Below are 286,501 nucleotides of genomic sequence, written 5' to 3' on the forward strand. Positions count from 1 at the left end.
TTTTAGGTTGACCTGTCATTTCCTGTTTCAGTCCCCTGTCACTGCACACCTGTTTCAAGTTTTTGATGACTCAGCCATTTCTTTTAAGGTTGATTACTGTCAGTCTAACTAAGTTTCTAGTTTTTTAAAATTCTCCTAATATAAATTGTGCTTTATTTTGTTTCTTCCTGTTATTCACTTTTCCTGCACAAGTTCAAGTACTTTGTGAAGTTTGGCTATTCATAAAAAGTTTTAAATTCTTTCCAGGAATCCCAGTTTCTTGCACTCTAGGTTTAACACCACCAATTCTGGACACTTGGAATGGTAATATTTGTCGCAATGTCACATTAATATCTCACACACAAATGAAAGCATTTATTTCTTGTGGAAACATTCATTTTTTTCAACCTGGCAACTAAAAACTCCTCGATCTTAGATAAAGACGGTCTGCGTGACCTAAACCAGGCATGTCTGGCCCGTGAGCCATTCGTGGCCTGAGTTGAAATTTCCTCCGGCCCACAGGCTCTTTTAAAAAAATAAATAATATGAAGCCGCCAGCACTTTATTGAAACTCTGTGTATATTTCTTGATTGTGGTTGGCTAAATTTTAATATTCACCATGAAGAGACACTACCAGACGGGACATGCCGTCTACGACAAGCTAACTGGGAATGAACGGTGTGAAAACTTGACAAATTGACAATCATTTTGGTAAAAACATATTAAGATGTATTGGAAGAAATGAAAAGTATGCTGTTGCAATAAAATGCTCATTAAACAGTTTAGGTCAGGCTAAATGATTGGCCTTCACATTTTCACCACACCAAATCCGGCCCTCTTTTCATGAAATTTGAATACCCCTGCCTTAAAGCAGAACACGCCTAGATGTACATGTCTATAACTTGTGGAATTTTAGTCTTTACAATTGTGGGAGATTTAAAAAAAAACAAGCAGGTGGATTGATTGCTGCAGGTGTGGCAGCAATTAAGCTGCTTCTTCTCATCCCTAAAAGGTTCTGATTAAAACGCTTTTCTTTTGATTCTTTAACTCCCACTCCTCCTGCCCAGAGAAAGCGTGGTATTATAGCCTTTCAGAGCGGGAAAATCGTAACAATTGGTATTCTGGTCAGGATATAATGAGGAAAAGGGAAGGTTAAGTGTGTACTGTGTGGTGTGAGAGAGAATGCTCAGAATCGTTAGCCTCTGATCTCTGTTTGTTCTTGACAGAGTCGAAATATATTCACAGTCATGGTGGACGTCTTGGGTGTGGGAAGAAACTTTTTTGCCAAGCATACATGCTGTGCTACATGTGGATAACGCCGCGTTGATCAGAAGCCTTTACCACGACGGAAGATTAATGGGTTAGCAGCTATCACCATGGCTACCGACTCTGCAAGAAACTTCCTATTAAGTATTTGCAGCACAAGGCAGTACAAAGGACGTTTGAAGAAGAGCCCCTCCTTTTTTTAATTCCAAATAAAAATAGGACTTTTCTAGGATGAAAACTCATCTATAATATTATTCTGCATCAACAGTCACTCATTAGATGCATTTACAGACACAACTGTCCTTTCGATTATGCTTTGATTTGATTCCTGGTCCTTTCAACTGATGTTTTTTGGAAAACCTGAAACACGTTTTTGAATGACTTCAGCAAAAAAAAAAAAAAAAAAAAAAACATCTGCTAGATGTAACCTAATGACATAAACAACCATCATTTAGCTGCAAAATAAGCACAGTTTGTGTATCTTTGTCTAATTTATCCTTTTTGTACAAAATAAGTAACATAATTAATTAAAGAAATAGGATACACTTTTTACTGAATTTCCAGCACACACTAACCCAAGTCATGCAAAACCAAAATATTGACTCTTTTCAAAATCATTTATGCCTTAAAATTGTCCAATGTGGTTAGAAATCTACATTCCTCATTAAATTTTCTTTAGTTGATGCATTTTCATCCCATCAGTGTAGAGGCTCCATGTTGATGTGACCGGTTCTGTTGTTTAACACCATCATGATCTTTTGGCTTTGTGCACGACTGTAGCTCACATTCAGAAGCTTTCTTCAGTTGCCTCCTTCATTCACCCCCCACACCCTAAACATGGTGACTAAAAAAAAAACAGAGAGAAAAAAATACAGTAGATCATGTAATGCTCCCAAGTGAACCAATTAAAATTGCTGTGCAGTCCACAATGACCCATTCAAGCTCTGGAAAGTGCTTTTCAAAGGCTTTCATGTGGACTCCCCAGTTATGACGCGTGACACAGGAGCGCCAACTACCAATTTACAAACAATATTTAAGCCATAAAAAATACCTGGGTTACTCTGAGAAAGTAGCATGGCTTGCATCAAAACAAACATAGCTTTTTTGTTGGCAGTAATCCAGCTAAATATATAACAACAGTTGTTGCAATTTCTGCTCAAAAATGTTACCAAATGTTACAGCAAAGCACAAGTCAGCACAATTCTGCAGTTTTCCGTCCATTTTATTCTGCATGGACTGCAATGAGAGGTGTGGAGTGTGGAAAGCTGTCCCAGGAGTCACGAAGAATAACAGAGAAAAGAGCTGATAACAAATTTAGCTACAAAAGTTTGTTTTCACAAAGTTTCGCATATTTAATATTTCCCATTTAAATGGTAAAAGCCCACTCCAATAATTTCTAAAACTGAGATGACGTGTTTGTTTATTTACCATGCACATTTGAAACCACATGAAAGGATAAAAAAGGCATGTTTGTTATTTTGGATCACCTCTTCATTTAAATGCACTGTAAATTTTTGGGAATTGATGAAAAAAACCTGCTTTATTTTTGAAGCAAAAGGCTTTTTCTGCTCGATTCAGGCTATCAGCTGCTCAACAGGTCAGTTTTTTCAATCATGCTTTTCATTTTTAAAAATGCTCGTGTTTTTTTTTTGTTTTTTTTTAGCTAATAGCAGCTTTGAACTACAAGTTGGCCAATTTTTTTCCCCATTTCTACAAATTGCAACTTTCATGATTGCTGTCTTGTGAGGTGTAATTTTAGTTGACTTTAGTTCAGGTTAAAAATTCAGGACAAAAATTATTCAAAAATTCTGTGCTTTGCTTGAAGAGATTTTTTTAGAGCTTCACTTTGGCTTGCAAATAGGAATCTCAGGCTGCAGTTTGGCTCCCGCTCTTGAGGGTTTTTTTTTTCTGTGAGAAAAAACTAAATCTTCTGTGAAACTGCATTACTGCTTTTCATTTTTTACTTTAAAATGTTCAATTTTGTTTACAAATCAGTGCTGGATTATGCAGTTGTCAGCTTTAGTTTGGTATTGGCCCATATTGTGACTCTATTAGTAGTCCTTCTGAATGCTGTTTGCACTCAGAACTGAAGTCAAAACCAGCAGTAAGATGATATTAAAGTGTGAATAAAGTTTAACCTAATTGAAACATTGCTTTTTTTTCTTATATTTCCTATAAGCAGGGTTCCAAAAAGCAACACATTTCTACTGAGAAAAATACCAACTAACAAATTTCAAACAGCATTCATGACAGTCTTAAAGGTATTTTAAAAATATTTAGGTGGATTGTCAGTTTTCTTTCATACGTTCTTTGCCTTTCTTATGATGCTCCTCTTTAAACCCTTTGACGCCTGGATTTAATTCCTGCTATGAAAAAAAGCACGTATTGTTTTTTAGTCAATGCTAAGTTAAGGTAAGTTTGGAGCAGAAGTGGTTGAATGCATATTTTCATCAATAGGCATCAAGGGGTTAAATAAACTAAAAGAACTTTGCATGAAAACCATGTTTTGAAAATTTACTAAAAATATGTCACTCTTGACACAGCTTTTTTATGCCAGTCTTAGTTCTGTTTCATTGAATAAGAAAGAGTTCAAAATGAGTGAGACTCACTAAAGAAACAATATGAAACTCTGAAAGTGTCCCCTATCGTTTTGAAATATGTGATTTCAAAATCGTTGCCTTTATGAGGTATTTTCCGTCAAATCCACCAGCAAACTGGCAAGACCCACTGACATGTCAGGCTTTAATGCAAGTGCAAACTTCTTTTTTTGATGAACTATGAAGAAAGTTATTAGGCTGATGACCCTCTGGTAACAGTAGTGCAGTGGTTAGCACTCTCACCCTCAAAGCAAGAATACCCTGGCTCAAATCCCTGCTGGGTCTCTTCTTTGTGGCATTTGCTTGTTTTCCCTTGAATTGCATGGGTTTTCTCCCGGCAGTCTGGCTTTTTCCCACAGTCCAAAAATATGTATCGTGGGCTAATTGATGATTCTAAATTGTACTGAAGTTGGTATTTATGTGTGTGCAGTGTCATGTCTCTGTGTGGCTCTGTAATAGACTGACAGACTGACCATCCAGGGTGTACCCCACCTTTACCTAACAGTGGCTCCAACAACTCTGTAGCCCCAAAAGGGATTCAGAGGGTTTGAAAAAAGAATGATGGAGTCATCATGGTGTAATCTGAGAACATTTTATGTGTTTCTATCAGAGTTCTAGAAAATAAAAGTTCATTTAAAAAGTGCCGAAATGCCAAAAATGTTCTCAGGTAACTCAAATAGGGATTTTTTTTAATAAAGAGATTACATATTTTGGTTGAACATTTGACCACAGAAGAACCAAACGGTGTATTAGCAGCAATAATTGTGAATTTCAAACAGTATCTGAGTACCTACAGTTACACTATGAACCCTGAAAAGGTACCTGAGGACCCTTCGTTTACCTACTTGAATGTTCTGGAAAGTTTCTTTGACTCTCCAGTTTACAGTTTAAGTGTCACTCAACCACTAATGTGCAGATGAGTGCGCATTACAAAGAGCACATTATGAAAGGGGGTCAGAGCTTTTCATAGAAAAAGAAAATCAGAAGGACCAGATTTTTTATTTTTCAATTTCTTTTTTTTTTTTTTTTTTTTTACCTCCGGTGTTGTTAGATATAAATTAGACTGACATACTTTTGTTGTTCCAAATGTATTTACTTTGGACAAGCACTAATATCTAAAAAAAAAAAAGGGATGGAAGACTAAATAAAGTTCAGGGAAAGTGACTCAAAGTCGAAAAGGAATTTAAAGACAGGTGAAACCTCCCATCTATATGTTCATGAAAAAAAAAAGAAGCTAGAAGTGGCAAGTTAACAGACAAGACATCTGAATGCGACAGCAGGGGTGCGTTAGGAGCGCCGTGCAGAGGAAGACGACAAGACGAAGGCTGACACTGGAAAACAAAGTGACACCAAAAATAAATAAACAAATGAAATAGCCTGTGTGTGTGGATGCTACAGAAACCCTGTCCTCCAAATGTGACACCAGCCTGACAGAGGTCACTGCAGCAGGGAATGAGTGACAGCTTACAGGGGGTGCTGGTGGAGATGGCCGACTAAAAGTGAATGTGGTCCGAGAGGAGCGTGTCACACAGCAGCAATGCAGATTCCGTTTTTTCCAGATTCAAATTCTGTCTAGTTAGAATCTATATCTTTTTATGACTCAAGACATTATTTACATACTAATGAGAGATTTGCATTATCATACTTTGAAATTTTATGGTGCATCATCTTTTCTTGTTTTGTTAGCTTTATGATGAAATAATGACCTGATTTGACCTGTCCTTCACTAAAGAAAAGAAAGGATAGTTTGAAAAGCAAATAAGTAACTTATCTACTACTTGAGTTTTATTCATTTAAGAAGCATTGTATCACTTTTTATAAAATAAAACCTTTCAGGAGTAATCCACTAAAGGCCAAGACTCCTGCTGGTTGTAGTGAGTTCTTATAAAAAGGACATAGTGTGGGGCAGAATGAGGGGAGTATAAAGCTAAGGAAAGGGGTTTTACTTGGCTTACTGCATTTACTGGGTTGAAAAAATGAAGGATTTTTGGCTGTTTACTTAATAAAATGCTTTTTAAGCTGACACGTCTAACATAGACGTTTCAATATAAGTACATTTGCTTACTATGACAGACTGGTGGCCCATGGAGGGTATGGTCTTCCTTTGCACAAGGACATATAAATAGAGGACTGTACTATGAAGTAGTAGTTAGAACTCTCACGTTATAGCAGGAAGGTCCTGGTTCAGAAAAAAGGATTCAGAAAATGAATAAATAAACAAATATAACTTTTTTTTACATGTAATTTGCAACCGAACATACTGAACCTTTCACTAAAACTTAGAAACCAGTGCAGTCTGCATTAAAAAAACAACTTTTTTTTAATAATTGTAAGTTTGCATTATGAGTGAGAAAATGCACACTCATGAACAACCTCTGACATTGGTGGAAGAAAATGTGTGGATTTGCAATGTTTACTTTCAAATTTCACTTCTGTCAGCTGCTGAGTGTCTATTGTCCATAGAAACCCATTATCTCTCAATGAGCTGCACGGCACCTGTTTATTTTTTTCTGCAGGAGAATATGAGTAGAGCACAATATGCTTCAACTCATTTACTGCTGTGCTCTCAGTGTCTCTCTGTGAGTCTGTTCCTTCTCATCTTTACACCACCACATCACAGTCAGGTGGTGTCTGGGACCAGCCTTAATCATCCGGAAGACACAGATCTCATCTTCTCACATCTATCTCAAATGGTGGATGACAATTTTTAAGTACTACCACCTTCAAGACTGATGGCAAGGAAAATATTTGGGGATTTTCATCACCCTCTTAACTTAGACAGGAAAATCTACCTATTTAGAAATATCCAAAGATTATTTAAAAGATTTTTAAACACTGAATTAGATTAATTATGTTATTTATAGAAAATTTACAAAATGCTAAAGAGATGTAAATTAAAAACATGGGAGAATCAACTATCTGAACCTCATCGATGTGTGACACAATTGTATTGTTCACTTAGTGCAGCTTTGTTAGCACTTCAAGTGCCCTGCAGTTGCATGCTGTTGCACTGTCACGCACAAACCATCAATCTTCTGAAGAGGATTGTGGGAAATTGACTGAGTCCGTCTTTTAGAATATCGGTTCCAACATCCTTCATTGTAGTTCATCTATTTAGAGAAAATGGCAGGAAGAAGCAAAGCATATTAAAAGTATGAACAGCATAAACAAGGGATGCCACAAAATGCAAATTATGCAGTTATGTCAAATCTGTTGCTCTGAGGAAAATGCTTAGAAACCATGTTACCATGTGCTGAGTGAAATTTTTAAGCACAGAAGAGGTAGGAAAAAAACAGTTGTGATCCAAATTTTCCTTTTTTTGCAGTTTTTTTCATACTTAATTTTATTGTGTAGAAATGGGGCTGTGGCAAGAAAAGAAAAAAAAATCCAATTTGTGTTTTTTCAACCTCTTAGGTTTCCTTTATTATAGCAACTTCTGTCCCTGTAGCTCATTTGTACTTCAGCTTTTTTAAAGACAAACGTATCATAGTTGGATGACACAACAATAAATATTGCTGGTCATATTAAAAAAAAGGAAAGAACTGTCATATTCTTCTATGAATAGACCCCAAAACTGATATTTGATGGTTTGGGGAAATGTTAACTTTTTGTATACACTTTTTGTATTATAAAAAAAGAAAAAAAACATTTTTGTGTACAGAATTTTTTTCCCTGCAGTGGATTTTAAACAAACAAGAGTCAATTTCTTTTTTTTATTATCATTTCCTCAAAGATAGTCGGTCTTGGCTTTGGCTACAGAGGAATGTGTGTAATATGTGATATAATGGATCAGAGAAAAGTGCGATGGTTCACGGGCAGAACAGTTCTGGGCATGCTGAAGCTCATTGACAGGCTTCACAAGAACCAGCTGAAAAAGTACTGCAGACCACTTCCTGAAATTACAAAAGAAAACCCCTTTTTTGGGGGAAATCTAAACACGTTTTTTGTGCTCTGAAAAATAAGTAGAAAAAAAACAATATCAACATAAGAAGAAAAAAACGTTATCTACCGGTACATAACTTTGGCAATAAAATGGTAAAATTAGGGCAGGCTATCACTGCCAACATAGATTCATTGATTCATTTTTCACAGTTTAATTCGATTTACAACTTAAACACGGTCAAATATGGTCAAACTTCCAATTAAATTATTTGGTTCTGAAAAATAATTTTAACACAACTGATGACAGAAACTGAGTATATATCGATCTTCCAATGATAAAATGCTTAATTCTTGCTTTAAGAACTAACTTAAGTTTTTTTTTTGCCAGGAAGAAACAAAACATTACTTAAAGAAATATTTGAGTTAAAGGTTATTAAATCGATATAGCATTTTCAGAAATCATTTTTATTGACTAATACATTTAAACCAAACCCTAATATGTCATTTTTAGGAATAAAGAAAAACTGATAAAACTAACAGTTGCTCTTATTTCTGCTTAGGGGGGTTAAAACAAACAAAAAAGCCATTTGGAGCTTTATAACATTTTTTATCAGTGGAGACTAAAACATGGCTAAAAAAGATAACCTGGGAAATCTGATTAAGAAAAAAGGTTTACTGAATTTGTACTATTTGAAATGGAAAGAGACCTACAGATAGTGTGGAACAAAAGTATTTTTCCTTGTTTTTATATTTAGTTTTTCCTTGTAAACATAGGCTGCAATGATGACTAACCCAGAAAAGGATGACAAATAAGGTGTTTAGTAGGATTCTTTTTTAGCAAGACATCGATTTATTCTTTTCTTGCTACCTTTCTCCTTATTGCACACATTCACACTACTTTCATCTGTTTTTGTGGCTTTTTTTGGCTCCTTCTCATACGCTGGTCTTCAGGGGTCTGTGTGTGCCGCAGAGACTCTGAAAGAGTCTGTGCGCCGCATAATGACAGAGTAATAGAATCCTCAACCTGGTGTCTGACCCGCGGTCATTTTTTTCATCCCTCTGCATAAATAAGTATCAAAAAAGTTTGACAGATTTAACAAATTCATCTGAATTGAGGACTTATCCAAGGCCCAGATAAGGACTTATCCTGGGTGAGCTGAAGGATGACAGAAAGAGAATGGTTCTGTCCTTCAGTGCTACTGGACCTTAAAGGTTGAGCTATTACAATGTTCACCACTCATCTGAATTCTTCTGTTCTTTAATTAGTCGAATGTCTCAGGTTTGCCTTTTAAAGTCCAGCTGCCCTGAAGAACAGAATCCTGTGATAACACGACCTGGATGACTGAGAATCTTTATAAAGATTTTGATCCTCAGAACTGCCAGAGAATCAATCCAAGGTTTTGTTTATTCCCAAAGTTCACTATTCTGACTTTGCGTCATTGATGACTATAGGTTTGAGCTTCAACAGAAACGAATTAGTGGTATCCGCTTGTTTTAAAGGGCCACCCAGTTAGTCCTAAATGTGGGGGAAAGCAGCAGCAGGTGATTGTTGTCTCTATTGATCTGTTCCCAGGAGACAGGAAAAGGTGTTGTCCTCTCTTCTCTCTCTGTTGTGTTGTAGCCTGAAAACATAACTTTCAAATCTTCCTTTTCCTGTCAATGTTAAGAGAGATGCACCTGATTCAGCACTAATAACATTCTTTCATTAGCTCAGAGTAGAAAAAAATAAAATTAGAGTTAACCTAAGGTTGCAACTTTTGTTCTCTAGCTTCATCTTTTCTAAAGAGGTTAAGTTAGACTAAGTGCCGCTTAGAACAGCTTTGTCATTTTATCTGAATTTGGGCCGAATTGTGTCCCGTCTCCAGAGATAGCAACACAGCCATTGTTTACTGTAAAGAGCAGGTCTGACAGCCTTGTCTGCCCCACCAGCTTGATCCTCTGCAAGTATAGAGCGGATGAAGATGCACTGTCTACTTATGTGGTTTGAAGAGTTTGTAAAGGTCAGACTGCAAAAGTTGATTTAGAAGCAGATATTGTTTTGCCATGATTGAACTCCTGTCAGAGTCCTATGAAGATGCTGATGGAAACGTTTAGCCTTTAGAGGTAAGACTCAGATGTACACAACTATTTTTCAAAAACTTGAATTTCTTTTATTATTTTTATCTTTTTACCACCAAAATAGAGCGGCATGCTCCAAATTTAAAGAAAAATCTTTACATTGAAGCTACTGAACAACGGATTGGAGTTTTTCTGTTTTTCGCAAGTTGGCAATTAGCTTTGTTTTTGTTTTTAATTTAAACAGATAAGAGCGTTTTTATTCGGATTGCTCTGAGCTACACCAAAAATGTCTGGTTCTATCTATGAAAAATGTTAAATCATAGTGAAACTAAACACTCTGGCTTAAAAATGGTTTGCTCGCTGTTTTTAGAAGTTTGAATTTTAAAGAATAGGCTACAAAATGTCTTAAAAATCTGTCAAAAGCAATTTAATTAAAACTAGCATTTTATTCTGACAAGGGGATAACACTAATTAGTTTCCGTTGAAGCGCAAACCTATAGTCATCAGTTCATCAGCTTTTTCACTCCATCTCTGCTCACAATTCGGAGGCAAGTTTCCACTGAACTCCTGTCACTCTGCAGAAACTATGTCCGGAAAGCGCACAGGCTAGGGTTTTTTTGTGTGGCTAAAAGTGCCATTATCATAATTAAAAGACCCCTAGGAACACTTTTAAAATAGATCAAAAGAAAAATATATTAGAAAAATGTTGCTCTTTTCACAGCTATCATGACTGAGAGCAAAAACTGCAGACACATTTGTTTATAATGATTAATCACTTTTGCAGTCAGCAGTCTGAGGAAAGAGTGAGAGCGTGTACATGCAACCCTGTTTTGTCCTCACCTTTTTAATCAAATAACCCTCAATTATTTGAGTTACGTCTTTGATTGATTGATTTAACATTATAGGCACTAATCTTCTATAAATAAAATCTTCTTTTGGCCTTTCCAGTCTGCAACCATTAGATGGTGCCTAGCGGGAAAATGTTCACCTTTTGCTCAGAAGAAGAAGCCGCACGAAGCCTTCATTAAGTTCAGACTCCATGAACTTAACTTCTACTTACAGTGAAAAGGCTCTGGTTCAAATCCTTCTTGGGACCTTTCTGCGTAAGGTCTGAATACTCATTCCACCTGTGTTTCCTCCCACACTCTAAAAACATGCTTCATAAGCTGATTGATTAATATAAATTGCCTCTAGATTTGTGTGTGTGATTCTGTGGCCCTGCAACAAACTTGCAACCTGTCCGGGGTTGCACCCTGCCTTCACCCATGGCCAAGTTAGGCTCAGGCAGCCTTGACAGGGATGCAGCAAGTTAAGAAAATGGATAAATGGGTGGAGGAATCTTGGTGTTCAAGTATTGTAGTAATAATTTTTTATTCTTTTATGGTCTTCTTTAGGTCTAGTTAAAAATTTGTGAGTAGCAACTTAATTTGATTGAAACACCTTGCTTAAGTTTTTTAATGAGTTTAAAAAAATATTTAAGAAGTTTACATGACTTTCAATTCTGCATCAGAATAAAAAACCAGTGCTTTGGTTTAAACAATACATTTTAATTTAATACAACAAAAGGTTATGTTAACACAACAAATTAAGTTTGTGATCTTGACTTAAAATTTTAAGGGAGCCCTTTAACTCGTGTTTTTATGTTGAAACTTTATGTTGTGTTTTTCAGTGTTGAATTTAACCAAGAAGAATTGGACAAAGGTGGGGTTCACCCGGGACAGTTCATCAGTGCACAGAGAAAACAGCACACACCATTGATAGTAAAGCAAGAACTAGAGGGAACAACCCGCCCCCCCTTGTGTTCCTTATAAGTACCCGTTGGTCTCAAAAAGCTTCTGCAGAGAAATAAACAGCTATTACTCAGTCTTCATGTTTCTCAGATTAACCATTCTTGCACTTCTACCTTATATTAACATGTTCTTGATAATCCTAATTTTCTTTCATGGTATTTTTGCTATGGCGCAAGTTATTCAAGTTATAAACTGACCATTCAGATGCCCCCAAAAATGTAGGTGGCCTCACATTGAATGTTCAAAGTGTTTGATTGACATATTCTCCTGAGCCTGCTTTCAGTGGTAGGGGTGTGGCCTTCTAGCATGCTCTGATTGGATGGAGTGGTTGTCATGGTAATGTAGATGGGCCAATCATGCTTACTGAGGATGTCTGGTTCCAACATGGCGAAGGACATAGTGTAGAAAAATGGCGACTAAATTGACTTCATTTGGGTGGAACTCCAAGTAAAGCATTTTCTATGAGTGATGTCACACGCGATTCCTCCAGTTATTGTCAGTACCAAGTGATGGAAACATCAGGAAGAAGGAACATGGGAAACTGGAGAAATACCAGGGACTCAGAGATGAACTGGATAAAGCATGGAAGGTGAAGGTAGAGGAGCTTGGGGGATCAAACACCCGCAAAGGGTGAGAGGGGCCTTTTTTTAAACAAATATGAATGTAATTATTTCCAAATACCAGACATACATTCCCATAATTTCAGACTTTTTTATGTTGGTGGAAAGGGCAGGGCAAGTGATGGGAGATTCTTTTTTTTTCTTTTTTTAAAGAAAATACGTAACCATGTCCCTAAGAAATATATTACTGTCTTTTGTGCTCTTTGAAGTTTTACAGCAGATGAATGAGTCAATCTTCACAGCATTCATGATTTTCAATAGACTCACAGATGACTGCTTATAATATAAACATTCTCAATGAAAACTTTTTTTTAAATTAGATGAGGATGTTTTTTGTTTGGGACAGGAAACCAAAAAAGAAAAAAACCCTGACAAAGATGGGACAGATGGTGTTTCATTTATGTGAGTTAAATTAATTATGAGATCACTTTAGTTAGGCTTTTTTGTTTCTCCTGACTTTCCATTGAGCTGGACAGAAAGTAAACTGATTTCACTGAAAAAGGCAATGAAAGGGAGGAAAACACAATGGAACAGTGATTGTGGTGCCTCCTTATTGTCCAGTGTGTGTTTTTGCTATCTGTACTGTATCTGTATGTCACTTACTAACATGCACACACACACACACACACATACACACACACGCACTCACAGACACACAGGTTTGTGAGATTGTAGTTTGAAGGATGTGTGTCTTTAGTGTCTTATTTACCTGCTGCTGACTTATTCCTCTGTCTGCATGTGATGCAGTTATTCCCAAAGAGGAAAATGGATTTAAAAAAATGGATCCTGATCCTTTGACTCAGACGCCTTCTTTGTCATCATTCTCTCTTTCCTATTTTGTGTTTGTGAAAAAAACTTTTTTTTTTCTTAGTTCTGCTGCAGTCTGGTGATGAAGCTTTTGGGTGTGTACACACATGTAATCTCAGTTGGCTTAAATGACTATGTGGCTTTATGTTTTTAAAGAAAAAAGCTTTGTGATCAGGTCGACTGCTTAAATACAAAGTTGTCCAGTCTTCAGCCACACTCATACTGAAATTTTTTTTTGTTCTAATATCAAAACTTTAAAGGGCTCTGATTAAGAGCGTTTGGACTGCAGAGAGAACAGAATTGTTCTTAAAAAAAAACTGCCCGGTTGTTTTTTGTGTAACTGGGTTCAAAGTCAAAAAAAAAAACACTGGAAATGAAATTGTATATATTTTATTCGTGACCAAAAGCAGCTATTTTGACTTACTTTGCATTGTCTGACTTTATTGTAAGGATATTTTGAGAAAAGTGTGGTGGATACTTACCCGGTAACATTTGTGAGCATAGTAGAATGATAGTGTTTGTTGTTCTAACCCAGTGGAAAGGTCTAGATTCTGTGGTGGTGTTTGACCAGTCTCTTGCACCATCCTCTGCATCCCCGACCTCCTGTCTCTGCTCTCCATCAGACACCCCATAACTGTCCTGCTGCTTTGCCATCCTGCCAACAGACGCCTGCCTCCTGCCTCAACGAGGAAGCCAAGAAGCAAAGAGGGTGACAGTCTGGATGACTCACCACCCCCAAAGGAGTCCTCTGCAGCAACCCTTAACCTCGGAAACTACAGTACCTATAGTGGCATTGAGAATGGAAGTATGTGAAAAAGCTGATTTCAAGAAATTTTTAGATATAGGAATATGTTTTCTTTCTGCAGTCATAATGACTTCCTGAAAGTGCAAGTCACCCACATTGTGTGTGCTAATGCACCCTCATAGTATCACTTGTGCTGGTTTTTAATGAATTCTTTGTGAACAAGCATTGTGGCTCCTCTTAGCCTTCAGCACAGAGTGTCCGTAAATCTCAAGTGTCTCTGAGCCCACATGCACTGATTCCTACAGCTCTGTCTCTTCTTGCAATCCTTGGTATTTTCTTTGGCACTTTGAAATTCTTATATTGGCCTTGTTTATAGCATGTTAAGTTCACTTTGTGTTATTTTAATCTTGTAATTATATTGTAATTGTTTACATTATTATCTGCAGTATTACGGCGCACTAGATAATAACATTCCAACGATATCACACAATCTGTCATTAGCACCTGACTTGACTGATCTTTTTTATATAAAAAAAAAGCTGTAAAAATGTGCTTTCTGTTTGTTTAGAAATAATTCAATAAAAAAGTAACTCTTTGTTTAATAATTTTAGGGTTAGGGTTAGGAAATTGTTTTATTCTTGTAAAAAAATAAATAGTAAGCCGGTTTGCAATCAGATCACTCAATTTTTGAACACAGTGTCAATGTTATTATAAAAAGGAATCAAATATATCTGAGCATGATTATTTATGTCATCCTTTTGGATGTGATGCTGCTGTTCAGTGAGATTAATCTAGTGATCTTGGGCTTAATCTCTTCAATAGTGCTTTAAGGCGGCTTCCCTCGACAAAACAGTGAGCAGTAATTGAGGGTTTGGTAACCAATTATTAAAAGGGTTTCTTGACAGCAACTGCCACCTAGATATTACCTATTGTAAAAAGAAACACTGAGCAGGAGCTCATAGCATTTGGAGACGAAAAATTATATCTGCAAGAGATGGCAAGATAGCAAAAGGTTGTTATTGAGTCAACGTGCGTGTGCGGTTGTGTGTGGTCATATGTGACAACGATGGCGCTGTGTGCTGTAATGGAGAGGAAAGAGCATTAGGCACACTCAACACTGAGGCAGCAGGAACTTGCAGCAGAACTCCACAGAGCCCTCTCCAGCTGTAATCAGCCGAGTGAGAGGGGAGTCACACCTTCTTCTACCTCCATACAAACCATCTTTGTTTCTTTGCCACCTGTCTCCCTCTCTATCACTTGCTTTATATTAAAATCAACCATATTAATCTAGGCTTCCATCTTGATAGTACTCCTGTCGTTTAACCAAGAGCTGTATCATTCTAAAAACGGTCTTCCGATGGTTCTCTTTAATTATAAGAAAGCTCATCTTTTTCATCTTCCTTTGCTCTCCACCATCTATTAGTCTCTGTTGAGTTTTCTGTTTTAAAAAAGATCCTCTCTACATCAGCGGTGACTCCCTGGCCCCCTTAAGGGGGGAATTCATGAATAAATGAACAGAACAGGCATATTATAATAAGATTGCTCATTTTGTTGCATAACATCCTATGTGTGTGTGTCTATGTGTCAAGGTGAGACTCCAATTATCTGAACCCCTTCTTATAGATTTTACAGTTCTGAGTCAAACTCAAAATCTCATACCAGAACTTTAATCAGCTTATCTGAATGTCTTTGTGCATAACACTTAAATAACACTTAAACTTAAATTTTTTGGTTGCCTCGTCTTTTTGTAAAGTCCAAGTAAATTTGTTGTTTTCCTTATAAATTTTTAGAAATGTCAGTTAAACGTTCAGAAAACACTGGTTAATTTTTTTCCTCAGATAATGCGACTGTTTAATTTTTTTTATTTAGAAATACATTTGTGTACACACTTTGTGATGACAGGAAGAATGCAAGCACAAGAAAAACATGTAGTTTCTCTACAAATGGCTTCCTGTTGTTTGAGCAGGCCTAACCTTGCACTGCAGCTTTGGTCAGTCTTTTGGTATTGACTTCATATTTCAGTTTGTGCTTTTATGCATAGAATGTTTACTGTAATGTGAATACAGCAGGATTTGAAAATGTGTTGACTCAAGGAAGTCATGAGTAGAGTAAACAAGATTTTAATTCAGCGAACATCTTTTTTCAGGCGAAAGCCAATTTAGAGGTGCTGCTCTGGGAGCAAATGTGCCGCCTCTGCTCGGTGATAGATGGATTCATGCAGATGTCGCACTGCAGGTGTTCTTTCACTCATACAGTAAGGTTTCTAAAATGAATGCATGGTGATATTTTTCTTGGTTTTAGCTTGTAAACATTTTAAGTTTAACCAAATATTTCCCTGCTGCCATATTCTTCTGTGTTTTATCTCTTCTGCTCTGAGATGCCAACTGTTAAGTTGTGCAGGTAATTTGGTATAAAGAAATTAAAAGAAGTTCCCCATCGTGGGATAAATAAAGTCTAATCTTATCTATCTATAATCTTTTAATTTAATCTTTGACATTAACTGTTATACTAGAAATTATTGACAGTAATATATCTTTGACAATGTTGTAAATAAAAAAATCCCAAAAATAAAACCAAGAAACAAAACAGATGAAGCTCATGCAAACGTCACATATATTAAGGCTAAGATGTTTAACACATTTTCTCATCAGCGCAAACATCTTTTGAAAAATTAGAATTTTTCACTGTTCTGGAGCATTTACCCCTTTCTTTTTCTTTTTTCAAGCAAGCGTGTTGTCGACCCTTTGACATTGAGGGCCCCTGGACATTTGTCCAGATTGCCATCATGTTAGATCTGAACCAGAGTCCAACTCTGCAGAACTGCAAAAACATTTCTATCATGTTGTTATTTGTTGAGTTAGCGGAGCCATTAAGTTACAGAAATTGAATCATTTAACAAAAGTAGAATCATTGCATGTAAAACAGCTAAATATAGTACAAACATTTTTTTAAATGTCGGAGGAAAAAATATAGATTTTCTGTAAGAGTTGCTTAAGCTAAGTTGAAATACACTGGATTTTTCCTAAATCAACAAGAGGAGTCTTTTGTTACTTTTTCTTTCAGCAAGAAAATGCTCACCTGTTTTTTTTTTTTTTTTTAATACAAGATAGGTTTTGAAAAAAGTATGTATAAAAATATCACAGTAGACAATCTGTTTTTCTTGAAGAAAAGCTTTTATTAGTAACTAATGTTTACTATGTCATCTTGATCTTTTTGTTTGCATCTTGGCAAGGAAACAGACAAACTATTAATTTACTCTGCTGAATGTGAAAACACAGGGCTTTAACAAAAAAATAAGAATAAGCCCAAAGGTGAGCTTTTCACAATATCCCACTCTGATTAAAATCAAGATGCTAAAAAAGACAATAAAAAAGTCATAAATTGCAAAGAAACAAGTGTTCCTTTTCTTCAAAATGCCAATTTTGATCCTTGATAATGCTGAAAAGGAGCTTAATCCCTGCAAAATCTGCTAGAAAACATCCACAGTTCAGTGAGCGTTGCCCCAAAACACAGTTAAGCACATAATCCCAATCAAATCTGGATTCGTCATGTTATAATGAGGAGCTACCAACTGTCCCAAAAAAGAACCTTTATGTATAACCCATAGAAATGTTATTTGAGTTCCATCTGTTTTTGTCTTCAAATGCCTGAATCTTGAACTGTGTGCAGTGCAGCTGAGAAAACAAAAAACCCTGTTGTGTGATGTATAATGTCTTGTTGCGTTAACTAAAAAGGTTTAATGAAAATATATCTGCAAAAATGTAAACTTCACTCTCCTTTAAACTGCCCTCTTGTCCCATCTCTCCCTCAGTTTTAATTCATTATCTCAGATCAATTAGACACACAGTTGCTCTTTGTGTTATACAAAGGTGATTATTGTGGTTTAGAAAGGTTTTTATGAGGCTACGGACACACCAAGCAAGTGACACGCCTAAAAGCGGGTTCTTGAACGCTAATTTAGCCCATGGTGTTCACACTGGACAAGCAGAAATACTAGCGCATGGACATACAGTTGGAAGAGGCTCGCTGCAAAATGTTGAAGGGGTGCAAATTTTGAATGAATGAAAGACTTTTAGTGTCAAATAAATCCGTCCAGGCACAAACTGCAATTATTAATCTCTCCTCATGATCGATTTTCAAATCTTTGGCACTTCCATGCTCGTTCAATGGTGAAGCATTTTGTACGTTTAAGCTTGAAGCATGTGTTTATGTGCGTTTACATGGACTTTTCAATAGAAGTGGCTGCTTGAAAGTGCCGCTGATGGCAGTGTGAACTTTGACTGAGATGACCTAAAGCATTTAAAGAAAAATAACAGTTCCCACCACCATGCATCTATTCCTGCTTAGTCCTGTGTAGGGTCATGGAGGTCACTGAAGTCTATCCCAGGGGATCAGATATGGACACCCCGGGTCCACTGAAGGGTTATTCGAACATTTTTACAGTAATTATTAACAGGACATCACTTAACCTTTGTCTACCGGAATGTACCGGTACACTTGTTGTAGTTTACTTTCTCAATTGTCAACAGTTTTGTCTCAAATCCTGAATTAAAATGAGGCATTAAGGTTTACTTTGGCTGTCTGAAGTGGATCTCTAACTCCTCAAAGAACATAATTTTTAAGCTTCTGTGTTTTTTCCCCTCTGAATTTGTCTTCTGTAACACAATGGAGATGTTTTTATTCTGCTGTTTGTGTTGTAAATGTATTTAGAATTTTTTCTTCTGTTTTTTTTTTTTTTAAATCTTGTTTATTTTGCCTCTTAAGATTAGACACTTGATGTTTCCAACTTCTACTGAATATTTGGAATTCACTCCAAGCATTACATTACAAACGCCTGAAAACTCAATTTCCATTGTTTCTTGCTCAATGAATCCTCTTGTTGTTTTAATATTTTCCCTCCTTCGGCATGCTGTGAAAATTTCAATTTAGATATATTTTTAAATATAGAAGTAAATACCAACCATTATCTGGTTGCAGTTTTAAGCTATACTGTGAAACTTTATTCTCAAAATTATGTCTATCGCAAGTTAAATCTCCCTTCAAACATTGCTATTCTTTGGCCAAATCCAAATTGCTTCCCTACCTCTACGGCTTCTCCCTATTCCTACATTTATACCTCCAGGTGGAGAGATATGGAAAAATTAGTGTCTTCAAATTCGGATGTTACTACGATGATGTCATCAATAGTCGGAAAATACATAACAATGTCGGTTTTATAACTTTAAAAAGTCGTGCAAAAACAAAAGCTCAGTACTCACATTTAAGTGTAATGTCTGTGCTTCAGAACCACGTCAAGAAATATTTTTTCCTCTGCGCCACAAGTGTGATGCGGATCCACTAAAGCTTCAAATGCCCCCACATCTGGAGCAGTAGGGAGGAGCAAAGGGGTAGTAATTTGGATTTGGCCTTAGCCTATCTACCGTGAACTTTAGTGTGAAACTGTTTGCCTCCATGACAGGAGTTAAATAGGTTTAATTTATGACTCCACAAAAATTACTCAACAATCACACTCCAATAGTTAAAAAAAACAAAAGGTTCTCCAAAACTAGGGTTTAGGGGATGAGATGCATCTATGTTGCAATCACTGCATTCTGCAGATGCATACACTCTGGTCCATGTGCACACATAGCTATTTTAGGGGTTTGTTCTTTTGCAAGATAATGACGTTAGGAAAACAGAGCTTGTAGGTTAACTTGAAATAATGCTAAAGTCTCCATACTGAAACTTCATTGAACTGGTTTATGATGAAGTGGAGAGAAGAGTAAAAGAAAATCAAGTCACAAGAACCCCTGCAAGAGGGGTTAAGAAAACTTTCTAAAAAATATTAGAATGTTTTTTCTTTTGTATCATGACTACTACACATGGGATAAGATGTTCCATCTCAGGTGTATCTTGTTGAGATGAATACTTAAACCATATTTTGGTTTATGAATAAATTTCTTTTATTTCTTCTATGCCTTTTTTTGAAAGGAGTATAACACAATGAGCCGTGTAATTTTCCATGAAAATGAGTGTGTCAGAGTCACTGTTGTATTCTCAAACAGAGTAGCAGACATTCAGTAAATAGTTGCTTAGCAAACTCTAACGGATCAGAGAGGATTCGATAGCATGAAGTGAAGTAGCATCACTTAGAATATTTTAAACTTATACAGAAATGTTAACAAGTATTGGAAATAAACGCAAAAACTGAATTTATCAAGCTTTTATACTGACTGAACAAAATTCTCACATATCTGTAAACTACAATTAGTTTATTTCTGTTTTTGCCTTTTGAATTGATAAGCTTCTCCTTTGGCACAGCCGTGTGTCTGCAAGATGCAAAAACCATGAATGAAACATAAAAATTAGCAATTAAAAAAAGGAAAATGACACCAAACATGGGGGATTTTTATTTCCCAAAACAAATCAGTAAAAGCCATGGAAAAGCAGAAACTAAATCTTCCTACCCAACTTCCCACAGAAAAGCAAAAAAACAAAAACAAAAGGGAAACTTTAACAGAATCACAAAAACGCAAGAATACTGAAACAAAATAACCAGACACCTGAATACTAATCTCCAGCAACAAATGGCAATTAGCTGTATTTGCATTCTGTGTGAAGATGCAGAAACACTAAGGAAGGATGCAGAGGGGTCCTGACCTTATCAAAGACCGAGCAGCTGTGGGCATGGTCAGAATGCCGAGTAAACCTTTATTTATTAATTTATATTAGCAAAAGCTGAACTCTGTATTCAGAAGTTCCTTTCTCTGTTTTACCAAAAGGTGAAGACGATCGACCCTCTATTAAATGGTTTCTTGCAGAGTTTTAGTAGCTGTTAATGGCCTTTTTTATATCAATACCTTGTCTGTTCATAGTTCTTTCTGAGTGTCACAAGCTTTGAATTGTGAGGAACATCAGCATCCACATCAGCTTTTGCAGCGGTGACGCACGTCATTAACAGACGTTTGTTGGTGAAGAAGAAGAAGAATTCATAAGCTGAGGAAAGGTGTGTGTTATGATGCTGAAGGAGGTCAGATGAAGGAGGGATCACATTTTCCAGTTGATGATATGTGTCCCAGATGAGGAAGACAGAGCTTTTCAGTCCCCAGGCTTTGCCATGTATGCCCCCTCCCACTGTGCCCTGACTAGACTGGGGATCAATCTTTGCCTGCCCATCTCCACTCCTTTTATTCCGGCCTCTTCATTAGGCCCAGCCTGTGAGATTGCCTGCTCTAATTGACGAGGGCCACTGAGAGCCAGCATCCTCGTCTGCCACTCTCTCCGTGAAAGGGTCGCCAGGTAGCAGCCGCTCACACTAATCTTTCCCATTATCCTTTGCTCTACTGTGGGATCAGGAAAAAAAAAACAGCCTGCCTTGCTGGTGCGTATGAAACATTTATGCATGCCTCTGTTTGTGAGTGACTGTAAGCTCTGCTTGAGTAGGAACAAGAAATGTGGGCAAAAACAGCTTCCAGAGACACTTATTCACCTTACATAAACCGGCTCCACCAAACTTTCTGTTCTGCAAAAGAAGGAAAAAAAAATAGAAGAAAACCTCTGACATAATCACAGAAGTTTGCTCGGGTAAATATTCAGCCCATCTGTCACATCCGTCTCACCACCGAACTCTCATGTGAGAGTGCAGCCTTCGTCTCATTCAGTCACTGTGATGATTCACACCACTCATATGTCCAATTTCACTTTCTAATCACTATGATTGAACTTTTAATCTATAAGTTAAAATCAATTTGCAGCATGACAGTGTTCATTTGCAGGGCCAGTTAAAGTCTTCAACTTCCTATGAAATAAATCCCATCCCGTCGCCGAGACAACAAATGTTCTGAGGGGAGTTGGAGGTTTGAGAGGATCATAAAAACCTAAGAAGAAATAATGAGAAAATAAAAAAACGTATGTAACAAAATGTTTGTTTGTTTTAGTGTGTTTGTTTAACCTTTACATTTAACTTAAATTCTAAAATTTTTGTGTCAGAGGTATGTCATAAGCCAAACATGTCTCTCAAAACACTTGTGAACCACAAAAACGTCCATTTTCTTTAAGAAACATATTAAACCAAACAGTTAGTACCACTGAAGGATAATACTTCATAATTACAAAACATTTTTCTTTAAAGGAGAATTTTTGGATGTGTATAAATGAAAATCGTGCCGTTGCCAGTGTCTTTGATGTGGAGCCAAGTTTGTAATGTAAAACAAGCACTTTCATGAAGGCAGTAAGTTGAGTCTTACTGATGGTTTTCTACGTAATGGGATTTGTGACAGTTTTCATTCACAGCAATTTGAGAGTGAAAATCAAAAATTCAACAAAATCTTCATAGAGTTCACAGTAACTCAGAGTTTCAAAATTGGAAAGACGGGCATTTGTACAAGTATGTGGGCAAAGTCGTAAAGGAAAAATGTAATACCTACGACAGAAGAAGGTTATATATATATATACTTAAAAAAACACATTTTCCTAGTGATTATTAAAGACAAAGTGTGTTTTTGTCTGCTGTTTTTTATGTACTGGAGAAAATAATGTATTTTGGAAACAAAGTTTAATAGCAATTGTAAATTACATTTTAAGAAAATCTAAACAAATTCCCCTTAAACAACTGAATTCAGTCTGTATTTTTTCAACTTTAACATAAAAATGAAATATTGTTCAACAAAACCCTGATCATGGCTTGCGTGTCAGAAAAATGTATTACATACAAGAACATGTAGAAAATTATCTAAAAGAGCTAAACAACACTATTTAATTAAATAGATTAAATGGTTATTGTTAAAACATATCCTTCGGTCACTTTTTGGGGGTTCCTGTCTAAAACTTGTCAAATACAGCAATAGTGCCTAAAATTTAAAGTCCTGATGTGTCTGTCTCCAGGTACAAACATGGATTTTCTTCCTCTCTTATTTAGGAAACCCACATTTTAATATCAATAGATGCCTATAAATGTTTGATAAGTTCGTTGTTTTTAAACTAAATAAGAAGGGCATAAAAGAGGCATAACTATTTAAGTGCCCTGTGACTAAAAATGTTATTGCTCCTAGTCTTTCCAATGCAACAGTGCCACCTGCTGGTTCAGCTTTGCAGCACAAAATAGTGACTCTTCTTTTTAAAGTATCATTGGGTTGCTTTGAGAGGGTTGCGTCAGGAAGGGCATCCGGCGTAAAACATTGAAAAGTTTACCATGCGACTCCTTCCCTGATGGGAAAAGCCGAAAGGGAAACAACATTGGAATCAAAGGTTGTGTATTTCTTTTTATTATTATTGTTATTGTTGTGATATAAATAATAATAATAATAATAATAATAATAATAATAATAATAATAATAATAATAATAATAATAATAATAATAGAAAATCTTTGTGAATAAAAGATGACAAACAGTTGAAAGGACGGATTTTGATTTCATATATGAAAAAATATCATGTTGATGTTCATAATGTAGAAACAGAACAATCCTTTAGAATTATTTTATTATACATCATAATCTAAAATACCTGTTTGTTTATTTATGCAACATTTTTTAAAAATTTATAATCTAAACTATTTCATTTTGAGTTTTCTTGACTGACATTTGGACTTTACAAAAAAAATGTCATACTTTATTATCAAAGTTTATCCTTACTACTCACTCATACATCATTAGAAACGACTGGAAATGTGTTAACCTATAGCTTACAGAAAGTGTAAGAGTGAGTCATCTTATACGAACACAATCTTTGACTCCCCTTTCATTTTTACGCAATGACGTCAGAAGGGTGCTGTGAAGCGTGAACAGAGAGGGCGGCCCGTGGTGTTGACTGCACCCGGAGGCTCAGAGGAGGTTTGTCGCTCGCTGGACGGCTGTGTCGGCTCCAACAGTTTGCTATCACCCGTGTAAGTGTTAATGTGTTTGTGAGCGCCATATATAGGGAGTTATTTTGTGGTTTTTAAACATGCGTGCTGAGTTTCTTTTTCATGGGTTGACTGTAAAATGTTAACCGTTAGCGGCATATTTTAAATGACACACTACTAACACATTGACTGTCTGTCAACTTGAGTCCGCTTACACATTGCTGCCAATGAAAAACAAAAGTCTGGCAATAAACATTTTTAATTATTTGTTTTTAACATTTCTAGGAAGTCTTTAGACATATGCGAAAGTCCTTTTACTCATTTTTCTGTGCAGCGTAAAGTACGTTTTGTGTTACCCAGCAGGCAATTGTCAGGCTCATCTTTCGTAACGGTCCTTATACTTCTCCCCTGCACTGAGTGTCAAGCGCAGTTTGTATCTATTGGCATTTGATGCTTGATGCTGGATAATTTTGTGCTAGCATTATTGAAATGCTGGACATTAGCTGCAGCTTTAGTTTCAATAACAATCCAATTAATGTCATTGGCAGCCGGCGCTTTCCAGACCCATGTGTCAGCAGGAGCTATGTTTAGTCGTGAGTCTTAAAGTTTCACAGTTTGGTTACAAAGTCTTTTGTCCTTCTGTCAAGTTACCCGTCGGGGAGGAATGAGGCTGTATTTTTTGCTGTTTTGCCATATTTTAAGCCAAATTATTTTATAAAGTAGACACCCCCACCCCCCACCCCCCTTATTACCAGTGTTTTTGGGGTAAGCCAGTCATGCTACTTCTGTTCTGGGATGTTTACAGAATTATTTACAGTGTCTTTTTTTCATTTATTATTTTGTTGGTTTGTGGCATGTTGTTACTTTCCTTTGCTGTGAATCGCTGTGACTAAACTGACAGGTTTGCTATCATCCACTTGCATCCGCCTCTGATAACTGCTGCCATCTGTGCAGGGATGTGCAGGGTTGGAACGGTCTGGTATGTCACAATGTATCCCAGTATCTGTTCAGCTTACCCTGCTAAGTGGCTGAGAGCTTGGCTGCCCCTTCAGGGTGCTGCGCACACAGCCATTCACATCTCACTCTGATGGTCAGACCACCATGATGACGCTGCTGCCCTCCTCCTCCTCCTCCTTCTTCTCATGCTGCACTTGCATTTTTCCTTCCTTTTTTGATATTAAAGGTGGGCTTAGATTTGATCATCTTTGTAAAGATGTAGTATTTGTTTGTGTGTGTTTGTAGTTGCATGCATGATGCAGACATGGTCACACGTGTGGTTTTGAATGACGACAATGCCCATCTGCTGAAATTTACTTCTGCACTTATGTAACTCCTCTGTACTGGAAGGGGTGACGATGTGCTTATAGATAGCAGATATCTTGATACACTGTCAAAAAGGTTTAAATCACCCTTTATTATACTCAGATTCTCAATCAGATGACATGAAGAATGATGCTAAGTTTTATTACCTTGTTTTGTTTATGGCAGCTGTTTTTTTTTTGGAGGGATGATTAGACATCTATAAAAAAAAGTTGTCGTGTTATAGAAATTTTCATAAAGAGGCAGAGCATCCATTTTGTCGACTGTGAACAATATCACATCTCCACTTGACTGACTGGCTGCAATTGTTTGATCGTTCGTATTTGATCAACTATAACTTATATTGAATTCATTTTAAGAATTCATGGGAAAAAGAAATGGAAACAAAATGAATGCAGAAATTTCAGAAAATGGAAACATCTCTTACTCACAGATAGCATGTGTTACAATACGCATTATAGGAGCCCACGCCATAAAGAAGGATGAGTTGCAACATTTAAGCCTCTGAAAGGTACATAAAAAAAAAACCATTGTTGCAACATCATGGTCTTCCTGAATGCTATTTTTACATTTTCCTTCTGTATCTGGCTACAGTTTCTAAATCTCCTTATGAATGTTTAAAGGCGATGACAAAGAGAATGAGGTGACCACCTGACCTCCAGCTCCATCTGATAAAATATGGTGAAAAAGAATCTCACAAAACCTCCATCCTACAATCGGCAGAACACGGAGGACTTTATCGTACAAGACCGGTCAGATGTTTATAGTCTATACTCTGTTTTTTTTTTTTTTTTATCGGACCATGGTCAGAATGTTTTAGCTGACTGATATATACTTCCTGCAACATAGATGAGTAATTTTAGGGAAGCATTTGTCTTTTCCACCAGTTTGACACCAAATTACAATCTGTATGAACCATAGATTTAATTACTCGATGAATAACTTGTGATATGACCTTTCTGCATGGTGAAAATGAAACCTGACCAGAGTTTTCACTGCCCACACCAACAATGTTTTAAAAAAATATATTTGGACTGAACAAAGCAAAGTAAGTTAGTTTTATCTAAGGCTCCACCCAGCTGTCAATCCAAAAACATGAAACAAAATCTATCCAAATCTAAACTTTAATTCAAATCAAAGTCATAAATTCAAAATTGCAATGGGGTGATTTCAATAGAGCCTGAGTTGAGGTGGTCGGTTGACATGGCTTTACAGATCAGACAATAAGATAATTTATTTGAGTAAGATTAAAGAAATTCAATCAAAAACCACCAACATGTACTCTTAAGTTTTATTATTTCATTTGACAGTTTTAAACTGTTTCTAATGACAGGGTTTAGAAAAACTATTGCATGTTAAAAGTCACATCTGAGCAGAGCAATATTTCTAAGATTCAAATTGGTTCTTACAAAATAAGAAATAGTGTATACTAATAGAAAGAACTTAATGTCCTGCACAAATATTCAAACTTTTTATTTGGCAATAAAAAAACTGGAATAACAAGATAAACAAGAAGCATTTATTCTGAAACTATTTGACACTTTTAATTGTTTGTGATCCTACATAATAATTGTTGTTGGTACGGTGTGAAATGCTCTCATGTGTTGTGACCCAGCCCAATATTTTCCCACCCTGATGAACCTCAGCATTGTCATTCTGAAATGTGCTTATGTCATCAGGGGAGATGGAATTGTACCCCCGGTCAGTCAGTAGGTTCAGGTAATTGGATGACTTATTGTTAGCTGAAATGAATCATAGTTTGTTTCAGTCAGAGAACCTTGACTACTTGCTCACTTCAGTTCAAGTGATTTCTGTTTTTTTGTTTATTATGCTGTACATTTTTTACTTTTAACAAACGGTAGTTGCAAAACTCTTTTAGCTTCCTCTTTTCTGTTTTTGCTCTATATTTTGCATGAATTTGAGAAAAAGTCAAAAGAAATCTATTTAATGCAGACTTATAATACTTTTAATGAAAAACTGTTGGCTTCAATAATTAGAAATGCATATTTTGAAATAACTTTTGTTAAAGATCTCTAATATGCCTGCATTCTCTGAGCTACAAGTCTAGAAAAGATTAAAATGAACATACAGTACTTTTACAGTAAACACTTTTCTATAATGTTATTGCACTTCAACACTGATCTTAAACTACATGAAACACAAATATTTGAGTAAACAAAAAATGTTTTAATGTACAGGTATTCAGTGGTACCAGACATTTCTACAAATGCAACAACTTTGAACTCGGTGGCTTTAGTTTTGTATTTTTTTGCCAGTTCTAACTCCCACACTACCAGAGTGAAGGTGAGATTCCTTTATAAAGGCTTCGGTATCTCATGGCAACAAGCTGCCTGCTTCTCTCTGATCCCTTCCTGCAGAAAAGAGCTTCAAGCTGCACAAGTTTACACTTTCAAACATGTCTGTTTTGCTGTGAAAGTTCTCAGAGACTAGTATGGGAATTTTCATATAATTATTTTCAGCAAATTGGTCATTTTTTTTAAAGTTTTGGTGGAATTTCCTTATAGGCTTCGATAAAATGTTTTGTGATGACAGTTTAGCTTTTCCCTTTCCAAAAATGAATACATCTCTGCTCTTGCTTCCTGAATAACAACTTTCCATTCTTGTGCAAGCACAGCATTCACATTCAATGGTTTTTAAAATACGCTATATCATATATTCTACTGCAGGCACAGAGCAAACTAATAGAAAATAACATTTATTCTCAAACACATTTTATCCACTTTTGGCCTGCATTGGTCAGTGACTATGACAGCCATACATTGAACATAAAGGAAGAAAACTGGTTAAGAGCAACAGCAAATATGAATGTTGTCCCTGTTGGTGGATCTCCCTCACTTATGCTTCTTCTTCTCCATCTATTAATCTAGATAATAGTCAGGGGGCGGAACAGATGAAGCCGTTCAAAAGAGTACGGAGAAACTTTGCCAACAGTTTTAAGATGTTGGTGGTCAATAAGAGAAAGCTGGATTTGTACATTTTACAAAGGCTAACATTATGTAATATACTAATCTCATTACTTTTATTCATTCAATTGCTTCTTTCCCCATTGGTTGTGTTGTGTGTCTTCTGGTTGGACATCTCTGCATTTTCTCAACATTGCTGTCAGCCTGTATTGGCTGGTCTCTCATAGTTAATGAGCACAATGTCACATAACTTTTTCCAAAGTCATTTATAGTCCAGTTAAACATTTTAGACTGTAACATGTAGTTGTGTTTCTGAACAGTGGAATGAGGTTTGAAGACATTTTAGGTGGTTGTTTTCTCCAGCTTTACTGTTGAAAGCCATAATGTTCTACATAAGGATTGTTCGGCAAATGTGCAGTGCTGATGTGGTTGATATTGTTGCATGGAACTGAGATGGAAAAAGATCAGTCAAACTTGAAACTGTAGTCTGTCTGTAACTCTCTTAAAAAAACTAAAACCAAAACTTCTAACTGATAGGAACTGACGGTGTCTCTTACAAACAAGTTTAAATGGAGCTGTTTTGTTGAAGGTTTTAACCTCACATCTTTAGATCAAGGAAAATATTATCAGACAAATAAAAAATAGTGTCTCAGATTGTGGACCTAATGTTGATCCAGCTTGTGTTTTGAGCCAAGTGTCACAGGTGGAGTTGGTGTCAAGAGTAAAGCTTGGTCCTCCAGGTCTCCATGCATTAACCTCTGAGGGGAAATAGAGGAGTGTTGGGTTACCTGAGCCTGGAAATTTAGTTGAAAACTTATTTATATAGGTGTTGCTGCTTACTAAACAATCCCACTAGGTGTAGCCTAAAGCACTGAATATCTCTTGTTCTTAGAATCGAGTGGATTTTTGCCATGTGTTGTGCAAAGTCAGCCCGAACCCCAAATGCGATGCCTTGCTCTTTTTGTCTTGGCTGTGTGACCCTAATACAATCTCTGGTATGGGGTTTCGCTTGGTATGTAGGTGGTTTCCCGCCTGATGACATTTGATGATGCTTCTCCATAGCTGTTGAAATATGAACGGTATGAACACTGTTAAACACTCATCAACTTTCTAAGTAGGAGCTCTTTGAAGAGTTTGAATTAGATCACATACTCTGATAAATTAATTTACTGTCTATAACTAGCCTCTAATGAAAGAGTCATACAAAAAGCGACAGGAGAATAAAACCTTTAGTACTTTTACTGATTAGAAACACTTCTGAATGCTGTGTTGTTGGGGTGAATTGGGACCACTATCTCAGTTGTTCATGTTCTAAAACAAATCATTGTTGCACTGAGCACAAACAAACTGAGCACAAACAAAGCCCGTGCAGTAAACAAAAAGCCTTCCAGAATGTCCCACATTAGGGCTGCACGATATGAGGAAAACTTGCGATATGCGATATTAGTGATCAATATTGCGATAACGATAAATTTGCGGTAAATAAACAAATAGAAAAATAAACAAAAACATCATTTCATTGCAACAGTTTAAAAATTATACTCCAAATGACCCTCATTGACATGGGGGACAAACATCTAACATAATAGGCCTCCATCTGATTGGTCAACAATGGGAAGGCGTCCATCTGATTGGTCAAAGCATAAAGGGATTTATTTGATTCGTTAAATGCTTCAAGCTGCCATAAGATTGTTTTAACACATTTTGGGTTTGCGATTTATTGCGATAATCTCCGTCTTTTGCGATATGCATATTGCAGAGCTGGATATTGCGATAACGATAAATTTGCGGTATATTGTGCAGGCCTATCCCACATGCATGAGATGAGTATCACTGCCAGATCTTCTGTTTCATGTCACTGTCAGGCTTTTAGCTGTATTTAATTATAGAGCCTATAATATGCAATTCTGATGCTTTTTACAGTGAACAATATCCATGTATTTGATAATATATTGCCTTTGGCACACAAAGAATGATTTTTTAAATGAAATGTATATGAGTTATTTTCACAATTCATTTTCCTACCTGGAAGTAATACAACACGATCTCTGAGGTTGAGCCTTTCGCTTTGTGTGGGTGCCACCCATTTCATGAGGTCAGCCTAGAGCTGACCTCGGCGGCATGTCTGCGTTTGCCGCTGATTAAAAAAATAAAGACAACTAGTACGTTAGAAGTTTGGGTATGTTCTATGATCAGCAAAGCAGGAATGCTGGTTATAGGAAACATAATGACAAAAGATCAATTCATCTTTGTTGAACACTTTTTTTATGTTACCAAGATTTTCTGTTGGTGTAAATGCAGGTTAGTATCAACACCGGAAATTGGTAAAACTATTATTAAGAAAGTTCTGTTTTTTAATTCTCATTTTATTGTCCTTCAATCTCTTTCAAACTAAAGGATCTGAATAATCATTTAAATGCTAATTTATTGGGTTACCTTATTATCATATCCAGACTAAGAGTGTTAAGTTTAAAAAATATCAATCCACCACCAAGTATTTTAATCTAAGGTTTTTTTTTATGTCTACTCACATTAGTACGGTCACTTTCCATTGACCTTTGGCATCAGTAAAGCACTTTCCGACTAACATGCTTAGTGGTGAATTGATGTTTTTTTGTTTTTTTTTAACAAACTAGATAATTAGAGAACTAGATCATTGCAAAGGCCTAACATTTTCTGTTCCAACAAGAAGCACATAAATTACAAATAGTTTGATGCTTTAGTAGGTAATTTGCATCTAATCTGAATGTTAAAATGCACTGAGGTTCAGCCCCTTTTTGTTTATTGTTTTCTTATGTGTGCACGTGGAGACTAAATGATCGTATGTGTCTTTCCTAGAAAGTTCAGCAGAACTTTGCCATCAGGGCCTCCCTCTGGGCTTCATTTAGCACAACAGCGCACTGTCCCTGCCTTTTATAGGTAGCTACTTGCTGTAGACCTCCTCATGCAGACACACTATGAGCTAAACCTGAACAGGCTAAAACAGGCAGTGGACACTAGGATTGTTTTTTTGTTTTGTTTTTCAGAGTGTTTTCTTTTTCGTCTTGTAGAACATTCTTATCCTTTTTTTTCTCATTTTTGTATCAGATGGGAAAAATTGCTTCTTATAACACTTTGTGTGGTCCACTGAAGTCATTATTGTGCCAATTTGAACAACTCTGCTATTATCTGCCTCCAGCCACGCACACACAAATTCACGCACAGAACTACAATAACGATTGTTCCTGTTTCCTGGCTTTGCCGTCATGATGCAGCTGCTGAATGAGATATAGTCCTGTTTCCATGGGTTAATGGCAGCACAAACATACATAAGTAAGTGTTGCCACACCATATCATTTTTTGTATGACCCACTTTTATTCTTGTGTTTTTAGTCAGTCTTATAGAAAGAGACACATATTTTGTTCATGCACTCAAATACAGACCTAACGACTGAACTCTCTGGCCTAATTCCGCTCTTATTGATGTGTGCCTGTCAGTGAAAGAGGCAGAGCACAAAGAACAGTGATGGGTCTGCATGTGGCTCACAGGAAACAAAGAGCGATCTATTCCATGCCAGCTTGCAGACTCTTCTGGAAACACAGCATTGGCTTGTTGAAGCTGTGACTGTGTTTTGAACTACCCAACTGTTTGTTCAAAAAGAAAAAAAACTAAAGATGGTGGGTTCAGGGCCATGTTTTATCTACATCCCACGTTAAATGTACATTTAGATTGAGCTAACATGAAGATAAAATTAAGCTAGAGAGCAGGAAACCTTGTCTGCTGAAAAAATGCTTAAATGCTAAATATTTAAGGCAACAAAATAATGACAAATATAGTGTTTCACATTACATATTTGTAAAGAAAAATCTCCTTTGCCTGGCACTTTAGCACTTGATTCATCCTCTTTTTAGTAAAAATCACCTAAATTTGTTTGTTTTTAAGCATTGTATGAATATTTTTGCAATAATTTTGATTATTTTTTGTGTGTAATTTACTGTCATTTATTGTAGTTCTAGTGCCAAAACTCTATGTATATTTATTCATTTTTGCTGTTTTTAGTCATTGCACAGTATTATATCTTAGGATGGATATTTTTTCTAAAATTCCGAATTGATTCCTTTTTTTTTAAGGCTACAGTTGGATTTTTAACTTTTACAATTTTTTAATCGCAAACCAATTTGAATTGGTTATGAAAACTTCAAATAACTGACCATATAAACTGGAAAAAAGTGGAGCTGTCATTGATATGTTATTCGTACATTTTAAAACTAACTGAGGGCAGTTTTGGTGTAAAAGAAAAAGAATTGTGTTAAGGGAAATTTGAGGATTGGATCTTATGAATTTATGTTAATTTTATTGTTCAAATAAAAATAGATTATATTTTTACCAGCTCACTAAATTATAGTAGATGGAGAAAAATCTTGGCAAATAGATGCATTATAATAGTAATGACAATGACACCAAAAATAACAATAATACTTTTATCATATTGCTATCACAGGATGCTATTCTATTTTTTAATTTGCAGCATTAAAGCAGTGGTGCCACCGCTCCAGTAAGGTCATTGTCCAGCTGGCCGTTTGTCCTGTACCTTTGACAGTATTGCGAAATTTCTGATAAACATGCCGACTTACAGAATTTTTGAATCCTGTTTGTCTTTAACATTTAACAACAGTCCGTCTTTTTCTCTGTGATTTTTTTGTCTTGTTTTGTTTATTAAGAAAACTGCCTTTTCTAACATGACTTTAAAATTGGGTTTCAAACAGAAACATGTCCCCTTGCCAGCTGTGCCGTGTTTCACGTTCGTAGATTCCTGGAAGTCTAACAACATGTCATGAAAATTAAAGAGCAGGACATTTGTCATTATATGATCCATCTGCCCTGGTTGCATCATCACTTCATCTAGGTGGATCATCAAGACTTGTCTAAACTAAGCACAGATACAGGCATGCACACTAAGTGCGACAATGAAGCATTGTCCTCTAAAGGCTTCAAAAAGAGGATTTGGTCTCACTATAAAACCACAGGCAATCAAGAAAGCATCCAATGCAGGGTTAGGATCAGCTCAGGGATGAGGGAGGGGATTTATGGACACGGAGGATTGGGCACATGAGCCAGGACAAGACCTAAGGTTCAGAGCCAGCTTCTTAACAAGATTAACTTAAGTTGTATCTCCTTCACCAACCAGCTCCTAGGTAGCAGCATATAGTGGTTAATCATACCAGACCTTGTAGCTTAGTCAGGTGTTGTGTGATGGATGCCTGATCAAAGGGTCATTTACATTAAAATTCAATTAAGTTATTTGCTTGCCCAGAGGACTTGTATAACATTATCACAATCACATTTTACTAACTGCAGTGCTGAAAAAGTCTAAAGTCTAAAAATCTCTCCATGTATTTATGGTTATAAATAAGCATTTTGCTCCTGCCCCGGTGAATGCTATAGATCTTATGGTTAAGTGGATGTATGTAACTGTGTATGCTGGTGGTACACTTGGTGAAACAACAAACTGACAAATATATCCAGGAACGATTTGTTGCAGATTCAAAACTTTTGTATTTGGTATGAAGTAAGGATGGGCGATACATCTGTGCCAGTATCGGTATCGGCCGATATTTGCAGAATTTAAGTTTATCTGTATTGGTCCGATGTTAAAAAAGCTACCGATATTCTTCTGACTGTTTTCAGAAACACTTATTTTTTGAAATATATCTTCTTTCACTTTCGGCTTCTCCCATCAGGGGTTGCCATAGTGAAACAACCTTCCCTTGAGGATGAGTCGCTGGGTTAACTTGGCAATGTTTTACGCAGGATGCCCTTCCTGACGCAACCCTCTCAATCCAACCAGGCTTGGGACCGGCACAGCAGCAGAGAAGGGAACAGGGAGCAGCTCGGATTCGAATCCTGGTTTCACGGACGGAAGGCGCCGCAAACCAGCACGAGCTAAACTGGCCCCCTATTTTTTAAATATATACTTGTTCATAATAGAGAAGCTAATTTTGACAGTCATAGTTGGTAATTGAGTGTTTTAAGGTAAATTTTAATTTTTTATTGGAATACATTTTGTTCATAATAGATCCCTGGCAATGGGGAGCTTATGGTTTACAGTTATGTCCAATATTCAATAAATATATCTAAATGCTTTCAGATATATTTATATGAAATTTTTAAAGTGGAACTTGTTCCTATGAGATCCTTTGCTGGATGTTAAAAAGGTGATCACAATGTGATTGTCCAGTAAAAGAGAAGTTATGCATTTCTACTTAAGAAAAAAAAATGAAATCTAAACTTTGCTCTTCTGTAGACACTTAAGTATCTGCAAATATCGGCTATCGGCCACAGTTGCAGGGGAGATATGGGTTATCATATCGAACAGGAAAAAAATTATATCTGCCCATCCCTAGAGTGAAGCACGTCAAGGCTTTTGCACTGCTCTACCAACAGACGGGTTTCCTCCATACATCATATTTGGAAATTATGATAAACATTCTACATTTGCACACTAGCCTTGTTAAAATTTCAAAGGGCACGAATACTCAGGAGCATGAGAGATCTGTGTCGCTTTTATTTTAAAATGTGCAGATGGCGCAACAGTTTCCTAAAACAGGAGCGAGCTGATGGAAGAGAAGCTGTTAAAACTTACCGTAGTCTTTATTTGGCAGCAGTCACATTTACTGCTTTGTAAACACACAGGCTGAATTAAACAAGCCACTATCTCCCAGCCAGAGGATTTGAGTTAAGTGGAAAAGGTTAGTAAGGATTACCTTCCGCAAATAATAAATACTACTGTTTTATGTGCACAAATGCAGCTTTTTCCTGGAATGGATTATGAGGTTTTTGTTGCTCTGCCTGTTGTGACAGTTGTAAACCTTAAAGAGAGACCGGGTTGAACTGATGCTTCTCAAGGCTCTGAATGGTGCAGTTTCTCTCATTGCTATCATGAATTGTTGAAGCTACTGGTGCCACTGGACAGCTTTGGCTGCATGCCCGACTGTCTGTCTAAAGTAACTGTGCTGGCTCTGGTCACAAACTCATCATCAGCCATGCAGTTTGCCAGACTGCAGGAGGTGATTACCGGTATGAACTTTTTGTTAGTGACACTACCATGTTGGATTTCTTTTGCAAAAAAGAGACTCTTTAAATTCCTTCACAAAGGAAATATTTGGGGGTAGTAAAATGGCTCCTTTGGAAGGGAGTGTGACTGAAATTCATATCCTCTCTTTTACTGTAACCATTCTGACACACAAGTGTTTGGTCAAGGATTGACTTAGTGGTGTCTTTTAAGGCATGCAAACAAGTATGCTGAATGAAGACTTGGACTTATTTCATTTTTCCTGCCTTTAAAGACCCACTCCGAAATATATTGTGTTTTTGGTAATTTTAACATGTTCTTGTAGCATTTTCTTATGATAGAATACATTTATAAAGGAAATTAAGCCTAAAATTGTATTTCTTAGTATATCTTTATTTTAATCGTAAATCATGAGCAGACGCTAAAATGTTGTTTCAACTAAGAGGTTATTTGTGATGTTGAAACTACCATCAGAGGGCCACATGCTCCCTGCCCCACTCCAGTCTGATGCATCCACTTGCAGAAAGATAGATATAAATAAATGTAAGTCTTCATTTTTCTCGTCTGAGCTGACATCTGGCTCAAAACCTCCTATAACTCGCCACTTTTGTTGGACCTGTAATGTTATGTCAAGGTGTGAGGGGCTGTTTCCTTCCTTTATTTTTAAATCAATTTTCAATTATTATTTTTTTTTTCTTTTCTTTTAAAGTAAATATTACGTTGATTATTTCTATGATGTATTGTGATTTTAATGCATTTTTCTGTTTTGTGAAGCACCTTGAATTACTTTGTGTATGAATTGTGCTATACAAATAAACTTGCCTTGCCTTGCCTTGCCATAAGGTGTAAGTATATGGATGATGGGAAGTGTGGGGAGGATTTCTCTGTGCCAAAAGTCCCATCCACAACACAGAGGTGAATTTTTCAATGAACTCCTGCTGCTCTGCAGAAACTATGTCCTAGGAAACCCACACAGTTTTTAAAATAATTGACTACAAACAGCCCAATCATAAAAGACCACTGAGAACACTTTTACTATAGATCAAAAGATGATAGGAGTTTGACTTTAAATGTTTACACCTTGAATGTTTCTCGTGTGATGAAACATTGAAGTTGTTGTTTACCTTTCAGCTTATCCATAAGCAAGAGTTTTACACCGGATGCCCTCCCACAACTCTGTACTTATCCGAGCTTGGGACCGGCGCTGGGGGACCCAGACTTGGGCCCCCTTGGGGCTACACAGTTGGGCAGTAGCGAGAAGGGGTCTTGCCTAAGAACCCACTGGATAAAGCTCATCGCACCCCCTGATAAATGAAACATGGTTTTCCATGCACAGTCCTACACACAGCCATGATATCCATTCTAGTGAAATCTATAAACTAGTGTATCTAAAACAAGTCAATTGATTGATAATTATCTATTCAGTCATTCATTCATCTTCTAATCCGTTTTTCCCTTTCCGGGTCACGGTGCTGCCGGAGCTTATCCCGGCCACTTGTGGGCGAAGGCAGGGGACTGGACAGGTCACCAGTCTGTCGCAGGGTAGAATGTCTGCAATCACACACCCATGCACTCTCACACTCAAACCTAGGGAGAATTTTAGGTTGACCAATTGACCTATGAAGCATGTTTTTGGATGGTGGGAGGAAGCTGGAGTCCCCGGAGAAAACCCACACATGCACGGGGAGAACTTACAAACTCCACGCAGAAAGGTCCCCTATTGATGTTCTGGTCCAGGTCCCCCAGCCAGGACTTGAACCGGGGGCCTTCTTGCTGTGAGGCCAGAGCGCTAACTACTGCTCCACCGTGCAGCCGATCATTGTCTAATAACAAGAAAAGCGATTCTATTTAACTCAGCTATCGGTGTTTACAAGGTGTGCTTTTGTGCAAGTGTCTAACAGATGTGTTTGTACCAGACACATGTTGAAGTAGTTTTGGGGAAATGTCTTGTAGAGGACACCAGCATAAATGTCCTGTGCTGAATTTGTCAGGAATTGTTCATTTAAATGTATAGTTGATGGATGTAAAAACAGAACCTGGAACTGCTGAAGATGCTGACAATGTGATCTAAAACAGACATCAGTATTTTCGGGGACTCATCCTGGTGTTTAGTTGACCAGAAAACTTAAATAAGAATACAAATTCATTTGAAGCCTTTGGACTCTTAATGGATGGTTAAGATATTAACATTAATATTTTGCATCACTTTCATTGTGTTCACTTACATTTTTAAGGGACATTGTTGAATTAAAGTGGCAATTACTTTCTTTTTCAGCACTAGACAAAAAATTTAAATTTTATAAAAGAAATTCCGTTCACTGTTCATTCTGATGAACAAAAATTGACCATCACAAGGTTACATAATGCAATTGTCATCCATGATTTTAATTGAAAAATGATCCAAGTTTCTTACTTTTTTCTTTCTTTAGGTATTCTACAAGAATAAGATGCATTAGGATTACTAATGGGCCAATGGTGAGTGAGATTCTTGCTCCCTGATGGGGATTGTTACCATAAATTGTAGTTTTTTGTCGTTTATTTTGTCTTTCTTTGTGATTTCATTCCTCTTCAGCTTTCCCTACACAAAGCTGCCTACTTTAGAAATAATGCACATCATGTTTTTTTCCATACACTATTAGACTAGCATCTCCATTGCTCTGTTTTAGTCATTTTATATGAAACCTGGTCACAATTTGTAGCAAAATTAATCAGGATTAGTGAATCTAGACAGATCTCTGTCATATAATAGATTTTCTTTTTTTGTGTCAGATCAGCAAGGCTACTTGTTCCTGAGTGAAAAAGATGCATGCTCCCAGTTTGGATCCTCCCCCCCCTGACTGCAAATGACCCGATTCCAACCTCCATCAGAAAGTCTCATCTCCACTTCCACTGTTGTCTTCTGTACCCTGTTATTCTCTGTTCTTCTTTGTTGTCATCATCTTTTTTCCCTGACCATTTACATTCCTGACATATACAGAGGGAGGCTTAAGCAGACTGTTTAATTGGACAACTCATCCCTGCTGTTTCTGTGGTGTCAGCAAGGCCATATGCATCAGAAGGACAATTGTCAAAGGGTGCCAAAGGGATTTGGCCCTGGTTCAGATTCTGAAGCTAAAGTAATGGCGGGGGGTTCACAACAAATGGGGTTAGAGAGTGCTTCAACTCACTCAGAACATGATTCTTTCATTAAGTCGAGCCAAAACACCAAAGAAAGTATGGGGTTTCTTGGCCAGGGCTTGAAACAGCTGTTCCAGCTACAGCGTAAACGCCTCTCCTTCTCTCGTTCCACCATCCACTCATCATCTTCCTCATCGTCATCCTCTGTGGTGTCCACAGGTGGCACTTCCCCCTCTGCCCCAAGGGTCAACTTTGAGTCTAGCTGCTGTGATTCTGACCACCTCTCTGCTCCTGTGGTTCATTCCACAGCTGGCCGGGGCTCAGCCGCTGCAGGCATGATAAGGCGTGGGACAAGCCTGCAAAGCCGGCGCAGTAAAGGATCCGGGTCTGCGAGTGGGGACCGGGATCCTCTTCTGAGAGGCAGCCCCCAAGCGCCACAGCGCCGCTACACTCACGATCCGCAGCAGCATACCAGCCGCCGACGGTCCTCCTCCACCACAGAGACCACTCCCTGCAGCCCTGTCCCTGGATACAGCTCTGGAGATGTGGGGCTGTCATCAGGGTACCAGTCTACAGAGGAGACAGACAGGGTAAGTGCCAGAAGTCATTAATCATTATCCCTACACCAGAGGTGTCAAACTTATTTTCACCGAGGGCCACATCAGTATAATGGCTGTCCTCAAAGGGCCAGATATAACTTATACATGTAACTAAATGTAATGAAAACTAAATGTAACTACTCCTTGATGTTAAAAAACTCATTATTTATTTATTATAACTTTTTAAAGTGACAATTACAGTTGCATAGAAAACATAGATTTGCTTGTTACTCTTGCATAAATCCTTTTGAATTTTGTCCACCTATTAAAACCCACATAACTCCATTAATGAAAGTTCAAACCGTCCAAGAAAAATAACATAAAACTGAGTTAGAAAGAACATGTATTACAGGTGAAACATTTTACAAAAAAAGGCTGCACACAGCCTTGCATTCCACTGATGGTTTGATGACAAGAATTTGTCTGCATACACACAAAAGACCTCCAAACATTGAATAATTAGAACAGCAGCTACACATCAATAATATGTAATCGATTTAAAAAAAAATAAAAAAATAAAGAAATGAAAAACTTTTAAGCTCTCGTGGGCCACATAAATATACATGGCGGGCCACATTTGGCCCCCGGCTTCGAGTTTGACACACGTGCGCTACACGGTCACTGAGAAGTCAGTCAAAAGGGGTAGATGAACGGGCTGGTCATATGCACTAACATTGAAAACTAATTTAGCTATGAAATGATTGACACTACTGCTCCCTGGTTTTCCCAAACAGATTGATAAAAATCTGCCAAAACAAAACTAATCCCAATTTAAAGAGGATACAATATTTTTTTATTGCTTACTGCAGAGATTGCAACAACTGTAATATTACATGACTTTAAAGTTTGATATTGTGCTGTCCAACAAAAACCCAAACGGGTTTTTGAATTGGTTTAGTTGCATTTAGTTATTTGATTATAAGCTGACCAAAATGTAAATTCTCAGTTACAAAATCCTGCCATTAATCTCTGGATACATACATGGAAAGGAAAACCAAGCTTTACTATTATAAGTTTTAATATATTAACAAATATCATCCAAGGACAAGTGAATGTTTAGTACCAAACTTTTTCTGTTTAGTCTCTACCACTTGGTATGGAGAATTTCTCCCTTTTATTTGGTTATCTCTGAAAATTAGTTTAATTTAAATTCCTATCAATGGTAGGCTCAACTATGACCTCTTTTGTTCATAAAAGGACTTCTTCACCTAAGAAAATAGTTTGTTGTTACTACCTCGGAACAAAAATAGCACCAGTTGGTACTGCAGAGTTTTTCATACACATTTTTCTCCACACATTTGTGGATTTTACTATGCCACTAGAGGTCGCTGTCATCTCAGCTTCCATTCAAAACTAGATCAAGGGGATGTGATGTTTACATTTTATTAGGTTTTATTCGTGGGTGACTTATTAAATAATCAGTATCAAGGAGTTTCAGTGTTTCAGAAAAAGATAAAGGTCTGACAGTCTAGTGTTAAGCAGCTGCATGGATCAGCAATGTAATTGTAAGAACTATATTTGCTCAAATGTGGAAATGCATACCCATACTTAGTCCTTCTGCATGCTTACACATTGTTTACCTGTTATGAAAACACAGGCAGACATTTGTGCTCCATTAGTCTGGCTTCTGTCTAAGATGAGCATCAACCTTTTGTTGGTTGGCTGATAGAATCCAGTTCACTCATCACTTACTAACTTCCCCACCCTGTTTTATATTATAACTGAACAAAGTCATTAAGGTGATCCAAATGGTCGCCGTGGATACCCTGAAACTTACGTCAAGCTATGTAGATAAATGCCCGGCTTTTGTTGCCATAGTAACAGCATGGCTGACCTTGGAGGCACGACATCCTGTTGTTGAGGGGATGTAAAGCTTGTTTGAAGCTGAAATGATCCAGGATGCTTTTTGTAATGTTTAGTGAATTCTCCTCCTTCTTTCCTGTCCTCCCCTGCTCTCCCATAGTTCTGTGGTTTTTCCTCCCTTATTTCCCTCCCCGTCTCTCGTCCTCTGTCCCTGGAGGGAGTTAATATGGGCAGTCAGCTGGTCTCTCCTCTTGCTCAGTCTCTAACAGCACCTCATTCTCCTCACCCCACCCACTGACAGGAAGCAGGAGGCAGTCTTGCCTTGCCCTAGATGGGTGAGAGCTGAGCTGTATCTGTTCTGGGCTCTATCTATGTGTCAATGTGTTGAGAGTTCTGCCTTCAGAGGAGGATGTGGTGAGGTGTGTACATGTGTGAATGGAAGCTTTTATTCTTATCTGCAGTCTTAACACTCTTGGGTTTAGTCTGGCTTTCATAGAAAATTCTTAACAACCATTGTGACTTTTGATTATACCTGTATAAATATTAGACCCCCCCCTCTCTCATTTTGAATATGAGTGGGGGGGCAGCCCATCTAAGCTGTCTTTATCTCCCCACCCCCCGCTCTCTTCTCCACCCTCCCTTGTGTTTGCATAGTAGAAAGCGGTGTGGACCTGAAATGTGTGTGCATATGGAGAGGTTAGCGTGCCTTTAGCCAGCGTGTGTGTGTGTGTGTGAATGTAGAGTGCACTATATGAGGCATGAGGCAGTGTGTGTTTTGGAGGGGTATCGGGAGAGAGGAGTAAATCAGGGACTCCAGCTGTGGATCAGTCAGTGAGGATGGTGCAGCGCTTTAGCCTTCGTAGACAATACTCCAAGGTAAGCTTTAGCACACGTGCATCTTTGCCTATTGAGATAATCTGTGTTTTAACATGCTTGCGTTTTTAAACCAGTTGTAGCAAAAATTTGAGCTTTCTGAAAATTTTAGCTGCAAGCAAAACCACTTCAAATTTTCTATTATCTGGGCAAGGCATTGAGCTGGTATGTCTTTTCAAGTTTATTTTTGTTTCTATCTTTATAAGTCACCAGTTTAATATAATGCTTGGCAACATTGATGTTGATAGCTTAATCTGTGTTTTGGTTCTTTTGTTTAAACTGTCCCTTGGTGGTAATGTGGGTGAAGGGCTGTGTTAAAACCACTCAGAGCCTGCTGTTGTGCAGCTGGTGCTCAGCCTGTGGCATTAATCACGATTAGCTACTGATTAATTGATAGACCAACTCCACCTTCACCTTTTATATTTTGGGTATTTGCTCTGGCAGATGCAGATATACACTCCCACTTCTTAAAGTAAGGCAAAAGTCCAAATCTGGATGCAGAGATGCAGTGGGATTAAAAGCAAACGCTGTTTGGTATGCGCCAAAGTCAAATACTTTATTGTTTTGGTGTAAAAACTAGATATAGTGATGTTCTTGGGAGCAGGCTGCTCAAGTAAAATGTTAGCCAAGCCTTCTGGCTGATCTTCTCATGTCTTGAGATTGCAGTTCCTGAAGGAGACTGTAGTGTATCTTCAGTAATAGTCTCCTTTAGGGTCTGGCTACAACTTCTATCCATCCCCAGTGGCTGATGGGATTTATTGGAAAAGAAGGGGGTTGGGTTGATGACCTCTCCATAGGTTCACCTCTCTTGTCATTGATTTTTGGTCAGCTTTTGTTCCAGATTATTGATACTATTTTAAGTCTTCAGATGAATCTTACAAGACCATAAGAATAAAATCCGGTATTTTTTAAAAATAGGACGACAAAAGAAATGTATGTGTATTGAATGAAATAAAAATGGAAAAAAGGCCAATCGAAATTAGCTTTTTTTTTTTGCAAAAGCTCAGATTTTAAATTGTAACCATGTATGTTTTATTTGTTTTATTGTGACCAAAATGTTATCTGTGCTGAACCAAACACTGTGTGCAAAATCCTAAAGTGTGAGTCGGATACCTTGAAGCTACATTCACTCGCTGTAGGTTTAAACCAGGGGTGTCAACCTCGTTTTCACTGAGGGCCACATCAGCATAGTGGTTGTCCTCAAAGGGCCAGAAATAACTTATAGATGTAACTAAATGTAATGAAAAATAAACGTAACTACTCCTTAATATTAAATAACTCATAATTTATTTATTAAAACTTTTTAAAGTGACAATTACAGTTGCATAGAAAACATATGTTTGCTTGTTACTCTAGCATAAATCCTTTTAAATTTGATTCTCTCAGGTTAGGTTATATGGACAGTGTTTAAGTCCTAATGTATAGTTGCCCAATCCGATATTTCAAGTCTGTTTCCCCTAGATATGAATAAATACAAACCAATTTTCATTTTTATTTTAAGAAATTAAAAACTTTTATGCTCTCGCGGGCCACATAAAATGCCATGGAGGGCCACATTTGGCCCCCGGGCCTTGAGCTTGACACTTGTGGTTTAAACAACCACTTTCAATGAAATGTCCATGGAAACGTGCGTTTTGGGCTTCCCTGCTTGTCTTGTGCGAACACCATGGGCTAAATGCGCATTCTAGAATCCGAGTTTAACGCGTTCCCAAATGGCCGGAGTGTTCGTAGCTTTAGAAAAAAGTTTACTACAAAGTTCACATTCCCTTAAAGATTAGTTTGATTTTTAATTTCATTTTTTGTACTTGTGTCACTGAGTAAAGTGAAATGTAATCTAGATTATCCCCTTTTAAAGTCCAGTTACTCTGAAAAATATAACAAAATCCTCAGAGAATATCTACGTAGCTGAGAATCTATAGAGACGGATATTGAAGGGAAATCGATTCATTAGATCATGTGACAGAGCAGTAGGGAAAGGTATCAGTGGCATGGAGGATCTGAGCAGCACCTGATCCCTGAGGCTTGTTCTGTCCTTGTCAGTTTGACATCCTCATCCTGCTCTCATCATCATTGAGTTTGAGGAGGAGAGAGTTTATGACCTTTGGAAAAAAAATAGCCTGGTTTGTCCTGAATTCAGTTTGGCGATTTAATGTTTCCTGAAAAGCTCCAAAAGAGGAAGACCAGGTGCTGTTTTGTCGCTCTTATATGTCGTGAGGCAGACAGATTTATACCTGCTAACTTTGAATTCTTATGAAACTGAAGCTACAGCAGATTTTTCTTTAGATCTAGGAAGGGCAGATACAGACGCTTGCTGTTAATTTTTGTTTACATCTGTGTTTATATGGGCTTAGAACAGAGAAATGTCCTGTGGTTAACACCGGAGATGATGTCAGGGTTTTGCAAAGTGCAGTTCTTGCAAAGTTAGCTGTGTTTCAGGCGTTTGTTCTGTTCTCAGTGCTGTTCAGAGTTCAACAGGATAAGTTTTTTTTTTCCCAGACATTAAAAGACAGAAAACCTTTTTTATAAAGTCTAATTGCACATTATCTATTTAAGTCTTGTGCCACCCTTACATCCCAATATATCTTTTAGATTAGGGGTCTCCAACCTGCAGTTACCTCTCCATAGAGGCTCTCTGGTTAAAGAAAAATGAAAAGTTTTTAATTTTAAAACGTAACTGTAAAGTAATAAGTAGCCTAAGTGGTAAAGTAAAAAAGACAAAGTTATTTTACTCAAACTTTATTCAATTCATTCACAAACTGTTGGACAGTACATACAAAAGCCAAAAGTGCCTAAAGCTTAAAACATTTTAACACATTTTTGTGTGACGTGTTTCTGCAAAAAATCTGTTGGAGGTCAGAAAAAACAAATAGAGTTAAGGCATACCAGATTATAAACCAGATTTTGTATTTTTTCAACATATGCAAGGATTTTAAGTGTGCTATATGGTTTGAAAAATATGGTAAGGTTTACCGGATTAGCTGTTTTTACTTCTTCCTTTTTTTTTTAAATGGGAACCTTTCATATCAATGTCTCTTTCATATGCATGTACTTTATTTGTGGTCAACAAGACTGGCCTAAAATTAAATTAAAGCTTTGAAAGCTAATTTAACTTAAAGAAGCATCTCTAAAATGCCTATATGTATTCTTTTTTTCTTAGCAGTCAAGGTCAGAGTTGTGGCCTGTAGGGGTGGAGATGAGTCAGAGTACTGCAGGAACTATAAGAGGTACCTGACTTTTGCACAGTACTGTGCACAAATATTATTGTTTTGTTGCTGCCAAACCTTTTTAATTTTTATATGACCAGATTGACGCACATTTACACACACGTGTGTGTGTGTATTTATATATCTTTACACTTACCGTAGGTACACTTCAGCTGAGAAAACAGACTATAAAAAAATGAATTCAGGAAATTGTGTTGAATGATTCATAAAGAAACCATGCAGTTCCTTTTTTTCCTATATGTATCTATAGTTTGTTTTAAAAACAAGAGGTTTAAAGTCTCTTCAATGTTATTTTGAATTTTAATGTGTACTTTTTTTCAAAATAATTGTTTCCAGGTAAGTTTTTTTTAAATACATTTCATACCTCAAAGTAAATGTAGAAAAAGCAAAAATAATGTTTTTTTTTGTTTTTTACATCTGTAATGCCAGCATCTGTTTGGAATTTAGAAAATCATTCAAAACCAGAGCAAACTCTGGTATTGATTGCCACTTGTATACAATGCATGTTCTGGTCCTGTGTTTTCTTTTTGGTCTCCGGAATTACTCAAAACTGCATTTTTGTGTGTGTGTGTGTGTGTGTGTGTGTGTGTGTGTTTTTTTTAATGCATTTATGCGAGATAAATAATGCAAGATACACAGGGATCTTTATTAAAATAACCTATTTAGACACATGAAGAAACCCTAACAGCATTAGTCCTTTTTCAGTGTTTGAGCGTTTTTGTTGTGGATCTTAGTGTTCACATTTGCTCTGTTGTGCTCTTCGTACAGCTTGTTTATAATATATGTATAAATGGTTTGTTTTTTTCTTCCACATCAAGAACATTGTCTACTAGTTAGCCCTTTCTCTGCAGCAGCTTTCTTTCAGCATTCACAGTCTTTACCTTTTATTTAACGTCTTGAGGACAGTCTTTTTTTAGCTTTCACCTCCTCGTCACCACACTCCCTCTCATCTGTATCCAGGCCTCAGACAGTGGAGCTCATCTCCATGGAAACGAGTAATGTTCAAAGGGGGCCAAAGTGGCTTTACCCAGCTGAATGCTTGCAGGTTGCCCAACTCATCTCATGGCCAACTCCTCAGCCTGTTTGTTGCATTAATGAACAGTTTGAGCGGAGAAAGGAGTCTTGCCTAAAATGAGACTCTTAAGCAATTTGCCAATGCTTGATGTGTTTCAAGTAGGTTTTGTTCTAAATGTTTATATAAGGATTTGCCGTTTGTCAAGTATTTAAAACGTGTGAGGTTCTTTTTTATTAGACTTTGATTCTCAGTTTACATAGAAGCATCCATTGCTTTTCAGATCAGATAGTGTCACAAAGTTCACAAATGTTTTAAAGAAAAGAAACCTATCTTGGTGCTGTCCCATCACCATGGAAAGAGAAAGAAGGTAGTCACTCCAGACAGAGAAACTGCCACTTTCTATGCTTCCTTCTTTCTTCATAATATGCTTTTCCAAATCCCTTTTGTTTCTCTTGTGTCAACGTCATGCTGGGAAATGTGCATTTAAAATACTAGAAAGAATAAAAATCTTGACAATTGTCAGGGACGTTAAGAAGATTCTGTTTTTGTTTAGATAAAGTCAGACATTTTGAATGGACAGTCATCTGATCTGTTTTGTAAAATCTTTAAATAAGCTTGGTTAAAAAACTCACCCTTACATGTCATGGGTGTGTGTTTGCTGGAAGTATTCACCATACTGTGTTTATTTTTATGTCTTCCCTTCACCCTGTTTAATTAGGGTGTTAAATATTCATTCATAAATGCTCAAACCCTTATCTGCTGCTTAGCATTCATAAAAACACAAAACACTCAGGTTTTATGTTTTTAATGGACGACAAAGAAACACATTTGTGTGAGATTTCAGTGAACGTGTGCTGTTAGTGTGCATGAACAGGAGTAGAGGTGATATATTTTACACATGCATAATATGTGCATGACTCTACGTGTTGGTCAGAGAATCCGATGGAGTAATGTGAAAAAAGGTTCTATTGAGGTTTACAATACTTATCGGCAGCTTAGTGGTTAACTGTTGTGGTTCTAAATAAGAAAGGCAGTTCTTTTTTCGATACTGTTATTAATAGATCTGATAAAAGGCTGCTTAAGTTCTCAGGGGAGTACAGAAGTATTCATATTAAGTCTATTCAAAGAATATAAATTCTGTGTTTTTTTTTTTATTTATATATAGATGTTTTCAATCCACATTAGTTATTCATGTATTAACAGACAACAGTGTTTTGGATCTCTTAATATTTCTCTACTTTGACAATCAACTTAACTCTACTTCCTTTTCTCCCTGTTTTTTTGCCTGTGCATGCAGTTTTGTTCAGAAATGTGAACATGTCGGTAATGAGTCAGTGTGGATCATTCTTTGTGTGTTTATTTTTGGCCTGCAGCTGGTCCTTCCTTTTCAGGCTTGTGTGTGTATTTGTGGCCTTAGTATATGCAAGCATATTTCTCTCTGTTGTTTTCTCGATCTTTTCGAAAGCCGTCCCCATTTCTAAAATAGTTGTTCTCGTCTAAAACAATAAGGAGATTGCAAAAAAATTAGATCAATAAATTACAGTGATTAATGCACAGCATTAATGTCATTGCAGGTTATATAAACATAAAGAACATCAGGATTTTGTTATGGGCTGAAAAGGCAGTGAGCACTTACTGGATTTGTTATCAGCAGGTTTGGGCCTGGGTTTATCACAGTTCGATGACACTAGAAAGAGCATCCGGCTTTAAAAAGGCTGACAATTTTATCCATTCTATAAAAATCCACTATGAGGAGCAGAAGAAGATACTTCATGCATTTCAGTCATAACAATATCCCCCCTAAAGGGTTTGAATAAATATATTTCCATCTTATGCACAGTTTTGGTTCATTTTATTTTGCAAGCACTAAGAACCTTTTTGTTCAATTTGACCTACTTGTCTGTTTTTTCCAGACACTCATCTCATGCATCTCTGTGATTGTGCTTCTAATTTGGTTTTACTTTGTTTTTCAATGAAATTCCTGAGTGGGGAAGCAAAAGGACAGCCAGCCTCTGCAGCATCCCCGCCTGTCTCGGCTCAGTCTATCATTTGTGTTATACTGATCAAATATGGATGAGGCCATAGATCGCTGAGCTCAGCTCTGCTCCTCTGCACTGACCCATTTATAACACCCATGGACATGCACTTTAAATCTGATCACGCCCTGTTTGGAAATGTCACATTTCCCCTTTAATAACCATTTCTATTCCTTCTGTAGATTCTTACCTTTTTTGGGGGGGGTTAGTCACACTTTACCATTTCTGCCTCGATAAAAATCATACAGAATGAATTACAGATTAATCTTGTCAACCTGTCTTATTATTGTCTTTTGTTCTTAACAATCCTACATTTTTATTGTGGATGTCACCTCTATGAGGATGATGTATAGTCCAGGTATGTTAGATCTATGCTTCCCTTACTCTTATCTCCTATTGTCTTGTTAGCATACATGTTCTTCTTTTCAGCACATTCATGGTATTAGCCCTTGATCCCCATGATGTCACTCTGTGACATGAGGCATTAAGGCCAATTCCTGTAAAAGGAAAAACATGTAATTATACAATGCAGTGAAAAAGAAATACTGAAAGGAATCCTGCTGGAAATGGGAGACCAGACAGAACTTTAATTACCGTTTGCAAAGACGGCAAGTGACTAAAATTGTGTTGAGGCTTAATCTTTGGCTCCCCCTGGTGGACTTTTGTTGCAGATGGTTTTCCTCCTGTTGGGATATCAGATTATGTTGAAACTTATTTCTACTGCATAGTCATTTTACTTGTGAATTTTCTTATGATAACCTTGTTTTTTCATTCTGACAAGTGGAATAATAAACAAGAGACTAAAACTTAACATAAAAATAAAAAAAAATAGTGCAATTTGGATATTTTTCATTTATCCACCATTGTTTGGAAGGTCATGGTAATTATAGTAAAAGGTAAAACCATAGGTGTTCTTGGTCTCAATATAAGTAGAACAAGTGTACAAGGATTATATAAACATTAGGATACAATTGTTCCTATTATCCTCCATATTAAGTTATATATTTTAAAAAGCAAACAAAAAGACAAAAATCCTTGCAAGAGGCTAAATTGAATTTCAAAAAAATTTGCTTAGAATTTGGATTTGCTTTCTTTGTGCTCGTGACTGAACCTGTAGATTTTCTCAATCTGCTAATTAGGAGAACATCCCAAAAATGTTGTTTGGATTAAAGCAGAAACATAATGATAAGAACTTCCTTTAAACTAAACACCACTCCTAATTACACGCATTCCTATTATGAAATCTACTGCTTCCCATTTCCTTCACTCATACATTGTGGTAGTTCTCAGATGCCAAACCAGCTATTAAATATCTTTTCAAAGTGGGCACTAAAGTCAGCACTGGGTCACGATGTGTGGCTAGACCAAATAATCTCCCAAGGCCAAAGAGCTGGGACTGTTTGTTCTAGATGTTTCATTCTCTTGTTTATGAATAGGGTGGCATGGTTTTTTGCCTCGCATAGTGGCGCATGAATGTTGTCCAGGATAAAGCAGGGTCAGCTCTGAATTTTAGCCATTGCCCTCTCTGTTTTAATGTTGCATAATCAGGTCAGGGTAAATTCAGACAGAAACCGTTCAAATCAAACGCCAGCCAAAAGCATACTCCAAATTTTATTTCTATGCAGATTTTACTTCCCTGAAAGTGCATATTTCTTTTTCTGCTAATTTCTAGCAATGATTGCACATGAACTTTTTTAATATCTTGAAATGATCAGAAGACAAAAACATTTATAAAAACAATTTATAACTTTCAAACTCTTGGAGGCTTCCATTTTTTTAACTTTGCTTTCTAAGATCTTTTAAAGAGTGTCAGCTCTGACTTTGCACTGTCACTTTAACAAATAGTTACACCTTATGCAGTTAACTGCATGTCTATATTTGTGGTCAGTGGATTTGGATGAAAATCATTTTAAACTAATTAAATTTACTATAGATTTTATGACAAAGAACTGTTTTAACAAAAGACATGAAAGGTTTTAATTGGTGTTTTATACACCTATATAGCCAAATCAGCCTGTGTATAACATGCCTAGTGGTTTATGGTATCTCAGCTTAGACTGCTGCCCCCGTGACCAGGCCCAGATGAGCGAAAGAAGATTGGTGGATGTATACAAGTTGGGAAGAGCAGTTCTTTTTATCAAAAAGTTGATGTGCAAACACCTCAAAGACGATTTTCCCATCAGTCCATGCAGACAGTACTCAGTCTCCCACCTTTATATAGCTTCTCACACTCGTGGACCGCAGCACAGTAAAATCAGTCACCATTTATAATCATGGTGGGAGGTAGTAATGTTGTTGCATCATAATATATAATTTTGTATAAGTTTGTGGTCCAAAAATGTAGCCCAATTATAAAGTTCCCAAAATCCCAGGCCTCTTATTCTTTTTAGTGAATCTCTCATGGTTACACTTAATTTCACCCTTTGTCTCGACTCTACAATTGTTACATCATAACCAGCCTCTTGTTTGCCTCTAATGGATTTTTCCAGACCTGTTTGGCTGTCTAACACAAAGCTGGGATGAAAACAAGAGTAGGTCTTTCCGCTGAATGACAAGATTCCTTTTCTGGAATGCTCCTTACGGCTAGTTGCAATAGAGTGGAAAACTGAGACAGTGAGCGCAACAGGTGGAATATTTACCCAAGGTGCAATATTGATGTAATCTTTGGTAAAGATGTTCTCTTTTAAAGACGAAGCTGAGCTCACATGTTTTTGTATCATCAGGGCTTAAACACGATTTTAACATCTTACTGGTTTTATTAATGACCTTTTTAAATGTAATCACAATTGTGTTTTACGTTTTTTCCTATCAGTGTGGCTGAAAGCCTTATACTGGTCCTCAGCAAAAGCTCTATTATGACTACAACACTAAAAAAATGCAGATTAAGAACAAAAAAAGTTTGTTTTGGTTTGACACGTCTTATATTTAATCATTGTTTTGCCGAAAGTATGAATTTGTCTTGAACCGTGGGATTTATTACCTTAAAAAATGTACCCTGTGATTTACTGAAGAGGTAATAATTACCACTCTTTCCTTCTCTGGATCCCGTTGTACATGATTATTTAATGGAAACGTTAAATGCCTTTGTGTGTGTGTGTGTGGGGGGGTCTTTTGGTCCATTACTGAATGAAAATTGTCATCCTTTCATAGCACCTTCTCTATTCTTTACCAAAGCCCGGGGACAATTTGGCTCCATTTCCTTCCAATGAAAGTAAAATCCGACTAGAAACAGTTGTCTGACAGTCAAGGTCTTATTCTCTAACTGAGTTTACTCTATTACTTTTGGAGCTAGTTCTATTCAAACACTCTAATCTTACCATTTTTGCTAAACTTAAATCAAAAGGTCTTTGAACTTCCTTTATCTTTGCTTCTTTTGAACTTGCTTTAACCTGCTGTTTCATTTGGGAATTTTCCAAAAAGTTTACCACAGTAGTGCTTGGCAGAGTAAACAGTTAGGTTTATAGCATTTATGTCATTACCCCTTAACTGTCTTTAGTTGGACCTCAAACCGATCTTTCCCAATTCTTTTTTTACCTTAAACTCAACTTCTATTTTGTTTATCTTTGTCTTCTGTCAGTAATTTGTGAACTTGAGTTCCCCTCCCTCCACTATTATGTCACTCCATTTTGTGCTATTTAGGAATGCAAATGATGCTGCCAAGTAAGGTGTTGTGTTGAGTCATCCTGAAGGCTTACATATTTTAGTTTTCAGGAGGTGTTGCTGGAGGATATAGAGTATGTGGAATTAAAAAAAAAATTCCCCTAAAATGTTTTTTTTTTCTGTTTTGTTTATTTCAGATTTCCACTTAAGTGTCACAAAATTCAAAACAAATATGTTCAGTCAAAATCTAACTCAGACTAGTTGACTTATTTAATTTATGACATCTTTAAATAATTTTGGCAGATTCATTCATTTTATAAAGCATACCAAGATGGTGAAAAAAAAACCCTACTGTATCAAGCAATGACACACAAAATATAGAAATCCCTAGCAATAATTCCAGGATGTTGCCATGCTGGAGTGGCAGTACACACAGGTTCCAGTCCTTCTTAAACATCATAACTTCAAGCTATCATGCCAAGCATGATCCCATTTAAAAGTGTTACAGCTGTGGGCACAACAAAAAGACAACATTCCACAGATTCCAAATGTGCCTGTATACCATGACCTGTATAATTTGTGTGATGTTTATTTACGTAAAAGAAACGGCTGATAAAGTCTAATGGGGTCCCTCGTGAACATTTTGTGTCATCAAACTGCAGCTAACATGCTTTCTGATTAAAAAAGCTCACTGCAGCCGGCGGTCCACGGCCTGGAGCTTGGGGACCAGCGACTTAGATGATTTCACATTAGTGCAGCTGATGAAAATTATCTGTCCAAATTACTTCTTTTGTTAATCTTTTTACTAAGATCTATACCGAGTAACAATGTGTCCAAATATGTTACTGTTTACTACAGAAACTTCATTCTAATGTTTTCAGGAGCACCATAAAAGTACAGTGCTCCTGTTTGTGATGTGTCTGGGGTAGAACATTACAATGCACATCTACAGAGCATCACTCTGTACAAAGCTTTTACTACAAAGTGAGTTTTAATTTTATTTTGAAGTCATAGTAGGTATTCATGACAATATATGATGATATTCTGACTTCTTTTATGAAATAAATTAACAAAACAGTACTTTGTTGAAACTATGCTGTAGTGTTTCATCTGTTCCCAAATAACAAAAAAATATTTTTTTCTTTTAAAGAAACCCGACTACCCTGTGCAGTGTATATTTGAGGTTAGCAAAAGCTTAAAATAATTTCTGAAACGTCCAATCTTTTAAACTAACTGGCTCAATCATTGAGCCAGGCTGAGCGAACCAAAATCTTTAGGGTTGAGTTGGTTTAGAACCAAAGCTCCCCCTCCTTCAAGAGCCTTTCTCACAACCCCTTACTCCTTGCTTCTTCTCTTGGCTTTTCTTATTCAATGACAGCTCCTGGTGGGCCCTTTTTTCCCCCGTCTGATCTCTTCCTCCGCTCACATCCGTTCTTTGCTTCACTTCTTCCTCTGGGGATTTAAAGTTCGATGGACTTTTTGAAGCCTCAAGTTCACAGTAAACTCTTTATTCCTTTGCTTCTGCCTACATATGACCTGGTGAGACTCCAAGTGATTAACTGCTTCTGTTCTGACATCCCAAACCCACATCGGGGTGCTTTGTTCCAGCTGAGTCCCTCCTCTTTCTCTAATGCATGCTGGCATTGACAGTACTGCCTGTCAAAACCCATATTTTATCTCCACAGTCCTGTTACTCTGTTGAGCACGTGTTTGCTCTGAAGCACATCAATGGCCTTTGAACAACGGCTGCTCTGTTAACTGGCAGCATGATTCTGTCTGCAACTATCCATGGGACTGATTTATTGAAGGCTATCTTCAGCACTTTGTGGATTCTGGATGTTCAGTCAAGTCATACAGTTTTGACTTTTAGTTGTCAGGACAGATGTCGGTCAAGTGGACTTCTAAGTGGACCTTTTCTAAAGATTGCCATGACAGATAACATCCCTTCAAGGACTTCACTTTTTTTTGCTTCCACAGGTTTCTACTTAGAAACACTTTTGCAGAAAAAAAGATAAAATTGACATCCTGTCCAAGCTGTGCTTCTTTCCTATGGAGGTCATCCATAGCCTGGTAATGTCTTGTCCATTAGCTTCTTCCACCATGTGGGATTTAACTTGGATGTGCTCTGTTTTGGATGCCTTATTTCTTATTTCTTTGTGATGATGATGATGATCATTGATCATTTTATTTCAAAACTTTGATTTTTTTCTTCTTTAGATTAAGGAAAGTGATTTTGTCTTAGTAAGGTTAACTTCTTGTTGCCAACTGGATCTCTTGGTTCATCTCAGAGAGTCCTCTTTTTTTTCCAGACATTCACACACTACTTCAGGTAAAATGCATGTGTCATTGTGAAGAGTCAACTGGGCTTTAGCCAGCATGATACAGATTAATTCGATGTTGATTTCTATTATTATTGTTACCTCAGTCAGTAGAAGGAAATGGAAACTGGATATTTGGTTTTGTTAATTTATTGCTGAAAGCATCATAATTTATATATTAAAAAGTAGATTAAGGTCAAATATGGTATTGTAAAAAACAAACCAACTAATTGATAAAGTGTAGCCAAGCAAGGTAAACTGCAGTGTGCTGCTAAACACACTGTCACTTCAAATATTATCACATATAAACATGGGTAAGCTCTCCTAACTACATTTTTTTGTCTTTATTTCTGTCGTATTAGTAGATAAATACTACTCTGTTATCTAAGTGACAAAAAAATGGAATGATGCTGCTCTAGTATACACAAATGCCTATCGTATATCCATATTAATCCTTATTTATGTTTAACTCTGCTGATAAGCAAAGTTGAGAGCAGCTTGTCCAGCCTAAAACCACTAGTGGACATGCCCAGACAGCTCTCCTACTACATCCTCAGATGTAACAGGAGAGCTGTGGATCATTGTAGAGTTCTGAGAAAGAACCTGATTTGGTATCGTTTTCATCTTTACACATGAAAGTAGTTTTTAACTGAAACACAAACTGACAGCAGAGGGTTTTTAAAAACTACTCAGTAGTGATGGGAGGTGGAACAACTAACAAGCTGGAGCTTTTCTGTCCTCCCTGACAAATAACCTTGACCCTGAATGAAATGACACAAAAAGAGGCCTAAGATAACGGAGGTATTGTTGTTGCTTAAACAAAGTTTTGTATTGAAGCCAGTTGTATTGAAGCCAGTTGTGTCATTAATTATTTGAAAACGATACGCTAGGTTTTCCTGAATAAACTTTTTTGTCTGTGAGACACTCTACCAAGAGGCTACTTTGTGAAAATGACTTTAGATTGGCTCTGTTTGTGCTCCAACCTTCAGAACATTTTGAAGAGCTGTAATACTGAGACATTTGTTAAAACATGTTATATGAGGGAGCTTGAAGATGGAATTTGGTTGAAATCAGAAGATAGTATTTTGTACTTTAGCTCACATTTTTGACAATCACTGTTAAAACTAAAATGCTTCCTAACTTAGAAATCATGGCTCTCTCCAAAGTTGATTTGATGTTCATATTTGTTGTCCTATTCAGGTGAATGATAATGACGAAGCCAAAAAATAGTATTGTCTGCTTTTTTTGTTAATTTGACCCTAAACATTGTTTTTTAAATGCCTGATCACTTGTTGAATAATTTATAATTGTGTTAGATCCAAGTAAAACAGATTGCCTTTCCATGGGTCTAACCAGCTTTGCTTGGATCAAAGGCATTTACACAACCTGAGTCTAGCAGCAGGCTGACCCAGTTTAGACGCATAGACAGAGTCTGAGCACAAGTGTGTGAGTGTTTGTGTGTAAGAGGGAGAGGACCGCAGAGAAACAGGGCAGGTCCAAGCAGACCTTTTGTTTTCTACTGATAAATTCTAATTAGGGTGGGATCAAGTGCCCTATTCAATTGCAAACATACACAAGCATGAAGCTACACAGAGCCCAGAGGTTCAGTACTCTTTGTTTTGGCTAAGCTGGACATTAACATGTTTGGTTTCATTAATTCTTTAGCTACAATGAAAAACATCTTTCATTTACCACATTAAAACTCAATATTTGCCATCTACACTGATCAAAGAGATGCTTTCAATTCGTGTAACTCTTTGTACGTCTTAGCTATGACTGCTAACAGTGACAGTAATGTTTTTATAATAAAATAGTGTATTTTTAAGCACTTTTTAAGTCCACTAAGGAGACTGTGCAGTTAAAAGAAAGATTAAAGTACATGAAAAAAATAAATAATTAAACAAAAGTGATAGTGAAACTGTGGCAGGTACAGGGAAAAGTCAGGTGAAGGGAAGATGCAGGCGGTGCAGCAGCATAGAGGAACCTGGACAGATTTGGAGAGGAGGGATTGTGGATGGCTGTGAAGGTGTACAGCAGGAGCTTGTGGTCAGTTCTGAGTTTGACAAGGAGTCAGTGGAGCTGCTGTAAGACATGTAGGATATGATGTGGTGTAATGGGGTCCAGTTTGAGAGAATGTGGGTGATGCTGATTGCAGATAATCTTTTCACTAAGGATTTAGTGAGAGATTGTGTCAAAGACTGCACACAAACTAAGGTGGATAAGGATGAGGAGTGACTCACTATGCAAGATAATCGGGGGTTTTGATAAGAACAGTAATAAGACATAAACCAGACCAAAATAGTTCTGGGTTGGATAGCAATGAAACTTGAGGCATAGATAACATTTTTTTGTGATCAGAACCATCTTTTTGTATTATTATGGGGATAGTTGCAATTTTAAAGGTCGAAGGAACATTTTCAATAGAAAGAGAAGAATGTATAATGCCACAGATGAGGGTAGCAGAGATGGGAGGCATGATTTAACCAGTGCTGTAGGGAGGCGATGGGCCAGTCGTCTTCAAGTGAATGCATCAGAATAGACTGGAGCAGAGAGCTTGAGGCCAGCTAGCGGAGCTGGTTAGGTTGGTATTTCAGGCAAATCTTACAGACTGTGGAACAAGCGCTAAATTTGGCAAGAATGTACCTTAGAATACAAAAAAAGGCACGTAAGCCAAGAGAAAAATCTAAAATAGTGACCCTTTGTAAAGATGGTGGCCATACAGTCAATTATTATGAAAATTTTCTATGTTTATATGCTCCAGTCTAAAAAATGTGGGCTGTTCATGCACATATTGCAGTCTTTAAATTTGAGGGGTACTAGGGCTGCACGATATGAGGAAAACTCGCGATATGCGATATTGGTAATTAATATTGCGATAACAATATAAATTGCGGTATATAAACAAATAGCAAAAAAAACAAAAACATCATTTCCATTTCACTGCAACAGTTTAAAAATTATACTCCAAATGATTGGTTAAATGCATAAAGGGATTTATTTCATTTGTTCAATATTTCAAGCTGCCATGAGTTTGTTTTAGCACATTTAAGGTAATCATTTATTGCGATTTTTGCCGTCTTTTGCGGTATGCATATTGCACAGCTTGATTTCGCGATAACGATAAATTTGCAGTATATTGTGCAGGCCTAAGGGGTACCTACAGAATTCTAAATAAATGTGGAATATATATTTATATACTATATATTTTAACATTTTTGATTTTTCTCATGGCTAATATGCTTTTTTGAAAAATGGGGGTTCTAAAATACAGTACATCAATGCCAAATTTGGTACTTGTACTTATTTACCGGCTCCACTATGCCGACTATAACTTCTACATCACAGCTACAAGCTTTTCAAACTGAATTTTTTTTGTCTTCTCTTTATACACAACAATTTGAATAAAGAAAAAGGCATAAAATACAATTTTGAGCTTAATTTCCTTTTATATAGGTCTTCCATCATGAGAACAAATGCCACAAGAACATATTAAAAACACTCAGAACACTTTTTTCATTGGAGTCTGTCTTTAGAGATCTCTGCACTGGAGCAACAAAAGTTAGAGTTGGAAACCAAATGACCAACTGCTTCTTATACTTTTGCTTTATAACTTGCACCTCTGATGACAAGGAAGTTTCGTGGCCAACGAAGGGCGTTGTTTCAACGCTAGTGTGTGAAGGTGTACAGACCTTCTTATCACAGTATCTTAACCATGCACTGTTACTGTGAACTCCAGTTCAGAGAGACTATCTGGCTTGTCCTTTGTCCTCTTTATCTTTTAGTAAGGAGAAATGTAGTTGTTAATGAAGACATGTTGATAGTTCTGTTCATTTAATGCAACAGGAATGTCTATTGCTCTTTGTAATGTTTACCGGTGCTTCTATCACCCTTTTGCTGTGCTCTAATTTATTTATTTATTGATATGATCACTCTGTTGACAATAATCTTGAATAAATAAAATAATTTTTCAGTTGCCAATTATATGGATTTGTTTGGTGTTTTCACACACAAAATTGATTTTAACCAAAGAAAATACTGTCAAGCAATTGCATTCAGACAGAGTACTCTTCTACTTCTTAGAGGAACTTTTCTTTGGAAACATTCCCATTTGTGTTTTTATGCCGCAAAATAAGATGTCCAACAGGTTTTTCCTGCCCTGTCCTTTTTGTGGCAGTAAAGTGGAAACGGGCTGAGAGTTGATACGCTGGAATGGCAGCTCAGACTCGCCTTGAGCCCTGAAGTTAGACAGCTTTGTGAGAAAGCAGGAAGTGAGGCCCTTGACAGACTTGTTGATTTTTTTCTCTTTTTTGCTGTAACTACTTAATATGCTGATATCTGACAGTGATTTTTTTAAAATAACTCAGCATTTTTGTGCGGCTTTAGTACAGATAATAGAACTGTGTTAATTAATTGTGTATAAATTAATGGGAAACACAGGTAAAAATAGAATAAACTTAAGAAAATGTGATCAAAATGGAAACAGTTTTATTATGAACACTGTCTGTACCGTATGGATATTTTAGACGTTTATTTTTGGACAGGTAATCCTCCTTTCGAGAAATAGAGTGACTGCTTGATCTTTGTTTGAGGATGAGGCGCTGCCGCGCCACGCGGGCTTGCAGCTGACGCGATGATGTCATGCCTCTTCTCTGAAGGGCGGGGCGGTGATAGCAGTGGGCGGAGCTTTGTGCATCGAAGTTTAGGTGGTTTTCAACTTTTCACAACACGCCGGGTCAGTGGGAGCGCGTAGGGATTTAAAGACAGTCGACACTGCCAGGTTATTATTGATATTTACGAACCAACACTTGAGCCGAAGTGAGAAGACAGATGAGAGTACAGGACCCGCCGCCACCGCGGGGAAAATGCACTGGGAACAGTTTCTGCGATTTACCAATGGGAAGGTTAAGGTGAGCGCTGGCTTTCATCCTGATTGAAGGTGAAACTTTTATTGGACTGATTCTGTTAGCGTTTAAAAGCAAAACATATAGACAAACATGGATGTATTCGGTGTTTGTAGTTGGCTTTGAGTGAATTCAATTTCTATTAACGGGGGGATTCGTCATCTCTTAGTCACGCCGCAGGTGTTGTTCTTGAACAAATAAGGTGCATATTGCATATTATTCACCTCTTCCCTGACTGCTGAGCCCCTACGGTGTCCGGGCAGGCTCAGCTCTGTTCTCTGCCCTCAGGTGAGGTAATGAATGACCCCCCTCCACTTTTCTTTTGAAATAATTGTGTAAGTGCGCCAGTCGTGGTTCCTAGAATTTGTATTAATTGAAGTTTCTAGGAAAATTTTAAGGGCAAATTAACAGTCAAGCTGGTGTTCACAACAGTAAAAACAAATAAACATGTAAAACTCAAAATCTAATACAAATAATAAGATTAAAATGTTGAAAAAATTATTACTATAGTAATAACAACAAAATAAATTCTTATGTTTTTCTGTTTAAGTCAGCTCTATTTTTATATTAAGTTTTAAGAAGTGCCTACATGTGCTGAAAAAGAGTCTTAACTTTCTTTTCTTTGTTAAGGCTGAAAGGGAAGTTAAGACTTTAGTGAAACTGACCAGTAATGGCCTTTCAAAGCTGACTCCCTTTACCCTCCCGCCAGACAACTGGCAAAAGGAAAGCAGAAGTTTGAAATTTAACACAGATGTCAGCAAAATGACAGAAAAGGGACCATGTGCAACTCATGGTTTCTTACCTCACTGTCCTATTTTTTTGGTTTGCTTAATTCCTTTTATTGTGAAATGACGACCTCCCTCTGTTTACCCATGTCTGTGCCTCAGATCGACCGGCTGGAGGTGACTGGACTTGGCCAAACACCTCTGAATGTCTCTTGTGGGACAGACGGCTCGTTTTCCACAGCTGAGGATGGCACCCCAGACCCTCAGCGCACCAAGCAGGTCATTGCCCAGCTGCAGCAGAAGATCCTCAAGCTCACGGAGCAGATCAAAATCGAGCAGACAGCTCGGGATGACAACGTTGCTGAGTATCTCAAACTGGCCAACAATGCTGATAAGCTGCAAAGCACACGGATTAAACAGGTGCAGTGCTTGCCCTGCGTTGTGGTTTTAATCAACATAGTCATCATAGCTAAATCTTTTCAATCAAGAAATTCAAATGCAATGTTTATTTTTTGCTGGGTTTGCAGGTATTTGAGAAAAAGAACCAGAAGTCGGCACAGACCATCCAGCAACTGCAAAGGAAACTGGAGCACTACCATCGGAAGCTGCGTGAAGTGGAGCACAACGGCATCCCGCGACATTCCAAGGATGTTCTGCGGGACATGCAGCAGGGCCTGAAAGACGTCGGGGCAAAGGTTACTGGCTTCAGTGAAGGGGTGGTGGACAGCGTCAAAGGAGGCCTCTCCAGCTTCTCACAGGCTACCCACACAGCTGCCGGAGCTGTCGTCTCTAAGCCTTGGGTGATCGCTTCTCGTATTCGCAACAAATTTGGCAGCGCCGACAACATCCCTTCCCTCAAGGACTCGTTGGATGACCCATCAATAGAGGAAGGTGTGACAGGGGCTGGAGGACGATCTCTGGGCAGCACTGCCCACCACCTCCTGTCCAGCCCAAAGTATGGGAGCGAAGACGACTGCTCCAGTGCTACATCTGGTTCAGCCGGGGCCAACAGCACCACAGGGGCCCCCGGAGGTCCACCAAGTTCCAAGGGCAACACTTTGGAAAGGAGCCAGAGCTCCAGTTTGGACATGCTGCTGCAAGAGCTGCAGGAGTTAAGGGAGGGCCAGGCGAGGCTAGAGGAAAGCTTGGACGGTTTGAAGACCCACTATCAGAGAGATTACACAGTTGCTATGCAAGCATTGCAGGAAGAGCGCTTCAGGTAAAAAGAAAATATGTAACACAACACATATTATGCATTCACATACTCTTAGAGCGCCTTACATGAATATTTTTCTTATGACAAGAGAGATGTCTTTTTGATCTTTTAACCCTTTGTCATCAGGAAGCACAGATTTGAATGAAGTATACTTTCAGAAAAATGACGGATCTAGATTTACAAGTAACATATCCATGGAATGTCATTTTCTCTGCATTTGTGGTCTGTACATTCATAAATGCAGCATACAAAGTTAAAAATGTATTTATTCTTACACCCTTATACCATTTTCAGATAAATGTAGTTCATTTGATTTAGCAGGGTTTGTTCCCAACAGCTACATCAAAAAGAATCACAGTGTTGTTCTGTGAAAGTAAGGTTAATGTTTTAACTGGCACATCCATGAAGGTGGAGGTATCAGCGTCCCAGCCTGAGGTTCAAGGTCAGCCCGTCAAAAACATTTAGAACAGGAGCGTAAAATAAAGAGCCAAACTTGGAATAGAACATTTTTCTCCCTTAAATGTCCACATCCAGTGCAGTCTATTTTTGTCTTTAAAAACCAAAATGATCTCCATGAGGGAGGAATTACCAACAAGCTTTTTTCCATCTTTTCATGGAAGAATGATTGTCCATAAACCTCGCATATCTCCTTGTGTGGCTGCTTAACCAAATTTGTCCCTGTTGGTCAAATGTCCACAGATTGTTTTAAAGAAAACCAGATGCAGTAATTGAAGTGAGGGAGTTGCATGAGAATGTTATTTAAATAATAAAGTAAGTTCTGTTGGAACTCTTTAAATATGAAATTCATTTGTTGTGTTTTGACTTTAGCGACTGGAAGTGTTTGGGTTTTATATCTCCACCGGAATTGTTTTTTAATGCGAAAGGAATGTTGTTGATGGAATTTCTTTCAGAGTAATCACCTAACTCGCATCAAACGGTAACAAGTCAGGCGCCTTGCCATTAAGCCGTCCATCCAGTTATGTGTGCCTGCCAAAATAAACCAGTTTAGATCCTTCCCCAGGGCCCTACAGGGCTCGCCCCACTGGTCAGACATGCTGTCAATTCTCTGATTGGCTAGTTCAGTCAGCAGATGAAGAAGCACATCCTAATCTTGTCTGGGCCAATCACCAGTCTGCTCAGGTGCCCATGTGATTATTCCTCCAGGGACTGTTTCTTCTAATTAAAACACATGCTCCTTTACTCAGGACAATTATGGCAGAGGCTTTCACGTGTTTTTACGTTGATACTCAGGTGTGAACGTTTGGAGGAGCAGCTCAACGACCTGACAGAACTTCACCAGAACGAGATCCTCAACCTCAAACAGGAGCTGGCCAGCATGGAGGAGAAGATTGCCTACCAGTCCTATGAGAGAGCCAGAGACATCCAGGTTCGTCTATCGGTCCTGCATCCACAAGCAAACCATGCACAACATATTCAAAAAATGAAAAAGAAGTGTTGGTACAACAACATTCTCTCATGTTAACACAAAGTTGTTGTTTACACATTTGTTATATTTGCCTCCAAGCAGCTTTCTTTACATGGAAGTAAATAATCCTTGACCTTCTACTTGGCCCGTTCTTAAGGAATGTATTGCTTTTAACTGTTTCCTTTATCAGTTATGTGATACAGATATATACCAGTCAACCACTATGTTTAAACTGAAGACATGAAGTGTTATTGAAAATGGCAAAGACACAAAAAACTAGTCAACCAGGTTTCAATTCTCAGAAGATTTCAGTATTTTATGCACCATGTGGTGCACCAGATTATAAGGCGCACCATCAATGAACTATAACATAATTGTCCAGTGACTACCCTAACTCCCAACCTTGTTAGTAACATGTAAAAAAAAAAGAAAAGAAAACACACACAGACAGTCCAGCGCTGCTATACATTATCCGTGTTAGCATATTTACGATAACGCCAACCCACCCAGGTCAGTAAACACAACCAGAATGAATCCACATACAAGGTACTCTGGATTGTAACAAAAAAAAGAAGGCTTTTAAGTGTGCCTTAGAGTGGGGAAAACACATGTTACACAAAGTCCCAGAAAAATAATTTTCATCGTTCCCTATTGTCCTTTTCACTTAGTGACTCAATCTCTTAGCCTGCTGGCTTTCAATTTCAATTTCAATTATCTGTTAGGTTTTTGTTACTGTAGTAAAACCAATATTTGGTCACAATTTAGAATAAACAACTTTTCAAATGGCGTCATCTGCTTTATTTAAGCCTTTCTTGACCTCCATACGAGGCCTGCAGAACTTCAGCAGCCCAATGTTACAGTAATAGAAACTTAGAAAGCCTCTGTAAGTAAGTTAACGCCGCCTGTAATGGTAGATGCGATTGTGGCAGCCTCAAGTTAACTCCCAGAGTCAGGCATTATCTCATTGCGCATGTTGTTTTGTGTAAACAGGAAGATTAGTCTAAGAAATCCAGGCTGTCCATCAGCTTCTGTTTGTCCAAAACAAAAGCATTTCCTTGTGAACGTCTCATCTGATTCCTGGCTCTTCCTGTCGTCTGTGAGGGATTGGCATTTTCTGTTTTGACTGCATTTCCTTCCTGTGACAGCAGGGGGAGATAGAGGTCTTTAAATTGTACAAATACACAGGAGGCTGCTTTGTCCAACAGTTACAGTAATTTACATTCCTAAAAATGAAAAAAAGTTATATTTAAAAAATGTTTGCTTAGTCCGTCCTCTGCATCCTAGTGTGGCTTCTAGCTGTGAAGGTGCTACAAACTATGGAGAAATTTGCTTTTAAGGGTGTGAGAAATGGTGACTTTATCATTTTTCCTTTCCGTGTGTCCTTCTGTGCAGGAAGCATTGGAAGCATGTCAGACCAGGATTTCTAAGATGGAGCTTCAACAGCAGCAGCAGCAGGTCGTCCAGTTGGAGGGGCTGGAAAATGCCACAGCACGAACTCTCCTGGGAAAACTTATCAATGTGCTGCTGGCCCTAATGGCTGTCCTTCTGGTGTTTGTCTCAACGGTGGCCAACTGTGTGGTCCCCCTCATGAAGACGCGCTCACGCTCCCTGTCCACCCTTCTTCTCGTTCTCCTGCTGGCTTTCCTGTGGAGAAACTGGGACGCTCTATCTGGGTACACGCACCGTGCTCTGCAGCCCCCAGGGTGACCAGATTGAAACCAGCGTGTTGTTGACTGTTGTCCCACAGGAGGCTTGAAGAATGTGACTGCTCTGAGATGACGCTGTGCACGCTGAGCACATTTTGACAAAAGCCGAGGATCAAGAGAAAAAAAAAGCCGAAGAAATGGAGTCAACTGTCACATTTAGAAAAGAAAAAGAAACTGTTTACATTTTGAAATGAACTGATGTGTTGTTTTTCTCTCACAGGATGCAGCACTGTACTGTTTTTATCTTTTAGAGTTTTATCAATTATAAGTTTATTTCTAATAATGTTATTTTTAAAGTAATTTTATTCAGTACCATGTAGCATTATGCTCTTCTCATTCTATGAAGGGGACTTTCAGTCAGGTAAACGGCTGATGGATCATCCTGAAGCTCCAGCTTGATTGCTGAGGCTTGGGTTGATTGCCTTTAGGAAGAGAATTTCTCTGATTGGTGGATATGAGCCAGTGTTGAAAACCTTTCAAAGGTTGCTCCTTTCTTGCTGTGATGAATTTACAGAACCTGTTGAAGGACTGACCATGACTTTAGTGTGTCGAAATGATTGTAGAGACACTGGGCTTCCTTAGCATTTCTATTAGCAAAGATCTCCCGTTTTAATTATTTTGTTTTTATAAAACATAAAGAAAAGTTGATTGGGACAATTATGAATGTTACATGAAGACTAAACGGGGCAAAGCTATGACATTCTGCTTTTAAAAAAAAGAAAAAAAGTCATAAACTTGCACAGAAAACATCTGCTTATTGTCTAGCATCTGCCATACTTGAACATGTGTACAGAGCTTTGTGTCATCATTAAGAAAATGGCATACAATCTTTGTTTTATTGTTTCAAAATCTCATCCATTTCCTCCCAGTCATAATGTTTGATGCGATCAGGTTGTAGATGAGAAAGCACTGGTGTTTATCCGGCTCTTCCTGTTGGGTCAGGAAGGATGCCGTCATCTCCACTGCCATTCAAGTTCTCACTGCCTCTACATGATACTGTACTAACATATGTTCCCCTGCATAACAGTCCTGAAAGCACTGAAAATGTTTTAATCACCCAGTGCCAAATTTTAGTTTCAAACACTGATGTCTAATCAAAACCAGGAGGGCAAAATGAAGATGCCCCCCAGAGGATCTAGTTTCTTTCCACATTCAAAATGAATGTGTGTTACAGGGACAGATGTGTCTTAGTAGTAAATGAAGCTTTTCCAGTCGCTTTCTTTCCTTGTAAATCTTAACCCGTCCTTGACTTTAGTTCTTCGGTTGCGTTTCTGCACCCCAACTCACTGAGTCAAGTTTTTTTGGTTGCCTTTTCTTATGCGCACAACTAGTCCCACTCAAGTCAAGGAGAGTATTAGAAAACTTGGTACACTGAATCGCCCTGCGTTAATTTAATGCTGAAAGGCTGAACCGTGGAGCCGCACTTTAGCACAGCACCTGATGGTCTATAGGTTCAGCTGAAAACCGCTTCTATACAGACTTCAGAAGTTGTCACTCTTGAGGCAGAAGCCCTCCTCGGAACAGAAGGAGTTTGAAGGTAAAGGCAACACAAAGGGATTTTAGCATGTTTTCTTGTTAAACTGAGAGTAAACTTGACTTCCCTCGGGATTGACCTGTAGTTAAAGTGCTCTTGGAATTATTGATTTATTGATATCTCTGAAGGAAAAGACAGGCGGAGCTGAGGGTAAGCCGACGTCTGACCTTGCATGTCACCTCAGTGAAGCCTGTGATGGTCGGTTGTGTGCTAAACCACTTCAGTGCCTTCTGATGTTCTTTTCTACGTGTGGAATAAATAACTTGCATTAATGACCTCGCTGTGTCAGCAGTTTTTCTGTAAAGCAGCCTTTTATTTTAATTTGAACAGAGTCCTGGACAACTTATGAAATGTTTGTGAGCACAAATTAGCATTTTTACCTCGTGAAATTAGTATCTTAGTATGTTCAATTCCTACTACTTTGTGTCCACAAAAAACAATTTGTGGCCACAAAAAAAATTATCTACTGATTTAAGTGCAGAAAATGCTAAGTTGTTCCACAAAATACTAACATATGCACACAAAATGATGATTTTTTTTTTGCATATAAAATACTGTTTTGCCATCACAAATTATCATTTTGTTTGCACAAAATACACATTTTTGCGAACAAAATTCTAAATTATGCCAACAAAATACTCATTTGTGTCCAGAAAATGCTAATTTTTTGCACAGAATAAAAATGCTAAATTGTGTGAAGTCAGTACTAATCTGTTGTCACACGTTAACATTTTGTGTGTATTAAATACTAATTTGTGGCCACGCGATGTTTTTGTGATGTTTTTTCACAAAAATGCTCATCTGTGCCTATAAGGATCATTTTATATTCAGAAAATAAATCAAGAAAAGGCTAAATTGTCGCCACAACATTCTAAGCTGTGCGCACAAAATACTGAATAGTTGTTACACATTATTTTTTAGGGATTTATTTATTTGGTTGGTTGGTTATCTGGTTATCTCGTTTCCAGGGCTCTGCACTTTTGACCCTGAAAGAAAAGGAAGAAAAAAGCAGATTTGTTGTGTGACCGCTAGATGGGGCTGTTTAGCCTGTTAACAGGAGGAAGGCGCGGCTGCTCCTCATGTTTGTAGGAGGGCTGCCCAGATCCCAGCGCACGTTAAGTGGCACTCCTTATCAGCACGGATGCAGGTTGGCCGCAAAGCTCCTCAATGCTAAAAGTTATAGAAAGGAGCAGCAGGAGCAGCATTTTCTCCACTGTTCTCGCTGCCTCCTTCCTTCCTTCTATTACATGAGGCTGACGGACCTGACCCTCTCGGAGCCTCATGAAGACCTAATGGGGAAGGCGGGTGATTGTGTTGCACTTTATCAGAGCGCCTGATTTGATGCGCATGGCTGTGCGCCCTATCAAAATAACGCCTAACGCAATTAGCTGCCCGTCTGAAAGCTGCAAGTGGTGGCCGCAGGGAGGCTGCGAGAGCGCAGGCTGCAAAGCTGTCCCCAGAGGAGTCCACGGCATACATAGGCGCTTCCATGCGCTTTAGCATCAACTTTAATTATTTGCATCCAAGATAACACTTCTCTGGCTCGCCTGTGAGCCGATTTTATGCAGTGTCTGACAAACTGCACGTCATCCCTCACTAATCATTACTTTCTATTCAGGGATGTGGGAGCATATGCACTCCATCCATCCAGAGTCCAAAAAAAAATGTCAGCGGCGTTCGTGCATTCATGAGTGGGGGCGCATGTGTTGAGTGTGAATATTTATGACCTGCGAGAAAGCTGTGTTGGATGCGAATGTCAAGGCCCGGAAAGGTGCGCTTCTGCGTCCATCTGGTAGCACTTTCACGCTTCCTACCAAGCCGCATGTGCTTAGAAAGAGGAACCTCCAAGATCTGCAGAACTAATCAAAGGGCCAAAAGACAGGACAGCTCAAAGAGTGGCACCGTGACCCACCATTAACCTTTAGATAGGCGTAACCACAGCGCCTGGATAGAGACTCGCCAAAGGCTTAGGGGCAAAAAAGGAAGAAAGAAAGTCATAGTCGAACATATTAAGTCATTCTTGCATTTTGTTATAACCTGAGCCGAAATGTTTGACTAAAATGTTTAAAGAAAAAAAGAATAAGGATGTGATCATTTATCACAGCAGACTGAGCGCCCTCGTGGGACATGCAATATGTCACAACAGAGAGGCAGCTCCATTCGTCAGCGCTAATGAGATGACACCCCTACTACCATTAAAGTCCAGTTTTTCTTACATTTGTCATTTATTAGTAGGGCTGTTCAAATAATCGATTTCTGACTGAACCATGAGTGCGAACAAGTTTCCAGCCTGCCTGTTCCCTTCTGGTGCGCAGATTTTACGCACGAAGGAAAACACGCTCCGTGTCTCTATTTTAAGAATTACTTTATTTTGAGTGGGAGGAAAAATCTCAAGCCATTATTGTGGCTCAGCATGTCTCATGAGACAGGCTGCTGAGCTGCGCGGCAGGCAGGGGGACAGAGGCAGAGGAGGCATGCAGTCTGAAGAGGAAGCACGACTCGCTTAGTTATCGCGTCATTCTGGGTTCAGGCGTGAAGCAGGAAACAGCCTTTCCTCTCCCATTGTCGCTGTAGGAACAAACAGGCGATTTTTGTCTTTGCTCAATGCACCTCTCGGCACAGAACACGCGGAACCCGGTCAGAAGGAAGAATGCCTCCTTCGATGGAGATAGCCGTTCTGCTTCTGGGCGTCCTGGCTTTGGAGACGCGCAGGAGCGCCAGCGCTCTGCACATCCAACAGGCGTTCGCGTCTCCAAATCTGACCAATAATTTCGTGGTAGACCCGATTTCCAGAAAGGTCTACCTGGCCGCCGTTAACACAGTTTACCAACTGAACAGGACCTTGATATTGGAGGCACAGAAGAGAACGGGACCGGTGGAGGACAACCTGTTGTGCCATGCGCCACAGCTGCCCCAGGCTCCGTGTGAGCACCCCAAATCCCTCACAGACAACTACAACAAGCTCCTAAAGCTGGACCGGGAGCAAGGGGTCGTGGTGGTGTGTGGATCTGTGTATCAGGGCTTCTGTGAGCTGAGAAAAATGGAAAATATCTCAGAGATAGCGGTGGAGTTTCCACCCCAGGGGGAGAAGACTGTCTTCCCCAGCATGCTCAACATCGCTGCCAATCACCCGAACGCATCGACTGTGGGGCTCATCTTCAGGAGCCACGGGGGTAATTCAAGGTTACTAGTTGGGGCGACATATACGGGGGCTGGAACCCAGTTTTTCCCCAAGAACCATAGCAAGGAGGACCTGCGTTTTGAAAACACCCCGGAGATCGCCATCCGCTCCTTAAACATCAAGGACTTATCCAGACTTTTCACCTATGATATCAGCCCCTCAGATGAAAACGTGTTCAAGATCAAACAAGAAGTTAAGACCAAAAACAAACTCAACTTTGTCCACGCCTTCATCCAAAAGACTTATTCATACATTGCCTTCAACAATGACGCGAAAATTGGGCACAAGGAGAGCCAGCCCAACAGCGTCCTCGCCAGGATATGTCTCGATACCGACAACCCCCGACAACTTGCGGGGCTGGAGAGCAGGAAACTCACAGAGTCCTACATCCAGATGCCGCTTCAGTGTGGATCTAACAGAAACATCTACAACCGCCTGCTGTCTGTGTACTCCGCGGAGATCAACGCAGAGGATGCGAGCGGCCCGCAGCCCTACCTGTTCGGAGTGTTTTCCAAAGCGGACAGAAAGTCTGCCCTGTGCGCCTTCAGGTTTGGAGACGTCGAGGAGGAGATCAGACAGAGCCGCATGAACTGCTCCAGCTCCCCCAGCAGTGATGTTCATGTGCTGGACAGTGTCAACCAGGGTTCAGGGTCAGCCTGCATTCAGAAGAAAAACTTGCAGGTAAGGAAAGTGAATAAAAAAATACATGGATCAGTCTTTCAAAATGACTTTATTTTAGGATAAAAAGTTCCAAAAAAGTTAATCAAACTTTTCCTTATTTGCTTAAAATTCCAAACAAAACAGATCAGTGATTCTTTGTAACAGTTTTTGTAAACATTTCTGCTTTTAAAATGCTGTGATAAGTGAAATTCCTTTAAACATGTTTGGATGGTCTTCTTGTTTTTGAAACAAAAGGGCCGACAACAATAATGGCTGCTGTTTTTCACTTGTTTCCAAGAGTCTTCCCTCTTTAACCCCGAGGCTCATGACTCAGAGACAAGATCTCTCATGTAAGGAGGGAAAGGTCATCAGAGATACTCGACTCTAAAGGCTGTGGGAATGGGGAGACTCCTCTTCACATCCGATAATGATGAAAAGGAGTTCAATAAAAAGTGTTTCATTAATTACCTCCTAGCTCATTTCATCGACTTTAATAATTCAACAAATCTGGAGCAATGTTAGGGGGCAAGCAGTTGCTTTGTTTCTGAACACGTGGTCCGATACTATCAAGTATTTTCTACTCACATACCAGCCTGGGTATTCACCCGCGGGAAAACTTTACTATTGCATATTATTTTTGTCTTCTGAATGTCTGAGTTGGTGAAAGTTCTCCCTTTTACATTCTGAGTGACAGGCTGAAAGTCATATGATGCTGTTTCGACAGCACTGTGCCATTAGGTCAGGCACTTGCCCTCTTTACTATTACATCCTTGTTGTCTGTGGCCCCAGGGCCACTCTTCTCATGAAAAGTTTTGTGAACACCATCCCAAATGGCCCTACAGGCCCTTAAGAAGATTACAGATGTCTTCTCTTTTCAAAGAGATTCTATGCTGATATTTTTTCTCTTGATGTCCTACAACCCACTTACTGTATCACTCGTAAAAAGAAAAAAGAAAGAAAAAAAGAAGTTGCCTCTTTGGTTTTGCACTTATCTGCAGTGGCTGCCTGATGTTTTTTGTTGTTGACAGTCTGAAGGCCAGCACTGACGGAAAGTCACACACAATTTATGATAAGACAGACGAGGTGCTAGCAGAAAAGCCCGTGGGAAAAAACTCTACAAACATCCAGTCTGCCTAATTCTTTCAGTGTTTTGCCTTCTCGTTCTTTGTTTGGCCCGTGCAAACTCAGAAAAATTCAAAGTATTCCCAGCAGACTGGAGAACAACCAATCGCGGTACGGATGTTTTATCATTGCTCGCTGAAGACCTGACAAAAGCAAAGCCTTATGACTGTTGAATGGCCATGTGAGCCCACGTCCAATACTTAGACAGGTCTGAAAAGTCATTTGGAACAATGAGCAGCTTTATGGTGATCGCTAGTTTCACAGCATTTCTCTTATTGCATTGTGCCTTTTTTGGTTTTTTTTGTATTTCAGTTGACACCCAATCAGCTGGACTGTGGCGCAGCCCACCTGCAGCACCCTCTGGCTCTACGGAGACCCCTGAGGGCCCTTCCTCTGTTTGAATACTCAGGCCTCAGTTCAGTCTCAGTGGACAATGTGCATAACCACACTGTGGTTTTTTTGGGAACAAGTAAAGGACGACTTCGCAAGGTGAGTCTGACAGTGGCCGACAAGTCGACAGCACCTCTGAGGCTGAAACCTTCCAAACTTGCGTAATCCCACGACGTCACAAAGTTGCAGTGCAAAGTGAGCACGCTGAAACTGAGTTAATGTGCTTAATGTGATCAAGCCCCCGAGCACAGAACACCAGGAACAGTCAGAATTGCATGCAGCTGCTCTGATGTGGCTGCCGACTGTCAAGAAAGCAAACATACTGTAGGTGTGTGATGAAGCATTTAGAGCCACTTTAGGACAAGCTGGAATTTTTGCTTTTATCTTGTAGCTTCTCAGTTCTGTCAGCACTCAACCAACATGCCCCCCCCCATGCCCATTTTGAACCTTAAGTACTCCTAATCATCTACTTAATGACCCTCAGAGATGGTTATTGTCTGGGAGATCAACAGAAAGCCGTAACAACATGTGACTCAGCCCTGCCATGTGTTGAGCCCCAACCTCGGCTTTAAAACATCTGCAGACGGCGCAGCTTGTGAAAACCGTTCCTGTGCAATTACCAGCATACCTTAATTCTTGTGTCAGCCACATTCCTTGTTGCCCCTCACTGAGCTCCCTGCTGGCGAAACAGGCTGCCCCTCAGACACTCCAGGAAATAAAACGAGCCCACTCTGACTGCTTTCTTGACTCCATTGTTTTGAATTAACTTTTGACGACATTAAAATCCTGCTGCAGCAGAGTTTTTAAGGCCCTTGTTTTTTTTGGCTTTGAGCATGGGTGCTGTAACTGTCCTTTTGGATCACTTACTGTTTACCGGATGCACCACACTGGTTGGGATGCTGTAAGCAGTGGTGTGCACGAGTGTGTTTGCATGTGTCTCTTAGCTAATTGCAGGTCTGACTGTGTCTTTAGGTGTTGGACTTTGTTTGCAGGCCTTCATGAGTGGTTTAGTGATTCCATGTGTTTACTCAGATGGACACGTACCCTGCAATTAGGTGCTGCGTGTGTACTTGTCAGCCCAGTCATACACAAAATGTGGTATACATGTGACCCTAAACAGTTTTTTGGGTGTTTTTTAGTAGCATGGTTGTCTCTGTGTTTGTCTGTGGATCTGGTGTGTGGTAGTAGTTGTGTGTGCCCTGAGGATAGAGCCGTTACAGGGGTTAATGGTGCTGTGAGTGTGTGTAATGTGATTCCAACTGTGAGTTTGGCTGAGACTAAACATGAACACGCAGTGGCCGAGATTAAGTTAGATCTCTTTTACTGTCTTTGAGAGAGACCTGACTGAAGTAATTTATAATTACATGCATTTTTTAATGAACTCTCCACCTCCCTCCATTATGTCTAACTTCAGTTTTCTGCGTCCTTATCTCACTCACTTTTTTTCCATTACGACTCTGTTCATCCGTCAGCTCCTCTTTTCATCATCTCTACTATTAAAGAGCTTTGATTCGTTGTGAAAACAGAGTCCATCTCTTTCTTGCCGCCAAACTTTCCCCCTTAGTTCAATCTTTCCCTTTTTATTTTAGACCCAAACAAACACAAAACACACACAAGATTGAAGCACAGCTGAGCACTCCCTGGTTGAATGGGGGCCTTTCATCTGCATGAAAACAGGCGCAGAATGGAGACAGAGCGACCTGCAGTACAGCAGGTGTTTTGTTGACTGACCGGGTGGCGTTTGGTGCCACAGCTCACCTCAGTACTCCTCCTCTCTGCTTCCATTCTTTTCCCTCTCCAGGTGTGTGGGCTGCTGTTTACTTGCATCTCGTAGTGTCATTTTTTTTTATGCGTGTGCATTTTTAGTCGCAGGGGTGCAGGGTGAAGGCAAAAGCCCAGCTGCTTACCAGCACCGATGTGTGTGCAGATTGGTGGGTGGTGTTAAAACAGGCACTGATGTTTGGAGATTAAGACAATGCTTTTCATCACAGGTTTACTAAGCCTCTGTCTGCTCCGGTTTAACATTAATCAGTATGTCTCGGTGGGTGGTGACGTTTTTGCCTTCTGTGCATGTGTGACTGCATGTTTGTGTGCCCAGCGGATGGAGAAGCGACAGAGCCAGCACTTGTCTCCAGATGCTGGCCAGTTCCTTAGGATGCTGGGACGTCTTCACGACGTCTCAACCAAAATTGCAGTAACAAGAGCGTTTACTGTATGCATGACAGGAAATGTGCGTGCTTATGTGCATGCACTTGTGTGCACATATATGTTTTTGATCTGTCACCATTTTATTATCTTTGGGTGCAGGAAAGCCACTGTGTCAATAAATCACTCCTTGGCAGAGTAAGATTAGGCACAGTGGCTGAACAAAGAGCGTCCCAAACCGAAGCTGCAGATAAAAATATTAAGCAATAGGAAAAAAGGAGAGCAAACTGAATTTCCTAAACCTTTCAGCTATTGTTTTTTTTCTTTTAAACACACACAAGACTTACTGTATGATCAGCCCATAAATGAGTTGGAAAGCTAAAAAAAAAGATAGAGTTCTCCTTTTTATATTGTTTTCCTAAAAACATCGCTGAGTAATGAGCTTTGGCATATATGTCAGCAGGGAATATCAAACTTTATTTTTCAAGTCCTCTTTAGAAATCAACAAACAGTAATGTGTCTTTGTAGCTGCATCCTGTTTTGTTGGTCTAGAGTTTCAAAGCACACTGCTGATGGGAAAATATACACAAGTTTGCAAAATTCTTTGAATAAAACTGTTTTTTTTTTAAATCCTCTTCACAGTTGACCCTCTTGTCGAACATGACCATGGCCAGCCAGTCCACGCTGAGGCTGCCATCCAGCGAGGCAGTCCATCCCATCATGACCTTTGACCCCAATGACAGGAACTTTCTCTATGTCATGACCTCTCACCATGTAAGAGCACCACAAAGGAGCAACTCTCATTTGTTCATGTTATCAGAGAACTGCAAAAAAAAGTGCAGATTTGCTTTCATTCATCAAATTTGTCCAACTTCCTTTTAGCAAAGGCTGCTACATTTGTGGTAAATCTCAAACCTTCTGAATAGCTTTCAGGGCAGCATTTCAAAACCAATTGGTTTCATAACGGTGGTGCTGAAGATAACATGTGGCTGCACCTCCAGCTATTATGTTACACTGCACAAATGCACCTTATTGTCAGTCGACTCTACTGAGATTAAATCATTGTGCTTCCTGCTGCAGAGGCAAGGTTTGATATGCACGCTGATAAGCTTCAGTTGCTTTTAGATATTGCATTAGATCCGTTGTGTAGCATTTTGATGAGCAACATAAAGTATGATACAACAAAACCTTTACTATCAATCTTTAAATTTCTGCTGAAAAAACAAGTGACTGTTTTTTGTTAAAACTACTTAACGTTGAGCAACAACTTTTCAGCCTGTTTAAATGGATGGGCTGTTTTGTGCTGTAACGGTAAAAGAAAGCATGCATTTTGCAATTATTACAGTCAGTTGTTGTCAGGACTTTTGCACAGATAATAGACTTACAGCCTTCGCTGCATCCTGCACATTGAAATATGTAGGTCGCCTGAGTGATATCAGTAGTATGCATAGTGGACATCAGTGATTACGATGGTACATAAGAAGTAAAAGTAAACAAAATAATTCTACAGTAATTTCAAATCTTATGTCTTCCAGCTCTTTGTCATGTCAAAATAACAGTGAGCAGAAGTGACGTCAATAAGTTCCATGTTTTGTTTACACATCAGTGCAAATCCCATAGATGACCCAATTACGTAAATCTGAGGAAAGCAGCATAATTTAACATCTGAGAAGGTGCAAATGCAGATTTTTTAAGTGTCTTGCCAAAACCCATTTTGCTTAAAAATCCATTTTGTCTCTCGAGCAAACCTTTGTGCTTTGTAGTAACACTGGTTCTGTTAGCCCAACCCTCCTGTGTCTTGGCAAAATTGCTTGCTTTCATCTTTCAAAGAAAATGCAGTGTGTTTTCTGTTTTCTGAAAGATGCTGAGAATCAGGGTGGCAGAATGTGACCAGTGGAAGAGCTGCAGGAGCTGTTTGGGGGCAGGTGACGCCTACTGTGGCTGGTGCACTTTAGAAAACAGGTAAGAAACACCCCCTTTGAATGAAGTCTCTTTTTTTCTTTGACTTACTATCTGCACTCCTACCCTCGCCTTCCCTTTAAAGTCCCACTCTCTAGTCATCTTTTATTCTATTGTAAAACCTTTCCCAGTGATCTTTTAATTATATTTGTGCCATTTTCTAGGACATGGTTTCTGCAGAGTGGCAGTAGTTCATTTAAAATTTTCCTCTGAGTTGTGGGTGGGACTATTAATGCGGCGTAAGCCTGACCCTGCTTACCGACATCCATCTGTTTACACTTTCTCCTGCTAGCTAATAGCGTCTCACAATCCCAATTTAACATTACAGTTGCAAATTTGCAATCTTGGAGCTATCCAGCCATACAGTTTTTAGCAAGATGCCAGCTTGGAGGAGAAAAAAGGAAGACATACACGGATCTAGTCGTTAACAAGTGGATGCGTCAGAATGGAGCCGGGCAGGGAGCTTGTGGCTTGCAGAAGTAGCTTCTACGTCATACCTGCAAGCTTTTTCTAATAGCATTTTTCCATCTACTCCTAATTCACTATGATTTGAATAAAAAATACTCAGAAGAGGTGATGAGTTTAATTTTCTCTATATGTGTCTTCCATAGCCAGAAAAATGCCACAAGAAAATGTTATAAACACCGTAAACACAATTTGAATCAAAGTGGGTGTTTAAATGTAACTTCCATCATAACTCAATCAAATATTCTTGAGGTCTGGGCCCACTCCCGCCACATGCTTTTTAAATATCATCAAAAAGCACGGAAACGGCAGATCTCTGCTGCCGTGTCCAGCTGCACCAAAGCCATTGACTTAATGTGAAGTTATTGTGAAACAAAACATGACTGATATCATAAACTAACTCAAGCTGACTGTTTAAACATTGCCTCAGTAAAACCACTGACTGTTTTCCAGATTTCACCATCATTTTCCAAACTTATCATTAAATCTTGGAAGCCCCAGAGTGTGTTTGCTTACTCAGACTTTTGTTGAACCACAATTAATTTGTCTTTTCTTCAAACATCGACATGGGAGTAACATCATTGTTTGGAGCTGTCCCCCGATTCCCTGGCAGTTTTCTGTTGGGAGCGCCTCTGCAAGAAGTGACTTGGCTAAAGTTGAGCTATGAGCAAATGAGGGAACGCTGTGATTAATGTGGCTCTGTCAGGACGGGTTGTCTGGCCCTGTCATGGCTGGCTTTTAGGGAGAATATGCACGCTATCGAGCTGTGTTTGTTCGTCAGCGTGTGTGAGCCGGTTGGTTGCTTGGTGATTAAAGCAGATTAGATGAGATAGTGAGTTTTGTGATGAGCTGCTCTGCAGCTCTGGAGGCTCTGTCGCTGCCTGAGGCCATTGGAAGCTGGAGGAGTGTAACTGACGAGTGAATGTGTGCATGCGGTCAAACCGCCTCACTCTCATCTGCCTGTTTCTCTTTCCTTTTTTATCGAACTGTCGTCTCTTTATCCCAGGCCCCTTTCCCGCTTCAGTGCATTGTTTTACCCTTGTGATTCGCCTTGTCTCCAGCTTCCCTTGCCCTTGCATTCTCCTGCAGCTCTGAGAATCCAGTCGTCCGTCTCTCGGCCCGGGCTCTTTGTCTCCCTAGTCCTCATCTCCTCTTCCTCCATTGCCCTTGTCCTCTTCTCTTCCTCTACAAAGGAGTGTTGATTGTGGTGATGGCGGTGGGGGAGAGCACACTGGTTCTTTTTACAAGGAAATGTCAAAGTGTGGAAGGCTGCGTGCAAGTGTCAGCACGAGTGTGCGTCGCTCTCAGGGCTCCCAGACATCTCAGAGCTGCTGTCATGAGTGTGTTTGGTGTTTGTTCAGTCCTGCTGGTTGGGCAGGCGCTGTGGCCACAGAGCCTGGGGGATCAGGAGGTTGAAGTGTGGGGGTGGATGGTCTCCTCCATCACCTCACTGTCTTACACCACTACAGTCACTGTGGACAGAGAAGAAAAGGACAGTTAGATTTTAATCTGTTAAGCCCAGTCTCTGGGTGCCTGCTTTGATTAAATGCATGATTCTGACGTCTCTCAGACTGTTTGCGTGTACAGAGTGAGCATGAAAACATGTCTCTTTGCTTGTTGGAGGCTTCATTGTTGTCAGAAAGATAGCTAGTTTTTTGGCACAGATAATTCTCAGTCCTTGATCACTCTTTTCATGCTGATGCTGGTTTAATCTGCCACATGTCACAAGAAAGCACTTAAATATCTTTATTTGAATCAAATTATGCATGACGCGCCGTCTTTGCTATTCACAAATTATCGTGCTTATCTCAGTGTGTGTGTGTGTTTGTGTGTTTGTGCACTTCAGGAGCTCATATGTTCTGCTGCCGGATAACAGTCTCACTGATTTCCCACCTTATCAGACACTTAGGAGGTGATGAGTTTTCACAGGTCATACTTCAGCTGCAAATTTTGACTGTTTATTTTTAGGAGCAATTTAAAAAGCTTTTGCGGTTGGCACTGTGCAGAAAGGAATGGCAAGAGTAATCATGTGGATGTGTGCACAGGTTTTTTTTAAAGTTTTGATTAACGGTCTTGTGTGACATACATCAATTATTTTGGAGAATTTTCCTCTTGGAGAAGGATTTGGCCAAATTTTTGAATTAGCAGGCAGAATGTAAACACATCTTAGGAAAGAATTCGAGACACTCAGAAAAAGGAAAGATGAAATGATCCGTGTGACTTATCATTAAAGCTGCTTGTTGATGTTGAAGTGAGTTCTTCACATCTTCCGCTTGTGAGATGTAAGACGAAGCTTCCTGTTTGCTTACTTTACAGTTCTCACCAACTGTGAGTAATCTGCTCAGAAAAGCATCAAACGTTCAAATCTTGAGTTTGCTGAATCAAAAAAAAAAAAAATTCTTCCAAACTGACTAAAAGATAATATGTCAGAAGGATGTTTTTTTGGAGAAGGTTCTAGGTTTAGATTTTCTCTAAAACTGTTTTTTCTATTGAAAAAGTGTTTGTTCTTGTTTGACTTGCTTAGGTTTTCCGTTCCACTCTTAACTGCCAAAACAACACTTCATAAGCCTAACTGTCTCGTAAATCATATGTACTTAATAAGGTGAATGAACCTGTTAGTCTACTTTTAAAATCCTCTGTTATTTATTTCAGACGATCTTTGCCTGTGCATGTTTTCTCTGTAACTTTTCCTTTAGTCTTTCACTTATGGTAACACACTGTCCTTGCAGAGTTTCACACTACAAAGGGCATTTATTAAAAAAAAAGTGACATTTTAGTTGGGACTTTTTAAGAGGTTCTGCAACAAACTAGTGTTTTTTTAAGTAAGTGATTACAAAAGTACTATTATGTGTTTAATGCATTGTCTTTTTCTATATGTTGATCATCATAAACAACGTTAAAAAAGTGAAAGTTTGAATCTGTTGTAGTAAAGACATTCTTATTAGTTTATTGATTCCTAAGTATATCTAATATTTATGAAGATACTATAGTCAGAGTTGTTAATTTTAAAGTTTTTTTTAAAATTATGTTTTTGTAACCACTCTCTGAAAATCAAGTTATAGTAAATCCCCAGTGATGCTTCCAGTCCGACTTTCATTATGAAAAAGAAAACAAAAGCTAAGCAGGCACTTTCTATCAGGCTGTCTATCTCTGATTCCATTTTGGCGTGACAGTTAAGCGTGTGTCCAGACTTTATGAGTTTGTTTGTGTCTGGGCTTGGTTTCCATTGCTTGTGGAGCCATTATTCCTATTTTTAGCTCATAAAGTGACCTCCTGGCCCTTTTGCATCCCTGAGAGCCCGTGGGACTGAGAATGCAGAATTTGACTTTCCCCAAACACCAGCACTCACACTCGCAGGCATGCAGGCACACGTGCGCACACTTTATTTTAAAACAGCAGCTAAAGTGTGAGAGGAGAGTGGGATGTGCCAAATTCATTATGTGGTGTGTGAGAGCTTGGCTAAATGGGGCCCTATTTGGTTCTCTTTACTCTGGGGTCACTTTGTCCTTGGAGTCTGGTTGCAGATAAACTGTCCTCCGAGCCAACAGTGAAGTTCATAAACGAATCGGAAGTCGGAGTGTGAGGCCACCACGCTTGTTGAATGCCCTTTTATAATCCCTCTGTCCTAGACATTCATTATACTCACAGATTGCCACGAATGCATGCTTTATACTCTGTGAGTGTCCGAGCAAACAAACACACATTCATGGATGCTCTGTTGGTCCATGTGAATTAAAAATCAGACCTGTAGTTTTGTTATTCTGATTTTTTGGACCCAGCCCCTGTTCTTGACTCTTGCGGGATGGGTTGCCATAGCAATGTGTGTGACCTGGAGTCAAGTAGTATGTTGTGTCCAGCTAGGCAACCTGTCAGCTAAAGTCTGAAATGTGACATTAAGAGACCAGAGCACCTCATAAATCTGCAGCAAGCAGACCGTAAAACCCAACAGTGAGAATTTGTCAAGTCTTGGAGTGAAACAGACAGAAAAAAAGTTTGTGTTTTCTCCACAAAGAATGTTGACCTTTCAGCTCTGCTTTTTGGACCACCAGTCCTAATTATCAACTGTATCCCAAACAAAACTATTATGATCTGAATGTTCTATGGGACTAAATATGGGTTCTGTACAGACAAAAAAAGCGTACAAATCCAAACCTCTTTGTGGCGTAATTTGATCTGAAAGGAAAACAGGACAAACGTAATCTGATTAAAATGTGGCCCCATGTGCTTTATCTTTGTCACTATCTGTGCAGATGTAGCATCCAGAAGGAGTGCGCTCAGGGGCTGTTGGCACGTTCCTGGATCAGCATGGGTGAAGGCCCCCAGCAGTGTCCATCCATTACTCTGACTCCTCCAGAAATCAGCATCTCGGCAGACATAAAGGTATTGTAACCCTCCTCGTGCTGGTATCGCTCCCACATCATAAAGGTTGATATTCATAAAGGCACAGCTGCAATGAGGCTGGTGTATTTACAGCTGATGAGTCCCCCAGATTTATAACTGCATCTCTCTGTATCTCCCACACCTGTTATTTTTGCTCTGCTGATAAATTCATGACCATGCCGTTTGATGCTGTGGCCAACACTGCCTCTTCTGTGCCGAATGGCTCTGCTTCTCATGAAGCTGACATTCAGCTGACATTCAGCTGCTTGTTTTGTTGCCTCATTGTCGCCATTCTCATAGCCCCGCAGTTTAAACGCCAACTTTCAGCTAGGAGCCACATGTGTGCTCCTTTGTGCAAAACATTGCTGCAGTAGAAACAATGAGCAGCCAGATGTCCGACGGCTTTTCAACCTTTGAAATTTGATCACTGTATGTCATAAAGGGCTATTCCGCCCACATGGTTATTTCAATAGTTTCTGTAATTAAAGTTGACCTGCCTCCGGTTCTCTGAAATAGTGTGAGCTGCAGGAAACATGTTAGTGGTCAGCTTCTTCTGGGAAACTTGGAGATATTTTGTTAGTTTTCTTTTTATCAAGCATTTTTTTAGCTTCATTTTCAATTAATTCCCTCAGTTTTTCTTAGTTTCTAAGATCAGCTGTGATGACTGTGCTCATTTTACTTTTAATTAAAGATTGTTGATTTTATGTTATTTGTTGCGGCAGCTGATCCATCATGATACATTTTAAATTCCAAAGTTGACAGGAACGTTTTCCAAACTTACAGGTATAGAAACCCTTTTTAAAAATATGGCGACATTTTTCAAAAGCATTGTTTCCTGAAGCAAAGCTATGATGTCAGATATAGTTTAACTGTTTGACTATTGAAATGGGTCATTGCACCACTAAAAGAAAATGATGAATTCATCAATTGTCCATAACCGCTTCTTTTTTTACTTATTTCACTTCCACAAAGCAAGAAAAACAAAAAATCTTGCACGAGCTCTAATATAGGAGGAAATGAACAAGACAGAAAGAAAAAAAAACCTGTTTATCTCCCCTTTTTACATTGTTTGGAAATTGATTTGTGATTTTGTTGCTTTAATTGGTCGTTGCTTTAACTGATTGTTTTAGATCGGCAGTGTGCCAATTGTTCCATGTCTTAACTCCTTGAATTCAAACACATTTTTCTTTTGTTTTTGTTCTAAATTTCGGCAAAAAGGAAATCTTACATCCTTTTAAACTATAAGCACTAAGACTTTTTTTAAACTTCCTTTGCGTATTGTGTAGCAGCCAATTCTGCTGTGCTTTAAACATTCATTTTAAAATACTTTGATGAACTAAATCTTTGAATTTCAGTGTTTTCCGGTTGACTAGAAAAACAAAAGGCCTCAGCAGTCTGATTGTTGTGTGTGGTTTATTTATTGTTGTATACTTTGCAAACATTTCATTCAAAGCATGACATGTAGCTGAAACCCAGGAAATTCCATCAGTTTCCCCTCAGTTTTTATTCCAAACATGAAAAATGCATTTTAATGCACAGAGTGGCTTTTCTGTTACACCTTAACGTTTTGCTGGGAAAGCTGCCTTGTGGCATTCATGTTGGTGTTACTTTGACACTTTTTAACCACTTTTGCAGACCCTGCTTCCTTTGTAATAACAGTATTCCTTCACTGTAGTAACCTCCATCAGCAGGACTCACTCAACCCCACATAAACTACCTAAGAAAGACTTGACGATAGTGATCTTTCCCTGTGTGGGATGCTCTCTGTGGCAATCAATGCAATCAGCACCTTCAGATGTTATTTACTCTCACCTGGACTGGTCAGAGCTGTTTTGTCACTATGAAGTGGATCAAATCGATACTCGCCTTGTTGCTATAATTTTATGGCTGACTTGTGTTGAAAAAGTGCCAGCTTTGTAAATCCTTGTCCTAACATGCAAACTGCTGTTTCAGACACCTCTCTGCAGTCAGTGAATCATGTAACAGAGTGAAAACAAAGCCATAATTAGATCCCTGATCTCTGACGCTTGGAATATGTTTGACCTTTAATTACAGATGATAATTTGATGGAAGCCAGAGACGACAGGCCATTAATTGGTTCATTAATTGTGGATATTTGCTGATTGTGAAGGTCATTCCACAGAGGACTCTGATTACTGACTGATCTGCAAACAGGAAGCTCGTCTCAGGGTAGTCTCCCCCAAACAGGAAGCAGCGGGCAGGAAGTGTGGTTCTGTAGCCAGGAAATGATCAATCCGTCAAAACAATCGGGACGATGTTGAAGACATGTCAGCACATGCTGCTGGCCATTTCAGCTCCTACCTGCTGAGAGACAGAATATGCTGTCTCTCTGCTCCACCCTCCATCCCAGCCTCACCACCTCCTTTCCTTCTCACATTGAAATCATTTAGCTGAAACTCAGACATGTCAGAGAGGTGTTATGTTTCACATTATACATCTGTCAAACTTCTGCTCAAACCAGATTTAGATGTGAATGTAGCACTGCACCATCTGTTTCTTCATTACACACTAGATTCTCTGTTTCTGCGACCGAATATCTGAAACAAAGCCAACAAACTTCACCCTTGATCACAATCTAACTACTCACCATTAGTTTAATCAAAGCTTTAGGTTCATATTGTGTTTGTTTGTTTTTTTTCTCACAGGATGTTGGCATATTGATTAACGGCACGGTTCCCGATCTGATCGGCTCCCGCGTGGAGTGTGAGTATTGGCCAGGGGTTTCCACTGTAGCTACGCTCCACCTGGACCACGGTCCCGCTCAGATCCAGACCTGCCCCCTGCCTCCTCGTGAAAACTACCACCCAATCCTCCCTGGCACAGGTGAGACATTCGGGCAGGCTTCAGTTTGTAAGCCTTTAAAGTCATTTTATTGAGATTTATCCCAGTCCAGTTCATCCTACTTTATCTCCAAATTCTCATATGATTGGCATGTAGAGGAAGTCCTGTTTAAATCTTTGTTTACACAGATCACCGGAGCATTTCTGTAGTGATAAAAGTGAATGGCACATCCGTGGTGTCTGGGAGCTTCATCGTCTACGACTGTGAGAGAACTGGAGCAATACACTCCACAAAATCGTAAGTGTAACGTTTGATATAACTGGACGTGTGATGCCTTTTGACCAAGCCACACAACCATTATTTGTCACGTACCTCATACTGCTTTGAAATACAAATTTGCCTTCATTCTCCAAATGCAGAATACATTTATACTAGTTAAAATGTCTTTCCACATAAAGACATTGTATGATTTGAGGTGGCTTTCCAAATTACTTCAGATGGTTGTCCTTCTTCTTTGACGCAAAACCAAGATTTTGGTAAATTTGTTGATATTCTGTCAATCTCTTCTCTGATAGAATATTAAATCAGCATGGATTTTCAAAGTCATGTCTTGTTCAAATAAGGGGAGGTGAAGTCAAAATGTTGATACTGTATATCAGAATTTTTACACTGCTGCATTGTTTGCACTTCTGTTTGGTGGCCCTGAAGTGCAAATCACATCAACAAATCAGTGCAAAAACATTTTAAAGTTCACAATGACAATTTAAAAAAGCAAAAGAAATGATGAAAAACAACATTGCAGTTTAGAAATCAAAACAAAATGCTTGAAAACAAAACAGTTACAAAAAAAATGAAACAAAATAAAATGTCTTCCAAAATTTCTTTTCGTTTTTCTCTTTTACAGACACCGTAAATGGTAGATACAATGGGACATCACTGACTCAATGATGACATTTGTCCATCATTTCAACCAAAAGTAATTTGGCATAAAGCGATACTGGATATGCTCTGTACTAATCACAAACTTTTATAAGTATGTGGACATTTGAAAAAACTCAACATCAAAAATCAAACGTCATTATCCAATCAGCAAAATCCCATTAGTACCTACCATTTCCGTTTTTTTATTGTGTTTAATTTTTAACATTTTATTTTAATCTGTGGAAATTACAACTCTTTTCGAAATGTTTCATTTATTTCATTTCGTTTGTTTAAATAGTTTTTGGAATTTTGTTTTGATTTCTAAAATGTAATGTTGTTTTTTTATTATTTGTTTTGCTTTTTTAGTTGTCATTGTGATCTTTAATATGTTATTATTGGTGTTATTTCAACTTCAGGGCCACCGTACTTCTACACACATAAGGTGCTTTTGTTGTTTTTTTTTAGAGTCTGTGGTCTTTGGTATCTTAGCTACAGACCTCTGGCTATTCCTAAAAAACGTTCTCAAAACAAACATTCGTAAATGAGACTAAATACAAACAGACTGCACTTGCTGTATTCCTAAAACAATGAGACCTAGCCAAAATATCACCCAGCACACATTACAGAATTTCAAACACCCAGCTCCACGAGTGTCCTCTCTGCTTAGTCTCCTAAACAAATGCTTTCTATTTAGGCTTGGTTGGGTAAACACAGCCAGCGTGTCCTATTGGAGAGCTTATTGTGTGTTTGGCTTGCTCAAGGCTTCTCAGCGCAGGATCAAATGTGGTATTAATATGCTGTAAACGTTAAGCCAAAGGAAATTAGAAATGTAGAGCATATGTGACTGATCATGCCTATGTTTGTCACTGACTTGTATTTCCTGGTCAAAATGGTGGTTTTTCTCCAGTCTGGAGGCAATCCAGCTGCATGCCGAACTGCATCACAGAATCTATTTCATCCTGTGGGTTGATCCCTCGGTTTAACTGATTCAATGAGATGAAAGAGGTTTCTCCCTTTTGTTCACTTTTGAAAGCATTTTCGAGGTGTGAACATAGCAGTTGCAGGTACACGTGCGCATGGCTCTTCCTGCTGGGCGAGGTCCAAGCGTGTGAAATTAGATGGAGGTTTGTCGAAGGTGATAATGAGCAAAGTGCCATCCTCCAAGAAGAGCACCGGGCTGTGAAGTGCAGAACAGCTATACTCTATCTGATCTTAATTACTCCATGCTGGGTTTTTTTTAACACGGTCCTATGATCCACTTTTCCTCAATGACAACTGTGAGTGGAGTGTTTGTTTTGTTCTTGGAGTAAAAAAGCCATCACTCAGCTATATGCCGCTCTCAGAAAAAGGATGTCTGAACACCTGTGGGATTTATCAAAGTTATCTGATTTTTTTTCCTTTATTAACAAGTATTTCCTAACAAATGTTCAATGCAGACACAGATGTGCAACAGAATATTAGGGCCACCATAAAAATAAAAATAAATAAATTTACAAGAATAAATCAATAGATCCATGAGAAAAAGTCATAACTTTACGAGAATAAAGTCATAAAATTATACGAAAAAAAGTCATAATTTTACAAGAACAAACTTGTAAAGTTATGAGTAAAATATTCAACTATTTATTAAAATAAAGCAATAATTTAATAAGTTATAAATTGAGAATTAATTAGATTAAAGCAATATATTTATAAGGCAAATGTCTGCTTAAGGAAAATATAAACAACAAAAAAAAGAACCAGTCTTGTGTTTCAGTATGAGAGATTTAGAGATCATTGTAAGTGACTACCTCACCATTGGTTTCACAAATGTAGGTGATATTTGCACATATAGGACAGGGTTAGGGCTAGGGTCCAAATACATGCAGGCACCGCAGGAATGTGTCTTTTGGCCGCACAGATTACGTGTGGCCAACATGAATTTCCAACAGTTTTTAAACTTGGTCACGTGTAAGTAGGTGCCAATAATCTCCAACTAAGGCAATACTAAGTCTTTTAGTGAGTCAACATATTTTATTATAAGTATAAGGACATTATTAAAAACATTTTGAAGGACACATCACATCACTTCAGATGAAGATTCTTAACCTACAAGGAGTGGATTTCCGCTGAGCAAGCTGTTTATGTTGGCTGTATGGTTGCAAAGGTCTAAATGCATTATGGCACATAGATTCCTATGAATTAAAGCCTTATGGCATCACCATAAATGGGTGCATTGATGGATTTAGTCGTCATGTAATGTAGATTGAGGCTCACATAACCAACTATTTCGGAAAAGTGTGTTTTTTTTTCCTTTGTAGAATTACGACTTTCTTGTTATAATTTTCAGACTGTATTCTTGTAAAATTATTCATTTATTTATCATGTAGATGAGCAAGGACAGTAGAAAAAAGTCAAAAACAGCTATCTGACTGCTCCCAGCAGAAATGGCTTCCACAATCAGGCACACTCCAAATAAAATGTCCAGTTAAAGCAGCTGCCACATTTTTTTTCTTTGTTTAGCTACAGTTAATTATCTTAAAGGAAAGTAAGTAAGCCGGGAGGATTACACTAATCATACACACAAAATTTACTCACACAGGAAGCCACGTCTCCCCTGCTTTGGTGCAGCACTGTCAATCGTGCCCACTTGGAGGAGATGCTCTACATATTAGCAGTAAACCACCTTCAAGTGGAGGTTGCTCCTGTATTCACACCACAACACAGCCATAGTCATAACACAAACCTTGTTTCCCTTTCTGCCCAGAAAACTCATCCAATCAGACCCAGGAAGCAGAGGCAGCAAAGCTTGTAAATCATACTTTAGCCCATGTATGAGGAGTGCACGGTTCTTTACCGTCGCTCTTTACACTGCTCTCAATGCATAAACAGTTGTAAATCAACTGATGCTGACAACATCCACTCTGCACCAGATGAAAAGACTGACAAGATGAATTTCCTCTGCAGATTTTCTGTGAAATTTAGGTTACAGATTAGATTTTTATATTTCACGTAGAAAGATCCTTAATTCAGTTTACAGTAACAATTCTTTTCATTAACTTTGGCTATTGGAACATAAACTCAATTTGGGCTCAAAATGTAAGAATTTTCATCGTTTGCTGCAACTGATTATAAAACATGTAAACATTTTTATTAGTTATGCTGAGTGGAACTGGTGGGAGACTGAGGAAAATGTTTATTTTTTTTCCGAAGTAATTTGTTTTTATGACCAATAATTTTCTAGGAAACACTAAGCTGGAAAAAAAAACCACAGGATTTAGGAAGTTAGCCAAAACAAAGTTAAACATGTCCCACATTTCACCACAAATGGTGAGTACAGGACGTGAATGTTATGTTGAACCCGCTGCCCAAATGACTGGTTTAAAATATCAATTAAGTCATCAATGGGATGTCCAGATTAGATTACATATTATTATTTCCATGGTAAACTTTTAATCTTTGTGTTGTGAAAGCTAATTTCGGGCTGTATGGTGGCGCGGTAGTTAGTGCTTTCATCTTACAGTGAGAAGGCTCTGATTCAAATCCCTTTCTCTGTGGAGATTGCCTGTTCTCTCCGTGCATGTGTGTGTTTTCTCCGGGCACTCTGTCTTCCTCCCGCAGTCCAAAGACATGCTTCAAAGGTAGATTAATTAGTCTAAATTGGCTGTAGGTGTGACTTTGAGTGTGTGTGATTGTATGGCCCTGCAACAGACTGGTGACCTGTCTGGGATGTACCCCTCCTTGGCCCAACAGTGGCCATGTTAGGTTCTGGCAGCCCTATGACCCTGAAAGGGATACAGCATGGACTTGTAAAAATAACTTTAATATGAAAGAAAACATGGCTCCCTGCTCTCCATGGTATATATTTTAATGACGTGTTTTTTGGAGTGAAATCAGTTTGTTAGAAGTTGATGCATGTTATTGTACTCGCTACCTTGCTAGGACATTTTTTTTGTACTTGTCGGGACCCATTGGCTTTTTTTAAATAAGAAAATCCCCGTGTTGATGCATCATGGGTTGGTCACTGAACTAAGTGTTAATGACAGCTAGAGAATTGTACTGCAGCCTCAGCCGTCAACAGAGCCGCCCTCTAATTATTGGTTCTCCCACTGTCTCCAATATGCTCTCCTATTGTTGGGGCTTTTCTGGTTTTAGCTCAAGTGTTTCATCTTTTTTCACTCTCCCTTTTCTCATCTCTCGCCGTCTTTTTGCTCTACTCCCCCCCTCCTTCCAACTCTTTCTGAAAATGATCCCTCCTCCTGAACGCATTTCTCCCTGACAGAGATGTGATTGAGGATGTGTATTTAACCGCTCTGTCCACTGAGAGGCCCTGAGAGTGCAAATCTGCCTGTGTATTTAATGTTAGTGGTCATTTGACTCGGGGTAGGCACTTTCACAGGGTATTTGCTGTCAGTGTTTGGTCAAGCAGAGAGCGTATGCTAACAGTGTGTGTGTGTGTGGAGGGGGCTTAGGTGTTTTACTTTGACAGAAAAGGAGTCAGAAAAAACAGTAAAGTTGCAGCTGATAAGAGGCTTAAGGGGTCTGCTTTTAATCAGAACACACGTTTTAATTACAAGCCTGCATCCTCTCACACCCACCTCACTCCTTCTAATCCAGAGACCCCCTCGGAGTGCTGCAATCATGGGAGGCACTATCATTTCCAGTGTGGGACATCAGTCTCCTCCCGGAGGCAATTCTGTGATGCCCACTCTGCTCACACGCTCACAGCGCTTTCTATTTTGGTACGTTATCTAGAAGACAGACGCATTTTGGTATAAATATCTCTAAATGCTGGCCTGTATCGTCTCCCATCTTCTCCCATTGCTTGAATCGGAAACAAGGACACTCAACAAACAGCAGTTCAACACCACCAGATAGTTTTCTGCATAAATATGGGTGTATGGGTGTAGAACTGAAGGTTGATCTAGCTGAGACAGAAGAGGCAGCATGCATACTCATGCATCATCATTTAGCAGTCAGAGTTTGATCTCAGCAGATTTGGCCCCGTTTGACCTCTGCTGGCTGTGCTGTTACTGTGGAATTAATGTGTCTGCTGCTGTGACTAATCATTACTTTCCTTTATTAAAGCCTGTCAGTGATGTCTGCGATCAGTTCTTTCTCTCTGTTTGTGTGCCACTGAAAATGAGTTGGCGGGCCACACAAGAAATGTTTGCGCGAGACCATGGGACTTTGGGGAAGTCAACTAAGATGGGGCAATATTTGATTATTGGTTCTGGTAGCAAGTAGTCCATGAGTGTGTCCATCTCTTTTAGATGTGGGAGCTGCCTCACCACCCAGTGGAAGTGTTACTGGGACCTGGAGAATCACCTCTGCGTCTCCAGTAAGGATGAGTCAAAACACAACCTCTTGGAGGTGAGTAATTTGCTTTCCAATCTATCAACCAGACAGATTCCAGGAGGACCTCATTATATTGATGTTGTTTTAGACAAAGCCTGAGAGATAATCCAGACTGCTGTCCAAAAACGGTCTGTAATGATCTGAGCTCAGACTTTTGGGCAATTGTAATCGTGGGGCAATCTGCTGTGAGGTTCCGCTGCGAGTGTCTCAACAACAGTACATAAAAATGTTGAAACAGCTATAAAATCTCAGGAGGTTCTACTTAACAGACTCATAATGGGGCAGTGTGCCATTTTAAAGCTCCTCTGACCTTCTCTAAAGTCGTACTCCAACTGGTAAAAGGGTAACAAAGTAAAAAAATAAACAGAATCAGTTTGTGCCCTATTTACACATAAGTTAAGACTGGATTTACGTTTTTTAATGGAGTATGTGCCTGGAATAATAGATTATGTGGATATATTTTCCGCAATTAAAACCCAGCAAGATTAAAAGTTCTCTATAAAACAATCAAATCAAGGGTTTTACACGCAAAGCATGTGAAAAATGACACTGCATTTAGGAGTCCCGCTGCATCAATAAAAACCATACTTTTGACACTTTCATGACGAAATCACGGTCAGCCACTGAATCATTTGTGTTCCTTTTGGACTTTTACTGCAGAGCTAGATCTCATGGCCCCTGTGGCCCTACAGACGCTTCACCCTCAGGGTCTGATTCCCATTAGATGCTTGTTCACAGTCCTGTTCTTGTACTGTTTTTTCAGCTTTTCATTGCCATGCCTGTTTGTTGATTGACTTTAGATCCCATTAGAATTGATTTAACAGCTGCTGCTATAAAACTGTAACTGCATCTTTACAGCAAAAGCAGTAAATTACAGCAACTCTTGTCATTTTAATGTTTAAGACCAAGAAAAGCAAACAAGTGAGGGCATGAAAAGTTTTTAAATTGTTCTAGGTAGTTCGATTAGCTCTTTTTTTTTTAAAGAGGATTTTTACAACACAAGGACATCATGAAGTAAGTACTTCCTGCTCTGCTGAGCCCATCACAGTGCTCAGCTGCTCTGTTTTTCTAATCTCTTAACGTCATTCTATTTGAAGCCATTGTTTTCCCCCCTCAAAGCGGGACTTCACCCTCTCATATCCTCTTTCTTCAGATAAACAGGACAGGTATTCTGGGTTGCGGATGTGTGGAGGGGAGCCATTGTTTTCTTAAACTCCTGCATGTCATTTCCTGCCCCTAAACGCCTCTTCTCATCGCAGAGTGCAGCTTCCTGTCCCAGACTGGATCCTTCAAAGGTTCCTCCATCACCGTCAGGAATGGCCCAAGACTTCACCCTGTCCCTCATCAACATCCAGGAGGTACGACAGATAGCCTGCGGCTACACGGCTGAGGCTGGACTGTTTCCAAAACGCATGTTGTGAAAATGATTTGAATAAAACAGAAGCATATGGTGTGTTTGCTTCTAGCTGAGCTCAAAACAGATGGATTTAGCGTGTGCTGTGATTTGGGTCAGTGAAGAAGTAAAACTTGACTCATGGTGTGCTCTGACATGAGATTTAAAAAAAAGTAGAAAATACCTTAATGCCTATTTTGCTCTCTGCTCATCTAACTGTGCATGTTTTTCCTGTGACCGCCTGGTTGTATCTTTGTCAGCACAGTGTATAAATCACAGTCGGTCTGAAGCAGCAGACATGGCATCCCTCCCTTTTTTTGTGTGCTCATTTTCATTCCTAATTCAGCAAGTCTCACATCAGTTATTGCAACTCCCATTCTCAAACTTAATCCACAGTGTGAGCCAGAGCCTCATCCTGTGCCACTGATAAGGAGGCAACAGTGGTCTCCTGAAAATTCCAGTGCTGAGTAGTTGCCAGGCGTGGTCAGTCACACGCCTAACCCTGGCCGGCTTCTCAAGCCCTTTTCTGGTGTGTTACTATGGTGACAGACAATGAGTCACACACACGCACGCTTCCTCCGGTTAGCCTGGATGTGATCGTCCATTCAACCTAGCCCTTAATGTGAAAGTTTATTCAAGCTGACATCGTTTAAGTGATGTCTTCTTCATGTCCACCTGTCAGTTAGGCAGGAACTGGGATGTCAGTCATGTTTGGCACCTTCGAAACACATCACTGTCATCGAGATTCTTCTGATCTTTATGAAAGTTCAAGAAAATATGAAAGAAAATTGGTGAAAAAGTATAACAAAAGCCTTCAAAAATAAACAAATACTTTTGCCAAATTAATGCACACCCAAAGTGCTTCAAATGAAAAGCCTCTTGGAAAAGCGTGGTCCTGTTTAAGGTGGACTGATTTCATCCACTTTACATTTATATCCTTTACTGCTCTTACTTTTGTTCCTATAGTTTTCACCTCGCACATGTTGGCAGAGAAAAGCACTCATTTTGGGAGGAATAAATTCACACTCATTATTTTGACTCCCAGTTGAATTCCTGAGGTGTGGGAGTCCAGATGTTTATGAATATAAATTTTGAACGTCTTTTCCTGGCAGGCAGAATTATTATGGGTTATATCCCTTTCATGGTGCCATTTCAGAGTTGACAATTGTTACCAGACCTGTTTTGAACGAGCATCTCTTTGCGCATGTTAATTCCGTGAGCTCAAGTTCTCAGTACTGTTGCAGTTATTTTTCTAATTCAGAGAACAGCGTAGTATCACATTTTCCTGGCTGTCATAGTGTAAAAGGCATAAATTGCTTAAAAATAAGTGTTTTGCATAACAGAAGGAGAAGTTGGAGTGTGACTTTGGAACAGAGCGGCGATACGAAGCCACATGGCTGGACAACTCAACCGTCAAGTGCAGCGGGGTGACAGTAAGTGTAGACAATGACTAAGCAGAAGTAACAAGAGTGTCAATTTAGTCTGGGATTCAGTCCTTACTGTTAATATTTACAGCATGCAATATTGTGTGTTGATCCTTATTTGTAAGCCGTCTGAAATTGTATTTTCACGCTATTTATGATTTAAAGACCCACTCCGATCATCTTTTGATCTTTCGTAAAAGTGTTCTGTGTTTTTTTTTCATCCCGTTTTTAGCCAAAATAAAAAAAAACCTGTGTCGTTTTTGGCAGTAGTTCATTAGAAATGTGCCTCTGAGTTGTGGCCGGGACTGTTGGCACGTAGTATGCCCGCCCCCACTTCCCGTCACCCATCTGTTTACGTGCTCTCCTGCTATCTTACAGGCCCACACCTCCCCATTCTAACATTACTGGTGCAACACGGATCTATTTTTCTACAAGTGGATGCATCAGAAGGAGCCGGGAGCTTATGCTCAGTCGATTGTAGCTTCTATGTCACAACTACAAGCTTTCTCAAACTGCATTTTTTTTGTCTCCTCCTGATTAATGACGATTTGAAAAAGGAATACTCATAAATGAACAACCTTGGGAGTATTTCAGGCAGGCAACTCGAGCAGTGCGTTCACCTGGTTACTCCTTCCTGCGGGCGGTTCAGCCTAATTAACTGACCTGTTCAGCGTCCTACTTAGGTTCCAGGTGCGGTCCAATCACTCTTCATCCATTTCCGCCAGCTCTGCGTTCGTCGCCCCGCCCTCCTCCCCGGCTTCCACCTGTGAGCCCCATTAGGGGTAGTTTAATACCCAAAGTTTTCCATGGAGATCTTTGTTTAATGTCTGAACAGAGCGTTATGCCAAACTAAAAGAAATATGGAACTAAATCTTTCTTTACTGCATGAGTTGTCTGACTGAAAAGACTTTTTGAGCTTAAATTTTTCCGCCATCATCAGAAAAATGCCACAAGAACATGTTAAAGACACAAAAACACGATTTTTATCAGAGTGGGTCTTTAACATAGGATTATTATCATTATTATTATTTTTGTTATTATTATTATTATTATTATTAAAGTATTGATGAATTAGCACAGGCTGTTTTACTCATCCCTTGTACTTTTTTTTCTATACCTAGCTGTTCACTAATCAGAGGAGTCAAGTTTTCTTCCTTAATCTGAGGAGAAAAGGTGACTTCAGTGCTCAGACAGGGAACAAATTCATTGACAGCCCTCATCTAATCAAAGGTAAGACATAAAACCCATCATTAAGGCGGTGCACCAAACAGGAAAAGAAAAATATAGCTCTCAGGCATGCTGCAATCTCTTTCTCAGCTCCCCTCGATTTGCATTGTAATTAGCCCACCACCACAACAAGAAAAATAATCTGACACCGTTTGCCCTGAGGATGCGTTTCACCTGAGAACAGATGTTTTTTGATGAGATGGGTGGATGTGGAAAATAAAGCATCACTTGAAGGGATAGACAGTGGTATAGCCACTTTCACATGTGATGAGAGCAGTTTGTGTAATACAATACATAATTTGCCACCAACCAGTAATTTAGCATAATGTTATGGTCTGCTGACGCCTAATTACACACAATAATTACAGAAATAGGCGCTTCGGTGTAAGGTGGTATCGCTGCCTCTTAGAGACGATGCCCAAATCTACTGCGAGGACAGTCTGAGCTCCATGACAACAGGGATGATGAGATGTGGCGTGTGCAGTTGAACTTGGCGTGTGGTTTCGTGGCGCGGCTACAAGCCAAGCCTTTGCTTGTCCCGGTCCCAGATGTGCTGTTCCCAGTCCATGTGTCTTGCAGGTGTACAACAGCCCTGGGCCACTTGCCACACTCTGTTTAACAGCACAACTGGCGTTTCGCAACGTGCGGCGTCATCAAATTTTAAAGTGACACGCACTTTATTATAGACATGCAGACCCACGCATGCTGCAATGTGGACACAATTGCTTACACAGATGCATGTGCAACAACACAAATGGGACATCTCACTGGGAGGTATTTTGGAACATGAGCACAATCATCTGTTTTCTCTGGCTTTGTTCTCATCTTCCTGTCACCTCTTTTGTTTTTTTCCCTACTTTATTTTAGTAGCCATGAATTTGTCATCCTTCAAATGGTTATGCTGGCTATTCAAACCAAGTAGACCACATGGTTCATGCATGAAAAGGAGAATGACTGAAGGACAGAAGAAGCATGCTTGAGTGGTGTTTTGTCATTGCGGAAAGTAAAAGTGCATGCGGACAAATTATATGTAAAATACATCACACGCATAGGTGATGTGCGAGAATAAACTAAATGAGCGTAAGAAGCAGAGTTTGTTCAAAAGTAAAAGTAGATAAGTAGATTTTTCCTTAAAAACGACATTATCAGGTCATATGTCGCTCTTTGGGAAACTTTAAAATCCAGTAAACTTTAGCAACAAGAGCATAAAACTGTAAATGATCTAAAAAGAAGCAAATTGATGCATGCATGATGCATACTGGACGTGATTTTTCTCTATTTATTTCCTTCTCTGTTTATGTTAAGAAGGAAGTTTTCGTTTGGAGGTATTTTTTTGGGATGCATCGATCTCTCTTCAATTTTTTTTCCTGTGATAAATAGAAGCATTATTTTCATATTTTTCTGTTTTATACTTGTTCTTGTGTGGATTTAGTTTTTGATAATTAATCCAAACATTGATTAAGTCATCACCATCAGTAAGCATGTTCATCACTGACCCATTTCCCAGCAGTCAGGGGGTGTGGTCAGAACAAACCATAGACGGGTCAGTGCTCCATACACATCCTTACAGAGACAGACAACCAAAAACACTTTCACTCATTCAGAGAGTACAATATGGAGCCACCAATGAAACAAAAACAAAAAAACATGTTTTTGGACTGCATGAGACTCAAGTGGGTTTTCCCAACCAGGATGACTCTGCTTTCATTTTAACTAAAAATATAATATTTCATTTGAAAACAAAGTGTTCTATTTTCCTCCTCAACTCTGATGCAGTTGGGAACTGCAATTGATATTTTTATTAGTGAGGTGTCGGTTTAAGATCAGTCTGGTTGCATCAGGAAGGGCTTTAAACTTCACAATGAAATAGACTTCACTTTGACAAACCCTGTTAAGGGGAGCAGCCAAGACAAACGTCTTCTAAGGAAGGAATTCCTTTTCTCTGGGGACATTTTGGGGTTTTTATCCTTGCACCACTCATTACATTCACAATAGTTTTCATGCTAATACATTTATTTGATATGCAGTCTTTTTTATAGAAACACGCTTTATTTTAAAATATGTGTATGACATGCATCATTTGTTTTCTATCAGTTCCATACTAGACTAAAAGTATTTAGTTAATCTCAATCTTTAGTTTTTTCAACACCTGCCCACTTCTCTTCTGTCTCCCATCTCCCTCTAGTGGAGGTGTACAACTGTGGAGTGGGAAGCTCGGACTGCTCCCAGTGTTGGGGCCGCGAGGCGCAGGGGCACCTCTGCGGCTGGTGTGAAAACAGCTGCAGGCCGAGGGATGACTGCCAACCAAACGAGGACCAGTGTCCTGCTCCTGAGATTCACAGGGTAAGAGGACTTTGGGCCACAAACACTTACACCTCTCCTCCCACATCCCCACCCCCTTTCCGCACTAATTTTTAAATGTTGAGTCATGGGTGCAGTCTCATGGTGAGACTCCCTCAAGGCCTGTCTGTCCAACGCCATCTGAGATGGTTTGAAGAGTCAGCAGTAACATTAACACTGGCTTCACCGCAGTCCTCGGGGGACACGGCTCAGAGGATCTGCCTTTTCTTGGCCTCTCGCTCTGTGCAAAAACAATATCTGTGCGAACTGTGCGGATTGGGGTTTGAGAGCTATATTTGTAGACTCTTTCATGAAGAAAACCACAAATCTCTAAAAAGAAGCCATGAGAGATTTTCAATTTTGAACCACAACAAGAACAAAGCCACTCTGGTAAAAGGAATTAATGAGTGTTTATCTGACATGGGATCTGTTTGTGGTCATGTCATCTTCATCCCAGTTGAAAGCTTCCGTTCAATAGTTTGTGGATCTCATTTGAATGATCATATTTGCTTTTTCTTGTCACTCTAATAAGACTGTTTTTAGACACAACCTCCAGACCTTTTTTTGCAGCTTATAGCACAGTCAAAGTAGGCGGTCATGGGAAGCACGGCTCACATGAGACCCAGTGGGCCTGAACTTCCTGTAGATAAAACCTGCTCGGCTTGGGAGACTAAGCAAGCAGAACAAAGCAAGTAGACACTCACACAATCTGTGTCGCTCACACACACACACACACACGTAAGCCCACAATCTGTCACACAAACTGGCCATATTGAAGCATTCTCGACTATCCTTCATTCTTTGTAGCTGTCAGCAGACTGTGACTAACGGGATGCTCTGTGAGAGTCTAACTGTGGCGGACTTCTGACGTGACTTAAGTTAGGTGGGCAGAGATGCTGTGTGCGAATGTATTGTTGCATTGCTCTCACACACACCCCTCTGCCGCTTGCAGGAGAGCTGGTTGGCGTCAGAGAAGACTGGGGCTGTGGTTCAGTGGGGTGCATGATGCAATACTTTGGCAGCATGTTTTCCCAGTGAATCCACAGGGGTTAGAGCCAGAGCACTCCAGCTTACTGGAAAAAAAAGAGATCTTCTCTCCCTAAAAATTCACACACACTTCCACTGTAGCAGCTCTTTGTTGCACAGCCCCGGTTAAGGAGTGCTGCTAAAATAATGAGACATGTTTATCTTCAGACTGTCGTGTCACATACAATATATTCCACATGTTAACAGCGCCAAAATATCAATAGTAAAATGGAAGATTTGATTATTCACTGAAATGTTCCACATGTGACCTAATTGTGAAAAATGTTCTCTGTTGACTGCATTGACAAAGACAAAGGAGACATTTATTATCTGAGCAAGTTCTTTGTTCTCATGCGATGTGGAGGTTAGTCCGCCGCTGCACAAGCTAACTCACATCCACATCCAAAACAGGAACTCCTAAAGATGGTTCATCCTGGAAATAAAGACAAAAACAGCAGAGCGACTCGGCTCAGACCTGAACAATTCGGAAGTGAGAATGGGGGGTTTGTTTGACAGAGAATGGGTGGAGAAGGGTGCAGCACAGTGAGGAGTGTTTTCCTGTTTTTGTCCACTCATCCTCCTTGATTAGGAGTTAGGATGCGGAAGAGCTGGACTGACAAAGAGATGAAAGGATCAGAAGAACATCTAAATTGTGGCAATAAATTAGGACAAAGCATATTTATTTCAGCCGTTTAATTGGGCAGATTGAAAAAAAGTACCTCGGTGCACTCTGCATTTGCCACATCTTTGATGTGCACTTCCTGTGTGATTAATCACTTCAACATTTTGTCTGGAGTTTTTTTTGCAGAGACACTCACACCTTGCAATCTCCCTGGAGGGTTGGCAGAGTTTGTGCTGTAAATCAAGACTGGCAGACTTGTAAGAGGTGTAAATGAACAGCATGCAAGCTGCTGTTAATGTCAGTGCCCAATGGCACTACAGAGACACACCAGGTGCCATAAAACACATTGGTATAATAAATAACCGCATTTTTCTGATATTCTTTCATGAATGTGAAAACATGCTTGTTCTTGTTGTTATGTGTTGCTGTAAAGTATACAGTAAGTCCACTGAATGAGGTCTTTTTGTATGTGCACCTAGAGGACAAAAACTTTATTGTAAGCAGTGCAGAAACAGAGTGGTTTCTGTATTTGACTCAATGCTTTTAAACATTATGGAGCCATTATATATTATTTCTTTTTTTAACCACCTTCTCTTTTAAAAGGGAAATGTTGGGCTTATTTATCTGGGCTGCCATTCTCGTGGGTTTCATACCATTTGAATTCCTAGCCAAACCTTGTCCCCTCCACTAGACCAAACAGAAGTAATGTTTTCATTTTCAGCTTGGTTTCTGATAGAGTTGGAGCCAGATTAAAAACGCAGAGGGGTCACTGTGACCTCGACACAGCCTGGAGGTTATTTGAGAAGCACACGTGCTGCTGGTGCTGTTGGGGTACAGTGGCAAGAAGATGGCAGATCTCCTCTGTCTTGACTTCAGAGATGCTATCTTTAAAGTTGTTTTCATAGTAACCGAAAGGGGTGATGGTCTTCCCCCCCTGCGAATGTGAAATTAAAAGACCAAAAGGGAGGGCTGAAATGGCACGTGAGAGTATGCCTCTGAACAACGGCAGAAATAGGACTGAGGAATTTGACGGAGCAGACGCAGGAAAACAGATGAAAGGGAAAAGCGCTGTGCATTAATTCCCCTGTTGAGGCTTTGCTCTCTCCCCACCATCATCAGCATTCACTCTCCTCTCGACACTCGGTTCTCTAAATTGCCTCCCCTCTCATCCACCTTTCTGTTGTGCTCTCCACCTCGCCTCTCCAGGCCTCCCTTTCTCACTCTGTCTGTCTCTTGTGGGACGTGAAGGGGGCTCTTAGCCTGCTCTTTATTTGCATCTGCTATGGAGGATTAAGGGCTGAAGAGTCTCAGACTGGCACAGTTAAAAGTCTTCTTTATGTGTGTCTAAACCCAAACCGGGTGTCTATTAATTAGATCCTTGCGTCTTTGTGCGACACACTTCGTGTCAAAGCCAGAGGTGGCATATCCTAAATCTCATGTTATATTAATTAACATATAATATTTGTAATAATGTAGTTATAAGAAATCTTTTAATGTGCATGGAACAGCATTACTCTTCTTTCTCTTTGTTCATTATTTCACTCTGTCTTTGTCAGATCTCGCCCCTGAGGGGTCCTGTTGATGGAGGCACACTGCTGACGGTACAGGGCAGAAACCTTGGTCGTAAGGCAGAAGGAGTGAAGGTCTCTATAGGGGATGTGCCTTGTTATCTGCTGCCTGAGCGCTACACCGTCTCTGTTGAGTAAGTAAAACAACATTGGAGTATTTACACTGAATTTTGCAACGTTTGCCGTTCCCCCATTTTTTACTCCGCCACAGCAGTGTTTTGGAACGCATTCCAAAACACTGCTCTTTTTTAAAAAAAATAAAATGATGTAAACAATTGAAGAAATAAGCTTTTACTTTGTACTTCAGCACGATTTTTATTTAAAGCTCCGTTAAAATATGCAGTCATGTCGGAGCTTGGACTTGTGATGATAGGTGACAATTACTCGTGGTCATGGCAACCAGACATACTCTCAAGCAGGTGAGTGTTCAGGTGGAAGGTGAGGAGAAATACATGCACAAACTTATACACAAGAACACACTTACTGGAAAAATACTTCAGACATTTGAATCTTACCACTTTGAGACTTTATTGTCTGAAACACATTAGTGGAATGATGATGAACCACAGGGCAGAAAACATGGACCAAGCTATAAACAATGGATTTTTAAGGAAGGTTTTGATCATGCTAATGAGATAGGGGTATCCGAAATGTGTGTATAAAATAATGATACAAGCAGTTATACTGGGTTAATGAAACCACAAAATTCTGAAAAATGTTGTGTTGTTTGGGAACATCTTATTCTAAAATGGTGTATTATGTAAGAAGATCAAGTTTCCAGAGTATTGTTAGTCACAAGTACAAATCATATGTTTATTGGAATAAAAAAATAAGTTTAATGCTGATACAGAAATTCAACAACTGTTATTATGAGACAGATTTTAGACTTAAGCTTGATTTAAACATTCCAGCTATTTTCCGACATCCACTGTTGTGCAGCTACAACACCTTTTTAAAATATGAATACAATTACAGCAAATCAATGCTCTGATAACACATAAAGAGACACCAAGATATTGCTGCATTGATTTCTTTTTACATCTATATCACATCAGACCAAAAACCCATAAATGAACCAAGACTTCTGATCCTAATCTCCTCCCAGCTTTACATTCACATCTTATTTGAGAGTAGAAGTTACCACAAAGCAAACAGAAATTTGTATAACCTGTTTCTTATAAATCAGACATTAAAGTCAAAGTTGTAACCTTTATTAAAAAATAGGACCCAAACTCAAACTGAAATGTATTTTTTAATCTTTTTTTGTGCGATGCAAGACCAGCCAATCAGGCATCAAATGTATTGGATTTCTGCATTAACTTGACAGAGTAGCCCTTGTAGTTTGAGAAAAGCAGTGTAGACGTTTCAAATGTGGCACTAAAAATATTTCAAAACTCAGCTTTGGGAGGTTTTTTATCTGCGCGATCCCTAGAGAGCAAAGGAATTAATTGACTGAAGCAATGAGTAGAAAGTAAAATCTATTTGAAGAAGACAGTGGGAGCAAGGGTTAGGTAGGATTTTAAGTTTTTCATAACTCAGAGATTATGTTGTTTCTAACTTTATTTCTTGAAGATAAAATTCAGTGATTTCATGTCACAGAAGTTGCTTTTATCCTCCTTGGATAGGCTCGCTCTTTTAAGCATTGTGCCTTTCAGTTTCCTGATCCTTCACCGGAGCACTCGCAGTGAAAAAACTTTTTCTAGTGGAAAACAAAAGCTACAGTCCATGGGACTCTGTGAGATTTTGTTTGAGATAAATGATTCAGTTATTAATCTTCCTTTCACATATGTCAGCCTTGTTCAAGTCTTACAATGACAGCGATCCCAAGTGTGTTGACTTTTGACATATTCATGTGGCTAATTTTCTCAACTATTATTATGCAGCAGATGTCTAATTTTGGATGATTCTGTCGCTATCACCCCATAGCTCAGCGACCATCACACTGTTACCACGGAGACAGCGGGCCCCGCTCTTTGACAATGACATTATAGAACTCAGTGGAAATCAGTAACTCTACAATTACATTCATACTTCCAGTTGGTATCTGCAGCGGTCCTCGAATGAAGCTGTTTATCTGGTTTTGCTCCACTGAAGCCAATCATTGTTTTAGAACAAGTTCCAGGATGACCCATGGGTCTGACCTGTCACTCCAGCACCCTGACATGTTCCCCCAAGTGCAGCGTGTCAAAAAACTGCGAATTGCATTTTAGTCTGGGCTTGATTGAAGCTCATGTCGTCATCACTCATTGGCTGCTATGACAGCAGAACACTTCCTCTTTGCTGGAAGTACCAAGGCTGTGACCAGTCATAACACCTCACTGCATCTGACCCTGTCAGCACATTTGACTTGCTCACACATGCACGAGTGCGCCTACATGCTTCTGTCTTGTGACATTCTGGTACAAGTTGAGTTTTTTTATTTAAACTGGACTCATTTTTAACCTCGTCTGGAAACTTTTAAAGACTTCTTAAATTTCTGATATTATCTTACTTTCAATGTTTTTTGATCCACAGCTAGATTACTTGCTGAAATTTAGGGCACAAACTCGGGAGCAGGTGTGTTTGACCCCATTTAGCACAGCTGTTGAGACAGGTTCCTGCTCTTCTTTTAAAAGGTGAAAGTTCACATCTGTGTGCCAAAAGTAAATTACGCCGCTCTTCAGAAGTTGTGCTTCTCTCAGCCGACGTTGACATGTTAATTAATGGCTTTGTCAGTCTGGGCAAACCTCATTTATTGGAGTGCTGCTCCTGGATATTTGGCTACAATCTTCTCCACTGCCCTCGCTATCATTTTTGTCCTTTGAACAACATTCATAGTATTTGTAACCAGTTGGGTGCAAACCTGATTGGTGAGGATCCTCGTCAGCCAACAGACATGAGGGCACTTCAGAACATGCCCAAATATTATCTTTTGATACTCATAATACCTGCAGCACAATAGCGTCAGAATATGGAGCAAGGGTCATTGTAGTCTCTGTTTGCTCGTGCTGTCAATCATCGTATCCTTTCCTTGGGATCATGCTATATCAACAGCTCTGAGACAACTGCCAGAATTACACTATTTTGGGTAATTGCACAGTGTTGGATGTAGTCATGCATGCCTAAATGTGGGTGCTTTGCATCATGGGAAATGCCATAGACGTATTCAAGTGAACCTCAGGTTCAACAGAAATGACTCGGCATCTGTTTTGATAATTACTTTAAAGAAAGTAATCCTTTTCCAGATGTTTTCCCTGTGAAAATGCTTCTGATTTGCATTCTGTAATCATTTTTTTGTATCTTCTAATTGTCAGAAAACCTTAAGGACCACAATGGTTTTCAAAATATTTCAACCAACCTATAATTATTTGTCATCGTGTGCCAACAGTTCTTCAGGTGTGATCATGAAACTCATTCATCCATCAGATTATATTTGTAAAAATGTTCTCATAAAGGCTGAATTTTGCATCAGACAACTTTAAATCCCTGTTCAAACGCTGCTGGTGGACTCCAGCACAGCTCCTGTCTGCTGATAGCCTTTTCTCTGTTTCTATTCTTCCAAAAATAATGACTTCATATTTGTCATATATGCTCTGAATATTCCAAGACATTATGATTCAGCAGCAGACATCATATAATGTGATGTGTTTTGATAAGAATTTGAGGTTGAGGAAGTCTCACGTGTTCAGACTTCATTCATGCTTCACTGCCTCTTATTTCCCTCAGGCTTGAACCTGTGAATAGTCATGTTTCATTTAAATTGCCCCCTTTTATCATTTTTTCTCTTAATTAAAGCATGTTAAATTATGCGTTTTCCTCCTGAAGAGTGCCCTTATGCCAGGTAATAGGAAAGAGTTTAATATGAGGGTAATGACTTTTTCTTTTAACCTGATGTTCTTGTTATTAAGAAGCAATACAATGGAGCTCGCTATCAACAGATCGTAAGCATTTTCCACAGCTGCTTAGGTGTGTGAACAAAGTTCATGGATTAATTGAGCTCATTAAAGGTTGCATCGGGCAGGCTTAGATACAGTTAACAGCACAATTCGGTTTCAGATGGATAATGCCTAATATTTAAAACTCACTTAAACACAGCCCTGACACCGTGACCCCCAACCCCACCCGATCCCCCACCCCAACCAAACACGGATTTGTCCGGTCTTTTATTACCACACTGCATGAGTTGCTCCCCTTGTGAAAATTCCTCACGAGTCTGCTGTCAATCATCCAATCACTGGCGGAGAATTTCTAACCACTGTAGCAGCAGGCACCTAACTAAATAAACTGACAAGCTGTCGAGCTGGAGGGGGATCATGTGAGGGGATAAAGGTTGCATCCCACCTTCAGAATGTATATCCCACTGAGATCGCAGTGCATTAGGTCCCGGGGCCTCGCTACCCCACCGTGTCATTAATATGAGACGTCTCCGTAGAGCACACGCCGGTGGCACACAGTTTAATCACAGCCAGGAGGCGAGGGAACAAGCCTCAGCTTCTCCCTCTGTGGTTAGACACATCTGGTCAATGGAGCTTTGAACTTTACATCTGTTAATATCTGATATCTCTGGGCTTTATTTGATTCCATATGTAAATGATGAATTTTGTTCATAACTAGCCTTCTCTGAGATTAATTATGTGCCTTTGTTTAGCAGCCGTGATCAGGTTTCCTTCACTTGCAATTTGAGAAGGGAAAATTTTTTTTTAAATATTAAATCAGTATTGTGCACCATATTTATTGGAGCCAGTTTAGCTCGTGCTGGTTTGCGGCGCCTTCCATCCGTGAATCCAGGGTTCAAATCCGGGCTGCTGCCTATTCACTTCTCTGCTTCTGTGCCAGTCCCAAGCCCGGATAAAGTGAGAGGGTTGCGTCAGGAAGGACATCCGGCATAAAACATTGCCAAGTTAACCATGCGACTCATCCTCGAATGAGAGGTTGTTTCGCTGTGGCAACCCCTGTTGGGAAAAGCCAAAAGAGAAAGAAGACTGTGCACCATATTTCTTTTTATGTGTGTTTATCCATATTGTGTGGTTTATTAAAAGGTCTCTCATTGTGGTGTGATGTCCCCAGGCTTGTGTGTCGCACTGGGAAGTCTGTGCATGACAGGACGGATGTTGTCCAAGTGGAAGTTGATCAGAGTGGGAATGGCGTGTCAAAGGAGAGCTTCTCATATTTAGTGAGTAAAATCCAGCCTTCAACCTTCCTGCAGATTATTTGCTCTCTGTCTCTTCCTCCACACTCTTCTTCTATGCTCTTTTCTCCCATTTTCCATTGGGAAAGCCTTCCCGGGAGTGTCGGTTGAGTGTTAACAGATGCGTTTTTATGAGTCAAAGGAATGCTGATGTGTAGGAATCTTCAAACATCCGTCTGACTCCCAGCCAAGCCCTATTGTCATTTCGTTTTCTGTTCCAACCTAAACAAATATGATGATTATTAGAAAGGCCTTTTGCAGTGAATTTATCACTGGTCAGAGAGAACTAGCCAGCAGAGTGTTAATTTATCTCGACCCATGTGGAAAAAGGGCACTCAGCTCATGGAAATACCCTTTAAGTCCCTTTGTTTCTCTTTGTTCATAGACAAAGGGTGTTTCACAATTCAGTGCTGGAACAGTCCATCATTTCAACAGCTTCTGTCTGTGAGGCATCCCACAGGGAACAAAAACCCAATCTACAGAGTCTATTTTGATGTTTGAAGATGAAGAAAGTCTAAAACAACAAACAATAAAATGGACTTTTGTGGGAACTCCGCCCGAGCTTCCTTGTGTAAGAGTCTCAGTGTGAAAGGGGGCAGAGGAGGACCTGCGGGAGAAAAGAAAATTTGTTTTAGAGACAGGACATGTGTCTCTACCACATCTCCTTCCTCAAACTTTCTGACGGAAACATCTGCCTCCTTACGCCGGCTGCAACACACTGACTCACAAAGGTCTGCCACATCCCCGTGCACAGAGGAAGTGAATCCTGTCAGCCTGGATAAGAGGCTTTCCTGGAGGGGGGGTTCATGGTGGGGATAGAAAGTTTGAAAAGATCAGGAGTGCTGACGCTGGTAGCTGCAGAGCTGGACGGGGATATTCATCTCTGCCCTAGGAGCTTTCTTTGTTTTGCATGTTTCACTGTGCAAGTTTTCATGTCGTAAGCATGAACACCATTGTTTTTTTTTACCTGCAGTAAAAGCTCTTCTCTTGCGAGTTTAAGCCCCAAGGCCTGCAGTACTTTAACATCATGCAGAGTGGGCTGTCTTCAATTTCCTTCACTCATTTACTGTTATAGTCAGCAGCTGTCTGAGGCAATCTGTACTGACCGGGCGGATGAACCTCACTGAAAGAGAGGAAGATTTTATTTTGAGTCAAGCACACTATTATAATGCAGGTGGAGTAAGCCTGTGTTTTCTGATGACAGGAACTGTCAGAGACATTTCTGATTCATAACATTCCCCCCAATCCAGATCCCAAAGGTGGTGTCCCTCGATCCTCAGAGAGGCTCCCGTTCCGGGGGAACCCGGGTGACCATCAGAGGAGAACATCTGGATATTGGCTCTCAAGTTAGAGTCACTGTCAACAACACACTGGAGTGCTCCATCACAGAGTCAGTGCAAATTTTTCTCATCAATTTATCAGTTTTTTAAAGATTTTCTCTGTTTTGTATTTAAAATATACTGATTTTTTGTTTTTGAATTTTAAGAAACCAAATAAGTCTGCATCACACACTCAGAGCACCAAAATAGCTCTATGATTTATGAGTGAATCTGCCAACTGCAGTAAACACGAGTTAATCTGTAATTAGAAACACTTTTGGGATTAAACATTCTTAGACATCATGACTTGGTGAGTTAAACAGTTTACCCCTCCATTTATTTGTTTATCACACTCTGTTTTCAGGAAAACTGATCAAACGATCGAGTGCATTATGCCCAAAGCTGAGCACGCACATGCTGAGTTGCTGGAAGTGTGCGTGGAGTTTGAAGAGCAACCCTGTCAGGAGGAATACCTCAGTCAGACTTACAGCTATGAGAAGAACCCCTACATAACCTCCATCCACCCAGAAAGAAGCTTCCTTAGGTGGGTAGGCTGCACCACTAGCAGTAAAGTCACCTAAGAAGTTAAGCACCTTGAGTACCGAATTTTTGTCGTTCCTGTCTTGAAATAGCAGCCAATGTGACCAACCAGTGTTTTTAATCTAACTCTTTATGTCTGAGCCAAGAGCTAATATTCTTTTTTGTGTTGCAGTGGTGGCAGGACCATCACTGTTGCAGGCCAAGGCTTTGATCTGGTACAGACTGTCTTCATGCAAGTGCTGGAAATTGGAAGGGTGGTGAGGGATCTGTCTTTTAATCATGTGGAAAAATTAACAAGTGATTTAAGTTAACTTTTTTGATCTCTTTTGGTTCCCCTCTTAGGAATGCTCAGTGCTGTCCAGCTTCACAATCCTCTGCAAGTCCCCTCCATCCAGCCAGCCCCAGGAGACATCAGTGCAATTCTTCCTGAATGGAATACTCTATGTTAGGAACAACCCTTCTTCCTCTGAAGATAAACTAGAGGAAGAGGAAGGAGACCCCCTCACCAGCCACTTCATGTTGGAATATGTGGAAGACCCTCAGTTCTTTACCGCAAACAGAGAAAAGCTGATAAAACACCATTCAGGAGAGCCCCTGACGCTCATCATCAATGTAAGTCACAGTCATCACTGCTGGCTAATTTGCTCCGCCTTGAACCTTTTAGTAACAGACATTTTTTAACGTTATTTTGTTTCAATTTTACACCTTTTCTGCCTGGAAAACTTCTTTACACAGAACTTTCATTTCGTTGAACACTAATGTTCAGAGATGGTTTGTAAAGCTGAGATCAAATACTGCAAAAACTGAAATTCGCCATTGGTCTCATTAATTTTTGAACAGGAGCCAGGAACAACATTTTAAGCACTGCATTGCCAAAACAGGGCCCTTAGAAATAAATCAAGCCCTAACCCTAAATAAGCTCAAAAAAATCTACCAATGGGGTAAGAAAAATCCTCTTACCAAAAATTCTTATTTTAATAAAAAAAATTCAAGTCTTGAAACAAGATTATTTTGCTATTGAAAAACTTTCTTGATTAGATTTCTTGCAAGACAATTTTTATTGAAAAAAAGGTCTTTTTACTCTCTTAAGATTCAGTTTTTGCAGTGTGACAAAACACAGTCAAAGAAAATCCAGACTCAAATATGCAACACTTTGATGATTGAGGCTCTTTGTGAGGCAAATGAAACAAAACTGTTGTGTTTTTGTAGATATGTGTGGGGATATTATTTTAGTGTGTAAATCTAATAGTATTTAGTAATAATTGGATTAATTTTTCCCCCTTTTTAACATATATTAAATCTTCCTGGTTTGTGGTTGTGAACCATAATTTGTGACAGACTATTTGATTTGATGAAGGGACAGTTTGAGGTGTATCAGAAATCAGAAAAAAAAATCAATTTTTTGCAAATGAGCAATATACTGTTTTATTGTGACCACTTTTCTGTTGTAGTTGTGTTCTCCTACAAAGTAAAGAATATTAACCTCACGTACTGCAAAAAAAAAAAAAAACCTGTGTAAGCTTTAAATCCTGCACAAAGAGACAATCTTACTGTAATTTCTGGAGTATAAGTCACACTGAAGTATAAGTTGCACCGAACTATATGTTGCACCAGGGTATCAGTTGCAGGAGCAACGGAAAGCAGCGGGAAAAAAAGCATATTAAGGAAGAAAATACTTTTGATAAGTCGCTCCAGAGTATAAGTTTGGGAGAGAATGCAACGCTTCTGAACAAATCTGCCAAGCTCGGAATACTGCTGCATTCACACCAAACAGGATTCAAACGTCAAATTCTCATCCACTGCCTCTTTTGTCGCACATCATATTTGATGCTCAATGTTAGTCCAAAAACGTGTTCATAAACCAGACGCTTCTTCTTCTGTGTTGCTGTCAGTAGCAAATAGTGACACACATATCTACAGTGCCCTCTAGTGATTGTTTCCCACTAACAAGCAGATGTTAGTGGGAAAATAATGAATATGCGAGCCAATATGTATTTTTCCCATATAGTCCCATATAAGCTGCTGCTGAGTATAGGTCACACTAAGCTAAAGAGCAACTTTAGATACAAAATATATGGTACTATAGTTCAAAGAGATTGTAATGTTGGTACAGTTATCCATACAATTATACCCAGTGATCAGACTCTAATTATAAATGCTATAAAGCGACACTCAACTGTTGATATTTTCAGCCTACAACTATCTGAATCACTCCAGGCTTTGAACAGCTGATTCTATTTGGAGCTGTTCTTTCCTTTAGCCTGACAACCCAGACGGTGAACGGCAGACAAAGCAGACTGTCTTTAGACAAGTTCACACAAACCAGCAACGCATAAAACAAATCAAAAGCCTTGTCCTCGTGATCTAACTGATTCCTTCTGGGGTGTTAGGAAATGGATGCAGTCATGGCTCGGTGGGAGGTCTCACTTTGCTGGCCGATCTGAGCACCTGTCTGCTTGAATCCATCACCCCAAAGGGTTGCCAGCTGTGACACAGAGCAACGCACATATACAAACAGCACACAGGGACACACAAGTCTGAACATGATGCCACTTCCTCTTTGGGTTTTTGTGAGCTGGGAGGCAGCCCCTGCGAGAACTGCTGCCTCAGCCTCCACACAGGCAACTGTTATTTCCTTGTGGTGAAGCTGGAAAGAGGAAAGAGGACAGAGAGCACATTTGTTTGTCTAACAGGGGTCTTGACAGCTAGTCGCAACCTTTATTAAGGACCTGGACTGGAATGGGTTATTTTCCTGTTATCCTTATTTAATCTGTTTTTCAAATCTGGGTCAGATTTGTGTGTGGAAAAAATGTACATTTTGATTTGGATAAATGTGTAGATTTTTCACTCAAATGTTTGTTGAACAGTTTGTTATGTTCTGCGTGTGTTAAGGAAGCACTTGTTGACAAAAAACCCAGGAGGCTGCATTCTGCAGCAGAGGCCCTAAGGGTGCAATCAGAGCAAGGACACACACTGGGAATAAAGACACACACTCCTTATTTGACCTTTTTATACTGGAGGGAAGTCACTGTTTCATAGAAAAAGCTGTGCATGTGTTTGTCTTTCCATCATTCCAATTAGAAATAATGACAGATTTACTGCAGAAACCAAAGAAGGTCTAATGTGTATAAGTATGGGAATAAAGAATGTGGGGTGATTAAAAAAAAGGATCCCTAAAAAGAATATGAGGCACAAAATATACAAACAGCCAACAAAACAAAATAGTCTGACAAGAAATATGTCAAGTCTAGAAGATGAGATAGTAATTAAAAATAGGAGTGCATGAAGCAATTAATTAAAATATAAACAGGAAGTGAAACAAAATAGAACAAAGCAGCGCATTCGATGGGAATAAAAAACAAAGATAAGGGTTTGGGTTTGCACGCCCAAAACAAAAATGATCAGACAAAATCAGGAAAATCTCAATTAAACAGCATGAGAAATCACCGAACCAAATTCAATTTTTTTAAATGATGTGTATTGTAAAAAAAGATAACAAATATGGGGTCAGACAGCATTCTGTGACTTTTATTTTGAAGTTCTCTCATCCAGATTGACTAAAGAGTGACATCATTTTCTGAACCCTAATTCTCACCCGTCCGTCAGTTGATCCTTAATGTACAGATGTGGTTTGTTTAGAGTTTCTGCCCTGAAAAAACCCCTTTAAGAATTTAGGAAATGCAATATTATATCATCTGTATCTAGAACATACAGAAGACTAAACGCTTTTTTTTCTTTTATTAAAAGGTCAAGAGGATTTCCCAGCAGTTTAATCTCAGGTCTTCTTCCCTGAAACTATGCCATGAAATTAAAAGGACATTGTTCCTTCTTTAACCCCGCAGGCTCAAAAGCAGGTTTTCTAGTGCAGATAAGTGGAATGACTTCACCAGCTTTGGGGATATTTTTCAGACTATAAAAAGCTCCTTGTGGAGCCTCAGAAGAGCCAGTGCAACTATTTCAACAGCCCGAACACAGCAACTTCACATGACTCAAAGTCACACATGAAATGTAAAATCGAAGGAATGTCCTCTTAATTAATAGAGCTCTCAGCAGTGAGAGGCGGGGCTTGAATGGAAGTAGGACAGAGTTGGAGTTATTGCAGCAGACTACTGTAAGGACCCTGGGAATGTTATTTTGAGATCATGCAGAGACGGCCGTTTGTCAAAGCCGTTTTCTCCCTGTGTGAGACCAGGGAAGTTTGCTGCTTCCAACTAAATTCCAGCTGTATCACAGGCCGGCCACTTTGGATGTGTGTGCATAAGCACATGTCCATGGGTTGACGCTCTTTGTGATTGTTTTCTGTGCTCATATAAAAATGTCCAAATTGGTGTCTTCCTGCTAACCAGCTCGTGTCTGTTTTCATTCACTTCTGCTGCAGAAAGTACCCAGCAATCTGGAGTTGCAGCCAGAGGAATACTCTGTGATGATTGGCTCGTATCCCTGTAACATCAGCTTCCATAATGACCAGCTGTTCCACTGCACCATCAACGGACTACCGAGCTCCAGCGAAAGGGAGCTGCCTGTCACTGTAAGTAAGAAAACATGTAAAACACCACAATATTACTAAAAGACACATCCAGGCTCCTCTTGAAAATATTGCTTGATAGACCCTGATAATTTAAGCTTATCCTCCATCTGTCATCATTCAAGCCAAATATTTAGTCAGAATCAGGACCATCTGTGTTGTTTGCAGAAACAGATTTGATGCACTCCAGCTTGTGCACTGTAAGTGAGATGTCTGTGCCACTTTCAATGCATTATGAGAGCTTCTCATTTCAAGCACAAAACCATGAATCAGGACTTTGTCTGGGTTGTGAACCACGAAACTGTAACAAAGCTGTATTTATCAGTTGCTCTTTGTGTCTTTTCACTGTTTTACTGAAAACAATATTTATTACCACTGATATGCTGCAATGACTTCCCTCCCAAATAGTTTTTCTTTAACCCAGACTTAGTGCAGACTAAACTCCATACTTCTGATAAATCCAAATACTCTTCATTCTCCGCTTGACTTTATTTTCCGTTGTTGTTGCCCCTTTTAGTCTGTTTTGATAGCATTTTATTCAGGATAAAAAAAGAAAACTCATCTATATTTCAGTATGGCCCAAGCAGAGAGCACTTTTTGAAATAGTGGGAAAACATAGGGTTTGTTATCAGTGGAGGTTTAATGTAAAAGTAGTTCCCACTTGCACATACAGACCCGTCTTGTTTTTTTCACATTTTCCATTTTTTTTTTTATGTTTTCATTCCTTTAATCCCAGGTGTCTTTCATGATTTTTCAAACGCAATTATAAAAGGCACAAGAGCAGGGCAAGGGTCAGATGAGATGTCGTTACAAAAATGTGTGGGCTGCCTCTGTACAAATGGCGTGATTTCATTGAGTGCACACGCAAGGTGTGTATTTCTTCTGTGAGTTTTATATTTGCATACATACTGGACTGAGGCAAAGCTTGTGGCCATATCTGCGTCTTCACATGCGTTGTGTGGCGGATCTATTTTTACATGGCTATGTTGTGCTTGGCTCTGAAGTGCTACAGAAGTGGATGTGAGGAAGTTGTGTTTTTATACACCAAGCGAATCAGGAAACTGGAACAATGGCATTTTCCCCCTCAATTAAACCAATGCAGGCTGCAGCAGTGTCTGGAACAAGGCCTTCTGTCGCTGGTCCGTAGAAATGATTGCATGGACTGAGGAGGAAAAGCTGGAATGTAAATATCAGGGAGGCAAATGAGTTAGTTTTCCCTTCACAGTAACACGAGTGGAAGAGGGATTAGGTTTGAGGATTGGGGGATTTTTATCAGAGAGTCTCTTTAAGCAGTATGTTGGGTGTGGGTAAGGAGAGGGAATGATGTGAGCAGAGACCACAGAGACCCTGCTGACTAATCAGAAGGCAAAAGTGAGGGCTCCTTTTTTGTCACATCTGGGTTAGCTTGAACCAGGAGACCCCAACCGCTCATTCCTGTGAGCTTCAAAATATACTCTGTTTTTTTCCCCTGCATGTGTGAATCTGTGTCCTTGGAAAAATGGATGGGCTTCTGTGTCTGTGTGTGCATGCACCTGTGCCCCTATTTAGAAATGCTGAACTGCATGAAATTTAAAAGTATGCTATGCAGGACAATATTCAAAAGGGATGCATTAAACTTTTCCTTTTTTTCTGTCAAGATTAAGCATATTCAGAAGGTTGCATTGTGACTTAAACAGAGCGAAATGTTATTTAAAGGGTAAACATATGTTACAGTAATCCCAATGAGCCAAAAGCTCCAACATAAGCTTCTTAACTATTTATTTTCTAAATGTGTTGTGTGCTGTGTTCCTGCTGAGCACAAATTCGTCCTATTCTTTTTAGATTTAATTAACCTGGTGTAATGAAATAAACAATAGACCTTTGTTTGACTTTACAGCATTTATCATCGTTTTATGATGAATAATGTTTATATTCTTGGTGAAATTTACCTCGATTTTGTGCAGATAAACTCAGGAGGGTTTTCTTCCCTCAACAGAAAGGAAATATATTTCAGTAATTCAGTTTTCTAGCAGTAATTTCTTGCTAGCAGGAGTAAAACGAGGGTTTTCTACTTGAGCCACGAGTGGAGTGTTTTAAGGAGATAAAAGCTAGAATGGTTTCATATAGATCTTTAGATTAAGAAAAGAAAGAAAACCTTAGGAAACGTTTCATTATTGTATCCTTGAGATCAATTGGGCAGCTGTGCTAAAATCATGAGCTGCTATAATACATGACTGGAATAAAAACGGAGCTGAAAATAGAAATAATAGGTCCCCTTAAATGTTGCTTTTGCTCATTACTGCTCTGACTTCTTGAACCTTCTGTTTTTGTCCTTTCTTCTCTCTCAAATTCTCTGCATCCACTGTAATTTATGATGCAGAGAGACAACAGAAGGTCATCATTGAAAAACAATCTGAAGGAAATAGATACTAAAATAAAACTCATTCAAATTTGGGACTAAGAAACCTTCAATTTTTACTTTATTTAGTCAATTGGGACTTTTATTAATCAAATTAGTTAATCATTTGGAGCTAATCCAAAAATTTGCTGCTCATCTTTTGTCATCTCTGTGTAGCTTAAAGTCGGCTTCTGATGATTCTAATCGTCAGAGAGCTCTGGATTAAAGAGATAAGCGTGTTTGTTATTTGATTTACACCAAATTTTCAGGGTCACCTTTATTATGTAAATTTACAGGCTTTAAATGAATGTGTTTCATCGTGAAGTGTGGTGTAATTTTTTTTTTTTTTTAAAGAAATCTATTTAATTTAAACTCAATTTGACAACTTATTTCTGCATATATTTTAAAAAAAAACTGAAGATGAAAAGTCATCCACAGGATGTAAATGTTTTTTCAGGATAGAAGAAATGTTTTTGGGTGACAGAATTTTATTCAGCCTGTTCATTTTTTTAAACAAGAGCACACAGACCAGGCAGTATACGGTAAATTTGAGTTACTTTGTTTTTGTTTTTCTAAAAACAGACAGTGTGATTTTAACCAGGGAATGCATGCACATTTACGGAATAGACTACATTTTACGGATTAGGTTATGGTTCCATTTTAATCACTTTGTATGTCCTTTTCTACAGTTTAAGAGTTTTTTTCTTTTGGAAAAAGAAGTTAAACTAAATGTTAAAAAAGCAAAAATGAAAAAGGTCCACTTGAGAGTAAAAGACAAGAACAAAACATGATTTTGAAGGATCATCACCCAGTTTTTGTTCTTCTCTCTTTTTTTTCCAGGTAAAAGTGGGGAACTTTGATCACATTATTGCTAAAGTGCAGCTCGGCGGCAGCGAGCTGGCCATTGTGGTATCAATTGTGGTGTGCTGCGTGCTGCTGCTGCTGTGCACTGTGGGTAGGTTGTGTTCACATACTCTCTCTGTAGCAAATGATGGATGTGTGTCTGCTATAGCAATGCAAGCTCCAGATGTGGAACAGATAAAAGGAATTTGGGGTTCATCGTTTCCTGCACTTGCTTCATTCCTCTTCAGTATCCAGTGAACAAAGACCCCAGTGTTCTTCTCCCTTTCTGCTTTATGTTTGTGTGTGTGTGTCTGTGCTGCACTCTGTAATCTTTGTGGAAGTGTGTTCTTGAGGCAGGTGTACGGGTGAAAATTGGTGCTAGTGTGTCTTTTCACACCATTTCCCGTTTTGGATCTGTTCTCAGATGCTCACAAATTTCCTGATTTTTCTTGCCAGACTTTTTAGGTGTGACTTTCCTGATGAAGGAATTTATGCATGATCTGTATTTACACATTCACAAATGTGAATGATTTGTCATTTTCCTGTCTTCACATTTGCAAAGATTCTGGAACGTGCAACATGAAAGAAGGGCTGACATGAAAGCTTTCCTGAAAATCCTCTGTTCAATTCAGACTCTGTCAGACACATGTTGGCCCCTTCTACAGTCTTGAAGCTGTCAGAGTGTGACAAGAGTGGCTGGTTTGATGGGAACTTTGTCTCTGTCTCTTCTCTGTTCTTTGCAGCTCTTGTGGTGTACTGCACAAAGAGCCGGAGGGCAGAGCGTTACTGGCAAAAAACGCTCCTCCAAATGGAAGAGATGGAGTCACAGATCAGAGAGGAGATCCGCAAAGGTGTGTTTAGAAGATGAATGCTCACAAATTCTTGTTTTGTTGTGGAAATGCAGAAGAAATAGATTTTACAATTGTCTGTTTTGTGTATATCTGTGTTTTTGTGCTTGCGTGCAAAATCTGCATTTGTTTCGGAGGTTGTCTTGTCTGAAATGGAAGTGAGATACAACAGTTGACAGATTTGTAGAGTGGTAAGTGTGACTCATAAAACACAGTGTCTGACAAATGATCAGTCACACTGAGACATAGTGAGTGACCACCTAGTCTGTCTTGCATATTGAGGAAGTGTGTGTGTTTGTGTGTCCAAGGCACTGAGGTGGAGCCAAGTGAAGGCCACTGTGCATCTGAGTACCTAGATTTATGGTTTGGAGATGAGAGAAGGGATAGAAAAAGAGAAATGGAGGAAGCAACCAAAAAAAATAAAAACAGTGGGAATGGGGGCCATGAGCCTGAGGAGAAGCAGAAGCGTGGGAGACAGAGAAGAAGAGGCGAGGTTATTTAGTCAGAGGACACGGATAGATTTGTGGCCAAGTTTGAGGTTAGTGTGCACAAAATTACATGGGATTCTTCAGCTGAGTTGAAGGAAGGGCTAAACGAAGAAGGAGGAGAAGCCAAAGACGATGGAAAATTGGCGTTTTCCAGATTAGACGAACAAAAGACATGCCTGTGATGACTAAAGCAGGACGGAAGTTCGGCTTTGGTGCATCTAATCTGGAGCTGATGGTGCCAACTGGTTCAAAGGACACTATAGTGAGCAGACGGACGAGTAACCTTTAGCAGTAGCTAAAGTAAATCCCTTGGGCCTGGTATTCTCATCTGTCTGCACAAGGAAGTGCTACTGCGCCTGAAATTCATCTCTCCTGCTGTGACAGGAAGCTTTTGTCCATAAAGAGCTCTCCAACCTCTCATTAGCAGAGAACATTATCCTCTGTTGCGACAAAAAGTGGCATCATGTAGTTGCTGTTTGGACATGCTGATAGTGTGTCTGCTGCATGTAACCCTCTGCCTGCACACATGTTTTGGATAAAAGCCTCAAACCGGATTTGGCTGTTCTGATTGGCATTTGGTAAATATTTGCCTGCATACTGTGATAGGCTGCACTGCCGGGCAGACAACCAGAGGAAAAGATCAGAGTAGGATAGTCATTATTCTTTTTTGTGTAAAATACAAGATATGTGTAATAAAATGTTCCTAAACAATGGATTAATTTTGTGTACTTTTTTTTCATTATGCTTTCAGGCTTTGCAGAGCTGCAGACTGACATGACAGATCTTACGAAGGAGCTGAATCGCAGCCAGGGCATCCCCTTTCTGGAGTACAAACAGTTTGTCACACGGACGTTCTTCCCCAAGGTGAGAAACTTTACTTTGCCCTGTTATCTGATTTTGCATGGCGATCTGACAACACCATTTTTCTCTCTGGGGATTTTAATATTTCTATTACGCTGGGTACCTTTTGCACTCCTCCTAACACTTTTTTTGCAGGACAAAAATTTCACCTTGGAACTAGTAAACACAGAGTAATTGCCTCGTGAAGCGCAGCTTCCTTTGTTACCCTGCGGAAGAGTTCGTGTTTCTCTGTGGATAAGCATTTTGTTGGTGCTTGATCCACCCAGAGGGCAGATTGTGGGCATGTCTGCCACTGGGTGTTTCTACACTCCTGCAGACAGACACAACTCAGGGGGCTTTGTCTTGCAATCACAGGCATGAACACTTAAGGAGGCCGAACAATGACGGGCACAGGAACAAGATCTTGAAAACTCCCTGCTTGCTGCACTTATACACCCACGCTGTTTTGCAAGTATAGACCGTGTTGCGCAATGACAACCCCATGCTGATCACAGTGGACAGTGCAGGCAGGGTCTTATTTTTTTCTTTTTTTAATTAATCCTTGAAAAGGAAAGAAACATAAGTCCTACCATTACACTGCTCACTAAGACATCAAACGCTCTCCTTGTGATGCTTCATACTCTTGGTTTTTCCACTAGAGTTTCAGAATGTCTGAGATTACACACCTAACAGTGTTAGACACACTCAGAAATCAGGCCAAATGTAACTGTCCTGAAATAGCAGACTATGCTGAAAGGCTGCCTTTTAGCTCCGGTTCACTTTGTCTCAAAGCCATTATCGCAACATCAAGTGTCATGTTTCTTTTTCTCCGGATCACTCAGACCTTCTTAAGGAACATCCTTCAGTTCTGGACTGAACACTAAGAACTGGACTTTGTTTTCCCAGTCCGTCCCCCTTCCTGAGTTTGTGAAAACATCTGACTTTGTTTTACTCTTTTCTCTGTGTGTTTATATGTGTTTCAGATGTGTTCAGATTACGAAAAGAGTCTTGTCCAGCGCACCTTCGAGAATGATTCCCTGGGTCCCCGAGCACTGCCAGAGACCCACCCACTGCTTCAGGATTGGCAGGTGAAGCATTAGGTTTTTTTATGTGTGTTTTGATGGAGGTTTTTGTCCATTTCAACCACATCTTGGACATGCTGAAGCATATCGTTTGGTTATGACAGCAAGTTTATTTACCCTCATAATAAGTCCAGCATGTACAGTAGATGCTTTTAAGAGCTCAGATCACAAATGTGAATCCTAACGAGTGTCTCTCGTCCCCTTCTGCTATTGCCCCCTGAGTATTGAACCGTATCTCGTCCAAATCCATCAGCTTTTGTGTTTATGCATGTGTTAGCACATGTGTGCTGAAAGGAAAGGCAGATCCATGTGTGCATGCGTGTGCAATCTATAACGAGTAAAAACTGCAGTCGTAGTTTTGGGTTGGCAGCCAGGGGAGCCTGTCTAACAGTGATGAAGTGCCTTGAACCACATTGTCTTCGCAGGAAGTGTTTTCCAGGTCACAGTGAATAAATCTCACAGGCGGGCATTTATCTTAATGGACACCCCTGTTCTCCTTCTGTCAAGCTGCAAACTACAGTGTGTGGCTGCAGTCCAGAGGGAAGACTTCATCACACTGCTGCTTAGTCGCACCCGTAGATAGGCCGCACTCATTAAGCCAACTCCAAGCATTAGTAAAATTCACGCACAAGTAGGAGCTGGAGTGGGACAGGCTGGGACTATGGAGCAGATCTGCGAGCAAGGCCCCAGAAGCATTAGAGGGAGGGGGTTTGACAAAAAGATGAGATGTTCATGCGATGGGTCACTCTAGACGAGTGGTGGTGAAACAGATTAGGGAGGTCTTAGCAGGTGTGCAATCCAGTTAGAGCGAAATCATGCCAAGAAGTAAGTGTTACATCCTTTTGTCTGTCCTTCTCGATCATCAGGCCACCAACACTACAAGACCTAATGTGGAAGAGGGCATCACTCTGTTCTCTACTCTACTCAATAACAAGCACTTCCTCATCACGTTTGTCCATGCCTTGGAGCAGCAGAAGGACTTTGCTGTGAGAGACAGGTAACCATGATGTTTACTGCTAATTACCATAATTACAGCGTACATAAGGAAGCGGCTCTAAATGCGTTTGAGTCATGACCCCTCAGAACGTTGAGCACCTCGCCTGTTCCTGTACAAATGCATGCATGCAACACAATGACAAAAATGTTCAGATATAATGAAAATCAAATGTACCTGACCCTCACTGTGAGAACATCCCCAGGAAAGAACCATTAACAGATACATGGTAATGGAATATTTCCAAGCCTTTATAGGCCGTAGTCACTGGTAATAATGGATGCTCAAATTTAAAATTTTAGATCCTCTCAAGAGCAGTGGCTCAGTATGAAAGATGACTAACCAAAAAGGTGACTGGGTAAAATGTGACAAATTATTACCTTCTGGTGTTTTTTGTGTTTTAAACATGTTTTATTGACATTTTTCTCATGATGGAGGATATAAAGAAAAGTACGCATAAAATTGAAATTCTGGGTATCTTTTTTTTTTTTTTTAAATAAAATCATTGTGAATAAGAAGCAGACGAAAAAAATCCTTTGAAAAAGCTTCTACCAGTGACGTAGGTGCTACAAGCTCCCTGGTCCTCTCTGCTCAGAGGCATCCACTTGCAAGATTCATGTTCTTCTTCATTTTCCTAGTCTGAGTTGGCATCTGGCTCAAAACTGTACAGCTGGATAGCTCCAATTGTGCTCGCTATTTTTGTTGCACCGGTAATCTTGTGCTGGGGTTGTGAGGGGCTGTAAGCTAGTAGGAGAGAGTTTTATCAGAAGGATGATGGGAAGCCCGGGAAGGTTTACTCAGCGCCAACAGTACCATCCACAACTCAGAGGTGAATTTCTGATAAACTCCTGTTGCTCTGCAGAAACTAATCATAATAAAAAAAAAAAAACACTGGGAATCTTTTACAATAGATCAAAAGCTGATTGGAGTAGGATTTTAAAATCCTAAAAACGTTTTGTTTTACTGTGTGCCAAAAGTATTTTCTTTTGTTTGCTTTGCTTTCAACTGAACTTTGCAAAGTGGCCACTTGCTGAGGTCATCCATCAGTGTTTTTTTCAGATCAACAATTGTACTAAAAGTTGCGTGTGGGAAAGAAAAAAATCAGAAAATTGTACAACATTGCTTAAAACTGTTTCGTGTTTATTAAAACATGAGGGGAATGAAGCTTGTTAAATGTTGCAGCATTAAGTAATCATGACTTCTGATGTCAGGATTTCACCTCATGTCATTATGCAAGTAAATCTACATCATTTTGGAGCCACAGTTGAGGATTTATGACTAGAGAGCATTTTATTGAAATGTAATTGAACAAAAGGGAATGACTTTTAATATGTCATTTTCCCAGAGAAAGGCAAGACTAAACATTGTAGCTGTTAGTGGTAGATGGTTCTGAGGTGCTTTTAAATCAGATTCACATTTGACAGAAACTAGATATATCTATTTCCATATTTAATTGCTGAAGTTGAAGGGTCACAACATAAATTGAATAGATCAAGCAAATGATTATAACCCCTGCAGTTTCTCATATTTCCGGAAAGCATTTTATGACCTCTCAGAGTGTTTTATGTTTTTCTGACCCGTGTTACGGCCTGCGTTGACTCTCAGTCTGATTCTTAAAAACGGTTTCTCTGACAGAGATAAAATACACCAAGTTACCAAGAAGCAGATGATCAAAGGAGAGGAAGATATGTGTCTGAAAAAGAAGTAAAATAGGGTGAAATAGGGGATATGATCAATAAATAAAAAGATTTACATTAATGAAATATCTAGAAGCTTAATTTCCAATAAACCTCTATATTTTTTCTAATAATAAGTCACTAAAATGTGTTAAATGTAGGTGTTCACACTCTTTATCACACCTAAAGTGAAGCACTAATGATGAACTACAATGAATTACTTTACTATTAATTGTTGTATGTGATAACAATATAGCAGTCTTCCTGAAAGTCCATTTAAATATGGTCAGTATTAAAATGCAAATTATTTTTAATTGAAAATGTTACATTTTTAAGCTTAAAGTCTAAAATTTATTGGATGAAACAAAATGTCTTACTTTCAAAATATGAATCAAATTTCTGTTGTTTTTTTTTAATCTACCAATTTTTCAAGTCCTTATCTCGAAAAGCCTCTTTACTTGTCTGTTGTGAAAAATGGTTCAGCCTTGTAGACACTTTGTCATATTACATCAGTGTAACTGTCTTGGTGCCCTTAAAGAAGCCAGTCATTGTGAATAACAGAGAAATTCCAGAGGCCAGACCACATCTCTGTCCCTGCACAGTGTCAGCACTTACTGACTGATGTAGCCTCTTCCTGCTGGATTAAAAGGCCTTTGTTAGGGAAATCCCCTGAACCTCTGGACTCAGACACTCCCTGCATTAGATCAGGGCTTTATTTAGCTTGCAGTTGCAGGTGCTGTGGGGAGGCCTATATCGTGTTTGGGTTTCTGTAATTTATTATGTTTGAATCTCTGCTGACCACACACTGACGAGAGTGTTTTTAAAAGAATGTTTTTGCTCAACTGCCTCCTCTGCTGATCTGCTTTCAACCCCCTCTCAGATGCAGCCTTGCATCCTTGCTCACCATCGCCCTCCATGGTAAACTTGAGTACTACACCAGCATCATGAAAGACTTGCTGGTGGATCTGATTGATGCTTCAGCTTCCAAGAACCCGAAACTGATGCTACGCCGCACTGAGTCTGTGGTGGAAAAAATGCTTACAAACTGGATGTCCATTTGTATGTACAGCTACCTCAAGGTGAGGGAGGACAGGAAGACTAAGGACAGATAATAAACAAATCAAGTCCTGACTCGACTTCTGTATTTGCCCAGGAAACAGTGGGAGAGCCTTTTTTCCTGCTGCTTTGTGCGATCAAGCAGCAGATCAACAAAGGCTCCATAGACGCCATCACTGGAAAGGCCCGCTACACTCTGAATGAGGAGTGGCTACTCCGTGAGAACATTGAGGCTAAACCACAGGTTGGATGCTTCACACTTTCTTCTCACCATTTCGATGTGAAAAGTGCTCGTTCGGATGAAGCGGCTGATGGAAAGTTTGCCAAATTCAAAAAAACGCTCACAGTTTCTCACACTTTGCTCTCTATTTGCCTCTGCAGAACATCAACGTGTCATTCCAGGGCTGCGGCATGGACTCCCTGTCAGTCAGGGTCATGCATACTGACACAATCTGTCAGGTTAAGGAAAAAATCATTGAAGCCTTTTATAAAAATCTGCCTTTCTCCCAGTGGCCTCGAGCGGAGGATGTGGACCTGGGTGAGAGCACATTTTCCCTGATTATTTTCATCCTCTCCCCTCCCCAACCCTCCAAGATATAGTAATCTCCTTTGCAAAAGGTCAATTTTTCTCATGAAGCCCAACTAACCTGAGGCTGCAATATAACAAATGACAGAATGCATTGAAGAGAGTGTACAGTCATAATCACAAAGAGTTATTGCTTTCAGAGGCTGTGGAGCCTGCAGAGCTGATTTGATTAATGACTCTGAGAATATTTCCACAGGTCATGACACAGCGTTAGAGCACGGAGCCGTCTGTCTCACTCATTCTTTTTTTAGGCACAAAATTGTCCAACACCTCTTTCATTTTTTATCTGTTTTTCTATTCCCAGAGTGGTTTGACTCTGGCAGCAACAGTAAGATACTGCAGGACCTGGACAACACCTCCGTGATGGAGGATGGTCGAAAGAAACTCAACACAGTCTTCCATTATCAGGTGTGTGTTTATGTGTGACCACCTGGGTGGCTGGTATTACATGAGCAACAGCAGGGGTTTTCAAGATGACAACTGTGTAAATGGTGTCACTGGTTGTCTGTGGATCGCTGCTCTTGCATAAGTCATTTGTAGCTGCAACTTTCAGTGTATATTTGGGACTTATGGCAACTTTTATGGTTTGTTGTTTGCTTTTTGAATAATACTAAATAATTGGGTGCTGCTAAAAAGACATTTTAGTTGCAAGGAAAGTTCAAATTTGAGTAGTTAGTTAAATTAGAATTATTTAGTTCACCCACAAAACGTGATGTTTCCTTATTGTTTGCCAAAATTAACAATTTAGGGGATCATTTCAATTCTCTTTCACAAAAGTTAAAGTCCTTTTAGAGTATGTGCGTATGTGTGGATCAGAGGTCATGCGTTCACTAAGTTTCCTCCTAATCTGGGATTGGCTTCCATTGGTCTGTTATGTGTAACAAAAACCATTCAGCCTGTTGCATCCAGTCCCAAGAGATAATTTGCCATTCAGCAGATAAAGGTGAATTCAAGCTCAGCAATATTTTATCATTCACAAACCACTCTCTAAAATGAAAGTCAAAATTTCAATTATAAAACCACAAAAGAAATATTATTGTCAGGTAAAGGTGATTTATTTACAAGAGAATTCAATGCACACGTTTGATGGGTATGAAAATAAACACAAATACTCCAAAACTATAGCTGAATATTCTAGCAAATTGTTGACAATCACGATTTACAATTTGCATATGCAAACAATTGGAGTTAATTTAAATATTTTAAAAAAAGGTATGAAACTGTAGGTAAATAAATTTTAGTATAAATAGAATAATCTAATTTTTTGCCCCAATAAAAACCTTTTCTTTTAAAATTGCTCATTAACAGCATCATTTATTACTTTGACTTGACCCAAATGAAATGTTTTAATTTTGAATGAGTTTACTAATTGATTAAATAAACGAGTGTATAATTCGTTTATAATATTTTAGGATATGTTTTTAAAAAGCAACTTTGCTTGAAACACTAAATTTTTACAGAAATGTTTTTGATTTGTCTTAATCTATTAGAACCCATGGTGACACCAGTGTAACAGGAAAAAATCAGAAATGGGTTCTGTGATCCACTTGGTTTGTGGTATGATCCACCTTTCAGTAATATTTTATCTAATGAGTTAAAAGTTTCAGCAACTGGTGGCTTATAAGATAGATCAGTCTTATGTTAAGAATGTCTTTGTGTGTTTGCTTATGTCAGTACTGATTTATGAATCAGTAAACAAACATGCAGTGACTTTTGACCTCTGTTACCTTTACTCGTTAAGTGGTCTGTTAAGTTTTAGCTGAGCCAAAGGGATCTAGCTGTAAAGGCAATGAGCTGGAGCATGTACTAACAGTCTTGGTTCACTGGTGAGGCTGTTCAATCCATTTCACTGAGTCTTGACTTTAATGAGTCCAGCCAGGCCTCTTCAAGCCTACCGCAGCTCGAGGTACACTCCAAACTAACACACACGCACAGACGCAAACACTTGCACCTCTGAGCACCAAATTCCCCCGAGGACATGCTTAATGATGCTGCTCTGTTGCACCCCAGCTAACCCTTGACCCCATGCCCTCTGGCTTCCCTACATCTTTCTATCCTCCCTCCTTCATCCTCCTTCTTTTCCTTCACAGGTCCCAGAGGGAGCATCGCTGGCCATGAGCATGAAAGACAAGAAAGACTACACCCTGGAGAGGGGTATGCCACCTTCAAATATGCCACACACCCTCATGCTTCGTCACAAACACTCACCCACACTTGTGTGCTCACTGGACCCACTCAGTTGCAAGAGCTGACACACGCTTAGCCGATCACGAGAACATGATCCGTTAGTGTAAACACACATGAGACCATGCACCTTCCTGTCTGCAAATGTCACATTGAAAATGTAAACAAAATCACAACTAATAAATCACAACCCTTATGCTAATGGGTCTTTCAAAGTGATGTTTGCCTTGCATGTCTGCTGCTTTTAAGCGTCAAGCTTTTGTTTCGCATCAGCCCCAAATTAAAAGCCATTCTTGCCTGTTGACAGTTGCGTTTGCATGCATCCTCTAATGGGATGGTGCATTTGTTGACAAGGGTCAACCTCACACAATCAGCCAGAACCAGAACTTAGCTCTTCTCCGGCTCTGTCCATCAAAGCTTCCTCTTCCATTCATACCAGGCCAGCAAAAGGCTTGTGTGTGCCAAACTTGGCTCCTGCTTCAAAGCATCAAGGGGGTGTCCTGAGCATGTAGCGCTCCCTGGCTAATATGAAACAGCGTCCTGCCTGCCTGTGATCAGTGTGGAGGGTCTGGACTGCGGCCCGTTGGGCAGGAGCATCTCAAGCGGAGCATGCAGTAATGAGAACACACTCCATTCGGAGGGCGTTTGAGTGCTTTCCTGCACGTATTCCTGCCTTTGTTTTTAGCTATATTTTAGATACTTGTCTTCGAGCCAGTGCATGTGCTCTTGTTTGAATCTGCATTTGTCCTTGTACTCATATCTGTTCATGCATTTGTATGAGTGAGTTTAGATCTATATATAAACTGGCTAGCTTTGAAGGGTTTGTTTTCCAGCTTTAGCCAGGTATTACCATCTCATTACAGCAGCTCCACATGCAGTTACAGAGTCCGTGTCTGTCTCTCCTAATCTCTCGCTTTTCTCCCTCCTTTCACTCGTAATCTGGCTCTTTCATTCACTCAGACAGCTCCCCTCCCTTCAGGCCCACAGTCCGCCCTAATCACGTTCTCCTCTTGCACTCTATCTCCCCTTCTCTCCTGTCAATCTTTTTTTTCTCACTGGTGTATGTCTCACTCCTCTGTGCTCCTTCCTCCTGTCTCCTCTCATTCTCTCATGCTTCTTGATTGGACATAGTTTCATCTTTATGTTTCTCTTTTTTCTATTTTTAGTCAAAGATCTGGATACAGAAAAGTATGTGCATTTGGTGAGTATCTCTTTAAAGCTAATTCAAACTGTTGTCACCCTTAAAGTTTACCAGCACAGCTTTTCTTGTTTGCCAGCCATTCCCTGTCGCCAGCCCAGAGCAGGGTTGGCGACAGGGAATGGGGAGGGTGAGCTGAGGTGAAAAAGAAAGCTGCTGAGAGGACATGAAGGCACTAATGCTGCTTAAGCTCTTTCGTAAACGTCAGCTAAGATATGGGCCCTTTGACTTTGGAATAATGAGTTCCTCAGAATACAATTTGCCGGGTGAATAGTTAGTTTTACAGGACAGTTCTGGAGCAGAGTCGATGGAATTTGCTTCCTTCTTTTCATCATCTTTATTAGTCAGAGACGTGATCCTTTTCTTGAAAGCCAAAAAAGTTCCCCACTCACATCCCCTAATTCTGTTTGTTATTATGTGCCTTAAAATACCCCCAAAGTTAATCCAAAAAATTCTGACATTTTGGTTAGCTCAAGTTCAATGCTTCTGCGGCGTGTGATTAACTTTGACCTCTTATTTTACAGGTCCTACCTCATGATGAGCTCTTTGAAAGCAGTAAGGGGCACAGGCACAGCCATCGCAAAAAAGTACTGCCAGAGATCTACCTGACACGCCTGCTGTCCACAAAGGTAACCAGTTAGGGGGCGCTGTTCACACCTGCACCAAGACATTAAAGACCCATTTCAGTGAAAATCATATTTTTGGTGTTTTTAACATATTCTTGTAGCGATTTTCTCTTGATGGAGGACATATTTTAAGAAAAGTAAGCTTAAAATTGTATTTCTGAGTGTTTCTTTTATTGAAATCGTTGTGAATCAGAAGCAGATGGAAAAGTAGTTCAAAAGTAGTAAAAGTACTATTAGTAGTAGTTGTTACTTAGAAGCGACAATCAATGTGCCACAAGCTCCCTCCATTCTGATGGGTCCACTTGCAGACAAACGTGTTAGTTTTTCTTGTTCGCGGTGGCATCTGGCTCAAAACTGTGCGGCTGGATAGCTCCAATATTACTCGCCATTTTTGCTGCACTGGTGATGTTAGGTTGGGGAAATGAGGGGCTGTAAGCTAGCGGGAAAGAGTGAAAACTAAGGCATGATGGGAAATTAAGGCAGGCTCACTCTGTGCCAACAGTGCAACCCAGAGGCAAATATCTAATGTACTCCTGCCGTTCTGCAGAAAGTATGTCCTAGAAAACAACAGGTTTGTTTTTTTTTGCTTAAATGGCATAATCATAATTAAAAGACCTCTGGGGATGCTTTTAGAATAGATCAAAAGATGATCAAAGTAGCTTTAACCTCAAACTTGAAGATACCTTTCTGCTTATGTCTTCATAGCATCTGAAGACCTTAAGAGCTACATATAAAGCTTCCAAGCCATGTGGAACGGTGTTTCTTTATACCCGATCTACTCTTTTTCCTCCACAGGGAACTCTGCAGAAGTTCTTAGATGACCTCTTCAAGGCCATCCTCAGCATTCCTCCGGACTGCCCCCCTCTGGCTGTCAAATACTTTTTTGACTTCCTTGAGGAGCAAGCCGACAAACGGGGCATCACAGACCCAGACACCCTGCACATCTGGAAAACCAATAGGTATAGTCAGCTAAATGCAATGATTGACGCCCCTCTTTGTTCTGCCTCACTGTGATGGTGCAAGTATTTGAAAAGCTTATCTGTTCCTGTTGATGCAGCTTACCTCTGCGTTTCTGGGTGAACATCCTGAAGAACCCCCAGTTTGTGTTTGACATTGATAAGACAGATCACATGGATGCCTGCCTATCTGTCATCGCTCAGGCTTTCATCGACGCTTGCTCCATTTCTGACCTGCAACTAGGCAAGGTGAGGCTTTCGCTTTGTCCTGCAGTTGTTCTCATTTTACACCTCAGCAACTTAAAAAAGCATCCTGTACAGACACATTTAGTGACCTCTTCGCAGTCAAAGATCTGCTGCCGTTGAACTTCATTTTGTTTTACTTAATAACATGCTTACCTTTTTTAATCTGGAGCTAAGCAGCAAACATGAGGTTCTTTATGAATAGTTTACCGTTTCAGCTAGAATAATTTGTTGATGATTTAGTGGAATCCTGGACTTCTGGCTGGTTTTCATGGGAACATATCCGTAAGGTCAAACCCTCATGAGAGCAGGATTATTCAATGAAAAGGAGATTAGATGAAATGGCACAGTTTCTTGTAGCATGCCAAACCATGACTGCATCTCATGCTGCGATTGGTGCATCAACGATAAGAAGGAGTAATGGCCAATAGCTTGAAACAAAGTCCTGTTTCACGCCCTCATCAAATATTTTGACAGAAAGCCAAGTTCTCAGGTTGTTGTTCAGATTTTTCCCCTTGCAGTCTTATGTTTATCTTTCCTAAAGAGCATTTGTGTTAACCTTTTGTTTATTCTTTAGATCATACAGGGTCTGAATTGGGTTTTTGGTCTTCTAATTCAAGAAATCAAGCATTAACTCAACAGATATGAAATCATTAGATCTGATTTTTTCCCCCATTAGTTACACTTTTTGCAAACAAACATTTGTTCTTTTTAAATCTAAAGACTAGGAAAGGTACAAAACACTGTTAAACACTGTGTGTGCGTGTTTTTGTGTGTGTGTGTAGGTGTGTGTGCGTGTGTGAGTTAATGTTGAATGCAAAGGAGACTACTTGTGTGTGCATGTTAATGTGCTAATCTAAAGCATGGAAACATCATAGTCACATCAAAGCAGACAGACTCATTCTATTCCCTAAATGTTAAATCTATCCCTCTGTGCGTACACACCTCTCAAATCCTTTTGTGAATCCTCATCACCTCCATCTACCTCTCCTTGTGTTATTTCAGCATTGTCAGCCTATCCAAGGTCATAAGTGTCACAGTTGTCCCTCTGTGCTTCTTTTGTGTGTGGATGTGTGGTGGGTGTATATTTGTCCACCTCCCTGCCTGTTTTTGTGTGCTCGCTTGCAGTCAGTGTTCTCACTCCTCACAAATCTGTCTCATCCTTCAGACACAGTGACCCTGAGCACGCTCTGTTTCCTGTCTCGCTGTAACTGGTTTCCTCCCTGAAGGGAGCTGCGGACTCATCAAATAATGTTCCTCTTCTATGGGAGATGCTCTGATTTATATACCTCATTTCTGCGGTAGAACGCCACTCAGCTCACATAGCAGCTATTTGCACATTTACATGCAAGAACACTTTCATGCCCATGGATGCAAAAAAATGCATGAAATTTTCAGCGACAAGAGAGGTGAGCCTGCAACTCCTTAATTGTCAAGTCACATCTGGCTGTGCATGTCCCATGTGTCACCAGGTTCAAGGATTTGGCAGCACTTCTTCCTGTAGTTCAAGGAGAGTGGCCTGTGTGTGTGTGTGTGTATTTGCAATAGCTACAGGTTACAGCACTGAAGGGTACAAGTTTGGGATTAGCAGCAGCTCAGCAGGGGTCAACGGGGTTGGAAGTTAAGCATTGCTGGTGATTTTTACAGAAACCATCTTTTCTGGCAAGATGGAGAGCATTGAGGGCTGGGGGGGGGGCAGGGGGGGTTGCAGGCAGATGGGCAAACTGCAGGAACTGACCTTGTGGACAGGAAGAGAGAAGATTCCTCACTAGAAGGAGGAACCGTGGCTTCGGACTTTCAGGTCCTCAGCAAAATTAACACGCACAATGGGTGACACAAATAACTGGTGACACATAGAAATGTGAAGGTGCGTAGTAAGCACCTTCAACTACACTGAAAGCTGTAGTTGCCAGCCACTTTTACGCCCTTTGTATCCCTGCCCTACTTTCTTCCTTTTCCCTTTTTACTCTCACAGCCATCACACCCCCCCCTTTGACATACACATACACGCAAAGCTCACTAGCCACCACTGAAGCCCGAATATGCCCACAGCCTTTTAGCCCCACTGCTTTTCTTCCTGCTTGAATGAGCACCAGTGTGAGAAGCTGAACTGACTGAGGGGAGAGATGTTTAGACTGGAATGTTCTCTGGCTGATTCCTGCTGATGTTATGTAGGAAGGAAACGGTTCCCTCCCACCATTGTTTTACTTTATGCCCATTTAAATCACAAGCAAGCAACATCATGTCTAAATGAACGTCAGGAAAAGGCCACTAGATCAGAGATAAACTCAGTTTTTAATTACTTAAATTATTACTTAAATTATTGTTGCATTATTGTTGCATATTGTAAAGGACAACCCAGGCATATATATATATATATATATATATATATATATATATATATATATATATATATATATATATATATATATATATATATATGAGCAATGTGGGGTTTAGTGTTTTGCCCAAAGACACTTGGAGACATGGGCAGACACCACAGTACCTCCTCACCACAGCTGCCCCCTTTTCTTGATTGACTCCTGAAAAACAAATCTTTTCACAAAGTATAATAACAAAAACTTCTGATGATTATTTTTCTGATTCCTATTCATGACAACAGTAGGGGAAGGGTTCTTATTTAACTGATGGTTGGATTTTATTAGAGCAGAAATTTCTGGATTATCTGGGGCGTGCTTTTTGATTTTCAGGTGGGTGGACTCGACAAAACTCTAATTTACTGTATCCCACCCATTTTTGTTACCTTGTTTAGTAGAGCAGAGTAAATTCCAATCAATATGCCCCCCCCCCCCCCCCCCCCCCCGCATGTTTGGAATATTGGAAGACATCTGAGATTAAAGCTCTCCAACACATTCTTAGAAAAATATTAGTCTCTTCTTACAGTGTTCCCATGTCATTTCATTTGGTAGTGTTTCATGGGTGAACTGTGTGACAGCAGCTCTGTTAAATTCAACCGACATTAAGTTCTTTGACTCATCTTTTTCCAGGACTCTCCTACCAACAAGCTCCTGTATGCCAAGGAAATCCCTGAGTACAAGAAGAGAGTTCAGTGCTACTATCGACAGATCCAGGAAATGCCTCCTCTAAGCGAGCAGGAGATGAACGCTCACCTGGCAGAAGAATCAAGAGTGAGTTATCTGGACCCATAAACATTGTAGTTAGAAGCCACTCTTCAATTGAAATCCCAGCTAACACTTTAACGTCTTCTTACAGAAGTACAGAAATGAGTTTAACACCAACCTGGCTTTGACAGAAATCTACAATTATGCCAAGAGATACAGAAACCAGGTGAGATTTTTACATGACCGCTACGTTGTTGTTATCTTAGATGTGAATCAGATAAGTTTGAATGTTCAGGCGGGTCCTTCTTGGCAGCCACAACACCTTCGTTGAGCCTACCTGCTGTATTGCGTTTCACAGATGGTCACGAGAGCGTGACGCATCAGTGTAGCAGATCAAAGCTGCACCGAGAAATGTAATATACTGTAGACAGCCTGGCAACCTGTCACTTCATGACCTGATTAAATATATATGCATGAAAAACCTGCTTTTCTTTGGTTAAAAGCTCTGTGAAGGAAAACAATCTGATGGTGACTACTATCCAGAAAGCAGCCACCATTGAGCGTGTTCAGTCATCTCTGTCCGGCCCACAGTTACCTTTCACTTTAGGCAAACAGCATGCTGTTTACCGTCTCCTCATTCAACACTCATATCTGATTTATGATATTATTCAGTTGCTGTGTTGTATCTCCCTTGTTTTGCTTTGGACTAGCTCTCTTGGAGCTCCCGCTGTCCTCCCCCATGCTTCTTCACTGCTATGAGTATTCTCTGGAGAGGCTTAGTCATTGATGACTGTTCCTTAATGGAGCTCCCTCATGATATTACAGTTTAGCTGCTTTCCCCTGTCATGCTACTGTACCGACGTGGGCCAGGGACTTAGACTCTGATTCACAGAGCTATGTGAATAGCCTCTGATTGCCTATTCTCTCACCCCTGCTCAGTTTGCTCTGCCTGGTAGCACACTGCTGCTAAGAGCCCATAAATCCCACTGACACGGTGACAACTCTCGGGCATGAAAAACAGAGCAGATGTGGGCTTTGTAAATATGTGAAGAGCTAAAGCTTTTGTGGCGTGGAGGCAAGCGTGAAGACGAGGAAAGAGGCTGAAGTATTTCACGTGCTTCTTCTGTGGCTCTCCCTTTCTCTTTTTAAACTGTCTATGTCCAGGCAGGTGGCTGATTTACTCTCTCTTTCTCTTTAGACAGATAGACGGATGCATGAACGCTTGACAGCTGTTCAAAGTCATCTCTGTCATGTTTTTCTCTTCTATCTCCCCCGGTCAGGTGGCGAATGCTCTGGAGGCCAACCCCACTGCACGTCGCACTCAGCTGCATCACAAGTTCGAGCAGGTCATCGCTCTCATGGAGGACAACATCTATGAGTGCTGCAGCGAAGCTTGACCCCTGTCAAAGTCTTCTTCCTTTTTCCTCTTTCTGCCAGCTGCCTTCCTCCCAAATGCGTAGTTTCTTGGGAATGAAAGGAGATATTGTTCACGACCGCCTTTCCCACAGACTGTTAATAAGGTGACCAGTGGAGGAGTGACGGACTACAACCTGCCTCTCTTGTGTCGTGTGACACAGATAGAATTCAACTCTGGCTGAGCTATTCTATAGAAGGACTGTGGAGGAGCTCAGAGCTTTTCTTGGATGTCTTCACAGTAAACGGGACCTATACAGTAAGCCCTGGTGGCAATCTTAACGCACTGAGCCCTTTGCTTGAGGGAATGAGCCAATGATGCACTGTACTGTAATATAATGTCAATAGCAATATTTATAGATGTGTTATAATGCTCTCAAGTGGCCTGTTGTTCAGGATGAGTAGGACCTGGCAGACACCTTTCATCTCCTAAAACCTGCATTGTTCTCAGGTGTGGTCGATGAAGATGAGCGACTGACTCCCTCTGGTGCTTTGAACATTACGTCCCAATGTGCTTTGCAGGTTGATGAAGAGTTGAGGAGGAGCAGGGAGAATAAAAAAAAAGGACTTGAAATTCTGAAATGAGATGTTTTTTGATGTAGTTCAGTGGGAAGAGCTGCATCAGTGTAGAAGTGTTAATCAGTGTGCTTGTGAACAAATGAATTTAAATGTTGGAATCGATTTAAAGAGGGAAATTTTACAGTCAAGAAAAAAGTGAGCTCAATATAACCTGAGGAGAAACTATAATTGTGATGCCAAAAACATTTGTTTGTGAAATAAAATGACAGTATTTAGGGTTTTAAAGTGTCTAAGTGGTGACGGCTTTTAAAAAAAACGTTATCATGACCTCCTCTCCCATTCCACAAGCCCACAAACCAACATTTTTAGGACATCTTTCTCTATAAAAAGGGAAAGGTCACACAGATTTGCACTATTTTTTAATGCAAGATACAAAACTGTCTTTATTCTACAAAGTACCCTTCTCACATCTTTTTTTTTAAACAAATATTAACGCTTTTGCATCTACTTCATTTCTATCACATACAGACTCATCCAAGAGCTTCTTCCAACAGGGTTTGCTTTCGTAACTTTTCCGACAAAAAGAGGACGGAATATCTCTGCTGTGTGACTACAAGGCCCCCCAAGGAAAGAATTACCCGTTGCAATAAAACACACCTTCAAAATCTAAACAAATAAAAGTTTAGTGAAACCTAGATGCTCATAAAACTATGAAAAGCGCTTGTGTGTAGGTTGTGTAGCTGCAACAGCTGCTTAAACAGTGGCTGATGGGGGCAAAACTAGATAATGGGCTTTGAGGAAATAGATTTTCACCTATTATGTGACTTCATGGAAAGTGGGGAGCTTGGAAGGTGTTCAGTTGGACGATCATCAGGACCGTAACCCTTAAAATAAACTCGATGAGACTAGCTGAACACTTTCCATGATTAAATGGACTGGAAATGCAAATGCTGGCTCCTCACTGAGTTGGTCCCGCCGTGGTTGCAGTTGTGCCAACTGCAGCGAGGACAATTTGAGAGGTAAGTCAAGAGGATTGGCCCGTTGAAGGCATTGGCTGCCTGGCGGCGGTGGGTCCCTGGGCGGGAGCGGGACAGATGGAGCTGATGGAGGAGAAGCGAGGGGTCAAGCAGGAGCCACCTGGCTGGAAGAGACAGATGAAGTCTGGGTTTTGGAGACAGCGCCGGCATCATCCTCTCCAAACGGATTTTTTCCACAGCACACTGTGGTGATCATGCAGTTTCTGAACTGGAGGTTAGCAGGGGAGGAGGGGGGAGAAAAAGTCAGAGTAAGGACATTTTTACGGTTTGTCATGTGATTACCATTTTTATTCATCTCACATGAGTGATGCTAATACAACCCTCCAATAAATCTGCTTTGACACTGTTAGACATGTTTGTACTCTCCAAAGCAATAAAAAGATCACATGAGGAGGAAATGTGCTGGAGCGGGCAGACAAACCTCAAATATTTGACATGTGACACAGGCCCATTCCCTCAAAGTAGTCTGATATGTGAGCATGTAGTTCTTTTTGTAATAAACTTATAAATCATTTTTAATGTGACTTTGAGTATGGCAATAACAGAGCTGGAATATTTATGTTAAAAATACCAGTTTTATCCCAACAAATCCAACTAAAGTAGGTGGACTTCAGCTCAGCTTGAAGCTCTGACTTACATGGTGAGGTGAGCAAACCAGGATATTTTAAGCACATACCTGTCTGTTGAGAAGAATGTAGATGACCGGGTTGTACAAAGCTGCGCTTTTTGCAAAAAAGGCAGGAACTGTCATGAACACAGGTCCAAACTCTGTACCCTGATTGGCAAAGATGTACCACGCCACAGTCGCATAGGGCACCCAGCACACCAGGAAGGAGATCACCATGACTATGACCATGCGGGTCACCTCCCTCTCTGCCCTCTGGGTGGTTTCAGACTCCTGCTGCAGCGCTGCGGCCTGAACACAGTTATTACCTTTAGGAAGCATGTTGTTAACAAAATAGTTAAGAATACAAACCTTTCTATTGCAATTAAAAAATATTTTTTCAGCTTTTATTAATGTAATTGATTCTAAACACGACGTTTTGTTGTGATATCAGCTTTTAAATTATTCACGCATCCTTATGTATTTAGATCAGGGGGGTTCAATATTTTTGCAAAGAAGTCTAGATTTGGTGAGGTGCAAATGTGTGAGGGCCAACCAATCAGCCTTTTAATGACGTTAAATGCAAATAAAGTATTTTACAAAAGTTTTTTGCAATCTGATATTTTTCATGTCATCGCAAAATCAAAAATACATATTAATAAATTTTTTGGTCAAATTACTGTAAATTTTGTAATTGAAGACCAGAAATGAAGTGAAGAAAAAGTTGGGGGGGTTCATCAACATTAAATTTGGGTTCATATTATATATTACCGGTACATACTATTTAATGATAGATAAGAACAGATAAGAACACCCTTATGTGACCCTTATTTGAAAATGATTTTCTAAACTTTATCTTTCTTTTCTAATGTCACTAAAAAAAACATACCATGATACTGACTTCAACAAAACTTGATGAACATTTTTGCATTTTCCACCATCAAAGCTTTAGATAATGCAAATTTAGCACTAGTGCTTGGTACAGTCAATCTTTTTTGTGGATTATTCTGATGGAAAGTCTGCTTATAACCCCTTTATATGGTGAAACAATTGTATTAAACAGGCATTTGTGGGATAAGCAGCATCTGCTTACTAAGAATGAGGGTTTCACCCATGAGGAATTTGCCAATATTTTTTCTGCCAGTGCCAGAGAGCTTGGCAGATTATATTCCTGTTGCTTTTGACTCCTTTAGAGCTTCTAGCATCAAACTATTTTCCTGTAATGGGTAAGTCTGTAAAGTGTGGGGTTCCAGGCTAACGCCTCAAAAAAGCTGGACTGTTAGTAGTCTTTAACAGATTTGCAGTGAAAGTTTGCAGAATGATACGACCGACAGCTCTTTTGCCCAGACAATCTAGAGCAGACTGCACACACCAATCGCTGTTCACAGAGGACTGCAGGAGGCCTGCCCTTCATCCTCAGTGTTGTTTGTGCTGGTATCAGCAACACATGCACTGGAGTCTGAACATGTGGAGGACCGTTATGTTCCTGCATGTTCATTAGCTCTTAATCATATTGCAGATATGTATGTTTCTTCAAGCCCATCCAGTCCTACAAATGAGAGTTAATGCCAGAATATGATGTTTGGTGGGATCCGGGATTTAGCCAATTTTTGCACAAACTGAAAAATGTGTGTATGATTCCAGAAATGCATGTCCCTTGCAAATGTAGCAACCCTTAAAAGGGTTGTTATAAACATTATTATTGCCAATAAATATTGTTACAGCAAAAAAAATCTGCTTTGCAGCTTATATTTATATTTGTGGTATTAGTTTCCATGTCTTAAGATAGATTGAAGTTCTGATTTATTGTTGCTCATTTAACTGTAACTAAACTGACGATAAAAGCAGTTTCTGACCAAACTAGGGAGCGATATGTGAGTCCATTTCTATTTGTGTTGTGCACCTCTCACTGTGTACTCAGACAGTTTGGTTCAAAGGAGGTGGAGTACATTAAACCCTCTTTTTTTCATGGTCTAAAAATATACGGCAGCACAGGCAAGAAAAAGCCTAAAGTAAGGCAGGGGAGCAAAACAGGACAAATTCATTAGAATTGTTATAAAAGCTTTGAAAGGTGTTACAAAGTCAAAGTATTTTGCTCATCTTTTTATAGTTTGAGCTCCAAAATCCTGACTTCAGCCATGTTTTCAATAACAAGAACAGCTCATACACTGTTTTTGTATTTTCCCATATAATTAACAAGGACATGAGGATGACACAGTAAGCAGGCAGATTGCCCTTTTGGCCAGAAGACCTGTGTCTAAGCTGTTGGCAATGAGCTGCTCTCCTGAAGTGTCCTTGAACCACTAAATCCCTCACATCTGATGCGACTCCGTGATGCTCCTTAAAAGGAGGAGAGAGTAAAACCAGATTTTTTTTTTCTGCAAGGGTAAACAATATATCAAAACCTTATTGTTAATACTGCATTGACAGAGGTGTTCCTACCGCTCGCACGGTGCAGAGCAGGCGGCTGTAGCAGAAGAAGATGATGAAGAGTGGGATACTGAAGTGGAGGACGAACATATAGATGACAAATGAGGTGTTGTTGATCTCAGGCTTGGGAGTATAGTAGTCAATCCCACAGGAACACTGCATTCCCTCTGGGATGTACCTGCGTCCACACACAACAGTTGGTTGAAAATTTTCATCAGCAAGATTGAACACGATGGTTGATGCTATCTTTTTTATTTTACATGAGCGGTGCTAAAATAAAAGTAAGAAGAAAATAAAATGAAAAAGAAACAATCAACGGAGGGTCACTGTGGTTTCAAAACCAGGAACAAATATTTCAATTCTGTTTTTTCATAACACGCCAACCCATGCTGCTTAAATGAGAAAAAGTGAGAAAACTTTGTTGGACTGTAATGATGGACTGATCATTTTGCTGCCATCGCATGTGTGTTGTCTGCTGTACCGCAATCCAGATAGTATTTTCCAAGATCAATATAATCAATTTATTACATTTTAAAAAGATTTCATAATGGGTTGATTATATTAATAACTTGCCTCAGACAGATCAGTCTGGTTGGATTGTAGGAATACTATTCGATTGATTGGTTAAGTCGATTAATCGTTACACCCCTATAAAAACTAAATAAAATCAATAAGTTTTTGTGTAGGAGCTGTACTGAGCAAAACCATCTGCATCATACTATACCGGGACCATCCGAACAGAGGGGGGGCTGCACAGGTCAGGGCCATAACCCAGGAGAACGCCAGGCCAGCAATGGCATGTTTTTCCTCAAAGCGGAAGTTGGTCATTGGCTTACAAACCACAACGTAACGCTCAATTGCCAAGACCACCAGAGACCAGAGTGCGATCTCTCCTGAGACACAACAGAGCAGGAGTTAGATTAATGCAGCTCGTTTTCATTATCTTTCCTTTGGCATCAAACATATTCTAATAAAAGTAGCATCTTTGATCTAAAAAGCACAGTGTGCACACGTGTCTCTTACCTCCCAGAGTGGCAAAGAAGCCTTCAACGTTGCAGCCGGTGACGCCCAAGATGAAGTATCCATGCAGGGCTGTGTAGAGAGTGACGGTGAATCCTCCCACTATCATAAAAAGGTCAGCCACCGCCAGGTTGAGCAGAACGTAGTTCAGTGGGTTTCTCAGCTTTTTGTGCTTGACAGTGACATGGAGGGTGAGGAAGTTAATAGGAAAGGCGGTGATGATGAGGAACAGCATATATGCAGCTAGAAGCGAGTATTTCCAGGGCTCCGCCAGATAGTACTGAGGATACTCAAATGGGCTTCGCACCAACCCTGTCCTATTAGACATGGGGACATAAAAGTCAGGTCCCTCGGTGCCATTCATGTCTGCTGATGCCTTTTCTTCTTCAAAAAGCTGTTTGAAAGACTCTGTGCCTCTTAGAATCTAGTTCTGTGTGGGGAGCCGAGTTGTGCAGCTAAGGTGGAAATGAGAGAGAAAGGGTGGAGGGATGAGTCCTTTGGAAATGAGAGGTTCTCCGAAGCCCCATGAGGAGGTGCAGCACCTTTTAATAGGCCAGTCGGATTAGGGGCATGGATGAAGCAAAGTGTTAGCAGAGATGGAATTAAGACGGACCGAGACACCTCCCACACATCAACAAACACAAGTGCACACTAAGCACCACACCGGAGAAAACTCCTGGAGAAAAATATCCGGCATGGAGAAGAGGGTTCAAAGTGGAAGAATGTAACGACGGCTAAATATATACCCCATCATTACTGTCATGTGGAGCAGGAGATAGGAGAAGCAGAGGAGGCAAAGAAATCTTTGTCATTTCAACCCTTCAGTATGGACAGCTTGCAAATGAAATTTCAAAACAATCTAACGTATTTGCATCTGTAAAAGATTAATCCCTAACCACTGCACAAAGCAGAGCTCCACTCACACCATCAAGTGTAATTAGACTCAGTGAGATGTGCCACTCATATAACTGGCACTCCGCCTTCGGCTCTTCCACAAACACAAATCCCCAGGTTTAAACTCAAGAGTGACATGCATTGTTCAAATTGTGTTTTTATTGTGAAAAACTGCAGTATAAAAAAAACATGTATGTATTCTCATGTATAAGGGATGGAACATGGAGTATAAACCTTAGGAGAGCTGCTGCAGAAGGTCATTGTTGTCATCACATGACCTTTACAATGTGCAAAGATGAGGCTCCTTTATCTTGAAATAATCTGTTGCTTGTTTGAAGTTACTACGGGTTTATTTTTTTACAAAATAATTCTTTAATTTTACAAAAGAATTGCAACACATTTCTTCAAAAAGCTTTTTGTCAGAGACAAAAAAGATTAAATGCATGAAAATAATTCTTTCATAAACAGTTTGCATTTTGATTTCATTTTTTCTATTGAGCATATGGATAACTTGAAGCAATCTGATCCCATTAATCCACTTGAACTCAGTGGTTGTTGGTGCACTTGTCTTACACTCTAAGGACTGACACAAAACGTCTGCTAATTCCGTCTTTTCGTCCTTAAATAAAAGAGTGTTGGTCTTAAAATGCAGCTCGAATATCCTCACAGCACAGTCCAGCCTCATGTGTATGCTGAAAAGATAAATACAGACACTAAAATATAACATAAAATTTAGCGAATGATCAAAGTTGCTGTAAAGGAGATCAGTGCGGTTCGTCGATGGGTCTGCGACAGTAGGGGCAGCAGTTGTGTTGAAGCACGAGAAGTTCATAATCCTCACTCTGAAACATCTATGGGAAACACAACAAAACCAAAAGACACTGAAAAAGACTGAAAAAGAACTAATCGCCAAAAGAAAATTAATTTTACAGCTGATTAAAGTCCCACTCCAGTTATCTTTTGATCTCATGTAAAAGTGTTTCCACTGGTCTTTTCATTATGATTATGTCATTTTTAACCAAAATCCAAAAACCTGTGTCGTTTTCTAGGACAGTTTCTGCAGAGTGGCAGTAGTTCATTATTAAATTCACCTCTGAGTTGTGGCGGGATTGTTGGCGTGGAGTGAGCCCTTCTCCATTTCCCATCATCCATCTGTTTATGCACTTTCCCACTAGCTTACAACCCCTCACAACCACAGCCTAACATTATAGCTGCAACAAAAATGGCGATCAATTTTAAGCTTATTTTCTTCATTTATATATATATATTTATATATATATATTTATATATATATATATATATATATATATATATATATATATATATATATATATATATATATATATATATATATATATATATATATATCATCTGTCACGAGAAAAACGCCACATGAAAATGTTAAAAACACCATTTTCATTGGAGTGGGTCTTTAAAGCTGCTCTAGTGACTTTTCTGCGAATGCTCTACCTTAAAGCAGGTAGGACACATGGTGATGCTAACATCAGGCAGCAGGGAGCGGAAGTATTCCCATCTGAGAGGCGCGGGCCAGCGCTTTATCAGGACATCCCTTCTGCTCATGGAGCGCAGCACCGAACGGCTCACCTTGACCGGGACAAAGGTAGAGCCCCCTTGCTGTCGGGACACACAGATGTACACAACATGCCCTTATGGACTCTGTTCTTTCTGCTGCTCCAGCTGGTTTGACCTGCTGGCAGAATATGAATCACCTCATCAGTCCTGTCCTTTCGCTTCTTACCTCAAAGCTTATTTTGGCTGTGAATGGATGATCTCCTTCATCGTCTAAATCGTCATTAATCTTTAAAGTCTGGAGCTCTGATCGTCACCAATTAAGGACAAATAATCAACAAAATGCACAGTTTTTATTTTTACATACGTCAACATCAAATCAAAATCACTTTTTAAGCTATTTTTCAAAGCCCTGACCCTGCCAATAGCATTATGCTCAGAACCAGCTGTACCTGTCAGTCACATCGAAGCCCTGGAAGAGCACCGCAGACCTTTGTGCCCTTGAGTATATGCTGCCTAATGCAGGTTAATCCCTCCACAAGGCTGTGTCTACGGCTCTTGGAGGGTTAGTGTCATTAAGATGGGACGGGAGAGCCTCCCTAACCCTATTAGCTCAAGAGCTAAGATGACTTAGTTCTGACAGCTTACCCACAAGCACAGAATCAAGGCCAAAGCAGACTAAACAGCCTCTTAGATCTGTCACAAGGCAGAGGAGCCACATGGTTTAATTAGAAGAAATGTGCAGTGTGTTGGGGCTTCAGCACAGCAAGGACTTAATAATTCATATAAATCATGTGCACAATCTGTTACTTTGTGTGTGTGCGCACGCGCATGTTTGTGTGTGTGTGGACGCTAAAGATGATCAAAGGATACCGCTGTTGTTCATATCCTGCTCCTGTGCTTTTCCTTGATCTGTGTGAGGAACTTCCAGGTCAATAAGAGACAGAGCCTCATCATCGCTGATACCTTCTTCTAGATAAAACTGCACCAAAGGCAGCACCTCTGCAAACAAAAAGCACTTTATAAATCAATAACATGCGCATACATAAACAAAAAAAAAATACACAAAGTGCCACTGACCATAAGATGAGGCGGAGTAAATAAAAGGCTGCTTGCAGTTGATGCACATGCTCCCCTGGTTACTCAGGAGTGGATTGTTGTTGGAGCAACGGTAGCACATCATAGCCTCAGTGAGGTCCTTACAGGAAACAGAGGATGTTTAACCTTTGGAGTACGAGCAAACGCAAGCTCATTTCATAGCTTTGTAATGCACCTCGCTGTCATGGCAGGGCTTGGCACGAATGACCATGCTGCCTCGTTCTATTGCCGCCTGGAAGCGTGAAGGGATATGGAGCTCCAGGAGTTTCTCATAGCACGACCTGGCGAGTCTATACGCACCCAGTTTCTGACTCTGCTGCGCCAACGTGTACAAGATTTTACTAACGCTTTACGTCAAGGAAAATTCATGAAGGTTAAAAATAATTCATATTTGCACAAACATATTTCACTTTTGGCCATGAGAAGAATAATGTGGTAAAACGTTTTTACTTTGTTCTTCTACTATACTTGATGTATCGGAATAGGAATAGACATGTTTTTCCAAATGTTCCAACACCACTGCAAAAAAAGCATAGCAGAGTAAATATAAAGAGGTAATACAGTTTCGGGAAATTTCCCACCCCTTCCAACATGTATTTATGTTCCTCCCCATAAATATCTGTGTGCCGACTACGGTTACAGATTGTATTCCTGAAAAATATTGAAGAAAGTACGTTCCTAATCGATCTGCGTCATTCGCTTTTTTACATACTGAAGTCATGTCTGACTGTTTCTTAAGGCAACATTTTGAAACCACAAGTACAACTTTGCTTTTTACTGCTTTGTTGACAAACCCTAGTGGTAGACTCAAATACTCAACCTTTTATGGGCATAGCTTTTTTTTGTATTGTACGAAATTATTAGGGAATGTCTCCATTTCAAAATAAAAGCCCCGTTAAAATGGCCGTCCCACCTGCACCAAGTAAAACCCTTTATAATTTTATTTGCCATCTGATGTAGGCCTGAAGTTGGGTGAGTTAACAGAAATATATCGAGCATCCAATCAAATAAACGGGGAAGTGTAAAATTTACACGTACCAATCCATTTCTTTTTGTTTCTGTTTGCTAAAAAAGACCCAACTTTTACAGATTTCCTTTTTATTGAGCCAGCTGGTTAAAAGAGCAGTTCTGAGAGCTGTCAGCCCAGGTCAATGAGCTGCAGCTGCGACAGCCCTTTACCAACACTTTTAAATCACTTAAACCTCAACACTGTTCCTCTCCATTCAATTGCTCTCCAGCTCCTCCCACACACCCCCGGCTCTGGAACCCTCGATAAACCCATGTACCTCTATTTGTGTAACTTCTTTAGCTGAGAGGTTATAAGCGACACTGTATTTAACTATTCAAAGACATTTCCAACAATGTTCTGTTAAGTCCATAAATCTTTCCTTCAAAGTTGTTGGACGAGTCCTGCTTGGCCACACAGCATCCCAGCTGCTCAGACCCATTTCCTTTTCCAGGGCTGGCTTTCCCTCCTCATACCAGCATCCAATGTGAGCAGCTAAACGAGTGTGGGTGACTGTAGGTGCACAACATGCATTTGTCTTTTCTCTTTCCTTCTCTGCTTCACTGTAATCACATTTGACAGTCTAAATTTAGCTTAATGAAGTGAGTCGAGGGCAGAAACTGTGTGGTTTCTTTCTGTGTGGTCAGTGTTGATTGGGTCTATTTTCTAAGAGGTAAGGATACACTTTAGAAATCCCCTGAAGTATTTCTTTGGTGAGGTTGTTCAGGAGGAACCTGCAGATGTTGAAGAGGGTCTCTGGAATGTCTGAAATGAAAGGCTCATCCTAAAGATAAAAAAAAGAGAGAGATTGCGATGGAATGAATAATAAATTCATTTGAATATCTGATCCAAATTTGTAAAGCTCCATACATTCTGCAGTCCATTCTAATTTATATAATCTTTTAACCCCTTCTTAAAGCAGCCTAACTCTTCCCAATGCCTTATCCCTTGTCGCAGGGACCTGAAATGAAATTTCCTAAGCCAGTCACTAAAAACGTTTCTTTCTATAGCTGAGATAGCTGTGTGTGAGGATGAGGATGAGCTCTGGTCTGGTGTTCTGCCATGCCTCTGCATTTAAACAGCAGCAGCACAATGAGTTAAAAAAACAAACTGAGAACTCTGACAGAGACCAGGTCACCTATAGGGAACTAATGGGCAGGAATGTGTTATTTGTAAGCAGGTTAGGGTTAAAGGTACGAGGAGTCTCCGAATGAGCCCGTCATCTTGTTCTACCAAACAAGTGGTTACCATGGTAACAGGGGTCAGGGAGCGAACAAGAGTCTAGAAATGGGGATATTTTCAAGCTGTTATCATCCTCCAGTGTACTGCAACCTGAAATGCATGCTTGCTTTTTCTCTTTTTAGTTAACACTAAAGTAAAAATAGTAAATATTCCTTAAAGACAGAATCATTTTGTATGATCAGGTTTGATGTGAAGGGTTTCACGCTCTCACCGTGTAACGCTGAATGGAGTGGTAGACGTGGTAAAGCTCAGCCAGATGCTGAAAACGCTTAAACTTTGTCAGCATCTCATCCCTCTGCTCTTCATAATCTGTTTCATAAAAATGGACATGACAGAAATGAAAAGAACTGCGTTTAAAGACCCACTCTGATAGAAATCTTTTTTTTGTGTGTTTTTGGCATGCTCTTGTGGCATTTTTCCGATATTGGAGGACATATTCATAAACTCAAGGTCAGTATTTCTTGATTCAAATCATTGTAAATCAGGAGCAAACGAAAAAATGACATTTGAAAAAGAGCACATTTGTTACGCACAAAAAAGCTAGGCGAGCCACAAGCTCTCTGCTCCGCTCCATCCTGGTGCATCCACTTGTAGACAACTACAAGTGTACATCTTTGTTTTCCTCGTCTGAGCTGGCATCTGACTCATAACTATATAGCTGAATAGCTATATATATATTATATATACATTTTTGTCGCACCAGTAATGTTAAGTTGGGGGTGTGAGGGTGCTATAGGATAGCGTGTGAACAGAACTCTCAACCTACAACTCAGAGGTGTATTTCTACTGGACAGCTACTTCTCCGCAAAAAGCACTGTATTTTTTGGGGTATAAGTTGCATTTTTTTCTTTTTTTAACACAGTTTGGACCAGGAATGCCACTTATACTCAGGTGCAACGTGTATGGCTGCTGCGACTTTCTATGTTTTCTGTGTCCCAGACAACAAAATACTGGGAACACTTGCAAAATAAATCAAAAGATAATCGGAGTGGGTCTTTAAAAATAAAGGCAGATCATAAAGGTGTATAGATCATACATCTCACCTCTGGCAATGTCCAAACACTGCATGGACAGCATCCAGTAATAATAGCCTGCATCACTAAACCTGTTCTCCACCACTGCATTGTGGGTAAGCTGCTCCAGGACTTTCACGGCCGAATCCTGACGCCCAGCCTTGTGAAATGCTGAAAAATTTCAAGGAAACACAAACAGTTCCTAAAAAACGGTTAATCTGAATTTCTGTTAAATTTGGAGAAAGGGGACTCTATTGATTAACTCTATTGATGTTTCACTTTGAGAGGGAAATGCCTTTACAGCAGCCCCGCTCTGGACCCTACCATGGTTTGCGCAGAAAATAATGCAGACTGCTTTACATATCAGTTGATGGCAATATTTTAATACAGAGAAACGCAAACCACAAAGCAAACACTTACTTCTCTGCTGGAATTATTAGATTATTGTTCCTAGAGTAAAATACATTTCCTCCGTGACAAAACATATATTCTACATTTTCTCACAGAAACACTGCAAATGAGACCCAGGAGTGACTTGTATAAAATGTTCACGAGCCTGATTCTTGCACATGTAATAATCAGCAGAAGCCATGTGCAAACAAATAGACCGTTCCTGAATGTCAAAACCAAAACACTTTTCAACCCTAATTAGACTTGAGCAGCGTTCTACATGCTAGTAACTGTGGGTAATTAGAAGCAGCTTTTGAGAGTGACAGCCATGACCTGCCCCCACAGCCACAGTGGGGTTCAGAATGTTTTTTGTGGCAAACATTTATTAGTAGACCTAACTGGATTGAAACCACATTAAGCCTCTGTTGGTCCCCGTGAGGGATGTGCGGGCACCCCTTCACTTTTGCAGTAAACCAACAAATAGGGTTCTGCAAGACTTTATGGTCTGAACTGTATTTAAAAGGCTTTTTAATACGAAATACATTTGTATTCCATATTGCTACAATATGTACTTATATGAACCAATGCAACAGACAAAAGGAACAAACCTAAGTTGTACTAACTTGTAAAATCAAAGGGCCTTGTCACCTGTCTTTTACGCATACCACCAATGACAGGCATGGCCAAAAGCATTTCCACTAAAATCAAGCCTTTTCAGTCATGAATTCCATGTTGAGAGAAGAAAAATGATTATGTAAAAGAGGAAATATGCTTGCTGAGATCATAATTATAAATCTATGAGCTGATTATAACTATGGTTACAGTTGGTAATCATCATCAGAGCCTCTTGTAGCTGTGGTGATTAGAGGCAAGCATGCATGTCATTCAAAAAAACAGGCAGCCTGCCTCTGTCCTGCTCTGACAAAGAGGATTATCTTCTACATATAGGAAACATGTAAAGAAACTATCTGACTCTGAGGTTCCATTATGTAAACACTAGCTGATTAGGTAAACTAGATGAAGGATTTCCTACTTGAGGAACATGCTGTAAAAAAGATGTCAGCTGCTTAGGTTGCTTGTAAGGTTGATTGATCGAAGGTGAAGTTGCTGACCTTTCTGTGCTTCCTCAAAGCGGTCGTTTTCAGCCAGCCACTGGGCGTACGGCACAAACACGTCACATTTGAACTGGGGATGCTTCTCCACCAAAGACAATGCCTGAGAGTGTCACAGGTGAGAAAACAGAAAACAGCTCGTCATGAATGCATAGGTTGTGCTGTGGAGAGAAAAAACTGCGATGGAAAGATTTGGGGGAAATTAGGTGTCAGTCAGCGTTAATTAACAGTGTTCCAACTCTTAACAAAAATACAAGACCTTCAGTAAAGCTCTTCCAACATAATCATTAATGGGTTGGAAACACGCAGGAGTTGCATGCAAGTAAACTGATGTTTGAATGACAGGATTTAAAGAGCTGATGTTGCCCTGCGGATGCACATGTGCCTGACATTGTAACTAATTAAACTCCACGTCCTGTGGCAAAATCTGGGCCAAAAACACCCTCCAATCAAACCACACAGCAGAAGTGAGTAAAAGTGTGTGCACCAGACATGAGCGCCTGAAGTCATTTAAACTACATTTTGTTATAGAGCCGAGCGGGAGCAGTAAATAGTCTCCATATGGTGGAAGCAGCAGTCTGCTGCATCCAGAAGTCCACTTCCTCCGAATACGTCAGGTTTTCCTGTGCATCCCCATTGGAGGTGGTCTTCTTCCTCCTCACAGAATGAAATAAGTCTTCTAGAAAAAAGGGCACGATTTCATTGTTCCATTTCGGGTTCTACTGTTTTGACATGCAAATCACTCATGTACATTTGTGTAACCCCCTCAGTGATTGTGTAACTCTGTGATCCACTGCAGGCTGATTAAAAGATGTGTCTTTTTTTTTTCCTGTCTGAGATGAACGATCAGTCCTGATAATGGAATTTATTTGAGCTACTTAAAAGCTTTTCTAAAACAGTACTGACTCAGTGCAGCACAGTTTACTTTGCAGTTTCTCATTCGCTAATATTTGTGCAAGTATGGAAAAATGAAAAATGGAAAAAGGAAAAACAGGATTCGTGCGGCTTTAATAAGCAAATAAAGTCGATTCTTTTTTTCTTTTTTTGCTTTCATATGTGAACACTTTACTGGAGGTCCTTGCACATCAGCACAAACCATAAAATAGTTCAATTTATTTTATGTATTTCAATACTCAAAGCCAAACAAGTTAAATGCATCATTTTGTCCTTGTGTCAAACAAACCTCTTCCCAGTTTTTGCTGTCCACATGCAGCTGGAGCAGAGCCTTCAAGTCTCCCATCTTGGAATAGATTTCTGAGGCATAGCCATGATGTTTCAGCCTCTTGAGGTGAAGTGCACATTTCGTCAGTGGTTCACGCTCAGCCTTATCCAGCTTACGAGCAATGTCGATGAGCCTGCACACGAACACAGAGGGAATTTAACAGATTGGAAGAAAATGAACCCTTAAATAACCTCAAGGCGTATCAAACTGTGCTTATGAACCCAGAGAGAGAATCAATGAGGGTCACAAGATGAATGGAATTCACGATCAAGAGTGCTGACAACATTCAGCAGCACCGTTAACCATAATGATCCACCTTACAACATGCACAGACAGAGAGAAATACAAGTCCTGATATGACCGACCGATAACAGTTTTCCTCATTTTCCAGAAAGCAGACATATTCCCAAAGTGCACATATGAGTGAGGCATGGCAAAGTAATTGTTCCATAGCGCCTTAGAACTTATTGCTTTTCTACAGAAACTGCCAGATGCTGTGTGTCAGAAACTTAATCTTGATGTTTATTGTTGGTGCCTTGTTAGTTAAACACTGGAGTCTGAAGAGGAGCCTCAGATGGTTAGTTTTACTAAAGCAGTCCTTCAATTGGTTTACGACCTGCTCATATTGCATACACCTTCTTTATGCAAAATGAATATCAATTTTGTAGCATACAATATCTACATTTGTACAACTCGATAAGATGGTTCAGATAGAAATTTGCAGCTCAAATTAAAGACAACTTTGAGAGAACTTGACAATAATTTAAGGATCCATAGAGCTGACAGTGGAAATAGGATAATGGCAGACATCAGTGACAAATTACAAGTCCGTGCTCAGAGATATTGAGATCCTTCAACCACATTTAAATTATGCACTTATCTCTCTAGAAATAGTGTCTATAAATTGTGGTGTTCGGGGGCCTGTGCCACTGGTTTCTCCTAACTGATTGGAATGTTATAAATAAGAATAGTTTGGAAAAAAGTGGTGTTATGAAAAGAATTTTGCTAATTACAGTAAAAGGATCCTGCTCATTGATTTTTAAAAAAAAGTTAGCATCATCAAGTATTTATATCTGTGTAAAAGCAGAAATTTAGCTAATTTAGGTTAAGGCGAGTGTAGAAAAAAAAACCATCCTGCATGCTGCTCTTGACAAGGTCATTTACATGGAATGTGTGTTCCGCTCTGTGTCGACACATTTTTACCTACTCACTGTAACAAGATACACTCTATAATAATACAGTTGAAGTCCCAGAAGAGCCATTCTTATTCCCATTTTTATTTATTTTGCATGTAAAAAGAAGTGTAAAACTGAGACCAAAAATAGCAACCCTATGTATCACCCATCAGTGAATTTCAAAGCAATGTCCCTGTGGTCTATAAATACTCATTTCTGTAGTCTATTGTCTGACAAAATGAAAATGCAAATAATTTCCAGCCAGTCTGTGCAGGCAGAAAAAACACATATAATAATCCCAGAGAAAGGTGACACAATGTCTCAAATGTCTCACATAAAATCCAATCTTCTGCATGACACAACACCCACTGCTTAAGGAGCAGAAGAAAAACATACTAAGAAAGTGGTGTCATTGGTGGGATCTTAAAGGAAATGGTGGAATTTTAGCATTGTAATGTTTGGCTGTCTTGTTGGCAATTTGTCACACATTGTGAGAAACAGATGAGGGATGAAACTCAGTTTATCGCTATATGTGTTAGACTTGAAATCCCTGCAACCAAGACCTTTTAAATCAAGTTAAAGTCTATCGTTTTAAAGTTAGAGGCATCATTCAGAATGGGAAAAAAAAAAAAACTCAACATACACACCTAAAGTCCAAGTAAGTCTGCAGGCAGACAAATAAACACTTGAAGGGAATAATAAAACTCTTGGACTCTATAGACTCGGGTAATCATATTATTCTCTGTTCCCAACAGGCCAAATAGAAAAAGACTGCAAAAGAGGGGCTTGTTTTGAACGGTTTCAAGGCGACAGCCTCTCCTGCCTAAAAATAACATGGCACCACCGCTCAGATTCGCAAAGTTGAATCTAAACAAACTAAAAACTTGTGAGAAAAATCCATTTGGGCAGACAAAGCCAAACCAACTGTTAGTACATAATTCCCTTTGCAGCATTTGGTGCAGCTACATTAAATGAGCTGTCATGCACAGCTGTGTTCTGCAGCTAAAGGATCTTACCCCTCTCCTCTGTTACTTAGGCAACCATAAACCCCTTGGTTTACATACATTTTTAGACTCAAATATGACTGATAGCTAAAATTTCCCATAAAATAATTGTAGGAAGAACATGGATCCAAGGCCACAAAACAAATCCACAACAGATTGGTTGAAAAGATTAAAGAGTTCTGAATCTAAAATCCTATAGAAAGCATTCATTGCACAAATGCTGCACCCATATTGGTTGATTATTCTTAATTGCATTAATCTTTACTTAGAAAAGTCAATACTACTTTATTATTAGATTTTCCTTTCTTTTTTTTAGAGAAAGAACTCTTTCGTTAATGTACGATATTTTAGTTTTTGAATTTAAATAAATAATTCATGATCTCATTCATTCATGTTTCACCTTATGATGTAAACGTTGTATTTCTCTAACAAACAAAATTGTTTTTGAAAGAAGATTGAGTTTGAGAAAACATTCAAATGTATACTTGATTAAATCATGTTAATCGTTAATCTAATCTAATTATTGGCTCGTAAATCCAAATCAAATGATTTCGTTCTTTAGTTGTGTTGTCCAGCTCTACACGAGGAACATGTTATTGGTACCTCTGTGCTAATGAAATAAGAACCAAAAATGTAAGCGGAAATTGGTCGAAAACCATCTCTGACAGAACCCATAGGACCGACTCAACTCAAAAACGGCAACTAGGTGGAAAAAATAAAAGTTTGAAGCTCAGTAGGTTCACCCATCTGCCAATCAGAAAACCACAACTCTAAATATGCACAGTATGAAACATACCATAATCTCAACTGTTGATAAATCCAACCACCCAAAGAGAAAAAAAAAAAACAATGGACAGCAAAGACATTTTTGACAGAGGTTGTGTAAACATTAACTTTTAGTGTAAAATCTGACTTTTTAACATAGAAATCAATAGGATCAGCCACCAGTGGTCTTTTGGGGAACTGCAAATTTCTAGGTTTTTCCTGTTTTGCGTCACATTTGTAGAAAACTATCAGTTTTAAAATGTTATTGGTTAAAACTAACAAATGTAATAATAATGTGTTTTTAGCAGAATATTTAGATTTAAAAACATACTAATAAAAAAGTTCTGGACAAAGATAACAGAGGAGTTCCAACAATTTTGCTGAAACAAAATAAAGAAAAAGTGCACCAAAACTCCCCAAAATGTAGATGGTTGATAACTTTATAGACCAGAAATGCTTCAGGTTATTGATCGCGGGCCTTTTTAGAAGACTTTTAAATTTGTTTATATTCTAAAAAAACTAAAACAGTTTTTATGTGGTGGATAATTTATCAGAAAATGTATTTACAAATTCAATGTGAAGGCATTTAAGTACATATTGATGTGTATTACTGCATATTTGAAAAACCCCATGAATATAAAGAAGGTTGACTTCACTTCTCCACATGCCTGTAATTTGTTTGCTCCGTTGAACTGCTCTGCTTTCCTGAATTTATATAGTTCTTAAAAAGGGAGTCAACCAGTCACCAATTAACCTCATAAATTGCCTCCAACAGTTTGGCCCGACAGAACCTCTTTATAAACTATAAACACAAATCACCAGGCAGCTTCACCCTTCATGACCTGAGGCACCCTTCAAGGCATAGAAGCTGCAGCTTCTATACATCAGGTCAGGACAAGTTCACAAAAGAATGTAAACACAACCAGCGACATAGAAAACTAAAATGCTCAATACAGCAGCAGAAACTTACATGTCCACCCAACCGTGCTCTCCAATAATGTCTATAGCTTTCATGTGTTCTCCTGCTGACAGATACATCTCAGCAGCAGCTCGGGGTTCGTTGCTGCTTTTAGCCCAATCTGCCTGTTTAGCCATCAGCATCCGGGAGCTCTTTACATCTGTTGTTCCCACAAACTCCTGTGAAGAAAGAAATAGGGCAATTGAAGAAAAAAAAAGAGATTCCTGGACAAAACGAACCCAGAGGAACATTGATTTGAGGTCAGGGATGAATAAGTTGGCGCTAAACGTATTGCTGTTTGAATGCATTTAAGAAATCACTGAGTAAGTTTGATCACATACTATTTGTCTTAGTAATAAATCATATGATCAACCTTTTAATCCATTTCTATGCATTTTTTGGCACATACTTTCAGCAATTTGGTTTCAAAATTTTTGCCACCACTGTAGGTTTGTGTAACTTTAATTGTTTGTAGGTTATAAACTTTTCAAGTCTTCATAACAGCAAACTCAGATGTTGAAAAATGCTTCAGTAGTCCAAGTTAAATTATTCAAAAAGTTGAATAGCTAGTTGTTAATGTAGTAGTCAGCTGAACAATGTCAGCTTATATTATCACATTATGCATTTTTAATCTGTCTACAGTGTGTTTTTGGAGTTTGCTGTAACTTTATGTTTAGAGGTTTTAGTTTTTTTGGGTGTGTGGTATTAAGGGCTTACAGAGGCAGCACTGACCTGCGCTCTCACCAATTTTTATCTCGTCTTTACTGATTATTTCACATCTTTCTGTTTTAGATTTGGCCTTTATTAACATAAAGCTCATTCACTTATAACAAAATGTGCTGTGTGAATGAAAACGAAATTTATGTTTATGTGTTTCTTGCAAAAACAGGAGGGTCAAGTTTTAGACAGGAAGAGGAGAGTCACACAAACTTCAGGCAGCCGAAGGCCTTTCCCTCCGGTGTCCATCTTACCTAAAACAAACAGCCTGCGAGACCAGATGGCCACACAGCCACATAAATATACAGCCGCCACATCAAACGTGGATACAGGCGGATACACTGCATGGAGAAGTACACATGAAAAAATATGCTTGTTCTAGAACACGGACTGTTGTACTTATGATCAAAACTGAATAATGAATTTGCTTAAGCTCCCTCCGACCTCCTCTTCAAAGTCCTCTCCTAAAAGCAGATGTTTGCTTTATTTTTTCTCCGTTTGTTCTCCACTTCCAGCTCTAATTATGTGTGTAAGTCACTCTGCTGATGAATAGGAGTTTGAGTGTAAAAAGTGTGGCGTCTGTATACTGATCAGATTATGTATGTAAAGATTCCAGTGACGTATGGGCAGATGAAAGACAGATGGTAAACCCGGGCTGTCCGAACACAGTACAGGGCCCCAACTTGGCATAAATGCACATAATGAAGAAAAACACATGTTCCAGCCCCATAAAACATGCAATGTTTCACAGGCCTGTCTTTTGGTATTGATTGAAATGATTTTGCGTCTGCATGCTTGTTTCCTCATTTTTCCTTTTCTTTTATTAATTGATGATTGAATCACCTTGGCGTACTCAAACATGCGTAGATCTGTGTACATGCTGAGGGCTCTGGATTCATGGCCTGTGCGTTTGTACAGCTTGGCTGCCTCATGGAATTTCCCCTGGAAGGCATAGACGTCTGCCAGGAACAGCTCATTGTCGTTCTCACCCCGCTTCTTCCTCTCCTACAAATCAGTCAATACAAACACTTGTGAGTATGGCAAAATAAACAGTCACATACATGTAAACACGTATAGCAGCTATTTATGAGGGTAAGGTGACACGGGCCAGAAAAACAGAAAATCCAGTACCGGTAATTAAAAATTTGAAGTCCACAATAAATGTACTTGGCTTTTTGATCTAAGCAGACGTCTGGTTAAAGACAAAGATCTTTTTTTTTCCCCTAAAGAGTCAGTGTTACCTCAATGCTGCTGATCAAATCCAGGTAGCGTAGGTCTCGGATTCTAATAAAAGCCTGAACGAAACACAAAAAACAACTTAAAAGAAAGGCTTCACTAAATCAAACATTTACATTGCTATATACTTTTAAAAAAAATCTTCAATGATTCATTCAAATTGTTTTCTTTTGTTTTTATTGGCTTGTATTTATTGCAACCCAAAACTGAAAGTTATAAAACCCACAACATCAAGAAGAGTTGTGAGTTTGTCTTGTTAAAGGCTGTTTGGAGTGTTCTTTGCTGCTGCACTGTGAAATAAACAGAAAGTACGCCAGCTATTTCAGTCGAGGTAATTCTGGGGCCTCCTTAGGGAGAGCGCTGTGTTTGGAGACATTTGGAAAAGGCAATGGTTGCATTTTTATAAAAAAAGTGTTGAGTGGTGGGACTCCCATGCTAGAAGATGCCTGGAGATTACATGATTCCAAAGAGGAATGTTGAGGAGTGCTTCCGACTGCTGTTGCATATTTATGTTACTTCTAAGTCCTACAGTATAAAGAATGAAGACATTGATTTGGAGTTGAACACTTTGAGTGTCTTACTGACCTTTTTTGCAGTTTCAAAATCAAGTCCTTCCAAAGCTTCTGTTGCCAAATCTCTCCAGTCGCTGTCTGTCACACCCAGACAGGCAATCTGGTAGGCCTCTTTATAGTGTTTCTTCTCAAGGTATTGATACATAGGAGCAGACTGGGAAGACATTAATAAAAAAGTAAACCAAGACAAATATTTCCCTTTTTTTGTTCAACAAATTAATAGAGAGATTTAGTCACTTAAGGCATAATTAGATAAAATATCTTAAATCTCTTAAATTTCCCAAAAACGTAAGAATGTGTTCTAATCCTGGTCAGTTATCAATCTCTGAGGAGCCCAAGAAAAATATTTTTTGTAAGAATTTGCTTGCATGCATGTTTAGAAAAATTGCCAGACTTAAAAAACCATTAAATGTGTGTTAGATTCCATCAAGAGAGCAGGTTGTGCTGACAAGATTTGACCCACCTGGGGCACTTCCACAGCGGACATAGAATACACATGGAGGCAGAATATCTTGGAGCCGTTGTAGCCCACGACAAAGCCCTGCATCTTCTGCTGGTGAACGGGGAAGTTGCTCGCCTTAATGTTGAGGTAGCCATTCCCAGAGAAGCACAGCATGTTCTCACACTGGGTGTTCCAGGCTACACTGTTAGCATTAGGCTCCTGTAGGAAAGCACACAAATAAACAATAGGAAGGTGTTTGCAAAACAAAAAACTAACATGAAATCCATTCTAACATTTGAGAATTGTAAAAAAATGATGCAAAATATGTGAATTTTTTGGTTTCACTCAGTTCATCTACACATTTCTTTGCATGCTCAAGTTGTTCTCCTCCCCCATCATTATATCTACAGCTTCCAAACCTGAAAGAGGAGCTCTTTACTGTTGATGTCATACACTAGAAGAGTGTTGTGCTCGTCAACCACGGCCAGTTTCTTGCGGTAGGCACTCATATCCAAACAGCGCACGGAAGTTGACAGCTTCAGCAGTGTGATGGGAAATGGATTGTCAACAAATATCTTCAGGATCTAGAAGAAAAAAAAACACACTATAGCATGGTTTCATGCAAAACTTGTGTGTGATGTGCGGCCGTGGTGCAGCGGTATGGCGGTCGACTCATGATCGTAACATTGCAGGTTCAATTCCCGCCTGGGCAAGACACTGAACCCCACCTTGCCTCTGGTGGGAGGTTGGCGCCAGTGTTTGGCAGCGGCGCCGCCATCAGTGTGTGAATTAGCATTTACCAAAATAACTCCCATTTGGCAATACTTACAGCCCCGTTCTTTAATCCCACAAGCAAGCCCTCCCTGCCTGGTGGACCCCCAATCACTTTAATGTAGCGAATTAGAGACTCCATCACCCATTCTTTTTCCTTGACGCTGGTGAAGGAAAGACACTGGAGTCTCTTCTCCTGCAAATACAACACTGGCTGGTCAAACATGCTCATATTCTATGTTGTTTTTTCATTAAATTATCTGTTTAAAGTTTTTATTATACACAAAAGGTTAAAAAAACATTCAGACGTATTGTTCTTTTACAGGCTGCATATGGTGGAACAATCTCAGAGAGCAGAGCCATAAACAATAATCTGATCTACTGAAAGCATTAACAGCCTGTGTGAGCACAGCCACTATATAATGTCTACAAACTGTCTGAGAGATGAAACATGAGCGGCTCCAGCAGAGACCTGAAGCACCTCTGTCACCGACAAAAGCTGCCGCTCCTTGCTGACAGCCTCTGTCAGCCACTTAACACCAAGAAGAACCCTAAAAAGTATCCATTTTTGGCTCCTCCCTCTTATTGAAACGGTCTTACTCTCTGTGGTAAGAAGAGACACGAGAAAGTGGACCATCTGGGCACACAGCGATCGAATCGCAGTGTCGCTGGGTATTTAATGACTAAAACTGATTTGCTCTGCATTCATCTGATGGTGCAGCAGTATCAGACTTCTGCACAATAAAATGTCAATCAGATTAATTTACCTGTCTCACCAAGTAACATGATTCAAGAACTATAATTGAGAAGCCTTACCATTTCAAAATAAAATATACTGAAAAATAAAAACACAAGCTCTAATAACGACAAAAACAGGTTCTTACTTTACTTTTTGACTGAATACAAAATAAAAATAATACAGGCCACTTCTGACCTGACACAGAATGATGTGCTGGGAGCACACAACCAGCAAGTTGCACTCAAACTTCTGACAAATTTTCTCCTTGCTGTGGTAGTGCATGTCAGAGGAGTCATCGGAGCGGAGCTCATAGATGAGGATCCTCTCAGGTAGCTGGATGGCAAGGCGACTTCTGTAGATGGCGATCTTCTTCACCAACTCACGACATCGAATTCTCACTAATCAAAAAATAAAATGCACGTTATACATCAACGGGAAAGCAGGAGGTTTGACTGTATAAACTAGTATTGTTCACCCAAATAAAAAACTTCCTTATTTTGGGGGAAGTTCAAATCATGTTTTTTTTTTTATGATTGGATGCTTCATAAGATTTTGATGCAAGTTTTTTTTTCCAAAACTGTAATTTAGATGTTTTTCAGTTTTTTTGATGAGATCATGTCACTGTGAAATTATACTAACACAGGTATATGGCAAAGACTCCTAATCTCAAAAAAACACACCCTTTTGCTCTGTGATCAGGTGCTGGACGATGACGTCAGTCATACTGTCCCTATAAGCGTAGCGATCCTTGTAGAGGCCGTGAACTGTACTGAAAGTAAGTTGATAGCAAGCAATGGTCCCATCCTGGCAGCCCAGCACCTAGATAAAAAGACAACAATGTAGCGGTACATCTTATTAACACCTCTAAGAAAAGACTGAGGGAGTGAGAAAATGTTCCTGTTGTCAGAGGATGTACACAGCAGAGGTAAAAAAGAAAAATAAATCTGCTAGAATCCAATTCTAGCTTGCATGTCTCATCATTGTCAGTGAGAAGAAAAGCAGCTGAAGTGTTAATATGGAAAGAAAAGTACTTGAGCACGAAAGGGATGCTGTGTTGTCACATCAGAAAAAAGGCTGCATTTTTCTGTGTAGCATTTCACTGATGTCTCTTTTCTCACTATAATATGAGGGGGTGAAAGGGCTTTTACAAGCATATGGTTTCACAAGCTGTGAACCTACCACACAGTTGGACTCGGGCTTAACTCGGCATGTCCACACCCAGGAATTCTGTTCTCCAATGGTTCCCAATCGCATTCCGTCTTTGGTGTAGAGCGACACCTGCTTATCCGAGCCGCCCATCACGATGTACTCCCCCTTGGAGAAGTAGCTGACACAACACGGGTCATAATTCAAAGTCCTGTCTGCTCCGATCTAAGGACGACAAAGAGAACATCAGACTCAAAAAAAAAAACTTTATTGCTCAGAGACTTCAGACAACACCTAATAATTTCCGAGTACACAAACTTCAAAGTGTTCATTACATTCCCGCATCCCTTTGAGCCGGATAGAAAAAAAAAGACTTTTTTAGTTTAAATAGTCTCTATTGTATGAGAGTTCAAAGTCCTTTTGATCAGCATCAAATTAAGTCACTCAGTTGTCTGGTTTTCTTCACTAGGAAAAAAAAGAAGCTTCCACAATAATTCCTGCATGTTTTCTGTCACTCTAAACAATGTCTGCTGTTGTTTCTTTCAGAAATTTCATTTAAATCAATAATACTGACTACAAAACATGAGTCTGAGACATAAAAATGAAATAATGAGTAAGGGGAGGCGGTGCATTAAAGGCAAAGCAGTATCACTTACTGTTGTAGTGTAAACAGTAGTGTGTAGAGTAATTGTAGGCCAATTATGACCATAAACACAGTCCCTAGCTCAATTAAGTTTCCAAAAATATACATTTCAAAAAACTCTCTTATAAGCCACATCCGCTCTATTAAATAAATCAAAAAAAAAAGATATACTGCAGATATCTATGTTGAAGAATTAGATATTTGCTGCATGTGCAGGATGATATTGTACTGAAATGTACATGTATGTACCTGAACAGTTTCTTTCCGAACAGGGCCTTTTAACACTGCAGCAACTTTGCTGATTAAAACTGAACAGAACCAAGAGAAAACAACCAGTATTTATTTACCTTAATTTCTCCTGTGTTTAAAACAACAAGTGACTCTAGTTACCAGTTAGTGATTTGTCGTGCGTGTTCTTTCTGCTAAAGAAAAAGTAGTGTAGTCTATTCTTTTTTGCCAATCTTAATTTTGATTCTAATTCCAGTTAGAGCACCTCTAGCGGTGAAAGAACCATGCGGCACCTTCGTATAAGCCGCATGGTTCAAAACCTAGGAAAGAAGTAGCAGTTTATAGTCCAGAAGACACGATGTTTAATTGTTTTGCAGGTAGTATCACACTTTGTAAATGATGGGCCTGTCATTTATTCATGCACTGGATCTGCAGAATGCTTTTCAAAATCTTTCAGAGTGCATGGAAATGGGCTGTTATTGGCAGATTGTAATGACAGGATTGCAAATACAGCATGGAAAATGCCACAGTCATTTCAGTTCCCGTGCTAAAAGGTAAGGAGAGAGTTTTAAAGTAATGGTTTCTAATTACAAACAATTTTTTTGTTTTTGTTGTTCACCTGCTTTCCACTGAGCTGGTAGAAGGAGAGCTTTTGACCCCAGTCTGCTACAGCCAAAATGTCATTGTGTTCATCCCTGTGAAACAAGAAGACTTTAGCCATTAGTGCTCCTGACAACCTCCAGTGCCGTCGGACGCTCAGGACGGCCAGCAAAACAACAGCAGAGAAAAGCGCCGACACCAAAACTAATTTAGGCAGCACACTGCCTTCCTCCCATCCAGCAGAATTACAGCATATCTGACTTAAGCTGTAGCAGATTCAATATTTTTTTAGCCTGATCAGTTTTCATTTCATGAAATACATTATACAAAACATTTATGTGCCAAATTACTATGTCTAACTGCTATTTACCAGTCAAAGAATATTTTTTCTCTAACTAGCTTCATGCTCTGACCTTTACACGATGACTGATAAAAAAACAAATAAACTCAGTGCCTTTATTTCAATTGCATTTCTTCACTATCATGTTTGCCACCTCCACGCCTCATGTTTAATCCGAATGCCTGTTAATAATACTATAGTTTCTAAAGGAGGTCTTCTGAGTTTGGCTGTGAGAGGCACCACTGAGTTATGAAAAACTGGATCTGGAGAATCATCCCTCCTTCAGTGCTCGCGTATCAAGCACTGCCATCTGCTGGCCACATGCAAATAACTAGAAACACTGATTGTGTGTAAACACCTCTAAATGTGCTTGTGTTCTTTAAATGAATGTTGTAACAGACAAAAGGACCAACTTGGAGGGATTCCAAGCAATAGACCAAATAGGCGAAGAGGAGCCTCCTGGACGTTCTATCTTGACCTTCTCCTCCCCGTTTTTGTTCCGTATGCTCACCACACCATTCATCATCCCAAGGGCAAGGTATTGTCCATCATTTGTCCAGCTGGAAAACATATCAAAAGCTGGCTGAGACCCTGACGTACAACACAAAAATGTCTCTGTGACAGCCTAAGTATCTACTTACCCACAACATGTTATTTTGCTGCTCACTTTGTGTTTATTTACAGATTTCTGCTCAGGAGACCAAAGACCTTCAAACAAATGCAAATATGTTTATAAAGCAGGCGGACTTTAAGTCTGCCTGACTATTATTAGTTACATACTTGATATGCTGAAGATTTTTTACATCTGGGGTAAACTTAAACTCACCGAAGTCACCAGAAGAGCAAGAGGCAAGTTGGTGAGTGACTGGATTATATGAAACACACTGGATAGAATCATTGTGTCTAAAGATGAACAAAACAAAGACAGAAAATAGAGGGTTCCATGTTTTACTTCATACACTGAAAGTACTATATGCAAAATATACTTACGTGTATTTCAAAATACCCTCTAGCTTGGAGGTCCATATTATTATGCTTTTGTCAGCTGACCCTGAAGCAAACCGTTTACCTGGAGGAGAATGCAGTTTAAAGTAAAAATAATGAAATGATGAACCAACAAAGAATGGGAACTTTTCACAATAACAACAAACCAGCTCCATACCATCCTTTGCATAGGCCACACAGTACACAATGTCTTTGTGTCCCTTTAACGGCTGGATATTAGCACCGTCTGCAGCGTCATAAACCTAGGAAATAAAAGTATAGTTTGCAAGGACAGTGGACTTTCTTTTTTTAAACTTCTCAGATCAAAAAAGGTCTCACCAACACACGGAGCCCTGCTGCTACTATGAGCTGGCTTCCATCTGGTTTGAAAGCAACATCATAAACACTGTGAACGATCAAACAGTAATAGATGTTGAAGGCAGCCTTGTTCACTCAAAAATAGGATGCACGGAATAGTTTTATACTTTCCCAGTTCCACAGAACTGTGACCTAAATGTGTGTCAGTGTGAAGGTGAAAACGTTATATAGTGCGTGTGTGTCTTTACACTCTTGATTGAACCTTGAAGGAGAGGAGAAATTCTCAGCATATCAGCAAAAACAGGCACAAGACAAAAGGAGAGTTAAAAAAAGGTAACTGCAATATCTTTAAGCTAGGACAGGGGTCTGCAACCTTTAACACTAAAAGAGCCATTTGAACCAGTTTCTCACAGAAAAATACCCAGTGAGAACAGCCAAGTCTCACATCACTGTTAGGAAAAATACTTTTTATGTTTCTCTGACCATTAAGGTACTTTATTTATAAAATGCAGTAATTAAACTATACTAGTATTATATCTTTCTATATGAATTAATTTTAACTTACTTTACTTTTAACAGCAATACATCGTTCCTTTCAAAGTAAAATACAACCCTTGTCAGAGAAGATTCTCCTGCTACAGCAGATTTACTTTACTATAATTATAATGCAATTAGAACCTTTAAGTACTTTGCCTGCAACTACAAACTGTTGTACAGCAAAAGATAAGAATGTGTTCTTCAAAATTACTCTAATAAAAAACAGTTCTGACAATAGATAAAACATTTTTACCATTATTTTTGCTTAGTGATTTAACGTGTGCATTTTTGGAGGAACGGTACAGCACATGATTTAATGTAATGTCTGCAGAGGTTAAAAAAACAAATAAATAAAGAAAGAAAGAACAGTTGATGTTACTAAAATAAGATTATGTCTCACAAACCTCAAAGCATTAGTGTGAAAACTGGGACAAAAGTGCCACATGTGGGTCCAGAGCCTCAGCTTGCAGACCCCTGAGCTAGTACTAGAAACATGCTTTTTTTTTTTGAAGACAATGCAATTCATTCAAATAATCACAATTTTGTTCCATGAAGCCGTTTTTGTTGTTTTTTATTGTAACTTCAAAAACAAACCACAGACTAAGTTGGGGAGGCGACTTTTATTCTTCTGTTACACCAAATCGTCAGATTTAACATCGACAGATTATTATCATGCCAAATGAATTAAATCATATTGGACAACGTTAGCATAATTGGCTATTTCAACAAAAATATACCACAGCATGATCTCTTACCAAGCCAATTTCATGTTAATATTAGCTTAAGCCAAGAACTTTTTAATAACCCGAATTTTCAAACTCCCTCTCTTCAAACCAATACTAAATTGCACATTGTTTGATGGTGTTAGCAGCTAGGCTAATACTGGCTAGCGTCCGTTTACATAGCAACCGCCGTTGCTAGCTACCTAGCGTTACATTCCATCTCCGGGTCTCGCTTGTCATCCGAGTCAAAATAAATTAGACCCTTACCGTTCGCAAATTTTATCCTGCCACACTTGTGCGGCTCTCATTTTGGCGGTTTAATGCACAAAGCATGTACAGCTTTGTAGGTGTTTTTTTTTTTTACCTTAACAACTTATTGCTGCTAGTTTTGTTGTTATTATCTGGTCGCACTGCGCAGACTCGGATGTGCTTTCTCGCTTGTGCGGATGAAGTCAGTATCTGAGTTAGACTCAGCTTTTTTATTTTTCTTCATTTTCCTAGCAATAAAACAGTCAAAACGAAATTGTCGTTGGGGTTAAAAGATAGGTGTGAAATAATAAACAATTCTTTTGTTTTACCTCTTCGGACTGGCATGTTTGTGTGGTGTACTTGGAGAGAAATGCTTTTTTCCCCCTCATTTCGGGTTTTGTTTAAGTATAAAGCCCTGATATGACATTTAAAAAATACTCATAAGTTATTTTTATTATTATTATTGGACTGTCATGTCCAGGGCTCCATATTAAAGGTCAAAGATCAAGACCAAGATACTGATGTGACACATTTTCTACACAGTAAACCAAGAACTGCCTCTCCAGAGTGAAGACCAAGACATATTCTGAGTATTAATTTTAAAAGAGATTACTGTTCTTGTAAAAAAAAAAAAAAAAAAGGTTACACAAAAAGGACACATTTTGGTCAGAAAGGATTTACGCTATCAGAAAACAGTCCTGGAACTTGTGGGCTCCTTTAAATTACAAATCTAAAGCTGACTTCGGTTTTGTGGCGCTTCTTCCTTCCTGTTACCAAAACAAGCATGCTCGGCGGACCGTCACCATGTTTACATGAAAAAACGGCAGAGGGTCTCATCAGACAGAGTTTAAGTCTTTCTAACATTATTCGCATTGCACAGTTTTACTCGGATGTGTTGGATTTCAGTGCTTCTGCGCTAATATAGCATTAGATGCTATTGGAATAGTAAAAAAACAACTTAGCTAGCATTGCAAAAGCGAAATAGCGTGTATGTAATGTTATGTGGACATCGCCTGCTTTAAAGAACTGACTCAAGCGCTTTGGATCAATGGAGAAATGAAAAATCACAAAGATAAACCCTGCTGCTCCTCCTTGATGCCTCCAGGCTGGAATAAAGTGGTCAAACAGAGGAAAACAGGCAAGACTGCAGGGAAACTGGATGTCTACATAACAAGGTTTTTTTTTCTATTTACTATATCACTCAAATCCTTTATGTTTATGAGTCTATTTTTAGTTTTAGATTAAGTGGCCCATTCTGTTGAATAAATACTGTTTATGTGATTTCAGCCCCAGTGGACTGACATTTCGATCCAAAGCATCCTTGCAAGCCTTCCTGGTAAACAGTGAAGAGGAGAACCTGAATTTAAGCCTCTTTGAATTCACCTCAGCCAAAGACAAGTCCACCACCTCAGAAGCACTCCCACTGAGTCAAAAGCAGAGGAGACGACGGAAAAAACAAACAGATGCACATCAGGAGAAAGCAGGCGAAAAGCCATGCATGTCTGCAAGTTCCTGTCTTACTCTGGAAAGTGGCACTAATGACAGAAAACCTTTGGAAGATACCATTTCTGTGAGCAGAGACACTGTGCTGGAGAATTTTACACCTGGGCAAAAGGTCAGTGCAGATATAACGGATGAGGCTTTGAAGGATCGCTCAGGACATGCATCACTGCAGGATGTGGAGTTGCCCAAGAGCCCGCTGAGGGTGGGGTCTCTGAGAGAGAAGCTACTCCGACTGGCTCCATCCATTAACCAGGAGGACACTGCCTTTATTTACAGCAGTGAACATGCAGACTCACATTGTTTAGATCCAACAGATGAAACAGATACTGACGGCAGGAATGCAAATAAGAAGAAAGGGGAAGCTGAAGAGGAGTCTGGCGCGTATCGGCAGGAGGAAGAGGAGGTGTTACCTGTCATCACTGCTGGGAGCCACACGCCACTTAGAGATTCCAAGAGCAGTGCGTATGACATACATACATGATATACAGTTTGACAGTTTTTTGTTTTTTTGTCATGGCAACCATGCAGTTTACATGACAGGTCATAGTGTTGGGAGTAACTCATTAAATTAAATATTACTTTTTGCTATAATATTGTAAGCGTTACTAATGAATTTTCTAGTAAAATTTGTTACCATGTTACCCCTTATTTACATGTAATTGAGTTATATATACTACAGGTATAACAAAGAAAGTAACTTTGAAGTAATGCACGAGTAATGTAATGCATAATTCTGAGACAGTAATATTAAAAGGAATGGGATTACTTTAGAACTAGAGTAGGTAACTTGCATAACACTCCATGTCAAAGGGACAAAGTAACAAAGAATATAAATGGATTGGAAGAGGGCATTGAAGGCTGCTAAAAAGATAAACAAGACTATTTTTTTATAGAATACAGAACATTTCTGGATTCCAGAAAAACAAAAATGTGCTTTTGAAACTGTGCAGATTTCATTGTTTCGTCCTTTAAAGCAGGCAAAATCATTTGACCTCATTAAAATATTTAAGATGACATAATGTTGTCCACATCAAATTTGAATAAATCCTAAAATACACAATTTTGATTGTTTGCAATGCAAAAAAAGAGTAAATACTTCCTGTTTGTTCAGAGTCCAAGGCTGAGGGATCCAAACGGAAGACAAGTCCTTACTTCAGTGGAAAGTCCCTCAGAGATGGTAACGTTTGAACTGTTTCATGACATAATGTCAAAGTCAAAATCCTGTTTACAGTTAGATCATTATTTTTTTTAGGACTTGGCCCGCCTAGAAGAAAAGCCTTCAAGAAATGGACCCCCCCACGGTCTCCCTTCAACCTCATCCAGGAGACTCTTTTCCATGATCCATGGAAGCTCCTTGTGGCTACTATTTTTCTTAACAAGACAAGTGGTATGATCATTAGACCTAATTTAAAACTTTTAGATGACTTAATGTTGTCCACATCAAATTTAAATAAAACCTCAAATATAATATTTTTATTGTTTGCAATGAAAAAAAGTTTGTTAAAGCGGGTGATGTCCTGAAAACATTTAAACCATTTCTACTTTTCCAATGGAGCTGTTTTTTTGTTCATAACAGGAAAGATGGCCATTCCTGTGCTTTGGCAGTTCTTTGAGCGTTACCCATCTGCAGATGTGACCCGGGACGCCGACTGGAAGCCCATGTCTGAACTCATGAAGCCCCTAGGGCTTTATGAGCTTCGCGCCAAAACCCTCATCCGCTTCTCAGGTGGATTCTTTTATAATAATACTATTTATGACAGTCTCTGTGTTCAATTCAAGACAGAAAACATCAAACTTTTTCTTCTGTTCAGATGAATATCTAACCAAACAGTGGCGCTACCCCATCGAGCTGCATGGTATTGGAAAGTATGGGAATGACTCCTACAGGATCTTCTGTGTAGGGGAATGGAAAGAGGTGACTATTTCACTTTTCAGGCACTCAGTTTATTGTTTTATATCCATTTAAGTTACATCTGATATTTTATAGTTTTTTTCAAATGTTAAAGGTGACACCAGAGGATCACATGCTAAATAAATACCATGCCTGGCTGTGGGAGAACCATCAAGCATTTGGACTTTGAAATACACTTGCCAAAGAAACGGTTGCACCATTGTACCATAATCATGAATTTACACCTTCAAATCTGGATTATTTCATATTCACTCATTTCAAACTTGTTTGAGAGGTTTTAATTCATGTTGAATAAAGTATTTTAAGTCAAGTCATCTTCATGCCTAATTTTTCTGTCTCATTCCTCATAAATATTCCAAAGATTTACAACAACAACAACAAAACTGCAGCTGTAAAAGTAAAATGAATTTAAAACAGGTTAACCATAAGGGCAAGGTTCTAACTGCAAAGTTAAACTGTTTTCTCTTTTAAGGTTTTATCAAAAATCTTTCAAGTTATTTCGAGTTTTTTTTTTCCTTTATGACACCTCTACAGCATCCCCCCCCCCCGCCCCCGTTTGGATCACTCTTGACACAGTCACAGCTGTGATATTTCCTGTCATCTCTCACTGTCACTCTGCAAATTTCTGGGCAAGCATTCAGGTGAGTGGATTTCCTGCATGTGAGCTGCAGGGAGAAAGTGCAAAAAGAAAAAAAGGAGAACATGACATTTGTCATCTGCTTCTTTAAAAGTATTTCCCAGCTGTACCCTCTGCACCCACCTTTAATCCCTCAACCATCAGCCTGAAGGCAACCATCTGCAGATAAGAGAGCATCACTGGTGAATAAGAGGATCTCTAAAGAGCTGCTGGAAATTATTCATGTTTCACATGCCCCCTGATTTGAGGTCAATCTTTCGGGCATCACCAGGTGTGGAACCATCAGTGAAAGAGGAGATTATAGATAAAAAGACTCTTCATCAGCTGATCCCCTGAGTGTGACTCCTTTTAGATTTGGAGCTCTGCAGGAAGGAGTTGCAGGAACACCTGAAGAGGCAGATGGAGGAGAACTGTGTGGCAAGGAAGCTGCAGCTGTTAAAAGACGTGTCTCATATGCCAGCTTGCTCTGTCAGTCGAAGAGCAGCTAAAGATTTGACGCAGCAAATGAAAGGCCATCTACAGAGAGGAAAACAAAAGGGTTACAGGCCTGACTTGGATTGTGCATCTACTGCTACTTCTTTCGTTCACAAATCAGAGGACTTTCCATCCTCCTGGCTCAGTTGTTCTGTTAGCGTTTGATGTGTTCAGCTGATGGAGCAGAGCTGGAGGGACGGAGCACTAACATGTTCCCGGGAGGCCCTGAAGGAGCAAGAGCTGCCGGGCCTCAACCCCATTAGCTGGAGCGGAGTGATGGAGAAGCTTTAATCTCTGGAAAAAAAATCTAAATGTAAGATGGAAGCTTCACAGTGGTAGATGGGGATTCATGAGCATCAAACTCAAATGCCATGTCGCTCGTGGTTAAGCTTAGACCAGGGGTCGGGAACCTTTTTGGCCAAGAGAGCCATAAACGCCACATATTTTGAAATGTAATTTCGAAAGAGCCATACAATAATGTAGTGTCCCTTCCCCACACTGAGACACGGAGACTTAACCTCTTTTAAAGTTCTTTATTCCGATTACTGCAGACCGCGACAAACGCCGAACAATTAATTCAGCAACTCCTGAATCTCTCCCGCCGAGACGAGAGCGCGTCTCCCAACTTTATATTCCCCTGCTCCCGCTGCAGCCCTCCCCTTTCCCTTATTCGGCCCATAGCTGAACCCCATTGGTCCAAACTACCTAACAACAGGCTGAGCGACAGAACTGAGGGCCAATCAGATCTCTGCATGATCGATGCGTTCCATGAACTCCAGAACTTTTAACGCGGCCCAACAGCCATCCAACTCAGTCCGCGACAATATGTTTAAAACTAAAATACAAGTGAATGTGTGCATTTGATGTAATTTCAACCTTTTTAAAGTACAATAAGTCTGTGGATTCTTTTTAATAACATTGTTATGCTGTTTCTAATAAATGATGAGTATTTCTCGTGGTAGTTTTGCTGATGGTCTAGTCTGGTTTACGTGGTGAGTTTCTGCTTCATGCAGGCGTTGAGACTTTAAACGTGATCTTAGGTTGGTATGAATGTTTTGTAGATGTGAGACAGACTGCTCACATGCAGATACGGAGCCAAACACACACTCACACGCTGCAGTGAGTGACAGGCAGTGGGTTTTACCTATTTGCAATCCCTGCGCGATTCACCTGCTGCCTGTCCCCACAACACCTCAGCCCCACCCTCTGCTTTCTCCCTCACACATCCCGTCCCCGCAACTGCGCGCTCTTTCTCAGAGACGGGAGCGCGCAGTTTTAGGCACGGCAATTCACAGGTTTCCGGGTGGTACAAACTCTGTGAATTAATAGACAATTTTAAACTTATACTAGTGCTGGCGCAGATTTGCGCAGAGGCACCGCTACTACTGCGCGCCTCTGCCATCGCATCGCGCACGAGAAGGACTGGTCTAATGAAGAAAAAAAATTTGAATTAAAGATTTGTCTGCGAGCCACATGTGACCATCAAAAGAGCCATATATGGCTCGCGAGCCATAGGTTCCCGACCCCTGGCTTAGACCATGTCAAACTTCGGCGTTTCTCTTTAACTAACAACTTTCTTCTTGTTGCAAATAAACTTCACAAATTTCAGTATTATAACCATTACTTTAAACTATTAGAAAAAGTAAAATGTTTATTTAGATCCCTTCATTAATCCAAAGTGTTTAACTTGTTATTACAGATTTTCTCTGTAATAAAGTTAGTTTGGATCTTCCAGATAACCTTTAAAGATGCCATTCAGTAAATAATATAAACAGAAAAATGGCACAACCCACTGCTTTCATGCGCCCGTCCCAAGTCTGGATCAACACAGGGGGGTGGGGGAGGGGGGTCAGGAAAGGCATCTGACAAGAAAGATGATAGATCCAAGTGTTTACTTAGTAAAATAAGAACAATCAAGACCTTTTCCCACTGATTTTTGCAAAGAAAAGTAGAAACTTCAAATTTTTTAGGAAGGTTTTTTTTTTCAGGCAAATGTATTTATTGTAAAGCAAACTTCTGCAATGAATTGTCCCCCTGGGGAAGTGAGTTGGTTATGCGCAGAGATATGATAAATCAACAAAAACTGATTTAAAATCCACAAGCATAAATATTGAGTTTATCAACAAAGGCAACAGAAAATGGCTTTCATCATCCAGCATGGAGCTTCCCATTGCACGTTTCCTCACATTTACCACAGCTATACAGAAAGAAAATAGTCTATGATGATGTAAACAATAAATTAAAACAGTGTCTTTAATTATATATTCTCTTATCATGCATTCTCACTAAAAAGCAGCATTCAGGAAGGAGGTAAAAAGTCATTGATGACCGCTATCTCTAAGAATGGAAAAAAGAAAACACATGTAGGACTTTTGGAGTTTTCTGGAGCAGCACAGGGAACGGCTGAGACGACGAACAATCAGGAGGAGAATTGGAGCTGGCCTCGTTCCCACAGGGTTGAGGAAGAGACCTGAAGTTTAGTTTCTTCCTTTTAGTGCATCGGTGCTTCAGTATTCCTCTTTAAAATCTTCGGCGCCATATTCTTCGAGTTGTCACTTTATCCTGCAAAATCCAATTCATGAAGACAAGTACAAGAACCTGCCTGAGCCCTTTTAGGTAAGTCTCCAGTCGCATGTTAATCCCTGAAAGACAAGCAACGAGCACTTCCCTGCATCGAGTGTTTTTTCTTTTTCTGCCTTCACGAGCTCATTTTATGCTTATGAGGGATTTATCGTCCCTTCAGAAATCCATCCAGCATGTAGTCTCCCTTCTCCGTCAGCCAGTATCCAGCCATAGCGGCTACTCCTCCAATGAAGATGGCTGTGAAGACCATGTCTCCTTTAGCAGCGAGGGTCGCTAAAGCGCAGATTACAACGCCAAAGAACATCTGCTGCAGCACGAGGACCTCGTCATCAGTCATGTCATCAAAGAGACCCTTCTCAGGACCAGCTGGATGTAAAACAACAAAGAAAAAGATCTTACTGCACAGTCATGATAACGTCGCAGACAAATCCAATTTCCTTATCAGAACAGGTCTTTACAGTTGATGTGATGAAACTTAGAAAGGTATTTGATTTGTATGTTCTGACATAACAGTTTTGTCTATCAGTAGCTATAAAGATTAAACAATAAACTCCTGTCAGCTCGTCTTTAAAGAATTCTTTATCTTTCTTTATCTGTCAGCACAGATTAAATGTGATGTGAAGCTATTATTTCAATTTACAAACACAAGAATAAAGCAGTTTACAGTGATGTTTTTGAATCAGTGATTGCTAGTAAAACCTGTACTCTTAGTCTAGTCTTAAACATAAGAATGAGGTCAGCTTTCATTGGAAATGAAGATGAGATGTGTCAAGCATGCTGTGTTTTTCCAGCAGCATTTAAGTCCCACTCTGATCATTTTCTGCGTTCCCGTAGATCTTTATGTTTTGATTATGCCGTTTTGCGCCAAAAATCAAAAATCCTTTGTTGTTTTCTAGAACAAAGTCTTTGCAAAGCCCCAGGAGTGCATGAGAGGGCGGGACCACCAATGCAGAGCAACCCCGCCCCCTTTCACCTCACACATAACTGAGCCATCTTTGTAACCCTTGTGCTATCCTAGGCACTTTAACATTGAGAGTTGGGTCATCTAGACCCACTAGACAGTGCTCTGAACCTTTTTTCTTCAAAGATTTGTGATCTTCACTGGTGTCCATGGATTATATGAAATATTTCCACCTTCATCCACCTTTGTCATGGTAGGGAGAACACGTCAATGCAAGGGTGGAGTCATCTAAGATAGCACAGGGGTTAAGCGAGCAAGATTGAAGCTATCCAACTATACAGCTTTGAGCCAGATGGCACCTCAGATGAGGAAAACGAAGACGCACATGGATCTAGTCGACTACAAGTTGTTGCATTGGCATAGAGCGGAGCAAGGACCTTGTAGCCGCCCCGCATGTTTTCTACCCCAAAAATATGCTCCTTTTTTCCAAACTGCATTTTTTTTGCCCAATTCACAACTTGAATTAAGAAATACTCAGAATTGAAACTTTAGGCTTAATTTTCTTAATGGACATGTCCTCCGTCGTCAGAAAAATGCCACAAGATCATGTTAAAAACATCCAAAACACCATTTTTATCCGAGTGGATCTTTAAGGTTGTCATCATAATGAGCATTACATGAATGCTAGGGTGAATTCTCCTAAAGAGAAACAAAAAATAGATCGATGTTGCCCAACCACAACCTACCAGGAGGCTTGTTCTCCACACAAATGCTATCCCTTCTTATAAATCCATCGGCACAGTCGCAGTGGAAAGAACCCTCCTCATTGATGCAGGCCTCGTTGAGGCCTGGGCATGCTATCGCACGTTCATTGCACTCATCTATGTCTGTGTGAGCAAGCAAAGAAAACAGTTACAGGCTGTTTGATAGGAGGCAGTTATCGAGTCAAACTGGATACACCGAAGTCCCTCATTGGAGAGGTGGAAAAGTTATTTTAAAGTTAGTCAATCATTCATTCATCATTTGCTTCAGACATTTTTGCTTTGTGTGGTTCCCAGTTTCGTTGACAGTTTTGAATTGAGTCATTACACAATTTGTGCAACAGTAAATCAAAGAAAGTACGAAATAGGACTGTTAATAACACTATAAGGATGTTGTTTGATGATGACTGTTTTCAGCACACAGTGATGAAAGAAAACAACTAAAAACAACCTTTCCCCCTCATTTAAGATTGTTCATTAGAAGTCAATCTAATGCAAACACAGCACTATATAAAAATATAGTTATAATCAAATATAAATGAAAAAAACACTCAACAGGTTTCGAATGTGCTTGCAGCTTAAAAGCGCACGTCTAAGTAAACAATGACTTTAAAATAAAAGGTCAGGTGTTTTTAATACACTCCAATGTTTCTAGTTTCTGATTGAAAAAGTATTCAGTCATGTTGCAATGGAAAGACAGCATAAATAGGCAATTGTCATGGAATCAATTTATAGACCAAAATGTACTTTATACACATATTTCATTAAAAGTAGGCACTTTATAAAGATATAACAGTGAAGTACAGTTGTGGCATTTTTTTCTACATCAGAAATGAATTATTGTTCTGAAAATTCATTTCAGATTCTTTGCAGAACTTTCCACTTTGCACTTTTAGTTTGCTGTGCTTTTACTCTTCTGTTAATTTCACCTTAAACCACCTCGATGGGGTTCCAGTCTGGACATTGAATTGCACACTCCATGTTTACAATTTGACCGACTTGATCTTCTATAGTCCAGCGGAGCTTGGACGTCACGACCCTCATTCCAGCTAAACATTTTCCACGTTTTACAGTTGAGATTACACACCTTTCACCTGTTTGACATCTTTCTAAGAGTCTGTGTGATAAACCAAGGATTTCAAATTTGATTTATTGGTCTTTCTACCAGTTTTACTAATTTTAGTGGTGGCGTTTTTCCATGCCCAAGCAAACCTTTTTCTTTAATTCGGATGCTTTTTTTTTGCCGCAACTCAACCTGTTAACCTTCTGCTCAAGAGGTGAAGTTGACACTGGCTTACTTCAACCAGTGTGAACCTTGAACCTGTTCACCTGTGAGTCACCTACCATGCAGCTGTTTTGTCATTTTTCATCTTGGGTCTGACAGATCTTTTCCTGTCAGTTTCCTTGAGTTTCTAAACGCCTCTTCATGGAAAAAGAAACTGTATTCTCCGCCACCTTGACTTTCTTTATTTTTTCTCTGTAAGAATCACTTTAATTTAGGTAGATTTCCATCATTAGTTGCCTTTTTCCTGTCAGTTTTGATGCAACACGCTACTTACAGCAGTGCAAAATTATAACTGAAGCTCACGAGAGCGTGGAACCACAGTTTGTTTCAGTTCAGCTTTTCTGCAGACAGATGTTGTGAATAATCAAGTAAAGTTGAAAGACTTGCAGAAATGGTTAATTTAATTAACCTTCACTGGAAAGAGGATTTTTGTGTTTTGCTGTAATGTAGTTGCACCCTGATTGGTAGTGTGTGAAAAAACAATTCTTAGCACTGATATAAAGTCAGATTAGCTCATCCACACAAAGTGAGTTTTTCCATCAACACCAGTTTGCCGGGTAGCACCAGCTAGCTCACCAGGAGCTGGTCGGAACCAGGCGAGCTGTTCGTCCCTGGAGCGGCTCCCCCGCCCATGCTGACGACTACGGTCGGCAAGCAGTAAACAGAAAAGGTTCATAAAAATAATTCTAAAAAACAAAACAAAAAACTAACGGGCTAATTATTAGGTTTAAAGAAAAATCGAAATGTAGACATTTTCTAAGTAAAGTTCTATGTGACTATCATCCTGCGTCATCACCACAACTCCCCGTGTGTAATCCCAACAAAGTTCCAACCCAGGTAGGACAACGATGGAGAATTTGGAGAAAATTGAAGTTCCTGAAGAAAGCACTACGTTTAATGGCACCTGGGAAGATTTGTTCGCTTTCAGCGACTTTAAAGGTATGAATAATATGTAATGAGGAATAAGCAAATAACGAAGTCTCAAATGTGGCAAGACATTCCAGAATAAACACGAAGCTTTTGCCCAAAAACTTCCTGATCGAGATGAGAATTAAAAGTTGTTTGTTGACAAAAATCTTATTGGAGAAGCAGATTAACTGCTAATTAATTACTACAGATTTGCTAGTTTTGTGGCCTCTGGGGAAATAGGAACCCATTAAATGAAAGGGGAATAAAAAAAAGGAACATCTCTTCACGAACTTTAAAAAAAAGGGAAATTTTGCCACTCACTGGAAACACCAGGTTTTCCAAAGGGTGTTGCGGCTCCCTGTGTTTTAATTTCTGTGGGAAACTAATCCAAAAGGGTTTTTGAAGTGGAAAAGGTTGTCAACCCCTGAGCTAGCTTATTTATCCATGATAGAAACAAAAAGTTGTCACATGACTAAAAGAAAGATGTGGAATTATAACCCACCGAGACATTTGGCTCCCTTCAGCCTGTAGCCGCGTGCACATTTCTTACACCGGGCGGGACCGCTGCCCATGCACCCCACACATGCCTGATCGCAGCCTGAAAGCAAACGTTAAACCGTCAACACTTCACGCTCATTTTGTGCAACAAGGATTAAAAAAATGAAGCAGTGTATATTCTAACTAATGAAGCGTATTAGGAAAACAATGGTTCCAGCTTCCTGATTGGTCCTGGCCCATTTATGAGAAACTTCAACATACCTCTGCATTCATAAGATCCTTCTGTGTTGTGACAGTAGGTGTTGGAAGGACAACGAGCCAGCTCTGTGCCACATTCATCAATGTCTACGAGAAATGCAAACCCAGTCAAACAATATGTATTCCCACAGTATTTGGCATAGCCGAAATGAAATGACCCCTATAGTCACACTCACCCACACACTTGTTGTCATGAAGGATCCAGCCGGGTTTGCAGGCGAGGCACTTGTAGTCCTCTGGGCCCGAGCATTTCCTACATGAGCGATAACAGGCTGCAAGGATCAAAAGCCTTCATGTAATAAATACACATACATATTGATAGTGGGTTGTATATATCTATAAACTGGTTTAATGCAAACACTGGTGTCAGGATGTGAAGTACCTGCACAGGCTCCTGCACTGTCGTTAGAGCTCTTCTCTCTGTAGTAGCCATCAGCACAGTTCTGGCACAGCTGACCAGAGTATCCTGGATCGCAGATGCATTCTCCATCTCCCAGGCGGGTGCCCTCCCCCTCGCATCGGCCCAGGCCTCCACACACACCACCCGGCCCCGATGGACACTCTGTTAGATAAGCAGGAATTCTTTAAACCAAAGCCTTAAAACTAAGCATATTTATGTACTTTGATTTGTGTATTAAAACAAGAACCTTTAACATTGAAACTAAAGTAAGATCATATATATTTGCACTAATGAGACAACACGATTCTTCCTACCTTTGCATTCAGGTCCAAAGCGACCCGGTGGACAGCAAAGGCTCAGCTCCTCGATGCACAGCCACTCAAACAGGTCCGGGGCCTCCTGTTGCCTAGAAGAGAACAAAGAGTTATAGCAGGGACATCAAGATAAAACTATCACATGAGTAGCTTAACTAAAAAATTTAAAATGAATGTTCATTTTTTAGTGTTAATTTTAAACCAACCAAATTCCTATGGAGATTAGATTCAAGTTCATTTTGATTTATCAGGTTTACCTGTGGAACCACCACGTCTCCACTTGGTCTTCTATCTGCTCCAGCAACCGGTTACATTCAAAATCTGCTTTCTCACAGGCAGATTCTACTATCTCCAGCAGCCTCGTCTCGCTAAAAGAAGAAGCAGTTAACAGTTAGAAAGGTGCAACAGAAGCAAAATAACACAAGCTCATCCATAACTACACCATTAAAAATGCTGCAGCCTTTCAGCCGGCTTCTAACACTTTTCATTTGTTTAATCATTTGCACAAGTCATTGCATGACTGAGCAAAAAAAAAGCACCCGTAAAACCCAAATGTAAATTTTCTTTAGGGTAAATCTAATACAGAATCATTAGTTTATGTATGTAAAATATAGGTGCAGTTTTAAGAAACAAGCATCCTCCTACCTGCGTGCATACTTGGCCAGCTTTTCCTCCTCCCATGCAGTGTTACCTCCTCCAAAGTTTTTGTTGGCTGTCCTCTCCAAACCCTTCCAACAAAAACCATCGGTGTTGGAATTCAAATCCTACTTGCAAGTAATGGTTCAGTAAGTTGACTGCTGTACCGTGATAAGACTCTCGGTGAGTTTCTTGCAGGTCTGACATGGTGCCGTCTGGACTTTGATCACAGAAAGCTCGGAGAAAAGCATCAGAGCAGGAAGGAAGGGCCAGGACCCCCACATGATCCTAAATACAGTCAGCAGACACACTTTACACAGAAAAGCATAGGGCAATGCAGTTACTTCTACTGTAAAGATGGATGGACAAACGGATGGATAAATATACAGATGACTGTTTGATGAAAGCAAACTTTTAAAAATACCTATCCAAAAAAAATCATTTGATCCATTTTCAAAGTGTTCTTAGTGGTCTTTTACTTATGATTATGCCATTTTTAGCCCAAAATTTAAAAAAATATATATATATATATATTTTAGGACAAAGTTTCTGGAGAGCAGCAGAAGTTCATTAGAAAAATTGACTTTTGAGTTGTAGGTGGTACTTTTTGTAAAATAAAAAACAACCCCGCTCCCCATAACTGAGACCAAATGATTAGTTTAAAACCCTAAACTAAAAAAAATGGTTGAAACAATAATGGGGAGCAATACTGGAGCTATCCAGCCGTACAGTTTTGAACCACATGCCAGCTCAGACGAGGAAAACGTTCATGGATCTAGTCGTCTTCAAGTGGATGTATCAGAATGGAGTGGAGCAGTGAGTTTGCGGCCAGCCGAGCAAATACAATCACAAATACAATCTTTTTCAAACAGCATTTTTCCCTCTGCTCCTGATTCTTAAAATCTTTTATAAGAAAATACTCAGATATGCAATTTTAGTCTTAAATTTTTCAATATATATGTCCTCCATCATCAGAAAAATGCCCAAAGGGCATGTTAAAAACACCAAAAACCCATCGGAGTGGGTCCTTAAAATCTAATATGACAACTATCTTTGACTCTAGAACTGTCTACAAACACAAAGGTCTCTAATTCTCTTTTAACGAGTTTTTGTCTTTTCATTTTTTAAAAAAGGTCTTGATGTTTAATTTTGAAATGTAATGTATTTCATTGTTCTTATCCATTCCCACACACACTTTATATTTGAATACCTTGTGTTATTATAATTCTTTGACAATTAACGCTGCAATCGGATAATAATATTAGTTCATCTATTTTAATAATAAAATCAAATATAAACCCAAAAAAAAGAGTTTATGCTGAATAAGATAGTGCTGGTTAAGCTAGCAGCTGCTGTCCTGTCAAACTAACTTAATAAGAGTTAAATTGTCTGCAACAAATTCTAAAATTAAATTAAACTCGTGGCATTTTATTTTATTTATCTGACCCTGTTTTAAAATAACAAAATAATAATTAAATAAAAAAAAGAAAAGAAAATAAAGACGCAGGGTAGCGTTATTGTTAGCTTAGCCTTAGCGCAGCATCAGCACCACAATAATTAGCCGAATAGCATCCGGCTAAAGAAGGTCAGCAGTTCGCCGCTAGCTTACGCTAACGTTCATCTCTAGAGTCTGCTCGGCTTTCTATACATTTTTTGCTGGAAACATTTAATGTCAGCGACAAGTCTGTTTCAGATGTGTCTCTAAATGCCCCAGCTTTGTAACTTCCATTCATCATTTGTCATCTACCTCTCCGGAGCACCGCCACTTCCGCTGCACCCTCGATGACTGTCCGATCCACAGCCCGCTCAGGCTCACACATCCACGGTCGGATGGTCCCTCTTTTCACCTCTGTATTAGTTTCACCCAAAACTAAAAGCCGGAATCATCTCAGAGAATACCAAAGGCTCAGGAGATAAAAGAGCACTTGGAAACCGGAAGTTGTCATCCAGGCTGCAGTGGGATGGAGAGATCACACACGCACACCGTGGGGATGGGATGAGTGAACAGCTTCCAGTCTTTTCTGCACTGCATGTTATGCCTACAGTAACGGATCCAGCAGGAAGACGCCACTCCCCACGAATCCACCTCCATTTAATCGATTCAAACTGTTGCTGCATTTTTTTGCTTTCCTTACCCAAAACTTTTTTTTCTGTTGCGCATCTTCTAATGCTAAGCAACAAAAAAAAAAGAAAAAAAAATCCATGACAGTTTTTATGCAAGAGTGATTTTAAAGACAAATGTAGGCTGAAATACCAAATTGTGAACATCAATTAAAAGCTTCATTTGATGCTTTAAAAAAATCTTATCTTCCTCTTGTCTGACTGAAGAAATGAAACAAAGAAACAAAACTTAATCCTAAATATCTTGTTAGGAATGTTTCAGGAAATGGCTAATTTTAACTACCAAATGTTGCAAGTTGGTCCTGCGTCAAACTGGAGACGGGGTTGGGAAAATGGATGGATGGATGGATGGATGGATGTAATAAATTTTACCATCAGGTGTTGCAGGTTGGTCATGCAACAGACCTGTCCAGGATGTACCCAATAGTAACCGGTTACTCCATGACTCAAAAATTGATTCAGTAGCTTAGGAAGATGGATGGAAAACGCAAAATTTACAACTAAATGTTGAAAGTTGCCCCTGTGTCAGATTGGGGACTTGTCCAAGGTGTACCTAAGGTGTACAAGATGTACCTAAAAAAAACTAATTTGAACCTAATTTCCCGATCATGGGGTTAATAAAAGTATCATTCATCCATACCCTGCCTTTACCCAACAGTGGCTGGGAAAGGCTCTGGCAACCCAGTGACCCCAAAGGGATTCAGCTGCTTTGAAAATGAATAAATGGATGTTCCGAGTTACTAATAACAATGGCAAAACTAATCACCTCACACCATAATCCTGGAGAGCAAAGGAGCATTTACCTTAGAAAACCTTGAAACTTCGCTGTCTATTTTAAGCTCTCTTTTAGTCTTTTCTTCATAAACTCAAAATGAGTCAAGGTTCAAGTATAAACCTAGCTCAGCATGTCTCACTGAAAAGTTGGAATCAACAAAAATTCACTGGAGATTCTTGTTAAAAACCTGCTTTTAATATTCAAACTTTTTATTGTAAAAACACACATCTAGTCAGGACCATAAATATTTGGACAGAGACACATTTTTTCTAATTTAGTTTCTGTACATTACCACAGTGAATTTTAAATAAAACAACTCAGATGCCATTGAAATGCAGACTTTCAGCTTTTATTCCATGGGTTGAACAAAAAGATTGCATAAAAATGTGAAAAACTAAAGCATTTTTTAAACACAATCCCTTCGTTTCATGGGCTCATAAGTAATTGGACAATGGACTCCCATGCTATTGCATGGGCAGGTGTGGGCAATTCCCTTGTTATGTCATTTTGAGTGAAGCAGATGAAAGGCCTGGAGTTGATTAGAGGACTCGTGCTTACATTTTGAAGATTTTGCTGTGAACAGACAACATGTGGTCAAAGCAGCTCTCCATGCAGGTGAAAGGAGCAATCATTAAGCTGAGAAAACAGTAAAAAAAAAAACATGCCAGAAATTGCTACAGTATTAGGAGTGGCAAAATCAACAGTGTTGTACATCCTGAGAAAGAAAGAAAGCACTGGTGAACTCAGCAACGCTAAAAAAGACCTGGACGTCCACGGAAGACAACAGTGGTGGATGATCACAGAATCATTTCCATGATGAAGAGGAACCCGTTCACAACAGCCAACCAAGTGAACAACACTCTCCAGGAGTTAGGCGTATCAATATCCAAGTCTACCATCAAAAGAAGACCGCATGAAAGTAGATATAAAGGGTACACTGCAAGACGCAAGACGCTCATAAGCCTCAAGAATAGGAAGGCTAGATTGGACTTTGCTAAAAAGCATCTAAAAAAGCCAGCACAGTTCTGGAAAAACATTCTTTGGACAGATGAAACCAAAATCAACCTCTACCAGAATGATGGCAAGAGAAAAGTATGGAGAAGGCGTGGAGAAACTCATGATCCAAAGCACACTTCATCATCAGTAAAACACTGTGGAGGCAGTGTGATGGTCTGGGCGTGCATGGCTGCTAGTGGCACTGGGACACTAGTGTTTATTGATGACGTGACACAGGACAGAAGCAGCCCAATGAATTCTGAGGTGTTCAGAGACAAACTGTCTGCGCAGATCCAGGTGAATACAGCCAAACTGATTAGGCGGCATTTCATAATACAGATGGACAACGACCCAAAGCATACAGCCAAAGCAACTCAGGAGTTTATTAAAGCAAAGAAGTGAAATATTCTTGAATGGCCAAGTCAGTCACCTGATCTGAACCCAATTGAGCATGCATTTCACTTGTTGAAGACTAAACTTCAGACAGAAAGGCCCACAAACAAACGGCAACTGAAAGCCGCTGCAGTAAAGGCCTGGCAGAGCATTCAGGAGAAAACCCAGCATCTGGTGATGTCCATGAGTTCAAGACTTCAGGCTGTCATTGCAAACAAAGGGTTTTCAACCAAATATTAGTAATGACCATTTTGTTTTCAGTGATTTCACTTACGTCCAATTACTTACGAGCCCATGAAATGAAGGGATTGTGTTAAAAAATGCTTTAGTTTTTCACATTTTTAGGTAATCTCTTTGTTCAACCTATGGAATAAAAAGCTGAAAGTCTGCACTTCAATGACATCTGAGTTGTTTTATTTAAAATTCAGTGTGGTAATGTACAGAAACTAAATTAGAAAAAAATGTGTTTCTGTCCAAATATTTATGGTCCTGACTGTATATACAGAATGTTATGTAAAAGTGTAAAAACACGCACTGGCTCAAGTAAAAAACACACAAAGGCAGAACACTTGCAGATGTCTATACTTCATGGAGGAGTTTTTTTTTGTTTGTTTTTTTTTAAGTTTTTTGGTAGCTTGTAAATCCCTGGAGCCTCTGAATATGCTCATCTCAAAATTGTACATTTTTTTAATAAGATCTGCCATCTTTTCAATGTTTTCTAATTATTGTGATGCTGTTTCTCCATATTAGTAGCTTAAGTTTTAATGACTTTTACTAATGTTAATTACAACAAAAAAAAACACTGATTTTGCAGACAGAAACCTGAACATAACTTCAATTGATCATCCACATGAAACAAGCAACGATCGAAAGAACAAGCTGATTCCAATCCTTCCAAGGGTCTTTCAGTACATCACATGAAGTCCTCCTTCCTCATTACTAGCTCCTCATCTCCCGCTCCCCAGCTGTCAGGCCCATTCAGTTTCTCTGACAACAGGGTTGGTGTCAGGGCCGCACTCGTCAGTAATGAGGCATGAATTTAGAGGCACAGTTTCACCCAAATCCTGTCCTCCCACACAACCCTGAGGCATCAAAGGAAGCTGTAGAATATTTGTTCCTGCTGTGAACCCTGACAGCTTTTGTGCCAGAGCCCGTGACGCCATCCTGAGCCCTCCAGCTCTTTTTCTTCTGGTTGAACCAGAGGCAGTTCGTTGAGCTCCAGCCAGTTCTGTTAGAAAACCCAGACTCTGCGATGGAAGGCTGTACACGTGCAGGCCGCGGAAAAGCTGTGGCAGTGGCCTGAAGCTACCCGGAGGCTCAGGTGGAAGGGATTCAAACTGCACCAGCATGAACCTTTCACCAGCTCGGCCTTGTAAGCAGTCAGCTAGTATACAGCTCAGTGAAGCTCCAAAAACATCTGCATGGTGACATGAAGTGGGGGAGCTTCCTGCTGGGTTCTCCTCCTTACTTCTGTTAATCTCCGTTGGAGTGCTTCTGCTGCAGCTTAGGGCTCCCCATTCTTCAGCTCTGGTCCAAGTCACCTGCGTCAGGACTAGTACTACTTTGCCCCCTTGCCTTTGCAGGCGGTCCAAGCGGGAGTGAAGCCACGGCACAGGGCCAAGGATGCTGAGTTCCGCCTGGCTCCACAGGTCCAGAGAAACGGTGAAGCCCAGAGCCTGCAGAGATGAGCCCAGCTGACACAGCAGACCCGGCAGATCCTGCTCATTTTCATCGGGGGGGTACAGCAGAACCACGTGGCCACCACCCACAGCACCTGGCACAGAAAAAAACTGATTAGATTTATCGCAAAAATTTAACTACAAATAAAACCTGTGATTGAACATAAAAAGCATCACAAAAATGATGTTAAAAAAGCAACTTTTAAACACGTAAGTTAACTGATTCAGAAACAGGGAAGGATGTAGTAAAATACAAAGCAAAATGTCTAAATAACACTATTAGGAGCAGACATTTACTGTACATCTAAATATGTTACACTTTGTAAGGTTGACAGAAATAATCATGAACACAGAATAAACAAATGTGAAGTGAGAGGCTCCTTCACCTTTTTTTAAAAGAGCAAATTGCAAATTGCTGAATGTAAAATACCTTTTTATATTCTAAACTTGTTTTTATAAAGTATCATAAAACTGAACTGAATATTTTAATAAAGAAAATGTTATCTGTCATTGCAGTTCAATGGCTGTTCGACCTCCCAACCCTACAAGTTATACACATTTTCATTTTTTTCTGAATAACCCTCCGGCCGTATATGGGTCAGATTTGATTGATTTACAACCTAAAACCCTTATAAATATTGTGTTTTACACCTGATTGCCACACTTGAGTAATGATCACTTCTTTCATTTATTTTGTTCCTGTCCCTCACGTAAACCAACTTCCAGATAAAATAGTGTTTAATGTCTTCCTACAGAACGGACTGCGTGAACCACATCTTCCAGATCAGGGGTGCTCATTATGTCGAAGGATGTGACGGTAGATCGCAGGCCATCAAAGATGACATAACAAAAAAATAAATATATATTTTGAGAAAACAAATCGTCAGCTAACCCTCACGGTGTAATGCGTCACTTGATTGACATGAAGAACGGCCAATTGAACATCTTCTGAAACATTAGTCCCTATGTTAAATAACATGAGTGCACTTTTTTCTTTCTTTCTTTCTTCTCCTGGCACGCAGCGGGGCTTTTGCTGGCCCTGGCAGAGTTCCACTTTGGCCCGCATGAGCGTTTATTGAGACCCAGGGCCGGCCCACATGCGTCCTCAATTGGAAGTGAGTCCAAGTCGCCCATCTGACCCAGCTGTCCTACCACGGCACCTGCTACCGGGTACTTGGTTCCCGCTCGAGGGATCGGAGTCCACTTGGGCAGCATTGTCCACGCGAACGTGCTTCTCAAGCCCTGTCCGCGGACAAGGAACCACTGTTTGCTCCACCGTGGTTAAACCAGCCGCGCCTTAGAAATGTCATGCGTTCCCCCATAACACGGTTTGAAGCAGTGTGTGAAACGCGATTGTCACTGATTTCTGTTTTCATAATGAAATGCCTTATCTGTTCTAATTATGTATCACTACAAAAAAAAAAATGAGAGCAGTGAAAACACAATGGTCAGTTTAGACCAGAAGCGCTTTAGTAAGGGGGCATAGGGTGAACACGACCAAAGGGTGGAGCTTAACCTCTGCACCTACTCTAATAAAGTTAGTCATTTTTCTGTAAATCTACCAATGTATTGCATAGTTTGATTCCCAAGTTTGATGTGTCCTCGGGCTAGCAAGGTAATCTGCTTATCTCTTGATGTAAAAGACAAACATTGACAGTTCCTATGATGATGAGCGAGTTAGTAAAATGTAAGCCTTTAGAGAGACAAGAGACAGGATGAATGCTGTCCACATGTCTGTTTTAGATGCATTTTCCTAATGTGCAATGCAGAGTAAAACGTTTCAGCACAAATGCATTGGCAGTGAAGTTTTGATCTTTTAATGTGTAGAGTTCCTTTCATATGGCTTCCTAAATGTAATGTGTCTACTCAGTGTGGAACCAAGACCAGATAGAAGTTTCTCCTACCTTTCACATCATCTTCTTTCAACCATTTCCAAACGTACCCTAAAACAAACAACAAAGTTCCCCTTTTTGTCATTTGAAAAGGACTCTTTTTAATTACTCTGAGTAAACGACTTACCTTTCAGGATGCCTTGTGCAATGTAAGCTCCAAGTATGGCTAAACACATGAGTGGAAATCCAATGAGCAGAGGAAGGATCCATCTCACCCGAGATTCTGGGGGAAAAAATTTAACTTTACAGCAAACAAACGATTTTCTGAAAACAATCCTTGGGCGTTGTGTTTTTAAAGATAATATAGGTTTAGAATATAACTCCTGAATCATTTTTCAAAAATTGTTAGCAAATGGTGTGAACAATAATTAATAGTCTTACTTGAAAATGGACACTGGGGTTCAAAGTTTGACTCCACTCCATGTATCTTCATCTAAAGAAAATCACATATAAAAAGAAGGCAAAAGCTAGTATGTTTACTTTGAGCGGAAGTTGAATTTTGTAACACATAATAAATGATCCTTTAATGTTACCTGAACACAGATCAGAGGTTGGCGAGACACATTGAAGTCCCCTACTTGCTAGAAAAAAAGGAAAGGAACAAAAAAAAGAAATCTATGAAAATAAATACTCTAAATACACAGTTGCTGGTCAGAAAACTAGCTCACAGTTTATTCTGAAGTTAAAAACTAAATTTTGTTTACAACAAATTTTCATCCTAGTTTAATTTGTTATTTTTAACTGCTGCAAAAAAAGATGTCATTCCTATGTCTTGTTTTTTTAGTCATACATGATCATTAAAAACAAGTTTGTTTGGTTGTTGGTGTATTGTGCAATAACTTCTTGGTTATAGGTTAACTGTCTTTGAATTTAGTGTCAGTAAAGTAACTCTGCTTTGAGCAAAACATAATGCGTTCAGTGTACACATTCAGAAATCTGCAACTCTTAGTTCTTTTGAAAATAAAATATGGCTGTATGGTTACCATACTGAATGCTTTTCTTTATTTTTTAAACACCATGCGAATCCTCCCTCTTACCCAGTGTGCACCACGTCCAGCCGTCCAACCGCCCCCAAGCTTCTGTCTGGAGCCAATCAGTTCCTTACAGTGACCTCCTTCAAAGTCTTTAGTGCAGAGCCACAGGTCTGCCTCCAGGACACAGGGAGATGTGACATTCCAAGTCAGGGCTGTGCCTCTGTCTCTTACCTGAGACTCCACCACAGCCAGAGACACATGTGGCAGCATTCTTTTAAGGGCATCTAGCAAAAGAAACAGTGCTTAGCTGAACAGCTGTAAATAAGCCAAACTGAACTTGACATGAGAATGTGCAACTCATGTACCTGGATCCCTCTCAAAAGGGCAATACTTTCGTCTCACGTCTTTTCCCTTCCACCACAGCTGCAAACAGATACTCTTGTTTTTTTCGGTTTAAAAAAAAAGTGATATATTGCTTCACGTCTTGTCAGTTAACGTGTCAGCTACCTCAAAGCACAAGCATGGTGCAATGTCATCGGATGTTATCGTCATCTCACTCTCGCCTTCGGGCTGAGAAAGATGGCACAAAAGTGTTAAGACAGCCCTGCAGATGCAGCATAATGTCTGAACAGTTTAGCTCCAACTTACCCAAATGAGACCCAATTTATTCCAAAGCATCTGCACGGAGGGTTCTTCCTTTTCGGAATTAGTGTTTTTCAGTTGCAGTCGGATTTGATTTCGGTCATGCTCACACACCACTACAATGCGGGGAGCTGAGACAGACATATTACACAGTCATTTTTCAATTTGCATTCAATTCTGTTTATCTATGAATGCCAATTCATAACCCAATTCAACTCAAAGTGCTACAAAAATTAAGGAAAAACAGAAAAAAAGACCAATATTTTATTTTTTCTACAATGTTTAAAAGTCAGTTTGTTCCACATTGGTTGGGATTTTTATTATTCCATTTGGGTTGGGGCCAGACAAAAAAATCAACATACATTTTAGCCTAATTGAATTTTAATCTAAATAAGGGATCAAGATTTACTGCAAGGAATCTGCAGTAGCAACATTGTCATGGCAAAATAAATATAAAAAACGAAAACTTTGCATTAGTGCTCATGATCTATGTTGATTAAGACACACATGGAATGTCTGTTCAATTGAGGTTCCATTTTTTCAATTAAAAGACTTGATGAGGATTTTTCAGAGAGATATAGATAGAAATCAACTTTTCCAAACCCCTATTCTCTAAGAACACCCACAGGTCCCAATCATGTTATACAAAAGATGATGAATTTGTTCAAAAATAGGTGTCCATTTTTTAGAATGCTGCTGTTTAGGGTTATTTTAACACAAGTTGTACATCACAGCCACCTGGAAAAAAATTATATTTCATTACTGCAAATGAATCTGCACTCCTACCTTCACATAAAGTGATATTCTCACTGAGGTTCATGGAACAAACTGAAAAGAAAAAAAGCAGGAAATGTTCAATGTAAATATCGATTTTGTTTTATTTTTATCAAGTTTCCACACTTACCTTCTTCTAACGGTGGAATTGTGATATTCTGGACAAAGTACATGTTCTTGGATTGTGCAACCACCACAACATTAATGCCAAAATCCACTTGCTCTGTCAGTAGCAGCTGCATATGTAGGAAATGTAATCATTCCATGAACTCTTTACATTATTTCCACAGTGGTTTACAAAAGTCAAACAAACATTACAAGTGCTTGTGGAAGAAAATTACTTTGTTTAAAAATAGCACACAGCAAAACCCAATCTTGTTTTTTTTTAAATGATTCACATGTACACTCACTGGCCATTATTAGGCACATTTGTCCAGCTGCTCATTAAAACAAATTTCTAATCAGCCAATCACATGGCAGCAACTTGATGCATTTAGGCATGTAGACATGGTCAAGACCATATGCTGCAGTTCAAACCGAGCATCACAATGGGGAAGAAAGGTGACTTCAGTGACTATGAATGTGACGTGGTTGTTGGTATCAGATAAGCTGGTCTCAGGATTTCAGAAACTGCTGGTCTGCTGGGATTTTAACCCACAACCATCTCTAGGGTTTACAGAGAATGGTCCAAAAACGGACAGACAAACAGTTTGGCAACATGGATGTGAAGCCGACAAATCTGCAGCAACCGTGTGATGCTGTCATGCCAATATGGACCTAACTCTCTGAGGAATGTTTCCAGTACCTTGCTGAATCTATGCCACCAAGAACTAGGGGAGTTCTGAAGGCAGAAATGGGGTCCAACCTGGTAATAGATAAAGTGGCCAGTGAGTGTAGTTTCAAATGTATTCAACTATGTCAGGTCACATCAATCTTTCATTTATGTCAGTTACTTGTTAGTTTCTTTTTCTGATAGAGGTTTTTGAGTAATTATTAAATCTTCCAGGTTAAGGTGCTAAAGGCACATCATTCAGCTGAATGAAAGAAAAGAGAAAATAATATTTTACCTTAAGAGGGTTCTGGATGGATGATTGGTTTGGTATCGCTTGCGCTGGTTTGAACCGAATTGCCCTGCAGACAGTTGTGGCAACTGAGTTGAGGCACACCTTCACCAAAACTGTAATGAGGGGAGCAAAAGAAAAGACGTGCGACAAGGTGGGTTGTTTTGTTTTTTTCAGATCGAGTCCAATTTCTGTTCAGTAAGAATGTTCAAACTAGCCACTTCTTTCTAAAACTTTCATTTTTCATACCTCTTTCTTCATTGTCATCACCTGACCCCTCAGAAATGTCCTTTAAAACATCTTCCTCTGCAAAGACATGTAGAAATGTTTTAAAGATTACTTTAAAAAAAGTTGTTTTGAAACAGTGACAAGCAAAGAAAGGAATTTAGCAACCACAAAACCCAAGTTCTTATAATGTAATTAAAGGCAAAGCAGAAATAAAAAATAAAAAAACTCTGTTATTTAGGAGTATAAATGAGGCTATTAGCAGAGATTTAAAGTGAAACTAAAAGTTTCCACTCTGTAATTTTAAGCCACAATGTCAAAGATGATGGATACCTTGGAGGGTGAGGTCAATTAGCAGGCAGGGTTTATAGTTTTGCGTTGCTGAACGGCAAAGAGCAGCTTTCAGCTCCATTTCAGCCACATCCAGCGCAGAGTTTGGATCAGGCAATGCAACAGAAAACTGGTTTTCTGCAGAATGAAAGACTTCTGCATTAGACAAACATGTCATTGTGAAAACATAATCAATATTTTGTGGATATGCAGCACTAATCATAAGTTACCTGATTCTAAACTGCAGTGAATGAGGCCCTGCAGAAAAGAAATGTTGAAAGGATTTCATTGACTCATCATTTTTGTTCATATTCCAGTCTTCTCATTCAAGTACCATAAACTTAATCCATTCTTTTTTAAACATTACATTAAAAATGTTTTTTTCAGCTCAAGCATAAGAACCTACAAACAGAACAGAAAGTCTGTTTTAATTTTCATTAAATGCAAATTGCAAACTGTGTTGTCAACACACCATGTACACTTTTATGTTTCGCGGCCATGGGGCGTGTCGCATTTTTGGGTATTTTGAAAAACAGCCAGAGAAATACAAACAGGAGAGCTTTCACAATGGTTCCCTTTCATTGAAACCTTCGTGTCAGCTGCCAGCCCCAAATCCACGGTGACAGACCCTTAAGTCCCCTTCCCACTGAGGAACTTTTATTTGTAAAATTCCGTTTCTGGGTCCTGGCAGCTGCAGTTTTAAATAAAAACAGTAAAAGCCTAGTTTTTTTTTTTTAACAGAGCCAAAGTCCTAAAATGACCCCCTGTAAGCAAATGTTTCATGCAAAAGAGGAAGCAACTCATGAACACATTCGTGCAAAGAAACATAAGGGCTTGTGACGATCCTATACTATGCCAAATCCCTCTAAAAAAGTTGGTTGTTTTTTTTTCAGAAGAGAGCTGAAATGTACAAAAATAAAATTGTTTCATGGGTCAAAGGGGTCAGGATCTTAAAGTGAAAATCTCGAACACGGAGATTCAGATCTTTACATCACTGCAAACCCATTTAGAGCATCTTTTGACACTTTAATTAGTCTTATGTGTACAAGTGCAGACAAAGAGACATAAACAAATGTTCACTATATCCCATTAGATGCACTCACATCCTCAAAGTTTGCTTCTTGTTTTGAATTTCTTAACTTACATGTGTCTTAAGAGAAAAGCTGCTTCTGGTTCTAAAGACTTTTCTCATTTTTACTCTGTTTTTGAAATCACATGTGGATTTCTTTTTTTATTTCAAAGGCTTATTTTTATTTAATGTTTTAACCCTCTGTCATACATTAATGCTCCTGCACTGTTAGGTACAGACCCCCTAAAGTGACATAGAATTCAGTACCGGTTTCTCGTGCGCTCGAGAAACAATCTGGTGCACCATTGACTGTTTAAGACTTGAACCAAGTAAGTGTAATGTCATCCATAGTAAACTGTTCACTTCCGGCTCACCGAAATAAAGCCAATTCAGTCGTCATTTTTCCACGATACGTTAGTAAGCAGTTGGTCTGAATCAACGTTTCAATGGCCAATCAGGAGTGAGTTTGTTGGAAGTCTACACCTCTACCGCCGAAAGTGGGCCTGGGAAAATTTGTCAAACTAAGGTTTCGAGGTTAGCATCAAACGCTTTTAACGAGGCATCTGATGGGCCAGTTTATAACTTGAATAACTTGCAATAAAAAAAAAAGATGAAATAAATTAGGATTAACAAGAATGTGTTAAAAAAAAGGTAGCAGAGCAAGAACGGTTGTTCAGACAAACATAGTGGCTGAATAATAGCTGTTTATTTTTCTTCTTCTTGGAGCCAGCAGGTACTTCGTATCTGGAATGCCAGGGGGGAGGAGTTACTCAGTCCAGTTTTCAAAAACAGTCAATGGTGCACATAAGAAACTAAGTGGTCATTTGCACAGGAAACCTTTTCAGTCAGTTACCTGAAAATGACATTACGTGAGGCGCTTTTTATTTTACTTTCTGACCTGCCTACAAAAACCTTGCAGCTTTGCTCGCTCAGACTCACGGTTATGTCATCCCTGAACGTCACCAAAAGCGAGTTCTAAAGTCATGTGGTTTGTTTCAGCAAGATGATACACCAGCTTTGATCAACTGGCGCGCTTGCACATGATTTTCTGTCTCGTGCGCATGAGAAACCTGTCCCTAATTTTTTTTTAACTTTTATGACCCTTTAGATTTATTTCGGAATTTGATGCTCAGCCCTAGTCCATCCACTCCCTTTGAGTACAGGCATGTTTGCATTCTTAGAATTTGCATACTGCATATGGCACAACATGTTCACTCAGTAGATGAACATGTCAACTACTGAGTGAAATATTGAGGAAAATATAGAGAACGTTAAGAGTGCCTTTTCTACAACCCATAAAGCTGAGGTTGCTCATAAAAATGTTTGGGGATTAACAGCAAAACATTGAGTGACTCTGTTGCAATAACTGCTAATGCCTGTGGGTCACAGAATGAAAAATCTCAGAGGAACAGTAAAAGATTTTTTGTGCTTTGTTAAAACCAAAAGCTTTTGTTTCCCAAATTCTGAAACTTTGCATTCATGATTTGCTGACATCTAAGTGAATTTTTATCCAAGTAATCGTTTTATTTTGATGACCAAATTATATTACCATGGTTAACTACTGATTTGAGGAGCTTGAAATGCAGCTGTGAGTTCCAAAGCTACAGATATTGGCAGGTCTAATGACTGCAGGTAAAAATATATCCATTTTTTAATGTTTTTTATTTTGACTTGTAACAGTAAACTGAATTAAAAAAAAATATTTCATGTAAATATTACACGACAGTTTGAAAATACGCAGGTTTTGCTGCTCCATTTAGTTATCTGAAGCAAACTACCTTGGAAATGGAGCAATGAGATAAGGTGTCTTTCCTGGACACAACAGTTAATAAATAATGGGCATTAAACTCGTATCAGCGTGTGTGTGAATGTGTAGAAATTCATGTCGCTGAAGTTGTGTTAAAAACCCAACACCTGACTGAAAATACTCATATTAACATATTTATTGCACCAAAATCATGTAGAAAGTGGTCTCACTTTATCAATGCTACAAAGTCAATGCTTTGTTATGTAGTAAAAAAATACACTCATTCAGTCTTCGTGTAAATATTCATTTTTGTTGTTGACAGAAAAATACAAAAATAACTTCTCTGTATCATTCAAACCACGTGCCAATAATCACATACTTTCTGTCTGAATTTCATAACTTAATTACAACCAAATTGGATATTTTGTAGGTTACGTTCCTCGTTGTTTCTCAAGCTTCATACTTGCTGCAGCAGGCAATTTGCAAGCATTTCTTTACTTAATGTGGCCACTTTTAAAAAATGCAGAAGAAAGCTGAGGAATGCACCAGTAGAACATAGAAAATAAACTTAGGAAGACCTCAAACATCCTGTCGTAACAGGACCAACTGATCAACGGTTTCAGTTCAGTTTTAATACAAACGAACTAAAGCAGTCACTTCTACCCACTTCACTTAAGGAGAAAAAAGCCAATAATTAGTTTTAGTACATTAGTAGCCTCTTTTTTTGTTTATCGAGCACAGAACTTGTAATTGAAACAAGATCCGGCTCTAATACAACATTCCAAATAGTAATTTAATGCCATATTTTTCTAAAGCACAGTCGGGTCAGCACGTCTTTTGGCTTTGTAACAACAAATTTGCATTGCTCTGGACAAAAGCCAGTTAGACTTTATGTTGACCCCTCTGAAGCACGCCTGGAGCACGCAATTCTTCTAGATAGAAACTTCTGTCAGAACCCTAATGTTTTCCAATCACCACTTAATACTGGAGTGCGTAGTGCCTGCTCAGCCTCTTCTCCTGTCAGCTAATTTAACTAGCGGGGGATCAGCTGGCAGGTCATGTCTCTAAAAAAACAAAACAAAAAAAAAGGTGTTCGATTTGACAAGACAAAGGATCAGATAATAAACCTGACACTTGAAAACTGAACTAAGCGCGTTCTGCTGCCAAATCCGCACAAAACCCCAACAGGCTTCGACTTGATGAAATATGACAAGCTCAGAAATACAACTATTTTCTGAATTAAAATTTTTCAAAGATAAATCCCAACCTTCCAGGTGAGCATTGTGTTGCCCAGTGGAACAATGAACACCTCAGGTGATGCTTTCAAACACCTCACTCAGTTTTGCACTTCTACCAATGGGCAAAAATGATCAAACAGCAATTGGGAGCCTGTTTGGGGACATTTGAGTTTCAACATCATTCAACAACAATGAGACATCTCTCCAAATACCTAAACTGTAAAAACAAGGGATGAACTGCCTTAAACTGAACCATCAAATGGTTTAACAAAAAATGAATCAGCTTTAGGCACCACACCTAATGAAATATTTTGAACATTTTTGTTAAAAGTCTTGGTTAAACTATTTCAAGTACAGGTTGAAAAATGTAAAAAAGCACTGAAATGTACTGCAGAGGTGATGTTATAAATACTTTTAACTATGATAAAGGGATGCCCCATTTGTTTTTTTTGTTTTGTTTTTTTAAGATACTAGCCTATTTGGGTTTTTTGTTATGGTTTTTAAATCCAGTGGCTGCTGCACATTTTCTATTTATTGTAAATCTATTTTTTAGTTTGAGATGGGTCTGGTATTATTTTGTAGACCTTTACCACTTTGCTGGATTGAAACCCACAACCCCTATACCACTACAAGTTTAATGTCTTAATTTAAAAAGTTTTTAATTGAAAACAAACTCCAAGAAACTACTAATAAGTCTGATAACAGTATTTTTAAGCTAGTTAAGTAGAAAGAGACAAATTATTGAAAACCTTCTTCAAAAACAACAAGGCAGTCCTCCCGAATCATGGAGCAAAACAACCACACAGCATGACACTTCCACCACCATGTTTCACAATGAGCTTTAACAGTCAGTGTAAAGCTTTTTTTCCAAGGAAGACCAGCAACTATGTGTCAAAAATCTTTGACTAAAGTTTATTGCTCTGATTCTAAAATAATAGTAATAATAATATAATAATAATAATAAAAAGTATTTTTTTCTTTCTAAAGTTTTATGTTCTTTTCTTAAAAAAGTCAAGGCAAGAGTTGTTTTAGCGGCAGTTACTCACTAAGTGGCTGTATATCCTTGATGTCATATGTCGTTTTTCCCCCTTTGAGATGGCATTAGATATGAACCTTCAATTGAAAATAAACTACAGTTCCAAAGTATTTAGGCATGGAATTTACTGGAAGCAGTAGTTTCTTAACCCTCTCTTATGACAAACAGTGACATTCCTGATTCCCACATGGCAGTCTCTGGCAGCATGTTGGCTCATGCAAAACTATATTTAGGCACGGGCAATGGAAAGAACAAGGCACAGTGGAAAAAAGTTCAAAAATACTTTTTTGAACAGAATATCATTATAATGATAAAATTGTGCCTTATTAAAATATTTTTATAAGTATAAAAAAAAAACTACCGGTATTCTATATTTGCTGGTAGAAATTGGATGGTGTGACGTCATCAGCGTTGATGAAGTTACCTGGCTGCAGGTGAGCCCAGGGGGGTCCTGGTCGATGACGTCTAGTGCGTCCGCCACCACAAACAGGCAGAAAGGCAGCAGCGACCACAGCGCGGAAGCGCCGCGCGGACCCGGGAACACGGACATGTCTGCGAGCGAGCCTCTGTTGGTGATCTATCCTCCGCGTATATGACCGTGTTCGGTTCCTCTGCTGCACCTTATTTCCAAGAGCGCTTCCAAGTAGAAAAAAAACCCTGAAACGTCCAATCACTGTTCGGCTCCACGCCCCCTCCGGATGATTGACAGCCTGGGAAGTGCGTGAGTCAACAGCTCAGGTAAAAAGGAATAATCCCTGGCAACAGGTTATGCCCGTCAGGAAGGACTTTCATCTAAATAAAAATCATCAAGTAAACATGATTTAAACCTGAGCAAAGAGACACACAAAGACGATATTTATCTTGTATATTATTTCTTAATCCTTTAAAGACCCACTCCAGCGAAAACCTGTGTTTTAACATGCTCTTGTGGGATTTTTCTGATGATGGAAGACAAAAATAAAGAAACTTAAGCTTAAAATTTACTTTCTGAGTGTTTCTTTATTCAAATCGTTGTGAATCAGGAGCAGACAGAAAAATGTTGTTTAGGAAGCCTACATGAGTAGGTGCTACTGTGTGCAGGCCACAAGCTCCCTGCTCCGCTCCATTTCTGTTTATCCACTTGAAGACAACTAGGTTCATCACCATGAGAGGGGTGAGATAGTGGAAATAGAATGTAAACAAAGGGATGATGGGAAATGAAGACAAGCTTGCTCCCCACCCACAACTTCTAATGGACTCCTGCCGCCATGCAAAAACTGTCATAGAAAACAACATGTTTTCTTTTTTTTTTCTTTTTTGTGTGTGCTAAAAAGGGCATAATAATAATTAAAAGTAGACTGGGAACTATTTTAAATTGGATACAAAATGACTGAAGTGGGAATTTAAAAGTTTTTTACTGCATGTAACATGAATCTGCATGTTGGTTACAAAAAGTGCAATAATGTAAAAAAATATATATTGTTTGATTGTCTCTCATAGTTTTTTTACGTGGATAAAAGAAATGATATGTGCAGTTACTGGGAATGAAACGTGAAAAAAATGACTGTCAAACATTTAAAAGGGAAACAGGTGAGAGGAGGATGTTTACTTCCCTCCAATACTGCACTTTCACAGTTGCACAACTGAATGTCTTTTGTGTCATTACAAAACGCACATGCTAGCCTGTTGGTTTGCTTTGGCAATGAAATGTTTAAAAATGTTGATATTTTATAAATGTATAATAATATATAATAACAACAATAAAAAAAATTCGCCTGTTTCTTCTTCTTCTTTTTTTTTTTTTTTTTTTTTACAAAAACCCTTAACTTCCCTTCTAACTGGGTTAACCTTTGACATAAATGTAATGGTTGAGTTCTCCTTTGACTATTTCAAACACATTTCAACTTCCTGAACATGAAACGTTCGATTTCAACCACATTACTGGAAAGTTTTTTAATTTACAAACACTTCTTTTCTATGTAACACCTTTATGTTTTTAGAGTCAGGGGGTTTACAAGAACCAAAAACCATCTGACACCAAGCAGGAGGTGAGGGGAATTCTGGAGAGGTCCCAATTAATCCCAGAGACAATCACACACTTTCACTCATGTCACTTATTAACTTATTTTAACATAAACCCTATAGCAGTAAACCATTATTATTAGTTTGAGAATTATTATGATATGAGCCATGTCAATGTTAAATCCCAATGGCAAAGAAAGGTAAAAAATTTCCAGTCAAAGCTTGTGTTTGATTACTGAGTTGTTGTTGTTGTTTAAAGACTGAGAAAGAGAGGTCTGGAGCATCATAACCAGCAATAGAATGCTCTTAAAAGTGTGTAAAATGTCATTACACAACCTTATTTGACAATGAACCTCATTCTTAAGTACATATTTACATTATTACTTAATTCTGCACAGTCGTGGGTGGAGAGGGTGTAGCTGACAGCACATGATGGTGGTGTGAGGATGACTATGGTGGTGAGGAAGATGAAGAGAACGAGGGCAGGGCAGAGCAAAAGGAAGCGTGCTGTGTGGCTTTTAAGGAGAATTTAAAGTTGCAGATGAGGAGGTTCTCCCTAATGACTGAACAGTTACACCCAAAGTGATCAGGGAGACGGGGAGGAAGGCACTTGGTGTGTTATCTGGAATGAGGAAAGTAAATACGGAGGCTTGGATGTGGAATGAAGACGTTTAGGAGTTTGTGATAAGGAACTGTTAGCTTAGAAGAAATAGGACACTAAAAGAGAGAAGACAGTAGTGAAGAAAGATGCAAGAACAAGGTGAAGGTGGAGGTGGCAAAGGTAAAAAAAGCGCGTATGAGATTTTCTATGACAAGTTGGATACAATAGAGGAAGACTTAGATCTGTACAACTGAGGAAGAGAGACGAAGATGGGAAAGATGTGCAGCAAGTCAAGAAGATGAAAGACAGCGAAAGAAATGGGTTGACAGGTTCCACAAGTGTGATGGAAAGACGGAAAGAGAACTTTGAGCCAATGAAGGAGAAAAATGAGAACAGAGTAAAAGAGGTGGGTAGACAGGATTTAGCAAAGATCAATAAAAGTGAAGTATGGAAGGAACTGAATAGGATGAAGAGGGCAAAGGCAGCTGATCCTGACAACACACACGTGGAGGTACGGAAGTATTTAGAAGAGGTGGTAGTAGAGTTTCTGACTGGACATTTTAACAAGATCATGGAGAGTGAGAATGCATGGAGGAGGGATCTAAGTGGAACAATGAGCAGAGGTGGAGAAGGACTTTATGTACTTAGAGTCCACAGTTTAGTGCACGAGAGCACCCAAAAAGCAGTTACCTCAGATTCAAAGTTTACCTCACAATTAGTTTTTTATGTATCTGCAGAATAACCTTAATCCTTCTTTACAAATGATATAACTCAGCCTACAAAAACATTCAGACCTACATCACTCAATCATCTTTTTTGTCTGGATTTAGAAGAAAAAGAATGCCATCCAGAATTAAACTTTTAATTTTCTTTCAAAGAATTTTGCTGATGCAGAAACCATGTTTTCTCGAGGTCACAGACTGACGGACAAGCTCCTTTGGTCCAGAATTTGATTCTATGAGTTGTCATGATGTACAGCTACCAAGCAAAAACTAAATCTAATCTAAAGAGTTAAAGAAAAAGTTGTCTTATTTTCTGTATTGCAAGAAAAATAATCTTACCAATTTGGTTTTTCAGTACCAAAAATAAAGGTTGTATTGACTGCATTTTTCTTTCGTCTCTTTATGTCCTATTTGGACGGCCTGTAAATAAATATTGAATAGAGTGCAACTGGTAATTATTTATTTACTTGTATTTTTTAATTCTGTTTTGTAATGGTCTACAGAGCACCTGAACTGTTTGTTTTGCTTGTCTGATTTTGTACACTTGAAAACGAAAATAAAATATTGAAAAAAATAAAAAAAAATAAAGGGTGTATTGAGACTGGAAAAACCTGTTATATAAGTAATATAAATCAAAAGGGGGCGGGGCCTGTCCACACACACACACCCAAATGCCACAAACATACCTGTGGGCTCCAAAAATGCCCACATACAAAACATGTCAACATGTACACAATACAACTGATGTTCACACACGCATACTTATGCATTCGGACCAACACGTGAAATATTTCATTTAATCACTCAAAATTTGTGCAAAGGTGAGAAAGCACCTGTGCTCGAGTGGATCTTTATGTTCTTCTAAAGTTGATGCTGGAATAAGAAGGAGGGAGAGTACCAAGCCATCCCCACACCAAGACCCCCGCTTTAGCAGCAGCACCAGCCAGAACCCTGTGGCCGTTTTGGTTCAGTTGCTCCACTCCGAGAACGGATTGTATTCAGACTAAGGAATCTCAGAACGTACCGAAGCTCAGTCTTATTGGAAATGAATTGGGTGCACTTCGAAAGACGGGTCAGAGAGCGGTTCCTGGTACCGAACCAGGGCCCACTTGGGTGTATATTCCATCTGAAAATTTGTTCTGGATTATCGGGGGAAACAAACTCTGTTCACTTAAAGCGAACCAAATGTGTCCAGTGTGAATACACGCTGAAATCCGAATTCTTGGTAAGACCAAGTTTCTTACCCCATTGGCAGATTTTATTTTCTTATTTGAAAGAAACTCTTATTTCTAAGGGGCCTGTTTTTGCAGTATAAAATAAAACATCATCTCATTCTCACCACTGTGCTAGTTGCAGTTAGTGTAATATGTTTGATACTGTTAAGACATCTTTAAGGCAGATAAAGGGACTCACATAAAAAAAGTTCAAATTTTGTCCTATCAATCCAAAATAAGAGAAAAAATCCAAAATAATTCTCCCAAAATATGTTGTTGGACAAGCCAGCACTTTAGTCCCATTTTGATCTATATTTGTCCGTTGAATTGTAAAATTGACCTTAAGGACCCACTCAAATGAAAATGGAGGGCAAATGTTTTTTTTAAATTAAGCTTAAAACAACACTTATGAGTATTTCTTTATGCAAATTGTTGTGAATTAGGATCAAACAAATAAATGTTGTTTAAATGTAGTTTTTTAGAAAATATGCTGAGCGGGCCGGGCCGTAAGCTCCACTGCATCCACTTCCAGAAAAATAGATCCATTTACATCTTCGTTTTCCTCGTCTGAGCTGGTATCTGGCTTAACCCTTGTGCTATCATATGACCCCACCCTTACATTTAGGTGTTCTCCCTACCATGACAAAGGTGGATAAAGGTGAAGAGGATTTCATGTAATCCATGGACACCAGTGAAGATCACAAATCATTGAAGAAGAAAGGTTCAGTGCACTGTCTAGTGGGTCTAGATGACCCAACTCCCAATGTTAAAGTGCCTAGGATAGCACAAGGGTTAAAGCTGTACAGCTGGATAGCTCCAATACTGCTCGCCATTTTTGTTTCACCCGCAATGTGTAAGGGGGCTGTGAGATTGTGTAAATTAGAGAGCTCAACAACAGGGAGGGAAAGAGAGGTTGGGTTGCTCCGTGCCAACTGTCCCGTCCACAACTCAGAACACCGTTTTTTTTATTCTGACTAAAACCAACATAACCAAAAGACCACTGGGATGATGGAGGACTTTAATTGAGGCAGGTGAGGCCTGAAGTGGCGTACAATTTTTTCTGGGTCATTTCATGACCTCTTGAACGTTTTGGCCCTGTCATCTTGGAGTCTGGCTGGATAGGCAAAGTGAAAATGAAGAACAAAATCATAAATCAAAAAGTCTATGTGTAAAAGACGTGGACTGATTCAACAACAGTGGTGGGCCGTCAGGGACTTCAAGGCCTTCTCTGAAGGTCTAAAAGATTTCTGAATCTTGAGTTAATTATGTTTTTGTCTATCTATTAAATCCTTCCAGTTTCAGAAAGACAGGAAAACTTTCCCACATGCAGCCTTGTCCAGTTTGACACAGAGCCACAGGGCACTTTTTGATCCGTCTCAGTTAAAAACAGAGCTGACTGTAATTTACTCCATGGAGGATTTTGCTGGAAAATCTCCCACTGATCTCCTTGACTTCTTTCATCAGAAAAATCTTCTTCTCATCAGAGTGAGATTGTGAAACAGCTGTACAGATTTGTCCGAAATTGTGTGTTTGGCGCTGACCATCCCCGTGTCCACTGCGTCTGTCGTGTGGACATTTTGGGCTTTAAAGCAAATTTAAACCTACGCTGAAACACAACTGGACAGACTCGGGACAGACGGAACTGAAGTGTGAAAATCTACATGACTGTTTTTGAGGAAAGAGAGGAGGATGGATTGTGTCTTCAAATAATCCCACTTTTTGATGAGTGAAATGATAAATATAATTAATAATATTCCACATTTTGTGGTTATTTGCATTGTAAATGAGGGGTTGAGTGATTCAGACGCAGCACTACTGACGTCCTGGATGTGTAATGCACGGTCCACCACCATTTAACAAACATAAAAAGCAAACACAGTAGTCATTTATTTAAGAACATTTTATTCAAACTTCTTTGCATTGCTCTGCATTGAAACACCTGCAACACCAACATAAAGACATCTCTGTGCAAACAGAGAACTGAACAAATATGTTCCCAAAGAGGCAGTTGTGTGTACAGATCCAGACAGGCTCATCAGTTTCATGGTTAAAGCTGCTTTGCATAACATTTTCTGTTGGCTTTAATTGTATTATGAAGGTAAAAGGGAAAGGTGATGGAAAGTACCGCTGTTGAGGCCTTCGTCTTCTAATGCTCTGAGATTTCTGTATACAACAGCTGACCTGGATATATTTTTTTGACACTTGCCTTGGATCCCTTCCCAGATGTTTTATTACAGTATTTTTATGTGCTGACTGAGGTGCAGCATGAATTCTTCAAGTTTAATTTAAAGTAGCGTGTGCAAAAGTAGCTCAGCTGCTGACGAACAGCAACATTAACGGAGTGGTAGTAAAGTAGCAAGTTTTTACTATAAAACCCTGAAGTACTTACAATTTACTTAGTAAATAATCATTTTGCCACTTCTTTGGCCTCTGGCATTCCACAAAATAATTTTAGAGACAGCTTGGTCTGTTTGGAAAGCCCTATGCAAATCGGCAGGTTTCTATGGAAAAAAACAGTTACATGTGTGACTTTTGTCACCTTTGCTGTCAACGTTATTTAAAACATTTCAACGTAAAAAGAAAATATCATTTGGAAGATCATCTCCATGGTGGCTGACATTTACAGAGATAAGAATGAGCTGGGGCTTTAGTCGCAAAAGTCAAAACTCAAGAGATGGGTCAGTGTTTATCGCTCCTCGTTATGCAAACAAGTGATAATGATTACCTCTGATATGCTCAACTGTAGAACGGGCTCCAATTTCTTTGAGGATCATGTTTCCAGTGTAACAAAAAAAGTCTGGCACGTGAAACTTGAGATCAAAGCTCCTCTCTTCTCCATGGCGACTCCCGAAGGAGCTCCTGCTCGTGTACGCTTCCCAACTGCAACCTGAACCTGCTCCGTTTCTGGCCTGATGTCGTTTTTGCCGATGACGAGAGGCTCTGTCCTTTCATCTGGAGTAGCAGCGTTTGCAGCCGTCGAGCCAGCCGCCGTGCCAGCCACGTCGACAACAGCTTAGACAGGAGTCTGGGCCACTGGAGCTCACCCCTCTCCATCCCCAGCTCCTGCACTAAACCACTGAAATCTTGAGGTAAACAGTACCGAGAGACGCCTCTAAGGTCTTTTGGGATGTCCTTGCTGTGGCAAAGTCCCTGGAAATAGACAATGGCAACTTGTTGATTTTTGCAGCCCAGCAGTGTTCCTTCCAGAGAGGCCAGAGCCGCCACAAACACAGGTTCCATCACTGCAGACGGCTTCTTCTCTGAGAAGCGGCCTTCTTCATCGCACAGTTGAACAACATCCTTTTTTCTTGCTGCTGTTGTTGCTTTTTTCCATTTTCCCACCTTTCTAATGTCATTGTTAAAAAGCTCTTCCTCCTCTGCTTTGATTTTTTCATGTCTCGTATTTGCTTTTCTGGACCCTGCAGTTCTTCCGTTCATACTCATCTCCAGCCTCCACCTCTCATAGGTCTTCTTGGCATCAGGGCTCCAAATGATCAGCACTTTTCCTTGTGCCTTGCAGACAGCTTCCCACTGTCCATACAGCCAGGGAACTGGACCCAGGTCTGCCACGCCAGCTCTGCTCTCAGACGGCTTTTGGGAGCTTTGGGCCCAAAGTGCCGTGTGCACTGTGGCGCCCAGCTTTCCATGAAGGATCGAGGCCAAGGCGCAGACAGCAGAGACATGCATGGACTGATCTGATGAACACACAAGCAGCAGCGGCCTCTGGATAACCAGCCAGTCTGCATAGAAAACAACAAGATAGGATCAGATGGTGGAGTCAGGCAAGCTCCCAAAGGCACAGTTTGGCCAAATTGTGGTGCTCTAAACCGAGACACGACAACTAACCTTCAGTTACACTTTTGATGACACGCCGGATAACCAATCCAAGAAGCAGAAGAACAACAGCAGACATGAAAGCTGTCGCCGCAAACGTCCCACTTCTGTTGCGCGTGTCTGCAGGAGAAACAAACAACAGCGGGTCAGTTTACTTCAAGCACTTGTGCATTGCAGACTTCAAGTAACCTTTATGGTAAATTAGTACACAATAGTTAAAGCACACTTACAGTCCAAGCACAGAATTCTTCTTCCAATAAGATCTGATTTCCACACCTTGATTGAAAAAAAAAACAGGTCAAACTTTAATATCCAGAGAGTAAAAATAAACTCTCAGCATACAAATGTGGAGATTGTTTTTTACCTGAACACAGGGCTTCTCATCAATAAGGTAAACCGGGACCTCTATGCTTTTCTTGGAAACATTTTTCTTTAAATGAAAAAAAAGACACTTATAATCCAGTCACAGATTATAACAATCCCAAATCACAAGTTAGATTGTTTTCTTAAAATCAAGAACAAAATGTTGAGAAAATGAATTCACCGTCACCACAGCAAACCTGTTAAATGATTTACTAAATATTATTTAAAGTAACAGTTGCTCAACAGTCTATGATTGATCCTATTTGCTATCTGGAATGTATACCTCATTATATAATTCCAAAGAATTATTTTATGACAGATTTCAGATGTTCTCTTTATTTTTATTCAAATCACACCCTATCAACAGGATGTATTTTTATGTGCTGAGTCTATCAAGTTGTTGTCCTGGTGAAAAAACAAAGCCTTCTATATTTTCTATTTTTTTCCCCTATGATCTATTTCTTTCTTCCTCAGTATATAAAGCTTAGGAGTGAGCTTCTACAGAGCACGGAAAAACTTCTGCGCACCCTACAAAAGGGCTCCACTATTAATAAAAATAATAGTTTATGTAAGTACTTTAGTTTTTCCTTTTTTTTTAAACTTTCAACTCCTTTCCCCTCTCTACAGTTGGCTTTTACCTCACTCCTCCAGTCTACTAATCAAAAACTTTGAGGTCAGGTTGATGCTGTCCTATACTTTTCTCATTGTGCATAGATTTATCCCTTTATAGCTATGTATTATTTTTACATTCCGTGTATGTTGCTGTTCACCAGAATGGATTGTTAAAACATAAATGTGGCAAAAAGTGACATGACATTCATCACATATTTTAGTGAAAAACATAAATGTGTATTTCCAGTTTGTTTTTCTTAACCCTAAATATATCAAGATAATAGGGTTTGGTGTGTACTAATACATATCTAACTTAGTAAAACTAAATTGAATTGTTTTATTTCCATGAATATTGATACTCACCATTGCTACTGAGTGGACAGACCCCACCGGTGTGCATCCCACTTCAGTAAGAACACAGAGCTGAGCTGAAAAGTTCCCTGGAGCAGAGGAGGTGAGATGCACCACCATGCTCTGCCTTCCTGGACCAACATCTGCCTCCCAACCAGGTATCTCTGCGATGGAGGAAAAAAACATGAAGGTAAGCTAAGGACAAGTGCTGAGAAATATCCTTTTAGTTCTGACTTACCATTCTGGTAAAGGCAGGAAATGTTATGTTTGTCTTGTAGAGAAAACTAAAAAAGAAAAATAATGAGTAATTCCTACAAAAAAAAATGGATGAAACAATATATCTCTCAAGCAAAAAAATTGGAAGATGCTCACCTTCACACACATCTGAGGATGAATGTCAACACCAGAGGTGCTAAACATCTGCCAAAGAGATTGAAGCGTGTTTAATCATAGCATTAATGATTCTTTAGGAAAGATAGTTTCCATTTCCAAAGATGTTACCAGGTGTACTTCATCTGTCTTCTTCAGAACAGAGTTGGGCACAGGTATGCAGAAGTGTTCCTGAAGCTTCCAGCAGAGGGAGGCAGAGAGGTTGAGACCATTGGCGGGACACTCAAAGCTCCATTTAATTTCAGAGGTGTACAAAATAACTTCTGATGTGCGCAGAATATCTCCAGCATCTATTGAGTGATGGCATATAGACATACATATTTATCAACACACAGTTTGTTATCTTACTGTGTTTGATATTCGTGCTTCCTTAGTGACACTAACAAACACATTAAAAGAGGGCCACTCAAGATGCATTTTATGTCTCCTATTTTTTCCAATGTCCCATTGAATAAGGACTTACACGAAAAGCATTAAAAATGGCTTTACATCTGTACCTTGGGTCATTTTAGACACAAGATAAATGTCTTATCAGTGACAGCTGACACTGCTCTCTGTGAGGAAACGCTTCACATAATAACTCAGGAAATACAAATTATATTTGAGAGACGAGCAGGAGATCAGAGACAGTTGTCTGGGTCAGCCTCCTGCTCTAACAAACGCTGTTCCAGAAGCTTCAGACTGGCTACACCTGATCCAGGTAATCAGCATCTCGTAGGGAAGACGCTGAAAAAGCTGTACTGACCAATACATTTTCATATTTTTGGAGCAGCAGTTTAGTGCACAGCAGCACTCAAAAAACAAGACATTTTGTCATTGATTTTGACATTAATCTCAATGCGATTCTACAGCCACTACAACCTTTTCTCATTAGTGTCAAAGATGCTGGATGACCAAAAACATGGTGAAAGAACAAAATCCTGTAGCCTTGATTGAGCACCAGCTTAAAGTTACACAATTTGGATCAGCCAAAAGTGGAAGGAGGCAGCTCAAATCATAAGAGTTTGTGTATCTACACTGCTACTATCTATCTTCTCAAACATAAACACTACCCTTCTGTTCCCAGAGGGATGCTGTCTGTTGGGGACACATTTCTTTACATACCTTTGCAGTTATGTGTGCTACTTATGTGTGCCATTTAAACTAATAATCAGGCTCATTTGTTTTCTAAGTCCTTGTTCAGGGTCACTGGGTTGCTGGAGACCACGCAGCTACTGTTAGGTGAAGACGAGGTACACACTGGACAGGTCGCCAGTCCATCGCAGGGTCACACAGACAACCACACACATTCACACCTAAGAGACACCTATTAACCTATGGAGCATGTGCCAGGAGAAAACCCGCACATGTAACACAGAAATGTCCCAGCCAGGATTTGAACCAGGGCCTTCTTGCTGTGAGATGAGGGTGCTAACCACTACACTAGTGTTTAATTTAACCGGTGGGAGATGGTCAGCTGTGCTGTGGGAAATTACCCATTCACTGATCTAAAAGCATTTACCATCTCCAGGATATCAGCTCTGTTGTCCAAACAGGCCCTGATAAGCAGAGTAGTTAGGAATATGAAAGATCATACAATACTTTTTTCTTTGTGATTATTTGATTCTATTAAAGACAATTTGATAAGAATATAGGTACCGCGATTTAGCTGCAGCTTCAGCTCTGTTTTCAGAAAAGTCCCGCCCCTTCAACTGTCTCCATCAATCATTCTTGGAAGCTTAATCATACGTCATCAGTCTGACCAATCAGAAGTGGTTAAAGTCTTCACTTAATTGTTCCGATTCTGCTCATAAAGTCTCTCAGTTCCAACAAAAATACCAGCTAAAGCTCGTCTTTAGCGGTGTAGCTTTCCACAGGATCCGGTGTCAGACCGTGGAACAGGTAAACAAAACATTGAAGCTCAGAGAGTGTCTGCGATCTGCTGCAGTTTCGCACTACATCTCCCATGATGCATTGGGTTAAAATGATGGCGTCTCAGCATACGAGTCTTCCCAGTTGAAACCACGATGAACACACATCAAACAGTTTTTAAATCTTCTTGATGAAATCAGAGGTCAACAGTTTAGTTCTCCTTCCAGGTTTGTGTTCATTAAAAGCCAAACATCCCAGAGGTTGGTCCAAGTCATCTTTCTAACTGAAACACTTTTCTATTAACGTCTGGATTATTTTGTATGTTAAACTTAAGAAGAAGTAATAACAACATTTAAGAAACAGGATTAAGGTGTAGTGGCCAACAGACATAATTAAGCTAAATTCAAACAATTTAATCATCTAAAAAGAAAAAAACATTTTTGCTAAAGTTTTCAAAGACTTCATCTTTGATTAAGACAAGAGAAAAACTAATAAAACATCAACATGTTAACTTTTTGTGTAGCTACAGAAAACATAAATATAATGTTAGTCTTTTTGTGTAAAATGTATAAAACATATTGTGATCATGTAATTGTTCAAAAATTACAGTTGCCTTGGCACCAACATTGAAAAAAAACATTTAAAAAATAAATCACAATTTAGAAAGAATATATATATATATATATATATATATATATATATATATATATATATATTTTGTGAGGTTACATAAAAGTGCATGTTAATAAACTAAAGGGTAGAACAACTACCAGGATTTTTGTCAAGGATAAAGTGTGCCTTGGCTCAAGAAAGGTTAAAAAACACTGCTCTACACCACAGTCTGTAAGTAATCCACCTTGATCTGTGCAGTCATTTAAAAATAAAAACATAAGAGACCATATGTGGACTGTACTGATAGATTTGGATCACGTTTAAATTTGTTTTCTAATAACAAAAATTAAAAAACACATCTACGCTTGTATTTCATGACAAAATAAGGTATTTGTTGCAAACATCAATACCTGCTGACATGAAGACTTGTTGTCATTATACTCACCCAGCAGACTTTCATTTTCAAAAGGGCAGATTTTTCGTCTCCTTGCGTCTCCATAGGTGTAATAAGCCTGCGAGTGAAGACAAATGTAAACATGTAAGACACATAGAATGCAGCAAAAAATGATTTTGAAAATTCATCTGGAGCTCACCTCCACACACAGACAGGGCAGCAGGAAAGAGATGTTGAAAACAACTGATTTAGACTGAAAAAAAGAAGAGCAAACTATTGTTTAAACAAGAAAAAAAAAAACCTGAGCTTTCACAGAAACTGGATATTTAAAAGGCTCTTCTTGTTCTTACAACTATTTGTGGGTTGAGAGGCAGCCCGGATCCGTGGACGCAGTACAGAGAATTTAGCTTGTAGCACAACCTGCTGTTGACTTTTTCTGCAGAATCCACAGCCACAGCAATCGTTCTAGACGATTCATTGACATTCACACTGAAGTTTGGTCTGGGGTCTGGGTCACACAAAAACACGAGTGATTAGTCCCCATGTCAACAAGTAAATGTTTCCAGATATACATTCAAAAACAATCTAAATATAAAAAATATAAGTTTGTTTCTAATATTGTGATCCAGAAGAAATGTTTTCTGGTGCTAAGCATGTAGATTATTTCAGTTTTACTGCACTGACTCCAATAAAGTTGCTTTCAAAACCAAAAAAAAAAGGTAGAAATGTGCTTTTGTGCAGATTTTTCAATTAATTAGATATCAGAATTGTGTCGAATCTATTCAAGTGGCTTTCAAGGTTCTTCTTGAGAGTCATAGTGGAGCTATATTATCCAAACAGAATATAGACATGCTACTTCATCCTCAATTTTTTTTATCCATTAAGTGTCCTATCTGACTTAAAACCAAACTATGATCTGTAAAATTTGGGGCTTATTTGAAAAAAATAAAATAAAAAAAGAATGGCGAAAATATGTTTAGATACTCCACCTGATACTTGGTAAGTAACACTGCAGTTTGATGAGTTTGTTATATAAGAGAGGGAAACATTAGACCCAGCTTCAGCTTTGGAACAATTATACTCCAGCTCCCACTGAAAACACACACACAGAGCATCAATGTGAGGATTTTCACCATTTCATTAATTTTCACACAAAAAAATGTCAATTGACAAAACATCATTACCAGAGAAAAATTTCCTTTTTGTAATAACTTTTTGTTACACCTGCATTTTCTGTCTGTCCTGCCATAATTTTCACATCGAAGTCTCCCACTGGGCCACTAAAAAATAAACCATAAATAAAGATTGAATTGCAATGAAACATTAGATGCTGCTTTGAGTTTCTGCAATCCAAACCTCTGAATCCCCTCTTTCTTTTTTCAGGATAGGTCTGATGAGGCGAGCACATCTTCCATGAATTTCAATCTTGGGGCATTCACATAACTCTAGAAAAAAAAGATATATTTCAAAACATTTAGACGTTCTTGGGGATAAAACCGGTAAAGAATTTGAGGCGAACATTCGTACCTTTAACTGTCATCCAAACTCGAAAGGTAATATTTTCAAAGTATCCGTCAGAGTTGTTAAACCCCTCCGAGGTCAGCCTGACTGGACACTCTCCCCGCTCGATATCTGTCCACACGGAGCGGAGCTTGAACGCAACACGCATGCGGTCTTCACGTGTAGTTGGTAACCACATATCAAGCCACTTTTAGGTTGCACAAATGACAAAAAATAAAATAAAAGATACACTTACCGTTTTGACGAACTGCCTAAAGAAAAAAAATCAACGAATACAGTGAAAAAAAATGTAAAAATACGTCACTTTTACTGTTTTAATTTGATTTAATATTATGTAATCTTGTGTTCATTGTTTTTTTTTATCCTCACCCGACATGAAACATCACACTTTGACTTTATAAACTGTGGATAAAAAACGATGAAAAGTATCCAGACGCTGAAAAAACGCCCTTTATTCATCTTAAATCCGAAGCAGTAACAAAGTGTCACTTAAACGCAGTTCCATCACGAGTCCTCTCATTCTTTCCGCTCGTCACTGACTATGCATGTTGGTTCTCGTAAGAGCCGCACTCAGCTGTCTTTGGGGTGATCTGCCGCCCCCGAGTTTGGCTCGTTTTCCCAGGCCCGCATGCCGCGCGGTGACTCAGGCACCTGAAGGCGTTTGCAAGAAAAGAAAAAAAATGGAGCTTTGTTCGGAATAAGTCATCGCAGCTCCGCCTGTCAGTCAGACAGGGAAGGGTTAGAGACTGGAAATAATACACCCCACGTTTGCACTTCCTTGTCGGAATATAATGCTATGCATGAAAAAGTATTGAAGCTGTTCTGTTTTGTTTCTGAATGAAAAGTGCTAAACTGTTTTGTCTCAGTAACTAATTAACCAACTCAGTCAAAAGGGAGTTTAAAGTCATAAATTGCTCCAAAGAAAAGAAAAGAAAAAACTTTTAATTAAGGTTAAAAGAAAACATGCAGGCTGCAGGTTGAGCTCAATAACTGGGCTGAAAATCTGTGCAACCAGTCCATGATGTGAAAGTGAAAGTTGAATCTGTGGGCAACACCACGGATAAACTTCAAGTTTCAAGTTGTGTTTTTAAGGCTACGGTAAATTGAAGATTAAAGGGGCAAATGAGGCTAGCTGGGGTTTTGGATGATCCTTAAACTCTGAGGCTCATCTAAAAAAATCTGGCTCTGTGGTAAAGCACAGTGGAGGTACACTGATAATGTGGGCTTGCTGAAAATGTTTCTTGAAACATAGAAAATAAAATTACATGTAAGGGAAAAAAGTAGTTTAGTATTCAAAGAATGGTCTGGAAATAAATATTTATAGTTTTGAAGCGAATATTTCAATTAATTCTTTGGTCTGTGGGTTGTCAATGGTCAATGACCTTTCAGAAAACAGATTTGCTCTTGTAAAATGGACATTTTTTACTTAATCCCTTTTGATAAAGTCACATTTGCCTTTTAAGAACAAATTTGAAGCATTCAATACTGAACCTAAATTAACATTTTCTATTCTACATATTCTACATTCTTTGAATGGAAAAAAAGCCAGTTATTGAAATATGTCCATATTTTCCAACTTGTTTGGAGATGCTCTTCCTTGCTGCTCTCACTCTAGATCACAATCTCATCTGCAAACATCACGGTCCACAGAGGGTTTTTTTTAACCTCATCTGTCAGTCCATCCATCCATCCATCCATCCATCCATCCATCCATCCATCCATCCATCCATCCATCCATCCATCCATCCATCCATCAGCACAGCAAACAAGAAGGAGCTCAAAGCTGATCCTTGGTGAACCCCATCCTATATCAAAGACCTCATAGTGCCTTACCGCCCAAACAGAACACTTCGCTCACAAAATGAGGGACTGCTTGTGTTTCCTAGAATTTCTAAAAGTACAGTTGGAGGTAGAGCCTTTAGCCACCAAGCCCCTGTCTTATGAAATAAGCTCCCGGCTCATGTAAGAGAGACCGACACAGTTTCTACACTAAAAGTTTGGCTTAAAACATTCCTCTTTGGACAGGCTTATTGTCAGACTTGCTGGTAATTAGAGAATATTTAACTTACTGTTAACATGTTTGAATTAAACTTAACAATAACAATTAGTTATTGTTAACTAAACTAATTGTTAACTCAAGATGCAGGATGCTCCAGATCCTGCCTGCATCTTTACCCATCTACGATTTGACCCGACCCGACTCTTGCACCACACACTCTTCAAGGGATGATCTGATCCCACTGCAACCACACAAATATTTTTCAAGGGACCCCCAGATCCCGCCTGCACTACAATCTATCCACGACCGTACCCACAGACCACCTTTTTTATATATTTTTTTATTAAACTTAGCCCTGACCTGATGGTGCACTGGGGTTCTTTCCTCAACTCTGATCTACTTCTCCTCTCCTCTATTCTTGATTTATTTTTCCATGCCTCTGTTTGGTGCAGTGCGATTCATGTATTCTTCTCCCTCCTATGTATTCATGTATTCCATGGGAGTGATTCCAGAGTCCATGCTCCTGTACTTGGCTGTGGACCCTACCTCTGGCTCGTCTCGCGTCCCCAGCCGTCCCCTCACTCATCTGGATGAAACCCATCTGCTGGACTATTTAAACATGTAGTTGTGGAGTTAGATAAGCTAATTCTTCTCCAATAGTACTGGTACATCGGCTGTGTGTCCTGTGGAGGAACCCCCCCTTCATGTGGACATCCCTGAGGTTTCTTTTTTTTCTCTGGAATCCGTTTTTTGTTTTTTAGGAGTTTATCCTTACTGCGAAGGAGGATCTAAGGGCAGGGATGCCCAGTTTAGTTTAGTCTGTTCAGTTTAGTTTAGCATTCAGCTGTTGAATTCTATGACTTTATGTTCTTTATTATTCATGTTTATTACACAATCATCGACAGGAAGCCCATTGAGATGACTATTGTTGTAAATATTGGGCTATATAAATGAAATTGAATTGAATTGAACTCCAGTCACACCTACAGCACATCTCACCATTGTCTCTAAAGCATGTCCTGCACAACTCCAACACAATTCTCTGCCACTCCAGACTTCCTCATGCAAACTACAGCTCTTCTCTCTGAATCCTGTCAGACTTTCTTTAGATCTACACAGATACATTGCAGCGCCATCTAACCTTTTCTGTTTTACTCTCTAGAATGATCCTCAAAGCAAATGTTTGAATCTGTGCTGCTCTTCCTTGGCAGGAACCCATACTGTTGTTCACAAATCCTACTGAACTACTCTTTCCCAAGTCATCAGCTTTATTCTTCTGTAGGTTCCACAACTCTCCACATTAACATTTTTGAACAAATATTTTAGAAAAATCACAATAAATGAAAGTCAAAACACAACACAAAGGCATACACAGTGCATCGAAAAGTCTGTGGGCTACAGGATTGCCCCCTCCCCATTTAATAATGAGGTTTGCATCTCCACAATGAAATTAGACATCAATTTATGCATAAGGGACAATGTTATACTGAGTCAGAAAAGGCCTCCCAACATTCCCTTATAATCTGAAGGGTTGCACTATACGACTGTTTGGAACAGTTTGTGTATTTCAAGTCAAGCAAATAATAGAGAACGGGTATTAATATATAAATCTCCAAAGGTGGAGGTGGCAACGACCTTCTTCATACAGACATCAAAACATCACATCTAACAGGCTTTAAAGAGAGGCTAGGACATTTGGCAGTATAGGAAGTTTGTCCTATAGGCTGTTTCTTTCTTTCTTTGTTTTTTTAAGGTAATAGCCTAATAATAAAGCCTTATAATGGGAAGGCAGGGTCCATCTTCTTTTGAATGTTTGTGAAGATGTAGTAAAGAAATTCTTTTTTGTTTCCCCACAAAAGGGCAAGACAGTAGAATTTAGAAAAAAAAAAACTAATGATGGAAAATATACAAGCACATTCTGCAAGGAAAAAAATAAAAATAAAAAAGCAAAACTCAGCATCCTGATTGAGTTAATATGGCCATTTATGGTAAATGTGATTATCAAGAACCTTTAAGTTTATTTAAAAAAGAAATTTATGGTTTCTAGTTAAATTGCAAAAAGTTGAACATTTGTGATGCAGCCATTTGCCACCTGAAATGAAACATTTCTGATAAAACTTTGTTAATCCATCTCCCAAAATGAAAATCCATGAACCGTGAGGCCTTAATCTGACATAAATGCAGAACCGCATGCGTTTTCATTTGTTCGATTGCGGACCAACGAGGCAATTTCCACACGCATTTAACAAAAAAAATAAGGCAGCAAAGAGATTCCTGTAGTCCTGTTACTGTATAAACTGTTGTCCATACCTTTTGGTTACCTGTTATACAAGGTTAACTTCAGGAATGCTTCTCTGCAGATAAGACCAAAACATAAAATAAAAGTCATGTATATGGTCTGCTCTTCTTTACTTTTCAGGTTTTACAGCCTATATGTAACAAATCAGCTTGAGTGCACGTAAAGACGAGCTCTGCAAATCATAATAAAATCGTAGTTTGAGGCTACTGCCTACCGCTGATAGTCCACACTAAGCAGATTTGGCAGGTTTTGCAGTTCTTTGTTTAAAAAGGAAACAGTGTGTTGGGTTAAAGCTGATTTCTACCAGAGGAGGTTCAAAGGAAGTCTCAATACCATACACTCTCCTTCCTCGCATGAGCACACTGTTGAAACCTCAAACTGACAGTTATCAGCCGTTTCTACCAAAGCTTTGTTTGTTGCTGCAGGAAATAAGCTGTCATTACTGAAAATGTAGAGTTAGTGTGTGTGGGCGTTGTTGTTTGGGAGCCCTGTATTTGGCGTGGACAGCAACTTGAGCTCGTTTTATTGAGAGTATATTTACTATTTTCCCTTTGACCCCATCTAACGTGGCGACAGATAACATATAATTTTAAGGAAAACGTGATCCTAATGCTTTTATTCTTGTGTGGAGTTGACCCTTTAAGGTGTAATTTTGCTCCACCGTTAAGCAGGGAAGATGCAGTCACAGTACTGTAAGTCTGGCAGTGAAATTTGTAGACTGCACAATGAAAGCTATTGTATGCACAGTGACATGGTATGTGCTCGCTTTGTGTTTTTAAAGGCAGTTTGACCAGTCGAACAGGACTTAAAGCCTATATCTGCAGGATAGGACACTTGGAGAGTAAGAGAGGGAAGTCACTGCTTAACCCTTGTGCTATCTCAGATGACCCCACCCTTACATTGACGTGTTCTCCCTACCATGACAAAGGTGGAGAAAGGTGGAAAGATTTCATGTAATCCATGGACACCAGTGAAGATCACAAATCATTGAAGAAAAAAGGTTCAGAGCACTGTCTAGTGGGTCTAGATGACCCAACTCCCAATGTTAACGTGCCTACGATAGCTCAAGGGTTAATGTACATGAGTCACTGCTCTCCACCTACAGGTCAAAATTAAAATGACCAATATTATTACATATCTGTAGCGTGTACGATCATACATAAATCCCTGCAAAGCTTCCTGGACCAACGCCGTTGTCAACAGGCAATAACTTGACTGGTCATGTTATGGTGTGTTGGCAGCACATAATTATGACTGAACTTTTCCATTGAGATGGATCACTGGCAGGATCATCACCTTCGGCTGAATATGAGCCAAATTCCCCAGAGAATCATCTGAAAAGCACAGTTAGGGTAAACAAAATAATCACAGCACAAGTTAAAAAAAAACAAGAATCCTTTTTTTTTATTATTATTAAACTCATATTTTTATGCAATGTGTATATATAAAAGATCTAAAGCCAACAGCCTGAGACTCAGACAGACAGTGAGGCATTTGTGTTTTTCTTTTTAGTCTTTGTTTGTTAACCGAGTCCAAAGCAAGTGACAGGTACACATGTTAAAAAAAAGAGACAACATGAGCGACAAAGACGGCTGTGCAGTCGGAGTGATCATTGCTATTAGTCCATGATTGGGGAAAAAAATGGACCTTATTAAAAACAATAAATTACAGTAACATTGATTCGACAACGAGGGTTGGCAGCAATGTCTCTGTGCTCCTCTGACAAACGACAACATTAGCACCAGGCTTGTTTCTCTTTATAAAAAAAAGGTGGAGAAAGGATGTGGAGATGTGTTGAGAGGGGCAGCGTTTCCAACCTGTACCTCAGGATCTGTGCGTTGAAACATGCATTTCGCCGTTCATATATAACATTACAGGTGGGATTGTGTGATGTGGGGAGGCATAGTGTGATAAAAAGCTCCGTATTTTTCAGTCTGTAAACCATGATCGCGTTTGCTTTTAAACATATCGACCACAACATATCTGGAATACTTTGATTTATGATTCTCATCGTATATTTTCAAAATAATTTTTTTCAATATCACCGTTTCAGTTCTCTTAGTTACAATATTTTACATGTTGGTAAAATTCTGTGTAGTGTGCATGACTGTTTGTGTAGCTGGGGGAGGGGCCAAAGAAGTGGGCTTTTTCTTTTCTTTTCCACTCTTTGCTACTGGCACTGTTCAGGCTCACGGACCGGATGGATTTAGTCACCAACACTTGGAAGAAGCGGCATGTAGCGTCTGTTTGGCTTCAGTCACTATCACTGGTCTCACTGCTGGGGTCCCCCTGTACTTTGCTGCGGTGCTGCATGGCGCGGTGATAGGCCACTTGCACCGATTTCCGAATGTTGGATTTCCGGCCCTCTAGCATCTTCTCCTTGTCGAGCTCCTGGTCCACTCCAAGTGGCACCAGCTTAGAGCGAGGCAGCCACTGCCTGCATGGACAAAAACACAGGTTCTCTTAGTTATTCCTGTAGACTACATTTGATTTACTTAAATGTTTGCTTCAAAAGAAAATGAAAAAACTATTTAAATGAGTAAGCTGAGAGAATCCCCATGATTACAAAAGTACAAAACTCTCTGGGGTCCATTGTTTCCTGTGGAGTTCCTGATTCTTTACAGGGTGTGACTTGCGTGACGACAAGATAAGCTTCTGCTTGAGGCACGAACAGCTTTACAGCCTTCATCAGTTTTCTCCACCTTTGATTGTTCTTTTTCTGCAAACGGAGCAAATGCTAGAGCAGAGGCTTTGCACACAGTGACCTAAAACGCTGCGTGGTCTTTCCCTCTCATACTCAGAAACAAAGTTTGTCCTATTTCTGCTAAATGAGCTGATGTCTCTCACCTTGTACAACAGCTGCAGTTGCTTTGAAGTGTTGCCGCAAACTCATTTGCCTTCTCAGCACCCAATAACATCAAAAGCTTGGTTTTTGCAAGATAGTTTGACTTTTTAGCACACTGCCTCCTCCTTTTACCAGAAAAGTTTCTACACTAAACGTGAGGTTGATAAAAGAAGCTAATTAAAACAAAGTAAAAGTTTACATTTGAGAGGTAAAACTACCGACAACTCCACTGTCAGTTGGGTAGGATTAAAACAATGAAATAAACCAAAATACATTTACCAAGTCCTTTTGTTGTCAAAGAAAAGAACAAGGAAGAGGTGCTCCCTCGCCTCCTGGGTCATCTGCTCCCCAAGTTTCAGCACATCCACAGGAGGCACAGGGATTGGGACACCCCGGTGAAATACCCCCTCCCTGGGCATTTTGGGGTCAATTATCTGCAGGGGAACAGTGGCACAAAGAGGATAAGACACACAAACCAACAACTCAGATCCAGATTACACTACAAATCCTGTGAGTCTCACCAGGGCAGGGTAAGAGGGATAGCCTCTGCACTTGGCCCACACCAGGTCCAGAGCCTCCAGAGACGAATAATCATCAGAGGTCATCCAACATCCTGACCTGTCCCGGCCACGAACCACTGAGGGCAAAGATGGTTGTTCTTTTATCCAGCTGTCTTTTTTTTTGTTATCTTTTTGGTGGTAAATCTTAAACATGGGAGCATTTAAAGCATTCGAGCAGTCTTTACGGTAACTCTTCTACTTTTAACATACTTAATGTAATTCTAGCAGATTCTGAAGAGGAGAAAGAAGCCTGATGCTTCACACTTAACAGCAGTGACGTGCAATCAACGTAAACCAGCTGATTCTGTCACAGAGGAAAGTGGCTTTGCGCCGTAATGCAACATTTTACATTAGCAATGTGTTGAATATGGGTGCAAAGACGATATGAAAAGCTGCTATTCAAAATAAACTGATTCATGTTGATCGCGTGATTTGTCAAGGAGTTACGGTATGTCAAAGAGTGTGTGCTATTTAGGAGTAACCTGCAACATCTCCAGTGTTAAAGCCTTCATTTAGTGGTAGTGGGAATGCTCTGTTGTTGATCTTCTGACTAACATACTGCTAGCTCATTTGGCTACTCTGCTGCACAACCTGCTGTTTGGTTGCACATGCGAGTCATTACTTTGATGTGTAGCTTTAAATTTTGCAATAAAAAGCGTTGCATGGAACTATTTTCATTAACACTGAATGATTCTAAAATAAATACGTGTTTTGTTTTAGCACATTAAAAAGATTAAATGATGTCTCAGACATTTATCCGTTACAATCACAAAAATCTCTATTTAAAAGCAGAATGCAGGAAAACCCATAAATGAATTGAACACATACATCATGGCTAAAACAGGAAATAAACCATGACTACGTTTTCATGTTAAAGCATTTCTGCCAAATCTAAGTTTAATGAGAAACAGAAGCTGGACGGTCTGCTAAAACCCAATCAAAACGCCAGGTGGTAAGCAGGTCATCAGGTGTTTGAGTGGCTTCATAATCTACTCAGGTGAGGAAAGGACCATCTGGTCCTCAAGAACTTCCTCCCTGCCTGTTTTCCAGTTCTCCCTGCATCACTTGGTGCTAAATCAGTCCAGGTTTAGATGGACTGAATGCTCCTGACCCAACAACAGTAAAGGCAAAGACAGCTAGAAGAATAGTTGCCACTCTGGAGAACCAACGTTTGGCATCTCCACTCGCCAGTGGGAATTTTATTAAATGTAAAAAGATTTGGATTCTCACTTAACCTTGAGGAGAGGCAGATTTTGATGTTTATTTTTCTATACAAGCATCGAATTCTGAAGTTAGAGACAAGTGGTGTCAGACATGAAGTCACATACAAAGGCAGTACTAGAAAGAATGGTTAAATGAGATAAGATCAGGACTCAAAATAAACGCCCACACTCGCACTGTGCGGCTTTGTCTGTGGGGAACTAAGCTTACAATGTGAGACGCTCCGCGATCCTCCAACAGAGTATGAATCATTTTCAGTGCCGGAAGTTTCCTCACTGCTGTCCTCATGGAAGGCGGAGCGTGGAAATGATGCCTTTCCTCTGCCCTGCTTAGACGGGGTTGTGCTGAGACAAAAACACACAAGAATATCATTACCAGTTCAACACAAACGAACAAATAAAAAGCCTACTTGTTTGCTCTGAAACTACGTCTAATTGGGGGTCTCTTTGACTGCAACAAAGGGTTTAAAGCAAAGTACCTGGTCCTGTCAGATGCTGCACTGCTGCTGCTGCTGGTTGTGGACTCAGAATCTGAGCTTGAACGAGGGAGACGAGACTCACTTCTGTACACACGGAAACTTTCCGTCACAGGCTGGTTTCCTGTATCAAAGCCGTTACTTGGTAAACCTGAGAGTAAGAGACACAGACAAGAAAGTCAGTGTGGGACTTACAAATGAAACACTACAAGCATGAATTTTCTTTTTTTGGAAAACGGCCTAGATTCTACCTGGGAGCAAGTCGTCATTGTCACTGTCGCTGTCAGAGCTGGAGCTGGTGTGGGGGCTTCGGGGCCTCTTCCTCGGCTTGCCCGTTGGCAGTAAAGCCAGCTGTGGGGGGCCGATGGGGCTTTGGCTCACCCCAGCACCAGGATAGCCAGCATCCCGGTTCTTTGGGGGACGCCCTGGCCTTTTGGGGGGTCCAGCCATTTTCTGGTTCTTCTTAGAGAAAAGGACGGACGTCCTACGTCCAACCTCTGGTGCTAGAGAAGAAGAAGATACAGTTAGGTCCTATTGCACAGACACAAACGAATGTTCATTTTTCTGATAGTCAAAATATTGTGATAGTGTCTGAGCATTTTCAAAACATGCTCAGAGACTGACCTTTTCCTCCAATTTCTTGACTGCTGCTCTCTCCACCCTCATCATGGTGTCCTGCAGAAGATGAGTGATGAGGGAGAGACAAGCCCCGGTCACCCACAGACTCTCTGACCCCCATACCGGAGCCTCCCTCCCGCTGATGCGCAAGCTTCCTCTTGATCACGCTGATCTCCTTTCTTAGAGCTTTGGCTCTGCGAGACTGACCGATGCTGTGCTTTCCTGAGTTGACCTCGTCGAGGCGCGCCTGCAGGTAATGCAGCTGCTCTTCCAGAGGCAGCCGCCGCCTGTTCTCTGGCAGAAGCAGTTCTGTGGGAGGCAGGGATTGTCATAGCTTTTGAAAATCTGGCTTCACATCAAAACTGTTGAATGTGTGGAAAACAGAGAGAAAATGGCTGTTTTAGTGTAAACAACTATTTAGGTTTCTCAAAAAGAAAGAAAAAACAAATTGTAAAAATTATATTTTGTGTTTTTTAGGAATATACAGTAAAGTGAATGCAGTTAAAAAAACTGTGGCTGCATTTTAGGCCCAATTCAAGTGCATGAATGACATACGCCATCTATTGGCCATATGCATTCACTGCAACCAAGATTTGAACACTTTCTTTGCATCAAAGTCTGCACAAAACTGTTGTTATATCAACATTTTAACAAACAATATGTTGCAAATTGGGATACAGTGTTTTGTAATTTAATTTAATTCAGTTCATTTATAAAGTGCCAGATCACAACCAAGGTTTTCTTGAGAGACTAAAAGGGAGAAAAAATGAGCTTGTCAGCACTGTTGCCTCAAAGCCAGAATGTCCCTGGTTCAAATCCCAACTGAATCCTTTCTGTGTGGATTCTTTTCAGATAGGTTGGTCCCACAGTCCAGAACCATATTTCATTGAATATTTGGGGACTCCAAGTTGCCCCTCAATAGTACATGTGTGATATTCTCTCATGTCAGGGTCAGACCTGCCTTCATCCCATCATAGCTGGGTTAGGCTTAAGCAACAACCATAACCCCGCTTTAGGATGAAGCAGGTATAAATAGATGAATGGATTATGTAAATCAGTGGTCCCCAACCTTTTTCAGGCCTCAGAGGGGTTTAATGTCAGACTACATTTTCACGGTCTGGCCTGCAAGTGGCTGAAGTGGGAGTCCTTTTTATTTTCTTAAGCCCCCACTTTCCCTTAACTTGTGAGAGTAAAGTTTATCTTCATCTCCTATAAAATATCCGCATCTGCTTTAAACTTTACTTGTAAGCTACATATTATGTAGAAGCCATTACAATGTGATATAGATTTTTCCTTAACCCAGAAATTACAACGTGGAAGCTAAAAATCAGCTCACTTCAGTCTTATCAGACTCTTACGGTGTGATGGATAAATAAAACAAGTAAAAAAAAGTCGCTAAAACTGGTATTTTCTAAAAATAAAAATAAATCCACCACTTGATCAACTTTACAGTCAGCATCCCTGTAACATTAGACATATGGTTGCCGAATATGATGCATTTTTATGGTGTGTGAGAACAACTGTTGCAATAAATCCATATTTAGAGTAAAGACTCCTGTTTTTTTTCTGATTTCTTTAAAGTCAAAGGCGGATTTTCTGTTTCCTCATTGGCACTTTTCTGTGTTTCGAAATTCTCCAAATATGTTTATTTTTTGCTATCTTTTTATTTAGTGGTCGTTGCAGCTGCTTTCAGAAAATAGTGAATAGATTTTTTAACACGTGATCAAGCAGCTTGACATGTCTGATGACTGATTTAGATGTGGTGGGGAGAATCCAGTAGCTTTCTAAAAGAAAACTTCCTTCAAAATAAGATTATTTAAAAAACTGAGAAAATGTAGGTCATTTTTTTCCCCCACGGCTGCCTGGTACCATCTGTCCCACGGACAGCCACTGGTCCTCGGGACAGGGGTTGGGGACCACTTGTGTAAATTATCTTATCCAAATTCCTCAAAAATGAATGACCCAGATGTTTTCTACAAATTAGGACATTTATTTTTTTCCTCTTCTTCAAATGTTTTGACCAAAAAATCTTTAGGAAAAGTGAAAAAGAAGCACCTACCATCTTCATTGGAAGACAGCGTCCGCTCTCTTTCTCTGTCCCTCTCTCGTTCTCGTTCCCGCTCTCGGTCTCTCTCCTGTTCCCGACGGGTGTCTGGGCTAGTCTCCCGGTGAAGGTGCATCCCGCTCTCATAGTCGAAACCTATCCGATCAGCTTGCCGCTTCGCGGCCCTTATGACTGCCCCGCCCATCTCTCTGAGCCGCAGGGCAGCGCGGTAAAACACCGTGTCCTTAGCATTGTATTTGAGACAGTTGTTAACGATGAGGCCAAAGTCCCCCTCGAAGGCCTCAAAAGTGAGGTAGCGATGGGACTCCAGCAGGTTCCACATGGTCTGAAAGTCCATCGGAGTGTCAATATGCTCCAGGTAATCTGGAACCTGCAAAGTAAATGGAAATGATCAGTAAGAAGATGCAATCCAATGAAAATTGTGTTTTTGGGGTTTTGTAGCATTTGTCTCATGATGAAGGACATACTTTTAGGAAATTAACCATAAAAACTGCATTTCAGAGTATTTCTTTATTTCAAATTGTTGCAAATCAGGGGCTGATGCAAAAAAACAAACAAAAAAGCACTTTGAAAAAGTGTACCGGTATATTTGCACAGTACAAAATTCCGCCCTATTCTGATAAATCCATTTGTAGATGACTAGATCCATGTACGTCTTCGTTTTCCTCGTCAGCTAACATCTGGCTCAAAACTGTACAGCTGGAAAGCTCCAACATCGCTCGCCATTTTTGTTGCACTGTTAACTTTAGGTTGGGGTTGTGAGGGGCTGTATGCTAGCAGGAAAGAGTTTAAACAAAAGGATGATGGGAAGTGGGGGTGGGCAGACCTACTCCAGCCCAACAGTTCTGCCCACAACTCAGAGTTTCTGATGAATTACTGCAGCTCTGCAGAAACTATGTCCTAGAAAACAACACAAGTTTTTTTTTTATTTTACCTTAAGACAACATAATCATGATTAAAAGACCACTGGGAACGCATTTAAAACAGACCAAAAGATGAGGGGGACTTTAAAGTTAAAATTCGATTGCATAGAAAAAAGCTTTTACTGGTATTACGCAAACAAATCAATGCTGAATTTTTGGAAGTGCAGTGCAGAAAGTAAACCTAAATATTTGCAAATTTAACAAATGAACAAGAGTAATCAGACTTTACAAATGTAAAGATATTTTGAGAACAAAAAAGCTTTCGTCTGGTAATTCACCTCTTCAAGTGGCACAGGCTCAGTAAAAAAGTTGTTAGTGTCTCTTTCCTGTAGCTGTTCCAATGTACTTCTCAGAAGAACTAGGAAAGGAGTCAGCTGCATTTCCAGCACCATCTGCTGCACTTTAATCTGAAAGCAAGCACATTTTTAGAAGTGTTCACATGTCAACGTACAAAAACACACAGAAAAACAAGTCTGTTACAGTGAAACACTAAAACCCTGTGAAAGTCTCGACGCCGTATCTCACCGTCTCCCTCTTGAGTTTCTCCCTCTTCCGGATGAGCTCCACCAGCAGCCTGGCTCTTTCCAGGTCATGCCTCAGCCTCTGCCAAGCTTTCAGCTGCTCCTTCAAGGCAGTCTGTTTTTCTTCACTGTCTCTCTGAAACACCAAATGAAACAAAAAGCCGTTAACACGTTTGAGCAGACGACGCTGAATTTTCTTAGTAGTTAATACTTACAGATGCAACTTGTGCTGAAGGCTGTGGTGGATGTGGTTCAACATGCCGGTGGGAGGGCAGGTGCGTCTGAAGCCGTCGCAGAAGAGGCACACCATTGCGACTTTGCCTCTTGAGGGTCCAGTAGCTGTGAAGTCGCTGCATGAACTGACTCTTCCTGGGTACCGTCAAGTTGCTTGTGATTTTACTGAGCCTACAGAGAAGCAGACAGCGATTATGTTCCAGGAGCCCTACACTTAATAGGCAAAAGCCCTGTAATGCACACGCCTACCTGTGTGGAGGTATGCAGGGCACAGACACTACTGGTGCAGCAGCTCTTCTCTCTGCCAAGATCTTCCTTGCCTTTTTCATCTTCAGCCTGGATTTGGCTTTCGCCCTCTTTGCTCTTTCCGAGCTCCAGCCCTTGGAGTCATCGTCGTTGCACAGACTGGGCTCATCGTCATCCTCAAGCTCTCCTTCACTGTGGGATGACCCCATGCTGGCCCCTCCCACCCCTCCTAAAGGTCGGGCTGAGCCCGGGGGCGTGTGGATGTCACAGTATGCCGTCTTGCGAACGCTAAAAGAGGTGCCGTTGGCCCCAGTCTCTCTGACAGGCTCCATTTTCATATAGAGGCCAGCCTGCTGTGCACAGGTGACGTGGAAGGCTGTGTAACAGTTGGCTTTGTGACACTGGATGCAGGCACCTGAGCCTCGCTGCTTGCAGATGTAGCAGGTGAGCTTCCAGCGCGCAGGAGGGATGTGCTCGATGCTATCAATTGGCTCGAGGAAGACTGTGTTAGCAAAGCACACCTAAAAAAAAAAAAAAAGCACAACAGGAATTTAAAAAATTAGCTTTACTAAGACAATAGATGGAGTTCATCACTAAACCAGCATTTATGTAGTAAGGTGGTGCAGATTTTACCTCTGGGATCCAGAGAGCACACACTACATGAGCCCAGCGCGAGTCATCCGTCTGTTTGAAAGCGCCTCCCTTGTTGGGACAAAGAGCACAGTCCACAGCTCTGCTCGGTGACTGCAAGCAGCGACGGCACAACCACTGACCCTCGGGGATATAGGGCACACCATAGCACTCCTGGTGAACGGCCAAGTTGCACATGTCGCAAAACAAGATGACGTTGCTGTTCTGACACTCTCCATCGTTACAGATGCAGCAGACGGCATCCTCGTCAATTAAGGTACTGGGATCGGTCTGAGAAATCCAACAAGAGACGCCAAAACTTTAAAGCAATCCATGGAAGTTTCAGTGCTGAAACCGTGTTCTTGTATGAACTTAAACTACCTTGTTGTGGCTTTCAAAGTAGGACTCCTTCTCCAATCGGTCCATGAGGTACTCAAAGACCTCCTGAGGGATGGGGGGCACGCCATCACGCCGCCGCTTATCGTTCATGATACCAAGCCAGATATAATCCTCCTCATCAATATCATACTCGACCTCCTCATCCAGCTCCTCTGCTGACTTATCAATATACCTGAGGAATAGAATCGGTAGGGAGGGTTAATGTGGTTAAGATGAGCCAAAATGAACCGGATAACAGTTCTAGCACATGGAGAATGGAAAATAAATGTCTAACAGCATCAAACAGGTATGCTTTGCAAATAGTTATGAATCCCATTGGGGTCCTGAACACTTACCTGTAGTAAGATGATGGTCGAGGGGGGGCATCGGGTCTATCTTGGTCCAGTTCTCTAAACACAGCTTCTGGGAGTTTGACGGCAGGACCAGACTGAGAGTTGTGGTGATGAGATGAGCCATCCTTCTTCTTTGCTTTGCTCTTATGCTTCCCAGTCTTTGGTGTTGCTTTGGCCCCGTTGGAGGATGTGATATCAGAACGGTCTTTGCAGCTCCCTCCCACTTCACTGCCTCCACCTCCACCGTCGCCGCCGTTACACACACCTCCCGTGCTATTGCCAGTTCCAGATGGCAGCGCATCATCAGCATCGCTGTCCTCCTCTGACACCACATCAATGTTTTCGAAGATGCTAATGCGATGAACACGGCCTTGGATCTCCAGTTCGACCATGCTCTGTGCCTGGGCATAGGTCATGGTCTCCCTCCCCGGAGAGTGGGAGTGCTCTGATCGGCTGGGGCTCCCCGGCGTGTTTCCTTCATGACCCTGTCCTCCATTGCCTCCGCCATCATCCGTATCCGCTGAACCAGTCAGAGAGGCTCGAGGGGGCCGTCCTTTCCTCTTCTTCTGTGGCATAGTCTGTGCAGGAGTTGGATTGTCATGGTCATAATGGTACAGGTGATACTCAATGCCACTGTAGCTCTTGTAGACCTTACGACAAGTCTCCACAGGACACTCATAAGGGGGCTTGGTGGCCCTAAGATTGTGACAGAATGTCTTTACATCAAAATCCAGCCCCATTGTGCCAACAGACACTGCTGGGACATATGATGCTCAAGTTTACATCTGTAACAGGAAAACACAAATGGGAGCCAAGATGTAACACTGACCAGATGTCTTTAGGTGATAGTACAACATATCAGAAGAGTAACTAACTTTTTTCTTTTAAATTTGAGAAACCTATATTGATATGGTGTAAATATTTGTGTATTTCCTTTGATGATTAATACAAATTATTAGATTTGTCAGTTGTCTGCGAAATCAGCTATGTGAAGTGGTAACTTTTAACGTTTAACTCAAACTTTGATCAAAGGATTTGTTGGTTAAACCAAGGGGTGCAATGATTAATCGATGAATGGATTTTGTATTCCTACAATCCAACCGAATTGACCTTTACCATTATAAAACAATTTCAAAATGAAATAAATTGATTATATCGATATTGGAAAATACTATTTGGACTGAGGCACGGTGGGTTTATTTTCCTATAACGTAAAAACAACCAAGTGCATCAGAGAATGTCAACTTGCGTTATGTCAGCAAAAATGGATTATGGCATCATTATAGTGTAGAAATACTATGACTTTGCAAAGATGTGACCATGCAGTGTGGTCGAATGGTCTAATAATGTTCTGTTTGTAATATTTTACGTGAAAAAAACAACAGTGGGCTGAACTTTATGAAACTAAAATGTGAACGGATTTGCCATTGATTCTTGTTAACGTGTTTGTTTCATTTACACTTAATTATCTTGCAAGAAATCTGGAAAACTTCACCTGTTCAGTACCCAGGTATTTATGTCTGAGTCACACTGCTTGAATTTCTGGCTAAAGTTGTCCTGGATCAACTTTAGGTCAGTGAACGGGATTGTTCAAAATGAACCTATATTGACTATAAATCGTATCTTCAACCACAAATCTTTAAATGGATCGAATCATTGTTAAAAAGGAATCGTTACACCCCTAGTTAAACTACGTCTTAGAGTTATTGTAACAATAAATCAAAAGTTTATGTGAAAACTTGCAAATTAACTTAAATTGGTGGGATTTTTAGCAGGAAATGATTTTTGTTGATTGCTTTAATACATCCTCGTGAGCTGGGTACGGTGAAGTCATGTAACCAAGAGGCTTCCCGTAGTTGTAGTGACAAATAAATAGTTGCAAATGTCTCCCAGTAACAGGTGCATTTCAGTGCCATTACTACGACCCTTACATCTTCAGTGAAGCTGAGGTGACCATTACAATAAAACTACAGCAATACACCACTGTTCACAGGCTAAAGGAAACACAAGGAAAATAAATTAAAATCCAGTAACAAAATAAAAAAAACAATTAAAATAACAGAGTTTATATTTCTAAGAGAAACTCAAACACGTAGCTTTAATCTTGTTAACTAGCGTTTTCAGTCGCCTCCACAAACAATGACAACAGAAAGCGCTATTAGCCATCATGCTAACAACAGCTAGCAAACAACATTAGGTCACGAAGCGAATAGCGCCAATAACTGTAACGTAGCCTCCATAAACACAAACGCAATTAAACATTGAGCAGAGCCATCTTTACTTTAGTCCTTACTGTTGTGTTGCTTTTCAGTTGCATACTTCACGGTGACGTTTAATTCGCTTTGCTAAAACTGTAGCTGAGTTCCCGTGGTAAACGTTAGCGAAACAAAGAAAGACATGTCAACGTAAACACCACAGAGCATCTCGGTAGAACTACAAATACACAATTCTGGAAAGTATTTGGAGTTACGTACACTGCAGGCTGGCTGGAGTCATTCAACCCCGGTGTTTCCCTCCATAACGACCTCACCCTGGTGATTCCGGAGACTGGGCAGCGATTTGACAGTTTAACATCGGGTTTTGTGAGACTAACAAACAATAGTGGGGAATTCAAACGCTTGACCAAACTAATGCTAGTAAAAATGTTATTTTCTGTGATACTGTGTCTTTTGAGTGTTTTACTAGTAACCAAGGAAGCCCGTGCGTACTTCTTTTTGACGAAGGGTCTGACGAACGTCAGTTTGTTTTCAGGACATGATAGACTGAGATGGATTGCGATAATTGCTAAGTTGTCGCCTACTGGCTCCCACTCAGAACTTTAAATGTGAACAGATTCCCCACATAACAGTATTACGTTAACATTGTAGTTCATGACTGGCGTTATTAACACTTACAACTCCACGTTCCTCAAGAAAGACTGCGTGCTTCGGAAACCTCACAGCAGCTCAGGATAGCAGTTCGAGTTTAATTGATTTAAAAAAAATCCCAGATGAGATCACAGAGATCGTAATTGCAGTGGGATGTTTTTATGAAACAATAAAATATCCAGGTACTTTCATTGTGTATTAAACAATTCAGGAATACGGATGAACAAAAGGGGCAACCATTGCAGTAACGCTGCGCAGCGGAGGCAGTTCGACACATTCGACACGGAAAGCAGGATCTAATTCGACCGTTTTCTTTGATTGGATCAGACAAAGGGATACTGGGGGCGGGAGCTCCATTCTGATTGGTGGTTGTGTTGAGTATGAGTAGCTGATTGGTTGTTACAGTTAGATTGGGCGGGCTCATCTCAGAGAAGATCCAATCGAGAGCAAGCCATTTTACGACTTTGCGTCTTGTGTAGTGCCTGTGTTTGAATTTCAACTGTGAGCCTGTTAGTTATTACGAACAGCACATCATATTATTTGGAGTAGTTTCTGGTGATAATCTATTTGATTTGGCATTCAATACTTTATAAATATCTGGGAAATTTTTCATTCATAAGAGCAGATTTTCAAAAACCAAACCATTATTCAATACATTTAATAAAGAGATCAGTTTATATTTTAAATCTCTGAAATTAATAAAAAAAAACAAAAATGCTATAAAATTGTCTATTTTCATTGAAGATCGCATGTTGTATGACAATCCCTGGTATTGTGATCTACAATGTTAATGTTATTTTTCATTTTTTTTGTTTGTATTTTATTCTTTGTATGTCTTTCTGTTGCAGCTATGGGTATATGTTTGTTTGAAGTTCAATTAAAAAAAAGTTATTACGAACTCCATCCTTTCATGCTCAATGCCTACTAGTTATTCTGTATTTTGCTATCAGACCTAGTTAAATTTGCCAATCTGTGGCTTGCGTTAGATATTATTGTACAGTGCAATGTCTAGTAAAAATGAAGATGAATATTATTTCTCTATTTCTAAATGTTGTGAATTTTACAGTTGTCCTAGTGTAGGCAAAACAAAATCCCATGTAAATCTGCTGTAGAAATATGCAAAGCTACATATTTTTTTTAAAATAGATGGTTAAATAATTTACAAAGTAAAGCATTACAATTTTTAATTTGACTGTCAATTGTAAACTCTTCATCATCAAATAAATACAGTTAGGCATGCATGTCCAAAGTCTGGCCACATGTGGCCCGCATGCACATTTCTACCAGTCCGCAGGATCCTGTCATCCAATCAATAATATGGGACCCCCGGCGCCTTTCTAAGGACTACTTGTCGTTGTAAACCTTTGGTAACAAACACTTGACCTTCTGAGCCTCCAAGGCCAAATGAGAAGGGAAGACTTTTTTTTTAATGAAAAATAAAATAAAATGAATAAAAATAAAAAAGATAAAAAGAAAAAAAGTGTTTTGTACTTCTGAATATGATAATTTTGTGTTACTGTTTTGGTCTCGTGATTTAAATTTAGAAGTTTACAGTGAGCATTAAATTGTAAATAAAATGTAAAGTTTCAAATGAACCCAGATTTAATATTCACAAAAGGTTTTTTTTTTCTTTTCAGAGAGACATTTTCTTTGTTATAGTTCTGGTCTTCAAATATGAAATTCACAGTAAGTTAAAAAAAATGTATTTAAATGTATTTTTGTTCTGTGTGAAGAAATGAAAAGTATTCCATTATAAATAAATCATTGAATAGTTAGTTTCCAATTGACCTCTTAAATCACATTTTGGGTTGTGTTACCACAGTAGTTTATTCTGCTTACTGGGGCCCTGTGACTATGAAATAAAATGATGCATTTTAAACCAGAGCAAAGTCTTAAGAGGTTAACGGTTTACTAGAAGGGTTTTAAGAAGGATCTCCAAATGGTTGGCCCTCACATTTTCACCTCACTTAAAACTGGTCCTCTTCGCAAAAAGTCCAGTCACCCCTGGGTCAAGATTTCTGAAGATTTTAGGTTCTTTATTGTCCTAACTTTTTAGAAAATGTGTTGCAACGTGAACAAACGCCACACTTAAAGGCCAAATGGCTCCATTTATTCCAGATTCTACAAACTTAAAGGAAGTATAAAACAGTCCAAGTTTATAAGAAAAACCAAAACACAATCCTTTTCAAGCACAAAATATTTATTTCTCTCTTAACATATAGTTTGTGATTAGAGTGCAGCAGAACAGGGTGGGACTATGCAGTGGGACACACAGCAGGCAAAACCCTCTCTGCCTGATCACTGCTTTTAAAATGAATAAGCCAGCGCTGCTTACTCCTTCCTCCGCTCTCCATTCAGACAAAGGAGGTGGGAATAAACACATCAGAATACAAGTGAAAGAGAACAGAAATCTCTTACTGTTGGAAATATTTCACCAAAGCAGAAGACTCTGCATAAAATCCTATAAAAGTCCAATTCAAACCGAATTGATGGAATAATATACATCAAATCAACCCCTCCTCTCGGTTAGTCTTTACAGCCTAAATAATATTGTACAAGTACAAGCTACAAGAAAACTATACAGTTCACAGCTTTGGCAGGATTAGGGTGCTGAAAACGTCTGCATGAAATGTGAGTTTGTGACCATAGATCTGCTCGCTTTTGGCATGGTGGAATATGTAACGTTAGCCATGCTTGTTGGTGGGAAAAGAAACATGTTTGGCTGATCCCCACCATCTACACTGTGGGGGGTTTCTAACATGGAACAAAGGGAGAGTATATGTTGTGCAATTCTCCCACGTGTCATTTATTTTTTTTTGGCAATATACTGTTAAAAATATATGGAAAAAACAAAAGAGGCCAACACCAAAAGTGACCTGTGAAATAAATCTTTTAACAAGGAAGGCAATAACACTGATTTTTCAGAATGTTCTGTTACTTTAAGCAGTCGTATGCTTATTTATATAATGTAGAAAAGAATAGTGAACAGTGGAATCACTTTTTTTAGCAGCATCCCAAAAAAAGAAATATAAATGCTTTAAAGAAACTTCAAAAAACACCTCAGTTGAGTGGTGGATTGCACATAACATTTTACACAGTGTATGCAGATTATCAGCAAAGTTGAAAAATTTAGCATTGATAAAATCCAGTGTTTGATGTGTAGTTTTTTGTGCGTTTATGTTGTCTGGTTAGATCTGACCGTATATTGACGAGGAGCTGCAAATTTGCTTAATATTTCAGCTTGCTTATGTCGCACACACCAAAGATAAGGCTTGTGGCAAGGCCACGGTCAAAGTTTCTGTGGAGGGATTAAATTGCACTTCTGAGCCTCAAGCCATGACACATTAATTGCTACATTCTCATCAGAACACCACCGCAGGCGTATGCTTTAGAAATAAGTTTTGTACAGTGTGAATGGCTCTGGACACCACCTTTACTCTGCACAGCTGCCAGCTATCGGGCTGTCCAATCAAAAGTAGTGTCCAGTTGAACCATTTAACCTGAAAGAGTTAAATTTGACTGCTGGATTTGTTGTGTTTTTACCAATCATTCATAAAGTTTGATCTCACTACTATGGCACTCCATCCAACAAGGGTGAAATGTAAACGATTTAAAACACTTTATTATTATTTAAGCAGGAGAAAGGAAAAAGGTTTCACTCAAGCAACCTTCAAATAAAATCAGCAGAAATGTATTATTTTAAAGACGTTCAAGGCACTACATTCCTGCAAATACTTGAATCTGAAATACTATCCTGTTACTGAACCCCATGCCTCTGGTATTTGGATTGCAGTGTAGTCTTTAGAGGGCGCATAAAACTAAACGTTTGAGCAATGTGGAAACCGGAGTAACAAAGAACATAAAAATAGGTTCATCACCACAGCAGAAACGTTTTTTTTTTAGTATGGCTCAGTTTCATTAAGACCAAAGCCAAAAAGCATAGGTACATATGATACACACACATACAGACTCGCACAGTCAACTACAGATTAACGTGTTGTTTTCAGAAAGCCAACATATCTCTGTGGACCTGTGTCTCTGGTGGATGGAGCAGAGAGGAGTTGGACTGTCCTGTAGACAACACATTTGTAGCTAGGAGATCAGGTAGTCCTTGTGGTTTTTGAAGAAGTGCTATTTTCAGGTTTGTGTGCAACCGAAGAGAAGGTTTGGATCCCTGGGTTTGCCATTGTGGTGTAGGACATCACTCTTGAAGCACCTAGCAAGCCCACAGGAACCACAGAGCCTCCAGGACTGGGCATCCCGGGCCACTGCTGTGGATAGAGAGGACCAGGAAACATCCCACCAAAGGAGCCGTTGTAGTTGGGAGGAGTCATTGCATGGAAATGTGCTGTGCCTGTGGGCAGGCCTGAGCCTAAAGCAGCAGTCATTGGGCATGAGAGAGGAAGTTGGAACTTACTGGCAACAACTTGGGATTTTGTCTGAAATAGAAAAGAGTTGTAAATGATAAAGAACTGTATTTATATATAAATGATACAAAGATCAAATGTTATTTCTTGATTGTGGATTTTTTTTCATAGTTTAACCCTCTAGTGTTCCTGTCTGGCAGTTCCAACATTGGGATGCTAAGGAACATGGTCACTTTGCCTGTTTTCTACATGGACACAGAATCTACATCTGGTTTCACAGAAAAAAAACATCTAACATGAGCAGTCCCTCTGATGTAGTCATCCTATCCGTCCAAGTCACTTGCAAAGAGAATCTCCAGCTTTGATAGTTTCGTTTTCCTCAGAGCCACCGTCTCTAAACCAACAACATCTGGTCTTATTCCATCTTTCTTTTCATTCTTGTGGACACTTCTCACAGGTCATTTCCTCACATGGTCCTGTATCCTTTCTGACCTTCTATTCACTTCTTTTCCAGACTTGATTCCTCTTCAGCGTTTGCTTTAATCTTTGCTTCATTTAATCAAACAGTTTCACTTAAGGGACTTCATTTACACACAGATACTGACCTTTGAGGGACTAAACATTCCTCTCCTTTCCAGAACAAACTATCTCTCTATATGTTCCTCCATTTGTTCCTGCTCTCACTCCAAATCACAATTTCATCTGCAAACATCACGGTCCACAGAGATTTATTTTCGAACCTGTCAGTCTGTCCATCACCATAGCAACCAAGAAGGGGCTCAAGGCTGATCCTTGGTATAGTCCCATTTTCACCTTGATCTAGACTCTTAAATCTACAGCACATCTCACCACTGTCTCAAATTCATGTCCTGCACAACTCAAACACAGTTCTAGGCCACTCCAGAATTTTTTTATACAAATCTCTCTGTATCCTGTGATACTCTCTAGATCTACAGAAACCCAATGAAGCTCCTTCTGACATCTGTTCTTCTCCAGTTGCATTCTCAACACAAATAGTGTACAGTCAGGACCATAAATATTTGGACACAGACACATTTTTTTCTAATTTAGTTTCTGTACTTTACCACAGTGAATTTTAAATAAAACAGCTCAGATGCCATTGAAGTGCAGACTTTCAGCTTTTATTCCATGGGTTGAACAAAAAGATTGCATAAAAATGTGAAAAACTAAAGCATTTTTTAAACACAATCCCTTCATTTCATGGGCTCGTAAGTAATTGGACAAATGGAATAACTGAAAACAAAATGGTCATTACTAATATTTGGTTGAAAACCCTTTGTTGGCAATGACAGCCTGAAGTCTTGAACTCATGGACATCACCAGATGCTGGGTTTTCTCCTTCTGAATGCTCTGCCAGGCCTTTACTGTAGCAGCTTTCAGTTGCTGTTTGTTTGTGGGCCTTTCTGTCTGAAGTTTAGTCTTCAACAAGTGAAATGCATGCTCAATTTGGTTAAGATCAGGTGACTGACTTGGCCAGAGGTTGATTTTGGTTTCATCTGTCCAAGGAATGTTTTTCCAGAACTGTGCTGGCTTTTTTAGATGCTTTTTAGCAAAGTCCAATCTACCTTCCTATTCTTGAGGCTTATGAGTGGCTTGCATCTTGCAGTGTACCCTCTATATCTACTTTCATGCAATCTTCTTATGGTGGACTTGGATATTGATACGCCTACCTCCTGGAGAGTGTTGTTCACTTTGTTGGCTGTTGTGAACGGGTTCCTCTTCATCATGGAAATGATTCTGTGATCATCCACCACTGTTGTCTTCTGTGGACGTCCAGGTCTTTTTGCGTTGCTGAGTTCACCAGTGCTTTCTTTCTTCCTCAGGATGGACCCCACTGTTGATTTTGCCACTCCTAATACTGTAGCAATTTCTGGCATGTTTTTTTTCTGTTTTCTCAGCGTAACCCTTGTGCTATCCTAGGCACTCTAACATTGGGAGTTGGGTCATCTAGACCCACTAGATAGTGCGCTAAACCATATTTCTTCAATGATTTGTGAACCTCACTTGTGTCCATGGATTACATGAAATCCTCTCCACCTTTATCATGGTAAGGAGAACATTTCAAAATAAGGGTGGGGTGCTAAGATAGCACAAGGGTTAATGGTGGCTCCTTTCACCTGCATGGAGAGCTCCTTCGACTGCATGTTGTCTGTTCACAGAAAAATCTTCAAAATGCAAGCACGAGTCCTCTAATCAACTCCAGGCCTTTTATCAGCTTCACTCATAATGACATAACAAGGGAATTGTTATTCCCATGCAATAGCATGGGAGTCCATTGTCTAATTACTTACGAGCCCATAAAATGAAGGGATTGTGTTTAAAAAATGCTTTAGTTTGGAATAAAAGCTAAAAGTCTGCACTTCAATGGCATCTGAGTTCTTATATTTAAAATTCACTGTGATAATGTACAGAAACAAAATGAAAAATAATGCGTCTCTGTCCAAATATTTATGGTCCTGACTGTATATGTGGTTCTCCGCCTTTTTAGTGTAGGTGGCGTTTTCAGTCCAATTTTTATACCTAATGCACTTGAATCACTAGTGAGTACTAATACTAGTGATAATGGCCTCTTGTACATAAATAATTTACCCAGACTAAAGAAGTTTGTTAGGAGCCCCAAATTACCTGCAGAAAGTGAGGCTAAATAACACCAAGTCTCTCATTCATGTGGAAAATCCTGAGATAAAAAACAAAAACGGCCTTCCTGACATTCTACCTCTTTTTCCAGCCCTGCTGAAAGGATAACCATAGCAAGACTGCTATGGTCTATAGACATAGACCATCTAACCTGCTGCATATCATTGCCATCTCTCAGCCCTGCAAAAAAAACATGAACACATGTCCTTACAATGCAACACAGTGCCCCTTGTTTTCCCCTTTCAAGTTTTTCTATCTGGATACAATCCTGAACTGCTTTGTTTCATCACCAAGTTTCCTTATTTACATTCTATTCCCCCCCCTGGATGATACAAGTTCCCTCCTGTCTCCCTTATCTCATTGTCCACACATGTCAGTCATCTGGAGGAAACTGCCAACCTCTACCCCAGTCACTACTTTCCATTGAAGCTCCACAACAACAATAAAACACAAACATTTAAAATAGAATTAAAATAAATCTGAACGCTTCCGATACCTCAGGTGGGATCCCTCCCATGGCTGCCAGCTTGCTCTCGGGACCTTGCTGGAGCCTTTGTTTCATCTGGTTCAGAGAGGGTCGAGGTTGACTGGCTGCTGCTACAGTTTCCTTTGTCCAGTCATCCACCAGTTTGTGAAGATCATCCGTAAATGTGCCTCGGTTGTTGTTGCTGTTGTTGGACTGGACCTGAGCGAGTCGTGTGAATTGCTGAGGCGATGGCGAGGCGGATGTGACGGCGGCCTGTGGGTGACTAGAAGCGGTCTGTGCTGTGTTGGTGTTGAGAGAAGACCCTGAGGAAACAATCGCAGATTACAGGCCGCAATGTTTGGAAAAACTCAAAAACAACAAACTACTGTGACATCAATTGGCTGCTATATGGCAGAACTTAATTCATAGGGGGAAAAAACCAAAATAAACAAAAACGGCACTGTAAGAAAAGTCTCCTTTTAGCAAGTCTAAGAGAACTGGGAACGCATCAACTAAATAAATTTTTGCCAATCAAGCAGCCAAAGGATTAAAAAACAACAATGATTTCCATGTGAAACCAAAAAAAAACAAACAAACATTTTAATTAGCAAGCAGTGAAACAACAATGAAAAAAAAAAGGCACATTGCCATGCAAAATTAAAAAAAAGGCAGCACTAGAATCTCAATATCCACACCTTCAACAAATATTTTTAAATAATGAGTAATAAAGTACATAAGTGTACAAAAACAAGGACTAACTTAGTAAGGACATAGTCAGAAATACAGAGAAAGAGTAAATAAGATAGTTACTACTACTGCGTTCTTTGCCTAGACAAAGGCGTTTCAGAGTGGACCCTACGAGAAGGTAAAACAGCACAAGACACAAACAGTTAGGCCAGGACACAATAGAGACCACAAGTATGTGGACAAGTTGCTTCAAAGCACATTCAGATTTCAAAACAATTGAGGGGAGAAAGGAGAAGAAGGGACTGAAAAGTCTGTGAGTGAGAGTGGAAGAAAGAATCTAGGTGTTCATTTTAAATTGGGCCATCATTAGCAAAAGCAACTAAAAAGTGTGTAACCAGTGTTAGAAACAAATGTCCAACTACTCCTTTTGTTGTGTTAATGCAATGATATCCAGTCTAACAACAAGTCTGAAAGATGTCTGAAGGTATTTTCTATCCTTAATGAGACAAAGAAGAAAACTGCCTCCAAAAACCAAAAGGACACCAAAGCATTTGTTAAATATTAATAAGCAAATATTTCTCAATTTATTGAGACTGTGAAAGAGAGACTTTTCTATTAAAAGGAAGACTGGATTTAAAAAAAAAAATGGTAAAAGCATCCCCTTCTTCAAGTAAAAAAAATACTGATGTTAAAGTTCATCTGGCGGTGAACTTCTCAAAGAGTTTTACTTTCTGGCTGCAAAAGTGGATCGTCTCAATCAAAAGATGAGATGGAGAGGAAAGAACTGACCACCAGTGCTATTTTGAGAGATTTTTAATATTAACTTACAATATTTTTAAGGAACCAAAAACTGGTTTTGTTTTTGTCTGTTTGTAAATACACAAACTCGTGAAATAACCACCAGATGTGTTGGATCCAACCTAAATCTCGTGTTTAGAAGCCAAACTGGTGGCAGTTTCTTTTTCTAAGCAAAAAGCGTTTGGATTTGAGGGGTGCGGATTATTGGGCAGAAGTTGCAGAGACCTCTTTATGTTTTAAACAGATAAAACATCCAAGTGTAACAGGTCTTTATAGAAAGGCAAAAGAAACTTAATTGATTTCTTTTCCATAACATTTTCTTTTTGGGCTTCATTTTTGTTAAGTACTGGTAATGGTCTTTCAATAAATAAATAACCTATATGAGGTTGTATTTGTTCACGTTGAGACCCACTACAGTTAGACGGTTGTTAACAAGCTTAGCAGATGTAGAATTTGAAAAATGTACATATGTATTAAGCAAAAAAATAAATAAACCGTGTTCATCTATTTAAATTGTTGCAATTGTATATCTTTTTTTCCTGGTATATGCATGTCATATATGAATGTAAATGATACCATTAGGCTGTTAGAAAACAACATGTTTATATAAACCTTACATATAAACATTAAATTTTGAGTGTGAGGAAAAGTGAGGGTGGCAGATACAAAATTAAAAATAGTGGGTGAAGAAGTCAGGTGAGGCCTCTCAGGATTGTAAAATACATCACAAAAACTGAGGATTAAAGAGAGTATGATTATGGGTGAGAGGAAATAGAAAAGAACAAATACAAACAGATGGACAGAGACACAGGTCCACTGAGGAATCTAGTGCGAGGTTTGCTACTAGATTTATAGGTGACTCTCTCTGATGTTTGGTGGAAAACCGTCCAGCCTGTGAAAATGAATATAAGAGGGAAGAAGAGAAAAAAAACAAGAAAGACCAATTGTAAAAAAGCACAGAGACTGAAATGAGAAACCCCACCATTCAATGCAACATAAAAAGGTTCACTGTACGTCTGTTTAGAATTTTACCCAACAATTACAAATGACCAGAGAGCTTCTGTTGAAAACAACTATGCCTCACTCCAGAGTGCTGCTGCTGGTTACTTGTATACATTTATCATCTACTGTTGTTTGGGATGATCGCCGAACAGATCAACACAAAAGGAGTACGGTAATTAAAAATGCACAGCTTGGCTGCATCAAGACAGCACATAGCTGATGAAGGACGTTTGTGCTCACTGGCTGCTTCCTCAACAGAATTTGGTTTGTTGCACAACATTAAGACAAAGAACAATTGCTTCTCATAAATAGTATTTGGCTCAGGTCTTCAAACTGTTACCAAAAGAAGTTGGAAGTTTGCCACCCCCCACCACTTTTGTTGGCAATTAGAGAGGAAAAAGGAGATGAAGGAAGGAAACGGCACAAACCAACACCTTTTCAGTTAGAACCCACTCTCTGCTTAGCAAAACTAACAACTGTAAAATAAAATGTGCTTGGCTGTTTGCTGAAGCTTATGCAGACATCTTAATTATTTAAAAGGATGTTTTATTGATGCATGACAAGAAAATAAAGCTTACGTTAGTACAGACAGAATTCTAACATGACTATATAAAAAAACATGTTTTGATCTTAGTTTAGGATTCTTCTTTCAGGGGGTAAGATGGCTTCACAATAATGTTCGAGCAATGAACACAAAATGAGTCATTTAAAAAAAAACGAAAATATGAGATCTGACTCAAATGAGTCACAAATCCAGACAAATAAAAAAGTAAACATCCAGACCTTAAAACAGTTTGGAGGGCGATAAGCTCACAAAACCTACAAACCTTCTGGTGCTGGAAGTGTTTTTTTATGAACAATGAAATGACAAACTAAAATCCCACACATGCATATATATTTATCACTGGTCAAAAATGCTGTTTCTTTTAATTAACTGTAATTAAAGTGCATCAAACTCTGCTTTGGAGAAATCATTTGTGTGGAACTTAATTCCCAGATCACAACTTTGTGGAAATAAAAATAAAACTCAAATTGACTTGAATTTTTAGATTTACATTTTTCCAAAGATTCTTAAAAAAGGTTGAAAAAAACTTTTGTAACTTGTATTTGTTTAACAAAATCTCCTGATATGTCTTTATTACTGCTGTTATATACTTAATTTTGTTTCGTACAAATGTAAATTGTGTCCATCAGTCATGATATTAATATTCTAAAATGCGTTCACAGGACACAAAGTTTTAAATTTGAAGTTAACAGTATTATTTTTTAACCTTTTATTTGTGAAATGTGGTCCAGGTAAATATTAATCGTGTCTTTAAGGGGAATTTTTGTAGCCCTCGTGATCCATCATTTCATGCATGAACCTTTAATGTGAAGAGTACCTTGACCAGGGTTAGCCGTTCTATCTCCATGATGCCCAGCATAGATGTTGTCAGAGGAAAATGAGCCCTTCAGGGAACAGGGCTGCTGGGTGTGGACCTGTTCCTGAACAGCATTAGGCTGATTGCTGGAGCTGCTGCTGCCACTGGAATGAGCAGAACGATCTGATAGAAGTGAACTTCTAGCTGGGGAGCTGGATGAACCAGCAGCACTCTCACCTTGATGAAAAAAATAAAAGTGTGTGAATCACTGATTTATAACCTCAGTGTCGTTTGGGGCTAAACAAGAATTTCTGGGACAAAAACCCTTTTCTATTAGAACTTTTTACCAAAATATCTCCGCATCTTCAACCCACACACACACACACACACACACACACCTTTCTTTTCAGCACTGGCAGCGTTGAGATTATTTCTCAGGTGCTGCACCATGGGATTCAGCAGTTTTCCAGCTTTCAGCCTGTGCTTGCTTGTTCTCCGTCGTCGACCAGATGGTGGAACAGCATGTAGCAGGCTGAGATTAGGAGGCAGAGTTTTTCCAAGCTCCTTGTACAGACGCTCAATCTCACTCCTTTGAAACGCCTGAAGCTCAGAGATCTCCTTCATGTGTCTAATGAGAAAATGCGAGAGGAAAATAAATGTACAAGCTCTGACGAGTCAGTTATGTGTACTAAAGGCTACTAAGACTCAATTCAGTGTATATATTCGTAAACTCGTTTCGGCAAGACTGAAAGATAACCACTTAATCTAAGTAATGTGTAAAAGCATTAAATACCTCTGAAATTGTGTATTCTCTACCTGTTATTATACTGATTAATTATACAAAACCAAAAGGAAGCAAATGTTTTAAATAAAACAATTTAGTAATTCTTTAGGCTTTGCTTCCATATTACTACAGGATTTCACAAAAACAATGGACAAAGGTAACAGAGAGAAGGGTACTTTACTTTTCTCGAAGTTTCTGTAGTTCTTTCTTCATATCTGCATCTTCAAACTCAGAGTCATTGTCACTGCTCATGTAAGATGAGTGGGTGTGTCCTGCCTGAGGTGAAGATGCATGGCCGTTTATTGCCACAGACTTTCTGCTCGTGGACTCTGAGCTCTGATCTGGTTTGTGACGGCCGGAGCGTCTTAAGAAGGCAACTGCCCTCTTCATTAGGTCGCTTCCACTGTGCTCAGAAAGAGCATGAGCTGCATGGGTGGAGTGAAAAGGAGGAAGCGCCAGGCTGCTGCTCTCCTCATCGGCAGAGTCAGAGTCCACGTGAGACAACTGGTGTTGCTGATAGCTGTCAACGGACTGGGCTCTGGGTGGGAGGCGTGCGGTGGCGTCGGAACTGGAAGCAGCTTGGTAGAAGTTTGGTGGAGCAGAGTAACGGTTTCTGCAGTGGGGTTTGGATGTTCCTACATCATCATGGTCAGTTTTGGCCCTGGTCTGGGTATGGGAGCCAGCAGAACGACTAGAGGGTGCAGGGGAGTTGCAGCTGGTACTTTTTTCTGAAGGGAATATGACATCTTGTGGAGTGGGGATGATCTGAAAGGCAGATGATACATCACATACTGAAATTTCTTAAACTTTTTTTTGGTCAGAGGTCTTTTCTTTTGGACAAATTTATTTCTGAACAGACAGAATAAATTCTTACTTGAAAACGGCTCTTGGAGCTGAATAAACTGGAACTGTCAGACACATCTCTTCTGTTGAAATCACTTTTGGGAGCTTAGGAAGCAGTGAAGAAACAAACTGAAATGTGCTCAAACTGTTCAATTGGATTAGTTGGTAATATGGACAGCACATAAATAAAGCTTCCTACCTGCCAAAGCAGAGTCATTTGATGCACCCACACCATCTGTGCGCTCAGGAATCTGTGGCTAACAGAAAAAGAGCAGAGTGTGGTCATATAAAAATACTATTTTTACACATTGCAAACACTATAATTTAGTGTTTTACACCTAGTTATCCTCGAGTGTATCAGCCATAACTCAAGATGATTTAGTATTATTTAAACACACCAAAAAAGCAGACAAGATAGAGATTTACTGAGGGTGGTAACAGAAGTCATTTTGACAAACTTCCTTACATGAAAGTTATTTGCAGACATCACCAGAAATGTGCAGACATTTGTTTATTTGATAAATACAAAATCTCATCTCACCAGTGACTCCATCTTTTTCTTTTCAAAAGGTCCCTCTGTGTTCTGGCCATCTGAAACTTGAGGTGAGCTCAGGGCTTCTGTGCTGGAGGCCTGGGGCTCAGAGGGATTGTTGGAGGACTGAGAGGGAGTGTGCTCCTGATATAACAGGTTTCTGAGCTTTTCATCCAGAGTCTTGATGGTACGGTCCACAAATTCCACTCTGCGTGGCCCCTCGCTGTCCGACTCGCCTTGGCCCCCACTCTGCTGTTGGCTGGAAGACTGTGAGCTCTGATGTGCAGGGCTCTGAGGCTGGGACGTCACTGTGCCAGCCTGCATGGAAGTGGGATAAGGCTGTTGCAGGACCACCGACTGCTGGAGCTGGGGAGGCATTTCTGCAGAGGGGCTAGTCTTGTGATTTGGTGGATTTGTTTGAGCGGCCACCGCTTTGTCGACAGCCTGAACATCCAGCGAGAGGGGTGGCACAATAGTACAGCACGGCATCTCTGGCAAAATAGACGTGATTGGTTCTTCAGCGGGAAGGGAATTGTCGAAGGCGACGCTCCCAGAAGCAGAGGCACGATGCGTTAGACATGGCTGGGTTTGCTGGACCTGGGATTGGCTAATACTTTGGTTGGATGGTTGAAGTGAGGTGGAAACAGAGGAGGGAGGTGAAGTTTGGGAAGTGTTGACAGACTCAGCTACTGCAGTTGTATAGTCAGTTGACCTGGTTGATGATGAATGTTCATATTCTGGAAAAACAGCAAAATCAGAGAACTTTAAAACAACTGCTACGTTTAGACAAAAAAACCCTACATTAGTTATTTAGAGTAAAAATCCAACATCTTATTTCGGCTTTTAAGCAAAGCAAAACTGCCCTTGTGTAACTGATATCTTCACATGAATCTTTCAGATGATCTCTTGAGCATCATTTAAAAGCAACATAGGCTTTTAATGAGCAAACAATTTAGCTAATCTTACATAAGATATACTTTGAATCTTATGCAAAACTAACTCTAGCCAACAGACTCAGTTACTGGGGCAGAATCCGTGTGGAGCATACCCTGGGCAGTAGAGGTGTGCGATGATGTTCCTTCTTTGTTTTGTATGGGCGTTTCAGCCACAGGGCAGATGATAAACCAGCGTTTGCCAGTGTGGAGGACTGTTAAGGACAGAGACAGAAAAGCTAATATTGATGGACTAAAAATAAAAAGATGAGTAACAAAAGTAAACACAGACTCTTTCACATTTTTTACCATATTCTTTCTGCAGCTGTGGAAATAACTTACCATTTTGCTGGTACACCAACTGTGGAGTGCTGGGTTCTGAAAGCTTTAAAGAAAAGTGTAGATTATTACATTGAGTGCATGCGTGTGCATCCATTCTATGGACTTTTAAAAAAAGGTTTCCTCAACCAGCCAAGAAGTTAAAAGGTATAAATTCATTTAGAGTAAAATGTCACATCAGCAAGTCCGGCACTTTTGGCAGCGTTGCAAAACAAAGTCATCTCACGAGTGGCAGGGTGATGTGTGTCGAGGCAGACCGATTGCACCACTGCAGCCATCAACTGTCGACCGGTTCCTCCTCACCTCTGCTGACAGAACTCCAGCTCCTTCACTCTGTTTAGGGCTGCATCCATAGTCAGAGTTCCTCTCCCCCTCTGTGTCCTCACTGAGCATGTCCTCAGCCTTCTCCACTATTTCCTTGAGCTGTTCAATGAAGACCTCTTTTTCAAGGGGCAAAATGAAATCATTCTCCACCTGAGGACAGTAGACAAAAGGTCAAAGTTAAAGTGTTTTAACCATTTAGCAGAGTTTTAATTTTCAGCTTGAAACAATAGCATAAGAAAATGTAGGTCTCTATCTATTGCAGGTTTTTGGGTGGTTGCTTCTGCAAAGAAAACAAAATTGCCCATTTGTGGTCATGCAAAATGCAGACAATATTTAAATTTATCATATTGCTTACAACTTTATTTCTCGAAGGTCATGCCTATTGAATTACCAGAGAGAAAGAGAACTACTTCTGTTGCTGCAATGCAGCTGAAACCTGCAGGGAGTTATAAGCAGTCAGACAGAATCTCAGACAGAAAACTTCAAACATGTGCAGCTGATGAAGGGGTAGCAACATTCCATTCCCTCATACCATGTAGGTTGCAATCTCTTCAGGTGCATCTCCATCCAGATCAAATTTGAAGGTGACCATTTTGTGGTTGTGAGTCTCCAGCTGACACTCCACCATCTTATCTCCAGTGTTGCACACCTGCAGCAAGTGCACAAACAAATGCATTCAATACATTTGAGTTTTCGACTAAAAAGAAAAAGAGAATCTACATTGCGTTTTTCTTTTACGCATGTTTTCATCACTCACGTTGAGCATGCTGAGCTTTGGTCTGGGAATTTTTTCCTGTCGCAACCGCGTTCGCATGGACCGGCGGTGATGTTTTCGGACTTTTCCGTCGACTTTGCCTCCATGCGTCCCTTCATAGCCATCACTCATCTCTTTGCCTGATGTGGCGTCAGAGTTTACACTGATTTTGAGAAAGAGGAGCAGGAGCAACAATCAGTTGATGCCATTCAGTTACTGAGAAACATTTCGTTTGCCAATTATGGTTTAAAGACTACAAACTAACCAGAGACTCACAGATCAACTATTGCTTAACAACAAGCCACAAATGAGCCCAGCCACATTTGGAACATGCCCCAAGTTCTCTTGATGCGGGAAATTGCCAGAGTGAGATATTCCAGGTAAGAAATTACAGAAATAAAGGAAAATGAACTGAACTTTAAAACACAGAGTGCCTACTGTCAAATGTTTTGTGAGGACAAAGATCTGTTCTGACAAAGAAAATGGCTAAGTGTTTTTGTCTAACCATTATTAAAAAAGTTATTTATTTATTTATTTATTTATTTATTTATGCATTTACTAGATTGGACTAGTGGGAGAGTACACTATCACAATTATAACATAAGAACCGTATCCTAAAAATATGTAAAAGGAGACTGTGAAATAATGAGGTTGTTTTAAAAATGAATTTTTGAAGAAGAGAATTGGAGCATGTTTAAGAACAGACTAATACACACTCAAAACCCCTGCAGAAGAACTCAAAACTGTAAAAGATCATATCCTTTCAACTATCCTCAATGTTTAAATCTGGCTTCATTTTCATCTTTAAGGATTTAGCTGATGGAAGGTACCGGTAAGCATGTACCTGTCATAGCTCTGTCCTCCAGTGTGTTTTTCTGCAGCTTGATCCTGAAGGTATCACACAGAAAAAACATGTACTCAAAGGGCTAGATTGTGCAAACTTGTCTTTTTCATTTTAGATTATATTCAGACACACTCAAAGAAGAGTATCAGTGCCAGAATTAAGTTCGCTTGAAAATGATACCAGTTGATTGCAGTTTTTGTATCGGTGTGAAAGAAGTTTTTTTTTTACCTCTTTGATGTTTTCTGTTGGTCCTTGACTAGCCGCTCCTGCGACACTGCTGAGCATCTTCTGTTGAGGAGCAGTGGAGCTGGCAGACATGGGTGATGCTCTCTGAGAGTCAGAGCACTGCAGCAGAGGAATCTGGCTCTGTGAGGGAAGCTGGCATGAGTTCATGTTGTCCAGCTGAGCAGCCACAGTGTCTTTGTGCAGGTCCATGCTGTTCTGCGTAACTAAGGTCAAGACTGCAGCCTGTGGAAGTAAAGCGTTGGAGGTAAGCACAGGATATCTGGGCCTTTCAAGGAACCTGCTTTCTTTTTGGAGGGTAGCATCCAATTCCTTAAATAAAATAAATTTTCCTATATTTATTGGATTTCAAATAATGATGCTTCAAAAACATTAAAACCACTTCATAGCTTGAATAAAACCCAAAAGAACATTAATTTTTATTTGGAATACCCAAATATGCAACTCAAGTATGAGTCTGATACCCATCAAACTAAAGTCAGATTTTTTTTTGAAGAGCCGTACAGCCAAGTCCTTTAGTTAAATAAAACCTAATCCATAATTAAAACATAAGATGAAAAACTGAGCTAAATTTTTTTATTTGAATATCTTAGTTATTCCACAAATTCCCTCTATGACATATTTTTTGTTTAAATTCTTATCCTAGACTTGCTTTGCTTAAGTGAAACAGTTTTTCCCCCTCGATAATCTGGAACAAATTTTCAATCTGACTACAGCCAAGCTGACCCTGGTCCATCTCTAATTTTAAATTGATTCTGAATACAATTCAGCAGTTACTGAGCAAAATAAAGTTAATACAAATTTGCTGATATCCTCTTGCATGACCCAGTTTGGACCAAGCTGTGGCTGTTAGACAGTTAAACCTATATGTGCCTTTTGAACACTGCAGTTCATAGTCAACTCAGTTGCTGCAAGGTGACCAGGCACTGCTTTGTTGCTGCAAAACAAGCCTGAAGCAGCATCATTCCACCACAGCTATTAAAAGACTGCCTAAGGTTTTTCTGCTAAATGCTGCATCACCTCACTTGGTGCAGAGCATTACAGCCTAGAAAAAAGAAGCAACCAAGCCTCTTAAAACCGGAGGAAGCAGAGTAGGGGAAGCTTAAGAAAGCCAAACAATATATTGATATTGTAACCAGTGATGCGGTATCAGCACTTGCTGTGGCAACACAAAACCTTAGAGCTTTTGTAACATTTGCGCAGCAGACCACTTTAAAAACAAAGTGACAGCAATGAAGCATTACAAATCCCAATGTATTTCTGTTTATATTTACACTATAATTGAAGCACACGACACGGCTTTCAACTTATCCATTAAAGATGGAATAGTTTTTCTCTTTTGAGCAGCTTTAGTAAATTGCATTATCAATTTGTTGTTGGTTTTTTTGTTTCAAACTATAATAGTCATATTGTAGTTCGAATAGTTGATGAAAACCGACTAATTTAATGTGTTTTCACACAAAAGTTCAGAGGATTAGATGTAAAGTGTTTTTGCACATGACTGAATGTGTTTGATTGCTGCCGTCCTGTTTACCTGTGTCTGAGGGTGGCTGCTGCCACTTGTGGGAGGGTGCATGTTCTTGCAGGGAGGTATGCGTGTGTCTGAGGGGTGGGTGGTTGGTGCTGATAGGAATGTGGATTGAGCATGGAAAGCCTCCAATCTAGTCTGCTGCATAGAGGCGGTGAGTTTGTGTGGTGAGGATGTGGGTTCCATTCCACCCAGCACAGGTGTGGGGGATGGTAGGAGAGATGCAGGGTTGGGTGAAACAAATATATTTTCGTGGTGCACAGGGGAAATGGGGGAGACAGAGGGGGTTACAGAATGTGTAAGTCCAGGAGAAAGGAAAACAGGATTATAAGAAGGAGAAACTGAAGGGTGAGGAGCATTGAAGGTGTGAAGATAGGAGGATTCACAGTCTGCCACAGCCGTCATCACCTGGACTGTGGGATACTGAGAAGGAAATCAAAGAGGAAGAAAGAGGAAAATCACAATCTAGAAAGAAGACCTAAAATAGTATGAAGCAAAGCATTAAAGATTTTTTAGGGTGTATTGAGACTGCAAAAGTTTGTTGGTCTGGACCCAGTGCTGAACCTTGTGTTCGGTCTGTTTTCAGACTGCCGTCTACTGGACATTTCTGATTTGAACCAAAGCTTATAAACAAAAACATGTGACTACAGATCTCCTAAGTCATTGGACAGGAATTACTAAGGCAGGGTAAAGCAACAAGAGAAAGAATAAGTGAAGTCCTAGGCTTTGCAATCCTTGTCAGGATAAACTTTATACATCTTGCTGACAAATTTTGAACGTCTGCATCAATGTCAGATACAACACTTTCTACTTGCTGCTTTGGTACGGCGGTTACTGAGGAGACAGCGTCTAGGAAGTTCCGCTGACACATAAATAGTTAGGAAAACAGTGTGAAAAGAACATGTATCATGTTAAAATTTGGCTTCATGACCTTGCTATGGTGGCCGTTTTGGTTGAGTTCAGAGCACGGAGCCAATTCAGACTAAGGAAACTCAGAGTGAACCGAAGCTCAGTCCAATTAGAAATGAACCAAAACCACTTCGAAAGACGGGTCAGAGAGCGGTTCCTGGTCACGGACTAGGGTCATCACACTGAAAATTTGTCCCAGATTATCCGGGGAAACAAACTCTGGTTCACTTTAAGCAAGCCAAATGTGTCCAGTCTGAGTACACCCTTAAAAAATAGTGAAAGGCAGGAGAGGAGGGGAAGGTATAAAATACAACTGACGCTAAAAGGGGAATGACCAACAGATATTACCTGATGTGATGGGAGCTGCAGAGGTTGAACTTGTTGGTGAACAGCAGTCTGTGGAGGAAGCACCTGGATTGTTGCACTTGAAACAGACGTGCTGAGATTTTGTCCAAAGCTTTGTTGGTCTTGAGCAAACTGTAATAAAAAAGAAAATGTAAAAATGTAATGTAATGTAAATGTAAAAAATGTAATGTAAATGTAAAAAAATTGAAACAGTCAAAATTGATATTAGTGGGCCTGTTCCCAGTATACGCCATCTGCATGCATGAGAACATACAGCACTACAAATCCTGGTCTGTATCAAAAGTAAATTAAACTACAAGGTAAATAATATGCAATATCAAAATCTTCCCAAATTTGTATAAAAGGGCTTTTGTTTTATCTGACTTAGGAAGACTGGGGTGCAAAGCATTTATTTCACAGGAATGTGCCTTGTAAAGAACATACAGAACACTCACATTCTGAGGGGTTTGCTGGGAAGAAGCTGGAAAGTGGTTAAGAGTTGTCATCTGGCTTGCTCCATCATAACTCTGTGGAAAATCATCTTGTGCAGAAATGAACTTATTCTGACATTGGCCAGTCTGCTGAACAACAGCATGTGTGTCGATCTGAGATTCAGAGTCAGGTAGACTTTTCATAAGGTAACCTGGGTGTTCTGCAGCAATTTGGACCACTTGAGTTGCCATAGATTTAGGCTGAGAGTGAGATGGCAGCTGTAGTGGGGTTGCAGGTTGTGGGACCTGTTGATAGTGTTGCTGAGGTATAGATGCGTGCAGTTGTTGCTGTATATGACACTGAGTATTTTGAGACGAGTGAATGGCTGGTTGTTCCATTTGATGCTGCATGGAATGCAGAGTTTCTAGGTTCTGTGAAGGATAGGGCTGTATAGCATTTAGTGCTTGGTGAATCCCTAATTTTGTGTTTGGTATAGGTTGTTGGTGCTCCTGCTGGATGGGCATTTGCTGAGCATAAAGTCCTGTTGTAGTACAGCTCTGACCAGACTGCTGACCGAGCAGCTGAAATGAGGTTTGGGCCTGCTGTGATGAGCAAGGAGGGTGTACAGGTTGACAAGGGACTTGGTTTGCTAAAGATTGAGCAGGTGTTGCGAGAGAGGAGCTTTGTGCTGGCTGCTGTGCTGACAGGGTGCTTGCTACGATCTGAGGCTGCACTGATGTAGAATATCCTGATGGAGACTGAGACTGCTGCTGGCTCGAAACCACAGAGTTCTGAAAAGTTTGCTGAATTTGCAAAGGGAAAGTCAAGGAGCCCACAGCCACTGCATCCTGCAGTTGGTGTCCTTGGTAGTTCTGTGCTGCATTCTGAGAAACAATAGATGTTGCAATAGCTGCTGCAGGCTGCATTTGTTGCTTGTTGTTCATGGAGCACAGACTGGCTGGAGCTGCCAGAGCATTGGCTTGGTGAGGATGTAAAGCAGCTGGGTAGCAATGACCTGGCTGAAGATTCTGCTGCTGTGTGTCCATAAGTGTGTTGGAAGTGGGAGGGCCCTGGACAGATGATGGCTGATTCTGGTGACACACTGTATTGGTCTGAAAAAGGGGGCAAAGAAAATGTGTTTTAAAATTAAACATTTCACAGAGCGGAGAAAAAAGAAAAACTGCATGTGACAATTTGCATCCAATATGACATGACATGCCACATAAAAGCAAGTAATGAGAGCAAAGTTTAGAAGAAATGAGGAAATGAAACATTGGCTTCAAAATAAGAGCTCAGGGGGAGAAAAAAAAAGGATGGAAATTGGATTGTTGCCCTTTCCCTTTTTAGCTACAGGCCTATTGGTTGCAAAGTAAGGAAGCTACAGCTGTTGCATTAGCCTAACAAGCAAAGGCAAAGGTTAAAGTCAGGGTCAGTTGTCGAAAGGTTTGGTTGGGGTTAGTCAAAGGAGAAAGACTTAGTATTTTTAATCATTCACCTCTTGAAGTATTAGGTTTAAGATTTGAAAGATGGGCAGTGCTGGAAGCCTATGAAGGCACTGAGACTAAGACATAGGGCAGGAGATTTTCCAAGCTTCATGCAGAATAAAGCTGCATTTGCTACAGGTCAGGAGAAGTCTAAAAAGAGATACTGGCTTCATTAGAAGAGCCCAAAGCAGCTTGTTTGTATCGATGACCTACCACACCCACAGCAGTGGTAGCTTGCTGCTTTCTGGAATAGCATTTGTCCTCAGAGTCCTGGAAAGTTTCTTGATTCTTAAACAGACTTCCACACTGGGTTGGACTCTTTAGGCTACCGTCTCTGTCACCAAGTTGCTTTGGGGCTATTGAGGAGCCCAGGGGTGAAGCTTGGAGGGGTGTAGTGTTACAAGGAGCTGCTTTATAGCCGATGATGTTGAAGAGAGACTGCTGCAGCATGGAGAAATCTGAATATTCATTCAAACATTTTGGCTGTCCATTACTTGTACTAAATTTTCCACCGGAAGAAGGGTGGCGCCTGAGGTCACATGGACAGTGATGTGCCGACAGGACAGCAGGAAAGGGCCAAGGGTTTCCCTCTTGAGAACGTAACTGAAGCAAAGACATGCAGGCCTGGCACATGGGGGTTTTATGAATTACACAGTGGTGTTTGCTATTGGAAGTCAGACTCAGGAGACTACCAATGTCAGAATGTCTACGTCCATGTGAGACAGGAGGAGTCAATTCCTCACAGGCCTCTGATTGTGCTCCAACACAGACATCACTGAAGCGGCGGAACTCAGAGGGGGAATATACTGGGGAAACCAAGATCCGTGGGGGAGAAGTTGGGGATAGAAATCCAACTTCAGTCTCTGACTCCGGCTCAAACTTGTTCTCCATTACCATGGGAGTGGGACTGATTGCATTCCGGGGTGCTAAGAGAGCGTGAAAGTGATCCGTGTGGTTCTGTGTGTCAATAACAGGAGCACTTCCTCTGCGTTCTCCACTTCCCAATCGAGTCCTGAGATTTGGACTCAGTGTTGCTCCTAGGAATCTGCCATTGTCACATGAGCGAGGTCGGTCTGTTGGAAAAGGGTTGCCACTCTGGCACTGATCATGGAACAACCCAAAAAAAAGCATTACTTGATATGAACAAAACAAAAATATGAAGAGATGAGCATAAACAAACTTGTCTCACTGTTTGTATTTGCAAAAAGTGTGCTGCTGAAGCCGATCAGCATATTCTAAAGTGTGTTCAACTGGTTTCAAGTGTGGGGAAAACTATGTTTTCATCAGTTACAGGGGTGAAGTGTTTTAACATCTGGTTTTAAATTTGGATGCGCAACTTAATAACTGTAGGTAACATGGAACAGCAGGATGGGTGAGCTCCAGAAACAGACCTGCTGTGTTGCCATGGCAATAGGCTCCAGAAGTGATGGGTAGGGGACACCGCTGTAGGAGTCTGAGAACACCACAGAACCCATGCCGCTGTCAAGTGTGCCACCTGCTGCAGAGAAACACTATATTATGCACTCCAAAAAAGAAAAGATCATGGTCCTTATTTTGGGTGGGTATGATCAGACTGTCTTACATGTCACTGAGGCGGTACTGCCCGTTAGGTTATGCAACCTACTATGCTGGTCTGCCTCTGGCTCCTCTGGTTCCAGCAATAGAGGTTGTCCAATATGGGGCTGCCCAGAAGAGATGTTCTCAGAAGGTGCCTTTATGATTTTGGGTCCTTCTTCACCCTGCTCCACTGTCACTGTAGCAGACACTGTTCTCCCTCTTCTCCATTTTATCAGTGCCACACGGTCCCGGATCGACTTTCCCACGGTCTTAACATCACTCTCTTGAAAAAAGCCAGACTCCACCTGAAAGGTTAAAAGTAAAGATGAAAACTTTTATAATATTCTTTGCTCTGAACCCAGGAGAGTTGAGAGGGTGCTTTGAAACTAAATGTGAGATTCAGAAGAAAGGTTGAGGGAGGAAAAATAGTTTAAAATGTGCTTGAGCTGTGAGGAATGACTATCGGCAGCCCAGATCATTGAAAATTGCACAACTGGCTTTTTTTTCTTTCCACACAAATGGATAAAAAAATAAATTAAACCACACATTAATCTACTCATAATCATGTCACAGAAAAAGACAAGCACATAGGAAATACCAACAACCCCTGTTATTCTACTCCTTTATCAGTCTATCAAGTTCTATGATGGGCACTGATGGAAAAATACACTTTCCCATCAATTCGGTTGAAATCTCGATTTTTTTTTTTGTTGACCGCTTTGTTTCAGTTTATATATAAGACTTGTGTATTACAAATAAAAAAAAAACCTAACATTCAGAAAGATTATCTTTTGGATTTGCTAATGAGCAAGTAACAGTGAAGAAAAACCTTTCAGTTGACTGTCAGTAAGTACAATAAAGCAATATTAAAAACATTGAATTTAAGCACGTTTGGCACTTTCTGCATAAATATATGCAAATGCATGCAGTAGGGATGCATTTGATTTCCCATGATTCGGTTTAATGGCATCACATACAGTTTAGATTTGAACTGAAAATCATGGCATCCCCAATGGTGTGTCTGAAGCATTTCAATCTACTTTTTGTTGATATGCTGTAGATTTAGATTTGGTTGCTTACTCGTGTACTGTAATTTTATCTTAAGGTTTAATTAAAGCATTTTAGAAGAGTAAAAATCTGCACCATAACCTCGTCCTCCAACAGCTCAATTCTTTTCTTTCCTATATTGTGCTTAAACAGCATGAAAGAGGCTTAAAATACATTGGCATGACAGGAAGTATGGGATGTTTTATTTGCCTGCATACATTATGTTACGTTTTTGTATTTAGGCCAAACAGTTGCACCATACTAAATGTTCTGTTTGCATGTAATAAGGAAAAAAAGGGCACAGATTTAAACAACTGGAGAAAAAAAAACACAGAAAAATGGAAAACTACACTGGTTAAAAGAACAAAGTACAAGGTTGGCTAGGTTGTCATCATTGATATTTTTCCACAAAATAGTTTTAGTGATGGGTAGAAAAAAGCCCCATCATGTAAAAATGTTTGGGTTTTTGACAAACATAGTTATCGTCAGTACCACAAGACTATTAGAATGTTTTTGTTGCATTTTAGAATGATGGTTGAGAGATAAAAGCTGGAGGTAGAGCAAGTCATAACCATTGACTTTAGAAATCTCAGTAGAAAACCAAAAGCTTTTTGCATCAGCTCATATGTGGCCACTTACAGGTGCTGGGGGCAATGCACAAGTCAGTTTTAAATATACATCACTCACTCACTCACCATTTCTTGTGCCACAACTTCAGGGACCTCCTTTTCCAAGTCAAATGTGAACTCGATGGCTCCACTTTCCTTGTACTTCCCTTTTAATTTCTTATGGTCCTCAACCCACAGTTTCAGAGCTATAGAGATCTTTTTCCCATCGTCCTCCTCTGCTAGCTCCACCCTCACACCTGTGTCTTCAGCAAAGAATGCATGGTTTAACAGGTCCTTGATGGTGTATCTAGGTGGGAAAAAAAGCACAGCTCAGTCATTGTAAAAGCAGCTAGGTACTGTTTGGTTCTGATCCTGAAAGGATATTTTAGTATCACATTGAAAACATCAACGTGATGCATTGTTTGTGCTACAAATCTATTCAAAAAGCAAGCTTTCATTAAAATATAAAACCCTTCTTTAAAAAAAAGACATTGCAGCAAATCAAGGTTTTATTTTACCCTTGTGTAAGTCATTACATAACAGAATGGAAAGAAAGCCCTGCAGACAGGCCAACTGAAGTGCTACTGAGAATTCAACTCTCCATGGCTCAGCGATGAAGCAGGGGATGAGAGACCAGGCATGAAAGACTAAAGGACACCTTGTGGCCTGCTTCAGCTGGACAATAAAGGGAACAAGCCTCACCGTTCTTCCTTCTTTTGGCAAATGCACTCTCCAATGATCTCCTTGATTTCAGGATCCATTATCTTGTTGTAGCTAGCTGGCTTCACTCCCTGCAAAAGGGAAATGCATTTTTAAAAAGAATGATCACAAATGCCTTCATACTGTGTTAAAGACAACTATTGGGACAAAGAAAATGCATGTGGGTGTTATTTTATATTTGATTCATTTGTAAACCAGTTTGTATAGATTCCTTTCAAGTCCCCATTTTAAACATTAGGTCATGTCAAATTTGCGGTCAAAGTCCATCTCAGATGTCAAAGAGTTTATAATTTCTTTAGAAACCTCTCAAACATAACCACAGCTTTGTCATGAGCATTTATCCATTTATCCATGTCCACCTTTATGAATAGCTTACTTAGGTTAAGTAAGCTTGCAGACTTTTTCTTTTAAACACCACTGCCTTTTTCCGTTTCTTGTGCTCCACAATTTCTGTAAGGATCTCTCCTAAATGTGTAAACTTGATAAATATCTTCTAAAAAAACTTTTGACAATTATACAGCTAAAATGTTGTCCAAACATACAGTATATATTAAAAATATGCCAGATTTTTTATTTTTTACAAATATATGAAATAGATTTCTACAGTAAAATAAACAAACTGAATCTAGAGCTTCTGGTTTTAAGCAAATCATAAAAAAGCCAACTCCAAAAAATTAAATAGCGGCAAGTCATTTTGTCACATTACTTGTGTTTAGTAATGTTTATATGACATGAGAAACATTTTTTTTTTTATTGTTTGTTTGAAGTTACGCTTGTAGCAAACAGGCTGCACTGTGGTGCAGTGGTCTTGCCTCACAGCAAAAAGCCTGGTTCAAGTCCCGGCTGGGGGACCTGAAACAATCACCAACGAGGATCTTTCTGTGTGGAGCTTGCATGTTCTCTCCGTGCATGCGTGGGTTTTCACCGGGGACTCCATTTTCCTCTCACTGTCCAAAAAACATGCTTCATAGGTTATTGGTTACTCTAAATTATCCCTAGGTGTGTGGCCCTGCGACAGACTGGGACAAAAACGGATTTAGAAAATAAATGAATATATGTTTGAAGTTCTGCTTTTACTTTGAAAGGAATCAGCAGTTTGCTACTAGCATAAGATTGAAGGTATTAGATGTGACTACTTGTGTGTTGGAAATTTACAGCAAACCATTCTATGAGCTACAAGATGAACATTAAATGTAAAGGTAGCTTCAAAAAGACCCATGTAGACTCCAGCTGGGTAAAGAAGACAGTCTAGAGAAGGAGATAAAAGGTTGTTTAAAAATGATGACTTATGGTTGCTAAAAAAAAAAAAGTGCCACTTAAGAATATAAAAAGTACTGTCAAAGTGCATTAGGTGTTTATGGAGATTGAGTAAAATGCAGTCCCAGTCAATAAAACTACATATAAATGTGTTAAATATTTGCTTTTTAAACATCAAGGAAGTGGCTGTTTAAAATACTTGTTGACATTTCAGGAAACCAAACACTGATTATATTATTATTTTTTAGGTCATCACTTTAGAGGCATCATCAAAACAAGCAGCAGGTGACTCACGCTGGTAACTTTGCGGTAAATCTGAGCTGCGTTTTGACACTCAGAGTACGGGTATTCTGAAGTAGCCATCTCTAGCATACACATCCCAAAAGCGTACACATCCACTGCCTCGTCATAGTGCTCTTCATACATTTCTGGGGCCATGAACTCTGGGGTACCTGGAGGAGGAGAGGAAAAAATGTGACATCCATGATTCACTGCTCTCCTGTGTTAAACAGGATTAGTCACGTGGCAATGCCTCATACCGATGACGCTCTTTGCAAAGGAAGCTGCTTTAAGAGTTGCTAGTCCTAGATCGCCAATCTTAACTGATCCTGTAGGTCCAGTGATAAAAATGTTGTCGCATTTGAGGTCTCTGTGAATAATGGGAGGGGTCCTGGTGTGCAAGAAGTGAAGGCCTTTGAGGATTTGCCTGCACCAGCTCCTCAGAACCTTCGGCTTCATTACCTTGAAACGCTTAAGGTACCTGTATGAAGAAAAAGGGATCTTGACAATGAGGCTCACAAAAAAGAAAAACTTTGACATTAACTTGAAGATCTTTGACAAGATTTGATGTGAGAAATATCTACAAACGTACGTTTTGAGCGTTCCAGATGTCATGAGCTCTGTTACCAAAACAATGCATTTCTTTCCTTTAAGTGGGGATTCCCAGAAGTCATAGAAACGAACAATATTGGGGTGTTGAAGGCCTTTCAACATCTCTGCCTCTTCTTTAAAGCGCTGTCGTTCCACTTTAGACAGCTTTCGGTCCTAGAACATAAAAGAAAAGGGGGAAAAAAGGGGAAAAAAAAAAAACAATACCTGTGAATTTTTTATAAACCTGTTTAGCTACACAAACACTACAACATAAAAGCCTAACACTTTCTGCACATTTATAATATGTGCTTTTAGGGAGAGGTGCTCCTTAAACAAGCTACAAGGGTGGTCAATTGCAGTGCATGACACAGGATTATTCATTTAATGCTTAAATGTATTTGACACATTTCAGACTCCATGATTACAGCAGCTCCTAGGAAAACCAAAGCACCAGCATGGTGGCACCCACATCATGATGCAGCTTTATGTCATTCATCTCTTTCATGTTGCTCAATCTCATTTATGTGCGTACCATCTCAGCCCCTTCTTTTCCTATTTTCACCCCTCCCCCTTCATCTGCAACCCATCCCCTTTTCCTGCACCGCTCACATCAACCGCATCTTTGGAATAATATCAGAGGGACCTTGGCGGAGCGCTGGAATAAAAACAGCATATTTCATTTAGTTCTAAACTGACGTTTTTTATCCAGGGTTTTTAAAAAAAAAAAAAAACACAACTCCAAGTAACTTGCATAAGGGCCAAACAACATTGAGCTTTACCAAGACCCCACCTATCACACAAACTAATGACAAAAACTAAAAATATACGGAACACAACACTGCATGAGATTAATTTGAAGAAGAAAAAAATCTACAGTTCAACCTTATGCAGGTGAATGGCTTGATCAGACATCAGGATAAATGGTCTAAAAACAGGAATCAAAATGTGTTGCGGTACACAGAGTCTCGAGGACTGAAGTGACACCATGATAAAGCCTGCTGTGTGAGAGAGAATGTGGCATATCGGGTTTTGTCTGCAAGTGTGCAGGGGTGGGTGGGGGTTTTTCACTGCACTCTGAAGTAACATGAATTATTCATTTCTGCAGAGAACTCTTTTTACAGAGCAGATCAGAGAAACGGAAGGCTGGGTCCTAAGTTGGGATGAGCTGACCCAACACACTTCCTCACAGAGACGGCACAGGGTTCATCTCACCTGAGGCGCATATTGTAAAAGCAACAGCATAGAACTAACCAGAATATTTCAGGGCTTTTAAATACAATGGCGTTGCAGCTTCCAGACCTTTAGACAATACAACATTTGCTGTCTGGGTCACTAAACGTCATTGGTGCTCCAAAATTAAAGAGAACAATACTTATGACAGGCCTTCAGTTTGGCACATTACTCAAGTCCTAGTCACATTGACACCCCCTCTACCCCATCTTTTCCCTCTTTGCTAAAAATGGGGCTTTTGCATTATTAAGAGGCGATGAGTACAGTAGGCTCAGACTCAAATGTGCTTCTAAAGGCATGAAGAGTCACATGAAGAAAACAGTCTTTTCTATAGGACAAAAAACAAAACAGTGCATGTACATTTCTAGAAACGTCACATTTTCAAGGTCACAACGAGGCATTGCAGAAACCCCTATAAAATGTAATTTACCCCCAAAGCTGCAAAGATATTTCTATCATGTCCAAGAATTCTCTACAAGCATGGATTTAAAAAAAAAACATGCATGAGTTTGCACTTCTGGTTGTTCTCTTATAAATGTGAATTTCTCGTAACAGGTAAGCTGAAGAAATAAAATACACCACAGTGGGTTGCGGGGGACAGAAAAATTGATTTTGACATTAGCAGTAAGAAAACCTAAAGACTATGCCTCACATTGCAGTAATTCACCTCTTCCTTTTGCTCAACTCTATTAAATCCTTTCTAAACACGGGGAAAGTAACAACAGCATCAATTAGCTAAAGCACTGAGATACTGATCGCCCAACACCCTTGGAAATGGCATGGACTAATTCATATCTGTAAGAACAAGCAAAGCAACTCAATTTCTGTAATTTGTACATAATGTCTCATTTAGACAAAACAAGTTTGTTTTCTAATGCTGTAGTTGTTGAAATGTGTGTTTGCCGTATACTTGTAACAGAGACAGTTGGTTATAACAATTGTTAGTACGTCATTGCTATTCAAACAAAAAACTGTCTTTTCTTTAAAAAAAAAAATCGTCTTTCCAGGTGAAGCTGGACCGCATGTAAAAATGTATTGAATGTTGGTGTTTTCAGTATGTATTTTTTCATATAAAATGTATTTAAAGCACATAATGTCTTGTGTTTTCTCAGTAGTGAAGAAAATTTAAGATAAAGAAAATTGCACACAGTACTTGGAAACTAAAGGGGAAAAGAGTGGTTTACACCCACAAAAGGACATAAATGTAGAGGAAGTGCCAGCTTCCTCAAAGATTGACTATTGCGGTGCTTGTGCCGCTTTAACAAAAGCTGATGCAGCGCAGACATGAGCCAGCAGACTGTCTGCAAGTGAATTGCGACCCATCAGTCATGACTGCGGAGAGCCGCCTTCAGACCCGATTCTCTGCAATATAGCAGCTAAACTCAGATCATGCCAAATGAAACAAGAAGTAAACTTTTTAAAAAGAGAAGTTGAGCTGTCTGAAAATCTAAAAACAAAAAGAAGTCATATATACAATGAGGAACATGCAAGGGGGCAAATGATTGTGATCATCATATGTCCCATTACCCAATTTTCTGTTAAAAGGCAATCAAATAAATGTTTAATAAATCTAAATAATCTGTTGAATATATCTTTATGTTCAGTTTTTAGAAACTGAAACTATTGAGTTACAATGTGTATGATTATATACTCTGCATTAAAATAAAGATATGCACACTTTTAAAAGAAAAAAATATTTGTTGCTGTTTTTTTCTTTTTTCTTTAAATTCTATTGTTTTCTTAAAGAGCATATAGCCCAGTGCTCCCCCAGTAGAAAATGGGGTACAACCTGTGGTGGTAAAATACTCACTTTCACAGTCAAACATCCATTCATAATGGCAACAATCATTCAGACCTATTCTAAAAATAATTGGGGAACTAATGCAATTGGCTGCAAATACCTGTGCTGCTACGATACTAAAGGGAGCAGTTTCTGTGAATCTTCTAAAGGCCCACTCCAATGAAAATTGTGTTTTTAATTTTGTTATAGGATTTGATATGGAGCAGATGAAAAAAGGCAGTTTTGAGCTGTCTTTTGGGACGCTGCAAGTGAAAGTCTCATTGCTCCGCTCCATTTGGATGCACCCACTTGCAGAAAAATACATTAGCGTCTTCATTTTCCTCGTCTGAGCCGGCATCTGGCTCAAAAAGTACGGCTGGATTGCTCAAATATTGCTCGCCGTTTTTATTAATCGACCGATTTCTCAAGCTCATTCTCTCTTGAGTGCTTGTGTGCGCTTAAGTATTGAAAATACTTTTTACCAAATAATTAGTAAATTGAACAAGCAATCCTAAAGACTATGATGACTAAGAAAACTAGCAAGCAAATCTTTAACCAACCAGGCTAATTTAGAAGTTCTTGTCAATAAAGACCTAGTTTTAGTCTTTGAGGGACAACATTTTTTCTGAGCTTTCTAAACTCAAAGGTGTTTGTCATGTCAAGTTGTAAACAGTGAACAGCTGCTGTGTGCTTCTATATGTTTCGGTGAATTTGTCCTAATTTGGCCTCCTTCACTCCATCAGTGCATCAAATAGTTCAAGGTAAAACTTCTAACAATAACAAAACTTTATGTTCTGACACCAGAACCTAAATATCTAACAGAACAAAAATATCCAAGTCTTTTATTTTCCAGTCACCTTGACATGGACAGCTTAATGGCGCATAAATCCTGTCTGTTATGGCTATATCTTGGTTTTTACCTTACAAACTCCAAGCAAGAGGCCAGAACAGGATACAGAGGTGATTCAAGTTTGTTCGTACCAAGGAAAACTAAATTCCTAGAGGGATTACTTCCTAATGGGCTGTGTGACCTTTTCTGTTGCAGAGACAAAACCGGAAGGTTAAAAGCCATTCACGCCGAAGATAAAATGCTCATCGTTTTCTGTACCCGGGTATGATCAACAAAGACTACAATCATGCGTTTTAGCACAGCAAGTGTATTACACTGTGGCTGTTGGGGTGAAAGTTAGTTTAAATAAGTCTGACCATTACCATAAGAAGGGGCAAAACTCAACCACGGCACAAGATTTTAATCACCTAACACAGATATCGTGTCACAAAAGCCTGTTCTGACAAGTAATTACCGAAGAAGAATTTTCATAAATAAATAATTTCGCAAATATAAATAAGTGAATGTATCCAACGTTTAAGAAAACTATGCTTTAAAATCATATTTGAATCCTAAACAATGACATGGCTTAATCTGGAGAAACAGAAGTAATTGATCGAGTTAATCTTGAGGTCAACTTCACGATTTGGACAGTTTAAAAAAACAAAAAACTCCAGGCAGACACGACAAGACAAGCAGTATGAAAACACTGCAATGGTATTTTTGTTCTTAGTTATGCATTCACGAGGCATGGACTAAATATAATCTACAAAACAAACTGGCTGCCAAATACCACAGAAAACTGCAAGGAGTCAGTGCTCAGATAAACATTTAGGTGGGGGGGGGGGAGAACTGTAGTTACCTGCCAGACAGACAGGAGGTTTTTCATTTTGGAAATACATTGTAAAAGACATATAGTTGTGCAACATAATTAGAGAATTCTTGATATAAAAAAAGAAAAGAAAAAATACTGGCATCCTTGTCTTAGATTACAATCTCTGCCTGAGCCAGGGCCATCTGTGTTATGCCAGAAGCTTGGCATTGAGACAGAATTGTGAGGAAGATGGATTTAGAGAAGAAGGGGTGGGGTTTGAAAGAAAAGAGGAAGAAAGCAAACAAAAAATAGAAAACAAGTCTACCTTAAAAATTCTAAAGAAGCGACGGGTATAAAAAGATGGCCAAAAAGAAACCAGGTATAAATCACTTCACTCCATTTTTTTGAAAAGCTGATTCCTCATAAGTCATAAAAACATGCTGGCATCCATGCACAAATGTAATTACAGTTTAAAAACTGCATCCTGTTTCGATTGCAATCTTAACGCTTGTTGATACGTGTGCTGCAAAATGTTGAATACTATCAAGATTCCAATTGACTTGAGGCAGTCTAAGCGTTACTTAAAAATGATTGATGGCACGCAACTCAATAACAGTGTCAAACAGGATTTCTGCCACAATTCTATTACATTTCCACTGAAACCAAAAAGGATAAGGTACATATGGTCATATATGTCAGCTATGGCAGGTGAGACTTCATCCTCAGCCAGAAAAGAAAAGATAACATTTAAATGTCAATGTTAAATATCAAAATAACAGTACAAAAGGTAAACATAGAAACAGATACTTCCGGTGACAGACTAACCTTCATGTTTCCGGTAACTGGGGAGCATAAATGAATATTTAGCCAACAAAAGGTAAAGATTTAAATGAAAACAATTTTACATCTAACAAGCAACATCTGCCTGTGCTCAATTGTAGTTAAATGCAGACAGTTTGCGGCAGTTTAGCTGGGGCGGTAGAGCAGGTTGTCCAACTACCGAAGGGTTGGCGGATCGATCCCCGCTCTCCCCAGCCAGCTGTCGCCCCCCCCCCAGTGCCGCTAGTCTGCAGCTCACCGCTCCCCCCAGGGGATGGGTCAAAATGCAGAGAAGAATTTCCCCATTGTGGGATACATAAAGCATCAATTATTATTATTCTGTAGTCATTTATTTTATTTGTTGCCTGAAAGTCTTTAGAGATTTTGGGAATTCAGTTTGCAGTTTTTAAAGTCCAGGTAGACTTTAAAAAACAAGACACCCATATCACAAAATGGCATGTTAGTAAAAACATATTTTCAGAAGCAGATTATTAAGCAGATTAAAATTCAGAGTTGCACTGAGAATTTGTTTCTTTAAAAGCTGAAAAGGATCAATTTCCTACAAACACTTGCTGGAGTAAAAATCAAAGCATGTGGAAAACATTGTAGAAGTGTTGCTACATGACAGTTTTCTGGGCTCAATTGAATGGTCTAGCGAAAAGAAATGAGTGATATTGATCTGTTTATTGTGCATAGCCGTTATTGGATAAAATGCCAAAAGAAAAGCTAGTACAACAAACCGGTTTGATATGTAGAACAAAGTGTCTACAACTGGAAATTGGCCTGGTTTAAAAAAGATTACACAGAAAACAGTTTCTTGCTCCACATTCTATGATGCACTAAACCAAACTAATAGTAAAAGATTTTTAAGTTAAACTTTAAGGCCTTAAAACAGTGACAAAACTACACACAGAAACACAAAGAAGCCTTTGTGATAGTCACAGCTGTTTTGCAATGTGGTACTTGCATACAGCACCTTGGAATACGTCAAGCAGATTGTGCTTCCTCTCACAGGTCACTGACAAGGCATGTATTAACTTACTCAGGAAAATATTTTAAGGCCACTGACTTCCACATAGTTCCCAGCAGGCAGCAGCGAACATCAGCTGCTTCCTGATTCTCTACCTCCTGTTGCACAGAGGGAGGGAGCAGGCCCACTCACAAATTTGCAGATGCACTGATAAAAAGGAGAATGCAAGCTCCGATCCCCTGATAACCACAGTCATCACACTTTCAGCAAGCCACATTATTTCAACAAAACACAAAAGTGAAGGACACTACTGGAAATTGAGTTTAGCTGAATAGCACAAAAAAAAAATTGCAGTACATTTTCTTTGTGGGGTCAGTCACGCTTAGTTCCCATTAAGCCTCCTGGGAGACAGAGGGTGAGAGCGTAATAATCCCTGCTGCAGTCTCCACTGGATGGAAATAATTAGTTAATGCCTTCACAAAGTTCTAAGCTTGTGGTTTTCCTGTCTCTACTAGGCAAGAAAACAATCTCCACACTGATGGTGAAAACTAGAAACCACCACAAAGAAGTTGCTTGCAAGGAAATTCACTTTAAAAATAGAAAAATGAAGCGTGACAAGTTTGGTTTAAAAAAATTAAACAATTGGAAAGCTTAAAAAAAAAAGCTTTTGTTTACTAAATGTTTAACACATGGTTTACTATACATCACACGAAGCAAGGGGATCAGAACCTTCACCACACTTAAACATAAGATGTACACAAGACCCTGCTGAAATAGACAATGCGCAATAGGATTAGGGTAGAGCAGTTCTGTTTTAAATTTGCTTTACATTATTTCAATTAATTTCACTGCATTTTCTTGGTATTTAAAGTGTAGATTACAACATTGTGTTTACTTTTCTGAATATGCAATTACACTTTGTTATGCCATTATATTATTTGAATTTACCTGCAGTTCGCACCAAGCCACCTCCACCCACGTCTCAGTATCCAAGCCTTTGTAGACCGTTTTGAACGATCCTCGTCCGAGTTCAATATCAAATTTCAAGAACCGTCCTCCAGGAGATGTGGAAACGGCCTTCATCTCTGCCTCCTCCTCAGTCTCCTCACTGGCTGCTTTGCAACCATCGCTGCTAGTAAGTTTTAAAGCACTTCCACCTCTCTCCTTGTCTTCATCAGCACTGGCGCTCTCTGTTGCACTGTCTTTTTGGCCGCCATGACTTTCAGTGCTGGAACTCTCTTGTGTGCTGCAACTGGTCACTAGTGTTCTGTCCACTATTGTCCTCAGGTTGATGTTAAAGATTTTACTCCCACTGTTGTCCGGGGCGTCGAAGACCTGCTCATCTGTCTCTGAAAACCATAGACTTCTCCTTATAAATCTGTGGTGCACACTCCTGTGGTAGCTGCAGGAAGGGTATGCGCTGGGATCACTCCCTCCTCTCACCACAGACTCCACAAGTTTGACGTTTCCTTCCCCCATGGTGTCACACCTATTTACGGCAGGATCGCACTGAAAATGGGGTCCAGACGCATGCTTGGACTCTCGGGTCGCCTCTGACTCCATGGTGATTTAACAAAAAAAAAAATCACTTTGGTTTCCAGGTCATTCGTGCCATGGCTTCATGTTCCGCAGACGAATGGACAGATGAATACCTGCAGCGCCCGCCCGGTGACGCAGTTTGTCAGTGGAGGCCCCCAAAGCGCTAGGCTGGATGATACAGGGGAGGTTTCATCAGACAAGTGCTGCAAAACAAATTATTGCTCGTTAGCCCCGCAAAAACACACGTTATTTCACGTCTGCCACAACATGAAACGGTTCTAGCTGCACGCTATTCTCCGAAACAAAGCAAGAGCAGAGGGTGTGAGATGGGGTCAAAAAATATTGTGTCACAAGTTAAACAAAAATATACATTCTCCTTTGCAGAGGCCATCGCTGTGTTAAACGATAAATAGTAGTGCGGTTGTAGCGACACAACTTAGCTAGTACAAGCTAGCTTAGAGACAAACTGGAAACCGTTTTTTAATAGAATAAAGTTACAAACATGAACCGAACATGACCTACCTGGTTTAAAAAGCCAACCGAATCATCTAGTGTAGCTGTACACGACAGAGGCGAACCTGTCAGGTCCAGTAACAGAAAAACCTTCGCTAACGTTAGCCGGCTGTCCACGACAAAAAAAGGTGGACTTTAAAAAACGCCCTATCTGCATTTTATCCCCGTTCTGCGCTACAACACTGACTGAGTCTATGCAACCTTGGGAAAAAAAACAGCTTCAGGTTTGCTTACTGAACACACACCTCACATTCACGACGAGCATGATGATTAGAAAAATGTTTCTTTTTTTAAAATTATTATTATCTCAAACCAAATCTTCGCATCTCTTCTGTTCACGGTTCCTTCGTTCGTCCTCGCGCCAGCTCTAGTACGACGTGCAGCGTGTTTTTACATACCGCAAAGGCTGAATTCGGAATGCTGTCTTCCTTTGCATTTCCAATTAAGTCACGCCAACAGCTGCTTTCGGTAGTTATAGTCCGTCTCCCATTAGCTCCTTTCGCCGGTGAGCCACTCAAATGTGTTCTCATTCACTTCGCTTGGCTCCACGCCCCTGGTAACGGCTAGGGGGGGGGATTGAATCCTCCAATCAGAAGGCACGCTGGGACATCAGAGAGAGCCGACTCATCACATTGTTTAGCCGCCCCGACATCGAGATTGACACATTTCCATCACCAAAGGACAAGACCACAGGACTACAGAGTTAGTGACACGGCAGTAGATGAGCATTTATTACCAAAATATCCATGCATCTCTTAAAAACAAAAATCCCTGACCCACAATGCAATGCTTTCACCCTTTGGAGAAATAAGACGCCGAAGTGTATTCATAAATATAAATAAACTGTTGTTTTTTTTGTCATAAACAAAACATTCAAAGAGGAAATGGGAGCTTTAAAAAATATAAAATAACTTTTGAGAAAGGTTTGCATGACTTCCTTTCAAAATAAGACATGTTGGATGATGCATAGGATCATCTCAATGCAGAAAATGTAGAAGTGTGATAACAGCAATGATAAAAAACAAACAAACAACAGCTATAAACTATACGCAGTTTAAATTACCATTTATGGTACATCTCAGCCACATATGCATAAATCTCAAAAACAAAAATTAAATCAGACCTAAATGACCCTTACCATATTTTTTGGACAATATGGGAAACCTATTCAAAATGAGAAAATCCCCCTCATAACCTGGTGAACCTGAAGTAGGAATTCTGGTTATGTTTTCTGAACCATTGAATTTCTGTGATACACGTGGCTCAAAACTCAGTGTTTTAGTATGACTTTGGAAACTGCTTGATGGATTATTGGAGCATTATGTGTACTGTAGTCGGGAGCCTGTGCAGTGATGAGTCCTGTGCTTCAATTGTTTGTGAATGAGTTGAATAAAGTTTGACATGAAACCCCAAAACATGTTACTTTTTAAAATGAAAAGCACTTTTTATTTTTCTTTACCCGAGAGCCAAGGGTAAAAGAGCCACATGTGGCTCCATAGTCTCAGGTTGCAGACTCATGGTATAAGGAATTGTTTTTACAAAACACAGACATTTTGAATGAATAAATCAATAGATACACCTTAAATTACTGCACAAGAATAAGACTTGCAACTAAATTCATTGTGTTTGTCCTTACTCCCCATTTGACAGGACAATGTGCAGCTCAGTTACTCAGAAGTGCATTGGCCTGCGGGTGCAGCTTACTCTCTGGAAAACAATGTACAGCAGCAATTGGATAGGCGCTAAGAAAGATAAGATACCTAGAAAACAAACCAATCTGGTGTCTATAAATATGTCTACTTTCCCTTTAGCTTAGTTTTCCCCCCTTTTTTTCATCATATCCACACAGTTTTGGTAAATTTGTCAAGTCACAATGTTTTGGATAATGTTTGCCATCTGTCAAATAGGAAGTGGTTAGCTAAAGATGAAAATTAAAGTTAAAAACAAACAGACATGCAGCCAGTGTTGTTGAATTGGAAATGTCAAAGTTTTTGCTTACTGTTTTCGATTCTCAAATAGCCACTTCTTCGGGGTTTGGTATCATAAAGAGGAACAACATGGCAGAAGTCATATTTAATGAGTTTGTGACTATTTGAAGACTTGTCAATCCATGGAAAGGTTTTTAGCAGCTGTCTAAGTGTTTTTTTTTTTTTGCAGAGATACAGGTCATACTGATTCATCTGAGAACCAAATGATCTTTTGGCAACTTGGTGATCTTTTTTAAATGCTGATTCCGCACTGCCCTTACTGCTAGAATCAATATAACATCCAGGGCCATGGTTTATGTGGCGGATAAAGTTTTCATTTAACAATAAACAGTAAATAAAAAATGTGACAGAGTGTGTGCAGCATCTCTTTTACACAGCAACAAAATGGACTTCCCGTGTCATCTTCACAGTTGCAGTCCTAATAGCACCATTTGTTTGAACATGCATGTGTGTGTTTTTGATTGCAGAACATGGAGGGAGGAAGGGAGGCCCTGGTTGCTAGAGGCATTTTCCTCTGATTGTCAAAGCCCTGCCAGCAAATGCTAAATGTAATACCCTTACGCTCAATAAAACCGGCAATTGATCTCATTTATAATGTGCCTTCCACCAGCATGAATCTATAAGAAAGTAATCAATTGTTGCCTTGTCAAGATCTCATGTTCAGACTTTTCGCAAGCTTTTAATTTTAGAATGTTTTTTATGCTGGAATTTAAAAGCAATCTGATTTTGAATCAGATTTCCTTACAGAACTGGAATGGTTTTCTACTTTTGAGCTTTTGTAAAATGATCAGATCTGTTTTACTGTATTTTGTACTAAAAAAATGTTTCATTGTTTGAACAGCAGAAGGGGAGGGACCACACTCTGAAGCACTGTTTGCTTTGCTCTACATGATGCTGTAAAAGTAAAAGCTCTACGGAGAATCATGGAAATTAGATTTACAGTTGAGTCAATTCCGATCTGGATGAGGGCCAGAGAGTTTGAGGTGAGTGAGAAAAGGGGGCTGCTGATGCAACATGATGGATGGAAAGCAAAGAAGTGCTTATGTGTTACTGGGAAAAAAGCAAGGAAATGCATGCAGTTATCTATAATTAGATTTTTTCAACAGCTAGTTCAATTAACTCGATAATAAATGACTACACTGTCTTGCATGGTTGCTTTGAAGAGCCGGTTCTCCCTGCCAGAGGCTGAATTCATAGGAACACAACCACTGCTGCCTCGTATTGACCTGCATGCTATCTTGTGGTGCAGCAATCAGCATGACAACGTGGGAAAAGGATATTTAAGTTAAAAAATTTAAAATTGTTTGTACTTCTTAGTTATCATCTATTGTTTTTAAAGTCATATATTAAACACCCCAAACCTTTCCTCCTTCACATGGCCCCAGGAAGATTGCTGATATATGATAAGATACTACAGAAAGCTGCTCCTGTTGAATATTATTGAATGAATCCATCTGTGTTATTCCACTGTCAGGCACAGCAGAGAGTTCATACTTGTTCAAACAACAGTTTTATCTTGACCTAGCCTGCCCGCCTCTTCTCATCTAACTCCTGATCTCTCTTCCATGTTAGTTTTCTCATGAGTCCGACTGATAAAAACCTCAATTCATCACAAAATGAAGCTCAGAAAACTCAGAAACACATCAGACACACTTAGCAAAAGCATGTCATTTGTGTTTATGCATGAATTTCAAATACCAGCAAAGGTCATATATATTCTCTGTAAAAGTCTGAATACATGCACACCTGTTGGATGTTCATTTACATTAAAAAAAAATCTGTCAGCTAAATTTTGACTAGTTATTTATTAAAATGTGGGGCTTTGGTTGATTACGTTATATTGCTTTAAATTAAAACATTCTTTCAGTATATTTGGTCATCGCAACCTAATACGTGTTTACAGAGTATGACAGGTCTGGTTTCCATGTGTGCTGTGGGCGTCCATGTGTTTTCAAAGTACATGACAGTAAGTTACTTGTTAAACAATATTTGTTGATAATTTTTGGGGGAGTAAAGTCAGCTGCCAGGGTTCTAGACACAGTGACTCCATGTTTTCAACCTGTCATCTGACTATGCACATTATCTGACTGTGGTCTGTTGACTTGGGGATAAAGGGCTCTCTTTGAAAGGCCTGTGTGAGGGAACAGAATAGCTGACCCAGACATGTCATGACAGTGTGCCATTTGTGGCATTTGGTCCAAATCACAGTCACAAGGACTCTCCAGTGCTTTTCAGGGCAACAGAATATTTAGAGAAACTTAGTGAGGTTTTGTTGTATGCCTCTTGTAGGACTGTCTTTCTGACAGATGCAGGTCTTGGTATTACACAAGCCATTCATTAAGATGCAGTGTCTTGTGGCTGGCGCTGGTACATTTAAAAACTGATGGCTTCATCACAGTTTTTGTCTGGCTGCAATAAACCCTCATTTTGCTTGGTTCTTACTTCCCCTTAAGCATCAATTTTACCACTAGTGGATTGTTAACATCATAAAGACATTTAAACTCAAATGTAGTTTGTTTTGTGGCAAATTATATGGTGCATCTGTTTTTTCTTTTCTTTTGTCTCTGCAGAAGAGGAAGGACAGTTCTTAGTAACTCAAGGGTCTGGTTAGCCTCTGACAAGCTATGTTCTCTGCAGCTGCAGGGTTGAGAAAAGAAAGGGGGCGGGGTGTCAGCTTCTAAGGAAGCTGCTGATTATTGAATCCTCAGAATTTGCTGGTGCTCTGGCCTTGACTGCTCTGCTGCTATCAAGCAGTTTCCTAGAGAGCCACAGTGTGTGTTCATTTAGCAACAATGCTTACATTGAAACTTTGTTGTTTTTATGTTTTCAAAAGGGCAAATTGTTTTTGTCAGTCAAAGCATCCTCTGAGCCTGCCTGGGATTTATTTGTAATGGACCAGAGTCCACTGCCCTGGCATGAACACACAAACACAGGCTAAGCATTTCTTACATAATCCTCACCCTCACAAGAATCAATTTGGTCAAAAAAGAAGAGTTCCATCTTTGATGACCTTTCTTATGCAATAATATACAAAATGAGTAATCAGAACTTTTTACCATCTACTTCATACGTAGAACAAAACTGATTGCAATATATTTCTTTCAGAATTTCCTTTTTCTATTCTTGCAAGGTTGCAATCATAAAGTTTGACGTTACTGAGACTTGACTGAAATGTCAGTTGTCTAGTGTGCAGACGCAGCATGATTACTGGCAAAAACAGCCTGTCACCACTGCGTTGATTTGTAACGTCAACAAATTGTGTAACAGAGAATCCAGAGCAGCCTTGAAGAAGTGACCCACACAATCATCAAAGGATAGATTAAAAACGAACAAAATCATTTTTATTTGCAGCTATTTGTTTTTATTCCTTACTGCATCCATTTTTTTTACAAGCAAATGATTGTCTTTGCTGCACCAACGTTTATCTTTTCAAGAGTCACTCCTTAATAATGACTGCGTATTGTGCTGGCAACAAGATCCTGAACATCAGTGAACAGGAAGCACAAAATGAGTTCTGGCCTCATCAACAGGCTGCCTTGTCCTTTTGGGAGAAAGCACAGAGTACACATTTCTATTTGATTTTTGTAATTCTCTTCTCAGACATTATCTCCCAAACTGTAAACATTTTCTTTTTCTGTGCCAGTTACATTCTTTCATCCGCAGGAAATCCATCCAGATGCTTAACCCAGAAGCTCAGCCACTCTGAACATGAACGTCTGAGCCAGTGAAGAGTGCAGCTAAGCAGGCGCTGGATGTGGCTTTGCTGCTGGCCCATGCATGCAACCTAAAACTAGTGAACCAGAAGCCAAACCTTTTATTTAACAACCGTCAGCTGCACACTAATCACCATCTCATGTCTGTAGGTCACAGCTGGGATCCTCCTCGTGAAAAATGAAAACAGATCTAGCTCTAAGAATCATCTTCAGTTTTCGTGCCCTTCATCCTTCCCTTCAGCAAAATATGTCCCTCTGACTAACATTACGTCCATTGACGGTCACAAACAGCCTGTTACCAGCTGGACTCCTGCTGCAACCACGGCAACCAGGTCAGAGTTCACCGGGTTTTAGTTAGTCAGCACAGACAAGAATAAAAGGAGTGAAGTGTGTGTTTAAAAAAAGAAAATATGTCCATAACATTTGAGAAATTATGGAAATAAATGAAAGAGTCACATTCAAAGTCATTCAGGTGAGAACGTAAGGGAGTGATACGGAGATGAGATCAGATGTTGTGATGCAAATTCAACTCTGATCTTTGACAGGCCAAAATGCATGCTTATGAACTTTAGCATGGTCAAACTAAATCACCTAATTTCTGCCAGATTGAGTAGAAAAAGGGATTTTCCCCCCTGTCTCTGGAAAAGAAGGATCAACACATAAACCATAAATAAAAATTTGAGTGTAAAATTCAAATATCTACCAATTGTATTTCTATGAGATCCGGCGTTAGATGGTAAACCTCCACGTGAGAGTCATTGCATTTTCATTGGCCCTTTGACCCCCATGCTTCCACTTCCAGAGCCCTCTCATTCTCATCACATTTTCCTTTCCTTCTTGTTGCTTTCTTCTAGATTCAGCTGCCCTCCTGTCTTGACAACTACCCCCACCACAACCAACACACACACTGAATATCATGTCTAATATAGTTGGTGGTGCATGATGAGAATGACCTACATACCTAACTCCAAACCTCTCCCTTGCCCCCAATCGGAGATTTAACACACAGACACACACTGTCAGGTCCTTACTGTTTGACCTTCAGTAACTGTCTAAAACACAGATACGTGAACAAACTAAACCTTTATCCTAACAAGTTCTCATTCCAATAAACGCTATTTAGTTTATCCACTGTTTTCAGGCCGTCACTGTGATTCTGAGGATAAGACATTGTTAGGTCATAGTAACAATGAGGAGAAGTCATTTTTGTGTCATTTGTTCCAGGCAGGGTCTTATTAAAACACAGATAAATTTAGTTTATATCATGCATTAAGAACTTTATTTTGCATGCTCTGGCTTTGTTTTTTTCTCTCTACTTGTGCGCCACTTTGAAAGACATATGAACCTAAAATAAACAAAATGATCAATGTGCAAAATAATGACAGCAACATTTAATGAAGATATTAAATGGTTAAAGTTATAAATTAACAACTGAAACTATATACAATACAGCATATTTGATTTTTGGCCAATAGATTAAACATAATCTACTTACATTTCACTCTTCAGCTGAATCATTCACTTTATTTGATTAATTTCCCTTTTTTTTTCTTTTCACTTACTAACATTTAACCTCCCAGAATCCAGACTGAAGTATAAATACATTTGTGGTTGACAGTGCATCGGCAGCCCATAATGAGTTGGCTTCAGTCCATAAATTGCAGATTGCTACCGTCTGATTAGGCTTTTTGTGAGGGTGTGTTTACGTGCAGGGACATTGTGTTTCCTGGCTTTGTCTGCAGCGCGATGGAATCTAAATGATGAGCAAAAACCCTGGCGGTTGAACTTTCCGGAAAACTGCAGCTTTTTTGGGTGTTATTAACACAGCCCTTACACTTTGGTTGAATTGTGGTTACAGGGATACACACTGGTCATAAATTAATCATAACACATGACATTATTTACGGTTGAGGCCCATGTACTGGAAAATTGGGAAGTGAAAAAAGGGATAAAGTTCAGATGAACTTTAACTTGTTTTGCTTTCATTATTTTTCACCTTTGACCAAAAAAAAGAAATGTTGTATTATTCCTTATCTGAAGTTATAGGTTGTTCTTTATGTTATGTTGTGGTTTTTGTCAGAAATGGTGGCTGTGGAGGACCCAAGTACAGGAGAAAGACTTGTGGCAGAAACTCAAAGACAAAAATGATCCAAGTTCAACATGGCAAAACAAACAGTAAAAAAACCTGACACAAGGAATGACAGAAGGATGACAAAACGGAGAACCTGGTCATGAACAACTACCAAAAAAAAAGGACTATCCCTGGCAAAGAAAATAATCTTTTTGAGGACCCAAAGGGGTCAAATACTTCAGTCATAAATGATGGTTGTGGAGGAACTGCAGAAAAAATAGACTTGCAACTTCCTTCTTTTAAAAAAACAACAGTTTTGCTGAGGTTTGATCCTAAAGGCATCTATATTTTCAGCATGTCTTCTACTCTCTGTTACAGACACCACCTTCACAGTTGATCTGGGAGTACAGTGGCTTCTCTGGACTCTTACAGGCGTTTCCATCAGAAAAAAAGCCTAAACAAACCTCAGCCACTATTTACTAGAAAATCATTGTTCTGCTCTTGTACTGGCAAAGCCAAAGAAACAGTGAAACAGAGAGAAACAGCTCACCAACAACACATTTGCTGCTAGTGGAGGGGAAGCAGGAGAGTGAAAGAGACTGCACTATAGTACCTGTGACCTCATTCTGTCTGTCTCTTCATCTGTCCTAGGGTGACCCTGCAAAGACCAGAGACAACTCCACTGCTGCACACAAAACAGAACCCTCTTTTTGTTGAAATGCAGCACGATATGTTATTATTCAGAGAGCCCAGACCAGGAGAAGTGTCAGGTCTGCTGTGTTTATAAATGCAGATAAAGGTGTGGCTCGTTTGATACAAAGCTCCACGCTTTACAGACACATCTGTCCCACAGACACCACATTCAAACAGTATTTACAATAGTGGCTTACTTTGCCACGATTCGCTGTTCTTTTTGTGAAGCTGGCCTGAGTGTATTGTTGTGTAGCAACAGCAGCTGATTTGTCACAGTGAACACAGGACAGAGCCCAGCAGAGATGCTTGTTCCAAAGAAAACAATGTTTGAGCTGTTTACTGAAACCCCAATTAGGGCTTAGGCAAGCACTAATGAATTTTACACAGATAAGAGGCTTAAACATAAAAGTTTAAACACAGTTTGACCCATTTTTTATGTAAACATTTGCCCAATACCTAAATTACATTGTAAAAAGGGATTTTCACATGACCAAATATCAACATTTTATCTGGACTGGAACTGTTGAAACTGCTGAAGTGGATTGATGAAGCAAGACGCTTCAACGAGAAATAGACTTGTATTCATTCACAAATAAGAATAAACCTCATTTTTTCAATTCCAGTCATTCACTCACATACCAGAACACTCAGAAAAAACAATGTGAAATTTGATGTTGTCAGTCAGAACAAGATAAAACTTTTCAGATAAAGTAAAAGGCAAAGTTTACACATCAGCTTTCAAAACCCATCCAATCCCTGTTGGGGTCACTGGGTTGTTGGAGCCTATCCCAGCTACTATTGGGCGAAGGGACCCTGGACAGGTTGCCAACCTGTTGCAGGACCTCACAACTACACATTCACATTTAGGAACACTTCTGAGTGGCAAAGGTCATTAAAAAGCCCTTTACACTTTGTGTCATTTCATGGTTCCTCCACTCCCTTCCTGTTCTCTATTTACACTAAAAGCATTAGGAATAAATAGTGCAACAATTTTCAAGAGGTTTTTTCCAAATTTTTCCTTCAAAAGTTTCAATTTAAACAAAAATAAATAAATACATAGGATCAACTCTAGTTTGTAAATGTGTGTTTCCTGTTCAGGTCTCTCTTAAATGCCAAGTGAGCACCCTTTAATGCAGCACTCTATTTTCCGACTTTACTCATTCAATCAATCTTTCATTATTATGTAACGATAGTTGTCTGCTATTCATTGATACAACACACAGGAGTATTTTCCATTATCGATGCATCATGCAGTGCTATACAGACTGAGAAAGCAGTGCCCTCTAGTGTATTTTGCTCAATCAATTGCATAAATGCTTTAACATTATCAGAGTGTCATTTTAAGGATGCAGACAAAGTAATTGCTTTGGTAGTAGACTAAATAATGGCAGGCACAGACTAAAACTGTACTGGTATATGATACAATGATCTTTTTTATTAACTTCACATTCAGTATAAATTGTTCTATTTAATCATAACTAAATGCATAATGATTTTTATGAACATCTCTCAGGTTTAGAAACGAAAATGGAGGAAATACAACTTCAGCTGATGTTATTTTGGTCTTTTTAAGGAATACATTTCAATCTTGCAATACAGGTAATCAACAATATTTGCAAGAAGGTACAGGAAGGCACTGGAAAATAAGTAACGAAGCTGGTGTGGATTTACTGTTTGTCTTATGATTGTATTATATGGACAGTGCTGTAAGATTAAAGTTACTTTAAAAAAGCACAATTATGGTCCACTCTGTTACTGTCACTAAAATATCCCTATGGATAAAAAAAGCATAAAATCTTGCATATTGACAAAGAATTGCACAGATATAAGCAGATGTCTACACAATCCTTTTTTTTTTAAGCAAATGGAAATCACACAAAGGAAATTGCAAACAATGTCATTTAAATTATTAACATATTAAAGTAAAAATGTCCTAAAAGAATAAATTACTTTTATTTCACTTATCAGGGAAAGGTAATAAGTGAGATGCTACGTTTATTTTAAACTTTCATAATTCCTTGTAAGGAAAAAAATCAATTTGTTAGACGTACAAGAAGAGAATATCTTTGAATTTTGGCTCAGTTTGCTTACATTAAATATGTCATATTTTTTAATGAAGAGCATGGCATGCCATTAATTGATGAAGGTGTGTATTTCTTTAAAAAACTACAAAAAGTATCTATTTATTAGACAATTTTACTAATTAACTCAACACTGGGGTAGCTTTAAATTGGTTTGGCAAAGCAAAGAAGTAAATTTCATAATTTGTTTTACAAAGCACTTAAACATCCAAGGAGCTTCATCATTTCTGGTGTCTATCGTCTGCATAAAAAATGAAAACATCCTTTGCGTTTTTACTAATTCCGACTGCAGAACATTGGAGAAATGCTCCAGAAAATCTCAATGTCTTGACCTCTGTGTGTAGAAGAAAGACACACATTAAGAGAAACCAAAACAGTTTTAAAAAAAAGTATTTGCACCAACAGCTCTATGACTTACCTCCATAATAATAAAGAATAGCAAGGCCAGCCACAAAACTAAAACAGCTCAAGAAGAAACCTGGTCCTGCAAAAGAAAAAAATAATAATAAAGTCATGTTTCACATTCAGCTACAAGGATTTCACAATTCCACAAAAAAGCTTTGTTGTCTTCCTTATAATCTACCTCTAATTCAGATTATGGTGAATGATGATGTTTCCTCATGCTTTTGATCTTCTTCCTTTCCTTTCGGTTTTTCCCTTCAGGGGTCGCCACCGAAAAAATCTGTTTCCTCCATCTAACGCTGTCTTCTGCATCCATGAATCTCTTCTTTGGTCTTCCTCTAGCCCTGTTGCCTCTAGACTCAGCATGATTCTACATGCTTTTGATGACCCTTCCCCATTGCTGTAATGACTTTGACCTGGAGAACTCACCCTTGACCCTTCAAAAGAAATGCAGAGCAGAGGAAGTCTCTTTAAACTTCACTCATTCACAAACCCTGGGTGTCTGGATGTAATAAGGTCAAGAGTGGATGAGCGACAACAAAGCAGGGGAGGGGGACACACTCTAGTGCCAGAGCGGTTAAAAGGTTCAGGAAAAACAACTGCTGCTTAAATGGTACTTTCCCTGTTTTCCACTGAAGAGCATTGATGCCATGGGGTTAAAAGGCTAATCTGTGGATCAATAAAGTAATACAGAAGCACTCTGATGCATGGTGAGGCTATAATGTTACTAAAAGTACCATTTTCAGAGGTGTAGTGATTTTCAACAGACTAAAGTTTTCAACATTTAATTAATTAAAACGTGTATTTCACTGCATCTTTATGACAAGCAAAATAAGATGAATAAATAATAACATATTTATAACGTCTAATGTTCTTTTGTCTTCCCAGAAAGAACTTAAGAGGCAGCATTGTGATTCCTGGTTGCAAAAGCTTTTTAACACCAATTTAAAGCATCCAATCTTACAAGCTTGAACGTTATATGAAAGTCAGTAAACTGTACTACAGTTTTTCGGAGAATTATAACACTTCACTTTGAAAAACAATAAAAAATATCTGCAATTACAAAGTATTATGATACAATTACACTTTTTTTTTTTTTTGTAGTCATTCGCTCTGTGGAAATCACAAAGATGTTGATAAGGATGGGCAGTGTCATGCTAAATTTACTCAGGTTTATTCACCAAAGTAATACATACTTAGTTGCTTTAATACTGTTACTTTTTTTTATACTTGAACAAAATTTGTGAAAAAGTTTCTCCGGGAGTTTTTACACACAATATTCTTAACTTTTTCTTTAGTAGATTAATGATAAAAACTGAAATCTGACTTTGTTACTGTGGTCTGTTGCACCGATTATAGGGATACAAGATAATATTGATGGATCTCAGCAGACAGTTGTACAAGAAATGAAGCATTCAGTTTGAACTTTTCTGCATATAAGTTTAGCCATAACCCCAGTTTTCACTCTATAACCATAATGAATACATCAGCAAGAATACTTTAAAATCTCAAAAGCAAACAATAATTTGCTTTTTTTAATGTTTGTTAAACAGCAATGATTGGTCATTGTTTTCAGCAAAAACACCAAATAAAACTATTATTTTATCGAGTATGAGCAAGAATCCAATATTATTCATCCCTAATTCATTTGACACATCGATGAAAGTCCTGTTGCCAAGAAGACTAAATAAATGGACACTACTTCTGATTCATTTGGTTAAAACTTTCAGGAAGTTCCAGATTTTTCACATCGTTTTTCTTGATGTTTGCCTGATTTCAGTCATTTTTAATTACAAATCAGACCAAACTGTTGTAGATTTTTTTAAACCAGTAACTATTTAATAGAGTAAAAATTTGCATAAGTACTTTTCACTTCTGATTCACTGTTATCACTCATATCATTTTTGCTTCTCTAACAGCCTTTGGACATTGATAAGATTTACCTTTGTCATTCAGCACATAACTCTTTTGGGGAGCTGCCAGACTGTTGGTCCAGTTTGAGTCTGCCATCTCTACAACCAAGAGAGCAGATGAATGAGAACACATTCACATACAGCTCAACCTCAAACTGCAATAGACTGCATCTCTTCTGCATCCTGTACAGCAAATTTACAAAGAAAGCAACAGCTGCAACTTTAGAAAACCCAGAGACACTAGTAGCTGAACTGTGGATGGACACATCATAATATGATTTTTTTTTAAGAAAAACTGTGTTTTACAGGGTCGTTTAAAGACAAAATGGGGTTTTCACAGTTTAACGTTTGCAGTTAAACCCAGTTGATGAAATGAAGAATCTGTTCCAATGTGGCTCAATTCTTGCATGTGTCTGCAAAAGTGTTTTTGTGAAAAAACAAGCTTTTCCAACATTTACCCATTACACATAAGTGTGTAGAACAAAGCCCACTCAAACATTTTTTGCAGTCAACAAACAAAAGGTCGTGCTTAATGTTTTACCTCTTTGTCGGATTCTGGTTGGCAGGTCACGGTAGATGTCCTCAGCATGGATGTGAAGCGCTCCGTAGAACTCAAGACAAGACTCTTCACCTTTTTCACACAGGTGCTTCAGCAGCTGATGTAATTGCACTTTAGTGGGCACGCTCAGACTCCTAAACTGCAGGGAGACAAAGGGAGTGTTGAATCACTGCACATGCAGGTAAAATAAAAGTTTGTGACGCCAATTATCATTTTCTCATGCTTGTCTCATGAAAAAAAAAAGTTTCAGTAAAAGTTTCAGTTTAAAGCAGAAGTTTCAGTTAAACAGTGTAGTTTCATGAAAGAAAGCTACTTTGTCTCAATTATAATCTTTTTTTTTTAATTTATTTATTTTGTTTATGTTAATGTCACACCTTAACAACCCGTAACATTTGAAATTTTCTGCTCAAGGTTTGACCTAAAGAGAGAACATTGGGATGATTTATATTCCTCATCAGTTGTGGGAAGATATAGGCTTTTTACATAGTTTACTAACACTTTATTATAAAGCTTAAACAGTCAAACGTCACCAGTTTAATGTTCTGTTATTTTAATGACTGCATTAAAAAGTTATTGAAAAACTCAGTTGATTATTATTTATGTAACTTTATTGAGGATCTAATGTTTTAGTGCATTTATGCATTCCTATTTAATCTTATAATAGGTACAAAAACACATTTTATATGAAATTTTAAAGTTGTCTTTGTATTTTTTAAAGCTTTTTTTAATCACTAAAAAAGATGGTATATGAATACATTTTTATCTGTATTATATGTATTTATCTCTGCATTTGTCATGTATGCTGGCAAGCGGGAGACTTGTCTGCTTCAGTCTGGGATTATTATAGCAAATCATAGAGCAGACATCAGTTAGTTTGTCTTCATTGTTAATTTTTCTAGGTGGATTCTTGTGCATGAGTTATTTCACAAATCTTTCAGGAAATTCCACCCACTCTTTTCCAAATGCAAACAGAAACTCGTATAATAAGCTTATTTTCCTGCTTCTTTACTCCAAGACCTAGACATGGATTTACTGTACCTCCAAACTTTGAAGCACTAAGAGTTTTTAACAGTATCCCTCCACGCCTGAAGATTGTGTCAGGCATGTTGTATTTAGTCTGGTGCTCAGATTATGCAATGTCTCCACATCTCTGAAGCTCTTCACTGCTGAGGACATAAGCTGGCAAAGGCTGTACTGGCAAACAGCCAACAACATATTTTCTGGTCACTGTTAGTCCTGCACAGTTGTTTAATCCACCACTAATGCAGTTTCTCATAATCATTTCATCTCTATTTTGCCTGCTTGAAGCTTCCGTTTTCAATGTCAAACATTTGTATGTGGATATTAATTTCCCCTTCACAAAATAACAGAACACAGTTCTTTTAAAATTCATCAGACTTCATGTAATTTTGCTTCCTTTTTTCCTAAACATTAACCGGTAACTAATCGTAAACGTGATGCCTTTTCTTCAAGCTGTTTGCAATGTATTTGTATGCCCGTTTTGACATGGAAAAATAAAAGGGAAAACAATATTGAGTTTTGCAACAGTTACAATGGTTATTTTAAAAATGTTAACTAACATGCAAAAGAGAAATTAGGAATTATTCATTGAATATTAATATATACAGTGGTACAGCTAATCTCTTGGTAACACTTTATATTAAGATTCCTTAACAAGCTCTGTTAACACATTAACAAGCATTATAAATGAATTTATAGGGTGTTAGTAAGACATTTATTAGTACAATAAGTCTAATAAGGTTTATTAAATTACTTGGTTAACACATTTACAAGCATTATTATTAGGATGTTTTCAAGATGCTAATGATGCATTTACTGATATTATAGGTGCCTAACAAATGTGTCAGTGTTAATAAGCTTAATAAGATTTATTAACAACCTTCGTTAATACATTAAGAAGTATTATTATTGTTTGGGGTTCTAGTAAGATATTTATTAGCATTATAGACGCCTGACACAAGCCGAAGTGTTCATAAAGCTTAATAAGTTTTATTAACTAACTTAACAAATTACTAGGCTTTATTAATGTGTCAGATGCAGGTAAGATATTTATTAGCATTATAGATGTCTTGCAAATACCTGAAAGTGTTAATAAGATTTATTAACATCTAAAGTCAGACCATTGTCTTCTAAATCCATATTACTAAACTGCTTATAAGCTTTACAAATGTATTAATTAACTTTGTTAATAGTTTATTAATTGTTTTGCAGCACCTCATCTAAAGTGTGGACGTTTTTTAGCACAAACAACCATAAAGCATAAAGATTGTAAAAAGAACTTTATGACATTAAAACAGACTAAACATACACAAATGCTAGAGTCATCCAACACCAGTATATATGTTTTTTTTTTAAATTTATTTGTCTGAATTAAATTATTATATATCTTTTACAGAACGATTTGTGTATGTTTAGTCTGTTTTAATGCAGGATGCAGGACCATCCCTAATTTCCTAAAAAGAGAAACTTAATTGACTTCACTATGAAAACATACTTTTTAATCTGTTGATAAAACAAACAGGTTTTATCATATAAAAACTTGCTTGAAAAAAAATGCTTCATCCTAAATTTGGCTTTGTTTTTACACACAGTGTCGTTCTTCTCATCTCCTTTATTAAATTTAACCTTCCTCTTTAGCTTTCTGTTACCATGCCTTATGTTAATGGGTCAATTTCAACACTCATCTTAAATTAGCTATAAAACATATCTAAACTATTATCATCTAAAATTTTTGTCCATCTCTTGGTAATCTTGTGGCCTTCCTTATCCATGAAATTATTAGTTTCAATGCTTTTGGTCTTAACCTTTTTGGACTATTTTATTAGCACACCCCTCAATTTTGATTTTAGAAAAATTGTAAAATGTTCCTCATAGAAAGAATAACACTTTTTAATGACAATGGCATAAATAGTTTAAAACATAGACATTCACAATTGTTTGTTTAGATTCTTTTGGGGAAGGTAAACACAGCATAATATTATTGATGTGACGGGGTCGAGATCCAACCCTTACAACAAAAACTCCACAATTTCTGTAGAAGCATTTTATAATTTGGTAAAAAAAAAATAAGATCCATTTTTTGGGGGATTAAGGTTATTGACAAAGTCAAAAAAAGAGTACTTCTAAGCTTTCAAAGCTGAAAATGGGTCATTACTGACCCTAACACAAGAGGAAGGTTAAACATTTTCATCTGAAAACCTTCAGAAGACAATTATGCGGATTTGTGGACATTTTCCAGCCAGAAATGTAGCAAATTTGTTAGGTCAGATACAAAAAATATTTACGCAGTTACCTTTGAGGATTCATTTCATGCTGAAATCAATTAAAAATAACTTGGGTTTAAAACTTTTCTGTAAACTTGCAGTAAAGCTTAAATATTTTTTTTGTCTTTTCCCACATTGTCAGTACTGAAGTGACCTTGCCGGCTTCCTTGTCACTGAGTATTTGAGGGTAGACTCTGTTGAGCTGCAGCACCAGCCTGTCGACCAGCGCGGCGTCCATCCTCTGATCAGAGCAGAGAAACGGTGCATCATTCTGGAGCTGCTCATCACAGCTTTCAGTATCTGATCAAGAACAATCAGAACATGTAGTTTGACAAAAGGAAAATTCAACATAAACACTAACTGGTCTGAAAATCAGACAGGACGCATGTCAGGTGGTAGCGTGCAACAAAAGCTCTGATTAAGTCATGCAGCATTTATGCCTTAAGCAGTTTCTCTGTAAGCTGACCCTGGCATTAGAGCTGTTCTGAAAATACATTACTAAGAGGTTTATTCTGCTGTTCAGGGAGGTAAATACAGTTGTAGAGGATTTGGCTGACTACAATTTCTTTCAACAATAAAAGCTGCCTAAATTAGGTACTTCCAGATTATTAGTAATTAGGCAATATCCCTAAAAAATATATTGTTTAAATGTCAAAATCCGTAAAATAAATAAATAATGGGTATAACCCCTTGTTAGATCCAGATGTTGATATACAGAAACATCATTTTTGGTAAATACTGGACAGTTTTAGTTTCTCGTAGCATTCAAGATCAATATTTTGCCCCCCCACATTTTTAGTAACATTTTCTGTCTCGATATAAAAAAAAAGATTAAAAGCAGAACTATAAATATTTAAGTTATAAGAAATAAGGAGTCAAAACGTTTGTTAATGAACAAATAATGAATAATGATAATGAATTACTTTTCTGTAAAAGGACTTTTGTTTAAACCTTTTTTAAGTCAACCCTCAGAAATATTTAAAAAGGAAACAGCTTCAAAGAGGAGTAACATGAAAACAAGGAACATAACCGCACACTGTTTCATCAAAAGCACCTCTTTTTAATAAAGTTTGCAAAATGTGTCAAAGTCTCCGAGACACATCGTCATAGCAACCACTGAGGTTTCCTCTGAGCGAGGTTTATGGTTGCAGCGACACAGTAAAACCGGAAACGAGAGAATAAAATGACGCAAGCAAATAAGAAAAACAGACAAAAAACAAGAACAGCGTCTTACCCATGATTCTCATATGCACCATAACAAATAGAAAGGAGACTGTCCGAAAACTCCTTGCAGCCACGGCTCCGTTTCATGAGCGCGTGCGCGCGCGCACCGTCGCCGCACGACGTCACTTACCTCCTTCCCACATTATGAAGGCAGAGGCAGAGCAGGAACCACAGATCCCCCACAAGCAGCGCATCTCTCAGCAACACTTTAAAGTGTTTATTTTAAAGTATCTTAATTTATCATACCACATATTTTACAGATTGTTGAGATTTTCAGCAAGCTGAGCTACAAGGTCCTATGAACTATTATCTACTTATAAAATAAGGGGTGGACACTAGCAGTAAACATTTAATGTCAATGCAATTTCAATTAAAGCAGACACCTTTAATATAATATTTCAACAGCCATTTATAACTTCGATTGGTGCTCCATAAAAGCCATGCCTCCTCTTTGCCGCCAGAGGGCAGCCGCGCGTTGTAACAGATCACAGAAGGCACATTCAGCAGGCCTGTCATTCACGTCAGTGCCTGTACAGCTGTTGTATTGAACTGCACTACTGACATGAACATTTTGACGAATCACCTGATGTAGTTGAAATCCACATAAGCCTTGGATATAGGTTCCATAGCTTTTGGATATTTGTCTTTTAGGGGAACATTGATGGTTTTCAGTTAAACTGATATAATCCTGATGGAAAGCTGGTTTGGTTTCACATTTGAGTTTGTGTTCCTCAAGTCAGAGCCGCTTGTGCTCGGTGGAATCAGTTCAGAAAAACTGCGGTGGTGTTCTCCATACTGCCATTCCATTGCAGACCCATATGCTGGGACCTGGGACAAGCTTGAGCTTGTGGGCATGCCACATGCCAAAGAAGGTCCTGAGTATGAAGGTGGGCACAATTCTTGGTTTTCAGATGACAGAAGCTGGGTATAGACATGTCCAGGAAGCTGAGCAAATGGAGGTGAGGGTCCACAGGTGCAAGCCTCAGGACCATAAACGTACTGATTGTGATATCTATGGAGGGACAGATAAGAGGGCAGATCGTCATTATGTGTTTGTTAATAAATTTTACAATTTTAGATTTGGGTAATTAGTTCATACCTGCAGGGTTGCATGTTGATGCCTAAAGATGGGTTAATGGCATCCCGCACTGAAAGCATCTTCTCTTGTGCATTGTTGTTGCTGTTGTTGTTTCGGCCTTTGTGACAGTCCTGGATTCTGTTGTTCTCCTGATGTTGGAGTTCCTCCTCTTGTGGCCACGCATCCAATTCCCTGGAATAAAAACAAAAATCTGAAGACCAACACTTCAACATCTATTATGTGACAATCTTAATTTGCACCGCAGACGTATTATTGGTTCTACTTTGTTTCATACTGTTCCTTTTTACAGGTAACATAGCTGGTTAGCTCACTGTATTGAGGCAGGGTTAAAAATGAATGCATCTGGACTTTAGAACTTCACAGCCCAAAAGCAAGTTTATTAGCAAAACATAGTTTACATCTGAAGTTTTTCCAATCCTGTCGTTGTTATGATTCAGTTTATTGTAAATATTAGGCCTGCACAATAAATCGCAAATTTATGGTTATCACGATATCAAGCTGTGCAATATGCATATCGCAAAAGTTGGCGAAAATTTCAATAAATGGTTACCTTAAATTTACTAAAACAATCTTATGGAAGCTTGAAGTATTTAACAAATTAAAAAATCCCTTTATGCATTTGATTAATCGGAGAGATTCCGTTACATCATTGACAAATCAGAAGGAACCCCCTCTCGTTGCTGACCAATCAGATGAAGCCCTTTTATGTTAGATGCTTGCCTCTTATGTAGATGGTGGCCATTTGGAGTATAATTTAAGGTATGCTGACAAGTTTTCCTCATATCGTGCAGCCCTAGTAAATACTGTAGATTTTGTTCTGCTCTTGTGCTCCATTTGACTTTTTTGTGCTGCTATATTTTAAAACCAAAAATCCAGCGACCGATGAGAAAACAGTCAGGCAAAAAGTCGCAAAAAAACCCTGACTTTAGATTATCCCAGTAAGAAAAAACAATGTGCAAAGCCACCACAAACTTTATATATCATTTTATACTGATAGTATAATATTACTTTTAAGTTAAAGAAAAAAAATAATCTAGTCTTCAAGGACAGTACTGGGTAACCAGGGCCCTTTGTCATTCTTCTGCTCTTAAATAGAGTTACCATTTAAAGAGTCTATCATTGGGCAAATTTACCTCAGTGGGTTAGAAAAATGTTTTAGTCTGGTTGTGCTAATCTTTTTTTTTTTTAAGTGGTACTCACCTTTTCTGCTGTTTCTTCTTATCCTCTTTCATGCAGTCAAGCAAGCAGCAGGTGAGGAAGGCCAAGGACATGAGCAAGATGATGCCTGAGCTTACAATGGACACCAGGACTGCAATACGGAAGCCATGTTCCTCAAAGGGAGTCAGAGCTACAATGAGCCAGAGGACCAACATTTTCTCATTAGTTTTTGTCAAAATATCATCTTTTTACTAATAATCATGACCTATTTTGGGATTAACTGTGAACAATTTTATACAAATGCATCATGCCTTCTATTGTTATCATCTAGAATAAAACAGACATGGATTAAAACAATGATAAAGGAAAGTGTTTGAAGAAAGGACAATAAACTTTAAAACCCGCTCTGATGAAAATGGTGTTTTTAAAACCTTCTTGTGGCATTTTTCTCACGATGGAGGACATTTGTAAAGAAAATTGAGCTAAAAACGGCATTTGTGAGTATTTCTTTATGCAAAATGTTCGGAATCAGGAGCAGATGAATAAAGGGTGTTTAAAAAGATTGTTACATAGAAAATATACTGTGGGCAGGCCACTATCTCCCTAATCCGCTCCATTCTGATGCATCCACTAGTGGATGACTACATCCATACACGTCTTCATTCTCCTCGTCTGAGCTGGCAGGCAAGGGGGCGGGGTTAATCTGTGCCTGCCCACATCTAAGAGGCAAATTTCTAATGTACTACTGCCATTCTGCAGAAACTATGTCCTAAAAAACAACTTTTTTTGTTGCCTTTGCCTAAAAACTGAATAACCATAACTACCACTGGGAACACAATAAATCAAAAGATGATCAAAGTGGGATTTTAAAGTATTTTTGTGGACAAACGGTACATCTTTCTACCTACGTTTACAGAAGGGCTCCAATCCAACCCAGTGGGTTCCATTTCTGTCCATGACACAAGTTAGCTCTTTGCCCATCAGTTTGTGTTTGGCTGGACACTGAAGGGAAATGACAGTACCCACATTGGTCCCATTGCCCTGAATGATCCTTTGGGTGCCCAGAGCTGTTAAGTGCATGGGTTTGCACTGCGCCTGTGGGTGACCTGAAGCAGATGGTTTGGTATCAGTCTTTGAAAATCTAAATATTAATTCAATCATCAAATGTGTTTGCTTTCTGATCAAATGTGCGAAATTTTAGACTGGGCATCGAAACCCCAGGGAAAAAGCAGTTAAGCAAAATGCCAGTGAGGTTAGTGGAAACGTCACGCTAACACACATAATGGCACAGTGCTTGGTACATTACTCGAGCATGGACTCAGTGTGTCAGCTCAGCATGCCAGCCGTCTGGCGGGATTAGCCTACAATGTCAAAGTGTGACTTCATGTAATGAGCTGCCAGCTTAATAAATGATGTGGGTTTTTATGAAATCCAAAGGAAACACCATTATTAAACCACAAGAAACGACCCCATCTTCTACTTTCTTCCTTAAAGCACCAATTATGACAAAAGACTCTTGACTGAGGACTAACTTTATTGCGTTTAAAAAAATAGAATGTGCATTGTGCGTTATCACCACAAGAGGCGCCAAACTACATTAAAGAAGTTCTGCTTTCTTTGGCAAAAGATAAATAAACTTTTTAAAAATGCATTTAAAATATTGACAAAGTTTATTCATTTAAAAGAAGCATCATATTTGACACAACTGAAAAGCATTTATCGGTAAGATTTCCTAAAAAGTCAGGTTTCCTAATTCTCTCTTGTTTATTCTGTGAAAAAAAAAATCAAATATGCCCATTTTTTCCTCTATTCCTCAGTCGAACTGTTTTTTCCCGTGTGCAACTACTAATCAGTTGTCATGAAGCTGCCTCTTCTGCCCCCCCCCCCCAAAAAAAAAATAATATTAATCATCATAATAATAATTGAAGTTCTAAAATGATCGTTTTCCTCTTTGTCATGGTTCTTACCTGAGCTGTTCCACACCCCTATGCCATCTTTACTGGTAAAATCCGTCCTGTGCCCATCTGCCACAGAAGCCGCCATGGTGTCAAACGCGCTCCTCCTGCGCGCTCTAGAGACGAGGGCGCATTGGTACTTGTCTGTGCCCGGTGCCGACGAGAGTCAGACAGGGGGATTCCGTCATTGGGGGAGAAAATTTGCACCTTGCCCCTGCAGGTTTCCTTCCTGGTTTGTGCCTCTGAGAAGTCGCTCCGCAGAGTCAGCTCAACGTAAGCTTAATATAAACTAGTCCGGTTTGAGCAGCGCGCCCCGGCTGCTGCTGTGGCGCTCCGGCGCACTGGGGGAGGGAACGGAAGACGAGTCCAGGCCCTGTCAGGCAAAGAAAAAATGACTGTGGATTAAATGAGTTCAGGTCAGGGTGATCATCGAGGCTGCGCTTCTAGAGGATGAGTGTGGATTTACAGCAGCAAACTGCATCCACAGTTCCTGTGATGTCACAGAACCTGTTCACGCCCCCCTTAAATAAATAATAAAAATAAAATAAAATATTTGTTTCATCTGTCAGTAATAAAGATAAAAATAACTAGAAAATGACTTAGTGAACCTGGAAAGCTGGTCTATTTTCCTGTCACTGTTGTCACAGCTGTACTGCCATGTACGACTCAAAACTCCTGTTTCCTCTGAAATGACACCACCCTAGACCAAAAGACATCCCCTTCTCAATTCCGATTCAGTGCATGACTGGTAATCTGACATAACTGTGGACAAGAGGCTTCACCCACCTGCAAACATGAATCTGCTTCAGCATGGCAGGATCAAAGTTTCCAGAAGAAAACACCTGAATTTAATCAGATAGAATTCAAGCAATTATACTTAGAGCTCAGTTAATAGAGAAAATAAAAGGAAGGACAAGATAACCACAACTATTCTGCACAATAACACATTACAACGGCAATAAAACCCAACCAACCCAAAATGTGAATACAGCAAAAGTGTTACTTGAGCTGCAGGTTGGACTTAGGTCACTTGAAGTTTGACCTTTTTTGAAAAGGTGTGGTCTCCAAAAGATCCTCCTTTAGAGCTCACCACTTCTAACTTTGAAACCTTTTGGGAGTCTGCCCAAATAACAGGTTAGTTTTATTAAAGTTAGCTTTTCCCTGACCAAAGTGTTCCTGAAAGGGCAGAGAATAAATAGATTATGGTTTTGGTTAGACTTTTAAGTTAATTCTATCAAAACTTTATTTTTAATTTAAAGAAAAAATCCCAAAACAGTTTCTAAAAATTAGAACATTTTACAAGACCAAAGCAAAATAATCTTTTTTATTAGGCCAGTAAAAGTGATCCTAAACTGTTGTAGTTTGTTGGTTCTTTGGTCATTAGGTATAAAATCTGACTGGTTTTACTCCTAAAGGATCAGTCAGGTTCTGAATTGTCTTTTTGGAAAGAGGGAAAAGTTAATACTTCAGTTTTTTGTAAAGCAAATTATGCTCAAATCTGACACAGACTTAAAAACATCAACAGCAAAAAGACAAAAACTAAAAAGAAATCTAGAAAGTTGAGACGAGGAAGGTTAGATGGGTCAGTTCAGGATGTCCGCCCTGACCCTGACTCCGCTGCGACTCTACTGGGGGGAAGCACTCCATCACACAAGTAATTATGAAGAACAGGAGAGGCAGTGACTTACTGTGCCAACAGTCCCACAAACTCAAACTGGGTCGCATATGGCTGAAGGTCTCTGTGGAAGATGATAAAGGTGACCTTTCCAACTGCATGGAGAATCCACATCCAATTTTCAGACGTCTCTCTTTAACACAATAATCCTAATTAAAAGACCACAAGGAACACGTTTAATATATATGCAAGATGATCGGAGTGGGACTTTAAGGCTTTTCAAGCCATCATAAAAAACTGCCTTAAAAGTTCATTGTTGAACGTCAGAGAAAAAATCTTAGAGCTTCATTAACGCTGAGTGTTTGTTGTGTCTGCACTGCCTTTGATTGACCATCTTTGTTCAGCTAAGCAGGGACAACTCAAAGATATACGCCCTAAGTGTTTCTCATTGCTCATGCACAGCTCTGTCCACATTTTCATTGATGGTTTTCTCCTTCCCGTCTGTAATCTTTGAACAAATGATTTTCTCTGGCTGGACCGCTGCCATCAGGGACCATAAATCTACCGGTACTGCTCTCAACACTCACCAGGAGAGGGTCGGTGAAACAACAGGGATGGCGAGATGGGAGGAAAAGGAGATGTTGGGAGGTTGATCAAGCGTTTAATCATTGCAAATGTTTACACCTTAAAATGTATGATGTACAAATGCTTGTTCTACAGAATGATTGGGTCAGTGTGAAGGAAGATAGTCAAGAAATATGAACTAACCTTAAATATGGAATTTTGGAACATTGAATTTGCATTTCAAGTGAAAGAATGTAATGGATGTACCAGAATGGCAAATACATTTTTTGAACTTTTTTTTCTTTAGTGACCATACAGAGTGATATAACGTATTATCCATTGTTTCCCTCTAAAGAGCAGCACCTGACCTAAATAATTAAAGCATAAAGTTATATAGTCAGAGTGGCTGCAGTCTTTATCTTCCAACAAAACTCAACAGAAAACTGCTTTATTCAAAACGTTGTCTTCCTCGGATGATACAGTTGAAGATGAACAGAGTTTCAGTGTCACAACTGCTTAAGTTCTGAAAGATTTCAAAAAGTCATGGTTCTTATCTTACATTTTTGTTCTCCAAATTCTCCACCTTCTCAATCTTTAAAAAAAATCTCCAACAATCAGTGAGCACATCTCCTCAAGACCTACAGTCTGTATTGCAGAGAACACTTAGTTCAACTTAGTTCAACTAATTTAATACTAAAACAGCTTTCTAATTCATTTATCAATTTAAATAATTAAAGACAGTTAAGTAACTTTGATTATTCCTAATAAAAAATAAAAAAAGCCTCATCACTTGATGCTGAATCCTATCTTTGGTGTTTTGTCCTATTTTTTTTCTAAGAATATTGTCTAATAGGATTTTAAAATTAATAATAATCAAAATTGTAAAATGATATATATCCTTTTCCACTTTAGAAAAAAAATTCTGTCATTTTTCCATAAATCATGCTAAAACATTCACTACGTTTGCTAAGACAAACTAATGCCTAGTTATGGAAAATATTGTATGTATGTCAGCCACAAGCACTAAATGTATATCATAACTTGCCAGTCAAGATGTTGCAATTTGTAACACCTGCAATAAACATGTCTGTAGAACCCACAAAAGAAAACAGCACTGTTAAATAAATGTCCAAAAGACATTTAAATATTGCTTTCTTAAAAATGTTACATTTGTGGAAGTGATGAATAAAATGAAATTAAGTTGTATTGGAAAATATAGGTTAAATATCTGAGTCTTTTATAACATTGCCCACAGAAAATCTGCAGAGGGTGCAGACTTTTGCACAAATCTGAATTCATTTTAGTCTAAGCTAGAATACAGCTGCTGGATTGCTGTGGCCTTGGTTTTCCTCATTAATCTCCTTTCCTCCCTTGGTGATCTGCTTGCACGCACTCTTCCTGTGCGTTTGAGGTTTCATGTTTTTGTTCTTGGTTGACTGCACTCTCGAGGTTCTGCAGTTTACTCAATTTGTAACAAGTGTGATCACCTCTGGGTCCCATACTTTATTTTTTTTTTTGCCAAATTTTTTTCTCCATGTCAGTGTAATTCAGATAAGTAAGCTGAAAGTTCAAGCAACACAGACTAAATAAGAGCATTTTGTCAGAGCACATGAGGGTAAAGGAGTTAACATCTGTTCATAGAAGAGAAATGGCATCATTAAAAACATGACAAATGTCTTTTATGAATATGATTTTCAATCAATAAATAGGACAGGCCTGAACTAAACTGAGGACTCACTAGATCTAATGCTTTGCTGCACATTTTGAGCCAATCACTGCAATGAAACAATTCATGCTTCAGTGAAGCTTCTGCTTCCAGTAATCACAGGGGCGTCAAGCTGCCTGGGGATGGTCCGATAACCTTTGCCTTTAAGATGCCTGTCTATGTGTGTTTTTTTTTCTTCTTCTCTGAGACAGCTCTCTTCCTCTTCTTTTGTGGTTTATGTTCAGAGCGGTGCACATCAGGTAACCATCCAGCGCAGTGACTAGTTTCTTCAATAAAAAGGATGACTACAGACCAGAGACACCTGTGATTCTAATCAAACACTTAAGTTTAGCATTTCCTCATAGTCAAATTATTTTACATTTTTTATTTTCTTTAAATAATTCTGTCAATTGACAACTCAAAAGCGTTTAACTATTGATTTTGGATAAATGTAATAATTTTAACTTTTTGTCAGTTTTAATCTGTTTCTGTGATCTTTTTTTTATTTTTTATTTTTAATAAATAGAGGGGTAACCCTCTTGTCCACATGTGTGTAATCTACTTAGCTCATGATTGCAAGTTAAAGTGTTGTGTTCTCACATCTTAACAAAACCATGAAGCAAATTTAATCTAAATTAAATCAGATTTGCAGAAAAAGTTTAAAAAAAACCTAAACTGTACAATTCAACATCTGCATCTTAAGCTCCGAACAACAAGGAAATGATAAAAAAAAACAACAGACAAGTGATGAAACTGGTGACTGTTATCGTGGCCTTCAAGAGTAGCGTGTCAAAAACGGTTGCAACCACTTCCTGTTCTGGAATGGAGAAGTTGTTGCCTCACCAGACAGTGTAGAGAAAAGGTATTTGCATTGTCTCATGGGTTTTGCAACACTCACTGACTTTACCGTCTTCATCAGCTTTTGTTCTTAGTCACATTTCATCCATAGAAACATGTAAAAATAGGGGAAAGTTAAAAAATAATTGAGAACATTTTAGGTAAATGTTTCTGTTTTCCCTGATGGATGTGAGCTAAATTCATTCTATTTTAGTGTCAAAAATTTCAAACAAGATATGAATATAAGTGGGGACTTTTGTCACCCCTTCACAAGCTGTAATCCATTAATGTGGAGTTCCTAACCACAGAGAAATGTCAACAAAAGGCAAACATTTGTTCACTGCACAGATTCACCAAGATGACCATCCTATGACTATATCTGATAAGAGGTTTATGCTTCAACAGACCATCCAGATACACTTTTCTCAGTTGTTTCCTTTTGGATTGCTGTACAGAGTTGTGCTTGCAGCCTTATTCAGGACTTTGTTTTGCCGTGTCCTGTTACATCTCCCTTTCCTCCTTGTAAAGCTAGCAGATCAACAAACTCTTTGTTTTGCAATACTAGTTTTTTTTCCTCTGCTGGTTTTAAGCTTTGAGAGATGCCCTACAAGCGTGACACCAGTTGGTTTGATGTGTTTTGTTTTTAACTGCAACGTTACTTTGGTCAGAAATTAGTAATCAAGAAGAAAAACAAAAAACAGAGTTCTGTAAAATTGGTTGGCATTTTCTTCTGCAAATGCTCCACAACCAAAAGTGACAAACATGTCAAATGTTTCATCTGAGAATGTTACAACCCAGATTAAATGGAAGGAGCTGCCTTTTTTTGTGAGAGATGATGAGAGCTTTTCTCTACATCAACAGTGACATGGTCCTTACAGATGCTGGGCTATCCCTTAATCACTTGGAGTTGATTGGTCAGTTAAAGAATTAATAAACATCATTATCTTTTCCCTTTTTATTCAATGATACATTTGCTAGAACATTCAAACAGAGCAGAACAGATCAGAACAAAGCAGGGAGGAGACTGAAGCTGAATTGAAACAAGATGTAGAAATGGAGCTCCACACACCCAGTCTTTTTTCAGAGAGATGTAATCATAGTAATTTACATTTTTCAGCAACAACTGTTTTGTCTTCATTTTTTCCTGTTTTGGTTAAAAATTGAAGTTGTCACTGTTCACATTATTCACATTCTTCATATAACAGATCCATTGCTCAGTTTTTGCATCTTATTTACAATGAAAGCCTCCATATGTTGAACGAGAGACTCGACTTACTGGAATCAATATCTGTTCACAGCAGATGAGAACAGCAGGCTGCACACAGCTCACTTCGACTTGTTTGGCAGGTTGATAAGATTGTCACATGTGGCTTAGGCACAGTGAGTTTCAGCAAAGTCATCATGGTGACAGCAGGCCATACTGCTGTGCACAGCAGGCAGCTTTTGCAAGAGACAGCAAACCTGTCTTCTTTAGCCCATTTATTTACTAGGTTTTCTTTATGGTTGCTGG

At 39.3% G+C, this 286,501-nt stretch overlaps 13 protein-coding genes across 42 annotated transcripts; 3 read left to right on the forward strand and 10 right to left on the reverse strand.

The window, feature by feature from the left end:
• Positions 1-23,498: 23,498 nt before the first annotated feature.
• On the forward strand, positions 23,499-65,229 carry tmcc1 (transmembrane and coiled-coil domain family 1). 4 transcript variants are annotated; one of them, XM_011477266.3, is made up of 7 exons: positions 23,499-23,606; positions 37,290-37,335; positions 37,630-38,567; positions 59,234-59,491; positions 59,599-60,290; positions 61,539-61,674; positions 63,106-65,229. In XM_011477266.3, the coding sequence occupies exons 3-7, from the start codon at positions 37,908-37,910 to the stop codon at positions 63,418-63,420; spliced, it is 2,061 nt and encodes a 686-aa protein (XP_011475568.1). In that variant the 5' UTR covers positions 23,499-23,606; positions 37,290-37,335; positions 37,630-37,907; the 3' UTR covers positions 63,421-65,229. The 4 variants fall into 4 exon arrangements, with proteins under 4 accessions (XP_011475568.1, XP_004070587.1, XP_011475572.1 ...); XM_004070539.4 differs by having other exon boundaries at positions 23,501-23,606; positions 38,287-38,567; XM_011477270.2 differs by lacking the exons at positions 23,499-23,606; positions 37,290-37,335; positions 37,630-38,567 and adding an exon at positions 40,722-41,255.
• Positions 65,230-67,406: 2,177 nt separating this feature from the next.
• plxnd1 (plexin D1) lies at positions 67,407-130,763 on the forward strand. Of its 2 annotated transcripts, none has more exons than XM_023956690.1 (36): positions 67,407-68,815; positions 70,229-70,405; positions 73,094-73,225; positions 74,313-74,413; positions 79,126-79,255; positions 81,922-82,099; positions 82,246-82,354; positions 88,231-88,330; positions 89,575-89,673; positions 91,052-91,141; positions 92,254-92,362; positions 94,545-94,702; positions 97,904-98,049; positions 102,962-103,067; positions 104,333-104,472; positions 104,766-104,945; positions 105,114-105,198; positions 105,284-105,553; positions 109,320-109,469; positions 112,684-112,798; positions 113,430-113,537; positions 114,774-114,886; positions 115,846-115,950; positions 116,811-116,941; positions 119,495-119,693; positions 119,768-119,914; positions 120,052-120,208; positions 120,561-120,664; positions 122,347-122,410; positions 123,607-123,641; positions 124,163-124,267; positions 125,060-125,223; positions 125,322-125,469; positions 128,472-128,612; positions 128,698-128,772; positions 129,827-130,763. In XM_023956690.1, the coding sequence occupies exons 1-36, from the start codon at positions 67,604-67,606 to the stop codon at positions 129,941-129,943; spliced, it is 5,700 nt and encodes a 1,899-aa protein (XP_023812458.1). In that variant the 5' UTR covers positions 67,407-67,603; the 3' UTR covers positions 129,944-130,763. The 2 variants fall into 2 exon arrangements, with proteins under 2 accessions (XP_023812458.1, XP_023812459.1); XM_023956691.1 differs by having other exon boundaries at positions 105,114-105,195.
• A 348-nt stretch (positions 130,764-131,111) lies between these two features.
• LOC101171489 (rhodopsin) lies at positions 131,112-134,541 on the reverse strand. Its single transcript, XM_023956692.1, has 2 exons — positions 132,192-134,541; positions 131,112-131,723 (listed from the first exon to the last, which is right to left on the reverse strand). Exons 1-2 carry the CDS (start codon positions 132,459-132,461, stop codon positions 131,601-131,603), a joined length of 393 nt encoding a protein of 130 aa, XP_023812460.1. The 5' UTR covers positions 132,462-134,541; the 3' UTR covers positions 131,112-131,600.
• On the reverse strand, positions 134,532-135,933 carry LOC111946306 (rhodopsin-like). The gene is made up of 3 exons (XM_023956245.1): positions 135,573-135,933; positions 135,274-135,442; positions 134,532-134,727 (listed from the first exon to the last, which is right to left on the reverse strand). Exons 1-3 carry the CDS (start codon positions 135,931-135,933, stop codon positions 134,532-134,534), a joined length of 726 nt encoding a protein of 241 aa, XP_023812013.1.
• A 669-nt stretch (positions 135,934-136,602) lies between these two features.
• Positions 136,603-158,752, reverse strand: ift122 (intraflagellar transport 122). Its single transcript, XM_020704753.2, has 29 exons — positions 158,656-158,752; positions 157,736-157,802; positions 157,575-157,659; positions 157,403-157,481; positions 157,239-157,315; positions 157,054-157,120; positions 156,826-156,972; positions 156,092-156,167; positions 154,635-154,826; positions 154,136-154,274; positions 153,651-153,853; positions 152,775-152,912; positions 152,365-152,529; positions 151,967-152,164; positions 151,517-151,657; positions 150,937-150,990; positions 150,539-150,700; positions 148,991-149,157; positions 145,038-145,209; positions 143,855-143,957; positions 142,383-142,523; positions 141,551-141,648; positions 140,781-140,881; positions 139,267-139,432; positions 139,074-139,191; positions 138,867-138,995; positions 138,223-138,299; positions 137,934-138,098; positions 136,603-137,314 (listed from the first exon to the last, which is right to left on the reverse strand). The coding sequence occupies exons 1-29, from the start codon at positions 158,694-158,696 to the stop codon at positions 137,228-137,230; spliced, it is 3,555 nt and encodes a 1,184-aa protein (XP_020560412.1). The 5' UTR covers positions 158,697-158,752; the 3' UTR covers positions 136,603-137,227.
• Positions 158,753-159,962: 1,210 nt separating this feature from the next.
• Positions 159,963-162,951, forward strand: mbd4 (methyl-CpG binding domain 4, DNA glycosylase). Of its 2 annotated transcripts, none has more exons than XM_020704755.1 (7): positions 159,963-160,397; positions 160,510-161,183; positions 161,837-161,902; positions 161,978-162,112; positions 162,302-162,451; positions 162,537-162,640; positions 162,713-162,951. In XM_020704755.1, the coding sequence occupies exons 1-7, from the start codon at positions 160,279-160,281 to the stop codon at positions 162,758-162,760; spliced, it is 1,296 nt and encodes a 431-aa protein (XP_020560414.1). In that variant the 5' UTR covers positions 159,963-160,278; the 3' UTR covers positions 162,761-162,951. The 2 variants fall into 2 exon arrangements, with proteins under 2 accessions (XP_020560414.1, XP_004070828.1); XM_004070780.4 differs by having other exon boundaries at positions 159,964-160,397; positions 162,732-162,951.
• A 2,730-nt stretch (positions 162,952-165,681) lies between these two features.
• creld1 (cysteine rich with EGF like domains 1) lies at positions 165,682-174,313 on the reverse strand. 2 transcript variants are annotated; one of them, XM_011477275.3, is made up of 11 exons: positions 174,041-174,313; positions 172,461-172,581; positions 172,303-172,385; positions 171,915-172,025; positions 171,658-171,749; positions 171,326-171,505; positions 171,120-171,215; positions 170,947-171,030; positions 170,690-170,785; positions 167,979-168,119; positions 165,682-166,697 (listed from the first exon to the last, which is right to left on the reverse strand). In XM_011477275.3, exons 2-11 carry the CDS (start codon positions 172,575-172,577, stop codon positions 166,477-166,479), a joined length of 1,221 nt encoding a protein of 406 aa, XP_011475577.1. In that variant the 5' UTR covers positions 172,578-172,581; positions 174,041-174,313; the 3' UTR covers positions 165,682-166,476. The 2 variants fall into 2 exon arrangements, with proteins under 2 accessions (XP_011475577.1, XP_004070829.1); XM_004070781.4 differs by having other exon boundaries at positions 172,461-172,603; positions 174,041-174,311.
• A 2,864-nt stretch (positions 174,314-177,177) lies between these two features.
• il17rc (interleukin 17 receptor C) lies at positions 177,178-190,179 on the reverse strand. The gene is made up of 16 exons (XM_023956693.1): positions 189,670-190,179; positions 184,386-184,413; positions 184,159-184,293; positions 183,850-183,906; positions 183,607-183,716; positions 182,670-182,775; positions 182,552-182,593; positions 181,772-181,896; positions 181,631-181,693; positions 181,489-181,546; positions 181,187-181,407; positions 180,683-180,730; positions 180,531-180,582; positions 180,277-180,372; positions 180,162-180,200; positions 177,178-178,352 (listed from the first exon to the last, which is right to left on the reverse strand). The coding sequence occupies exons 1-16, from the start codon at positions 189,793-189,795 to the stop codon at positions 177,547-177,549; spliced, it is 2,112 nt and encodes a 703-aa protein (XP_023812461.1). The 5' UTR covers positions 189,796-190,179; the 3' UTR covers positions 177,178-177,546.
• A 5,486-nt stretch (positions 190,180-195,665) lies between these two features.
• Positions 195,666-204,600, reverse strand: il17re (interleukin 17 receptor E). Of its 2 annotated transcripts, none has more exons than XM_011477277.3 (17): positions 204,081-204,600; positions 203,947-203,958; positions 203,718-203,822; positions 203,547-203,635; positions 203,375-203,470; positions 203,180-203,282; positions 202,541-202,698; positions 202,390-202,443; positions 202,242-202,308; positions 199,445-199,623; positions 199,316-199,363; positions 199,182-199,227; positions 198,956-199,107; positions 197,982-198,047; positions 197,848-197,893; positions 197,630-197,737; positions 195,666-197,523 (listed from the first exon to the last, which is right to left on the reverse strand). In XM_011477277.3, exons 1-17 carry the CDS (start codon positions 204,085-204,087, stop codon positions 196,601-196,603), a joined length of 2,259 nt encoding a protein of 752 aa, XP_011475579.2. In that variant the 5' UTR covers positions 204,088-204,600; the 3' UTR covers positions 195,666-196,600. The 2 variants fall into 2 exon arrangements, with proteins under 2 accessions (XP_011475579.2, XP_011475578.2); XM_011477276.3 differs by having other exon boundaries at positions 203,947-203,962.
• A 4,786-nt stretch (positions 204,601-209,386) lies between these two features.
• brpf1 (bromodomain and PHD finger containing 1) lies at positions 209,387-222,232 on the reverse strand. 8 transcript variants are annotated; one of them, XM_011476739.3, is made up of 17 exons: positions 221,973-222,232; positions 221,553-221,625; positions 219,082-219,863; positions 218,729-218,918; positions 218,351-218,638; positions 217,721-218,238; positions 217,453-217,642; positions 217,242-217,373; positions 216,995-217,123; positions 215,788-216,163; positions 213,735-214,037; positions 213,362-213,613; positions 213,114-213,261; positions 212,846-212,979; positions 211,376-211,491; positions 211,134-211,288; positions 209,387-210,446 (listed from the first exon to the last, which is right to left on the reverse strand). In XM_011476739.3, exons 3-17 carry the CDS (start codon positions 219,816-219,818, stop codon positions 210,263-210,265), a joined length of 3,852 nt encoding a protein of 1,283 aa, XP_011475041.1. In that variant the 5' UTR covers positions 219,819-219,863; positions 221,553-221,625; positions 221,973-222,232; the 3' UTR covers positions 209,387-210,262.
• A 1,895-nt stretch (positions 222,233-224,127) lies between these two features.
• On the reverse strand, positions 224,128-258,682 carry LOC101170677 (serine/threonine-protein kinase WNK2). 13 transcript variants are annotated; one of them, XM_020704759.2, is made up of 31 exons: positions 258,529-258,678; positions 257,731-257,820; positions 257,027-257,635; positions 249,638-249,810; positions 249,306-249,526; positions 249,061-249,218; positions 247,492-247,580; positions 246,877-247,096; positions 245,160-245,439; positions 244,969-245,072; positions 243,791-244,678; positions 242,117-243,205; positions 241,665-241,793; positions 240,414-240,830; positions 238,865-239,104; positions 238,637-238,680; positions 237,796-237,955; positions 237,571-237,687; positions 237,018-237,188; positions 236,718-236,760; positions 236,492-236,590; positions 235,453-236,180; positions 235,111-235,168; positions 234,943-235,016; positions 234,250-234,833; positions 233,683-233,912; positions 233,306-233,521; positions 231,715-231,813; positions 230,247-230,291; positions 229,467-229,759; positions 224,128-226,384 (listed from the first exon to the last, which is right to left on the reverse strand). In XM_020704759.2, the coding sequence occupies exons 1-31, from the start codon at positions 258,658-258,660 to the stop codon at positions 226,046-226,048; spliced, it is 8,139 nt and encodes a 2,712-aa protein (XP_020560418.1). In that variant the 5' UTR covers positions 258,661-258,678; the 3' UTR covers positions 224,128-226,045. The 13 variants fall into 13 exon arrangements, 10 of the variants coding, with proteins under 10 accessions (XP_020560418.1, XP_020560417.1, XP_020560421.1 ...); XM_020704758.2 differs by having other exon boundaries at positions 244,969-245,075; XM_020704762.2 differs by lacking the exon at positions 258,529-258,678 and adding an exon at positions 258,140-258,517 and having other exon boundaries at positions 244,969-245,075; positions 257,027-257,631.
• A 1,324-nt stretch (positions 258,683-260,006) lies between these two features.
• Positions 260,007-276,174, reverse strand: LOC101170925 (caspase recruitment domain-containing protein 19). Of its 2 annotated transcripts, XR_002290557.1 has the most exons (7): positions 276,069-276,174; positions 274,989-275,134; positions 271,533-271,689; positions 271,022-271,090; positions 269,260-269,515; positions 269,095-269,160; positions 268,985-269,010 (listed from the first exon to the last, which is right to left on the reverse strand). XR_002290557.1 is itself a non-coding variant. In XM_020704768.2 (6 exons), the coding sequence occupies exons 1-6, from the start codon at positions 276,088-276,090 to the stop codon at positions 268,898-268,900; spliced, it is 573 nt and encodes a 190-aa protein (XP_020560427.1). In that variant the 5' UTR covers positions 276,091-276,174; the 3' UTR covers positions 260,007-268,897. The 2 variants fall into 2 exon arrangements, 1 of the variants encoding a protein (XP_020560427.1); XM_020704768.2 differs by lacking the exon at positions 269,260-269,515 and having other exon boundaries at positions 260,007-269,010.
• Positions 276,175-276,260: 86 nt separating this feature from the next.
• On the reverse strand, positions 276,261-281,125 carry LOC101171164 (sushi domain-containing protein 3). Of its 3 annotated transcripts, none has more exons than XM_011477287.2 (6): positions 281,057-281,125; positions 280,283-280,643; positions 279,224-279,421; positions 278,358-278,505; positions 277,158-277,328; positions 276,261-277,070 (listed from the first exon to the last, which is right to left on the reverse strand). In XM_011477287.2, exons 2-6 carry the CDS (start codon positions 280,356-280,358, stop codon positions 276,731-276,733), a joined length of 933 nt encoding a protein of 310 aa, XP_011475589.1. In that variant the 5' UTR covers positions 280,359-280,643; positions 281,057-281,125; the 3' UTR covers positions 276,261-276,730. The 3 variants fall into 3 exon arrangements, with proteins under 3 accessions (XP_011475589.1, XP_011475588.1, XP_011475590.1); XM_011477286.3 differs by lacking the exon at positions 281,057-281,125 and adding an exon at positions 280,879-280,965; XM_011477288.3 differs by lacking the exons at positions 279,224-279,421; positions 281,057-281,125 and having other exon boundaries at positions 280,283-280,738.
• Positions 281,126-286,501: the final 5,376 nt, after the last annotated feature.

The sequence above is a fragment of the Oryzias latipes genome, chromosome 7 (assembly GCF_002234675.1).
Source record: "Oryzias latipes chromosome 7, ASM223467v1".
Classification (NCBI taxonomy): Eukaryota; Metazoa; Chordata; class Actinopteri; order Beloniformes; family Adrianichthyidae; genus Oryzias; species Oryzias latipes.

Excerpts from the sequence above, each read along its gene's own strand:
- tmcc1 (XM_011477266.3), top strand. The coding sequence starts at position 37,908 with ATGCATCAGAAGGACAATTGTCAAAGGGTGCCAAAGGGATTTGGCCCT. Across the intron at positions 38,568-59,233 it reads CTACAGAGGAGACAGACAGG|ATCGACCGGCTGGAGGTGAC; the intron begins GTAAGTGCCAGA and ends TCTGTGCCTCAG. Across the intron at positions 61,675-63,105 it reads AGAGAGCCAGAGACATCCAG|GAAGCATTGGAAGCATGTCA; the intron begins GTTCGTCTATCG and ends CCTTCTGTGCAG.
- plxnd1 (XM_023956690.1), top strand. The coding sequence starts at position 67,604 with ATGCCTCCTTCGATGGAGATAGCCGTTCTGCTTCTGGGCGTCCTGGCT. Across the intron at positions 109,470-112,683 it reads AAAGGGAGCTGCCTGTCACT|GTAAAAGTGGGGAACTTTGA; the intron begins GTAAGTAAGAAA and ends TTTTTTTTCCAG. Across the intron at positions 112,799-113,429 it reads GCTGCTGCTGTGCACTGTGG|CTCTTGTGGTGTACTGCACA; the intron begins GTAGGTTGTGTT and ends TGTTCTTTGCAG.
- LOC101171489 (XM_023956692.1), bottom strand. The coding sequence starts at position 132,461 with ATGCTTCCTAAAGGTAATAACTGTGTTCAGGCCGCAGCGCTGCAGCAG. Across the intron at positions 131,724-132,191 it reads ACATTCTTCTCAACAGACAG|TTCAGAAACTGCATGATCAC; the intron begins GTATGTGCTTAA and ends GCTAACCTCCAG.
- LOC111946306 (XM_023956245.1), bottom strand. The coding sequence starts at position 135,933 with ATGAATGGCACCGAGGGACCTGACTTTTATGTCCCCATGTCTAATAGG. Across the intron at positions 135,443-135,572 it reads CTTCTTTGCCACTCTGGGAG|GAGAGATCGCACTCTGGTCT; the intron begins GTAAGAGACACG and ends GTTGTGTCTCAG. Across the intron at positions 134,728-135,273 it reads CCTCTGTTCGGATGGTCCCG|GTACATCCCAGAGGGAATGC; the intron begins GTATAGTATGAT and ends GTGTGGACGCAG.
- ift122 (XM_020704753.2), bottom strand. The coding sequence starts at position 158,696 with ATGTGGCACTTTTGTCCCAGTTTTCACACTAATGCTTTGAG. Across the intron at positions 154,827-156,091 it reads ACCAGCTCAGTGGAAAGCAG|ATCGGAGCAGACAGGACTTT; the intron begins GTGAACAACAAA and ends TGTCGTCCTTAG. Across the intron at positions 137,315-137,933 it reads TGTGTCCTACCTGCTTTAAG|ATGTTTCAGAGTGAGGATTA; the intron begins GTAGAGCATTCG and ends TGTTTCCCATAG.
- mbd4 (XM_004070780.4), top strand. The coding sequence starts at position 160,279 with ATGAAAAATCACAAAGATAAACCCTGCTGCTCCTCCTTGATGCCTCCA. Across the intron at positions 160,398-160,509 it reads CTGGATGTCTACATAACAAG|CCCCAGTGGACTGACATTTC; the intron begins GTTTTTTTTTCT and ends ATGTGATTTCAG. Across the intron at positions 162,113-162,301 it reads TTTTCTTAACAAGACAAGTG|GAAAGATGGCCATTCCTGTG; the intron begins GTATGATCATTA and ends TGTTCATAACAG.
- creld1 (XM_004070781.4), bottom strand. The coding sequence starts at position 174,113 with ATGTGTGAGCCTGAGCGGGCTGTGGATCGGACAGTCATCGAGGGTGCA. Across the intron at positions 172,026-172,302 it reads CTGGCCAAGTATGCACGCAG|CGAGACGAGGCTGCTGGAGA; the intron begins GTAGGAGGATGC and ends TTCTTCTTTTAG. Across the intron at positions 171,031-171,119 it reads TCATGACAACAAGTGTGTGG|ACATTGATGAATGTGGCACA; the intron begins GTGAGTGTGACT and ends CATTTCTCGTAG.
- il17rc (XM_023956693.1), bottom strand. The coding sequence starts at position 189,795 with ATGTCCGTGTTCCCGGGTCCGCGCGGCGCTTCCGCGCTGTGGTCGCTG. Across the intron at positions 180,583-180,682 it reads AACCTCTGATCTGTGTTCAG|ATGAAGATACATGGAGTGGA; the intron begins GTAACATTAAAG and ends GATTTTCTTTAG. Across the intron at positions 180,201-180,276 it reads TGCACAAGGCATCCTGAAAG|GGTACGTTTGGAAATGGTTG; the intron begins GTAAGTCGTTTA and ends TGTTTGTTTTAG.
- il17re (XM_011477276.3), bottom strand. The coding sequence starts at position 204,170 with ATGAATAAAGGGCGTTTTTTCAGCGTCTGGATACTTTTCATCGTTTTT. Across the intron at positions 203,283-203,374 it reads AAAAAGGAAATTTTTCTCTG|TGGGAGCTGGAGTATAATTG; the intron begins GTAATGATGTTT and ends GTGTGTTTTCAG. Across the intron at positions 197,894-197,981 it reads ATGAGAAGCCCTGTGTTCAG|GTGTGGAAATCAGATCTTAT; the intron begins GTAAAAAACAAT and ends TTTTCAATCAAG.
- brpf1 (XM_011476738.3), bottom strand. The coding sequence starts at position 219,818 with ATGGGGCTGGATTTTGATGTAAAGACATTCTGTCACAATCTTAGGGCC. Across the intron at positions 218,239-218,350 it reads GTGCTCTCTGGATCCCAGAG|GTGTGCTTTGCTAACACAGT; the intron begins GTAAAATCTGCA and ends TTTTTTTTTTAG. Across the intron at positions 211,289-211,375 it reads ATCCCTCTTACCCTGCCCTG|ATAATTGACCCCAAAATGCC; the intron begins GTGAGACTCACA and ends GTTCCCCTGCAG.
- LOC101170677 (XM_020704758.2), bottom strand. The coding sequence starts at position 258,660 with ATGAGAACACATTTGAGTGGCTCACCGGCGAAAGGAGCTAATGGGAGA. Across the intron at positions 247,097-247,491 it reads TGCCAAAAGAAGGAAGAACG|ATACACCATCAAGGACCTGT; the intron begins GTGAGGCTTGTT and ends TTTCCCACCTAG. Across the intron at positions 235,017-235,110 it reads AAATGACTCTGCTTTGGCAG|CTCCCAAAAGTGATTTCAAC; the intron begins GTAGGAAGCTTT and ends CTGCTTCCTAAG.
- LOC101170925 (XM_020704768.2), bottom strand. The coding sequence starts at position 276,090 with ATGGTGCATATGAGAATCATGG. Across the intron at positions 269,161-271,021 it reads TTATGTGCTGAATGACAAAG|GACCAGGTTTCTTCTTGAGC; the intron begins GTAAATCTTATC and ends TTTCTTTTGCAG. Across the intron at positions 269,011-269,094 it reads TATTCTTTATTATTATGGAG|AGGTCAAGACATTGAGATTT; the intron begins GTAAGTCATAGA and ends TTCTACACACAG.
- LOC101171164 (XM_011477287.2), bottom strand. The coding sequence starts at position 280,358 with ATGGCGGCTTCTGTGGCAGATGGGCACAGGACGGATTTTACCAGTAAA. Across the intron at positions 277,329-278,357 it reads AAGAAGAAACAGCAGAAAAG|GGAATTGGATGCGTGGCCAC; the intron begins GTGAGTACCACT and ends TTTTTATTCCAG. Across the intron at positions 277,071-277,157 it reads ATCAACATGCAACCCTGCAG|ATATCACAATCAGTACGTTT; the intron begins GTATGAACTAAT and ends GTCCCTCCATAG.